At 42.9% G+C, this 259663-nt stretch overlaps 10 protein-coding genes, 7 long non-coding RNA genes and 1 pseudogene across 28 annotated transcripts; 5 read left to right on the top strand and 13 right to left on the bottom strand.

Moving 5' to 3' along the window:
• Nucleotides 1–25478: 25478 nt before the first annotated feature.
• wrap53 (WD repeat containing, antisense to TP53) lies at nucleotides 25479–51034 on the bottom strand. Of its 2 annotated transcripts, XM_083788504.1 has the most exons (12): nucleotides 50845–51034; nucleotides 47162–47590; nucleotides 46916–47131; nucleotides 46018–46360; nucleotides 45675–45767; nucleotides 42790–42898; nucleotides 41057–41145; nucleotides 35470–35693; nucleotides 31478–31692; nucleotides 29248–29351; nucleotides 27516–27659; nucleotides 25479–25848 (listed from the first exon to the last, which is right to left on the bottom strand). In XM_083788504.1, exons 2-12 carry the CDS (start codon nucleotides 47370–47372, stop codon nucleotides 25605–25607), a joined length of 1992 nt encoding a protein of 663 aa, XP_083644630.1. In that variant the 5' UTR covers nucleotides 47373–47590; nucleotides 50845–51034; the 3' UTR covers nucleotides 25479–25604. The 2 variants fall into 2 exon arrangements, with proteins under 2 accessions (XP_083644630.1, XP_083644629.1); XM_083788503.1 differs by having other exon boundaries at nucleotides 46916–47590.
• Nucleotides 51035–54383: 3349 nt separating this feature from the next.
• Nucleotides 54384–56368, bottom strand: LOC310875316. The gene is made up of 3 exons (XR_014570637.1): nucleotides 56288–56368; nucleotides 55242–55465; nucleotides 54384–54518 (listed from the first exon to the last, which is right to left on the bottom strand). It is a non-coding gene; the product is annotated as an uncharacterized lncRNA (long non-coding RNA).
• A 318-nt stretch (nucleotides 56369–56686) lies between these two features.
• LOC310875949 (cold shock domain-containing protein E1-like) lies at nucleotides 56687–60163 on the top strand (the record flags this gene model as incomplete). The annotated part of the gene is made up of 2 exons (XM_083789399.1): nucleotides 56687–56694; nucleotides 58195–60163. 2 exons carry the CDS (start codon nucleotides 56687–56689, stop codon nucleotides 60161–60163), a joined length of 1977 nt encoding a protein of 658 aa, XP_083645525.1.
• A 10046-nt stretch (nucleotides 60164–70209) lies between these two features.
• On the bottom strand, nucleotides 70210–117630 carry map4k2 (mitogen-activated protein kinase kinase kinase kinase 2). 7 transcript variants are annotated; one of them, XM_083788492.1, is made up of 32 exons: nucleotides 117255–117630; nucleotides 111977–112034; nucleotides 111026–111116; nucleotides 109417–109481; nucleotides 108804–108859; nucleotides 107488–107535; nucleotides 107268–107310; nucleotides 107070–107142; nucleotides 105780–105911; nucleotides 104728–104790; nucleotides 102902–102983; nucleotides 99110–99220; nucleotides 96215–96296; nucleotides 91306–91364; nucleotides 91164–91213; nucleotides 90587–90625; nucleotides 89969–90002; nucleotides 89111–89258; nucleotides 88136–88305; nucleotides 87423–87464; nucleotides 81038–81122; nucleotides 80874–80953; nucleotides 79961–80021; nucleotides 79635–79758; nucleotides 78316–78377; nucleotides 75629–75732; nucleotides 75321–75501; nucleotides 75066–75134; nucleotides 74222–74308; nucleotides 73724–73794; nucleotides 72992–73047; nucleotides 70210–72396 (listed from the first exon to the last, which is right to left on the bottom strand). In XM_083788492.1, the coding sequence occupies exons 1-32, from the start codon at nucleotides 117345–117347 to the stop codon at nucleotides 72309–72311; spliced, it is 2607 nt and encodes an 868-aa protein (XP_083644618.1). In that variant the 5' UTR covers nucleotides 117348–117630; the 3' UTR covers nucleotides 70210–72308. The 7 variants fall into 7 exon arrangements, with proteins under 7 accessions (XP_083644618.1, XP_083644620.1, XP_083644619.1 ...); XM_083788494.1 differs by having other exon boundaries at nucleotides 78316–78374; XM_083788493.1 differs by having other exon boundaries at nucleotides 91164–91210.
• Nucleotides 117631–118290: 660 nt separating this feature from the next.
• On the bottom strand, nucleotides 118291–129885 carry men1 (multiple endocrine neoplasia I). The gene is made up of 10 exons (XM_083788569.1): nucleotides 129841–129885; nucleotides 128264–128737; nucleotides 127614–127822; nucleotides 124961–125092; nucleotides 124757–124797; nucleotides 124206–124293; nucleotides 123910–124046; nucleotides 121087–121240; nucleotides 120701–120874; nucleotides 118291–119882 (listed from the first exon to the last, which is right to left on the bottom strand). The coding sequence occupies exons 2-10, from the start codon at nucleotides 128697–128699 to the stop codon at nucleotides 119340–119342; spliced, it is 1914 nt and encodes a 637-aa protein (XP_083644695.1). The 5' UTR covers nucleotides 128700–128737; nucleotides 129841–129885; the 3' UTR covers nucleotides 118291–119339.
• A 3559-nt stretch (nucleotides 129886–133444) lies between these two features.
• On the top strand, nucleotides 133445–161307 carry rtn3 (reticulon 3). Its single transcript, XM_083789398.1, has 9 exons — nucleotides 133445–133847; nucleotides 138752–138805; nucleotides 145821–148346; nucleotides 153659–153866; nucleotides 155698–155836; nucleotides 157416–157485; nucleotides 159111–159157; nucleotides 159898–159956; nucleotides 160356–161307. The coding sequence occupies exons 1-9, from the start codon at nucleotides 133754–133756 to the stop codon at nucleotides 160402–160404; spliced, it is 3246 nt and encodes a 1081-aa protein (XP_083645524.1). The 5' UTR covers nucleotides 133445–133753; the 3' UTR covers nucleotides 160405–161307.
• Nucleotides 161308–167431: 6124 nt separating this feature from the next.
• zfta (zinc finger translocation associated) lies at nucleotides 167432–175375 on the bottom strand. Its single transcript, XM_083789242.1, has 5 exons — nucleotides 174943–175375; nucleotides 173847–174377; nucleotides 170383–170757; nucleotides 168831–169328; nucleotides 167432–168224 (listed from the first exon to the last, which is right to left on the bottom strand). The coding sequence occupies exons 1-5, from the start codon at nucleotides 175088–175090 to the stop codon at nucleotides 167593–167595; spliced, it is 2184 nt and encodes a 727-aa protein (XP_083645368.1). The 5' UTR covers nucleotides 175091–175375; the 3' UTR covers nucleotides 167432–167592.
• Nucleotides 175376–176363: 988 nt separating this feature from the next.
• LOC310875885 (uncharacterized protein) lies at nucleotides 176364–190930 on the top strand. The gene is made up of 7 exons (XM_083789302.1): nucleotides 176364–176488; nucleotides 177514–181304; nucleotides 183780–184589; nucleotides 185725–185774; nucleotides 185881–185933; nucleotides 186397–186729; nucleotides 188774–190930. Exons 2-7 carry the CDS (start codon nucleotides 177750–177752, stop codon nucleotides 188788–188790), a joined length of 4818 nt encoding a protein of 1605 aa, XP_083645428.1. The 5' UTR covers nucleotides 176364–176488; nucleotides 177514–177749; the 3' UTR covers nucleotides 188791–190930.
• A 758-nt stretch (nucleotides 190931–191688) lies between these two features.
• On the bottom strand, nucleotides 191689–199301 carry ecsit (ECSIT signaling integrator). 2 transcript variants are annotated; one of them, XM_083788770.1, is made up of 8 exons: nucleotides 199184–199301; nucleotides 198378–198536; nucleotides 197476–197911; nucleotides 195556–195779; nucleotides 194547–194604; nucleotides 194069–194217; nucleotides 193717–193822; nucleotides 191689–193359 (listed from the first exon to the last, which is right to left on the bottom strand). In XM_083788770.1, the coding sequence occupies exons 2-8, from the start codon at nucleotides 198513–198515 to the stop codon at nucleotides 193055–193057; spliced, it is 1416 nt and encodes a 471-aa protein (XP_083644896.1). In that variant the 5' UTR covers nucleotides 198516–198536; nucleotides 199184–199301; the 3' UTR covers nucleotides 191689–193054. The 2 variants fall into 2 exon arrangements, with proteins under 2 accessions (XP_083644896.1, XP_083644897.1); XM_083788771.1 differs by having other exon boundaries at nucleotides 197476–197908.
• Nucleotides 199302–202000: 2699 nt separating this feature from the next.
• LOC310875947 (oxysterol-binding protein 1-like) lies at nucleotides 202001–224417 on the top strand (annotated as a pseudogene). Its single transcript, XR_014571097.1, has 17 exons — nucleotides 202001–202312; nucleotides 203027–203200; nucleotides 204528–204736; nucleotides 205093–205252; nucleotides 205711–205822; nucleotides 207899–208079; nucleotides 209694–209841; nucleotides 211401–211458; nucleotides 211567–211731; nucleotides 214706–214951; nucleotides 216089–216209; nucleotides 217603–217706; nucleotides 218580–218674; nucleotides 219127–219371; nucleotides 219678–219911; nucleotides 220337–220375; nucleotides 220798–224417. The product of XR_014571097.1 is annotated as an oxysterol-binding protein 1-like (transcript).
• Nucleotides 224418–225428: 1011 nt separating this feature from the next.
• LOC310875946 (N-acyl-aromatic-L-amino acid amidohydrolase (carboxylate-forming) B-like) lies at nucleotides 225429–229287 on the top strand (the record flags this gene model as incomplete). Its single annotated transcript, XM_083789397.1, has 7 exons — nucleotides 225429–225499; nucleotides 226121–226365; nucleotides 227076–227271; nucleotides 227808–227901; nucleotides 228043–228150; nucleotides 228844–228956; nucleotides 229051–229287. The coding sequence occupies exons 2-7, from the start codon at nucleotides 226127–226129 to the stop codon at nucleotides 229285–229287; spliced, it is 987 nt and encodes a 328-aa protein (XP_083645523.1). The 5' UTR covers nucleotides 225429–225499; nucleotides 226121–226126.
• Nucleotides 229288–229407: 120 nt separating this feature from the next.
• On the bottom strand, nucleotides 229408–234233 carry LOC310875322 (claudin domain-containing protein 1-like). Of its 2 annotated transcripts, none has more exons than XM_083788519.1 (4): nucleotides 233470–234233; nucleotides 232505–232568; nucleotides 231656–231793; nucleotides 229408–231130 (listed from the first exon to the last, which is right to left on the bottom strand). In XM_083788519.1, the coding sequence occupies exons 1-4, from the start codon at nucleotides 233768–233770 to the stop codon at nucleotides 230731–230733; spliced, it is 903 nt and encodes a 300-aa protein (XP_083644645.1). In that variant the 5' UTR covers nucleotides 233771–234233; the 3' UTR covers nucleotides 229408–230730. The 2 variants fall into 2 exon arrangements, with proteins under 2 accessions (XP_083644645.1, XP_083644646.1); XM_083788520.1 differs by having other exon boundaries at nucleotides 230755–231130; nucleotides 232505–232612; nucleotides 233470–234228.
• Nucleotides 234234–239985: 5752 nt separating this feature from the next.
• Nucleotides 239986–240635, bottom strand: LOC310875568. Its single transcript, XR_014570659.1, has 3 exons — nucleotides 240486–240635; nucleotides 240202–240266; nucleotides 239986–240105 (listed from the first exon to the last, which is right to left on the bottom strand). It is a non-coding gene; the product is annotated as an uncharacterized lncRNA (long non-coding RNA).
• Nucleotides 240636–242244: 1609 nt separating this feature from the next.
• Nucleotides 242245–243400, bottom strand: LOC310875736. Its single transcript, XR_014570677.1, has 4 exons — nucleotides 243180–243400; nucleotides 242919–243049; nucleotides 242562–242620; nucleotides 242245–242383 (listed from the first exon to the last, which is right to left on the bottom strand). It is a non-coding gene; the product is annotated as an uncharacterized lncRNA (long non-coding RNA).
• Nucleotides 243401–244023: 623 nt separating this feature from the next.
• LOC310875737 lies at nucleotides 244024–245150 on the bottom strand. Of its 2 annotated transcripts, XR_014570678.1 has the most exons (4): nucleotides 244994–245150; nucleotides 244733–244863; nucleotides 244376–244434; nucleotides 244024–244197 (listed from the first exon to the last, which is right to left on the bottom strand). It is a non-coding gene; the product is annotated as an uncharacterized lncRNA (long non-coding RNA). The 2 variants fall into 2 exon arrangements; XR_014570679.1 differs by lacking the exon at nucleotides 244024–244197 and having other exon boundaries at nucleotides 244360–244434.
• Nucleotides 245151–245798: 648 nt separating this feature from the next.
• LOC310875849 lies at nucleotides 245799–246925 on the bottom strand. The gene is made up of 4 exons (XR_014570692.1): nucleotides 246769–246925; nucleotides 246508–246638; nucleotides 246151–246209; nucleotides 245799–245972 (listed from the first exon to the last, which is right to left on the bottom strand). It is a non-coding gene; the product is annotated as an uncharacterized lncRNA (long non-coding RNA).
• A 673-nt stretch (nucleotides 246926–247598) lies between these two features.
• LOC310876184 lies at nucleotides 247599–249942 on the bottom strand. The gene is made up of 4 exons (XR_014570706.1): nucleotides 249893–249942; nucleotides 249632–249762; nucleotides 249170–249228; nucleotides 247599–247747 (listed from the first exon to the last, which is right to left on the bottom strand). It is a non-coding gene; the product is annotated as an uncharacterized lncRNA (long non-coding RNA).
• Nucleotides 249943–250107: 165 nt separating this feature from the next.
• On the bottom strand, nucleotides 250108–254074 carry LOC310875259. The gene is made up of 3 exons (XR_014570628.1): nucleotides 254001–254074; nucleotides 250214–250273; nucleotides 250108–250126 (listed from the first exon to the last, which is right to left on the bottom strand). It is a non-coding gene; the product is annotated as an uncharacterized lncRNA (long non-coding RNA).
• Nucleotides 254075–259663: the final 5589 nt, after the last annotated feature.

Here is a 259663-nt window from a genome sequence, read left to right as displayed (position 1 = left end):
GATCCCAGTAAATCCACTAAGAATATCAGCAGAATGCCAAATCCAGAATTCCCACCGCGTCGACACGCCATTTCAACCCGAAGCCCCGAATCGTATGTCCCCCCATTAAAAAAAAAAGAAAAAAGAAATGGGATATTTTCGTTACGCGGTTGGCCTGGCGTATACTTTCCTCCACACACGCACACACGCGCGCGTACGCGCTCGCGCGCACACACACACACACACACACACACACACACACACACGCACACAAAGGACAGACTATAGCCGAGCAGGCTATAGGTGTATAAGGCAGTCACAGAAGCGTGATGTGATGATGATGATGATGATGATGATGGCGTGCCTCCGATAACCGCATGGATGATGATTAAAACCCACTGATATATCAAACAAAAAACGCACACGCTTCAACTGTGGGCCAACAAAAGTTGTTCAATCCGTGCGTCTCGCGGCGGCGGGACGTATAGTGTCCAAAAAAACCCAAATCGACCAACGTTGTATATATTTCGGTGCTTCCAGAATAATATAACGCTAGAACGCCAATCCCATGACTTTCCGATTCTTTTCTCGTTTAGTCCAGGCTCTCTCTTTTTTTCCTCCTCCTCCAAAAAGGCAACACTCCTCCGGGGTTCCTTCGTATAAAACAGAGCTGTATAAACTCCCCGCGTGCACAAAGAAAAGGGGCTCCCGCGGATCGATGGATTATTTGTTGAATTCCTTCCTAAATGTAGGCTATACAAAGCCACCCAACACCAACAGCATATATTCTGGTGCGTCTCGGCGTGGTGGTGGTGGTGGTGGTGCGCCTAATTGTCCTTTCCCCAACAATGTTCCCTTGTTCTTCTCTGTAAGGGTTTGTCTCCCATTCCCCTCGTTTGGCCCGCAGAAATGATCTTCAAAAGATGACCACAGCTAGGGCAGCCTGGGTGAAGTCAGTACAAAATGCCCCCCCCCCCCAAAAAAAACAACCGTAAACGATGAAAGCGTTTAAATTGTGACTCCCGTCCGCGGCTCCATCCTCGTCACAAAAGGCATGATGCTCGCTTTTAATCACAGGCTCCGTTTTTATATATACAATCCGTATTTCTCTCCCCCGTTTTAGAAAAATAGACAGGATATATTAAAATCCACCATCCTCGAGCAGGTGATTCTCTTTTTTTAGACAGCTAAAGGTGATTCTCTTATAGTTACGGATGAATCAATCGCGCGGTCGAAGTTGACGATAAATCCCAATAATCGACTCGGAGGAGCAACAGAGGGGGAAACGGGGTAAAGAATGACTAGAGCGCTCCCGAAAACACCTCGATCCTCCTGCTCCGGTCCAACAAACATGTCACACACACACGCACACACACACACACAAAAAGCAACACGAAACTTGCGCTGATAAATAAGAGCCCTCTGTTCTTCTATCTGATTCGGCGCATCATTTGGCGCAACCCCGACACGTCTCTTCTTCTTCTTCTTCTCGGGGCATGCAGTAGAGAAGCTTTGGTGGTTGTTGTTGTTTATTTTTAATCTTTAATCTTCCACCTCTCTCTCTCTCTCTCTCTCTCTGTGGCTCAAAACCCCAGCACTGCTTTGCCTTTGACTTGTCTCTAGTCTTAATGCTCGCAGCACATTGACAGACCGACTGCTTGTTGGGAGAGGAGGAGGAGGAGGGGGAGGGGGGGGGGGGGGGGGCGGGGGGAGGAGGAGAGGAAGGGGGAGGAGGAGGAGGAGGAGGGGGGAGGAGAAAGGGGACGTGAGCGCTCGAATGAAAAAAAAGCCCCATCTTCCGACTGGCAGGGCGCACTAACGGAGCGAATTCTTTCAGGGCTTGTTTTTTTTATTTTTATGATTCTTTTTTTTTATGGGGGGGCGGTATATCGACTCCCTTTTCACCCCCTCCTCCTCCTCCTCACTCTCCGTGTGGCAGCTTACAGAATCCCCCCCCCCCTCCCCCCCCCCCCCCCCCCTTCTCCATGAGACAGACACGCAGGGGAAAAACTCGGACCCCCGGTCTCCCTCTATCGCTCTATTCTGCCTCTTCCCCCCCCCCCCCCCCCCCCCCCGACGCAAAAAGCCCCCACCGACGGATGGGCCTGAGCGGAATGAATCCAACAAGAGCTCTTTTTTTTCCTTCGAAGAGCGAGAGCGCCCTCAACGCCTTGAGCGTGCATCGCACCGTGTAATGCAGCCAGTGAGTCAGCTCAGCCGCAGCTGGCTAAAACCCCAGCCTGCACTGCACTGCACTGGGCCTAGTAGAGAACCTTCAGGAAAACTGAACATCAATGACACAATACTCACTGCAATATTATGTAAAAGTCCAGAATTCTATATAAATGCACTTGAGTAAAAATAGTATATTGTCATCGAAATGTATAGGCTACTTAAAGTACCAAAAGTAAGAATTACTCATTATATACAGAATGTCCCATTTCAAGTTTTCAAATGTACCGTATTAAAAAAAAAAAAAAACTCTTGAAAATAGCAGATCTACAAGCTCTACAATGCCTCGTTGTGCGATGCATTGTGACCTTGTAGATCGACTATACTTTCAAATGGCCGAAATTAACCACTTCAAAATCTACAAAGTATACTGCAACTAAAGTTTCCAAATAAATGTAGTGGAGTAAAAGTACCTACAATATGTTGGACCCAAGATGTAGTGGAGTACAGAAGTATTAAAGTATTGGACATTGGAAATACTATAGGAAAAGTAGCTCAAAATGTTACTTATAAGTATAGGCTACAGTACTTGAGTAAATGTACTTAGTTACTTTCCACCACTGTTAAACGGTATATTGAACAGGGTTAGGCCCGACTCACACCTTTCGATCTAGCATACAACATTGATGCATGCTAGATGTATACAAAGGGTGTGATACATCTTGCCCCCAATGCATTTCCAATGGAAGTCACATGACAACATTTGTGTTGTACGGCTTTCGGCATGTGTTTCGACTGCCCCCCCCCACCGCCTCATACAACACAAATGTTGTGTCAAACCATGTGACTCCCATTGGAAATGCATTGCGAGCTTGCATCAGCTATACATCTCATACAACAAGCATACATCAATCTGTTGTAAAGGTGTGAGTCAGGCCTTATAGTGGCAACATCACACTGCAGTCACAGGAGAGTCTGCCTGTCCAGTCTATACACAACAAGGGAATCCACTTTGGTCCGCACGCCGGTTCCGCGCGCCGGCCGGCCCTCCCCTTCCCTTCCTCTCGCCCCGGGTCCCCCTCTCATATAGTCGCCTGACATTTAGCCGCATGCCTGGGGAAGTATTGCCCGAGTTCTGGCGCCGAGTCCCAACAGCAACACTTCAAAGTGCTGCTGTTCTGCTGGGCCTGATGAGGCGCAGGACAGCCTAGGTGACATGCCCGCTGTGAGGCCCACACACACAACGTGTTTACACTGGGGCCCCAGCCGCCCAGAACACTGACTGACACTGATGCACACGCAGGCTCTCTCTCCCCTTCTCTCTCTCTCTCTCCCTTACACACACACACACACACACAGACAGGGCAGACCGGAGGTGAAAACTATGGCTGCACTGCCCCCATGTGGTGCAGTGGGTACATGTTACATGTTACAGCCTGCTTGTGTCACAGGTGGTTTTCAGCATACATGACTGTGTGTGTCAGCCTTGGAGTTAAACAAACCATACGATAATCTGCTCCAGTATGTAGTAGTCTTTGAGAGCTATACGCTCAGGGAAGAACAATAAGCATGGCTTCTCGAGCTACTGTGCAAAGGAAAGTGGAACCAGTGCACCACTTATTTATTTAGGGCTGTCTCCTCATAGTCAAACAACTGATTAATCAATTAATCGACTTTGTTAGTCATTTTGTTTAATGCTTCTTTCTATAGCTTAATGAATTATGTCTTCATTCCTTAAATAAATTCACCCATTCACACACACACATTCGACACACCGATGGCGGAGGAAACCGAGGCACCAACCTGCTCATCGGGAGCAATTAGGGGTTCAGAGTCTTGATCAAAGGACACTTCCACACAAACTCAGGGGGAGCCCTTACTGGCAACTCTACCCCCGAGCCACTGCAACTCTACCCCTGAGCCACTGCAACTCTCTACCCCTGAGCCACTGCAACTCTACCCCTGAGCCACTGCAACTCTACCCCTGAGCCACTGCAACTCTCTACCCCTGAGCCACTGCAACTCTACCCCTGAGCCACTGCAACTCTCTACCCCTGAGCCACTGCAACTCTACCCCTGAGCCACTGCAACTCTCTACCCCTGAGCCACTGCAACTCTACCCCTGAGCCACTGCAACTCTCTACCCCTGAGCCACTGCAACTCTACCCCTGAGCCACTGCAACTCTCTACCCCTGAGCCACTGCAACTCTACCCCTGAGCCACTGCAACTCTCTACCCCTGAGCCACTGCAACTCTACCCCTGAGCCACTGCAACTCTCTACCCCTGAGCCACTGCAACTCTACCCCTGAGCCACTGCAACTCTCTACCCCTGAGCCACTGCAACTCTACCCCTGAGCCACTGCAACTCTACCCCTGAGCCACTGCAACTCTACCCCTGAGCCACTGCAACTCTACCCCTGAGCCACTGCAACTCTACCCCTGAGCCACTGCAACTCTACCCCTGAGCCACTGCAACTCTCTACCCCTGAGCCACTGCAACTCTCTACCCCTGAGCCACTGCAACTCTACCCCTGAGCCACTGCAACCCCATATGATTTCTCAATCGACCCGATTCCGGATTAATGAGCGGTTGAATATGGATGGATGGACATGTCAATCGATTAGCAGATGAATTCCTATGACGGTAGCCGACAACAACGAGGGAAGCCACATACAAAAATATGTATCACCTGGACTATTATGATATGTGCGATATGATGCACATGCTGGCTCAGAAAAAGGCAGAAAAGCAAGTCTTCGTAAACCCAATCCCGAATCGTTTTGAACAGTAAACATTAGGGTAATATGCATATAGATTATGAAAGAGTTTGATGTGTAGACAATTCAAAGTACAGATCTGTTTTACTGCAATGTTTACAACGATCACTAACAAACAAACCTATTAAACCCCCAAAATGCAGAACCAAATGGACCCTTGTGGGTCTGTAACTATGAGAGTCTACAAATGGAACCAAATGGACCCTTGTGGGTCTGTAACTATGAGAGTCTACAAATAGAACCAAATGGACCCTTGTGGGTGTGTAACTCTGACAGTGTACAATTGGAACCAAATGGACCATTGTGGGTCTGTAACTCTGAGAGTGTAACAACCACTTTGGTTGAGAAGGTTGAGAACTGGAGCATAAAAAACATGTCCCCAGTGATATTTATTCGTTGTGCTTGTACCCATCCATCACTGACTGGGCCTGTAATGGAAAACTCCACATGGAAACAGACTATAGCGAGGGACAGAGTGAAAAAACAAGCACAAGAGAGAGAGAGAGAGAGAGAGAGGGGAGAGAGAGAGGGGAGAGAGAGAGAGGACGGTGATTAAGGTGATAGGAAAGGGTTAAGGACAGGAAGAAGAAGAGAGAGAGAGAGAGAGAGAGAGAGAGAGAGAGAGAGTGTGGAGTACGACGACGGTCAAGCAAGCGGAAGGCTTTTTGCAAAGTGCAACGAACTGTGTTCTCGGCAAGAATTTAAATTGAACGTTGCAAGAGCCAAACGAGAAGTGACCACAGCAGGAGAGGGTTTTCACAGAGAGAGGGGTTAAGACAGAAACAGAAAGGCCGGGGAGGTGTGTGTGTGTGTGTGTGTGGGGGGGGGGGGGGGGGAGCAAGTAAACAGCGGAAACAACAAGAGAAGGCAAAGTGGAGCGAAATGGGAGATGAAGTCGTCTCTGCCGGAGTGTGTGTGACCTCGGCGGGGCCCAGTCGGCGGAGCAGAGCTAAACGGAGCAGACGAGGGGCCGACATGCTGTGGAGATGACAGACTGCGCACTGGGAAATGCCCAGTGTTCTTTTAACACTGAATGTGTGAGAGAGAGAGGGTCCATTTTTGACCTTTTCTGAGTTAAAAAAGAACTCTCTGGACTTTTGATGTGCAGTACAGAGGAGAGGAGGAGACAGCATGTGCAGAGAAGCCTTTGCCCTGTCCGTGAAGTCTGTCTGTGCGTGAGTGTGTGTGTGTGTGTGTGTTCGCGCGCATGTGTGTGTTCGCGCGCGTGTGTGTGTGTGTGTGTGTGTGTGTGCGCATGCACAATGAGACGAGAGAGAAAGCAACAGTTCAGACAGGACATTGAGCGGTGGAAAAGAGACACTGAGATTGTGTGGAGAAAATGGTGTGATGTCTGTGAAGTCTCGGGAGCAAGCAAGTGGCTCTCTCTCTCTCTCTCTCTGGTTGGAAGCGATACAGACAGAGGCCATGTAAACACCTGTGTTTGGTTTGTGTGTTCATAATTACTTCATATCAAAGGAAGTGACCATCTTTTTCTGAACGTCGTACACAACTTGCTCCTTACACAGACGCCATGCAGGCGGCTATAACGACACTTGGTTTGAGCATACAGTAAATGCTTCCACGTCTAGTTTAAAACGGCCGTAAAACACTATTTTGGGAATGTCATTATAGGTGATAATGTATGGGTGATAAAAAAACGAAAATAGCTCAACTGCAATCTCGGAATTTTTGCTATTTGTTGTACAACATATATAGCATATACTTTAGTGGTTTATCCAAATGAACCCTAGTGTCCCTATTCCTGAATGGAACAAGGCCCCCAAGGACCTTTTTTGGTGCTACAGTTTTAGACCAAGTGTTTACTTGGATCCCCATTAGCACTTGCAAAAAGCGTGGCTATTCTTCCTGGGGTCCAGACTGTACCCTGTTGCTGTTTTCACATGTATCTCTAATAAAATAAATCAATAAATCATTCTGGGGGCAAACATTTGGTTAAAATAGGAGCTAAGATACGAGCTTGCAACATGCCACAATGTGGAGCACAGCATCGCGATGGGGCACAGTGTGATGGGGCACGGCGTCAGCTTGTACACTTGTACAGTACCAAGTACAGTACAGTACAGTACAGTACAGTACAGTAAGTATAGACACGTGAGGGACATCGGTTTCTAAAACGCAGTAGCAGTAGTAGTAGTCCCAATACTTGATCCTGCTTGGCTGGTTTCTGATTAGACCACGTACTAAATCTCACGATAATCTACCCCATAAATCAGTTTATATCAATCCCAGGTGCGTTATTTCATCCCACGGTGCTGTAGCTGAAGCTATGGGAACTTGGGAAGCGCTTGATTTCCTTATACCAACCATGTGGCCGTGTGCGCTTCATTAAAGCACAGTCCGCGCTTATAGGAGTGCGGAAGGCGCCGCGCCGCCACTCAAAGTGACTACTACTGGGGCCAATCACAGGCCGTCTCTTCCGAGACTTATCAATTCAATTCAAATAAGCTTTATTGGCATGAGAAAACAAAACGTATATATATATATATATTGCCTCTTGACTGACTGGCCTATACCAAACGGTTTATATTTCCCTGAAATAGACGCGCCAGAGCCGAAGGGGTCGTCGTCGTCTGCCTTTCTACGTCTCGAGGGAGCGCCCCGCTGGTATGGTACGAACGCTCACCTCGGCTCGCATCGCATACGGTTCAAGTGGTTAACCCATTCTGAACGGGCACCCATTTTGGTGTCGGCATCATGTCGTGCTTTAGCTATTGAAAAATAGCAGATCTACAAGCTCATATCGCGCCACCGAGTGGCGCGATACGAGCTTGTAGGTCTGCTATTTTTTGAAAAATCGAAGAACGACTGACATTTTTTTAAATCTGATCTCAGGTCAGAATGGGTTCATCAGGACCAGTGTGTGTCCGGCGGAAACCTCGTATGAATCTGATCTCAGGTCAGAATTGGTTAAGAGAGAGAGAGAGAGGGAGACGGGGTTGGGTGTCTCCATGCCGATGTGTGGTTCTGCCGTACAGTATAGTCGTGTTCATTTATTCATGCTGACCTCATTAAATGGACTGACCTTCAACTCCATCTCATTCTGCATCCGCTCCCCTGTGACTGTGGTCACACTCTGCTCCAGCTGCCCAGCCCTGCCGCGCACACGCACACACACGCACACGCGCACACATACACACACACACACACACACGCACACACACGCTATTTACATACAGTATTTCGTGCGTGCATATGTACAAAATCTGCGCCATACCTCATACAGCACGCACGGCACGCACAAACGATTATGACGATGACAAAATAATTCTCAAATGATTGCGATTAGACGATTATGTAATAAATGTGACAGGCCTATATCTGGATGTAAATAAAGCAGACTTGACAAAACATCATGTTGCATAATAAGTGTATGCGTATTGTGCACATGCTGTCCATATAATCAGACACCTACGTTACACACACACACACATTGCGTGCATATTCACAGACTTGTGCATGTGTCCGGTAGACATGATGTGAGCTGGGAGTCTTCAATATACCCACATGCACCACGCATATACATACACACATAGTATATTGTATTATAATAAGTTATAATTATAAGTATATAATGCATTCTCATCTCACAATGTGCAGTCTATCTCTGACTCACTCTCCCCAAACTCACCGACAGATTTGCACACGCACGCACGCACGCACGCACGCACACGCACGCACGCACACGCACGCACGCACACACACAAAGCCTGGCTCCCACAGCGCTCGCATTACTGAGACATGTGAGACACATAAACACACACCCTGCCTCCATATAAAATTCACACGAGTAGATAGAATCACAATGGCCCAAAATAAGTGTGTGTGTGTGTCCGTGTGTTCCTGTGTGTGTGTGTGTGTGTGTGTGCGCGTGCGTGCACGTCTGCGTGTGTCCGTGCGTGTGTTCCTGTGTGTGTGTGTGTGTGTGTGTGTGTGTGCGTGTGTGCGTCTGTCTGTCTGTCTCTGTCTGTCCATCTGCGCGTTTCCTTCACACTGTCACACAATCACCTGTGCCTCAGGCTCAAATACCTCCTCGTGAGAGAGAGAGGGGGGGAGAGAGAGAGAGAGAGTGAGATAGAGAGAGAGGTGGGGGAGGGAGAGAGAGAGAGAGAGAGAGAGAGAGAGAGGGGGAGAGAGGGAGAGAGCGAGCAGTGTGGCTAGGCACATATAGAATGTACAATATGTACCTGCTGATGTTGCATTGGGAGACAGTTTTGTCCTCGACACCTTATCTCCGCCTCAGACCCTGAGCCCCTCTCCTCTGCCCCCCCCCCCCCCCTCGGCCTACAGCCCCCCCCCCCCCCCCCCCTGGCTGTCAGCACTGCAGCATGTGCCTCCTAAACCTCCCACAGAGGTGGAGAGCAGGAGGATATACAAGATGGAGGCGCGCACACACACACGGTGACACGGGGAGGGTGGGGATGAGGAGGTGTGGGGATGAGGAGGTGTGGGGATGATGAGGGGTGCTGGAAGAAGAAGGGGAGACTGAAGGATGCACTGTGGGGGGGACAGAGAGGAAGGGAAGGATTTAAGGATGAAGGGCCACGCACAGAGGGATGCAGGGACACAGAGAGAGGAAGTCAGAAACGAGTGGGGGGCTTTATTAGTGCTTCCCAAACAGCGGGTCGGCCTTTATTCTTTGGTGTCCTACATTTTGTTTTTTTATTAATATTATTTTTCAAAACATTTTCAATAAACACCCTCCCCCTCCCCCCCCAAATCTTCCATGAATGTCTTTCAGTAATTTCATGAATAAAAATAAAGAAATTCCCATGAATTGGAAAACAAATGTTTCAGCAGTAGTAAAAAAAAAGACTTTTTTTTTAGAGCTTATAAAGCTCCTATAATCTTTTACTAGTTTGGGTCCCGTGCAAACGGCTAATCTCTCTTTCGGGGTCTCGACCTGAAAAGTTTGGGAACCACTGATTTAAACCACATGGCAGAGGGTGGATCGAGGATGGATGGATGGATGGAAGGATGGACGGACGGACGGACGGATGGACGGACGGAGGGAGCAAACTGTTGGTCACTATGTAAGCCACGGGGGTCTCCAACCTGTGCTTACGCCCCCGTCCCCCGTCCCCCCAGACGAGTGCAATTACACAAACGCTTATTCCGACTGCAGGCGCCTTCCCCCCAAAAAACCTCCGAGTGCACATTATATAAGTACAATCTATCAGGTGCTATAGTGGCACCTGGCAACCCCCCCAACCCCCTGCTTAATGTACCTCTACACAGCTCAGCCTTTCATCATAACTAGCTATAGAGGATCGCCCCGGGGCTTTTGAGGAAGGGGGTGGAGGTGTGTAGTAGGTGTGTAGTACTCGACAATGGGTCACAGCGGCGCACGAGATTGAGTACTTATTCTAAATAGACGTGTTCTATATGTATGAGGTCGGGCCGCGGCTGTGAGTGAAATGTCGATGAGGCGCGCGGTGCGGCGCGGTGCGGTGCTGTGCGGTGGGGCCCATTGTCTGCTACACGCTACTAGGACCATGTTTGAAGACGGTGATTGGACACGGATTTCAATTTGTAATAATAATCTGCCCTGGCTGTTTTAGATGGAAATCCTCGTCTGTATTATGCGTCTGCCGCGCGCGTGACTGTGCCCATAACGTGCGTGCGTACCTGCATTTGTGTCGGTATAACAAGTATGTGTGTGTTTAGCATAGATTGGCATAGTTGCATAACTATGTGTATGTACTATGTATATATGAATGTATGTATGTATGTATGCGCTTACATGTCTGCTGAGCAGTATACAGGTACGCTCATGTATATGTGTTTGTGTACATTTCTTTATGTACGTGAGTAGGAAAACTGTACAGGTAGGCGTATATGCATACACTCATGTATGTATAGTATGTGTAGTGTGTATATATGTCTGTCTCTTTGTGTGTGTGTGTGTGTGTGTGTGTGTGTGTGTGTGTGTGTGTGTGTGCGCGCGCGCGCGCGCGCGTGCGTGTGCGCCACATCTGGAGTGAATAGAGTGAGATCAGACTCCTAAGTCAAGGGTCTCTTTCTCGGCGGGTTTTCCGCGTACACGCTGGAAACGTACGTGTCTCCGATTCGGTGCCAATTATTTCCACTTCTAATGTAAACCAGAGAACAAGGATGTGTCAATCACCAGCCGCGGCCTTTTGGAATGGAAATGGGATGTATTCACAGGCACGCGGGGCAGGTGGCAAGCAGGTTTTTTTCGTTCTTTTTCTTTCTCTGCGGCTGTGAGAGATGTGCTGCTGGATGATGATGGCGGTGACTGTTGAAATATCACTTGACACGCTGCGTCGAGGCTTTTTTTTTGGCGAAGAAGATGTGCAGCTATCTGAACTTCACAACGCGACCACTCTCTCTCTCTCTCTCTGTAATACCGAGCACAGGGATGTGTGGCATTGTGGGTAAAATTACACTTCCCCCAGGCTGAAGAATAAAGTGTTCTTTGTCATACGTTCACATCAAGGCACATCGCAACGCATTTATATTTAGGTATTTAACCGCTTAAAGCTGTTAATGCGTAGCTTTCATGTCCTGGCCCGGGATTGGAACGTGGGTCCCCGGCGTGAGTGCTGAAAAGTTCCACTATTGAAGAGTGGTGGAGAAAGTATTCACACGTTTTTCTTTAGTCTGTTGTGAAAGTCCAGAATTAAGATTTTACTTGAGTAAAACTGCAAAAGTATTGGTATTAAAATGTACTTAAAAGTGCATTTACATTACGAGTGCCGCGCTACGAGCTTGTAGATCTGCTATTTTTGAAAAGTCATGAAAATGTGTGCAATTCTTTGGAATATATATATCTTTGCTTCTGGTCACTGGAACAACATATTTTCAGATGGGGGTCGGCGGCCAATTACATACATTTTTGGGAGTCCTTGACATGAAAATGTTTGAGAACCACTGACATAGGGCTTTTCAGAAAACTGTAAGGATTTAGAAGACATTTGTAGAATCTGGCCTCAAGTCTAAATTGGTTAAGGATGAAGGGCCAAGCGCAGAGGGATGCAGAGACAGAGGAAGTCAGCATTGATATTATCATTTAAAGTACCAAAAGTAGAAAGCATTGAGAGGGATTGCTGAAGTGGTTTGTGTGTTTTGTACAATCAAAATGTACAAAGAAACTAGTAACTACATTTTTCAAATAATTGTAGTGGAGTAAAAGTACAATATTTGCCTCTGAGATGCAGTGGAGTAGTAATTGTCAGTACTGACCATAGACTGTAACAAATATGGACAAAGCGTTCCCTGGGTCTAACATGGACGTAAAATGAAGCCTGTAATTCCTTGCACTGTAAGTCGCCATATTTCTAGATCCGTTTTGGCCCAGCTGGCCATTGGCTGGCCTAGACAACGAGGCGGGACTTCCCCCCCTTACTCTCCGTTGGTTTTTATTTTGACTGAAAGGGGGGTGGCTCCCGTTCATAGACTGTAACGGTAGCCACGCCCCTCAGAACATACGCGACTTTATGGTCATTTTTTTAATAAATGGGACCATCATTTTCCAAAAAGAATATTATGACATGATTAATTAGACTTTAAACTAATGACTGGAAGCAGAAAGTATTCATGACCATGTTTATTAAGGTAATACAGTCTAGGACGAAGTTGGGCCCAAATGCATGGGCCTCTATGGAGCTATGGGTTTTTTTGGGGTCCAATGACAGCGCCACAACAGGCCATTATATGAACTTTCAGGAAGTCTCGATTTCCTTAGTGGCTCAACAAAATATCTGTCTGACTGCCCCCCTGGTACTGACAATTGGAAATACTCCAATAAAGTAAAAAAAAATACCCCCAGAGTCTAAGAATAGCTATATCCCTTACCCCTTCTCCCTAAACATATTTGCCAAGTTTGACTATTTTCGAAAACATTTTACAATAGTTCAAATAGCCGGTCTACACGCTCACAACGTGTCGATGTAGATCGGCTAGTTGGAACTATTTAAAAATGTTTTTCAAGATAGTAAAACATGGCAAATAAGTTTATGGATAAAGGGTTAAGGCGTGCCCAAGATAGGGCCATAAGGCCAATAGAGGGTATGTGCATGCTTAAAGTGAATGGCACATCGAGTGGCAAAGCAACATGCAAAGTGAGTTTAACATTGTTTAATGTTGTTTAATACAATCAAATAGGACTTTTCTGTGTGGATGTATGAGGCTGTCAAGGCCAGAAAGTAGTTTTTTGCCACTCAATAATAGGCGTTCCTGCATAACTTCCGGGTTTGATGAAGTTATCACGCTCATACCCTCTATTCCAAATGTCCGCCGTGCACCCTCCAGCCCTGCACCCTCACTCCTCACAGACTTCAGTGACGTCAGCTGGTAAGTGCTTGGAGAGTGAGAGAGGCTGCAAGAGCTCCAAAAATGCTATAAAAAGAACGGGACAGCACTTTGAAGACGAAGTCCTTCATTCAATCATGACACATCACTTTTAAAACTCTGAAGGGCCATTCACACTGGGCACTAGAACTATGAAATAATAGTTTCACAAATCGTTCCAAAAGTCAAGTGGATGGCAGAGTTCCCTCGTTCCCCCTGGCAACGCTATGAACTGGGCCCAGTTCCCTCTCTCAGCCAAAGCAAAGACTGTTCTGCATCGATGCCGACTTACAGAAAGGGTGCCTTAAAGGGCCCTCATTGACCTACTCGTTTAAAATGGGACAGCCCTCGAACCCCTGCACGGTCTCCTCTATTGTCAACGTGTGAGTGAATGTGTGAACTTAAAATGCACATTGTGAAGTGCTTTGGATAAAAGGCGATACTGTATTGTAAAAACGCAACATTTTCCCAGACTACATGTGGGACATAAAATGTCTCAATAGAGGAGTAAGGGAAACAACCACCTCCAACCACTGCAGTTTGTTAGTTAGTTAGTCCTAATTAACCCATTTAGGCCTGACGTCGAAATCTTTTATTTTTAAAATGTATTTTCTTCTGAAAAACCTCATTCAGCCTCATTCAAAACCTCATTCAGTTTCTATATCAGTGGTGCTCCATATTTCATGTCAAGGACCCCAAAAATGATATGTAATATGCCTCCGGCCCCCCCATCTGAAAATATGTTGTTCCAGGGACCTCCCCAGAAGCAAAGATTTGAGTTAAAACTTGCGCCACATTTTCACGATTTTTCAATAGCTAAATTATGACATAATGTTTAAAACACCAAAAGGGGTTAACCTATACAGTAGTACTCTAGTCTACGATATAGATCGGTAACAATGTAATGAAGTTTAATTGACCAAAGTAAAAGAATTACGGATAGATCGATTGTTGCAGCGCTAAAGCTCTAAAACGTTATACTTGTCCTGTAACGCCGGTGTCACAAAAAAAATGGTTTTATATTGGTTATGCTGACGCTTTGCATCCGAACCCATTCAGGCTAAACAATGTGATGACGGTAGAGGATTCATAAAAGCACCGTAGCTGCAGGTTCGCCTGAAATGTGAGGGTGACTGTGACGACAACACAACAACTGGAAAATAACATTCAGCTGACTTTGGGTTTGTTTTCCTTCTAAAATAGAGCACGTTAGAAGACGCAGAGGATTGCAGAATGCATGCGTTTTGTTTTATATAGTGCACGGTGAAATCTGAGCGTTAAGTGTAAAAATCCACCATTACCCTGAACCATGAATCAAGGATTTTACCGTGCATGTTATAGTCTAGTCAGACCAGTGTGTGTCCAGTGGAAACCTCGTGTGAATCTGATCTCAGGTCAGAATGGGCTAGACTGAGTCTGATTTTCTCAACTGGCCTGAATATTTGATTCTTTCTTTGGTTCAGCTAAAAACCTTTTTGCTTGCAATGTGCGTGTGCGTGCATGTGTTGTGTCTGTGTGCGCGCAAGTGTATGTGTGTGTGTGTGTGTGTGTCCACGCACGCACCAGCGAGCGTCTGGGGGCTTTGACAGCTTTATGTCCCCAGCTTCAGTCCCACATCAATTAGCCGTACCTCTCTCTTTTGTTTCAGAGCCCCGTTGCTCCGTCTCTTCTTCTGCCCTTTCCAGGAGGTCTTCCGTCCGAGGCCAGACCTTGTGATGTGTCCCCCCGTCCCCCCGTCCCCCCTCTCTCTCTCTCCCCATCTCCTGCTGCTCTGAGTGGGGTGTGACAGGCCTTGGAACGGGGCTGCTGGCAGGGCAGGGAGCTTCTGGGAGCCCCCTGACAGCTGCCTTGGGAGGAGGACACAACCTTGATCCCAGGGGCTGTTGGGAGAACACAGAGACCGGCGAAACACACCGCAGGTTGCAGGGATTACTAGGGATCATGTTGATAATTATGGATAACGTTAAGATTAATATACGGCATTTCATGTTGTTAGGGCAGCCTCTTAACTTAACCCATTCTGACCCGAGATCAGATTCACACGAGGTTTCCACTGGACACACACTGGTCTGATGAACCCATTCTGACCTGAGATCAGATTCTAAAAATGTCAGTCGTTCTTCGATTTTTCAAAAAAATAGCAGACCTACAAGCTCGTATCGCGCCACTCGGTGGCGCGATATGAGCTTGTAGATCTGCTATTTTTCAATAGCTAAAGCATAACATGATGCTGACACCGAAATGGGTGCCCGTTCAGAATGGGTTAACCATTTGAACCCTATTTTCTGGAGGGTGAACATTGGCTGAAAATTGCTGATCTACAACTACTAAGTTCACGGCACCTTGCTTTACAACAATGTGTTGTGAACTTGTAGGTCAGCTATTTTTTTTGGTGTAGAGGGAAACGTATGAGACCAAAGTGCTGAGCCGACCCCAATCAAATATTTAACTACTTAAACTCGATATACTTCTTCAAGTTTATTTGTTTGTTTTAAATAATGTATTATTGCCATTGTATTCTGTTGTATGTGAGGGGCTCACAAAATCGACCTTTTGCTTAGGTTATTATTATACCTGTATGAGTATAGTGAAAATTAAACCTTCTCGAGTCTCGATTCTTATTATGACATGTCCACAATGAAGATGTACAGTAAGGGTTCATGTACCTCTCTACAGCAGCATACTGTATATTGTGGGGGGAGTGGGGGGGGGGAGCCATGGAAGGAGACCACCCCCCCCCCCCCCCGGCACAGACTCAAAGGCTCCCTCTTAGACAAAGGAGAGGCGACACGCTGACATTTTGAGAAAATGCCAACCGCGACAACCTGCTTTGTGCAGTAAAAGTTCCAGGAAATCTATTCCTTTTTGCAACTGCGTCACTGTTTTCCAGGGGCCTTTGGGGCCACTTTCCACCCGGGCGTGTCCCTAAATTGGGCCCATACACATTACATACCCTTATATTATAGCTCACAAGTGTGAGCTTGTAGATGAGATATTTTCACCATGTGAGACACCGGTCATAATGACATTAGTATAAAATACGACAATAGCATACAATAGGGGCTTATAAGTGGTTAAGAAAAAAGTATTGCAAGCGGAGAGTAGACACTTAACAGCCACGGGTCGCGGGAACGCGCTGTCGTCCTACACTTCTAACGCCGTCCTACACGCCGTTTTAAACGGGGTCAGACTAGTGAGTGTTTGCTTGAGTGCTTCCTCCGCGGGATTTAGACGATAATGGCCAGGCCAGGGCTGATGATGGCCATTTGAATAATTGTTTTCAAATGCCTGCCTTAACCCATTTAGGCCTTGAAAAAAAAAGTGTCTTCTAAATCCTGACAGTTTTCTGAAATACCTCATGTTTCTATGCCTATATATCACTCAATATTTCATGTCAAGGACACCCGAAAAATGATCTGAAATTGGCCTCATGACATAATGCTAACACCAAAAGGGGTTCCCGCCCGAAATGCCTTAACCCATTTAGGCCTGACATCGAAATAAAAAAAAGCCTTCTAAATCCTGACAGTTTTCTGAAATACCTATGTTTCTAGGCCTATATCACTCAATATTTCATGTCAAGGACCCCAAAAATGATATGTAATTGGCCACCGAGAGACCACCCATCTGAAAATATGTTGTTCCAGGGACCTCTCCAGAAGCAAAGATGAGTTAAAAACGTTCGTTCTGAAAGAATATATTCCAAATTTGAGGCACATTTTCACGATTTAAAAAAAATAGCAGACCTACAAGCTCGTAGCGCGCCACTCGGTGGCGCGCTATGAGCTTGTAGATCTGCTATTTTTCAATAGCTAAATTATAACATAATGTTTAAAACACCAAAAGGGGTGCCCGCCCGAAATGCCTTAACATCAAAATGCCATTACTTGCTATTCTGCACATTAGCTTCAGTGACAAGTGCTGGGGTTTGTGCGTGGTTGTCGTTGTGTGTGTATATATGAGTGCGCACGGGGCATGTAATGGCAGGCACTTATGCACGGCCATGCAGAATCACTCAAGATGGGAACATAACGCATAAGTGGAAGCGTGGAGACAAACACTTCACATAGATAGGCTAATTAACTACACGAGGAAAGGATACATTGAAGCTACCTCGGGACGAAGGTAACAGGCCTCACCGTGGCGTTTTGTGTGTGTGCGTTGTGACGGACAGACAGTAGCGCGTGTTTGTGTGTGTGTGCATCAGTGGCTATGTGAGAGAAACAGAAACAGACAGAACATCAGGAACAAGCTAAATGCACGTGGACAGGACAGGGTGGACCCATATTCCATGTACGTGTGCAAATGTATCCGTAGTCGTACAATCGTACAGTTGTGTTTACACAAGATATTCAAAATAGCCCATCTACAAGTTCACAATCCATCGTGATGATGTGTTGTGAGCTTGAAGATCAGCGCTATTCGCTAAACATTATATTGGCAGGTTGTTTAACTGCTGCAGCACTTTGACTGCAGCGCTACTACATTTGTTTTTTTTTTATCTTTTGAAAAGTTAAGAAATTGTAAAAGCTAAGTTGTCAAATGGCCTGTAATGTAGGCTATATATACACAGTAGGGCTGAAGTGTTTAAATTCCAGTAAAGTACAAATACCTCAAACTGTACTTGAGTACAATACTTAAGCAAATGTACTTAGTTACTTTCCACCACTGCTGCTGCGTGGACCGGGCTCAGATCATTCTGTCAAGAGCTGCTCTCAGAGCCTCGACCTAAAGCTGTCCCAACACTCAACACCCTCAAGCTGACAAACACCATTCTACAAACCGTCACCCTCCTCCTGCCAAACCATCAACCCTCAGCTGACAAACACCCACACAAACACTCAACACCCTCGGCTGACAAACACCATGCCCAAACCATCACCCTCCCGCCACCAACAAGGCCCTTTCCCTTCACACTCCAAATCACTATACCGCTCGCTATTACAGGAGGAAAGACAAGCCATCAAAAAATAAAAGCGGGGCAATCATCATGGCACAGCTGGATTAGCACACAGACACAGCACACTTCTCGCACTTTCCTTTCTGTACACACTTCCCCTCTCAAGCCCTTTTCCCCACGCGCCGTCTCTCTCTCTCTCTCTCTCTCCCACCCTACTCTTCTCTCCGAGGGGCACTTGTCTCGTTCCGAGGCGGTCGCTAAGCAACTTGAACACAACACAACAGAAAGCATATAGCTTCTCCTCCAGCTCGGCGTCGGCGGTGCCCCTGCGGTTTAACCCATTTTGACGTGAGATCAGATTAAAAAAAAATGTCTTCTACATCCTGACAGTTTTCTGAAAAAGCTATGTTTCTATGTTAGTCGTTCTTCCGATTTTTCAGAAATAGCAGACCTACAAGCTCGTAGCGCGCCACGAGCTTATAGATCTGCTATTTTTCAATAGCTAAAGCATGACATAATGCCAACACCAAAAGGGGTTCCCGCTCAGAAGGGGTTAAAGACAATCAAATGCGTGAGTGTGTGCACTGTGCAGTCACACGGAAGTGTATGTGAAAAGGTGAAAGCTATGAATAATTTCCATCTCATAAATGGGAGCTAATCGCGCCCAGGGCTTTTTACGAGGAGCCCCTCGGCTCATGAAAATAATCCTGAAATCATCACTGGATTATTACGGGTCATCAAGATCTGATGTAATAAGAAATGAAGGTGTGGAGTGGAAACCAGGTAGCCATAAGTGTTACTTTATGACATTAGAAGAAACTATATAAACTGAATCAAACTTTACTGTGAATAATATCATAAATCCACCCGTTGTACCCAGAGCTGAAGGGTTGTGACGTTTGGAATCAACAAGCCGCAGATATTTAGCAAAGCCTACTGGTAGAAGGTTAAAGGTCAAGTTACCTTGGCATTACAAATAACACTTTCAGCTCTTCAGGCGGCATTTTGAAAGAACTTAGTAATATAATTTAGACTATGTTCAGGCTGATCAAATGAGATTTCGGCCTATCCAGATTGGAATGTCGATATATATATATTTTTTAATCAAGCAAAAACATGTATGTATGACAGAGAATGACTCCCGACACGCCTATGTCATACATGTCATTACCAGTAGTGTAAAAAGTACTCCAATTTTATACTTATAATACTGTATCAAACATCTAGCTTAAAGGTATATTCAGTGATTTCACTCAAAAAACCCTAGGTTTCGTTTTTGGCTGGGACCTAAGCCTTTCATCCAATCAGGATAGAGAGTCAAAAACGAAACCTAAGGTTTTTTTTGACCCCCAGGGGTTAACTGGGGACAGGGAGGAACTCCTTATATGGCCAGCACACTCTATAGTAGGGAGGATTATCACAACAAAACAAAAAAATAAGTGATATTTGAATGAAGTGAAATCACTGAATATACCTTTAAAAAGTCCAGAATTTTACTTGAGTAAAAGTGCAAAAGTAATGGTATCAAAATGTACTTAAAGTACCAAAAGTACCAAAAGTATTCATTATGCAGAATGTCCCTTCACAAGTTTTGAAATATGCAAAATGTAATCTTTTGAAAATTAGCAGATTTAATTACTCACAAGTTCACAATGCTGCTCAACGAGACGCATTGTGAGCTCGTAGAGCGGCTAAGTAACTCCAGATAAATGTAGTGGATTAAAAGTACAATTTCTGGATCTGAGATGTAGTGTATAGAAGTATTGGAAATACTCAGTAAAAATACCTCAAAATTATACTTAACCCATTCTGACCGGGCACCCATTTTGGTGTTGGCATCATGTCGTGCTTTAGCTATTGAAAAATAGCAGATCTACAAGCTCATATCGCGCCACCGAGTGGCGCGATACGAGCTTGTAGGTCTGCTATTTTTGAAAAATCGAAGAGCGACTGACATTTTTAGAATCTGATCTCAGGTCAGAATGGGTTCATCAGGACCAGTGTGTGTCCGGCGGAAACCTCGTATGAATCTGATCTCAGGTCAGAATGGGTTAAGTAAATGCACTTAGTTACTTTCTACAATGTTTCATCGGCCGACTGGTTTGTGCTGAACTAAATTCTAGTTTGTTGCACTCTGTTGGGAGTTGAAGCATTTGCATCAACGAACTCTGCTGAGAAATTGTGGCCTTAGCGATCATTATGAAATGTAGTGGAACAATATACAACACAACAATTTTAGTTTACATTTGACCACATTATTTTAGCGCCATTCCTTTATTTCCACAATTTCAAAATAATGTTTATATTTCCAGAACCGGCGCCGTGACTTGCATTGTGTGTGTGTGTGTGCGTCTGTCTCTGACTGGCTTACCCTGGAATTTTACTCTAGGTTAACCAATCATTACTCCACTCTGCTACTTTCACTTTCTTGGGGCCGTGCTTTCATGTTAGTTTGCAGCACATGACCTGTAGGTTAGACGACAGGAGGGGAAACTGTTCAGTTGGAGAACATAACAGAAGGCACATAACGCACCCATTTAAATCACAGTAACTAGAACAGTAAAGGGTAACTACAGCCGTTATTAGTAGAAAAGCAGTTGCGTTACAGTAACGCGTTATAGTCACAACACTGCTTATAAACATTCTAGATCTTTAAACATGACGCAGTAGTAGATGAAAGGCTTTTGAGTGGCTGATCACCTGTGTGCGCATTCTACAGCACACTAATCCCAGTAAGCCAACAACTGTTTAATTAACACCGCAACATAAGCATTGACCCAGATATAAAAAATGTAATTTGAATATGATTATCTGTAGACTAATATGCTAAGGTACCAGTAATTACACAAGCACATTCATTTAAAAAATAAACACTTCACAGATGGTCGAGGTTCAAACATATCAGTTCTTCATCATGGCTTTACAAAAATATACATTTGATGGATGGATGTGCAAAGTGATGCAACACTTTGGCACACACACACAATAGTTACAAAAACAGATTTAGAAACAAGAGGTCCCATTAATCAGTTTACAGAATTTAAGCATGGGAACAAATGGCAGGTAAACTACAGTATAGCAAGTAGGACTCTTGGGAGCAGCCTAAGGCCTGACTCACACCTTCGCATCTAGCGTACAACATTGATGCATGCTAGATGTATACAAAGGGTGTGATACATCTTGCCCCAATGCATTTCCAATGGAAGTCACATGGTTTGACACAACATTTGTGTTGTACGGCTTTTGGCTGTGTTTCGACTGCCCCCCACCGCCTCATACAACACAAATGTTGTGTCAAACCATGTGACTCTCCCATTGGAAATGCATTGTGAGCTTGCATCAGTAAATAAGTCTCATACAACAAGCATACATCAGTCTGTTGTAAAGGTGTGACTCAGACCTTACAGCCACAGACAGACTCTTGGGAGAAGCCTTACAAACGGATAAACAAAAACAGTCCCACAGAAGCCACTCAGTCAGGCCAGTAGCAGGTCCACAATAAAGGTTCTCTTCTGGCTCAATTCACTTTCAATTAAAGTCATTTCTACACATTCAATGGGACGAAAAAAAACCAACATTAAAGTCATACTGTGTAGCATTCATTTCAGTAGTCTTTTTGGTGACATCTTTGGTCTATCTATGCCTAGGGTTCCACCGCTTCCCAAACAGTGGGTCGGGGACCCATTTATCTAGGTTTAGTAAGTTTAGTTTTTTATCATTTCAAAACATTTTCAAAAAAACGTTCCCAAAAAAGGAAAATAATCATGAATTAAAAACGAATTTAATAAATTATTTATTTCTGTAATTTCATGAAGAAATAAAAAAATACACCCGTTGTGAGCTTGAAGATCTGCCAATTTCACTAGTTTTGAGTCACAGGTCGAATGTCTAATTTCTATTTTGGGTCAAGCTCACAGGCTAAAAAGTTTAGGAAGCACTGGTCTAGAACTGTGACTTGCAGAATTCAGTTTGAAAGAAAACCATGGAATTACTGTTCCAAAAATTAATGCTGCAGGGCCCCAGGGCTGAGCATATTTTCTGGCACAATGTGGAAAGACAAAAATATATATATGAATTACGGTACATTTTCGGTGCCATTTGGGCATGTGTCTGGGGGGCAGGTATCTGCAACTAAATACAGTGTTCAGAGAAGTAGTCAAAAAAAAAGGTTTTAAAACATAAAATTCAGACTCTACAAAAGTACTTGAAAGTTAAGGCAAATTAACCACTTATTGGTAATAGTGAAAGCAATTTGAGCCTTGTGTGTGGAACACTCTACCCGACAACCTGAGAGCACAAAACGTGTTTTAAAAAAAAAAGGACAAAATTGTATTTAACAATACATTTTGTTCAGCTGTACTGGCTAATTTTGACCTTTGTCATTAATTCGACTTAATTTCTTACTTTATCCTTTTACATTTCTCTAGTTTTACAGTTGAGATTTGTATGTTGTTTTTACACAATGTTTTTTGAGTGGTGCAAACCACTCCTACAACCAGCTTGCAATGTCCTCGTACCTGTTTGTTTGTGTGTCTGTGTGTTTGTTTGTTTGTGTGTGTGTCTGTCTGTCTGTGTGAGCATGAGTATGTGACTTAATAATAGCAGTAGGGGGCGCCAGAAACAGTGAGAGGGGTAGTGACTCTAATGAGAGAGAGTGAGAGAGAGAGAGAGAGAGAGAGAGAGAGAGAGAGAGAGAGAGAGAGAGAGAGAGAGAGAGAGAGAGGGGGGGGGGGGGGGGGGGGGGGGGAATTGCACCACTCAGTTCACACGTGTGTTATTTTTTTTTACTCTGTAGCACTTTGAGAGGTTTGTTTCAAATGTGTTTCAAAAGTGCATTATGAATAAAAATGTATTCATAATTATTCATTATATATTCATCATAATTATTCATTATTATCAAGCAATATTTATCACTGAGCCCAAACCCTGCTCCAGGGGACTGTTTGTTTCTCCGTGGATCTCTGGTCTCAACCTGAGTGCAGGGTGGTCGTCATTCACGAGGAAATGTCAAACTCCCCTGGTATAACCCATTCTGACCGGGCACCCATTTTGGTGTCAGCATCATGTTATGCTTTAGCTATTGAAAAATAGCAGATCTACAAGCTCATATCGCGCCACCGAGTGGCGCGATACGAGCTTGTAGGTCTGCTATTTCTTGAAAAATCGAAGAACGACTGACATTTTTTAGAATCTGATCTCAGGTCAGAATGGGTTAATCAGACCAGTGTGTGTCCAGTGGAAACCTCGTATGAATCTGATCTCAGGTCAGAATGGTATAAAAACATTAGTCTTGCGTAGCCAGACAACTATTCCACAATCTCTGAATGCTAATAAGAGTTCTGGAACTACACCTCCCGAAATCCAAGCTAAGGAAGCTGGCAATTCCGTTCATGAAAATATATTTTTACATGTCGTTACATTTATATTTGTAATATCAATTTCTGCTAAGCAGCAAGCTAAAAATGGTTAGATGGTTTCGATTTATATTCAGATAAATGTGCACGACTATAAACGACGAAACGGAAGTGTGGAGGAGGCTTCACTATAGCTCATGATCAGAGCTCCAGACTGTATATGACCGGAAGCATTTGAGAAATGTGGGAGGCAACAGTCTGACCACACCGTCGGGACTACTAAAACATTAACCATCATCTTGGCATAATTCACATAGTTCACATAATCATGGATTTTAGTTACCAACATGGCAACGATACTAGAGCTAGAGGCACAAATGACTGAAACCTTCAGATAAAGAACCTTATCCCAATCCAATCAAGGGGAATAGCAATCAACTAACTCGGTGGTTCGCAAACCTTTTAATATAAAAGGACCCCCATAACTCTGAGTTACAGACCTGTAATGGTCCATTTGGCCACTTGAACCTAACGTCTCTATTCTTGACATCTGACAGTAGGTGAACATTAACCCATTCTGAACGGGCACCCATTTTGGTGTTGGCATCATGTTATGCTTTAGCTATTGAAAAATAGCAGATCTACAAGCTCATATCGCGCCACCGAGTGGCGCGATACGAGCTTGTAGGTCTGCTATTTTTGAAAGAAATCGAAGAACGACTGACATTTTTTAGAATCTGATCTCAGGTCAGAATGGGTTAATCAGACCAGTGTGTGTCCGGCGGAAACCTCGTATGAATCTGATCTCAGGTCAGAATGTGTTAAAGAAAGTAGTGGGCCACGTATTGAGCCCTGGGGGACCCCGCCGATCAGCAAAGCATATAAAGTACCCGACGTCAAAAACGAGACCCCTGGGTCACACAAGTTTTCCCCCATTCAAAATCCCATAGACTTCTTAAACATCAAGAACTGCGTTCCAAAAATAAGAATTAGTTCCATTTTACTCAATTTTAGTTAAGAGGCATCAACTGACAGTAAAAGGTACTCATTTATCCAGAGCGTACAAAAATAAAGGACCGCCTAAATCAACTGCAATTCTCAGGCACACCTGATCAGCACCACCATCATGCTGCATTGGAAATCTCTCTTTCTGTAGGAGGGGGGAGAGCTTTCAGCTTTGTCAGTTCTCAGAACAAACTAAATAACCACACACGCAAAGCGATCACAAAATGTTACAAAATCTAATTAACTTCAATCACATGATTTCCTACTGTAGCTTCTTTTCCAACACCACTCTACTTGTGGGTATAATTCACTTTTCAACAAATACAGACGTTATCAAATATAACTAACGACACAAAGCCACCACTGGACCCCTTTGCTTTTTTTTTAACAGTTCTTATGACGTAAAACTCTATGGAGTTTTGAATGGGGAAAAACACGGAGGGCTTGGGTTTGGCATCAACACTCGAGCACTGGTTCTCAAACAGGGGGACACATTTTTATGGGTCCATTTATTTTTTTTGTTTCCTATATTTTGTTGGAAGTAATAGCCTATTATAAAAAATTACAAAAAGTCACCATTCCCCCCCAAAATATGTCATGAATGAATTAAGTAATTTCATGAATAAATAAAAGGAAAAATAAAATAAAATAAATTCCATAAATTAGAAACTTCTAATTCCGGAAACTTCTACACAACCTCGCAGGAAAAATAAATAAAAATAAAAATAAAACAGGCTTGTAAGGTTCTTTATCTGAAAGTCTCTATTCCCTGGATCCTAAAAGAAGCATGGAGGCCTATTCATACTCCAGTTTTAGGTGATAAGGTGACCACCAAAAACGGTCTTAGTAAAAACAGAGATGCGTTTGTGTGAACGGTGACATATTGTAGTTTTGGGTGGTCACCTTATCACCTAAAACTGGAGCATGAATAGGCCTTTATAGTCGGCCAATCACCTGTTAGCCGTGTCGTCAATCCTAAATATTCTCAAAGCACACATCATCGTCACGCGGCTGGTTCTAGCTGCGTTTGGTTCCGTTGCGGTTGGACGGGTAGGTGGGGTGGTGGAGGTCAGAACGGTGTACTCTAGGCCTCCACGGCCGGCATGTCGCGGTCCGACGACTCCTCCGCTGCGTCAGAACCACCGAGTGGACCGGCCCACCACAGGCTGAGGCCGTTGTCGCCCCCCGGCGACGAGGAGGAGGACAACACCGCTTCGCCGCCCCCCTCCTCGCCCTCGTCGGACGCCGAGTCACTGTCGCTGTCTCCGGGCCCCGAGAACTGCCGCTGACCGCTGGACGTCGCCAGCAACGGCATGAAAGGATGGATACTGGGTGGGAGAGAGAGAGAGAGAGAGAGAAGAGAGAGAAAGAGAGATACTATTAACCAATTTAGACCTGAGGCCAATTCTACAAATATCTTTCCAAACTGTTTTCTGAAATGTTTATATATCAGTGGTGCTCAAACCATTTTATGTCAAGGACTGCCATAATTATACGTATTTGGTACCCCCCCCCATCCCATCTCAAAATATTTTGTTCCAGGGACCCCCAGAAGCAAAGACACACACACACACACACACACACACACACACACACACACACACACGTTCAAAGATTTGCACACATTTCCGCGCTATGAGCTTGCTATTTATCGATCTGCTATTTTTGAACAGCCAAAGTATGAAATATGGTTAAAATCTAAAAAATGACAAACATAAGACGCTTTCCCGGTTTGAACGGGTTAACGGAGAGAGAGAATGGATGGTGAAACGAGGAATAAATGAATAAGAGATAAAACGCCCAGTGTGGAAAACATTAAAGAGCAGCTGCAGGCTACAAAGCGAGACGGCTGATAAAAAATGCGCCCGGGCTGTATAGTGAAAGATATCAATGTTTAAAACTCTGACATATGGGACTGGCGAGCATCCACAGATTGCAGTTCTCTTCTCACGTCTCTTCATGCCAGATGGGTGGCGGGTGGTGGTGGTGGTGGTGGGGGGGGGGGGGGGGATGATCACACAAAAGCCAGAAACTGAGGCAGCAATCACACTTTAACTACAAACAGACATAGATGGTAACATACATACATTCATATATATATTATAGCCTGGTGTTGCTGGGCTTATTTGGCTGACAATGTGTCGTGAAGAGACATGATGCCAATCTCCCTTACCCTACAATCAGAGTGTTGAGATTCTGGTATACCCGGCATTGGCTGGGTATAATTGTTGGGTCTGAAAGTCGACGTTTCGTGTAGACAGTCGGAGACTCCCCCAAGACGATGGAGATAAGTTTGATTTGAGCAGTTTGAGTCTATATATTTTGTTTTTGCCTGCTTTTTTTCTTAGCAAATGGCATCAACTTAATCTTTTTTATTCTACCTACTTTCAGTAAACTCCGGTCCCAGTGGACAAAATAAACCTATGTTGAGTAATCATATGCATAGTTTTAATTTTGGCCCAAAATTAATTGGTCGGCCCCTGTGTGTGTAATTTTGGGAATTGAGTCACCTGTTTTTTCATCTTAACACAATACTGTATATGCCAATGTCGAGATATCTCTAATATAGCGCTTTAAACCTGCCTGTGCAAAGACGAGCAACCTTTGCTTGATTTCCATTAATCGAGAATTAACCCATTCTGACCGGGCACCCATTTTGGTGTCAGCATCATGTTATGCTTTAGCTATTGAAAAATAGCAGATCTACAAGCTCATATCGCGCCACCGAGTGGCGCGATACGAGCTTGTAGGTCTGCTATTTTTGAAAAATCGAAGAGCGACTGACATTTCTAGAATCTGATCTCAGGTCAGAATGGGTTAATCAGAACCAGTGTGTGTCCAGTGGAAACCGCGTATGAATCTGATCTCAGGTCAGAATGGGTTAATACTATTATATTTACTGTATGTTAGCTTCTTTTAGCTTCCCGTTGCTAGGCAACACTTGCTTCCATGGTGTGACGTTATAGAAATCCCCCAAACTCATCTGAACTCTAACCTGATGCCATTGGTGCAGTCTCTGTGGGCCTGGAACTGGAGCTGTGGTTGTAGTAGCATCTCACCGCCATCGGTGGGCGCCGTCTGGGTGTCCCACACGGACACCACTCCCTCCGTGCCCCCGCTCAGCAGATAGCGGCCCGACCTGCGTGCACATTAACACAAAGGACAAGGCGGTTCAAGAACGTTTCCATGTCAAGGACCCTCACATGATCACGGACCCCCGTCTGAAAATAGTTTTTGCCAGGCATACAAGATTTGGGTTAAGATTTGTTGAGTTTGTCTTTCTGGTCATGGATGTGAGCTAGGTCAGCGTTTCAGGTTGTGACCCAAAACAGAAATTAACCCATTCTGACCTGAGATCAGATTCATACGAGGTTTCCGCCGGACACACACTGGTCTGATGAACCCATTCTGACCTGAGATCAGATTCTAAAAATGTCAGTCGCTCTTCGATTTTTCAAAAAATAGCAGACCTACAAGCTCGTATCGCGCCACTCGGTGATGCTGACACCAAAATGGGTGCCCGGTCAGAATGGGTAAAAAGTTTTCATGACATTAATTTTCATTTATTTTTTCCGTTTTTCTTTTAGGTTTTTATGACCTCAATTACACTAAAAAGAAACCTGAACTTTGAACATTCGGTGGATTTTCTGTGGTCTGGGAATTTCTCTGTCTGTGAAGCCTTTTGAACTGCAATGAAAACGGGCAAAACAGTGACATCTGCTGCCTATGTATGGGATTTGTGGACTCTTACCTCACACTCCACATAACCGGCAAATCAGAGCACTTTGAGTCAAAAAGAGGGGAAAATCATCACACCTGTGTGAACTGAGTGGTGCAACATCCCTCTCCCCTCGCCTCTCTCTCTGTAATTAGCACTAGGCAACAGTGCAACACTATCTCTCTCTGTTTCTAGCACAACAGCGCCCCTACTGGTACTCATAGTCACATAGCCACACCTTAGAGTATATATATGAATAGAGAAGGCACCCAGAGGAAAAAATCCGTCCCAGAATGCACTCTGTTCCTACCAGGAAGGAGGAGTGAAATCGCCTCATGCGCTTTTGAGCAACTTAATGCAAGTGGATGGAAGGAGAACTCGGGTGTCTTCTCTATTCATATACTCTAAGAGCCACACGCATAGCCACATAGTCACGGACATTGCTGTCCCTTGGAGTGGTTGCACCAATCAAAAAGAAAGGTAAAAAGTATCCTGTGGCCTAATGCATATCAAACTGTGTGTGTGGTCTAAATGGGCTCTGTGCACACAGAATAACTCTTCCTACTTCCGGGCCGCTTCCCTACTTTCTTCACAGGTGTTACCGATGATACTAATTAAAGCTCTGTTCAATTTAGTGTGCAGTGGTTCTCAAACGTTTTAATTTCAAGGACCTCAATAAAAGGAGTGTGCAAATAGAACCAAACGGACCCCGTACACTCTCAGAGTTACACACCTGCCACAGGACCATTTGGAACCCACTTAAAGGACACTTTGAGAGCGAGCAGTGTTTCTAGTGAGCCAACACACACATAATAGCAGCACCCTGACTCTGTTTGACCAGAATGGAACAGAGCCTTCATTAGTATCAGCGGTAAAACCTGTGAAGGAACAGGAAGCAGGGAAGGGGCCCAAGTTCTTTTCCAAAATGGCGTGCGTGCAATGCACAGAGCCTATTCAAGAGGCGGAGAATCACTGAGCTATATAGGACAACTAGCTACGGTCAACTCACGGGTCCAGGTCGAAATAGATGCGCTGGTTGGTGGCCACCTTCCTCCGTAGAGTGAACAGCACTTGGCCCGGCTCCCTCAGGTCCCAGCACACGATTTCTGGGTCCTAAGACATGGGGTCAAAATAATTCATGAGATTTTCCTTGTGCTCCCAAGGTTAGAATAATGACGAGGCTAAGTGGTGATATTCATTTACCCGTTCGTTTGCCCCAGACATGCTCACAGCTTGGGAAGTTTCCTTCTACCCGACAGATTGGCACGGTGCTTTAGTAGACGGGTGGATTTTAACACATTCTGACCTGAGATCAGATTCATACGAGGTTTCCGCTGGACACACGCTGGTCTGATTAACCCATTCTGACCTGAGATCAGATTCTAAAAATGTCAGTCGTTCTTCGATTTTTCAAAAGCTCAGACCTACAAAATAGCAGACCTACAAGCTCATATCGCGCCACCGAGTGGCGCGATACGAGCTTGTAGGTCTGCTATTTTTCAATAGCTAAAGCATAACATGATGCTGACACCAAAATGGGTGCCCGGTCAGAATGGGTTAATGACGAGTATAAAAGAACATTCAAAGCATAAGGCTGCTCTAATAACGCATCTTCTTATTGGGTGTGTGTGTGGGGGGGGGGGTGGGGGGGAGGGGGCACTCAAGGACAACTAGTGTTCTTTTGCAGACACAAGGGTCTAGACATGCCAACCTAGCACTTTAATATCAAGATTACATAATTAGAATTATGTAACCCAAATCCCACACAGTATCAGTACCAATTACTTCAGTAACAGGCTTATTAAAAAGGAGCGCTTCATCCTCTTTAAACCTTTATCTTCATATAATTGGTCCTCGCTAATTCTCATTAATAATTAATAATAAAGTAATGAATGCATACATGCAATTTTTATATCGTTTTTTTCCCAAGATATCCTAAAGTCTCTTAAAAGGCTGTAACCATTTCCAATCTACTCACTCTTCGTCTCATTGGTGGGCTGAGGACAGTTCAGAAACCTGCCTACCAATGACATCATCAAGGGGGAATCCTAGAAACTACAGCCTTTAATCTTCCTGGAAAGTTAACATGCTGTGGGGTGTGAATGTGGGAAGTGTCCTCACTTCCCACATTCACACACAGTCGCTGGCGTCAACTGTTCGCTGCTTCACCTCCCAATGTATAAGTTAATGGACCATTGTAAGTGCTTTGAGTAAGCCCGTAGATAGAAAAGCGCTATAAAAATGTTTGTTCATCGTGAGGAAACATACAGTATATGTATCGACGTATATTATTGCCGACGGTCAAACGGTTCATGAGCTATGCCTGTTCAAAGTTTGCATTTTCAATTGAGTGCTATAGCGCCACCCTTTGGCCAATGGTTGTGGGCTTCGCCTCCTCTACCATATTGCCAAGAAAACTGACTTTCACAGTTAAGCCAGAACTGCATTTTTTGGCGGAAGGAAAAACAAACAAACAGACAAATACAATTTGAACTTGACCCCTTAAAGAAAACAGACAATTCCTAAATCTAAAATGATTCATGCATGCGTAAAACCAACTAAAACTAAACTGAAATCAAACACCAAACTGGAAACGACACAAAACCTAGAATATCAATATTTCTAAACTGTAATAAATGTGGGAGAGAGACGGTGTGTTTAACCCATTTTGGGGCGGGAACCCCTTTTGGTGTTAGCATTGTGTTATGCTTTAGCTATTGAAAAATAGCAGATCTACAAGCTCGTAGCGCGCCACTCGGTGGCGCGCTACAAGCTTGTAGGTCTGCTATTTTTGAAAAATCGAAGAACGACTGACATAGAAACATAGCTTTTTCAGAAAACTGTCAGGATGTAGAAGACATTTTTTTAGAATCTGATCTCAGGTCAAACTGTAATAAATGTGGGAGAGAGAGACGGTGCGTGCGTGTGTGTGTGTGTGCGTGCGTGCGTGCTGTGGGAGAGAGACAGTGTGTGTGCGTGCGTGCTGTGGGAGAGAGACGGTGTGCGTGCTCCAGTCTTTTACCTTGTAATAAACTGTAATAAATGTGGGAGAGAGACAGTGTGCGTGCATGCTGTGGGAGAGAGACGGTGTGCGTGCTCCAGTCTTTTACCTTGTAATAAACTGTAATAAATGTGGGAGAGAGACAGTGTGCGTGCATGCTGTGGGAGAGAGACGGTGTGCGTGCGTGCGTGCTGTGGGAGAGACTGTGTGTGTGTGCGTGCGTGCTCCAGTCTCTCACCTTGCGTCCTCCGGTGTACAGGTAGTTCCCGTCGGGGGAGAAGAACAGGTGGGTGAGGCCCCCGTTGTGGCGCGTGGGCAGCAGCGCCAGCAGGGCGCCGTCCTCACAGGAGTAGAGGCCGGCGCTGCGCGAGTAGGAGCCACAGGCGTACACCGACATGCAGGGACTGAAGGCGAAGCAGGAGATGATCCCGTTCTGTCCCTCCTGGCCCTTCACTGAGGAGAGGTGGAGTTATAAGTACATTTACTTACTTAGTTTTGGGTTTTTTCAACCAAAGTTTCATGTTTTAGTTTGTCCTGAAAGGTACAAACACCCGCACAATGTCTTCAAATGCAGTGAACCAACAGCAACGATAAAGATAGCCCCGATGAAGGCCGCATAGGCTGAAACGTTGCTGTTTCCCTATAAACCCATTTTGACCTGAGATCAGATTCTAAATATTTTTCAAAAATAGCAGACCTACAAGCTCGTAGCACGCCACTCGGTGGCGTGCTATGAGCTTGTAGATCTGCTATTTTTCAATAGCTAAAGCATAACATAATGCTAACACCAAAAGGGGTTCCCGCCCCAAAATGGGTTAAAAGTTCACTGCATTTGAAGACAGTGTGCGGGTTGTTTCAATACCAGCATCGGAAAAGCTGCCAATACTGCCTAAAATGTTCGTATCGCTGAGTAAGTAAGTAAAACATAATCTAAATCAAAGTTAATTTACATTTACATAATCGTCATGATCATTTCCTTGTTGAAAAATGTTCATAATGCACTTTTGGAAATAGCTGATCTTCAAGCTCACAATGTGTCACGGCGCAACGCGTTGTGAGCTTGTAAATCAGCTATTTCCACCAATTGTTTTACACACAGAAAGATATTAAATATATGACAGTCATTTCCTTGTATATTTAATTTATTTCTCACGCCAGCCCTGTGCAACTTTCACGACGTTTACGATGCCTAAATGCCAAACAAATGCATTTATTTAATTTATGTCCCAATGTTCAATGCCAAAAACACAATTAAATCGTTAATTGCAATTATTTGTGTGACAAATTAATCACTCGTGGCATCACTGACCAGGAAAACAAATACCACTGCACTGAAAAAGGCAACAAAAGATGCTGCATAATATTCCCCGAGGACACTCAGGAAGAACAGAGAATGTGCTGGAGTCTTTTTACCGCTGTCCCGTTAAGTTAGTGCTGAGCTAGGGCATTTCGCTGTGTTTGGCCAGTTGCAGTGTATAGGAGAAAGAAAGGGGCTTCGGGGTGTCATAAATACTGCAACCCCCCCTCCAACAAAAAATAATAATAATTGCAGGCCCTCTTCCGTCTCTCGGGGACATCTTAGGTGGTCTTTACACGAGAATGGTGTTAATATAAAAACGGCAAAATAAAGTATCGTTTGCTGATGTCCTTTTTACATGAGAGTGGTGTTTTCAGGAGGTGAAAAAACGCAACAAAGTGAAACCACCTTCCAGAGTGGAAATCTTTGAGAAGGCCGTTTTATCCCTTCTCCGTGTAAACAGGCAAAACGGTGAATCCGCAAAACTTATGACATCATGACTCACGTTGGGTCACAGTTGCATATTATGTTTATTACATTGATGCAGAGCCAGTTAGACTGAGACTTTGTGCAAATTTGATAACAGCCTGATGATATGCAATGTGTCGTTTATCATAGTTTTTAATCCGTTTAAACCCGTTTTTTATATTGAGCTTCACATTTTGTTTCAAGTCCCTTGTCATTTTAACGCAGTCTGAGAGCTGCCACCTAATTTTGTTGCACTTTGGTGCAATGATAATAAAATACTTTCTGATCAGTAAGGGCCGATTCATACTCCTATTTTACAGCTGTTTCGGCGCTGTAGTGCCGAAATCATTTCGGCTCGTCAGACATTTTCAGTAGCACCGAAGAGCCGACTTTAGGACGGTACCAACCCCCCCCCCCCCCCCCCCCCGAACCTCAAATGACGTCAAATTGTAGGCTCTACAGAGCCGAATCGACTTTTATTCGGCTCTAAAATAGGAGTATGAATCGGCCCTAACTCTGAGGCCCCTTTTCCACCGGTTGGTTCCCAATGGGAACCGGTTCAGTTCTTTTTGGTTTTTAGTCCATGAGCCAGAGCTCCAAAATTGAAACGTTAATTATGAATTGAGTGGGCAAAACCATACCTATATTAGATTATCACCATGAAACTTCCCCAATTGAGTACTTACACGAAGACAATGATTTATTGTATTACAAATTTTACATTTTTTTATATGCAAAGGAGGCATTATGTAGGAAAATATGCAAAATAATCGAAAATATGAAAAAGCTACTACTGTGGAAGGGTTATCATGTATTTATTTACTTGTATTGATCCTATAAACAATTTAATATAGTGTATAGTTCGTCCACAAATGTTGGACCTCTGGCTCATGGACTAAAAACCAAAAAGAACTGAACCGGTTCCCACTGGGAACCAACCGGTGGAAAAGGGGTCTGAGAGTATACACACATGGACTCATGCGCTGTGTGAGCTTGTAGCTCACTATTTTCAGTGTGCGACACCGACAATGAACTAGGTATATAACTCAGGCAATACAGACAGGCCAAGTCTATCGACTTTTATGACCGTCCAGCACGTGGTGACATCCTGTGGCAGCCAAGTCTATGGACTTTTAACCCATTCTGACCTGAGATCAGATTCTAAAAATGTCAGTCGTTCTTAGATTTTTCAAAAAATAGCAGACCTACAAGCTCGTATCGCGCCACTCGGTGGCGCGATATGAGCTTGTAGATCTGCTATTTTTCAATAGCTAAAGCATAACATGATGCCAACACCAAAATGGGTGCCCGGTCAGAATGGGTTAATGTTTGCTTTCAGCATGTGGCAGCCACAGTGGGGGCGCACCTCACTTCTTGTGATCTTTATTTTTATTATGATAATGGATTGCATTTTTTACAGTGCTTTTCTATGCACTACGTGAAGCGCTTACAATTATGACGTTTTGGTATTGTTACCATTTGGCATTTCTTCTTTCGCTTCCTCCCCCACAATCCTCTTTGTAAAATGTGACATCTATAGGTTGAGTCTTGGCAGGATGCAGCATATATTGCATTTCAGAGAGCGCAACTTTCTGAAGCTAGAACTCCAACACGGTGTCTGTTGTTAAGACTAGACTGAACTAGAGGCACACTTTCTTGCCGTAGCAAAGTTATGGGACAGTCCTCGTGAGAATGAAATGTTCTGAGATATGCCACACACCCACACGGAGACTCTCCATCTGTTACTCATCATGCAGTTGAAAGAAACGGGGATTAATTCTGCATCTTGTCACCGCTCACAATGACTTGCCATGTGGGTTATGATTTCTATGGTCTTATCAAAAGGACGATACGTGTGCTGAAAATATCTTACATTATTGCCGATGACATTCCGAAGCATAACACCGTTTGTTAGATGTTGGTGTAATTCCAAATTTTCCCTAGCTTCTCGTGCTGATATTTCTGCCGTGTCTAAGAAGTAACTTCGACTAAAACTTTTCAAATCAATCCTACTTTCAGCTACCATAAAACTTTTCACAAAAAGTAACAGACTTCCTATCTCGAGCAAAGTTTCTTCTCGTTTATTTAACCCATTTTGGGCGCGAACCCCTTTTGGCGTTTTAAACATTATGTGATAATACGAGCTTGTAGGTCTACTATTTTTGAAAAATCATAAAAATGCGGCACAAATCTTTTGAATATATATTCTTTCAGAGTGAACGTTTTTTTTTTATTTCGACGTCAGGCCTAAATGTGTTAAAAAAAAAAAACATACTGAAATGAATGGAATCCAATAGTCTACCTTGAAAATCTCAACAAACCTCGGTAATAATATGCTTTGGAAAATGGTGGGCGCCTGGGCGGTCACTGAATGAATGAAGCGCACACCGTGGATAATAAGGTCACTTGGACACACCGGTGTGTGGTCCTGTGGCTGCAGCTGTCGCGACGGCACCACCGCTCACCTATGGTGGGTCTCTCCTCGCAGTCCCTGCCGGGCCGCTCCGTGTGGAAGACCCTGACCATCTTGTCGAAGCCGCAGTAGAGCTGCGAGCCGTCGGGGGAGAAGCGCAGGGAGTGGGCCGCCGTCATCTGGTCCAGGTGGTTGTAGGGCCGGAAGCTGGCGCGCACCTCGCCGTAGAAGGCGTCCCAGACGTGCACCGGGGTGTCACGGCTGCTACTGGCCAGGCTGAGGGGGTTGAGACGGGGACAGAGGAGAGAATGGAGAGAGAGAGAGAGAGACATAGACTGTGAGAGTGCTGAGAATAGAGAGGAGACAGGATTTCAAAAGTGTTTTGTATACTGTGATATGGATTCCCCCCCCCCCCCCCCCCCCCCCCCCCCCCGAGTCTGCAAATAAAGATTGAATTGAATTGAATAACTAAGTACATTTACTTAAAGGTATATTCAGTGATTTCACTTAATTCAGATATCACTTATTTTTTTGTTTTGTTGTGATAATCCTCCCTACTATAGCCATATAAGGAGTTCCTCCCTGTCCCCAGTTAATGTGGACCCTGTTGTAAACAAGTGTAATGCTTAATTGGGTCGTCCACTCACAGTTAACAGTCTTTGTATTGAGTTTGTGCTTGAAATGTACTGTAAATTCTGCAAACTGTTAATAAATATTTCAATCAATCAATCAAAACCCCTGGGGGTCAAAAAACCTTAGGTTTCGTTTTTGACTCTCTATCCTGATTGGACGAAAGGCTGGGTCCCACAGCCAAAAACGAAACCTAAGGTTTTTTGAGTGAAATCACTGAATGGCGCGATACGAGCTTGTAGGTCTGCTATTTTTAGAATCTGATCTCAGGTCAGAATGGGTTAATCAAACCAGTGTGTGTCCAGTGGAAACCTCGTATGAATCTGATCTCAGGTCAGAATGGGTTAAGTTCCACCACTGCTAATACACAATGTGACGTGCACGTGTTTATCAATCCTGGATGGCAATTTATGTCACAGCTGGCGGGCATTAAAACGCATTAAATCACACTTGTGCACTCACAGTCGCACGCAGTCACGCACACACGTCAACAAATACAAAGTGAGGAAGCAGTGTGTGTGTGTGTGTGTGTGTGTGTGTGTGTGAGTGCAGTGAAGACAGGGGGACAGGAGGACACATAATCCGCCGTTTTGTTCGTGAAATCATCGCCTGGTGCAATAAAGAAAAGGTTAAAACCCTGTTTGTTTTCCACCACACCTGTACTCTGACGGGCGAGACCGAAACTCATTACAGAGAGGTTGCCCGGGATGACGTTCAGCACCGTAATAGTAACACATTAAGAAAGAAATGCAATTTCCCTCGCTCCAAAGCAATTGGCACCTTATCCATCTGGATGCAACGGAGCACCGAGATCAATAAAACGACAACAACACACATCTGAAGCCTTTGCTGGTGCCCAGAAAGCATCTCTATCGGCACAGCATCCATTATAGAGACGACCGCGGCCACGGCTCTCTCCCTCTTTATCGATTCAACTCGGGCCACAAATACAGAGGCATGACTTTTTAGTTCCCCCAATTGTTTGGCGTTGAACAAAACAGAAAGCGAAACATCACTTGCGGCTCAATTAGACAAAAATAAATTAGACCCCACCGACGCCGGCCGTGTGTTCTGTCGCGGGGGCCTCTCTCTGAGCACCCGGCTTTGTTCCAGTTGCAGAGAGGGAAATGCCCAATTATAATGCTAGACTGCTGCTAGCTTGGAGCCCGGCCCAGAACTCACAGCACACAACTTAGCAGAGCTACTACAGCAAGCGCGGCGGCTTCCTTCTTCCCTACTCTGCGGGAGGAAGCAGCAACAAACACATCACTTCTGGCAGATGAAAAGATCCAGTAGCGAGAGGCTAGAAGAGTGAGAGGAAGAGGGCAAGTGAAAAGGAGAGAATGAAAGAGCAGAGAGAGAGAGAGAGAAGGGTGGAGAGATAGCGACTTATTGTACATTTGCGACCACAAGTCTCTCTCACTCACCGCAAGCCATTATCTCAACATGAATCACACAACAAACAGCACCGCCTATTTTACAGACAAGTTTGGCTCCTGGATATCTCTTCTGCCTGGGCCCGTCCAAAAGCCTGGCTTTCTTTGTCCTAAAAAAGGAAGGACTGCCTGAAGTGTGGTACTGATCCGATAAGGATGAAAGGCACACACTACTGTCAGCTTCTAAGGAACGTTCTCATCCTCATTACAGAGACAGTGAGGTATAGCAGCTCGGCTTGTTTTTACTATGGAGGCCCCAGGGTATGCGCGTGCAGAAAGTGAATGGCAGACCGAGTGGCAAATTGAGTGAATTTAATGTTGTTTAAAGTCATTTCATGCAATCAAATATGACTTTTCTCAGTTTTCTGTGTAGGTGTGTGGGCTGTCGAGGCCAGAAAGTAGCTTTTTGCCACTCAGTTAGGCGTTTCCGCATAACTTCCTCTATACTTGTTGTGAAGAAATCCAACATTTTAGGACATTGGCAATTTTATCAATGCCATAATTTTTTTTTATTATGTTTTGTGCCATGTGTTGCATAGTGAGCTTGTAGATCGGCTATTTCAAATGGCCAAAAAAAAATATATATAGCTGAAGTGGTTAATGTATATTTTTTAGTAATAATAATCTAAATCTACACAGCAACTAAAAGTTTTCAAATAATTGTATTGGAGTAAAGGTGCAATATCTGCCTCTGAGATGTAGTGGAGTAGAAGTATACTCCAGTAAGCACAGTACTTTACACCAGGGGTTTCCCAACCTTTCTATTATCACTTTTATCACTATTTTCTGACAGTTCATAAAGTGTCCGCGGACCGGCATGAGGGGGCGGGGCATGCGGTACGCATCATCGTACCAAAACCTAACCTACAGAAGACAGTTGACTAGCCTACCTGCTGCTATATTATTATATCACATTGCACAGGGTGCACAGGGTTTGATGAGGTCAGATCAACATAATGGAATGTCGTCAGAACAGGTCAGCTCCATACAGTATATGGAGATCTAAGGGTGGCAGCGGGGGCATTCTCTTGAGTGTACAGGGTTCGATGAGGGCCCAGGTAGGGCCGGGCCTTAATTTTCGGCCCTGTTGAGAACTCTAGTTTTCGCCGGCTGCCGGGTTGCGACTGCAATAATAACTTTGGGGGCAGGCCCGTCTAGAGTTCGAATGGACAGGTGTCAGTCAAAAAGGGAGACATCGAAGAGGAATGATGGATGGGGAAGGATCAACATATGGAATGTCACTCGGAACAGGTTCTGACATGTATCCATATATGGGCTTGACCCATTCTGACCTGAGATCAGATTCATACGAGGTTTCCACATGGACACACACTGGTCTGATTAACCCATTCTGACCCGAGATCAGATTCTAGAAATGTCAGTCGTTCTTCGATTTTTCAAAAAATAGCAGACCTACAAGCTCGTATCGCGCCACTCAGTGGCGCGATATGAGCTTGTAGATCTGCTATTTTTCAATAGCTAAAAGCATAACATGATGCCAACACCAAAATGGGTGCCCGGTCACAGAATGGGTTAACTGCAACAGCAGGTCGCATTTACTATATATCCCATCTCTGATGATGTCCCGTGATGTCACAATGACCTGGGTACCATATATGGGGGCTTATGTCACGATGACCTGGGGCTTGCCTGGGAGCTATTTGGAGAATTCTAGTGGCGGTCAGGAAAACGTGGCATTCCCTTCTTGTGTACGTACTGGTGGGACAACCGGCACCGGTTTGGGAACCTCTGCTTTTACACCACTGAAATGTACTATACTTGTGAGGACTTTTGGCCTCAGTATAGTAAAACAAAGACACACACACACACACACACACCATCAGACAGACGAACACGCGTTAAGGGCCTAAGTGGCTCTTCCCATGCATTAATCACCTCCTCTATGTTTACACAACTGTCATGCTATAAAGGACCTCCAACCCCCTGACCCCCACCCTCCTGTCCTCTCGACCCAGGAAGGGGCTGCTTGATGGCGGGGTGGTGGAGCGCTGCCCACGCTGGGCCCTGATCAGAGGGAACGGTGGGAGGCCGTTAAGGAGGAGGGTACGGGATAGGGAGGTGGGATGATGGGAGTGTGTGGGGGCGTGCACGCTGCTGGCTGGCGGCCAGCCCTCAACTCGTTAGCGGGGGCCCCCAACCAAGCCTTTTGTTGCCACGGTAACGACAGGCGTTCGTTCTCCACGGTAACGGTTGTGTCACCGATCGTCGTCGGTCGTGCCTCGGTGCACACGCACAAAAACACAGCCCGATGTCATAATCACGGCGTTTTATATAGCCGCCGCGGCATGGATGCTGCCTCTCACACACACACACACACACTCACACAGCAAGACGGAGAGAGAGAGACAGATGAAAAGAGAACCCCCCCCCCCCCCCCCCCCACCACCCCAAGTCTGGGAATCATAAGGCTCTTAACCCATTCTGAACGGGCACCCATTTTGGTGTCAGCATCATGTTATGCTTTATCTATTGAAAAATAGCAGATCTACAAGCTCATATCGCGCCACCGAGTGGCGCGATACGAGCTTGTAGGTCTGCTATTTTTGAAAAATCGAAGATAACGACTGACATTTTTAGAATCTGATCTCAGGTCAGAATGGGTTCGTCAGACCAGCGTGTGTCCGGCGGAAACCTCCGTATGAATCTGATCTCAGGTCAGAATGGGTTAAGGCGTCCGTCTGGAGTGCTGGTAGTTGGCTGAGTAGAGCGCTGCAGCGGCTCTGGAACAGCTTCGCTGGGCCGCGACAGACGCACAAGGCAGCAGAGGAGCCAACGCTTCACTTCTAATGAGAAGACAAACACGTTTTAAACAGTCTATCTCTCACACGCATGGCAGACGGCTCTCACAACCCCAACACAAAAGCTGCACGGATCAAGCACCGACTCACACATACTGTACACACACAGCCTCTTCCTCTGCTCCGACTTCCGACGCTCAAGGACGACTCGAGTGCACGGGGAACGCACAGGGAACGCACGGCGGCGGCGACGCTGTCGTAGTCGAGCATGTGCACACACACACACACACAAACGAGTCGTTTTGGCAAACATGACTTTATTTAAGGCGCGCATGGCGTTTGCCTCCCGTCTGTCTAAACCTCCGACAGTATTGTGGGGTGTAGAAAGTCCAGCATGACAAAGATAAACACTATGAATACTATCTAGAGCCCCCAACCCGTGTGTTGGCGGCCAATGCCGATTACAAATTTGGACCACCGATAACTGATGTTTCGACTGATTTAAAAGTTCTCATCAATTTGAAAAACATAAGATCTCATTTAGTGTATATTTTACTTATAAGCTGCATAATTGCCGATACAAAGGTCATCAAAAAAAGCTGCTTAATGTTTTGTTGTTGTTGCTTGTAGTGTAATAAGAGGATAATGGAAGGTAAATTAATCTGGTTTTATTACGGATCATTAGAAAGCACTTTGTTTATTAGTCACACGGTGAGGGGGAAATCGAATGGTAGCCCTCTGAATCGGAAGGTACCTCCGTGTGTGTGTGTGTGTGTCAGACTGTCAGTGTGATAAAAGGGCTTCTTGGACTCACAAGCAGGACTCAGGATCCAGGGAGTTCATCTTGGGGTACCAACAGTAGTCGTAGATGGTGTCTCCCTCAGCCATTCTCAACACAGGACTCTGCCCACCAGGAGGAGAGGGGAGGGAATGGAAGGGATGCAAACCATTACGTTACAAGTTACAACATTACAGGTCTCTCTAATACCAGTATGTCCAACAGTTACTTCTCAGAAAATGGGGGAAGGAACCCGTGTTTCAATGGATCCATTTTACTAGTTAGACTAGTTATTGTTTAGTCACAAGCTCGTGTTAATACTTTCCATAATTGGTTCAATAACAAGAAAAATACAACACAATAAAACACACGCAAGCACTAACTTTAGCTGGAATTGCTTTTCCAAAAATAAAAATAGCAATGGAGGGTATATGCGCAGCGTGTGACATCATCATGCGGGGATGCCTACCGAGTGGGGAAAAAACTACTTTCTGGCCTTGACAGCCCGTACATCCAAACAGAAAAGACATATTTGATTGCATTAAATGACTTTAAACAACGTTAAATTCACTTTGTCACTCACTATGCCCACTCGATCTGCCATTCACTTTATGCATGCGCATACCCTCTATACAACTACGAAGCTCTTCAAGCTTGTAGATTAATTTACAAAAAAAAACTAAAGAAAACATACAAAGTTGACATATGGAGAATTGGAGATGGCAGGTTCCAACAGTTTTCTGTACATTTGCTGTCGGCCGTTGAAAAACCTTGTTTTCACCAGAAACGACATTCATTTAAGCAGCCCATAGAGTGTAAGTGGATGCGCGCGCATCTTCAAAATGAACATCCTTTGTTCACTGATGGTGTATGATAGATGTATAGATGGATGTATGCTGGATGGCCAATTCACAGATATGTTGTTTAGACGACGGAGACGCTAGGTTTTGACGTCTACCAGTTCTACTGCTCTACTGGTTGCTTTGTTGCATTTTATCGTTTTCCCAGCACTCTATTTAATTGACCACTTCACGAGTTGTTGGTCGCGTAACGGGCGGTGCACTTTGTAAATCGTTCTGGATAAGAGGGGGCTGCCTAAATGCCTTAATTGTAAATAGTGTGGGATGCCGTCAACTTGTCAAATAAATTGTCATAAAGTCAAAGGCAGCTCTCTAAGTGTGTTTTGTCCCGTTGACGCTCAATGCTTCAGAGAAGTTCAGACACATTAGCGGGCTGAGTAAACAGACTCAAGAGCTGAAATTTAATTTAACCCATTCTGAACGGGAACCCATTTTGGTGTTAGCGTCATGTTATGCTTTAGCTATTTAAAAATAGCAGATCTACAAGCTCATATCGCGCCACCGAGTGGCGCGATATGAGCTTGTAGGTCTGCTATTTTTGAAAAAAATCGAAGAACGACTGACATTTTTAGAATCTGATCTCAGGTCAGAATGGGTTCATCAGACCAGTGTGTGTCCGGCGGAAACCTCGTATGAATCTGATCTCAGGTCAGAATGGGTTAAACCGCAATAACGGCTCGAGTCACCCGATGAAACCCCCCCAGCAGACGGAGAGCACCAACTTGACGTTTTGCACCGCTCCATCATCGTTATCCAATTTTAACCCGTCTCGAGGAGCTTTGGAATCAATATCTGAACCAAAATGAACGCCGGATCAATAACACATCATTCCATCTTCTTCTTCTCCTCCTCACGGCACAGCCCCCAGTGGGAGAAGAAAAACTATTATTTTGCCGGCGCGGCGCTCACCATCTCGGTGAGCGAGTCCCAGTTGTAGCTGTAGAGCTCCGCGGGGATGTTGTAGACGCGCAGCACGTTGTCTGCACTGTTGGTCAGGATGCAGGAACCGTCAGGAGCCCTGAGAGAGAGAGAGAGAGAGAGACAGAGACCACGCATCAATAAATGACAAGACGACATTCGCCTTCTCTGGTTTTATGTTATCCCATTCTGACCTGAGATCAGATTCATACGAGGTTTCCGCCGGACACACACTGGTCTGATGAACCCATTCTGACCCGAGATCAGATTCTAAAAATGTCAGTCGCTCTTCGATTTTTCAAAAAATAGCAGACCTACAAGCTCGTATCGCGCCACTCGGTGGCGCGATACGAGCTTGTAGATCTGCTATTTTTAAATAGCTAAAGCATAACATGATGCCGACACCAAAATGGGTGCCCGGTCAGAATGGGTTATAGCAGCATTAGGGCCACATTATGCCCCGACACATCCACTTTAGTATAAGATTTGACGTTTGCCCGAGACCCAAACTATAGTGAAAATAGCAGATCCACAGGCGCACAAGCTTGTAGATCAGGTATTTTCACTACTTCTTATTATGTATATTTATGGGATTTCTTGGTTTTAAAATGTATACAATTATTTAAAAAATATATAATAATATATATATATATATATATATATATATATAATTATTTTTATTTATTTTGTTTTTTATTTTAATGTAGGAAATGGGATTATGGGATTTCTACTCGAGTCGTGTCCTTAAAAATTGGTCTGCGACCCAGAAATGGGTCCTGACACGTTTTGGGAAACAGTACTAGAGCGGGTTCTAAAAACCCTGAGAGTGCACAAATGGAACCAAATGGACCATTACGGGTCCATTTAAAAACCCTGAGTGGACAAATGGAACCAAATGGACCGTTACGAGTCCATTTGGTTCCAATTGTGCACTCTGAAAATCAAGTTTGTTGTCATATGAATAGCATATAGGAGGGGTCTTCGACGTTCCCCCCCCTACAGTATATAAAGCGAGATGAAGTAAAGATAGCTTCGAAAACTCGTCTGACAGTGGATTCATGTTAATGTGTATTTTCACATTTTCTTCAGACATCCAACCGCTTAAACCCTCAATACTTCACCTTTCACTCTAATGTACTTCCCTCCCTCTACCCAAAACCTCTTTGCCAAAAATAGCCGCTCTACAAGTTCAGTCACAATGCCTTGCTTGCAGGCGTTGTGAGCTTGCAGGTCTGCTATTTTGGCTAAAGCTCTCCTCAGAATAGGTGCTATAGGGTTCAAATGCTTAAAACCCATTCTGACCGGGCACCCATTTTGGTGTTGGCATCATGTCATGCTTTAGCTATTGAAAAATAGCAGATCTACAAGCTCATATCGCGCCACCGAGTGGCGCGATACGAGCTTGTAGGTCTGCTATTTTTTGAAAAATCGAAGAACTACTGACATTTTTTGAATCTGATCTCAGGTCAGAATGGGTTAATCAGACCAGTGTGTGTCCAGTGGAAAACTCGTATGAATCTGATCTCAGGTCAGAATGGGTTAATCTAAAAAATAAAAATAAATCCTATGACAAGGATTTGGCAGCGCCCCCCTGCAGTAATTCGGAGGAGCCCCCCCCTAGGGGTCCCGGACCCCGTTGAAGACCCATGGCCTATAGTAACTTTCATCTCTACTTTATGTTCATGTGCAGATCAGATTTGATGACAACGCATTCTTCATGCACGGTCATACTGGAGTGTGGTGTGACTGGCTGCACATGGACACTGTCTGACGAGAGGTTGTGTGAGGCAATCCGTCTCTGCCCGCATCTTTATAACTCGTCGTTAAAAGCCCATAAAGGCAACCCAATGTACTGTGCAACTCCTCCTCTGGCTGGCTTGATCAGGCAGAGGGACGTTCGTTCAATCAATCCACCGGGACTGTTTTTAGGTTGTTATTGTTTTTTTTTTAGCACCGTCTGGACTCTCTAAAAAAGGTCTTTCATGTCTATAATCTCTTAGATTTCCATTATGAGGTCTCTTTTTTTCTGTTGCCATTTCTGATGACGATGAGAGTTTACTGCAACTTCCCCTTAGGGAAAAATAACCCATTCTGACCGGGCACCCATTTTGGTGTCAGCATCATGTTATGCTTTAGCTATTTAAAAATAGCAGATCTACAAGCTCATATCGCGCCACCGAGTGGCGCGATACGAGCTTGTAGGTCTGCTATTTTTGAAAAATCTAAGACACTTTTAGAATCTGATCTCAGGTCAGAATGGGTTAATAATGAAACTGTCAGGATGTAATAGACATTTTTAGAATCTGATCTCAGGTCAGAATGTGATAAAGTTAGTCTACCCTATATTCTTGGAAAGACATTGGTTTACCATCAGAAGATATGAAAGTGAAAAGTGCAGGGCCTGCGGGCAGCATGGATAGTGGAACTATCAAGTTTGTGTCGCCATCCGGTGCTTGTGTTTTAATGTGGAACGCGTGCACATTGTGGCAGAAGCATAACTATGTACACGTCCGCTGTTGTGCAAGCCCCTCGTGGCTACACACAGTGACGTGGCAAGTATAATCTCAGGCCTTAAATCTTAAAACGCTCTGAACAGTTAGTGCTTAATACTTTTTGTTGAATGAAGCGAAACGGATCATGGCACAAACACCACCAGGTTTAGGGATTTTCCCAAACCATTCAACCGGGTGCCCCCATTTTGGGCATAGGTGACATTTTGAAAAAACACTTAAAAGAAAATAGCAGATCAACAAGCTCACAACACATCATAAGGCATTGTTAGCTTGTAGATCAGGTATTTTTGTTATTCACAGTACAGCACATAGTGATCATCCCCAAATGACATGTTTATGTTAATATTTAAATTAAGGGGTTACCATTTGCAGCCCTTCAGAAAATTCTCTTGGAGTTTGGAGTACTCTGCCCATGAACCAGTCAGCATCTGTGGGCTCTGGCTGAAGTCTAGTGGGCTGCAGAACAGTCAGAAGGGGAACAAAAGGCCTCGGTCACAGAGTGTAAAGAAGCTCGTATTCAACTCGTCTTCAGGACGTATTTGAACAATTTGAACAGTGAATAGAACAATAAATCTCTGGATTTTCGCGATTAAAACCTGCAGAAAATAATCTCACTTCCGAGTCCCGACATAAGTTTAGTTAACTAATAACTACCATCTCGGGTTACAGAGGATAAAAGTATTGTTACTCATCCCCCTTCACTTACTGCTGGCCTTGCCCTGGGACGTCAGCCGACTGGTTACTCTCCTGCCCCTCCAGGAGGGGGTCCTCCGTCTCCTCCCCTCCGTGTGGAGAAGCATCGTGGTCACCGCCATGGCCTCCAACTGGAGAAGCATCGTGGTCACCGCCATGGCCTCCGACGGGAGAAGCGTCATGGTCACCGCCATGGCCTCCAACTGGAGAAGCATCACGGTCACCGCCGTGGCCTCCAACTGGAGAAGCGTCATGGTCACCGCCGTGGCCTCCATCTCCGTTCAGATGCGACTGTGGTTCGCCTCCTCCACTTGAAACACCGTCTTTCACCACGCCGCTGAATGCCTCCTCCTCAGCTACAACATTTGAATCATCATAATCAATTATTATGTTGCCTTTCATACACACATTGTACACACACCGTTGTTCCAGGCAATTGACAATTGACATCACTAAAGACTTTACGATATAAAACGGCATACACATTGCCAAAATGTGAGCAAATAAATAGGTACAGGCAGGTAGCCGAGGATTGGAACAAGGAATGGGCAAAATAACAGTAGGTCAAGCCATTCTTTAACTTATTGCTGCCGCTAGGTGGCAGCATAAGCACACCTAAGGAATGCCACCCGTCCGCTCCCTCGTTTCCTTTCCGGGTTATTCAGGAAGGTGGGGGCTTTTGTTATGAGCACAGTATTCAGTCGCATTAGCTCAGACCCCTTAGCTATCATTACAACCAGTTACAGATGTGATACAAACGATAAGCCTAGCTACATTTATAAACGTAGATAGCAGTGAAAAAGTATTTGCCTATCTATATAAATGCATGATTCGTGATCAGGTGTTCAAATGGCCACACCGAGGCCTCTTATGTTATGCATGACGACAACAGCTAGAGCCTTGCACCACACCTTGAGCAAATGGCGCTCCGTCTCCCAGCAGCGGTCCAGGGCGCTGCCCCGGTGGTGCCGACGCCTCGGCACCCGGCCCCTCTTTGCTCAGCCTGGGCCGCTTGATGGACGGTGGGGCTCCTTCCTCGAATCCCAGCGTCGAGTTCTCGCCCTCGGGTGACACCGTTTGGGTGACATTGCCCTCTGCCTCCGCGTCCTCTCCCACGACTGCTACACCTCCACCAGCCTGTCCTAAGACTGTTACACACCCACCCGCTTGTCCTAAGGCCACTTCAACTTCACCACCCTGTCCCAAGACTGTTACACACCCACCCGCTTGTCCTAAGGCCACTTCAACTTCAGCACCCTGTCCTAAGCCTACTTCACCAGCCTGTCCTAAGCCTACTTCACCTCCACCTCCACCATCCTGGCTTAAGTCTGTTTCACTTCCACCACTCGCGCCCGCTGTATTCGACATGTCTGCCCGCCCTGCCCCGCCCCGCCCCGCCTCTCTCTTCCTTTCTCAGTCCCCGCCTCACGTCGCCCCCCCCGCCCAAGTGTTGGATTTTGGTCGCGAGTCCCTTCTGGGTCAGACGTGGGTGAGATAGGTGCTACTGGGGTAGTGCTTCTTCTTCTTGCAGGGTGGGTGTTTGAGTCTGCTGGAGGACGGGGACATCACAGCACACGCTGGCTGGCCTGAGAGCAGAGCAGAGAGGCACACGGTGTTCAGAGCAGTGGTGTTAAAAGCACTCAATTGTTTTACATCAAAATGAACTTAAAAGTACCAAAAGTAAAGACTAGAAAGTACTCTTTAGGCAGAATGTCCCATTTCAGGTTTTCAAATGTATACAAATTGAAATATTTTGGGCTGAAGTGGATAATGTATGTTTTGTAATAATCAACAAAAGTACAATATTTGCCTCTGAGATGTAGTGGAGTAGAAGTAAAAGTATTGGAAATTGAAAATACTCTAGTAAACTACAAATACCTCAAAAGGTTACTAGTACAGTACTTGAGTAAATGTACTTAAGTTACTTTCCACCACTGGTTCAGACACATTCATGACAAGCAAATAACCATTCTCAACCAGTCTTCCTTTTGTCACAATGCCTTCTTTTACATTTTCAATAATTAGTAGTAAATATGGCAATATACAATATTTTTCTCTTTTTGAACATATAAAGATGAATTGAACATGAAGGACCCCAATGGAAAACAAGCCATTGTGCTTCTTCTTGGGTTATAAATCCTCTTAGCAGACCTTGCTTTGAACTGTATCTTACTGTGACTTTTCCTACACACAAACTGTTAACATTTAATATTGCATTCAATCAATCAAGGTAGCCCCTCTCGGAACCCTCCATAAAGCTTTTCTGAAATTTGGATGTCGTTTTGTGTAGGCTCCCTGTCCATATTTATATTTTCGTATGGGAATTTTGGAACGCGGACATAAATATGCACGCTAACATCGTATCTGCGGCGTCCGACGGCCTTTTTTGGTTTGAGTTATTCTGAATTCGTGAACTATAAGTACCTATACATAGAGCTGCGAATATCTCCTGTGGCGCGGAAGCCGTTAAGTATTTTTAATCTTTGTTTGACCGATTTGGTCGCTTTGATTCTTCTTGTTTATTTACCGTTTATTGTACCGCCTCCCGGTATGCGTTTGGCTTGTGTCGACTACGTCCCTGCCTCTGATCTGCTCTGTCATAGCTATAGCGCCACTAGCTAGCCAGATAGGCGGTACAATGAGGTGTCAATAAACAAGGAAGGAAGAGAAGAATCAAAGCGACCAAATCAGTCAAACAAAGAAATTAAAATACGGGCTTCCGCCAAAGTAACCCCCTTGTACAAAAAAGGGAGTAAATTAGAACCCGGCAACTACCGCCCTATTTCTATTCTAAGCTCCATCTCGAAAGTGATGGAAAAAATAGTCTATGAACAGGTTGAAAAGTATCTTGCCTCTAATAAATTGCTGTACGAGTTCCAATCTGGTTTCAGAACATCCCACTCCACTGACACATGCCTCCTCTATTTGAGCGATCACATCAAACACGAGGTGGATGCTGGAAAATACTGCGGCATGGTCATGCTGGACCTCCAAAAGGCTTTTGACACCGTGAACCACTCCATACTGGTTAACAAGCTTAAAGCTATTGGTTTTGATAGCACATCAGTGAGCTGGATGCAATCCTACCTGGAGGGGAGAGAACAGATGGTGGAGGTGAACGGAACACTGTCCCCTCCCCTCCCAGTGAGCTGTGGCGTCCCACAAGGAAGCATACTAGGGCCTTTACTGTTCCTAATTTATGTTAACGACATGACTTCAGCTTGTGACTGCAACTTGTTCCTGTTCGCAGATGACTCAGCACTGCTGGTCTCGGACAGGAACAAACTGCAGGTTGAAAAGACCCTCAGCTCTGAACTCGGTAGAATCTGCACCTGGCTCGCTGATAACAAACTATCCTTACACCTGGGAAAAACTGAATCCATCCTCTTCGGATCAAATAGTAAACTCAGCAAGGCAGATGGCTTCTTGGTTAGAGTGGGTGACAATATTATCACACGAAAAGATGAAATTACCTACCTAGTAGGTTCCATCCTGGAGGCCAATCTTTCCGGTGATAAAATGGCCACCAACGTAATCAAAAAAGTCAATCAAAGAACAAGATTCCTTTACAGGATCTCCTCACTGGTCAGCAAAAACACCTTGAAGACCTTAACAGGAGCCCTCGTACAAGGTTTCTTTGACTATGCATCCACCTCTTGGTACCACAGCACCTCAAAGGCCCTTAAAACAAGGCTCCAGACCTCCCAAAACAAACTGGTCAGGCTCCTACTTGGCCTCACCCCCCGAACCCACCTCACCCCTGCCCACTTTGACAGGCTAGGATGGCTTAGGGTCGACGACAGAGTACAGCATCTTGCAATGGGTCTGGTCCACAAGATTCGATACACCACCAAGATACCCATGTACCTGTCTAAATACTTCCTTAATGTAAACTAAGTCCACACCCACAACACCAGAGGGAGTGCAACAAACCATGTACAACCCAGATTCGGCACAAACAAGGGACTAAATTCTTTTCGCTCCTATGCCACCAAAATGTGGAACGCCCTACCAACAGTCATTAAGACATGTGAATCCCTTGACTCCTTCAAAACCGCTCTCAAAGGGCACCTACGGATGGCTGCAATTCGAAACTGGCCTCTGTAAAATCTGAATCCCCCCCACCCCCATTTTCCCTCACTGTATATTGTATCTTTTCCCTTTTTTGCTTCCCATATGATGAATTCCTGTTCTGTACTTTAGCTACATAGAAATGTCTATTTGTATGTCTCTAAATGTCTTTATGTCTTTAAATGTTTTGATGAATTGAACAATGTGGACCCTGTTGTAAACAAGTGTAATGCTTAATTGGGTCGTCCACTCACAGTTGACAGTCTTTGTATTGAGTTTGTGCTTAAAATGTACTGTAAATTCTACAAACTGTTAATAAATATTTCAATCAATCAATCAATCCGCGCCACAGGAGATATTCGCAGCGGTATGTATAGGTACTTAAAGTTCACAGATTCAGAAGCCCTCAGAGGGAAAAAAGCCGTAAAAGAGCGCAGACAGGCCGTATTCACGGTGTTTATGTTTTATTATGTCCGCGTACCAGGTGGCAGGGTACTGCTGGAACAGGACCCCATGGTCTGGGTCGTCAAAAATGTCAGAAACTTCAGTACCATACCATTGGGTTCTGCTTGGAGGGCTATAAGAACGTGTGCTTAAGAACCAGTTAAGTTTAAATACCCGGTTAAAAGTTGTAGATGACGTGCTTATTAAATTGTACATGTAATGTCGACACGTGAGAAAATGCACTCTTCTTTCCAGAAACATAAACACTAAACAGAGACCTTAACAAAACAACCCAATGAAGCTAGGCTAGCAACCTGCTGCTAACCTGTCTGTGTGGTGGTTGTGTTGACCCGGCTTCTGTCTTCAGCGACGTGTGTGTGTGGGGGGGGTTCCGTTAGCCAATGAGTCCGGGTTTTCAGACCCGAACCTCTTTTGAAATCCTTCTTTCCGATACGACAAAGTTATTCAATTGTCTTCACCAACTCATTATGAAAAGTTGTATGTAAACACTCGTGGCTGCCATGCTTTTCTGGTTACATACATATCGCGAGAGTTGCTTGTCTTCTTTCCCCCCTCGTCCAGCGTTGTTGCACTACCGCCACCTTCTGTTCAGCTCGGGGCATTGCTCCCATTTGTTTTACAAATCAAATCGAACCCTGCCGTTACAGGACCGATTGATTGAAATATGTATTAACAGTTTGCAGAAGTACAGTACATTTCAAGCACAAACTCAATACAAAGACTGTTAACTGTGAGTGGACGACCCAATAAAGCATTACACTTGTCACTTGTTTACAAGAGGGTCCACCTTGTTCAATTCATCAACGTACTGTATTAACAATTCAACAGCCATCTTAAGACTTATCTAGCCTACTATACCAATCAAATGCAAAGATTCATGTCAGAACCAGACCACCATTACAAATGTTTTATTGAAAATACAGTCACCACAGTCATTGGTCAAGGCAAATTGAATTGAAAAGTGTATTATATATATGCAGAATGCATACATTTATTATATATAATAAAGTGTATTATATATATGCAGAATGCATACATTTCAAAGTCAATACAAAAACTGTCAGTGTGGACGACACCGTGTCATCAGAACATTTAGAGACGTGCATACTTCTAAAACAAAAAATAGGAAATCATATAAAGAAACTAAGAAAGTATCAAGGGAAAAACATATACAGTGAGGGGGGAAAGGGGGTGCGGGGGATTTTATTTTTTTAAGTAAAAGACAAACAGAACTGTCAGCCCCATCAGAGCTCCATTAACTTCCATTATGAAATGGAAGTTAAAATTAACAGAACAAAGAGTAGGTGTAATTGCTGCAATTGAGGAGTATGTTGTGTGTTTGGGGTGGGGTGGGTTTAACCTGTGTGGATGTTGTTGTGGGGGGCCGGGGGCCAGGGCAGAATAGCTTCTTGAAAGCTATTTGAAATGCTGGCAGTGTTGAGATGGCCGTTGGGCATTGGGACAAGGGTTGGCTATTATGGTTTGGGTTTTTATCCCGTGGCAAACCAGCACTTCTTGTGCAGTGACTGAACAGTGACAGAACCGTTAACTTTGAATGCAAAAAAAAAAGAAGAAAATGCACAAAATTACAAATTACAATTAAAATGACTTTAAAGGCATATTTGAACTTAACATGTTACAGTATACCGTTTGAAGTATACTTAAATATTTACATAAAGGTTCATAGTATAAATTCTGAGGCAGCAGTATCCAGCTTCAAACAGCAATTATTTTGCAGAAATATGACCATATTTGTGTTCTCCGGCGAAACGCAGAGACACCTCTCCTGACTAATCTCATGTCCCGTTCGCGAGAAAGCCCTCTCCGGCGGTGTTGACGAGGCCTGTACGCACAGATATGCGTTAGAAAGTGCAGACAGTATAGGGAGACTGTCCCTCCTCAACCACCACCAGGCTACAGGGTCTTGCCCTGACGGGATTGAAGGCAGACTCTTGTAGATCTCAATCTCTTTGCGGACTCGTTCAGCAACGGACAGGTCACTGGTTCTAGTGGTCGTAGTCTTTAGGAGCTCTTCGTCCTCGTCCTCAAACAGCTCCTCTAACCCATTCTGACCTGAGATCAGATTCATACAAGGTTTCCACTGGGACACACACTGGTCTGATTAACCCATTCTGACCTGAGATCAGATTCTAAAAATGTCAGTCGCTCTTCGATTTTTCAAAAATAGCAGACCTACAAGCTCGTATCGCGCCACTCGGTGGCGCGATATGAGCTTGTAGATCTGCTATTTTTCAATAGCTAAAGCATAACATGATGCCGACACCAAAATGGGTGCCCGGTCAGAATGGGCTAGAGCCGATTTCTTGACACCCTTGTTGTGAGACGAAGAAGCCTGGAAAAACACATAAAAGTAGTGTTTAGACAAACTTGCTAAATAATATTTCAGTTTGACATATATATACATATATATTGCACGATTATGACCTTACATATTCCTCTTTTACATATTTGACATATTCCCCTTCCCAGTCACGATCTGATCCATCTGATTCGTCTAGGATTAGGTCCAGAGGTATGGCAGGTCCTCAATTGGAAGCTGTAGACATAAGGAATGTGCATGTATAAATTAATTAGCAATAACTATTTTCTCCTTTGTTCAAATTTAGAATAGGCAATTATTTTCGCCCCCAATTTAGTTGTTATTATGACAAATCAATTCCTCCCCACAAAAGTCTCTGTCGTCGCTTTGACATTTGACATTGTCATTGTCGTCCTGCTGTTGGTGAGTTTAACATTGTTTAATGCAAACAGACAGGACTTTTCTGTTTGGATGTATGGGGTGTCAAGGCCAGAAAGTAGTTTTTTTGCCACTCAGTGGGCGTTCCCGCATAACTTACAGGTACGATGATGTCATGTGCATACCCTCTATAGACAAATCCACAGAGGGGTGCCCTGGGCGCGGCCATTACTGAGGTGTAATCCATGGAGCAGGTGCTCCGTAGGCCAGGTGTGGCTAATCAGTGCTACTGTGCTTAATGGTACACCTCAGTAATGGCCGCACCCAGGCAACCCTCTGTGGATTTGTCTATATGGATCATCATCATCATCACACCCACCATTCAGTAATGATCAGGGTGGCAGGAGCAGCAGCGCCAACGAGGAGGGCAGGAGGAGCGGCCTCAACGAGGAGGGCAGGAGGAGCGGCCTCAACGAGGAGGGCAGGAGGAGCGGCCTCAACCAGGGCTGCAGGAGGAGCAACGTCCATCTGGGCTAAATAAGCGTCACCATCGCCTGGGGCAGAAAGAAACCAGATTACATATCATTATTTACTCATCATTGAGGGTGGCGCAGGGCCAAAAACAATCAAAAACATCCGGGTAGGAACAGCCACTAAAATCTTTTGTTAGACTAAAGGTGAAGGAAAAGTGAAAGAATATGTCATTCAAATAATTCCAAGGCACTCAAGAGTCCTACAAGGAATATAGAGTTAGACTTGAACAGAAATCTATGAATGTGCAATGAATGCCATGATCCCAAGTCATTAACGAGAAACTGACCCTGGGAGAATAACTAGTCTATGGGAACAGAGAGTATAGTTTAGACATATTTTATACTTCGGCTATTCAAAAAAGCCAATCTACAAGCTAACATGTTGCAAGCTTGCTATACAAAATGTAAAAATGTTTTCATAATTTTGAAGAGAAAAAAAAAAGTGTCCTCTTCTGGGGTCCCTGGCACAACATTCACTGAAAACAGCTGATCTAGCTTCCAGATCAGCTATTTTTAAAACTCACAAATGCTACGCCTTCAAGGATAGGAAATAATATTTACTCTTCAATTTCAAGATTCATAATCATATGCCCTGGTCATCGTATCCAGCAAGACCTTCTTCCGGTGGTCTTCAGAAGCCAGATATGTGACTACCTCTGCGATCCAATTGAACGGTGCGTACTTAGTCGGTTTGTTCCTCCCTATGAGTAGAAGGGGGTTGTAGCCCAACGCTTCCAGCCTACTAACCTGCAATAAACAGAGTAGACACCAACATACATTCTCTTTAAAGCAGTGGTTCACAAAGTGAGGTCCAGAGACCCCCAGACTAGAGGTCCTTGAAGGGGTTCCCAGGTCCCAGCTAAATATAGCATCAAAATCAGCTTAACCACATTTAACCATTTTATACTTTGAATATTTGACAAACGCTGATCAAAAGCTCACAATGTATCACATTATAGACATTCAAAGACATTTGAACAAAAATAATACATTTAAAATGTTTAACACAAATCACAATCCAAAACCTGTTTAGTGTTTTGACATGAGGATACCTTTGTCATAGCATCATAGCGTGTCAGTTGTTGGAGACAGATTCAATTTACCCTAGTGAAAAACGAATGAATGGCTGCGTGCGCAGCAAAACAGCTCCGGGACGTACGAGCAAGTTTTTTTATCATTAAAAAGTACCTAAAGACGTGTCCACACCTCCTACAGGTGAAATTATGAAGACGTGTGGACACGTCATGGGCATCAAGTGTTAAGTTCTTATTTTATGGGCTGCAATTGCCCTCTAAACGGCGGGATAATTTCTTCTAAAACGTGATTCTATATTGTGCTCTAAAAGCCTAGAGGACAAAGATTTGGCGATAAATTACAAATGAGAGTAATATCTTCTGTTCCGACTACTGTGATGAATTACATTGACCAAACTATTTGTTATACAAAACTTATAGTAGCATTGTTACTTACAGTTATACGTGCCTGGTCAACAATTCGGACACCATTTCCATGTTTCATGATACGTTTGCTCCATCCACCCTGCATGATTTTGGCCTCCCTCTCTTTCAGTTTGCGTTTTAACGGGAATTTTGCATAGCATTTGCTACAATTATTTGTGCCTAATTGATTGGGTTGCTGGCAGTCGGGGCAAGGTTTACATTTGGGTCTGGTCATTTTGGTCTGGTTGGAGAACCCTGGAAACCAAACACAGAGAGGGACAACATACACGAATATTAGGTGAAATGGATCATCTATTGATCGTCACAAAAGAAAATAAAAAAGGTTACGTTGGCACAACTTAACCCATTCTGACCTGAGATCAGATTCATACGAGTTTTCCACTGGACACACACTGGTCTGATTAACCCATTCTGACCTGAGATCAGATTCTAAAAATGTCAGTCGTTCTTCGATTTCTTTAAAAAATAGCAGACCTACAAGCTCGTATCGCGCCACTCGGTGGTGCGATATGAGCTTGTAGATCTGCTATTTTTCAATAGCTAAAGCACGACATGATGCCAACACCAAAATGGGTGCCCGGTCAGAATGGGTTAAGCACAGTTCGGCGTAAACATATATCTAAAATATATATATATATATATCCCACTTCATAAATGATATTAAATAAGAAATGGGCTAAAAATTATATATTTTCTAAGAAATTTGATATTTTCCCCCCATATTAATTTGACTCCCAAATCAAATTGCTTAAGTCACAATCTTACCAAATATATTTTTACACAACAGGACAGTCCAAATAGTAATACCACATCTGATCTAGCCACAAACTCAAGTTGTAACTCGCACAAACACTACCTGATGTGTGATATACCGTACAAATATCTACTCCCCAGGGAATTATATCAGGAGCTCGATAAAATAACTTCACAGGAGTGAGGAATTTGCTTTGCCTGTTGCACAGCATAGACAATGTGAAGATTTTAAAAGGACTGTTTTTTAAAGATTGTAATAATATAATTATACGAGTAAATATAAAGTCATAATGACGTACATACCAACAGTCTCAGGAGCAACAATCTCCCCACAGTTTGTCAGAAGCAGGTCAGGCAGGATCAGGCCTACAGCTCTGACCAGCTGTAACAAAAAACAAAATCAAATAAAATGAAAATTGCAACAGAATCAATCTTTGTCATTTAGAACCAATAACAGACTACTATCGAGAAGAAAGCATTTTGTTTCTTTTATATATATATATATCAATTAATCAACATTTATCGTGGTCATTTGTGCATTTTATACGTGTGGTGGGGGGCTCAGAGTGCGTCCACCGGGGAAAGTAGTCTTTCTAATGACCAAAACCGTCTTTGTATTGGTTATTTAAATTTGTATCAGAAGTCGAGAGTTATGGTGCATTTCATAGCAATGGCATTAGGGTTTCTCCCTCCCCACCCAGAATGCTGTTGTAAGCTTTTCCTTATGGGTGGGCCATGCATGGCACATAATCTTTTCAATGGGGGTCCATTAGCCCAAACATTTAGATTCTCGTAGAGGTTTTTTTTTTTTTTAATCGAAAAAAACCCTCTACGAGAATCTAAATGTTTGGGCTAGGGGTCCATATGAAGTTCATGTTTAGAAATAAAACAGTAGGCCTAATAGTTATCTGGCTAGCCTGAAGTCAGTTAATGAACGCTTATGACAGACAAGCTAAAGGGTCAGACAATGACCGTGTTGATGATACACACACACCGCTATAACGTCAGACCACAGCCTAAAATGTAGACTAGATGCATTTATCCGTAGTTTTCAATAAATAAATAAAAGTGTTTTAAATAATCCACTGTCTCGAATCTGTCATCCATCTTGGATCTGTCCTCGTCTCCCCAAATGAGTGCAACCCAGACCGCCAAGGGGAAGGGGGCGCGGTTGTGCAGTGTTGCAATGGAGGACAGATCCAAGATGGACGAAAGATTCCGAGTGGATTAAACACTTTTTGTTTTAATGAAAGCTACGGAACTACGGGTTAATAACGCTTTGCGTACATAAGTCGGACAGGTGGGGCAGCAGGGTAAGCACCTTAGATTTTGCATATGTACATGTTCAGAGCTCTACGGAGGCAGGGGAAGGGGATTTCAGGCTCCTCACCATGGGATGGGCAATGCGTCTTTAGACTCTCGTATATTGAAACTGTCTGAATCGATAAATACATCTACGAGAGTCTAACATTTAGGCTAGTCAGACTAGTGAGCAACATTGACGATCAAGTTATGTCTACTCTAGATGTCATAAAATACTGAAATACTAACTTACTTACACAAAGGCAGAGACAAAACAACAACAACAACAACACAGGCAGCAAAAATGCGCCTAGCCGATTCGTCGCACAGTATGACCTCACTTCCGTTTTGCGCGGTTTGTGCCGTGTTGCCATGTCTGCCTATTATTATAAGCTACCTTGTTTTTTCTGCAAAACTTGTAAATGTTGGTAGTTGTGGGTTTTTTGCCATGTTTAAGTATTGTTGCGCTTTTGGGCTTCCTTCTTACAAACCAGTGGTTCTGCATTCACATGACATGACACATGACGTCATCATCAAACCGATGAAACTTCGGCTAGTAAACTCATATGTTGTCATTGTTGTGACTGTCCAATCACAGCGCTTATTATTGTGTGTGTGTGTGACGTATGCCCCCACGTTGAGCCTTATTTAGAAGCTTGTACATGGCAAATCTATTCATTCTTATAGTTCACTTTGAACTACCTCCTACTCTCAACTCTCCTAGTCTACCTGCATCAGGATTGATATAGCCCATTGAACAGCAGTGATACTTCTAACATAAGCGCCTATGAATACAGAGTAGTGATATATTTCTGACAAAGGGTTTAAATTACAAGAGTGATATAGCTTAGTGAAGTACAGTGATATCGTCAACATAGTGAAGTTACACAGAAGGGTTGATACAATAGTAATATACACCTGAACATGGGAGAAGTTAGCTTTTATATGGATAGAAGCAAACATACTGGTCCAGTCAGTGCTCATAATATTCACCTGGTGAAGAAGAAGCCCGTTAGGTGCCAGGGTGTGGTGATTGAGACCAAGGACGCTGGCGGGTATATTGAGCGGGCCGACGTGGTTAAGATGATCTTCTTTCACTATAGCGATTTCAAGGGCGATCAGGCGCTGCAGGTGGGAGATGACGTGGAGTTCGCCATTGACAACAGACATGATGGCGACGAGGTGGCCACCGATGTGAGGCTTCTCCCCCAGGGGACAGTAGTCCTCGAGGACGTCAGCATCAAGCAGTTTGAAGGCAGAGTCACCAAGGTCATCCCCAAAGTTGCCACCAAGAGCCAGAACAACACACTACCAGGCCGCATCACTGCCACGATTGGCTTTACCGCCAAGGAGCTGCAGTTTGGACCAAATGACACAAAGTCCAAGGTGACCCTCCTAGACGGAGATCATGTCCGGTTCAACATCTCCACCGACCGCAGGGACAGGCTGGAGAGAGCCACCGGCATCGAAATCCTCCCAGACACCTTCCGCTTCACCAATGAGATACGCGAAACGGGCGTGATCGCTGCCATGCTCGAAGGCTTTGGCTTCATCTCGTGCCTGGATCGGAATGCCAGGATGTTCTTTCACTTCAGCCAGGTCCTGGACGACAGCCAGCTGCAAGTCTCGGACGAGGTGGAGTTCACTGTCGTGCCGGACATGATGTCCGCTCAGAAGGACCATGCAGTGCGCATCAAGAAGCTGCCCATGGGCACCGTGTCCATCCACACATGCTCGGAACAGCGTTTTGAAGGCATGGTAGAGAAAGAATTGGTGGCGGCCTCCACCAAGAAGCTTCAATCAAGAATGCGCAAGGGAAAGGAGAAGGAAGTGGAGGAGGGAGTGATTGCCTATGAAGACGGTGGAGTGAAGTTGACTGTGCCCTACCATGCTAAGGATCTAGTGGGATCCTGTCATCCACAAGTTGGAGATACGTTGGAGTTCTCCATCAGCAAGAGGGCCGGACAGCAAAGTGCGGTTTCCATCAAAGTGCTCGACCAGCGGCCGGTCGACGATGACAGCAAGAAACTGCTGGGATTCGTCGCCACACTGAAGGACAAATACGGCTTTATCGAGATGGCCAATCACGACCAAGGGGTTTTCTTCCATTACACGGAGGTGTGTGGAGACTTGGAGAGCATGAAGCTTGGCGATATGGTGGAGTACACCCTGTCCAAGGGAAAAGGAAACAAGATCAGAGCTGAGGAAGTTACCAAAGTGGAACCAGTGAAGAATGATGGAGTCATGGAGGACATCGGCGCCACAGTGATTTTAGGAAAAGTCGTCCGTCCTCTGCGTGGCGTGGACGCCTCCCAGACAGAGTACCAAGGCCTTATAGAGGTTATAGAAGAAGGTGAAACTAAAGGCCAGAGTTTCCCTTTTGGCATCATGGGCATGGCAAACAAATGTGATTGCCTGCAGAAGGGAGAGTTAGTGAAGTTCCAGTGGTGTACCGTGCCTCAGACTGGACAGAAGATGGCATGTAGTGTGGTGCCGCATCGCAGAGCCCTGGTGGAGTCCGTCAAAGACCAGTTTGGTTTCATCACATATGAAGTCGGCGACAGCAAGAACTTGTTTTTCCATTTCAAAGAGGTGCAAGATGGCCTGGAACTGCAGGCCGGGGACGAGGTGGAGTTCTCAGTAGTCCTCAATCAACGCACGGGAAGATGTAGTGCCTCCAACGTACGCAGAGTCAGCGAAGGGCCTAAGCCGGTGGAGACCCCACGCCCCGATCGCTTGGTAAATCGACTCAAGATCATCACTCCAGACGATGCTAGTGCCCCCCGCCTTGTCATTGTGAGGCAGCCCCGTGGTCCTGACAACTCGAAAGGCTTCAATGTGGAGCGCAAGACTCGTCAACCCGGTGTCATCGACTGAACAATGCAGAGCTCACCTCATCTAAAGAAGGATTAGATTGTGTAAACGTTATCCCGAAGAAACAACAACTTGCTTGTACACACGCAAAAACTTGTACACAAAAACCTAGACCATGCATAGATACATGTAACTCATGTGCCTGTCCACATCTACGAACGGAACCTTCATCATTCCATAGTTCCCAGCCTCTCCTGTAGTCTGCAGTGGCACTATAGTAGACATGGGGAAGGAACTGGGAGTGTGCATGGATGCATGGTTAATGCAGGTGTTTCTTCAAGGGCTTTCTCTTTCTCTGTAATTCTGCACCTTCAACTGGTCCTTTTGTCCCGGGGTTGCGGTCAAGTCCCTGTAAACTACTGAACCAATCAGCACTTTGTGATTTCACACCATCCGCCAAGCCACCCATCTTGTCCAAATACGACGGTACACACTGAAGACATCAATATGACATCAGAGATTCACAGAGAAGCCAAACTGTTATTGGACCTTGGTCTTGTTTTGTTGGTTACGTATGTACAGAATTGTCTTGCACACACTTTCAATGATCCCATTTTTTCCCACAGTATTTTAATTATATATTATTACTTTATCATCATTTTAATGGATGTCAATGGTGGTGGGATCAGGCTGAAGCCTTACCCAAACATAATATATACGTTTATTGGAGTTCTACGATATAATGTCATAGATATATCATGGATCATAGACTTGTGTCATAGATCCAGATGTCAGGCAGCTAATCATTAGACCCGTATTATTTTTTTGTGCTCTGTATGACACATGCATGCACGTGTCCACATGCAAATACACACACTCACATTTGTAGTTTTTCTACATTACATTACTTAAGGAAACTTTAAAAACACTGCACTACTGTATGTGCCTTTCTACAAAAAAAACATAGAATAAAACAAAGTAAAGTTCCCTCCTTAAGGAGAATCATATTTCTCAGAATTAGAAGCTTTTTCTCGGCTCATATTTGGAGCAGTTCTTAAAATGCTTTATTCAAGAGCTGAAGTGAAGGAAGAGTGTGTGTGTGTGTGTGTGTGTGTGTGTGTGTGTGTGTGTGTGTGTGTGTGTGTGTGTGTGTGTGTGTGTGTGTGTGTGTGTGTGTGTGTGTGTGTACCCTACAAACCCTCCCACGCACTCAGATCAGCCAACGCAGGGAAGCTGGAAGTACCCTCACAAAAAACGCCGGGACAACGCTCCACACGTCCCAAACTCTTCTCCCTTCTGGCTCCAAAACTGTGGAATGCACTTCCCATTGCGGTCAGAACTGCAGCATCACTCCCAATCTTCCGCCGTAGTCTGAAAACCCACCTTTTCAGACTCCATCATGGCCCATAGCACTTACCCCACCCCCTTAGATAGCATTTCTGTAGACTTAGATAGCATTTGATACAGACTTATAGCATGTTATGTAGACAGCACTATAATTGCATTGTATGTAGTCATAGCACGTCATAGTACATATGTATAGCATAGTAGTATAGATGTATAGTTTATATGTATAGCTTAATTATATAGATATTCCACTGTTACTTTCTTAGCTTACGCATGTTTCATGATAAATGCTTTTATGTGATGTATTCCCATGCTTTTTTGTTCTTGCTTAATGTAAGTCGCTCTGGATTAAGAGCGTCTGCTAAATGCCTAAATTGTAAATTGTAAATTGTAAATTGTGTGTGTGTGTGTGTGTGTGTGTGTGTGTGTGTGTGTGTGTGTGTGTGTGTGTGTGTGTGTGTGTGTGTGTGTGTTTCTGACCGCAGTTCAATTATAGATTTTTTTTTTCTTTCTGTTGAACACAGTAAAAGTGGAATGTTCTGTAAAAGCAAACCAGCAAAACATCAAAACTCATCCCTGTCAATGTCATTGTTTATCTTCTTCATATCTACAGTGTGAGCACATCTCTGCACTGTTGACACTGGAGCTGAGTGGATGGAACGAATTATACATCGACTGAAAATGACAAACTGTGAACATGGAGGATGGTGTGTACTAGACGAGTGGACATGGAGGATGGTCAGTGATTTCTGAAGGTTGTCGCTATTTATGCATGAATTCAGCTTTTGGAATGAAGGGGAACTATATAACTAACTGGGACCACATGGTTCATGCCTACTCGGCTTCATGCCTTGTGGGAGTGCTAACAAAAGCTAGGTTTGGAATGGTGCAGAATCCTGCTAGACAGGAACACACTGTACGTGATGCCAAGAGTAACTCTATTTAGGATACGCCGGCCAATGATATAGCAGCATTGATCTTATATCCAAATTCATGTCCTTCAATGCCTATTAACCACTCATACCAGTACCAGTCGTACGGCACAATGGTGCCACAATGCAAAAATAGCCAATGTACAAGCTCTCACAATATGACGCCTTGTGGGAGCTTGTAAATATACTATTGTCACAATTCCTTTTACAATTTTAGAAAATGTTTGCCTATAATAATATGCCCAAAACATGGACGCCATGTTAACAGCTAGGGGTGAATACATGTAGGCTATACTCTAGCTCATATGAATCAAAATAAGAATCAAATGTATTGTCGCATCACAGGTTTGCAGGGTGTAGAACAGTTGGTTAAATTCATTTCCGTGCACGTTTCAGTGGTTTTCGTGTGAGAGAAATACCCTCTCTCCTTGTTCCCTTATTGCCTCAGTGGAAGCATTTCAACAACAAAAAGATGATGAATAATGAATGAATACAACAACACAAATATGAATGCATCAAATATGAATGCATGTGTTGGTGTTTTTATTATACAGTCAGGAACACATCTCAGAGCCAATATCATGGATATTGGCAGCGGTCTTCGGGATAGCGTTTATACTCTGGATTGTAACCTGCACCGGCGAAACATATGGACGCTTTCCTGTCGCACTCACAGACAAATTGGGCACATGCACTGTTGACTTCACCTGAATGAAAAAATAAAATATCATCACCAGAGATAGCAGATCTACAAGCTTGTAGATCGACAACGTATAAATCGGTTTTACTGGATAGCATCAGCCAGCTTCTTCAGAAACTCTGTAATGGACAAACAGTAATCAGTAAAGAACCATTACATTATTTAAATAGCAAACATGACGACGAATGTTAGACTTTTGTGAATTAAACAGTACAAAAGAAGTAGTTTCCAAAGTGTTTTCCCCCAGTGACTTTATTGTATATGGTATGAATGTTGGTCAACTTGTAGTTGCTGCAATATACTGTTTGGGTTCTGATTCTTTCCACATGGCACATAGTACTATAACTAACTAATAATATTCTGTCAATCACATAAAAGTGAGTCAAGGGAAAAACTCATGTGGATACATATATTATAGAAATATTGTAAACAATATCTACGCTTATTCAACATATTCTGTATCCTGTTTTAGGATTAAGTGTCAATAGTCAAAGATACTCACTGGGACATGTGACATTGCTGGTGGTCTCATCACATTCGTAACGGTATATTTTAGTATATGGGTTGTCTAGGATAGGCCAACATGAATCGTGTTGCATTGCATCAGCATAGCACTTGTCATGGACCTGACAGCATCTGACACAAACAGAGAGCAGACAGAAGAATAAGAAATGATTATTAATGCATCCTTATGTCAGATGAAAATCACAGCGTAGACCAACTGACCATCGATTATAAACTTCCAAATCAGAGAGAGAGTGTGTGTGTGTGTGTGTGTGTGTGTGTGTGTGTGTGTGTGTGTGTGTGTGTGTGTGTGTGTGCGTGTGCGTGTGTAAAGATAAATAAGTAAGTATGCCTTGCGAGCCATGTGGCCCATAGGGCAGGTGCGTTTTCCCCTGGACACAGTCTCAGGGCAGACACTTTAACCACAAGGCCACTGAGCTAGTTATATAGTATAATTATATGCATTCAAGTGCTCCCAAAAATGAGCTCTTACATAAAGATCAGAAAACAAACAACTAGCAAGCGGCCTGGCCTTTACTGCATGTACCATCTCTTTCCCCCCATTTCCTGTCAGCCTACTATCTATCCCTCTATAAAAGAATATAAAATAAAGGCGAAAGCCACAAAGAAATACATATACAACAGCTAGCACGCAAACACATCTTTGTCACATTTACATTTACATCCCACCGTCCATTTGTTCTTGAGTGCATACCTGTCAAGGTTATCAACAGGCACACCATGGCCACCCTTCCCGCAGAAGCAACCATAGTCATGGTAATCCCAGAATGGACGGCTATCAGGTATTGTACATTTAATCATTTGACGGAAGTCCCAAAGCGAACGTTTGGTCCTGTGCGCCGCCACTGAGGCTATATGAGGGGACAAGGAGAGAGGGGGATTTGCTCTTTCCGCAATGTGATTATTAATTCACATGGTACCACCACAAATCTACAGATACACAATTGATTGAAAGTTCGAACCCTGTCGGACTGGATCCTCAACTGAGGATGTTATTTGAACACATTTGCAAAGGTAAACAGACATGTGTGAACATTGTAATGAGCTTCAATGAAGTTCATGTTTACCTAATCTAGTTCCCACAAGCTCTTGCATAAATACGGGATGGGCAATGTTGACCTAACGTACAGTATGTATTTTTTGCATGCTAAATGAAGCATGGCTTTAGTTTAGCCTCCACCACCCCAGCCTCCACCCTTAACGTTTAAACTGAATGTTAAACTGAAATTCATGTGTGCATCAGTGGTGTAGAGTCTACCGTTATACGCTATATATACGTAGTATGCCATGCTGAAGTTTTGAGAATATATAGCGTATACGTGTGCACGTCGCCCAGAGAATAATTATGGTGTACCATGTGATTTTTTTTTACCGTAGGCTACAGCAGGGGGTAGGCAACCTTAGGCACCAGTGCCAACATTGGCACAAAGGAGGGTGGTCACTGGCACACTGGCAAGTGTGTGAGAGAGTATTTTTGGTTTTAAATAAACTTTTTAAAAAAATGCAGTAAAATAAATGAAGTCCCTCACATTAGTGTGTAAAATACATCCTGCATTCTACATTCATTAAAACTGAACTCTGCCCTGAGTCTAATGATCATTATAACAACGTGAAAGAAAATATTTAAAAAGAAGGAAAAACTTTATATTTGTTGACAATCAAAATAAGTTGGAATTTTTCCTGTGGTGTCATTAAAATTAATTAATGTTGATATGGCACACTGACGATCTAGAAAATAAAAACATGGCACTTCATTTAAAAAAGGTTGCAGACCCCTGGGCTACAGCACTGGTGTGCATGAAACACTAAACTGAATTCAATGTTCAATATATTTAATGTTAAACTGCATTCAAGTTTGCGTGACTAAAGTTGACTGTGCCCAAAGTTGACTGTTCCAGAGGCCCAAACCTCTGGAACTGTCTGCCCCTACATATCAAGTCTACCTTTACTTAAAACTCATCTTTTCTCCCTGGCTTTCAATTATGTTTGACCAAATTAACTTGTGTATATATGTCTTGCTTTGATGTTGTTATACTATGCTATTTGTGTTGCTTGTATCTCTGTATGCTTGTTTTTATGATCTTGTACAGCACTTTGGTTGACCTTTTGGTCTTTGTAAATGTGCTCTAGAAATACAGTTTGATTTAATTTCATTTGAAAGTTAATCAGATTAAATGTCTTGCTATGGGACAGCTCTTGTATACCTTTTGCATGACAGCGTTCCCTGATTTTGTTTGCAAGCTGCTTAACAAACTTTAGGAAAAGAACGGAGCCATTAGTTTATAACAGTATTCCATTTGTTGCAATAAATGTGACATGAGAGTTCCTAACTGAACTGATCAGTCATAATTTCATAAAGGATCAGAAAGTAGGCTTAATAAAAAATGATACACGTTTTCATAACAAGTTGTGAATTAAAAGGGATCAAATTGACTGGGATTCATTTGAGAATTGATTTTTAATGACACAAAGAATTGGAATAAAAACAAATGAAATACCAAAACAGGGGATAACAGAACACAACAGAATGAGACTTGAGTTAAATAAATCTAGTCTACAGGTCAAACCAAAGTCTGTCTGTAATAATGTGTTTCCAAAGTGAACAGAAAGCAGTCAGATAATGTTGCCACAACATTAATCCATGTTGTATGTTGAATACTCACAGGCTACGAGACAGACGGACAGGACAAGCACAACACGATGCAAGTTCATTTTTGCAGCCAAAGAACCTGTGGAACCAGAACATGTTATATGTAATAAAGACCTTGAGGCGTATAGACGTCTGCAGGCTCGCTGACGCCAATGTACACCTGAAGACAAGACAGGAGAGGTTTTGACTAAGTACAGTAGACCTACCGTAGTATACACACACACACACACACACACACACACACACGCACTAGTAACAGAGTGTGTGTCCCGTTCCTCCAGTCTGTCCATCAAGCTTACATGAGAAGGCAATCCCCAGGGTAGATTTACTCTACTTGCTGCGCCACACACACACACACACACACACACACACACACACACACACACACCTCCCTCACTGTATTTACATTACGCTTTAAACATTCCAATTCGTTCACATGCGGTACTGCAGGGGTCTGCAACCTTTTTTAAATGAAGTGCCATGTTTTTATTTTCTATATCGTCAGTGTGCCATATCAACATTAATTAATTTTAATGACACCACAGGAAAAATTCCAACATATTTTGCTTGTCAACAAATCTTTCCTTTTTCCTTCTTTTTAAATATTTTCTTTCACGTTGTTATAATGATCATTAGACTCAGGGCAGAGTTCAGTTTTAATGAATGTAGAATGCAGGATGTAATTTACACACTAATGTGAGGGAGTTCATTTATTTGACTACATTTTTTTTTTAAGTTTATTTAAAACCAAAAATACTCTCTCACACACTTGCCAGTGTGCCAGTAATCACCCTCCTTTGTGCCAATGTTGGCACTGGTGCCTAAGGTTGCCTACCCCTGCTTACTGTATAGCTCTATTGTGTATACAAATGTAGGCCTATTGTGTGTGGAGAGATTTCCTGGCTTGGCATGCAATTTCAAAACAGGGAGCAGGAAAGAGAGCATGTTGGGTGGACAAAAAGACCCTAACCCCCTTGGGCTGTTTAAGTATCTATTCAAACATCTTTTTTTTGTTAGACTTGGAACAGAACCCCAGTACTTGAGTCAAAGTATAGATACTCCTGGTCAAATATTACTGAACGACAAGTGAAAGTTTCTGTCTAATCTGTAAGTTTGAGTTTAAGTACTTTTGATTGAAAAGAAAACTTGTTAGTTGGTTGCTTTTGAACACAAGTAAGTATTTTTAAAAGCAGCCTACTCCAATACTTTAACTCAAGTACGAACTTGACTGAGCAACTCTCTCTTTCAACTTATAATATTTTGACCAGGTGTATTTATACTTTTACTGAAGAGTACAGGGGTTGAGTATACCTACTTTGTCCACCACTGATTTTAACTAGACAGCTGTTAATGGCACCTACTGCAAGTCTCCATATACAAATCACACTCCTCACTGAAGTGAGGGGCGCCCAGATGTTTTGGGGCATGTTGATGTTCTCATGTCCGTAAATAAATGTACTGTTTTTACAAGATGTTATTTATATCAGCGAGATGACGTCGCTGATCATTTATCCTAAACAAAAAATAATGTCCATATAGACTTGGCTGGCACGAATTACATCATAATTTACCCTATACAAACATTAAAATTCCATAGACCTGGCTGGCCTGTGATGTAATTTCTGAAAGCTATGCATTGAACGGAACACCTTTCCAGAATGGAATTTCCAGAACAATGGAGGGGGGTGAGCCATATCCATGCATACTTTTCATTTGACCAACAACAATAAAATAGGTTATAAATGTTCTTCTTTGACAAAAAACATTGATTCTAAATGTTCCAATATGAGAAATAAGGTAAAATAAACATGGGGCGAGGGGGCGAGATATCCACGCTGTGGGGCGAGATATCCACACTTTTCGAAAAGTGAAGTCGGCTCGGCCCAAGCCGTGGATATCCACGGCTTGGGGCGAGCCGTGAGAGAGAGAGAGAGATTTTTACCTGTAGGGGCCTACTATATTATTTAAACAGAGAGAGGGAGGGGGGGGGGGGGGGGGGGTAAAGTGAGGGCTGTCCCAGATTATAATAAATCCTCAAGCAGCCAATTATTTACGAACCCCCTCCCCATGTACAGCATAGTCTCTGAACTTCATATTATGCTTAGAGCTGGTCTGTCAGTATTCTGAACAAATAGGACTGTGACACAAAGGACACTAGGGGGGGCCAGAGGTCAATAAATAGATTATCACAATAATAATTGTAAGGTTGTGAGGTTTTAAGGTTGCCCATTATGGGCACTACTGGACAGTACAGTATGGTGTATTTTGTTTGTTACAGTATAGGCCTACTGACATTTTTAACCAGTAGGCAGCGCTATGTAGGCTGCCTATGATGTATATGATCTATTTTAACATGAGCATTAGAATTGTTAGGATGATGTCTTTCATTAGTACAACATTCATTTCACGTTTTAACGACAGTATGATTGTCTTGGCTTATTTCTGTCTAAATGGTAAAGTAGGGTGAAGTAGCTGTGTGGCTGGGTCTGTCCCTGTATCAGAGCATGAAAATAGCGTCACTGTTGCACAACCTAACACACAGACAGGCCATGGAGGAGGGCTTGTACAGTACAGTACAGTACAGTACAGGTACAGTATACAGCACCAATCACTTCAGACGGGTCTGATTTTTTACACTACATAAAAATAATAGGTTTTAGTTTTTTTTCCCCCAGCTTGGCGTAGATCATGTATCCTATTCCTACCTTACGTAGTCAGAAGATACTTTCTCTGCCATCCTGTCCTTTGAGGTCTCCAGGATCCTTTCATCTGCATCTGTTAGCGGAAGGGTTCCAAGGTGGTCCTGTGATGTCCTACTCCTCAGTCGTTTCTTTATCAACTGACAAAGAACTCAACTACAGTACTTGACTCCGGTCGAATATTACTCAAATATTTGTACTTGAATACAAAGTAGGCTACTCCATTAACTCAAGTATACAAAAGTACATGCTTTTAGTTTTAAAATACTTCCCCAAAAATATTTTCCATAAAATAAAATAAAGATGCTCAAAGATCCTCGCACCCTAGCCCCGCCTCAGTGAGAGGAGCAGAGCAGAGGCATGGTCACGTCGTAGACCCATGTAGGCTACAGAATACAAATGGTATTTTACAATGTAGATTTAATTAGGGTCCCAGAGATAAAAATCGTGTCAAATGTTGGTCCTTACCGTGGTCAAATGCATATCAAACTGTAGGAACGTGAAATTCAAAAGTTTGATAATCACTAGGGCCGGGACTAATTGCGATTCATTTAGATTAATTAACTACAGAAAAATTAATCGCGATTAACTACAGATAAATTAATCGCACCTTTTTTTCAACGCGGAACGTTTCTCACTGGGCGCTTTTCTATAGTACTGAAAACTGGAAATAATAAAAAGTCACCCCATTTTGTGTTGCCTAGAACTGGAGGTCTGACAAAAAACAGTAACAATATGAAGTAAGTACAGCTTTGTGATGTCACTGAGATGTACTTGTTACTGTTACTAATTCTTTTTCAGACCTCCAGTTCTAGGCAACACAGAATGGGGTGACTTTTTATTATTATTTCCACAACAGGTATATTAATGACAGTAAAATGTTGAAAATGAGTGGTATCCTGTAGTCACTATTCATAGATTCACTGGGATACCAAAAAACATTAAAAAAAAAAGGTTCTCGCTGTTCTCGGGTTGAATATTGATTTATTTATTGATATTAAAATGCGATTAATCTAGATTAATTAATCGCAAAGCCTCTGATTAATTAGATTAATTTTTTTTAATCGAGTCCAAGCTCTAATAATCACTACTGTAAATTCACTGCAACGCTGTCCTACCTAGGCACTTGGGCAGGTCCTTATATTGCATTTTGCTGCTGCAAAGTAGAGGAACCAAAAAAACAATACATTTTACTTTCATGTAAAATCTTGAACATTGAATATATAGAAACATGCATAAGTCACTATCATCAGATATTGCATTCTTTATTAATATCCTTTTGTTTTAAAATGAGTATTTCTTATTCTATTCTGATAATGTGTGAAAATATCGAGAAACCAACCAAAGACAAATGACTTGCATGTGTGAAGTCCTGTGAACGTACGCGAGAACGTACCCTAGGAAACCATTCAGATTTAGAAAACACTGTAGCAATGAGAAAGCACTTCAACATGCCTAGTTTTAGACAAGATTAGAACAGTTGAGGACAGTCATAAATAAGATTTAAAATTGACAATTACGAAGCATCTTCGTAGGCGTAGTTTCATCTTTGCAACAACATGTATTGAAATATGAATTGTTATCTTGTTTAAAGCACAATGCCAATAGATTGTTGAACAAAATCATGTGGGGAAAAATCTACTATACTGTATGTATTGTATAGGAATCAAAAGTTATTGACTTTCCAGGAGGACTTGTACGGCATAATGGTTAATTAATCACCAGCTCTTTTACACCCATATTTTGGGTGTAAAGGAATTCCCACAAAGCTTCCCACATTAGTAGTCTGATTCAGTCATCTTTTTTTGTCTGTGAATTTTGCGGAGAGATGCTCTTTCTGCTCGGCTGCAGACTTACATGGACCAAAGCTTGTTGTATGTCATTAGAATTTCTTATTCTAGACTACTAACATGGGGGGAAACCCCATACAAAATGGGTGTAAACAGCTTAGTGAATCGGGCCCCATAACTCTAAACGTCATATTAAACCCTTGGACTATTTGGACAACGTACTGAACCAAATTCAAAACACTTGGTTCATCCATCATCTTCATCCATGACAACATAAGTTTTGCCTCACTGGGTAAAACATTAGCTTCATTGTGCGTCTCACAAACTCCCCCTCGGAGCCTAGATGCACTTTCAGCTGGATGATTCGCAAAGAGATTTAGCGCATGGCAACAAGAACAAACATAAAATAGCTTTGTGCACATCGTCTTTCAAGTATCCTCTTATAGGGATGAGTGAGTGTTACATCTTTTAGCCTCTCTTTGGACGCAAATACTGCCACACGCAGAATTATCACAATTCCGACAGTGGAATTGCATTTCAATTGTAAGTCAAGCAAATGCAATTAGAACTTAGTAGCACTCCATTTCTCTGACATTACTTCCCAGTGTTTTGCGCATTTTGTTGGGAATGTGCGTAAACCTTGTATCTGCGCATTTAATCTTTTAAGGTTTTTCTTTTCAATAATTAATGCCCTAAATTTTGTACTTTTGTTGTATGATAATGTAGCGCAAAAGTAGTTAACAGCCAATCTACAAGCTCACAACAAGTATTCACAAGAACTTGAGACAAACGACATTGAATCCATTGGAACACAGATTCTTTTCACCATTTCCTGAAAAGTAAATGGATTCTGGATATAGCACCTACAAGGTTTTTTGCCCGATAGTGACCATTTGTGTTTTAGTGGCAATATCGCACAAGCTTTTGAAGTCCACTTCCTGTTGCTGTTTGGAACCGCTGTTGTAAGCTATCCCAACTGCATTATGGGTAAAGGGAGACAACAGTAAATACGCAATAGGCTAAATAGCGTGTGTGCATCAACAAGTATAGAAACTCACAAGTAAGCATGTTGAGAAGTCTCTTCAAAAGAACAACAATGTCAAACATACTCGTCCATCCAGAAACACTGCAGCTTCATTCCACACAGGTGTGTCGTTGACGGTGTGTGTTGAACTGGACCCTGTCGCCTTTCGCCATACACCCGTGGTTCTCAAAGTGGGGTCCAGGGACCCTCAGGGTCCTGTGAGGGGGTTCCAAATGGACCCTTAAAACGGTCTGTAACTCGGAGAGTGTACAAACGGAAGCGGTTCCATTTGTACACACGCTCACAGTTATGGGGGTCCTTGAAATTAAAAGGTTTGAGAACCAATGCCATTCGAGTGTCGGTCCCGGCCCACACAACCTCACGTGAGAGCGAGGGCTCACTTTGGCCCTTCTGAATCCATTCTGCATTGTGGGTAACATCTGCGTTCCGCTTCCGACCGGTCTTTTTCTTCTTCTTTTTTAGCGTGGCCAGCCAGCGTCTTTTCGCTCCTTCCCTTTTCCGTCTCTTCTCGTCTCGTCTCTCAGTAGCTGCTCTCGTGTCCAGTCAGGATGTAGAGGTTGCTCAAAGCCGAGGGGTCCTCTGTGGGCGTGCTCTGGAGGACAATGTCCCTGTTGCGAGGTCAAAAAGACAATGTTTTGACTTTTAAAGTAGGTTAAGACAAAACAATAAACTCTTAAAAAGTCGAAGCTCTATATTCCGATACGAATCATTGCCATATAGGGGTGGTTCAGTAACGGGGGTCTCCGCATCTCTTTAAAAAACTGAAAATACATGTCCAGGTGGGTGGCCAATTTTAGCCAATCAGGAGAGAGCACCCATTTATCGGCTTCATATTTTTGTGTTCCAGATCCAATTCTTTCCGCTCACTTCTCTGTGTCATCACTTCCTAGTAAGTAAGTGTTTTATGGCCAGCGGGGATGTGTTTTGTGAGCTTTTGTAGATCAGCTATTTTCACCATTTGTTGTACAAAGAAAAATCACACTTGTGTGAAGTGAGGGGCAGTCTTATCGTCATACATCAGCCAATCAAATCATCACATTCCGTGCTACAAACACATTCCGGCGTATCATTACGCCATAATGTCATACAGGTGTATAATTGCGATTATAAAGTTGGTATAACTCATCCAGAATGGTGTCCAATGTCTCTAGATAACATCATTTCCGCACTACTCGATATTGGCACATCCAAACATTATTGTACCTGTTGGTTCCCAGAACTCTGAATAGTCGAGTCTCGTCCGTGATCTCTTGCGTAATCTGCAAATAATGTGCATATAATTTATATGACTGAATGTCTCCATAACACATGCTCATACACCCTGGAGTAAAAGGACTGAATGTCTCCATAATACATGCTCATACACCCTGGAGTAAAATGACTGAATGTCTCCATAACACATGCTCATACACCCTGGAGTAAAATGACTGAATGTCTCCATAACACATGCTCATACACCAAGGAGTAAAAGGACTGAATGTCTCCATAACACATGCTCATACACCCTGGAGTAAAAGGACTGAATGTCTCCATAACACATGCTCATACACCCTGGAGTAAAAGGACTGAATGTCTCCATAACACATGCTCATACACCCTGGAGTCAAAGGACTGAATGTCTCCATAACACATGCTCATACACCCTGGAGTCAAAGGACTGAATGTCTCCATAACACATGCTCATACACCCTGGAGTCAAAGGACTGAATGTCTCCATAACACATGCTCATACACCCTGGAGTCAAAGGACTGAATGTCTCCATAACACATGCTCATACACCCTGGAGTAAAAGGACTGAATGTCTCCATAATACATGCTCATACATCCTGGAGTAATGACTGAATGTCTCCATAATACATGCTCATACATCCTGGAGTAATGACTGAATGTCTCCATAATACATGCTCATACACCCTGGAGTAAAAGCTCATCACCTCATTCGAGTGTAGACTCCTCCCTTTGAGTCCGTGTTTCCAGAAAGCCAGTACGCTGTCCTGTAAACAAACTAAATACAAGCCAGTGTAAAAGAACTGCCGTTAAAACAGACAGCATTCTTTTAGCTATAGTGACATCATGCCAGAGTACAATACGTACTTAACTCCTTGTGTGGATGATTTGGCTCTTTTTTTGAGGCTCAGGAAATTGAAAAAAGAATATTAGGACAGCCCGTCTTTAATTTGTATGTTGCAGGTCCCTGCATTACGATAACTGAGCATAAGTCTGTGCTAGAGCTGAGAAATCGATCACTGTGTATGATCTGTTTCACAAACTCAATGCCTCAATGTTGTCCATGTGATCATTATCATAATATCATGTCATAAGAGTATTATGTGCACACATAATACCCTTATGTGTGGCGCGCCCCTCAAAGACCTGTTCCAATATCACAGACAGTTTGGTGTGTTCTTGTTTATGCACAGCGAGATATGTACCTAGCGTTTCAATGGGGAAGTCAAAGAGCATCTCAGAAGCCAGGTCTTTGCTCGGAACTCCTTGTAGGTTCACAATCTTAACTGTTTCTGTGAAATAAAGACATATGGGACATATTATATGCACAGTATAATTAATACATTTAAATTCTGGCAGGCCTGCCCAAAGGACCAATGGGCTATATGCACACAGAATAACTCTTCCTACTTCCGGCCAAGGAAACTTTCAGAAGGAAAGGAAATGGTCACGTGACTGGGCTGCGCCATGACACTTTCATGGACACTTTGATGAGAGCCAAAACTCACACCGGAAAATCAATGAATACATGGCAGTGAATGGAGCCAGCTGGACCAGCTCATAACAAACATTTTTTATGAACAATTGAGACCTTTTGTCATAATAATCGGTTCAGGAATATAAAAGAAGACATATCACAGGTTGTTTTCTGAATCACTTGCTTTTCGATGTGCACAGTAGGCCTATATAAATGTCATTTGAGGATCTAAACAGCAGCCGGTATCGCTTCTGGCTGAGAGGTATTGCGAGATCTGACTGACAGAAGTCAGTCTCGCGATACTTGTGTGTCCGTGTTGTTGAACACATACACACACAACTTAACGTCGGGGAAAGTTATATGACTGACCCACTCAGGTGATGTCCATAATACTAATCACCGTAGTCTTACTGTGCAAATCGGACAATCGTTAAAAGGTGCTTGAGTTGGATACCGTTTCTCCCTCATTTCCTCGTATTTCTAGTTGATTGAAGTAATGTCATGCACATTTTCCCAGTCCATAGCCTACTGCAGGCCCGGTTGACTAGCCCCATTAGGTCTTTGTGACTCACGTTGTAGTGCAATGAGCACAGTGTCTCTGTCCAGCTGGGTCACCTGCACCGCACCTACTGGTCCACTGTCTGGGAGAGGCACCGCGGGAGAGAGACACACAGAGAGAGAGAGAGAGAGAGAGAGAGCATCATGAGATAAGTGGCAAACGTGACTAGGGGTGCAAAAGTTAAAAAAAATTCAAGGGATAAGGGATAAAAAATTATGAAAGAAAAAAGGAAGACAAAGGCTGCAGCCCACCCCTTGATGACCCCTACCTGGAGTAGAATTGGGCGTGCCGTTCAGTTCTACGATGTCAAACTTGAGCTGCTGCAGGCTGCTGGGGGTCTTCCCGTTGGCACTGTCTCTCACCCCCACGCACAGCTGTGGAAACTCATCCGTTACCAGCACCAGCAGTTCAAAGATAGGGAGCTGCTCCGGGAGGCTCAGCGATATGTTCTTAACGTCGAAACAGAAGGAGGCTCAGTCGAGGTAAACAGCACACACAAGGCAAAACAATAATAATAATGAAAATACAGGTATTCACTGGTGGTGAGTGGGAAGTGTAAAACGGCTCGGTACTGACCTTAAGCTGCATGAACTTTTGGAGAGGCTCATACCACAGGAGAAGAACCAGACCAGAGGGAACAGCGCCACACAGGAATGTACTGTCCGTGTACGGGTTCCTTGCTGTGAGAGACACACACACACAAACACTGATGGTTTCCGCTATTCTCATAATAATGCTGTTTTGCTGGACCATATCCCCACAGATTGTTGGCCATGTTAGGCTTTTAACATTTAACCATTAAAGTGGATACCGGTAATCTTGTCCAAGCTCACAACGCGTCACAATTTGACACAGTGCGAGCTCAGGCACTGCTAAAATGGGCAATGTTATTGAGTTTTTGTACACCAGTCCGGTGCCCAGACCGTTACGCTACGGCCTGGGCCTGTACATGTACATTTAAATACAGTACATTCAACCCCAGTGGCTCCCAAACTGTGGTGCGTGCACCCCTTATGGTGCACAAACACCTCTAGGGTGTGCGTGACGTGAAAAGGGTAATCGCGGTTTAATGGTGTTATTTCACACAAACGGCAAAATCCGGTAAACACCGTTGTAAGGAGATGTATAGAGCAGCTGCTGGGAGTATACAGCAGCTGTGTGTCTCTCCGGGCAGTGACGTTCCGTGATTATTTGCCATAATCATATATATTTTTTAACCCATTCTGACCTGAGATCAGATTCATACGAGGTTTCCGCCGGACACACACTGGTCTGATGAACCCATTCTGACCTGAGATCAGATTCTATGTCGCTCTTCGATTTTTCAAAAATAGCAGACCTACAAGCTCGTATCGCGCGATATGAGCTTGTAGATCTGCTATTTTTAAATAGCTAAAGCATAACATGATGCCGACACCAAAATGGGTGCCCGGTCAGAATACATTTTCGGCCAAATACAACGAGTGTTGGGGCCGGGGGGGGGGGGGGGGGGGGGGGTGTGTCAGACAGCTAGGTCAGGAGGTAACGCGGGGTGCACGGCCAAAAAGGTTTGGGGACCGCTGCGCCTACAGTAACATAACGCTCATGTACAATTCACCAGTGAACTAGACAGGATAACTACAGTCCGTTGACTTTGCTTCATATATAGTATGAATAACGATTCATTCAACATGATCAGGGGCCTGTTTCACGAAACTTGGATTAAAGATTAAGCCGGGATTTAACACATATCCTGGCTTAATATATCCTGGATCAGCGATTAACCAGTTTCATGAAAACTGGTTAATCTTGCCAGATTAATTTAACCAGTTAACCTGGATATGTTGAGGCTTGATTCGGTTTCATGAAAGTGATGCTACATTAGTTACCATGGAAACTAATGCTTTGGACTTAGCCTGCTCCGGACCAGGCTAACAGCCAGGTTTAACCTAATCCTGATGTCTTTACTGTTCATTAAACGCCCAATGCATTCTCAATGGCAATAGCACAAACTTTGGCATGCTACTAGTACTAGTCCTACATACTTGCACATAGAAACCCCATTCAAACCTATTTAGGTTCATCTTACGGTGGACATGTTTGCCTGAAAAGGAATCTTTGAAATGTTTCGTAGTTTTAGAAATATAGTGCTTTCAAATTTGAGACATTTATAGGCAGATAGTGGCATGTCAAAAAATCACTTTCACCTAGAAACTCCATTCACACTTTGTAAAATTCAGTTTACTGTGGAGACAGATGCTGGAACTTTTTACTTTGAAATGTTTTGTAGTTTCTGAGTTATTTAATTTAAGCAGTCAAACTGATCACAAACCAATGATGTTTTCCAGACTTATTCAATTATTATGGGTTTATGTTGCCTTATTTGTATCGGTCTGCATTAAAGGACTAATTTAAGCACTATATAAAATCAAATAACCAAAATATATAGGCTGCACAACATCATGACAGCTTGTGAGCTTGTAGATCAGCTGCTTTTGGTGAATGTTCCCCAAAATAGGTTTGATGTCGTGCAAGTGCACGGTTAAGAAGAATTATTATATTATATTATATATATTTTTAGTAAAAGTGAAAACGACTAAATATTAACATTACTCATTGTTTTACAACATATTACCATTGTAACGTTTCACCCACTATTGAACCCATGACCCACAGTTCACCAGTCTGGCCCCTGTCTGGACAACAACCCCCTTCACCAAAGGTAGCTCCCTCAGAGGAGGGAGTTATGGCCAAATATCACAATGTGACAATATCATTATGCTTATTGCTTACAATATTAAGAATTCTGTTTTAAGTTAATAGTAGTGGTAAAATGTAAACTATATTTTTGGGGTAGTTAATCATTCAGTCTATCCACTATTGAGAGTATGTTCTCTTTAATTACAGCAGCAGTATTTATTTTAGAAGCTTAAGTCCTTGTATCAGTAAGTCTTGAATAGATTAGTAAAGATACTGAGATATACAAAAGGGGGCAGTAATGCAACTATTAAGGATGCAAACTGCCATAATACCGCATGAAGAAGAAGGATCAGTAAATCTGTGTTCTACAGAATGGGTCTAGAGACAAAAAGTCAGGCTAACTATTAAGCCAGGCTTGCTGATCGCGACTCTGCAAATCCGCCAATTCTGAGCCTCGCTTGGCTTTAGTGGAACGGAATAAACCAGGCTGTAAAGACCAGGATTGAAAAAGCCTGGTTTTGGCCTAAATCCTGGATTAGTTAATCCAAGTTTCGTGAAACAGGCCCCAGCTCTCCTGTACTTACCTAAACTGCATCTTCTACAGCCTTTAGTGTCGGGTATCTTCACCGATATGGCAAACTTCCTGCTGATGGAGCCAACAGAAAGAAACACCTGGAGTCAAGACGTTAGCTTTTATCACCATCCTCCTGTTAGCGTCTCAATATAGAATCTCATTTTTCTAAATGATCATACTTAACATTATTGGTTTGAGATACAGTGAAGTATCTCAAATCACCAACTCACACAGACATTTGTGGCAGATATTAAGTGTTTCACATTTTAAGTAAATGACTTACTTTTAAAAGTCTGTGTCCAGGCTTTGTGGGACAATGCCACAGCATCATGTTCTGTCATTTATCTAAGCTTTTAAATCACACTACAAATCATATACATAATGTGAACTGTACTATTAGAGCAGCATGAGTAATGTTTTGGTGAGCAGGCATACAGAGAAAAGGAACATCTTTAATTGCTGACAGAGCCCAATCTGTATGCACTGCACTGCTGCGTTCACCCGTCTCAGGCATCACTCTCAGCAAACCAGATGCTGCCACACATGGCAAGTGCCTACATAGCCACAAGGCCACTGGCCTAAAAAAAAACACAAACCAGGACAAAACGTAACAAAACAGCATGGCCGGCACCCGCTGGCCTAGTGGTCCAGGCGCATGCGACATATGTCTGGCCTGACAGCGTCTCGCGTGTTCGAGCCCCGTTCATGACGACCTTTGCTGCATGTCTCTCCCCTTCTCTCTCTCTCCCTCTTTCCTATCCGTCTTCAATGTACGTAACTATCAATAAAAAGGCACAAAAGCCAAAAACAAATCTTACTGTCATTACTGTCCACCACCGATAACATTGGTGGGGGACAACAATGGTTTGCTGTGGGGGCGAGTTTATAAAAATTGCATAATAAGATGTGGGTTTTAGTGCTGCCCTGTTGTGTACAGAGGTGTCTCTGACACGTACATACCAAGGGAGCTGCTTTGACCCGTCTCTAGCCATCATCCGTCTCTCAATCAGCTAAAGGATAAAATATATAACCCATTCTGACCGGGCACCCATTTTGGTGTTGGCATCATGTTATGCTTTAGCTATTTAAAAATAGCAGATCTACAAGCTCATATCGCGCCACCGAGTGGCGCGATACGAGCTTGTAGGTCTGCTATTTTTGAAAAATCGAAGAACGACTGACATCTTTTAGAATCTGATCTCAGGTCAGAATGGGTTCATCAGACCAGTGTGTGTCCGGCGGAAACCTCGTATGAATCTGATCTCAGGTCAGAATGGGATATATAACCTCAGCGAGGCCTCTCCTCCAGGGGTCTACGGTTCTACCTACCTTGGGCTGATCCTCTCAGTGAGGCGGTTGGTGCCGAGAGACAGGCTGCTGTGTTTCTTCTGGACGTGACCTCTCTGCTCAAACAGCCCTAACAGACTGTGGGAATACAGTTGTGACGACTTCCCTGGTCGGTGGAAAGGAAAGCATTAAGAACGATTAGTTTTTGAGTGGTACAACCACTCCTACAACCAGCAATGTCCGTTCGTCCGTCCGTCCGTCCGTCCGCCCGTCTGTCCGTCTGTCTGTCTAGGGTATGTTTAGGGTACCAACAGGGGGCGTTGTTTTTGTCATCATAATGAGATCACATGAATGGTCATGTACTGTACCTGATACGGACATCAGAACGTTGTTCATAACATAGAGCCATGTACACCTCTGGGGCAGCAACTGTGGGAAGGAAGAGGTTGACTTAAAACAATGTTCGGAGGTACGGTAGAACCCTGGATTGTAAAGAACTTGGACATGATGTCAATTATCTTAATCTGTTGCTTATGTTGTTGCTTTTGTGTTCTGGGAGTAAAGAAAGTGGAAGCCATTATGATATCCTTCACTCTCATGGCCTGCATGGCAAAATAAGTCTCATAAATTAATAATAGAATAAGACTCAAAAATCACGCTTTTAACACAAACGAACACAAACAAAGCAGACGCTACGAATGATAGTATATGGTACTCGATTTGGGGGAAGTGAAATGGCTGCAATTATGGAAGCGAAAACACCCAAAGTTCTGCTTGTGGCGATGCAGACTGTATCTGGGGTAATATAAATACTGAAGCACAATCTCGTCTGCAATCTAATAAGAAGCCTTATGGCTCCTTCTATCTTTTCTAAACACATTGCAGAGAATAATCACAAGAGAATATAATAGGCCTTTTTTCCTGATGTTCTGAGAACTAAAAGGCTGTAGGCATGTTTCTCTAATAAATATTTGTGCTCCAAGTATAGACAGTGTGTAGGCGTCTCTTATTCTGAAGGCCGTTCTTCCGCCGGTTTTCCAAAAAAAAACACGTCCAGTCTGCAAGGACCTTCCCCGTCACTTATTTGTTATTTCTAACACAAATACTGTACCTCACACTGTATAAATGTGCAAACAATAACATACAATCAAAATAATTCTGGTTCCGAGGACACCGGGTCGGTGAATGTCATTAACTTCAGGGTAGAAAACTGCGAGCAGCACCACTGCCATCAAGCAGCATCTGAAGTAGACACAAATTATATGATTTGGTATTTTTTACCTTCTCTAGTGTGTCTTCGTGCAGCTCATTGAGGTTGAGTATATAGACACCCTCCTCTGCTCCCAGAATTAGGTACTGATCTATAGGGCAGAAAATACAACGTTTGATCATTGCTCGGTCGTCAGGATAATCCCCCTTGACGGTAATGATGGCATTGGCCTTACCTTTCGTCTTCGGTAGAATCCAAGTCACTGCGCAGTGGATCTTCAGGGGGCAGCCGTTGAAGACCTTAGAAAAGCATGCTCCCATCTGCAAAAAAAAACAGTATATCAACGTATCAACCCATTTTGACCTGAGATCAGACAGTTTTCTTAAAAAGCTATGTTTCTATGTCAGTCGTTCTTCGATTTTTCAAAAATAGCAGACCTACAAGCTCGTAGCGCTCCACTCGGTGGCGCGCTATGAGCTTGTAGATCTGCTATTTTTCAATAGCTAAAGTATAACAATGCTAACACCAAAAGGGGTGCCCTCCCCAAAATGGGTTAAGGTAGGGCAACAGATAAAGGACAACTTACTTCAGATATTTAAATACTAACCCATATCTAGACAACCACATCAGTTGCTTCAAAAAAATAAATAATAATAATTACAAAGTTTATAATAACTATAATAACTTTAATAATAATTATTATTATTACTGAAAATTATACAAGTTCTGCTGAGAAAGCAGCTGTGTGCGTATGAAAAATCATGATACCACGAGAGGAGGAAGTTGCTATACAGTCAGTATAGCATACATACTATACTGACTGTAGTACTTTAGTAATACAATTGGCCTATAATTACATTGTTAAATAGCAGGTTATATATATATATATATATATATATATATATATATATATATATATATATATATATGAGCATAAGCTGTTGTTCAAACTGGCAGTGGCAGCCAAATCCTACTTGGGCCTATCCAGATTGGAATCCGATTTGGTTTGCATCACGACTGAACATAATAATACACATGGAAGCAGCCCAATGTCGTTACGTAGTTACTAGTTACCAAAGCAGCCCAATGTCGTTACGTAGTTACTAGTTACCAAAGCAGCCCAATGTCGTTACATAGTTACTAGTTACCAAAGCAGCCCAATGTCGTTACATAGTTACTAGTTACCAAAGCAGCCCAATGTCGTTACATAGTTACTAGTTACCAAAGCAGCCCAATGTCGTTACATAGTTACTAGTTACCAAAGCAGCCCAATGTCGTTACATAGTTACTAGTTACCAAAGCAGCCCAATGTCGTTACGTAGTTACTAGTTACCAAAGCAGCCCAATGTCGTTACATAGTTACTAGTTACCAAAGCAGCCCAATGTCGTTACATAGTTACTAGTTACCAAAGCAGCCCAATGTCGTTACGTAGTTACTAGTTACCAAAGCAGCCCAATGTCGTTACGTAGTTACTAGTTACCAAAGCAGCCCAATGTCGTTACATAGTTACTAGTTACCAAAGCAGCCCAATGTCGTTACATAGTTACTAGTTACCAAAGCAGCCCAATGTCGTTACATAGTTACTAGTTACCAAAGCAGCCCAATGTCGTTACATAGTTACTAGTTACCAAAGCAGCCCAATGTCGTTACATAGTTACTAGTTACCAAAGCAGCCCAATGTCGTTACATAGTTACCAAAGCAGCCCAATGTCGTTACATAGTTACCAAAGCAGCCCAATGTCGTTACATAGTTACTAGTTACCAAAGCAGCCCAATGTCGTTACATAGTTACTAGTTACCAAAGCAGCCCAATGTCGTTACGTAGTTACTAGTTACCAAAGCAGCCCAATGTCGTTACATAGTTACTAGTTACCAAAGCAGCCCAATGTCGTTACATAGTTACTAGTTACCAAAGCAGCCCAATGTCGTTACATAGTTACTAGTTACCAAAGCAGCCCAATGTCGTTACATAGTTACTAGTTACCAAAGCAGCCCAATGTCGTTACATAGTTACTAGTTACCAAAGCAGCCCAATGTCGTTACATAGTTACTAGTTACCAAAGCAGCCCAATGTCGTTACGTAGTTACTAGTTACCAAAGCAGCCCAATGTCGTTACGTAGTTACTAGTTACCAAAGCAGCCCAATGTCGTTACATAGTTACTAGTTACCAAAGCAGCCCAATGTCGTTACGTAGTTACTAGTTACCAAAGCAGCCCAATGTCGTTACATAGTTACTAGTTACCAAAGCAGCCCAATGTCGTTACGTAGTTACTAGTTACCAAAGCAGCCCAATGTCGTTACGTAGTTACTAGTTACCAAAGCAGCCCAATGTCGTTACGTAGTTACTAGTTACCAAAGCAGCCCAATGTCGTTACGTAGTTACTAGTTACCAAAGCAGCCCAATGTCGTTACATAGTTACTAGTTACCAAAGCAGCCCAATGTCGTTACATAGTTACTAGTTACCAAAGCAGCCCAATGTCGTTACATAGTTACTAGTTACCAAAGCAGCCCAATGTCGTTACGTAGTTACTAGTTACCAAAGCAGCCCAATGTCGTTACATAGTTACTAGTTACCAAAGCAGCCCAATGTCGTTACATAGTTACTAGTTACCAAAGCAGCCCAATGTCGTTACATAGTTACTAGTTACCAAAGCAGCCCAATGTCGTTACGTAGTTACTAGTTACCAAAGCAGCCCAATGTCGTTACGTAGTTACTAGTTACCAAAGCAGCCCAATGTCGTTACGTAGTTACTAGTTACCAAAGCAGCCCAATGTCGTTACGTAGTTACTAGTTACCAAAGCAGCCCAATGTCGTTACATAGTTACTAGTTACCAAAGCAGCCCAATGTCGTTACGTAGTTACTAGTTACCAAAGCAGCCCAATGTCGTTACATAGTTACTAGTTACCAAAGCAGCCCAATGTCGTTACATAGTTACTAGTTACCAAAGCAGCCCAATGTCGTTACGTAGTTACTAGTTACCAAAGCAGCCCAATGTCGTTACGTAGTTACTAGTTACCAAAGCAGCCCAATGTCGTTACATAGTTACTAGTTACCAAAGCAGCCCAATGTCGTTACATAGTTACTAGTTACCAAAGCAGCCCAATGTCGTTACATAGTTACCAAAGCAGCCCAATGTCGTTACATAGTTACCAAAGCAGCCCAATGTCGTTACATAGTTACTAGTTACCAAAGCAGCCCAATGTCGTTACGTAGTTACTAGTTACCAAAGCAGCCCAATGTCGTTACATAGTTACTAGTTACCAAAGCAGCCCAATGTCGTTACGTAGTTACTAGTTACCAAAGCAGCCCAATGTCGTTACATAGTTACTAGTTACCAAAGCAGCCCAATGTCGTTACATAGTTACTAGTTACCAAAGCAGCCCAATGTCGTTACGTAGTTACTAGTTACCAAAGCAGCCCAATGTCGTTACGTAGTTACTAGTTACCAAAGCAGCCCAATGTCGTTACATAGTTACTAGTTACCAAAGCAGCCCAATGTCGTTACGTAGTTACTAGTTACCAAAGCAGCCCAATGTCGTTACATAGTTACTAGTTACCAAAGCAGCCCAATGTCGTTACGTAGTTACTAGTTACCAAAGCAGCCCAATGTCGTTACGTAGTTACTAGTTACCAAAGCAGCCCAATGTCGTTACATAGTTACTAGTTACCAAAGCAGCCCAATGTCGTTACATAGTTACTAGTTACCAAAGCAGCCCAATGTCGTTACGTAGTTACTAGTTACCAAAGCAGCCCAATGTCGTTACATAGTTACTAGTTACCAAAGCAGCCCAATGTCGTTACATAGTTACCAAAGCAGCCCAATGTCGTTACATAGTTACTAGTTACCAAAGCAGCCCAATGTCGTTACATAGTTACTAGTTACCAAAGCAGCCCAATGTCGTTACGTAGTTACTAGTTACCAAAGCAGCCCAATGTCGTTACATAGTTACTAGTTACCAAAGCAGCCCAATGTCGTTACATAGTTACTAGTTACCAAAGCAGCCCAATGTCGTTACATAGTTACTAGTTACCAAAGCAGCCCAATGTCGTTACATAGTTACTAGTTACCAAAGCAGCCCAATGTCGTTACATAGTTACCAAAGCAGCCCAATGTCGTTACATAGTTACCAAAGCAGCCCAATGTCGTTACATAGTTACTAGTTACCAAAGCAGCCCAATGTCGTTACATAGTTACTAGTTACCAAAGCAGCCCAATGTCGTTACGTAGTTACTAGTTACCAAAGCAGCCCAATGTCGTTACATAGTTACTAGTTACCAAAGCAGCCCAATGTCGTTACATAGTTACTAGTTACCAAAGCAGCCCAATGTCGTTACATAGTTACTAGTTACCAAAGCAGCCCAATGTCGTTACATAGTTACTAGTTACCAAAGCAGCCCAATGTCGTTACATAGTTACTAGTTACCAAAGCAGCCCAATGTCGTTACGTAGTTACTAGTTACCAAAGCAGCCCAATGTCGTTACGTAGTTACTAGTTACCAAAGCAGCCCAATGTCGTTACATAGTTACTAGTTACCAAAGCAGCCCAATGTCGTTACATAGTTACTAGTTACCAAAGCAGCCCAATGTCGTTACATAGTTACTAGTTACCAAAGCAGCCCAATGTCGTTACGTAGTTACTAGTTACCAAAGCAGCCCAATGTCGTTACGTAGTTACTAGTTACCAAAGCAGCCCAATGTCGTTACGTAGTTACTAGTTACCAAAGCAGCCCAATGTCGTTACGTAGTTACTAGTTACCAAAGCAGCCCAATGTCGTTACATAGTTACTAGTTACCAAAGCAGCCCAATGTCGTTATGTAGTTACTAGTTACCAAAGCAGCCCAATGTCGTTACGTAGTTACTAGTTACCAAAGCAGCCCAATGTCGTTACGTAGTTACTAGTTACCAAAGCAGCCCAATGTCGTTACATAGTTACTAGTTACCAAAGCAGCCCAATGTCGTTACATAGTTACTAGTTACCAAAGCAGCCCAATGTCGTTACGTAGTTACTTGTTACCAAAGCAGCCCAATGTCGTTATGTAGTTACTAGTTACCAAAGCAGCCCAATGTCGTTACGTAGTTACTAGTTACCAAAGCAGCCCAATGTCGTTACATAGTTACTAGTTACCAAAGCAGCCCAATGTCGTTACGTAGTTACTAGTTACCAAAGCAGCCCAATGTCGTTACATAGTTACTAGTTACCAAAGCAGCCCAATGTCGTTACGTAGTTACTAGTTACCAAAGCAGCCCAATGTCGTTATGTAGTTACTAGTTACCAAAGCAGCCCAATGTCGTTACGTAGTTACTAGTTACCAAAGCAGCCCAATGTCGTTACGTAGTTACTAGTTACCAAAGCAGCCCAATGTCGTTATGTAGTTACTAGTTACCAAAGCAGCCCAATGTCGTTACATAGTTACTAGTTACCAAAGCAGCCCAATGTCGTTACGTAGTTACTAGTTACCAAAGCAGCCCAATGTCGTTATGTAGTTACTAGTTACCAAAGCAGCCCAATGTCGTTACGTAGTTACTAGTTACCAAAGCAGCCCAATGTCGTTATGTAGTTACTAGTTACCAAAGCAGCCCAATGTCGTTACGTAGTTACTAGTTACCAAAGCAGCCCAATGTCGTTACGTAGTTACTAGTTACCAAAGCAGCCCAATGTCGTTACGTAGTTACTAGTTACCAAAGCAGCCCAATGTCGTTACGTAGTTACTAGTTACCAAAGCAGCCCAATGTCGTTATGTAGTTACTAGTTACCAAAGCAGCCCAATGTCGTTACGTAGTTACTAGTTACCAAAGCAGCCCAATGTCGTTACGTAGTTACTAGTTACCAAAGCAGCCCATGCAGATAGGTTTATCGGTGACGGAATACACAAAGCTGATCTTATCGCCAAATCACAATGCTGTCCGTCTTTGTTTGTGTGCCGATATGCACACAAACTAGCTGCCCTAGCCTTGTAGCAGGTCAGTTTGGTGTCGTTTAGCTGCCCTATAGCCTTGCAGCAGGTCAGTTTGGTGTAGTTTAGCTGCCCTAGCCTTGCAGCAGGTCAGTATGGTGTCGTTTAGCTGCCCTAGCCTTGCAGCAGGTCAGTTTGGTGTCGTTTAGCTGCCCTATAGCCTTGCAGCAGGTCAGTTTGGTGTCGTTTAGCTGCCCTATAGCCTTGCAGCAGGTCAGTGTGGTGTCGTTTAGCTGCCCTATAGCCTTGCAGCAGGTCAGTGTGGTGTCGTTTAGCTGCCCTATAGCCTTGCAGCAGGTCAGTGTGGTGTAGTTTAGCTGCCCTAGCCTTGCAGCAGGTCAGTTTGGTGTCGTTTAGCTGCCCTATAGCCTTGCAGCAGGTCAGTTTGGTGTCGTTTAGCTGCCCTAGCCTTGCAGCAGGTCAGTTTGGTGTCGTTTAGCTGCCCTATAGCCTTGCAGCAGGTCAGTTTGGTGTCGTTTAGCTGCCCTAGCCTTGCAGCAGGTCAGTTTGGTGTCGTTTAGCTGCCCTATAGCCTTGCAGCAGGTCAGTTTGGTGTAGTTTAGCTGCCCTAGCCTTGCAGCAGGTCAGTTTGGTGTCGTTTAGCTGCCCTATAGCCTTGCAGCAGGTCAGTTTGCCGTGCGTTACACCTCCACACTTACATGGACTTGAGGGGTGGGAGGGAGTCCATGACAGTCGGCTCTCTGGAGATTAAAACAAGGTTACACACAAGAAAAGAAAGGGAGCGAGATTAGTGGTGTCACTTCAACGCTAGATCTCACACAGTTTTAAAGGGTAAAAAAAACACACAATCAGTAAATCAGGTTATTAGGTTAACAAACAAACACAGGTTTATTGATGTTTTTACGGTTGCGTAACATCTGCGTTTCTCAACCAGTGGGAAACAAAAGGGGGTTGTGAGATGTACAGATTCAAAAGTGTTTTGTGTTAAATTGCTCTTCGGTATATTCTGATCGAAATCATTGCAATAGTGTTTGTTCAGTAATAGAGGTATCCCGGTCTCTCCAGCTCTTTAGTAAACTAAAACAATCATCCATACATGATAAACAAACAAAATTGGAAGAGATGACAAAGAAATGAGCAGTACAAGTTTTGAACTTGATACCATAAAATCGAAGCTGATAAATGGGTACTCTCTGCATATTGGCTGAAATTGGCAACCAGTTATTTAAGTGCTGGAGAGACAGGGAGAACCCTGTAACTGAACAAACACTACCATCTATAGCAATGATTACTATCATAATTTTGAGCTTTGACCTTTTAACAAAAACTTCACCTAGACCTTCAACATCTTATGATAGCCTACTAGTTGAGATTTGTTCTGTCAGAATATGATCATCGCTCTGGAACTCACAGAGTCCTCAGTCTTTTTCCTCAGCGTGCTCCACTCCGGTGACAGGGGAGTGTCCCTTTTTGGAGAGGTAACCGGCCCAGCCGTCTTGCCCGTGACAGCGCCCCCACCTGACAGGCAGGGGTCACTGCATCGCTGCACAATGTCCTGTGTGGCTGAACACCTGGCCAGGCCTGGAGGGCAACATGGGAACATACACTGAGACAATACTTGAGGGGGTGGGAAAACCCCCTAGACACAAGCAACGTAGACGATATGTGCATCTACTGTATGTTGCAACACCCTCCATTGACAGCCCTTCCATGAAACAGATCTGATTGTATTCAGCGACGATAAACTCCAATATTGCACCTGTACAGATAGTTTGGGATATTTGTTTGAAAACGAAATCCACCGTCCAACTTTCTGTCAACAAATTCGACTCTTTTTCCATTTGTACATTTCTTTGTACATGTTGTAAATGTTTCTATTTCGACCTCCTACATATGCATAGGCTGAATTTATGTAACTTAAATAGCACTTTATGTAGACATAACACTATAGTCTACACTTATAGTTTCATTAGATAGATATGGAATCACTGTTAGGTTCTTAAGCGTACGTATGATTCACAATGACTATTTTTTATGTATTTGATGCATTACAATGTTTTCTGTTCTTGCTTACTGTAAATCGCTCTGGATTAAGAGCGTCTGCTAAATGCCTAAATTGTAAATAGTTTGAGTTTGGAAGCACTCATTTTTTTTCGATAGCTCAACGTCCTACTGCCTGTCTGCCTCCTGCATTTGTGCGATTTCAAAACGGGTGGTATGCAGGAGGACATGGAGTGATCTGCAGCTTGCGGCTGGGCAACCCCCATTCTGACAGGGAGGGAGCAAAATGGCTGCCGTGTGGATGTGGCCAATTCCTTAATGAGAGAGAGAGAGAGAGAGAGACACCTGAGAGGGAGGTGTATGGGAGGTAGGCTGAATGCGTTACCTGAGGGGGAGGTAGAGTTGGTCACGAGGGCGGCGTTGGGGGCCAGCGTGCTGCTGCTCAGCGCCGGGTCCTCGTCCTCCGTGCTGCACGTCAGCGAGCTGAAGGCGGGCAGGCTGAACAGACCACTCTTCCTGCCCCCTTTAAGCCCCTGGAAGACGACAGCATTATGGCTCATTATTGTTCAATTTAGGCATTTAGCAAACACTCTTAATCCAGAGCGACGTAAGTCAAGAACAACACAAGGCAATACATCAAATACATAGAAATAGTCATCACGGATCATAAGCAAACTTGAGAGCCTAACATCCGTCTAACAGTAGAATATCTGTATAAAACTATGAGTATACACTATACTATAGTGTATACTATACAGGGGTATATTGACTATAGAGTACCATGTCCACATCGTTGAGGCTAGTGCAAATGCTACGAGCTAAGATGAAGTCTGAAGAGGTGCGTATATACTATTTATTAGGACATGAGGCCCATTGTACAAATGCCTTCTAAATCAGTATTCTCAAACCATTTCGTAATTCAAAATTATTATTTTCTTTTTGCCATTTAGTGTTTTTATTGCTCAGAAATAACACATAAAGGAATGTTGAAAGTGAGAAAATACACCCATGATTCTGAGCAGGAAATACTGCTGTGAGAATGATCAGAGGGAAAGTCCACGCCTCTGCATGAATTCTTATGGCTGATGTTTTATCTTCTGATGAGACTGAATTAAATAAATTAAATGTTTAATTTAACAAAAATAAAAGTACACAAATCCAACCCTGGCTATGAATCATGATTACAGTCGATAGACATGTCTGTGTATTGATGCTTGTTGCATGCATGCAGTTCACCACTCACGTCAGCAGAGGGCACCCGCTTGATGGTCAAACTCCTGAAAGGCACACAGACACAGCAATGTCCAGATCAAGAGCCAAGTGGATGTGTGGGGTAATAAAAAAATAATAATAATATGGCCATGTTAAAGATTCAAATAGATTTGTAACTGCCGAGCGATGACATTATGATGGGAAGCGGAACGGTCAAGCAAAAACAACACCACAAGAGCAAAAGAAAAAGCCAAACATTAAAAACCAGTGGGTTTGTGTTCAAAAAGCTCTCCTTCAAATTGATTAATTTGTGACAGCTGTGGACTGAATTTTGATGTGCTAGGGAAAGCACACACACACACACACACACACACACACACACACACACACACACACACACACACACACACACACACACACGCACACACAAAACCACTGATTACGTGAGAACACAAATAAATCATTATATAAAAATAAAAATGAATCATTGCCATAAGCCTACCACAATTCCATAATCACATGGAAAGTGCTTAATGTTTTATACAATCGCGGGGCATTGTAGGGGGGGGGGGAGGGACAGGTGTAGGGGGGGATACAGGATGACGGTGTTGATTAGCGGTATACGGGGGAGTGGAGAGGTCGTTCCTACCTCAGCTGCAGAGCTTGCTCCACACATTCCAACAGGCTCCTGCAATTAGGAACACCTGCTGTTTATCTGCCTATGGGCCGGTGGGGGCTTTATTAATACGGTCTCTCAATGACAGGGGGAGGGGGGGGGGGGGGCAGTGTTGTTTTTGGTAGCAAAGTTTGATTTAAATTTTAGTCAGTGTCTTTTGAATAGTTTTCATTTAGTTTTTAGCCACATCTTAGTCACCTGGAATGACCTGGAATTTTCCACTGAAAATAGCTGAAAATAGCTGATCTACAAACTCAACGTGTCGCAGTGCAACACGAAAATACATGTATCCTGGTTTCTTGTCGAGGGCCCACTTGAGAATCTTCTCTGGTAAAATATATAAATCAGGCTTGAGTCGTATACAGAAACGCAAAAACTGTGGACTGTTGCATGGTCTCATTTGTATTGTATTGGTGTGTTTAACGGAACATTTATTTATTTTTGTTAAGTTGCGACGTCTTTTCAGTGTCCGTTCCTTTCTGCACGGTACATTTTACTGTGTGAGGATAGCGGTGGAAGAATAGTGGAGCAATGAAGAGGAGGTTCTTACGGGGAGTTGTCTTCATCCGAGAGGCTCCAGTCGTCATCGTAGGGGCCCTGCTGGGTTGTGATTAAAAGAGATTAAACATCTTAAACGTCATTTTGTATTTAGCAAAAAAAAAAAAATCTCATTTCTTTTTAGCGTCTCTTACCAGGTCAGGATACGGCTCCGTGACTTTCCTTAGCGGGGGCCCAAACTTCACTTGGTCAACTAAAGCACAAGATGACACATTTTATATTCATGTTTGCACTTTAGACATTTATAGACAACTGTAGTGTAGACCAGTGATTCTCAACCCTTTTAATTCCAACTTTTAACCCCAGATTGATATACATTAGGCCACAGACCACAGATACGAATGATTTGTTATCTCTGGGACCTAACAATCAATAATTTAGCTTGGGACCCCCTGGAACCCCCTCGAGGACCCCTGGGGGTCCCAGGACCCCACGTTGCCGTGTACAGGACGTGTCAATATGATATATGGAAGGTATAGTTCCAAGTCTTTCCACAGTGCTACAGGGTCTATAATTTCACCCCGTACAAGTTGAGAACAGGAAGCCATTCTCAACAACTTCCTGTTGTGCTCTTCAGACTGGAAGGGTATTCGACCAATAACGACACAGTGTTCATGAAAATGTAAAACATCTGTAAAATATATATTTTGAGTATCCACTTTTGCGAAGAAGCTAGCTAGCTAGCCAGGCTTCGGCATGACTATGCGCGTGACATCATCATCATACCTGGAAGTTATGCGGGAACGCCTACTGGGCGGGTAAAGAAAATCACACTTGTGTGAAGTGAGGGGCGCTCTTATCGCACACAAAGCTGAGCATAGGAGGGGCTAGGGCCCCTCAAAAACTACTTTCTGGCCATGACAGCCCATACATCCAAAGAGAAAAGTCCTATCTGATTGCATTAAACTCACTCTGCCACGCACTTCACCACTCACTTTATGCATGTGCATACCCTCTATTTGGCTCCCAGGTGGAGTTAGTGTGGATATGACGTGAGTCACGTAACATCCGCTTTATTTTCCACTCGGTTTTATTTGCGTTTCCAAAGTACAGGCTGCAAGGCAGAACATAGTGGGAGCCAACATGTCTGTCTTGAGAGACTATTGGGAAGGGGTTCTTATTCAGAGAAGAGGAGAATGCTGTAAAAGCCTGGGGTTGTTTTTTTGACATAAATTAGGGATTGTGTGGTTTGTCCGACCACTAAAGAGCCATCATTGTGTCAATGACTCAGCACTATGGTGCACTGGCCTTCAGGCAGTCCGCTCCATGACACACACCAGCCCCGGCCTCAACCCACACAACCCAACATTGGTATGATATAACAGAGTTAAACAGACAGTAAAGTCCTCTGTGTTATAGGGTTAGTTCACACCCAAAATGACTTTTTGTTTATCGATTACTCGCCCCATAGAGTGTTGAATTCATGGACTTTTCTTTTTGCTGTTGTCGTCACATTCCGTTGCCAATCATTTGATGACTGGCAGGAGACTCAACAAGTCTCCATTCAAATGATTGGCTTAGGAATGCCAGAAAAACTTCAAAGTCTCCATGAATTCAAGGCTCCTTTGGGTGTGTAAATGGTAAGAAAATAAATATTTAGTTAAGTTAAGTTGTTGTTGATGTAAAATAATGCCATAATAATGTCAAATACTACAGTATTTATGATGTGGGTAAGAAATTTCAAAACACATACGAAGAAGCCCCACATCAGCATAACATAATATGGCATGGGGGGGGGAAGGTATGTACAATTTGTGCACTAAGGCATGAGGCATATACATGTGCAATATGGTATATGTATCATTTATCTGTAGAAAAACAAGTGTATATGCCATAGCAGTAAACACATGTATATTATATAGTGTTTAAGTGGTTAAGACACAAAGCAGAGCACACCACTACCAAACGGTGCACAATAATTTCACTTTTAACACAACTGATTAGCAGAGCTATCGAAATTCTCCAACCACTTACTGGCAAGTTCTGTCTAATGAGTCAGCACTACTATGGCACTCTGGGCTTCAGGCAGTCCTTTCTAGAACACACCTCAGCCCGGATCTAAAGCCCAAACCACACCAAAGGGTTGGGTTGGGACAAAAACGATTTTTTTAACCCATTCTGACCTGAGATCAGATTCTAAAAAATTCTATTACATCCTGACAGTTTCATTATTAACCCATTCTGACCTGAGATCAGATTTAAAAAATGTCAGTCGTTCTTCGATTTTTCAAAAATAGCAGACCTACAAGCTCGTATCGCGCCACTCGGTGGCGCGATATGAGCTTGTAGATCTGCTATTTTTAAATAGCTAAAGCATAACATGATGCTGACACCAAAGGTGCCCGGTCAGAATGGGTTAAGGTAGACCACACCACACCAATGCAAGTCATTGCAACACTTTCCAACACACATTTTTTAATGAAGGTGGTTAACAATCACTTACCGGTATATATTTAATTATTTTTGTGAAACTGAAACATAAAACCTGGGAATTTAATTATTACAAAGATATATCTATAAATCACACTCTTGTGAAGTGAGGGGCGTGGCGAGGGCAGTATTTATATCAGCCAGATGACGTCTTACGTTGTCATTAACCTAAATAAGCAAACAAACAAAGTCCATAGACTTGGCTGACACGAATTAGGCTACATCGACATTTACCCTAAACAAACATTAAAGATGGAGTGCCACCATTTTTTTCCACCCTAAAACATGATCATCAGGTATTATTACAATATAAGGGGGAAGAACTTTTTCCAAAAAGTGTACAGTATTTGTTAAAATCATGCTTTTATGTGGACACTCCCACCAGTTCATTAAGTATGCCTGGTTTGCCTGGTGGGTGGTGATGGGTGGTGATCCACCTGAACTGAAGCCACACCCACAGCTGTAGTTGTATGATAAAGGGGGAGGGGTTAGGGGGAGGGGCTGATAGTGTGGTGTCACTATATTACTTTATTTCATTGGCCCGTTTGACTGTCAAGGGTTCAGCCTCCAGGAAGAAACCCTAAATACAAAGTTAATACACCATTGCACATAAAAACAACTCCAGGGTGTCTAATGAAGTACTGTCACCTCATAGACACATGAAAAACTGGAAAAATACAAAAATTGTGGCACTCCCATCTTTAAATTCCATAGACTTTTGCTGGGACAGGAAATGTATAATTATAGGCTCTCGACAAACATTAAAGGTCCATATAGACCTGGCTGGCCAATGACGTAATTTCGGCAAGCCACTCATGCATTGGCTTGCATTATGTTCTACAAAATCGGCATACACTGACACTGACAAAGAGTTCGGCCGACTGATATATTTGTCTGGCCCTACTCAGGCCACCCTCAATGACAGTCCTTGGGGCTGGGCACTGCACTTCTTCTATACAGTACAGTACATGCATCATGTCTAAATATGTGTCACTTGTCCTCGCCGAAGAGTGGCCTCATTGTCCATGAACACGGCCTGTGGTCAGTGCTGTAATCTCTGCGATATGAATCGGAACAATAGCGTCTCAGTCACTCCACACTCACGGCTTCCCTCATGGCCCTCTCTTGCTGTCCTGCTTGCGGCCTCCCGTTCCGAGACCCCCCGCCCATGTCCCACATGTGTGGACAGGGGTCCACGTCAGAGGATGGCAGCGAAAACATGGCATGTGCGTGTGTGTGTGTGTGCTGGACAGTGGCGGGCTCTATGTGCGCCGGGCGCCTGCCCTGAGTGACTTCACAGTGCTCCCACTGTCAACGTGCGTCTTGTGTCAAGAGGCCCCAATGTGTGTCATCGAGCAAGACCTTAAGACTGGTGTTAACCTCAACTTCCAAGGTTACACGCACAAACACGGTAGCCACTTAGTCACACCACAAACACACTCACTAAAGCGCATTTCCTAGACCTATAGAGACTAGTATCCATTTGAATAAAAGGCGACGGGAGAGATCAACGTAATCCAGGATGTATGCATGTGTAAAAATTGTGCGTCGATTTCTAATCCTGCCATATATAGCACCGTCAAATTCGTCAATATCTATAAACAAAATGCTTCATAAAATGTTTGTGTAAGGATTTGCCGGGGAAGGCTCTTGAATGTGTGTAGTAGAGAGATAATGCGTGTGGGTGTTTGTGCGTGTGCGTGAAGCGAGAGGATGCGTGTGACCGTTGGCACAACTAAGAAAGAGAAATGTGAAACATATTTACATGGACATGGAGTGTTCAACTACGATGCCAGTAAAAAGCAGCGTAACTCCTTTCACAAAATGTTGTGTGTAGTAGGGCTGTCAAAAAAAATCGATTCGAGTTAGAATCGCGATTCTAATGCCGTCCGATTCAGAATCGATTCTCATTTTCCAAAAATCGTTTTTTCTTTTTTTTTTCTTGCACAAATGTACATTTGTGCAAAAAAAAAAAAAAAAACATGCACAGGTATGCAATGCATTATGGCCTGGGTTTCTGCATAGTGCATTTACTACCAGCTAAGCTAAGCCTGCCAATTGTATTTATTTTACACCTGTTTTAATACTAATGTATTGTTCTGGTATTGAGTGAGAAGAGATTTTGTAACTTTTGTACTGGTTCAAATTTGTGCAAGCTAAATAAATGAGACATGTTCTTACTCTTGGATTTAACCTTTGTGTGTTTAAATAATTCAGTTCAAGCCAGAAGACTGGAGTAGATCATGCTAAAATTCTATTTAATTGTTTTTAATAAAAATAAAAAACTGCTTTAGAATCGGAAAAAAATCTTTTTTGAATCGAGAATCGGAAAAATCTAAAAGATCGTTTTTGAATCGAATCGTCACCCCAAGAATCGGAATCGAATGGTGTCGTGGGACACCTAAAGATTCGCAGCCCTAGTGTGTAGTGAGTGGGACTGAGAGAGAGACAGAGAACTACTGTATGACAAGAGCAGAGTTAGATTATCCTCTCTTCCAGCCTGCAGATCGATATTTACTGTGTCTGCCGGTCCCAAATACATATTTTACCAACCCCCAAATGTTTGTGTGTGTGTGTGTGTGTGTGTGTGTGTGTGTTAGTTATTGTGCTCACATTGCTCCTCAGAAAGAGTCCTCTCCACAGGTAGGTGTTTTTTCCCTGCCGACCGGATCTTGTCAGGAGCGGCTTCCCCGATCTGTAAAACCACACACGTACTGGGGATGAGTGAGATGTGGCACAGACACTGGAGGGTGTGGAGGCACAGGCCTAGAGCAGGATGACTGAGATGTGGCAGAGACACTGTCTGGAGGCACCGGCCCCATAACAGTCAATGTTGTTAGTAGTCAGATATCGCTGCTTGCCGACATGTCTTGGTTTTGATTGAATGAATACATTATTAACAGTTTGCAGGGGGAAAAAAAATCACATGAAAGTACAGTTCAATGCAAGGTCTGCTGAGAGGATCTAATACCCAAGAAAGCTTATGGCTCGTTTCCATGGTAACAAGAAGACTCGCCCCGTTTCTGTTTTCCTCCAAGAATTTTCCCCAATGTGAGGGGTGGGAGAGGCTGGACAGCAGACAGCTGGACTTTGAATTTCTCTAACTATAAACTTTCATGACAGCAGACAGCTGTACATGTACAAATATAATTTATGAAAATCTACTACAGTGAAGTCTGTTCACAGAAGTTGTTGTAGGATATGTGGGGATTATCTGACGAGGTACCATTTGAGTGTGCAAAACCTTACATATACTAAATAATACTAAATTGTTTATAGGGTCAATATAAGTAAAATAATATAGCCTTTCCACAGGAGTATCTTTTTATATTTTTCCAAAAAGAATACAAACAGCCAATAGCATATTACAAAGTTATCCCCCTCACTGGTGACAATTCCGGGAGGAAAAACGGGCACGCACCGGGTCGAGTCTTCCGGTATTCGTTTCCATTGGGTCCTTCATATTCAATTCATTAACAGTTTGGGGGGCCGCTAATTGTTTAATCCAGTGTTCCACCGTGCGTAAAACGCTATATTTGTTTAATGCGTTTAATTCGCCGTTTTAAAATAATTAAAAAGAAACAGCGGACCTGATGACGAGGCCGTCACATTATGATGACGAAACCTGGAAATCAAACTGTTCAATTAGTGACATTAAGTTCAAAGCAGGGGCTGGAACTGGGTGGAAAATAAATAAAAATCACACTTGTGTGAAGTGAGGGGCACCCACTGTATTTATATCGGCCTCGTGACGCCTTACGTCGTCATTTAGGAACAAACATTAAAGTCCATAGACCTGGCTGGCAAACTGTATGTGGCTAGTGACCCTCTCTACACCAAATTGTAAGGTTCCCAGATGTATAGGGAGGCAGAGGTCTCTGATCATCTGGCTATGCAAGACTACTGTTTGTTTGACTGACTGACTGACTGACTCCTCATTGTTGAAATACACACACACACGTGCGACTCCTTCAGTTTGCTTCAAACATTTCCTTGTTTAGACTTTACCAACAAACTCAACACAGAGCCATATATGCATGGCCATCATTAGCCCACAGCCAGTGATGGCCAAGCAATTCATATTTGACTGCATGGGCCAGTAAAATGTTTTTGGAATATGCCTATTTGGTCTGATTTTGCCCTTTGTTTTCCCAGTCAGTGATCTCAGCTAAATGTAAGTAAATATATATTATAATATAATTATTTAACTAATATTGTATTTCCCCTCCAAGTCTCTCTCACTTTGCATGCATAGACAGCATAATTGCAGCTGTCTGGGTAACTGCACTGATACTGAAGTCAAGTTGAGCAACACAGTCCTCTGTTAGCATTGGCAGGACAAACACATTCACATAGAATACGATGATTCATTTTCTACAGAATGACTAAACTCACAGTTTATACCGATCCGGTCTACAGAACAGAACAGAGATTAGAGAACTGGGCTGGTTTGTCTATTTACTTATCTGTCCTACAGTGTGTTGCCATTTTGCTACTTGGGTTAGCAAGAATGGAGCCAAGAATTGGCTCCTGTTTAATCTACTTGGAATACCAGATGATTGGGGTTTACACTATCATGCCAATTCAGATAATGTCAAATAAATTGTTTCTTTTGATTGTCTACACATTTTTAGTTTCCATTGTGTTGTCTGTGCCTGTGGGGAAAAACACATTCCATTTGGTATTCTGAAAATGAGAGGGACCAGGATACAATTTACTAATACAATGTGTAAATATATATTTTTTTCAACATTTCAGATTGCATTGTCCAATCACTTAGTCCTATGTATGTCCATTGTCAAAATCTTTCAGCCTGTACTGCACCCCTGTTTGTCTATCTGTCTTCATAAAACAGGTGGTCAAATAATACAATGTAATTGGTAGATAGGTGTGGTATAACCCGGCTATTATGTCCATGTGTGGGTACATTCACACGTCCCATTTGAATGTATGTCATGACCCTACTATGGTCATGACCCTTATGACTTATGACTATGACCCTTATAGCCAATGTCACTTACTGTATTAAGGGAAATAATACCACGGTTGAAGTGAAATTCACATTAGCTGGATAGATTAGTGTTTCGTGCTGCCACGGGACATGAACCCCAGGGTGTGTGTGTGTAAGCGATGTTGTGGGAGACAGGTATTGAACACACTCACACCATGCTTGTACTGACGCGCTAAGTTTGAATGAGTTCCGTCATGACACAGCCTTAGCTAAATGCCTAGACAATGAGTTATCAGTTAATAGTCAGAGCCATAATCAGATAATATTAATATTACACTTACACCGCACTGGGTTGATTCGGCTGCGACAGTAATTACGTTAGAATGGCAATAACTCACCCCAGCCCAGCCCCAGGGTACATTGTCAGTATAGGCTATACTGTGTCATACCCGAGGGGTTTATTGGCCTGGCCGTGAAGGTGTGATATAATAACATAAAGCGCCATGGGCTGTCCTGAGTAATTGCTTAATTACACCAGGCGTCGTCTGCGTACTGACCTCCAGCTCGTTGTCGTCCATGCTGTGTGTGGAATGGAGCTCGGGGTTGTTAGCCATGTCCAGCAGCTCGATCACCAGGTTACGGGTCAGCAGCTGAGTCACAAACGGATGCTGGAGGAAATAAAAGGAACAGCGTAGTGAAGTGTTTACTGGTCCCTGAGGGGAGGGGAAATCACTTTGGCTTAATGACATGGTGCTCCAATAACAACCTCCCGAAAGGAAGTGATGGAGGATGTCTGAAAGACAGAACAGAAGTCAGACATCAGAAGATGACAAGCTTCAGGTGCCTGGCTGTTCACGTCGCTAATGACCTGAAACGATACCCCAACGACTCCATGATTAGAGGACCAAAACAATGGCTTTTCAGTCAGGACAACTCAAGAATGGATGGAATATATATTTATTGAATATGAGATGAGCAATATATTTCAGAGATGCCCACGAGTCTCAGAACTGGAGTCCGAGTCAAGTCTGGAGTCTTTTGACAGCGAGTCCGAGTCGAGTCTCGAGTCTTTTGACCGCGAGGCCGAGACTCCGAGTCGAGTCCCGAGTCTCTTGACAGCGAGTCAGAGTCGAGTCCCGAGTCTTTAACCAAGAGTCCGAGTCGAGTCTGAAGTCAGTTTTCCCTTGTGTATAGGGCAAGTCTGCGCAAGTAACAGTAGCCTACAGTACTGTAGCTTACTTAGCCTATTGAAAAACACAACATAGTGTATTTTCTTTAATAATAATACAAAAATAAAATATATACATTGGCTGTGTCAGTTATCATCTGTTGGCCCAACACTGACAACTCAGGCAATGTATATATATTATTTTATTATTATAATTATTATTTCGTTACCAAATGCTGTACACTAATCTTAGCCAAAAAGCAAACATACACGTTTACAACGCACCACATTATGGCGTGTCGATAGATCTGATCTAATAAACGGGACATGTTAACATGCTCTGCCTCCTGTTTCGTCAAACGCAGAGTAACCTAGTAAGAGAGTAATGACACTCATGTTGACTCACTCTAGCAATGGAATGCGGAAGTGCTCATTCTATCTCAATGGGATAGTTCCAGCCATAGGAACAATGTTTGGAACTATCGCCACTCAAGTGTCACCACTCTCTTACTAGATTACTCTGGTCAAACGCAAACATGAGCACAACGTTAGTTAAACTATCACGATGCATTCTGATAGTAGCAAATGTCAAGTAGGACTGGATTAACCATGGGTTTGGTGCTGAGACGCTTAAAAAGGTAAGACATTTACTGATTTACAAGCTTACCTCGCCTTGTGCGTTTTGAGGTGACGAAGAAAGTTACTTGTTGTAGACCCCTTTTCTTTAATGAACACACCGCATTCTTTACATTTCGCGGCTCTGTTTTTGTCTTTTTGTGAAAACTCTGTGTAGCCGAAAGCAATTATAGCCGGGGCACACGCCGCCGGAGAAGTTTCTGTAGCAGCAGCTGCTGTTGTAGTTGTACTCGTCGTCGCCATGATGTGATCTGGTGAATGATTGAGGCTGATGATGTGAGGAGGAGAGATCATAGATGGGATGTTTTTATGGTGGTGGTGGCGGCTGGGGCGTGCCACAGCAGCACAGCAACCAGCAGCAGGACGCGGCTTAAGGGGAAACCCTCCCATTTCAACAGTTTCAATGAAGCCGGTTAATTTGCGGGAGAGGGTCGGCATCGCGTTCATTAAATGCGTCCAAAATAAATATTTAATATATAAAACAAAGATTGCCCACGAGTCTTTGAGCTCGAGTCAGAGTCAAGTCTGAAGTCTTTGAGGGAAGAGTCCGAGTCAAGTCTGGAGTCTTTGAGACTCCCGAGGGACAAGTCCGAGTGTGAGTCCCGAGTTGCAAAAACATGGACTCGAGTCCAACTCGAGTCCGAGTCTCCGACTCGAGTCGCCATCTCTGATATATTTATTATGGTTTGGCGATGTATTGGATCTGCTTTTTAGGTACTCAGATCAAGCGCATCAGTCCCGACCATAGGGACCCCGACCATAGGGATACCTAAACAGTAGATCCAAAACGACAGGTGGTAGCTGGGGTGGAGGAGGGTGAGCAGCGGGTTTGTATACAGCAGCACGCTGATACAGCAGCAGCAAAGAAAGGAAGCAGGAGGAGAAATGCAAACCACCGGTTAACCGATTCTGACCTGAGATCAGATTCATACGAGGTTTCCACTGGACACACACTGGTCTGATCAACCCATTCTGACCTGAGATCAGATTCTAAAAAATGTCAGTCGTTCCTTCGATTTTTCAAAAATAGCAGACCTACAAGCTCGTATCGCGCCACTCGGTGGCGCGATATGAGCTTGTAGATCTGCTATTTTTCAATAGATAAAGCATAACATGATGCCAACACCAAAATGGGTGCCCGGTCAGAATGGGTTAAAGTAGCCGGTATGAAGATGGAGTGAGTGTGTGATTGGCTGAGTTGAATCATGTGAATGAGAGCGTGATGCTGCCGAGGCGGCCCAATTAACGGCCGGCAGCAACTGCACCGAGGTTCCCTAACTGAACTTTCGCTCTGCGCATCATGTCTACGACAGGCACAAATGCCTCATTAGTGTTTGAGGGGATTGAAATGGGTCCACTTAAGCACTGTGGAAAGCATTAGAACATCCTGGGTAACAGTAAAAGGTCGCTGAGTGGTGAGTGCACCATCAGCACCCTGACACCCACCACCAGGACATCTACTGGAAAGTCTGTGTGCGGAGATGGGGCACGACGTCATCACCCAACCCTTTAACCCATTCTGACCTGAGATCAGATTCACACGAGGTTTCCACTGGACACACACTGGTCTGATTAACCCATTCTGACCTGAGATCAGATTCTAAAAATGTCAGTCGTTCTTTGATTTTTCAAAAAATAGCAGACCTACAAGCTCGTATCGCGCCACTCGGTGGCGCGATATGAGCTTGTAGATCTGCTATTTTTCAATAGCTAAAGCATAACATGATGCCAACACCAAAATGGGTGCCCGGTCAGAATGGGTTAATGGACTGTTCAAAACGGTGCCAAGGGGAACGGTACCAAACATTGTCTCCGGGGCCAGAACCGTCCTCAAGGCTTTTCACCCAGGACAATGTCAATGTCTACTCTAACTGTCATACATTTATAATGTAATGTCAATCATGGATGTGGCCATGGCCTGCACTGTGCCTTTCTGTGTTCTTGCGGGTGAGTGTAGTGAATGTCTTCAATTTAACATTCTGTATTGTACTGCCCACTGCTAATTTTGTTGCATGTTGCCCTGCATGATGAGTGATGACACAAACTGAATTGTATTGAAGAAGCCTAGGTGACTGGTTTGCGTAGGAGAAAAAGTCCACGAAACAATGTTTAATAAACTGTTCTATTCAGGTTAGGACGACAGTGTGTGGGAGTTTATTCCTTCCTGAATCTCAAAAGCAAGACATGAAAGGGTGCTGCTGCATTTATGAATAGCTTAACCCATTTTGGGCGGGAACCCCTTTTGATGTTTTAAACATTATGTTATAATTTAGCTATTGAAAAATACCAGATCTACAAGCTTATAGCGCGCCACTCTACGAGCTTGTGGGTCTGCTATTTTTGAAAAATCGTAAAACTGTGACGCAAATCTTTGAATATATATTCTCTCAAAGTGAATGTTTTTAACTCGGGTCTAAATAGCTTAACCTGGCAAATCCCTTTCACATCCTAGTAAAGCAGTGCTACTCAAACTATAGAGAGCACACGGACAGTCGGACACAGGTGACTCTACTCCGTGATGATGAACAACAGGAGGGACACCTACCTGCAGCAGGGTCTCAGCTGAGGGTCGTTTGCGTGGGTTTTTAATGAGCGCCATCTTCACAAAACTCTGGAACGCTGTAGTCCTGCAGAGAGAGATAGAGAAGGGAGAGAGGGAAAGAGTAAAAAGTGGATGAGGGAAAAAAAACAGAGGTCAGCCAGGATAGTGTTGAGTGGAAAGGGAAATTCAGACCTCTTCAATGTTTCTATGCAACTTTTTAATGCTTCATTTATGTACGATGGTGTTGCATGACGGAAATAGCAGATCTACAAGCTCATAACGCGTTGCATCAGTGACATTGCGGCATGCAACACCATCATAATGCCAAAGCATACATCTGCCTTAAGAGGGAGGGCAGAAGACAAAAGTACAAAATGGGTGGCGTGTGAATATGATAAATTACTAACCAAGAGAAAAGTTAGCCTGGTTAATGAACCAGACTAATATCGCACGGACCGCGGGATATTAGTCTGGGGAGGCTCAGCTTGGATTTCATTTCCAGAGAAACATTTTCTCTTTGACGCAATTGGTCAGAGCTACTGTCAGTCAAAGGTCTCAAGCATTGAAAGTCACTGTACCAAAGCCCGCCCATATTGCATATTCTCTGGTGTAGGAAATGGGCGTACAATTGAGCCTCTCCAGACCGAAATCCGCCGGCAGGCAATTGTTTTTTTGCCAACGGCTGATTCGGTCTGGTTTATTAACCAGGCTAGAGAAAAGTAATGAACCCAATCTATGCCAACCTCGAGATATCTCGTGAATATCTATTTAATCCATATGACAATCACAAGATTAGATTAAAGAGCATTACTCCAGTTTTACAAAAATATATAAAAGGAATTCCCGCCGGCTGACCCCATAGTACTCCCATGGTATAGAAACAGCCTACATGATAATCCTCGGTACACACGCGCATGCACAAACTCAATAAAACATTAATTCAAGGTCGTGCTAAGCATAATAATAGTCCGGTCGGCGCTACACAGCCTGGAGCGGCAATGGAGGACAATACTTCTGGGTCGGCCGGATGAGAGCTTCTTTTCTTGGAGGGAGGGAGGGAATGTGTTAAACCCATTCTGAACGGGCACCCATTTTGGTGTCGGCATCATGTTATGCTTTAGCTATTGAAAAATAGCAGATCTACGAGCTCATAGCGCGCCACCGAGTGGCGCGCTACGATCTTGTAGGTCTGCTATTTTTGAAAAATCGAAGAGTGTCAAGGAAATGTGGGATACCTGAGTTGTATATTTAAGGACATCATAAACCAAGCCATGAGAAGCTATTAAGCTATAAGGAGCTGTTTTCTGTTCCACTGACATTTGACCAGCTGTGACTTGTGTGGAGGGTCTCTCATTGGCATGTGTTAGGACCCACCCCTGGGGGGGGGTAATAATGTACTTAAGCTGAAGTCTGACTGAGATGTGTTGAGTCAGTGTGTGGTGTTCCATTGTAACGCTACACGGCTACTCCGTATTCGAATACACTCTATTCCAATACTCTGAAACTCTGAATTGTGTCTGTCTCAATTATTGTGTTCAACTATGCTATAATTGCTCGCCAACAGATTTGCATTAACAAGAGCGACTGACATTTCTAGAATCTGATCTCAGGTCAGAATGGGTTAATCAGACCAGTGTGTGTCCGGTGGAAACCTCGTATGAATCTGATCTCAGGTCAGAATGGGTTAATAAGGGGATCGAAAAGATAACTAGCCGCATATTTCCAAAACAGGAGGAGCATGTCGTACAATATGTATACAGATCCAGAGAATGACAGGGGAAAGAATTATGGACATAAGAAATGTGGAAAAAGGGGACACTTAATCTCACCACTTGGTCTTATCCTTGAGTCTGGGAGGTTGGAAGTTGCTCTTGGACATCAACATGAGGGCTCTGCAACCAGTGTTGGAAAAGTCACTCAAAAATGTCAATACATATTACTCTCTGCCAAAAGTAACTATTTACTCATTACTTTACTGTTTTCACACTGCCCAGTTTGGGCACATCCGATAATTCACACGTACAGACAAGTGTGCATCGTTTCCGTATCCGCTCTATACTCTTTAACAGTTACTGGAAAAATACATAATATTACTTTAACCCATTCTGAACGGGCACCCATTTTGGTGTCAGCATCATGTTATGCTTTAGCTATTGAAAAATAGCAGATCTACAAGCTCATATCGCGCCACCGAGTGGCGCGATACGAGCTTGTAGGTCTGCTATTTTTGAAAAATCGAAGAGCGACTGACATTTCTAGAATCTGATCTCAGGTCAGAATGGGTTCGTCAGACCAGCGTGTGTCCAGCGGAAACCTCGTATGAATCTGATCTCAGGTCAGAATGGGTTAAGTAATACGTTACTTTCTAACAGTCTGCAAGACAGTTTGAAATGTCACCCCACTGACACTGGACAGACGTTTCAATGGTTTATACTGTGTACTACTGTCGCTGGAAACGCAGCCCGTCAGCCAAATGTTACACAACAAAATGTCTCTCTACCTCGACACTGGCTGGGATTGTCCTAACTCCTCTGACCAAATATGGGTCTTCTGAATCCCCCACGTTCATCATAACGATTAATACACCCCTCCCCCCCAACCACGAGGAGTGGCGTATTGAATTCTGGGCCTTCTGCCAACGTCTCACAGCGGACCGCACCGAACCCCCTTGTGTTTGTTAGACGATAGAGGTCTATATGATTCATATAAACCATGACCAGGCTTTCAGGGTACCTGACAAAGGTTTTTTTTACCCGTATTTTGGCAACAGTTGTTCAGTACCCTTGCTTTGCACCTTGTGGACTGGACCAGTCACACTGTATGCGTGCGTGCGTGCGTGTGTGTGGGCTTGTGTATGCGTATGCTTGGCTGCTGAAATCACCTCATTGGGTGGAGGTCAAACATGGGCGGCTGGAGCTCTGCCAGTTCGATGGCCGTGATGCCCACGGCCCAGATGTCACACAGATGGTTGTAACCACCCTTCTTCTCCACAGCTGCCACTTCTGGTGCCATCCTGGTTGATTAAATACAATTTAATATGTATGTATTATTCATACATAAAGAGGCGTGAAGGAATTCACATGGTGCAAATTACACAGTTAAAGTCAGGCCAAGAGATCATTTTAAATTCTGGAAATTGAAAGAATAGGGGGAAAAAACGGTACTTTCGCTAAATCTAGCCCGGACACATGCAGACACAGGACACAGGAGTACACCCTGGTAAACTCACTAACACTTATTTAATCAATATACATTTAATTTTAAAATATCACACCCGTGTGAAGTGAGGGGCGCTCTAATCATCATCAAAAATGGTGGTCCCTAAGTTATTGGCCAAGGGTTCCCACCGACGTACATATGCCGATTCGCTCAGACACATATGACGTAAATTCTCCGTTCATTGTCAATGGCATTTTTAATGTCTGTTCAGACAACACAAACATTAAAGCTGTCCCTCAAAAATTTAACAGTAGAAAAGCTTCCAGAGCATTGCAAATATAGTTGGTTTTGTATTTGACCAATGTAGAATGGACAGGCCAGTAATAGTCAATACAGCATGAACTACCACCAACTTCTTCCACTTCCACTATGATTCTTCATAACTGGACAGCTGCCTTTTCAACAGTTACGGAGAACTTTTCTCATTTTAAGTCATTTCCATGTGATTTTTATTTTTGAGGGGCGCTCAAAAATGAAACCTATACAGGTTTAATGTTTGTCTTTCCTAGGCAAACATTAAAAACGCCATTGACAATGGACAGAGTTTAATGTTTGTTTTGTCTGTCTCTGAGCAAATCGGCATTATGATGTTATGTTATCGCGATGATGTAAGATGATAAGCTCGTAGCGCGCCACCGAGTGGCGCGCTACGAGCTTGTAGGTCTGCTATTTATTTTTAATCGAAGAACGACTGACATAGAAACATAGCTTTTTCAGAAAACTGTCAGGATGTAGAAGACATTTTTTAGAATCTGATCTCAGGTCAAAATGTGTTAATATATAGAGGTCAGGAACGTGTACAAATGGGCCCACAGGCGATTGTATAATGTAGAAACCTCTCTGCACTCCATGCAATTTGCCACATCAACATCAGAAGATTGTGCAAAGATTAAGAATGAGGGGATTATATTTTCAATGTCAGACGAGGCCAGGACAGGAACGTCCATCTTACCAGTAGGGAGTTCCTATGAAAGATTTCCGTTTGGCCACGGAGGCGCTGATCTCTGCAGCAACACCAAAATCCGCTATAGAGGGGAGAGACAGCATCGGGCATGACATCTAATGAGACAGTATTTTTGACCCACGATGATATTGGGCGAGCAGGGTGTGCGTGCGTGGATGCATGCACAGTGCATAGGTCATTACTGACCCAGTTTCACATCTCCTCGCTCTGTCAGAAGGATGTTCGCTCCCTGTGGATCAGAGAGAGAAGCGAATGTGAGCTCTGTTTCACAGGCTTAATGGATGTGACAACACTCTCTCACACACCCAGTACTAACAAAGTATCTGAATGTAGACGAAAACTTAAAGTAGTAGTAGTACCCTGGGGGGAAAGGGGAAAAAAAAGAAAACTGTGAACATGACTGTACCTTTATGTCTCTGTGCATTTTGCTAGTTTCATGCAGATGGTACAAGCCCTAGGGGGGAAAAAAACATATATTTTTTTATAAGGTCATATACCGGTAATCACAGAAAACAAATATGAACATCAGCAATAACTAATATCAGGTGAAAGAATGTGTCCCTGTTTTCTCAATGTGGTCACTGTGCTTGCAGACTGAGCCACCAAGAGGCCCTAGTTTGTCCCTTTACTCATTCAGATCACACACACACACACACACACACACGATCCACACACACACACACACACCTCTCCCTGCGCTAAAGAAGGTGCCCCAGCGTCTGGAAGACATGCTGCATTGTACCAGAACGCGCCCCCGGTCCTCTCAAAGACCAGACCTAATGTCAACATGATGTGTGTGTACACTAACAAACTGAACAGGCTGCTGAGGGAAGGCCAGCTCTGTATAGTTGGAGTTAAACTAGGAGAGGATGAGGAGGAAGCTGGAAGCTATCCTGAGGAAACCCTCCCACCCACGATGAGTTTTAAATCCCTATTAAAAACTCATTTGTTTCAAAAACCGGTTTGTTTCTCCCTGCCTTTTACTGATCTTGTGTTATCTTGATTTGTTTTAATGTTTGGGTATTTCTTGTTTATTACGTTCATTATGATAGATCATGTCACTTATTTGTTTTTCTATTTTTCTATTGTGAATTCTTCTTGTTATTATTCCTGCGCAGCACTTTGTGGCTCATGCCTAGAAAGGTGCTATATAAATAAAGTTATTATTAAAATAAAGTTATTATTAGCGAGGAGGCGAAGCCACAGCCTTGCCATCAAGCTACTGTAGTGCTACACGATTAATCGAAAGAAAATATTGAGATCTACAGTAGATTACTCTTGGACTCCTGGAATGTACACTAAAGTATGACAATACAATAGACACCTGCTATAGTTTAACTGCTATAAATGTTTCACGGTTGATAAGACTGTACACAAATAGGCCATTCTTAATATTGATGAAAATATAAACAAATAAGTCACATGCGGTATTGAGAAGCAACAGATGTTATGTTGCTGTACTCTGTCATTCTCTGCTATGCAGTACAGCTATATTTAGCGGTATCTGGCTAGGTTAACTACTACTTTGCCCTTACTGTGGCTGGAAACACAACAGCGTGATTCAGCGACTCTCAGCAAAGTGTATGTATATATATATATATATATATATATATATATATTCACGATTTGTCTGGTGATCTGAGCCGCAACACGATGAGCCTAGCATGCGGACAGTGGACATCAGCTGCCTGGGAGAGAAATGAAACCCCAAAAACACCTCACCTGGAGGGTTTCTCTGCAGACGTAGGCGATCTGTTTCTCCTTCAATGGGCCCGTCACTGCAAGGAAAAACTTTGATTAATGGCCAGTGCTCACACAGGAGGAACGACAACAAATATTATGGGCCTATACGTCAGGTAATATTCACAAATATAATATAACACAAACTATTCTATGGGCGGGTGTTCTGCTTTTGAATCAAAAACAGGTTTATGCATCGTGTAATCCTCACATGAATGAGGAACTGGCCAACGGCTTACAATCATGTTCAGCATACTGTACTGTGTACACTGTACAGTACACAGTATGGAGTTCAAATAAAGAACCGACACTTACAGCTATACACAAGTAAGACGCGCAAACGCGGGAAGCGAACGCAGCTCGTAAATGGCAATAACAACAATTAGAATAAATTACATACTTTTTTAAGGTTCTCTTTTTAAAGTTCTCTTTTTAGTGTTTTTTTTTTATTTTATTTTTAAGTTAAGTTTTTTTTAAGTTAAGTTTTTTTAAGTTTTTAAGTTAAGTTAACACTAGACCTGTTCGTTGTTGGAAGATGAACTGAACCCATTTTGAATAGCTCCATAGATATGAAGAGGGAGAGAGAGCTTTTTACCGTGGTAAATGTCCTGGAGTGACCCTCCACCACAGTACTCCATACAGATCCACAGCTTGGTGTTCCTGCAAAGAGATGCACAACTTCAGCTGGTTGTCTCGCATGTGCACTGCTATTGTCCAGGCTTAACCATGTAAACCCTTTACTTAGATGACCTGGTCCCACATCAGGGCTCTGTACATGCTCCACTCCTTTTTTCCCCATCTACTCCCATGGCTCTATAGTCCATAGTCTATACTCGCCCCATGCCTGTTTCTTCCCTCTTCACCAAATCTGCCAAAACAATAGCCAAATCAACAATCTCAGTGAGCACGTGGAGCTGCTATTTTTGTCCAATGTTGGCCCCAGAATAGGGACGCTATAGGGTTGAAGTAAGGACATTCAGTCCAAAGTTCTGATTATCTTTTCTAGAGACATTTTTTAGAAGACTGACTGCAGCCAGAGTTTTGTGTGCTTCACCAAAAAAGCACAATCTGACCTTGAGTTTGCAGAGCAAAAAGTATCAAACTTGATTCATTACAAAATGAGAAACAACGTTGTCGTACATGGTATACGACAACGTTGTGCAGAAGCATGCCAAATGAAACATTTCACTGGTGAGCTATGATGCAGAGCAACTTCATTAGGAACACACAACATGTCACAAGGAGGAGTGGGAAAGGAATTCTGCATTCTGGGGGCAGCGGTGTGAGGAACTAATTCCTAAACTACATTCATGTCTGCCAACAATCCAAGGAATGCCACAGATCTGTAAACAGCACAGCCTGAAAACCGTGGCATGATAAGAGTCGCCGGTTTTGATTCTCTGCACCAACTATACGCAGGGGGGGAAAAAAGAACAATTTCCTCTGCACGGCCCTGATCAAACACTGCTAGAGAACGCCTTTGAGCAACCTCCAACTGCTCCAGTTGGCCTGCTCAAGTACTAGACTGTGGAGTCACTTAACCCATTTTGGACTGAGATTTAAAAAAAAGGCTTCTAAATCCTAACATTTTTCAGAAAAAAACATGTTTCTATGTCAGTGGTGCTCAACCTTTTTCATGTCAAGGACCCCCAGAATTATTGCGAACGCAGTGAGCCACTTACTATGACAGCAAGGGCTGAATGTCTGTGTGTGTGTGTGTGTGTGTGTCTGTGTGTCTGTCTGTCCCGCTGTTACACCACCCGCCCGCCACCAGAGGGCGCAGCTGTAGCACACACACACACACACACACACACACACACAGGGCGCAGCTGTAGCACACACACACACACACACAACCACACACACACGAGCTGCGTTCGCTTCCCGCGTTTGCGCGTCTTACTTGTCTCTATTGGGCCACACGGACCCCCATCTCAAAATATGTAGTTCCAGGGACCCCCTCCAGAAGCCAATATTTTAGTTAAAAATGTTCGCTCTGAAATATATTATATTCAATGATTTGCGCCACATTTGAACAACTTTTCATAAATAGCAGACCTACAAGCTCGTAGCGCGCCACTCGGTGGCGCGCTACGAGCTTGTAGATCTGCTGTTTTTCAATAGCTAAATGATAACATAATGTTTAAAAACACCAAAATAGATTAATATTAGGTGTGAACCTAATTAAAAAAGCCTTACAGCACCTGTGATAGCTGCCGAAGTAGGCCACAATGTTTTTGTGTTTGCACTCCTTCATCATGGTGATTTCCTGCTGGATGGACGTGATGTCATCACCTGAACGGCACAGACAATTGATCGATTAGAGATTAGATGTATTCAGGTGTTTACTTTACACCACAGCAAACTTGTGTCACATACTGTAGCACACAGAACAGTAAAAGCAACCTATAAATCACAGTTCCCAAATCTGGGAACCCATCGGTAAAAAACAAGTCTTGAGAGATTAGTGAGACCAACAACAATTTGCGAGCAAGTCATGTTACGCCTGATTCACACTGTGACTGCTATTTTAGATGCGAGACACCATGCGCAACCAGTTATAAATCAGGCTTTCAGAGATTAAAATAGGGTGCATTTTGCATCCCAAAACGCAGTTTATAGTTAAGGGACGCAATAAAACAATGACCTCTGCATCCACGGGATGCACTACTGTACTGTTTTTTATTCTACAATTTACAATTTAGGCATTTAGCAGACGCTCTTAATCCAGAGCGAATTACATTTAAGCAAGAATAAAAGCATTTATCATGAAACATGCGTAAACTAAGAAAGTAACAGTGGAATATCTATATCATGAAGCTATACATACACTATACATATAAACTATACATATTTACTACTATGCTATACATATGTACTATGGCGTGCTATGACTATATACAATACAGTATAGTTTATTTCGCTAGCTTTAGTTATAATAATAATTTCTTCTTCTGTTTTCTACATGAATATAACCCACATTATAACCATATAAAAAGTTAAATGCTGCAATTTGTAAAAAATGGCAAAATATACATTGTTGAAGTGGGACTCATAAAATGTCCCTGTGACTCATCTAAAAGACCATCCCTGCATCCCGGGACTCATTACATTGGAAACCTATTCACAATTTACATCACTGGGCTTTAGCTTACCAGGATCCAACTTGACAATCTTGATGGCTGCCATTTCAGAGTTCCTGATGATACGTGCCTGGAAAGGATGAGAGAAATAGAAAGAGTTTTCTGAAAGGGGGGCCATAAGGACTTTGGTATGAACTTGAACTATGACTTACTTCTGAATCACTTCTCTTACAATCTTTGATATCCAGTGTTTGTAGTGGTATTATGCGGAGCTGCTGATATTATAAAACCACCAGTCACAAATTTACAAATGATGCCTCTCACAGCCTCACAGATAATATGAAATATGATATCATAATATGAAATATCTTCATGGCATAATTGTCATAAGTATTGCGCTGGAATTCCTAGTCTTTTGATATATACAGAAACGGCATCAAAATGTGCTTTCTTCATTGTAGCTTGGAGCTTTGTCATTGTCCTCCACTTTTTTCTGGGCTTCCCTCCAACTGCTCTGTTATCTTAAATGGTGATAAACTAAGATTAGTTTCTGCAAGTCATCTCACCTTGGCTTCCACCTTGGTACTGATGCTATAACTGCCGGTATTAGGGTTACGATTGAGAACCCAGAAACACGACCCAAGCGACAAGGCCAGCTTAGTGTATGGCCGCACTAATGACAGAATCATTGACTGGAGAGGTTTTCGTCACCACCTGACAAATACAGGGTCGTTGGCAAGACATTTATAGACAATTATAGTCGGGTCACCTAATCAGGAACAACAAGTAGGGCTGTGAATCTTTGGGTGTCCCACAATTCGATTCGATTCAGATTCTTGGGGTCACGATTCGATCCAAAAGCGATTTAAATTCAAAAGCATTTTTTTTTATTCCAGATTCAAAACGATTCTCTATTCAAAAAGATTCTCGATTCAATACATAGGATTTCATCACAATCTACTCCAGCCAACTGAAGTGACTAATACTATACTACAGTAACTTGAAAATGACTGAACACATGATGTTTACTGTGATTAGGGTGAGCTTACATTTCATATCACAAACACCATGTAGTAAAAACTCCTGTAACTGTAATAATAAAATAAAATAAAAAACTATAAAAAATGTTTTTTGGTAATTATGAATCGATTTTGAATCGTTCATAACGAGAATTTTTTTGACACCCCCTAACAACAAGTTGGAACAACATATTGTCAGATGGGGGTCTGTGGCCAATTTATAATTTTTGGGGTCCTTCAGAAAACAGTCAGGATTTAGAAGACATTTGTAGAATCTGGTGTCAGGTCAAAATGGGTTAAAGGAAACTGTGAACAAAGGTGATTACGGAAATTTATGTTTTGTGATAAACCTCCAGGACATGACAACGGTTAAATCACAGCTAGGCTTTGACTACGACCATGCATGGCTATGAATTTTGCAGGTCAAAATATCTCGGTTCGACTGGAATAGGTGGGAGAATGAGATTGTGATCACGACGCAGCTGTTGTTGTGACATGTGGTTAGCTGTAAATGTCACAACAACGGCAGACAAGAAGAAGGAAGGTGGCTTTGGATGTTGTTCAAAATGTGTCCCATCTATGCTACGTTCACAACTTCCCTCGTTTGTGAAGGGAGCATCAATTATCTCTGTTCACGGGCCACATACTGTACTGTCTGACGTCAGGCAGAACGCTTTCTCACTCTGTGCATCCACAGCGGTCGTGGCATCGGCCAATGGAATAGCGAGATCGCCTAGCGGCCCTAGACAAAACCTGTGGCTCGGCTACATCAACTTCCTGTTTTCTTTCCTGTTATATACCCACAGGACTTCCTGTGACTAAAGTGACAGAAACATCTCTGAGAGAGGGTTTTTTTTAGGCGTCAAAGCCTGAAATAACAGCGCCCGGGGTAAATAACAGCGCCCGGGGTAACAATGGGTGGGGCTGGAAAGGAAACTTCGCCGAACTTTTGATCACACATTCTATTCTACATGATGCTATATGATACCTTAATGCATGTGTGGGCTGTGAGCCAAATGCTACAGTGCAGCTGCAGTCATACGTAGGTAAATGGTTACAGTAATAGCTGTAGCAGCAGTGTCAGCATCGGCGGATCTCTAACGGTTGTACATTTTGTCATTTTCTTACCTACCTGAATAAATACTTGATATGACAAATAGCTCAAATACCTTGTCTACAAGCTCACAACCAGTGTATTCGGCATTGGCGACACTTTGTGATCTTGTACAGGTAGATCTTCTAATCTGTACTCAGTGTACTGCAAACATTTTAACAAATGTTGCGAGATTCATGTGTCAGAGAGATTAGAAAACATTGTTGTGATGTCCCAACTCACTGTACTATCGGGTTCTCAAAAGGAACCTGTCTAACTCACCTTTAATCCTCAAGTTAATTTCGTCTCAAATTATTTCCTCATTCTTCTATTCCTCCCCATGCAGTACTTCTCTTCTCCCCTGACAGATTCACAACAGTACATACATATAAACGTCAAGTACAGTGAAGTAGGGTGGAAGGGTTTCTTTCACTGAGGTTAACAGGAAATGTGTCAACTAAGAAGTTCTTAACTGCTAATGAATACTGGCTGTTTTTCAGTCTCCCAATCAGAGAGAGTGATTTAAAGTCGGTCGGGGACCTCACATTTTCTGCTCTATGGGTTAATCCTACTTCCCCGCCAGACTATAAATCACTCTCTGATTGGGAGTCTAGAATTAAAAACACCCATTATTCCACAGTTGAGAACTACTTAGTTGACAATTTCATGTTAACCTCAGCTAAAGACCCACTTTTTTACTTTACAATGTACTGTGAATCTGTCGAGGTCCGGATGAAAGAGGATGAATGAGGCAAGATTTTTGAACTTTAGGATTAAAGGGGAGTTAGACGGGTTCCTGTCTGGGAACCTATCGTCCCTGACTTAAAGCAATGTCTGTCAGCCGGGTCCACGTGCCTGTGAAAAGCTTGCACGTCTTCCTGTCGGTGGTCACTGCACCCAACACCTGTCACGTGTCATCACACATATTACCACCATGTCTTCCTCTAATGTCTGCCATCGACACAGTCACTCGGAAGGTGAGAAACAGGATAGCTCTTTGACGTTCCTACTACGGCAAGCTGTCACGCTACCTTTATTCGATAAAAAGAAACCTACAAAACAGGGCATCTTCTTCAAAGGGAACCCCTGCCAGTTCAGAACCTTTTCCCAAGTTGTATTTGGTACCAGCAGTGGTGCTATAGGTGGAAACACTAAAGCACTTGACTTGAGACTCCTCACTGTGTTTTGGGGATGATATGTATCACTATATGTCAGGGTTTCTCAAAGTGGGTGCCGTAGCGATTCAAGTGGTTAAGAGTCAAGTATACGGACATTTTCATTCCGTCCAAATGGACAGATATACTCTCCAGTTTTCCTCCTGAGATACGGTACTGTATCATGTAGCGTAATATGATATAAATGTAAGGCGATGTGATTCAGCGGTGCCGTGGATAAAGAAGTTATTTACAGCAGTCAGTGGATCCCAAACGTTTTCATGTCAAGGACCCCCAAATTGACACTAATGAGCCCACGGCCCCCCATTAGAAAAGATATGCAAGGGACCCCCATAAGAGAAGATTTTTACCCCAGATCTTTACATGCATTTAGGCTACGGACCCACATTTAATGGCATTCTTTTTTATCTCTGGGCCCCAAATTTGTACACTCTCTGAGTTAGAAACCCATAAGGGTCCATTTCGTTCCTAATTATCATTTAGCTGGGAACCCCCTGGAACTCTCTCAAGGACCCCTGTGGGTCCCCGGACGCCACTTTGGGAATGAACCACTGATTTACAGGGGCCTTTCCCTGAGCCAAAAGAGTTTGAGAACCACACTGCTATATGGGGTCATACTCTGTGAGCCATTCCTGTGAACAATGGCCATCCAATGGGACTCCATTGAGTGCCCACAGAACCGGTCACATGTCCAGTGGTTTCACCCTTGACTCCCAGTAGCTCTGCAGGCCTTGGCGGACATTGGAAGGGAGAAAGAGGTAGTGGGAGGAGGTGATAATGGCCTATTGTCTTCTGCAACAGCACTGTTTCCCCATTCTCACACTGCAGCAGCGGGCACACGCACACAGGGTAGCTGCACGAAATGCCATGGTACCACAAGACAGGAGAGCAGCTCCAAGTGAAGACATGAGCAGGCATCATCGTCATCATTATGTATCTGTTTCCGTTCCTGTTATCTTCCTGCTTCTTAACCACTTCAACACTTACACCAGCATCCCTGTTCCCGGGGTGAACATTGGGTGAAAATAACAGATCTATAAGCTCTCACGTCACTCACACAACCACAACACGTCGTGAGAGCTTCTTTCAGTGAAGAGTTTTGGTGTGGAGAGGGAAATACCAGAGGATTTAGCCCCCCGGGGGACGGGACCCCAGTCAGTCAACTAAGTATAGGCTTTAATACTTTAAGTGGTTAAAGGAGACACATTTTTCATGTGTATGCAGGCCAGGTTTGCAGGCAGCACAGGATGTTTGCATCCTGAGGCTATGATCACAAAGTGTGGATGGAAGTCATTTGACAGAGATTTCATACAGTGGCACAGATGAAAAACAACTATGAACGTGTAAATCTAATTTAACAGAGTGGCATTGTTGTAAACACTTCTCTATGAACAAGGCACAGGGAAAGGGCCAAACCCTGCTATTTGGCAGTGGCACAGCTATTTATGGGTTATTTCAATTCACAGAAGCCGCTGCCAAATCTGTTCCAAGTTTTGAATGGAATTGCAATAATAAGCACTGTATTGGCTCCCTACCAATGTTTTGTTGAACCTCCTCTCTCTACTGTGGCCTTTTTAGAGGGCGTTGCACTATTTTGTCTTGTCTGATGTAGGCTACTAAAAATAAATGGAATAAAAGCTCACAAGGGACTATATCACTAGCATCATCACAGCCCACATTGAGTCTTGACAAGATTCTTAAATGGTTCACTTCCAACATACATTTCACAAAAACACCAGCCAGGATGGCATACCAATATAAATTATTATGATACTGTACTCTCCATTGTATTATCATGGCCACTTTGTAAACACAGACATTTGCCTCACACAGCTTCACCTTGAACAGTAGTAAGCCTAAACATATGGAGAGGACTAGGAGACAGACCCAGACGCGGGTTGTTTACTAATTATGACATATAGTTTGTTCATTACTACATACAATGAACAATTCAGAACAAGTGTCACTTCTCCTGTCGAGGCGGTGGTGCATACGGTATGCAGTCAGAAAACAAAACAAAAACACAAGAGCTCTGCTGCGTTTCGTCCCTTATCGCTCCTCACCTTGAACACATCTCCGTACGTGCCGCACCCGATGCGATGAATCAATTCGTAATCGTCCAAGGGGTCCAGGAATGACACTCCTATCGTCTCCATGCTTTGAACTGCGGTATTCCGACTCTTATCAATCACGACCACGTTATCAATATCTCACCAGCAGCGGCAGCAGCAGCAGCATTGATGAACCGGGGGGAGACCCAGGGAGCGCAGAGAGGGAGAGGGCTTTGCCTCTTAAACCTCACTCAGATAATAGGAGCTAAATTGGAAAAGGCTGAATGTCGATATAAAATGCGTCTACTTTCCAGACAGCCAAGAATCCGCAGTTCTTTTCTGTCATTCATATTAGGTCCAACTCTCTGGCGAGACGCCCCAACACCTCGAGAGCTAGTCTGCATCGAACACTGCTGTCACGTGCTGCGCATGTCATACGAGCTTCTCTGTGATGTGATGATAATGATAACCACACCAGTCTCCAGTTCTTTCAGCCATGGTCATGGACCAACCCCTTTACATCATCAACACAACTCGGTTGTTCGCTTTAAGTGGAGGATAATAGAAAAATAAACTCAAGTTTGTTTCTGTTCACATCGTCTGCGCGTTTGAGGAAAATAATAATAATGCAGTCCCGTATGCTCGCTTTGTATAATCCAACAGCCCTCCAGCCAAATCACAAAATTAACAGCTCTCAGGTCACATCCTTTGGACTGGAGCTCTCGATTTATATTTTTCATGCCAAAGTGATTTCGTTTTGACAACATGGGCAAAAAATGTTAAAAGCAAAAAAGGTGGTGCTGGGTTCAAATCTCAGCAGGGTCTCAGTGAGTTTCCTCTGCTCTGGGTACACCCACACCGAAAAGACATGCATGTTATGTACATAGTCCTGCCATTGTCCTTGGCCAAGGTTGGTCCCCAAACCTCTGCACTGTGGCTGCTCACATCTGCTAAACACAGGATGGCTCAAATGAAAGGGGGGAGATAATTTACCCTGAGGGAATAAAGTGTATGTAACATAACTGTTGAGTCATGAAACCAGACTCAATCACGTTTTCATTTTATTTTTATTACTTGCAGAATACAAAAACACAAGTTAACAAACAAGAAAACAACGTAGCAGGAGCCACATCAAGTGATTCCCTTTCAACAGTGCATGGTCTTTCTGGTCATATCTAATCATTAGAAATAGATCTACCTCAGCTATATTCTCAAAACTAAAGGCCACCTAAATTAGAAAATAACAAAGGCAACTTAAGGCAACATATAGCTAGCGAGAGATAAGCTGACGATAGAGTAGAAGTGGACAATGTTACATGGTAACTATTCCTAAATTAATCACTTCCAAACACTTCAGTCAAATGGATGAATTCAAGAGAAAACATGAATTTCAGAATGGTTCAACCTTATATTTACATACTTCTAGAAATATATGTTATGCTTCTGAAGGTTCCTGTTGCTTTGGCTTCCAGAACTCCACATACACAAATTCGTAGAGTGGTCAGTGCTTGGTAAGCAGCTGAGTGACCGCCCAGTGGAACAATACAAATCAACAGTGACTGAATGTTTACAATCAATTAATGAGGCACCACTGCCCAGAAAAGCTTATTGTTTAAATGGTGATAAAATCTAGTCGGTTTTATTGTGAGGTTTAAGTGAATCCGAGCTTGTACGGTATGGAAGCAGGAAAATATTGTAGTTTTATGTAACTGATATGACAGAGTAGAATTATTGTATAGATTTAAAAAGATATGGGGTTGTGTTATTTTCTGAGTGTGTGTCTGTGTGTGTGTGTGTGTGTGTGTGTGTGTGTGTGTGTGTGTGTGTGTGTGTGTGTGTGTGTGCGCGTGCGCGTGCATTGCCTTTCACAGTACAACGGAACAACGTCCTAGAGACAGTTTTCTCCCACATCACCCTCCGGCCAGTCAGTGTGGAAAGCAATGATTCTCAAATTGAGGTCCAGGGACCCTCTGGGTTTCTAAACCTTCACAGGTCAATAACTCAAGAGTGTACAAATGGAACACCCATTTGTGTTCCTTTTGTACACTCAAAGAGTTACGAGGGTCCTTGAAATGAACAAGTGCGAGAACCTCTAGCCTAGAGGGTTTTGCGTTGGCGCTTCATGAAGGACATGGTGTAGTCTCCTGCCTGTGTGCTCTTCTGCCTCTTCATCTGGACCTGCGACTGTGCCGTGAGCTGCAGCTTGATGGCGCTAGAGTTGACCTTCGCCGCACACAGCAGCCCCTTCATGCCCTTCATCTTCTCACTCTGGAAGGACACCACCGGACCGCCCGTAGCCGGGCTCGCCTGGCCCTGGGCCGCCGCGGGGGAAGACGAGGGCGAGTCGGGGCCGGGAGACTTGGCCTTGGCCTCCATGATGTCAGGGGCCCGGAGGCCCTGGGACGAGCGCCGCCGCCCGCCCGCCTCCCCCACCTTCTTGGGCTGCGCGTTGGGCGGCTGGCTGGGCGGGGACGTGGAGGCCGTGGAGGAAGGAGGGGGCGGCGTGGCGCTCTGGAGCTCCTCCAGCTTGGACTCCCTCCTGGGGCCGCGTCGCCTGCCCTCCCGAGGGTCCTCGCTGGACTGGTCGTCGTCGTCCTGGGTCTCCACCTCTTTGATGATGATGGTCACCTTCTGACGCACCTGTTCATGAAAACACAAGTATTCTAGGTCAGTGGTTCGCAAACATTTTCATGTCAAGGATCCCCAAATTGACATTTACTAGCCCAACAGAACCCCATTTTAACCCATTCTGACCTGAGATCAGATTCACACGAGGTTTCCGCCGGACACACACTGGTCTGATGAACCCATTCTGACCTGAGATCAGATTCTAAAAATGTCAGTCGCTCTTCAATATTTCAAAAATAGCAGACCTACAAGCTCGTATATGAGCTTGTAGATCTGCTATTTTTAAATAGCTAAAGCATAACATGATGCTGACACCAAAATGGGTGCCCGGTCAGAATGGGTTAAAAGATATGTCAGGGACCCCCATAAGAGAAGATTTTGTATGACTCTAGCAGTGATTCTCAACCATTTTAATTTCAAGGACCACCAGTTTGACATGCATTAAGGCTACAGAGTACAGACCCCTATTTAAAGGCATTTATATCTCTGGGACGCCACTTAATATTGTAAAATCAATGTTAATTCAAATCTTGAGTGTACAAAATGGAACCAAATGAACCCGTTTAGGGTCCATTTGTACACTCTCTTAAGAGTTACAGACCAATACGGGTCAATTGGTTCCTACTATCATTTAACTCCCTCTGGTCCTTTCAGAACTACTGTGCTAGGTCTAGGACTACCAAACCAATTGAGATCACATCTATGAGCAGATCCCCCACACTACAGAATTTGAAATTCATTCAAGAGACGTTTATGCTTTACGATCTCTGCTCTCCCAGTGGACCTGGAGCCAGTAGTCCAGCCGTGTGCGTCTGGTCTCATCTCCTCACCTGCGCATCAAAGCGGCTGAGGGACTGCACCAGGTAGGTGGCCCAACCCACGTGGAGAACAGGAGTGGGACTGCCCTCCTCCCACTTACAGATCCCGTCATAGAAGCGCAACAGGTGGGCAAAGCATTCAGAGTCCTGGAGGGCAGAAAGCGCTGCAGCCTGCTTGGGCTGGTCCTTGAATAGAGTGGAGGATACAAATGAAAAAGTGGAGAAAATGATGAGATCAAAGTTAAATAAAAGAACCCTCAAGAACTCGGCTGGAATATGAAATGTCATTAGGAACCCACTGGGGAGGAACAGACGAGGACAATTAAGATATATGATATTAGTGAGAAGAGTTTCATCTATTATGCAACAGTCCAGGAACCAGGAGGACGAGTGATTACCTTGTTCTCTCCCTCTCCACCCTCGCCCGAGTCGCCTCCCTCTCCGGTACTCTCAGCAGCAGCAGTGGTCTCCTTCAGCAAGGTGGGGATGACGTCATTGGCTATGTCAAAGAACTCTTTGTAGATTTCCTCATCCTCTCTGAAATAGTTATATCTGTGAAGTGGTGGGGGGGGGGGCAGATAATGATGAGCGTATTGAGCGATGCAATAAAACCATTACCAGGCATAGTAGTCAAGCATATTAGGATTATGACTGATATTGTACATTCAAGGAGATTCAAGAAGTATTTGCACATATACTGCACATGGCTAAACGAATTAAGAGAGCCACAGAAAAACAAGGAACACATAATTGGTTCTCTGTCCACAAAGTCTCTTGGAGGTTAACCCATTCTGACCTGAGATCAGATTCATACGAGGTTTCCGCCGGACACACACTGGTCTGATTAACCCATTCTGTCCTGAGATCAGATTCTAGAAATGTCAGTCGCTCTTCGATTTTTCAAAAATAGCAGACCTACAAGCTCGTATCGCGCCACTCGGTGGCGCGATATGAGCTTGTAGATCTGCTATTTTTCAATAGCTAAAGCATAACATGATGCTGACACCAAAATGGGTGCCCGTTCAGAATGGGTTAAGGCACTTTCATTCCTAATTGAGAAACCTATGTTCCAAGCACAGTTGTTTTTTATGCTGAAAGTGACACTGTGTACGTTATGTTGTATGTTTTGAATGAAGTATGTGTCTTATGATTTATTGTAAAGCACTTTGGTACAACTTTGTTATTTAAATGTGCTATATAAATAAAGGTGGTATGGTATATTGAGGAACCTATGTTGAGTTTCTTGAATGTCTATCAAGAGTACTATACAAGAGTCTGCACCTCTACACCAAAATCTGTTTGTCTAAAATAGCTGTACTAGTAGATGTGATTCTCACAAAATGTTTACAATTAGGAATAGCCCAGAATAGGTACGCTAGGGTGTGATTAAAATGCATCTACAGTCATAGAACCCCTGTTTCATTTTTTTTTACTTTACACCTCTCGTCGACATTACATCAGTTACCCTTTTTCTAGACATTGTGAACAGACTAGGGGAGCTGAAATTGAAAGATTTGAGAACAATGGAGGGACAGGAAAAGGCACAGGGAGGGAAAGGGAAGCTGATTGATGGCAAGGGAATGTGGGCGTTGCAGCCCGCTCTGTTCCCCGCTCTCTGGCCAGTCACTCGCCATATTTTTAGCACCGCAGACAGTGTGTTTAATAAAAGGGGACGAGACGGCAGGTTAACGGCACCCGCGAGGAGCAAAGCCAAGGATGGAGCTGAGCGAGGCTTCCTGGCAAACCTTTAGGCCAACCACTCCCTCCGTTACATAAAGCTGGGAGGTTCCAGCTTTAATATGGCTGAAATATGATCCCTGTGAACCCTACAGAGTTATTCTTTGATAGGTCGGCAACTACCATTCAATTATTCCATTGATTATTATTTTTTCATTGCGTTGTTTTAATCAGCATCATAGAGTTTTTCTTTTTATAATAGACTCATTTGATTAGTCTCATTAACCAACTCATGTTCATTAGGTGATGTAATGGTGATGTAACACAAACATTAAACGCCATTAACAATAAAGAGACAATATGACGTAAAAAATATAAATATAATCGATTGAATTGCTTAGTTTGATTTGATTAACTGTTTGATTATTTGATACTTCAGTAGTCTTGACAGTAAGGCTGTACCCTAGCCCTGTTTTTAGGACTCAAACTTCGGCAGGAAACTTTGGGGAAGTGTCATAGTAGCTTGTTTACAACTGAAACGGACTTCCTGTGCACTAACTTCCTCTTCAAAATAAGAGAGTAATGACTAGTCAACCCTAGTTTTATTTCTAAGTCTAATTACAGGACATTAACATCACATTTTGTATGCCTGTCAGATTTCTCTACATAACTGTCTCAGCTTGGTGCGCAAATGTGCCTTGCATGCCTTTGATCTACGCGCAGAAAACATTTTGCCGACCTATGCGCACTGGCGCATACCCTGATTATTAATACCATCTAAACAGGTAACATGTAAACACAACATGAACATAATACTCTTATTATGCATGTTGCATTCTCGCAGAGAATTTTTTTTGAATAAATAAAAAAAAAGGGGAAAAAGGAAAAATAAATAAAAGATGAATGGTTCAAGCCCACTAATTAAGATTCGAGTGCCAATCCTAACGAGCGAAGGTTCGTACCCCGAATGTTCGGGGACAGCCTTACTTGACAGCGCACTGTATTGTGGATAATATTTTACGTTTACAGTATGTGCGCACTCACTGATTAAGGAAGTAAAAAAGGAAGCCTGATGAATGCAGTTTGAAGCATCTAGATTTAGTCAATGTCCCTAAATAATAGATTGATCACTTCGCTTTGGAGAGTTTGTATTTACCGCCATCTGGTGGTCAAAAAGGTTTGGGAACCACTGGCCTAATATAATGAAATAACTACTACTTCTTGGCTTTATTTCACAAAACACCATAATACGGCCTCCTACGAATAAGGCAACCAACAAAGAGAGAGAGGCACAAATATTTTAAGCTTATTGAAAATAGGATTTTGACAATACAATAACTGACAAATTGTACATACTGTAAATAATCAAGCATACTGTATTTGGAGTCAAATTTTTAAGCTGGTTGAATCAGTCTAATATAAGTGCATTAACAAAGTAAGTAGAAAAAGATGACGCAACTCATTGCATTCCACCTCCCAACAGTATAAAGGACACCTCATTGTGCGCGGTGCTCACAGCGTGCGTGTTTCCGCGACAGACTTACTCTTGCATGACCTGGGCAGCCTCTGCCCACGACCCTAAAGCATCCCGGACGTTCCGGTGTCTGTAGTGGAAGCCCGCGAGGTACATGAAGGGGTAGATGTGCTCGTTGTTGTAGTACTTCTTCGCAGAGCCCACAGCCTGGCAAACGACAAACACACAGACAATTCATACCACAGATCGCTGTCTGACCTGACTGGATCAGGGGGAATGATTTCATAGTTATAGCACATAAAAACTACGGACATATATTTCACTGCAACACAATACATCTTGATAAATAATGTTGTATAGACTGACTTTGAGGTGAATATTAAGGGGGTTCTCTTTGCCAGGGATGGGATCTTGGTCCTCCAGGTCTGCCAGGGTGCCCATGGCCATAGGATATCTATAATAAGAGATTAATCAAAGAATTACACTCCATGACGACTATGAGGAGTGAGGACAACAGACTTACTAACCATTCTTCATATACACAAGCGATTATTCTATATATAATTTTTTTACTGTCCGACGTGTCCGTCTGTCATATTCAATTGAAGATTGTTTGTAGGATATCAAAAGTATGAAGGGTAGAAATAGTAATTATACATGTATGTTTAATAATAGACTTTCCCTCCACCTTGCACATGAAGCTGAAGTGACGAGGAAATTAAACATTAGTTCTCCAGAAGTTGATTGTTATATTGGTATAAGCGAACATTTCATATCACACAACATATACTGTAACTGTACACTGTAACTGTACCATTCACCAGCTAAATCAAATAATTTATTCAAATCGATTAACATTCAATTAACAGTTGTGGCCGTACGGTACATCCTAATGATAACAACAAGCAACATCTTACCTTTCAAGGTCTCCGCGATCATAGAGCAGCCATAGCAGTTTCTGCGTGCACAGGAAACCATTCACACAAACGGAACATGATTAAATGACAATGACATAATCATCCAGTGTAGTAGGAATTCTTGCTCGACCGGACATTGCGGTCTTCTATAAGCAGCAAAAACAACAACAACATGATGACATTCTATTTAGAGGATGGGTTCACCTGTTGCAGCTGAAGCAGCTCAGAGCTGTCTGTGTGCAGGTCCAGTGAAGGGTTAATGGCACACACCATGAAGGCCACCTCCATGTTTCTGTTACACTTCATGTAGGAACCCTTCAGGTATAGCCAACTCTGCTGTAAAGGACACGACAGTAACAGCTAGAGTTAGATGGGTGGAAACAAGTGATTTATTGGTATAAGACAGCATGAACATTGTTCATTTTAGCTGAGAGATGTTTTTGTAATACAAAAACATATATGACAATACAGACATTTTAGGGCAAGATTTATGCACTGCTTTATGTATGGTAAAAATGTATCAATCCTATTCGTATCAGTCATGATTTCAAACACTTCAAAGAATATAAACATTAGTAAGGCGCACTGAGGAGTGAAAAGGGAAAGAGGGATGCTTGAGGAAGAGAAATCTAGACCCGCTGGGGGGGTTTGGGGTAGCAATGTGTATGACCGTCTGTGTCCATAATCACAATTGAACAATCTACTGTTCTTGTGCCTGCGCCCGGTAGAGCCCTCTCTTATTCGCCAGTGGTGCGAATAAGAAATCAATGGCAAAATTACTGTACATTAACTTTGGTTGTAAATAAACCAATTATTGTATAGGCTAAAATAATGGCAAAACAACAAATAATGTATTGTTTTGATTGAGAATCAAAAACCGTAAAAGCCAACTCATCCCTTTTCTGGGTGTCTGTCCTGTCTTTCTGGTTACTATGAGGCTGCTAGCTTGGCTTCACTGTGTCATTATCACATCACAAATGTTCCTTCGGTACATGTTGGCTAAGTACAATGTGCCAGCAAAACATGGCTGCGCCTGTTTACATTACATTGTGGCAGAGAATGCACTTTGCACGACCCTTTTGTGCTCTTTTGCAAACATCCCACAGAGGAAAAGGAAACGTATCCATGCAAATCACGTCCTTTAATCTCAATTTCAGCTGGTCAGCCATGACCAGCTGCACTTAATCACCTTATGCAGCTCCTTCACTACCAACCAATGCAACATTTTCTCCTAAATCACTCATTCTGAAAGTAAATTATAGGATCCACTTTTGTGACACACACACACCCCTCCCCCCCCCCCCCCCTTCGCTTTGAGTAGGCAAAGGAAGTCTATGATGTCATAATGACAGTGTAGCCAGCAGTGTTCGGGGACTGCGCATTAGTCCGAAAGTTAAAAAATAAATCTCATTTGAACTGCACAGATCGCATCTGTGATCCATTTCATTCCATTTTGAGAATTTTACAGAAAGGTAACATGTTTGCAATTGTGTATCTGAATCATGAAAAGAAAATCCATGGACAATGTATTGCCAGTGCTGCCATCTACAGGTTGAAGATTTCATCCTGCTGAACACTGAGTACTTTCTCACCTTTTCACTCACTTTTCACACAGTTGAGTTTTAATATGCACGTTCCTACGCTGTCCTGACTGATTTGCTGCATGTGGTGTTTTTATTTGTTTTTATTTATTTTATGTTCTTATATTCAATTTTGTTCTTTGCCATTGTTCTATCATTTTAACTACTTGTGTTTTATTGTATTATATTTTTGTGTCCTGCCCTGTGAAGCACTTTGAGCTGCATTTATGTATGAAAGGTGCTATACAAATACAAATAAAGTTTATTATTACTTTAGAGTGTGTCTTTTTGAATTTTATGTGTTAATTTTTTATTTTCGGTGCTGTGTTTTAGAATGGTTTGAGCAGACAATTTCTCAGTACCACGAAAGCACTACATTCCCTAACTGAACATATTGAAAAGCAATATTTAGAACCCATAACTGTATTATACTTCGTATTAAATGGTGAAAATAGCTGCTCTACAAGCTCACAACACGTCTTCTATTTTAACTTTTTTTATAATCATAATCAATTCAAAAGTTTTAAATAATCATAGTGATTTTAAGTCATATTATCCAGCCCTACGACGTCACTCACTCCATACTGCATGATTTTCAAATCTTGGGGCCAGGCTATAAAGCAAGTTTTCTTTAATAATGTATGCACATTGGCTATCTGACTAACATGAAACAGTACCAATGACAAGGGAAAACTAGACGTGCCCATTATTTAAGCCATGTGACTCAGTACCAACATTAACCTTTGCCCACCAAATTGCATTGCACCACGTCAGATATTGAGTTACAAAATCCGACATATGAAGCTTCATGACCTTTCCTTGTGCTGTGAGTTGACGATGATGATAGTGAAATGAGTCATTGGGGACAGCGTGACACACAAACAGTTTTCACAATCATTCCATGGCTCAATCCTTTTTCTTTAAATAATTTTTATCCCACGATTTTGTAACCCATTTTTCACCCCTGTGTCAATTATCTAATGTGATCCTGGGCTCTACACACCCTCCGCCAACCTAGTCCCCATATATGGGGGACATGGGGAGAGCAACGGACTTGAACTCATGCTTCCTTCATGCCCGAGTGTCCAAGTTGCTCCTTTACACCCGACAGGGGGGAGTTTCCCTGGTTGTACGTAGCGAGTGGAAGGAACACGTTATGCCAACCAGTTCCTTTCCCCTCCAATCAGGCGCCCTGGCTGGCCAGGGGGAGGCAGTTTAGAGACCAGGATTACTGCATGTTTTTTGTGAGGGTACCTAACCCATGGCTCAATCCTTACCCGCTCACTAACTCCAGCCGTGACCGTCTGCCCTCGTCTGTCCTCGTTGCCCTTGCCATGCCAGGTGACTTCGGCCGTCTCTTCTCCGTTCTTTCCAAAGATGACCCAGGCATGGTCCTCGGACAGCGCCAGGTGGACGTCCTTCAGCCCCAGCACCTGGCAGGCAGCCACGACGGCAAACGCCACCCCTGAACTGTCCAGTTTTGTACCTAATTGCAATAAAAAATAAATAAAAGAAATCAATGAAAAGCAATTAACCACTTGGAATTGGAACGCCACCGTCCCTACTCACTATTCTGGGCAATCGGCGAAAATAACAGCTTTACAAGCTCAGTGAGCTTGTAGCACAGCCATTTTGGCAAAGACAATATCAATATAAAAAGGAGGGGGGCCCCAAGGACAGACCCCTGGGAAATCAAAGTATATAGGGTTTTAAGTTAAATTAAAACCAGGAAAGCATCTGTGACATTTTAGATTTTTGTGTTGGCTATTCAAAAATAGCAGACACAAGCTTGTACATCCGCTATTTTTGAAGAATTAGAAATAGAATTGGCCTCAGGTCTCCTAAACATAAGTACGGTTGTTATTATTATGTAATGCATTAACAGTCAACTGGCGTAAAGTTGGATTATGCAGCAGTCCTACTGTACCTGTGATGAGACTGAACAGGGACTGGATGTGGGCCCGGTCCTTGAAGTAGGAGCGACTCAGGCTGTTCCAGATGACGTCCGACACTTTCTTCACCAGCTCCCTGCTGGACCCGCCCGCGGGACGCCGGTACTGGGACAGGTCTACGGCGCCGCGGATCTGCGCCGTGAAGCGCTCGTGGAGCGCCGAGATCATCCGCAGCTCCACCGTGGGGAAGCACGAGTTGGGGCAGTCCGGCTCGAGCGGCTCGAAGCGGACGCCGGGGACGTTTATCGGTATGACTCGGTTCACGGCCAGGAAGTGCTCCACGAACCCCAGCACGAGGGAGAGGAGGGAGAGGTCCGGCTCTTGCTTTCGAAGTTCAGCGTCGAACAGGCGCACCACTCCGTCGATCCCCCGCAGGGGAAAGTGCTTCTTCTGGGCCGAATGTAGCCCCATGTCGTCCTCTCACTGTCACTTGAAAGGCTAGTGTGTTTCTGTGTAAAAAAAAAAAATATTATTATCATACAGATAAAAATATGCCTTCACCCAATGACATACAGGTTCTACAAAATGATGTGATAGTTAATCTGCTACGAGCTACTTTTTTGCTGTGCCTGTTATGCTGTCTCATATACACACACACGTGTGTGTGTGTGTGTGTGTGTGTGTGTATATATATATATCTCGTCCATTGGGCCACACACACGTGTGTGTGTGTGTGTGTGTGTGTGTGTGTGTGTGTGTGTGTGTGTGTGTGTGTGTGTGTGTGTTTATGAGACAGCATAACAGACACAGCAAAAAAATAAAAAAGTAGCTCCTAGCAGATTGGAAACACGAATAAATGCTATACAAATATAAAAATATATACAAATATAATAAATAAAAACAAAGTTAATACATACATTTAAAGCTATTAGATCTAATGGGGAACAATATGTCTAAGAAGTTAGATGGATATTCAAGAGAAGACCTTGACCTGCAGTCTGTTGTGTAACGATGGTAGGTTACATGAACAGTGCACCGTTAACAACATAGGGCGCGAGAGGTGGGCGGGGCGCGCGCAGCCAGCACTAAAAGACTCGCAGACCCCAAGCTTAAAATAAATATAGATCAATATCTACTTCCCTGTTCAATTTACATGTATATAAAGAGTAATCGGACAGAAAATGAAAATGTACACCCTACCTACACAATGAATGAGTCAGACTGTTAGCCAGGATGGAAGGCTGACGTCAGCTAACGTGCTAACGTGAGCTAACTAGACAGGCTAACGTCCATGCAGAGCCTACTGAATGAAAACGAAGTGACGGCTTCATCCGATGTTTACACAACGAGATATTAAACAATGCTCTAACATAGATGGGGGGTAAATAGCAGATAAAAGTCAAAACAATCCAGCAGAGTGGAAGGTTGCGGGGGGGACTATAATTAACTAGCCAACTTAGCTGCTAGTTAGCCCCGGCTGGGCCAATTACGAAAACAACACTTTATTTAAAACGGGAACTGTTTCATGTCTTCAACCCTCCAGAGCCTCCGTTTTTTGCACGAATGCTGACTTATATGAAGCAATAACACCAGTACGCTGGCTATTACATACCGCTCTGCTCACAGCCGCAGCCACATGTTTTTGTTTGTGTCTCCCTTTGCCGCGCGGTTCACACTGTTCGAAGAAGACTTTTTTCAGGGTTGCCAGATTGTGTGAGAGACATAAGCAGCCTGAGGTCTGTGAAAACAATAACAAAAGAATTAAGCGACTAGGTTATTTGAAAATAGACACAAATCTGGTATGGGGCACAAAATATCTGTAGGCCCAGGGTCCTTGCGTGATTGATTGATTGATATTGATTGGTTGATTGATTGATTAACAGATTGGAGAATTACAGTACATTTCAAGCACAACTCAATACAAAACTGTTAACTGTGGACGACACCATAAAGTATTACACTTGTTTGTCCTTGGACAAATGGTGGGGGTCCTTGACATGATTCATTAATCACTGGTTTAAACATTAGGAAACAAATAAAACTACCGTAACTACCAATATTTACAAGAAGGAAAAGAAGCCCGAATTCGCTTGTAATAAGCGGACATGGCAACACTGGGTTGGGTGCGTTGTAAAGTGTATAACTGAATACAGCAGATCTGACAACCGCGATGATGTCACGATCGAACGGCGTAGGTCCTATCCCGGTGTTGTTCGATCTGGTAAGACGGTGCCGCCATTGTCGGAAGGCATGCGTGGACGTAATAATAATAATAATAATAATAATAATAATAATAATAATAATAATAATAATAATAATAATAATAATAATAATAATAATAATAATAATAATAATAATAATAATAATAATAATAATACTATAATACTAATAGGCTACTACTAATACTAATACTAATAATATATTTTATTTATGACGCACATTACATTTGAAACAAATCTCAAAGTGCTACAAAGCAGAGGACAAAATAAGGACAAAATAAGAATAAAAACAATGAATGCATTCTGTGGTCACAGCTAAAAGGTTAAAACTTATACGGGGATCTAAAAATGCCTTGTTAAAAGGGACGGTCTTTAGTCCCCTTTTAACCTCTTTAACCTCTCAGGTGGCCAGGGGCATTCCACATTCGAGGAGCAGCTGAGCAGAAGGCCCGGTCCCCCATAGTGCGGAGATTAGTCTTTTTGCTTTTGAGTATATGTTTGAATTTCCAGAGCGGAGGGAGGGGTGGTCGGGCGGAGGTTCAATAAGTTCCTTTAGGTAGGAAGGTTGCTATATGGATGCACTGATGGGTAAGGCATATAGCCTACCTTGTATTCTATCCTGAAGGAGACGGGAAGCCATGCAGTGTAGGAAATGGAGTTTAATGGTTGTGATATGTTCGTATTTCCACAATTCCACACTCATCAGGATCCTAGCAGCACTGTTCTGAATGTACTGAAGCTTCTGGAATCTAGACTCTGGATGCTCTTGCAAGTTGCTATAGGGACCCCAATGAGAAGTGCAATGCAGTATAGTCGCGCCTTGAGGAGACAAAGGCGTGAACGAGTTTTTCGGCATATATGGCAGGGTGAGTGTGGGACGGAGACAGTCTGGCTTTCTGAGGTGAAAGATTCAAGAATGAGGTTTTGCAGGTGTTTAATATGGGGATCGAAGGCCAAGTGGGGGTTCATTTTTACACCCAAGTTGGTGACTAGCAGAGTAGCAGGTGAGAGGGGGAGGTTCTGGCTGGTTATTGGGGATGATTTGACCTGGTGTGGGGGGTGCCGATACGAATGCCCTCTGGCTTGGAGCTGTTGAGTTGGAGGAAGTTGTCAGTCATCCACGCCTATATCTCCTAAGGCAGGTGGTTAGTATATGGATGATGGTGATAATGGTGACGACAGGGGGGCAGAGGGGATGGGACAGTCCTGACTCAGGTATAGTTGGGTGTCATCATCAGCGTAGCAATGGTAGGATATCCCGTGCCGGCTGATGACACGACCAAGGGGGAGCATATGAGGGTGTGGCCGAGGACGGAACCCTGGGGTACGCCACAGGTGACAGGCTGTGTCTGGGAATAAACACCTCCCAGGGAGACGCGCTCGGTTCCGTTTGTGAGGTAGGTGGTGAACCAGTTGAGTGCAGTGTCGGTGAGTCCTATGGTGGAGTCAGTGGAGACAGTTGAGGAGGATGGTGTGGTCTACTGTGTCAAATCAATGCTGACAAGTCCAGGAGGATGAGGAGGGAGGGGGAATCAGCCGCCATCAGAAGGTCGTTAGTGACCCTGACCAGTGCTGTTTCTGTGCTATGGAATCCTGATTGAACATTTTCAAAGAGGTTATTGTGTTTTAAATGTTGAAGTTGAGCGGCACCCACTTTTTCCAGCACCTTGGAGAGAAAGGGCAGGTTAGAGATGGGCCTGCAGTTGTTAAGAACTTCCGAGTCAAGGGTGGGGTTTTTCAGGAGGTGTGTAATGATGGGAGACTCTCTTTGGCGGAGCCTGGGAGTGAGAGTCGATGGTCACTGAGGGGGCGCTTGTTTTACATGTTAGGGTTAGGGTTAACTATAGTTTAGGTTTAGGCATAGTTTTTTTTAGGTTAGGGACTTAGGGTTAGGTTTAGGCATAGTTTTTGTGAGGTTATATAACCCCGACCTATACTAGTAGTAGCCGGCGATGTAAAACAAGCGTCCCATCACCATCAGCGCCCATATCGAAACCCGAAACTCAGGTTCTGCAAAAAAGAGACTCGGTCCGTGTAATGATAAGCTTTTTGTTGTTCATGGGCCCGCGTTCAAAAGCATGTCCAGCAGAGGGCGACGTTGCAACGTAACGTCGCATCAGGTAGGCCTACTCCCGTTATGAAAACATTACATAATGAAAACTGCAGATGTACGAGCTACACTGTGAAAGTGTTATATTTTAAAATCGTATTGTGCAAAGCGATTACTGCCATGCAACCTTAATGTTCCAACAGAAGCTGAAGCATTTCCAAATTGTGTGTGTTTTTCTTTTTTATTAATTCCCCATCCAAGATACAGTCGCAAGGATCAATTGCCTTTTGTGTAGGATCGTATTCATTATTTATTATAACTCCATTTTAATAATAAAATATGTCTTCGGCAAACGTGTCCAATATACAAGCAATCGGGGACCTCGTTGACGGGAAACCCTATTTATTTTAGTGCAATGTACGCGATAGCATAATAAAAGACAATCATTGGCATCATTTGCTTGCTAGCAATTATGCGATCTAGATCCCATGGCTTGGAGGGAAGAAGGGGCGGTCCTACTGTGATTGGATAAATGGTTGTCAGGCAACAACCAAAAAAGGGCAGGAAATTCAGGCACGTTACATGGAATAAATAATAGTAAAGCAAACTATAAACATATTTTTATACAATTTTGTTGCTTGATATTTAAAATGTTTCGCGTAGAATTATGTAGAAAATGTTAAAACAGTAGATGGTGTGTAGTGTAAAGTTTACACAAAAATGAAAGCATGGTACCGAGGCTAAGTTTACACAGTACAGTACAGTACAGTACAGTACAGTACAGTACAGTACAGTACAGTACAGTACAGTACAGTACAGTATTAAAAATGAGTTTATCTAGGTTGCAGTGACAACCAAACTGGCCAATCATAGACGACGCCGTCCCTACGGGCTATGGGTTGGTTCTTTTAGAACCCTGTGTGTTTTTTTTTGGGCATCATCTGTCTCACACAGAGCCTGCCTTGTCTCGCGCTCTCTCCTCAACAGTTTCAGGGAACGCTCAGTGCTCGCTCGAGACGTGGTGCGCGTGGAAGGTACTCAGAACAGAAGCAACGCTGCAGCCTGCCTTAGTGTCCCGCTCTTTCTTCTTGGGGGATAATTAATAAATAATAACGAGGAAGTAAAAACATAAAGAGGAGGACCGTTCGTCGTTTCGTCGACACACACGCACGCACGAGTCAAGTACAAACGCATATTTGTTTTTGGTGTGTGTGTGCAAGATATATCATCTGTACAACTTCAACTAAAAGAACAAAATGGATCCAATGACTCAGTCTACTCAGATCTCTTCGTCACAAGGCATCGATGGACAGAACTCAGCCGCTGCTGCCAAAGACTCAAAGCCGTCCGGTAAGACGGTTAAAGACGACGCCTTGATTTATTTTTGTTTTGTTATTATAGGACCCTTCAAATAGTGTGTATATGCCACAACCCGTTCGTTCAACAAACGTGCATGCATGCAAACAATTGTCGTTTTGTTTTGTTTGTTTGTTTTAGCCTACGAAGAACCAAATGGTGTGTTATTTGTATGGGTATATATTGTGTATCAAGTGTGTCATACAGTGTCTGTCTGGCCTTCGCACCGGTTGTTAACGTGCGTTACCTTGTGAACAAAAAGAGAGGAACAGGAACACCTGTGGTGAACTTGGACACTACTCTCAGCAGGTTAACAACGGGACAGGCCGTGTTGTTGTCTGTGTGTGTGCGTGCGTGTGTCGGTAGTAAACTGATCCATCTATCATCAGGATTGGAACAACTGTGTTGGGGGTTGAGTTGCTGCTTGCTTGCTTCTAGCCCTTGGGTCAGTTTTCACGGTAGAAAAGGCACAAGGCTGGATAAAGGAAGTTGCCATCGAATCCAAATGTGCAAAGAGCGCATATTTAGGTTTAGTCATCGTGTTTTTTTTAATGTAATGCCCCGGGTTTATAACCACCTGTACATAACGGCCCCATAACGTAACGTTGCCGAGCCCTAAATCTATGTTTACGCCAAACGTTGACTTCTTGGCATGAACACAGTGGTGTATTTTATGTCTTGTGGTGGAATGATTCCATGCCGCGACGGCAGATCTTCTGCACTGCAGAGGAGAGGCATTGTTGTTATCCGTGTTATACCTACATTGGTGAGCCGTCGAATTCTGTGACGCAGATGGGCCCCATATTAGCAATTTCGACAAATTCAGTCAAAAATAAGCAATATTGGAATCCAACCAACCGGTTCAATTCCCTAGAATGGAACCGTGTTTGTGTGAAAGGATTGCTCTTTGACTAGCTCTGTCTGGTCCACAATGCAACGGCAGCAAAGGGCATTAGGGCTATGGATCAGAGCTACTCTTTAACCAGCCTTGTTCTCAGCCACACATGATGTCATATAAGCGTAATGTATATTGACATGACATTACACAGGACACACATATTTGATGCCTGAAGGATACGGCTGGAGTTAGGTGTGCGTTTTGCGTACTTACACAGTCATGTAGTAGTGTATCGCGACGGCTGTTATGATGTTATCTTAACATTGTGGAAAATGCTTGTCACGCTCGAATCTGCCAGGAAAACTACAAAACGGCGACAACTGGAGGCACATAATTTGACGAGTCACACATTGTGGTGTCGTGTACACCTGGCAGAATGAAGGGAGAACCTCAGACGCCTATCCCCCTTTTTGTGGGGGTGAATGGTAAACTCCCCCCTATGTCGAGATTACAAAAAACAGATCCTTAATAATTTGCTCCAATACCAATTTCATTAGATGAAAACACAATTTTGTTGTTTGTTTAATTTCTAAATGAAGGGTGGGAAGGAAGGTACAGTAGGATATAAAAACAAAGACTGACAGAATGACTGTTCTCTCCCAGGACATAAAACGACGTTTATTGTCTAGCAGGGAGGGTGGGGCAGTAGGGTGCCAGACCCCAGCATCTGAAATGCTGTTTGATATGGACATCACCCCACTAGGCATGAACTGTAGGATATTTTCTTTATATGATCATATGATGGCAATATGATGCTTATTGAAAGGCTAGTATGCTTTGTAGAAGTATACTCCCTATCATGTGAGATTGTGAGTTAAATATCCAGACGCAAACCCCATACATGTCAGTCTGCTAACTGTGAATGTTTTTGGTTGGCCCTGGCAATATATTTTAAACTGTAAATCATAAATGTATGGAAATGTCAGTCGATTGTCAAAAAACTGGCATGATTTGAAAATCCCATACATTTAGAAATTCTCACATAAATAATGGCCATTATTTATTATGTTGCTGTGCATCTCAAAACACAAGTAGATTTAATTTATTGTTGCGTATTGTCTCTTTTTAATTTTAACTGCTTGATGTTAAGGAATCAAAAGACTAGCGTAGCTTGTCTGTCTTGCCAACCATGGATGCCTATAGTGAGGTACCAGATGGTTTGGGCCGTCTCTGCCACTTCTTGCTGCCGATGAGCTCCATGCAATACACTAGATTGGCGCAGTCTGATGAGTGCCTCTGGCCACAAAGGGAGTGACATGTTTCAAATTGAAGACCTCATTTCTAAAACTACATTGGTACCAGATATTCAGGACGTGTTTAGGTTTGCAAAGACATCTTTCATGCTTCTATTTTCAGTGTTGCGTTCCTGGCTGGGATCGGTTACAGAAGCGGTTTATAGTTTATACTCTGGTACAATGCCTGTTTGTAAGTACTTGCAGTTAAAGAAATAATGTGGACTAAATGTTTTAAGTACACTCCCCGACTGGCCGACTCCCATGTAAATTGTCAACTGTATACATTTGAACATTCCAGGGCCAATAACACTGAGGTAGCTTCATAATAATAAGCCAAATATCTTTAACAGGCAGCAAGACGAAACAATTCAACAATGTTCTTCCTCTGGGCTGTTCCTTCATGGGGGAAGTTAGTTGTGAGCCAACTTGTTAAGCATGATTGCAAATGACTCCCAACTTGCCTTTTCCATTAGGCCTGTTCTAGTAGGGTATCAGTTGAAATATATGACTATCACTTAAGGTGGCAACACTCACAAAGGGACTATTTGATTTAGTATCTTGGATTATTTAATGTTTTATATCTTCCAAGTTCCAGTACAAGTAAAAAAAAGTGCTGTATGGGAGTTAACGTTAATCTTCAGTGACCTGATCTCACCTCACAAATGCCAGGCACAGGCAGTCACAAAACAAGTCCAGACTTTGCTTTGAGTTGTAATGCACCTGTTGTCAGTCAGTCAGTCAGTCAGTCAGTCAGTCAGTAAGTAGCCAATTGGTCAGATGCATTCTTTGTTCAGTTTGGCTAGGAGAAATTCTCAATGTAAAACAGTTGAATAGTTTCAGTGAACATTTGTAGGCTGAAATTAGGGCCATACTTTGTCCAAGGAATGATCGAGGGCATGCAACAGTTCTCCGATATGGCTGCCCTAGCTTCAATATAAGCAAGAATCTGGAGAGAACATGTAGTTCTTTTGGCTTTCCTCTCCCTCTCTCAATTTCTCTCTCTCCTCCTCCTCCCCTCTCTGCACTGGAAGCTGACTATAATCGCTAAGGTCACTGAGTCGGGCTGAGACAGCAAATAACCATGAGGGGTTTTTGGTGTCATTACTGGACAGTGCCAAGCACAGGGACAGAAATGGTAGGCGTAACTTTTGAGATGACACTAAGCCCCTCCCCCTTCCCCCCCGGGCACCTCTATCATTAACTCCACTGGGGGCATTTTCCACACTCGCCCACCCTCGACTAATTCACCCAGACTCGCCCACCCTCAACTAATTCACCCAGACTCGCCCACCCTCAACTCATTCACCCAGACTGGGTAGCTTGAGGCAAAGAAGCAATGAAATGGAGTGGACCTCTGGTCCTCCATTTCACTGATCATCAGATGATATGGCAGAGAAGACCCACAGTGTGAGCTACTACTTGTCCCTGAATGACGTGCCCGTCTGCCCGATGCTTTCCACAATCACCCATCACAATACTTTTTTTCTTTTTTTTACCTAGCCTCCAACAGATGGGAGTGAAACTGACTATTAACTGTTATTGTGACCTTCCCCAACACAGTTGGTAGAAACAATTTGTCTACGTGCGTATGTGTCCGTCTTTCATTTGCACTGGGGCTTGAGTGTCTTTAAGTATTTGCACACTAACCATTCTTTACATCTGGAATTGGAAATATAAGTGGGAAGAACCTCTTCTCGGATTAACAAGTGAAGGTGACAGGTGTGGTAATGAGATGGCTGAGCCATTGGCGTGAATCTGAGCGATGGAATGCTGGAACACACAAGGGCTCGACCAACCCGTCCGGCCTGTCTTAATAAACCGTCCATGCCCAGGTGATAGCCACTCCCGCTTGATAAGCGTGCAGCTCACACACACACATGTTTATCTCTTAGTCACAGTTTCAGGCATTCTTCAAAACGCTATCTCCTGTCATTCCTAAACCATTAGACAAATTGGTTGGATCATTGCTACAGTGGGTAGCGGCAGAGTGAGTAAAAGTTCCCACTGCACTCCTGAGGTGCCATTGAGCAAGGAGGCACTCTGCTCTGGGGCTTGCCCTGTGCTCGGATGTACTGTATGTACTGTTGTACACAACGCAGGGTTGTTGGCAAGAAGAGGTTTCCCCCTGTGTGCTCAATATGTAGAAGCAAACGCACCACACTGTGGAGGCTGTTGAGATGATTTTGCTCTACAATGGCAGACATTGTTTAAAAAAAATAAAATAAAAATATCACGAGGTTCAGAAGTGAGTCAGAAATGTGCAAGGTTACATAATTCCCATCAAGTGAGGGCAGTGTGGGTGTCCAGCCAGCATCTGGAGGTAACAAAGTAGACCATGGGAGAACAATTTAGAATTTCACTGGAGGAAAAAGGGAAACAACAGTCCATTTATAAATGGTATGATATATTGGTAGTTGCTATTGCAATAGTATAAGTGCTATGTTGTTAGTTGTAAGTTGTCTGTTTTGTCTGTCAATCCTGCCTGCATAGCAAATATAATATGCATGTGTTAAGTAATTGGGGATGGTATATTGAAGTAAATATGGAGACTATATGGAGTATATGCATGGGGTGGAGTGAATGTATAGTAAGTGTTTTTGTAGTATTTGATATAGAGTTGTTAAGGCTGGATAGTTGGAGTAAGTGATTTTGATTCATCTAGTTGAATGTCTTCTAAGAAAGAACGGGAGAGGATTGTGGAGGATAGGACTTATTTTCTTCTTCTCTTGTAAGGATGTTCATTCCTCTGTCCTTTATTTTTTCAGATTCCTTTCTTTCCTCTTCGTCCGTATCTCTCATTCAGTCTCCTCAAGGCAAGTGTATGGTTCTCTTACGCTGCTCGCCTGCTCTTCTTCCTCTCCCTCTCTAGACCTTTCTGTCTCTCCCTGTCCTGTCTCTTCTTGCTGGCTTGCTGTAATGCTCTCCATCCCCGTCTCTAGTGCCCCTCTCTCCTTCTCTAGGCCAGACCAAAGAGAGGTTCTAAAAAGGGCTTGCACAAATAATAAATACATTAATAAATGCATTACTACTATGCTCTAATCCTAACCCGGATGCAATCCTCGATTCCTTCTCCTGACTGCTCTTACCCGGGCCCTCCTTGTAGAAGCCTTCTAACAGCAGCCCATCTGCTTCCACTGCTCGTGACCCTTGACGGCTACACTAGGCCAGCATAGCTCCACCCTTTTCCCCTCCGCCACCAACATATGGTCCTTGTAATTATTTCAATACTACCCAACTGGAGATTAAACCGAAAAGAAAAAGAAAACGGGCAAGAAATGGCAAGACAAAACCTAAAGGGCAGACCTGTTTACACATGTAGAATGCAAAGGTTTGCTTAGGTTAGCTAAGTGCACTAGAAGCGATTGATCCCTCAATCTACTGACATTGTTGCATTGAATAGCCATATGCCTTCATTTAATATAACAAATTTAGAATGAGACGGTCATTTACTCAGTCAATGGCCTCCACCTAATGTAGTGGCGCATGTTGTAACACGCATGATTAAAATGTAGTCTTTCTTCTCCATTTCGGCACCCACCTCTCCCTGTTCTTACCTATTTCCCAGTATCCCCATAATATACACAAATGAAAAGACGATGTAAAACCAACTAAACTCCCTGCAGATGACGACAATCTGATCCATTTCAGTCCTCGTGCGGCCCTGCTAGCTGGCATTATTTAGGTCAGCCAGCACTCACGGAGTCACGGTAGGAACCAATATAATCCCAAGATTGCCACCTTATTTTAAGAAAGCAGAGAGAAGTTCAAGTTCACTTCGCCAGGAAGCAGAAGGCTAAAAATGGATCAAGTTGATGCCCCAGGGGGGAGCCTACCTTTCATCTAGCCACAGTGTCTGTGGGTGCATAACCCCAAAAGCCCCCTGTTGGCAGCAACCAGGCCCTGGAGGATGAGCGGCACTGGTGAGGGATCATCTGCCACCCAGGGGTTTGTCTTCCACTGCTGCTTGCTCCTCCTCCACTCTGCCACCTGCTTATGGCTTCTTCTTCTTCTTAAGGCTCTGTGCATGTCTCACCTCCACGCTGGAGCTTTAAAAAAAGTAGGTGTTCTTTCATCTAGCAAACTGTCTGATTTCTGTTCATTGTCCATTTTGAGTTCTTAATGTAGCCTTATTGCAACACCATTTTCAAAGTCTAGGCTGGGACCATTTGCTTTCTAGATTAACCATAGTTCATAGCAAAAATAAATTGTCACCAAATGTAAATAGGACCACTCAACCTCTTACAAGATACATTATGGTAAATGCCAATCAATTAGTCAAAGTAAATTAATTAGAATAAAATAAAAACCTGTCATTTTTAGTTTACTGTAGGTTGGACTTTGTAGAAAAAGAAATGACTGTTGATGATAGATGCAGGATCGTCAATGAGTGAAATACTGTACACCATACAGATCTCCTTAATATATTTGATTAGGTGCACCTGAAGGGTGCCTTGTGCCAAAATAAAGGCTTTAATAAGTGTCTTTTTTAGCTATTGGATTACTATTCTCTCTAGCCTTGGCATAGACTCAACGTGTCTGGAAGCATGTTGTGGGTCATTCTCTCACAGCAAAGACTGTTTGTTCACACTGGTGAACACCGCTCGGGCACCAAAACTATTCTCATTCATTTTGATTCAAATGTGGTGACTGGAAAATCAAACCATTCTGCCACCACTCTCATGGGCGGATGGCTCTAGACCAGAAACATACCGTAACAGTGCTGTTCTGTTGATTAACTGGTTGAAGTTAAACCATGACAGTCAGAACTACGGTATGAAGTCCAAAGGTAATCTGCCACATGACACAATACGTCTTACTGTACATGTGGCTTATGCCACATGTAAGACTTATTGTGTTGTGTGCGTCGCTAATTGGATATGACATGTCCGTGCCCTGTGGAATTTGATCCCGTATTGACTCACCAGCTCTGCAGAAAAAATGCCTGACTTTTATCGGTAACGGATACCAGGGCTTTGTCGGCTGACTGTAATCTTTGTGAAGGACAGTATCTTGACATTACTAAACATTTAACCCATTCTGACCTGAGATCAGATTCATACGAGGTTTCCGCCGGACACACACTGGTCTGATGACCCCATTCTGACCTGAGATCAGATTCTAAAAAATGTCAGTCGTTCTTCGATTATTCAAAAATAGCAGACCTACAAGCTCGTATCGCGCCACTCGGTGGCGTGATATGAGCTTGTAGATCTGCTATTTTTAAATAGCTAAAGCATAACATGATGCTGACACCAAAATGGGTGCCCGGTCAGAATGGGTTAACTAATTTACCCCCCCCCCCCCCATCTGGTGTCTGAATTGTGTACTCCAGGGCCGCCAGCCAGTCATTTAATACGACAGAGACCTTTAGTTTGAAAGCCGTTTCACTCGGAAACCGAGGCCCAGGAAGTGAATTATCGCTATGTAACGGGTCCCGCGAATGTTATTTAATTCACCCAAAACATACATTTTGTAACTGGGTATCATATATCGTTTAGATATTAAAAAGACGAAGCCGAGATAATACGACTCAAAAAAATGCGTTACCATAGACGGCATAAGCCAGTGGAATTTTCAATTCTGTTTTATTTATTTGTATTCTTATTTTTTATTTTCCCCATCGCACCGCAACCGGAGTGTTACAAGTGCGTACAGAACACAGCTGTGAACCGTAATCAATTTATATTAAAATAATTAACTCGGCGCAGAAGGCGGTTGGACAAAAGGCGATATCTGCGGTCCGCTGGCCCCTCCTATGCCCAGCTTTCCGGGTTTGTGTAAACACAAACATTGGATTGTGATTGGCTGAACACCCCATAGCGATGATTTGATTGGCTGAGCAAAGTACATATTGAAGATATGTGAAATGAAGGCAGAAAAGTGAGGACTCAAATTGTGATTGGCCAGAATGAGATGATGAATGATGACGTATCATAAGAGTGCCCCTCACCTCACACAGGTGTGATTTCTTTTTACATTCGTTTTAACTATATGCACTTCTAAAATAACTCGCTAATCTCCCTTGTTGAAGTGAAAGTGTGTTTCTTGGAATACCGGTAGTCAGTGTTGAGTTATAGTCGGAGAGCTACAGAGAATCAAAACTAAACGTATTCTGTTTAAATATGACTCATGGACTGAATGACAGCTTGAAAATGTGTCTAGTCAGACATGCTGCCTAGGGGGTGCATGTGTGTGGTCCGACTTACTAACAGTACGACGGCATTAGTCCGACACCCAACCCTAAACCTAACAGGCGAAGAAACAGGTTAGTTTTAACCTGGCCACGGGTTCGTAACTTGTAACTGGTGGCCACGCATGACAGGAGCAACAGTGTTGTCGGACTAATGCCTTTTGGACTGTTAGTATGTTTAACCAACGTATGCACCACCTGCCCAGGCACATATGCATACTTCTGGAAGGAGGCCATGGCAAAGGCCTGACATCAGTCAGTTTAGCTGGCGGATTTGCCAGTCAATCAGTTTTTTGATGCCCATCCCAGATAGTCAAGTGCACGCAACTCCACTCAACTCCAATTACCGCAGAGAGCAGGTTACATAAGAGATGGAGCATTGAAGTTCCCGTGATGCTTTCATTTGGAAGATGGCACATGAACAGTGAGCTATTACAAAACAAGATTGTTGACAGCTTTATCTGAATCCTGCTCAACGGGAGCCTCGTCCATGGTAGTATGGGCTGAAGTTCTAATCAAGTGACACTTCCTTTGGCTTGTGCCTGTGGTGCAGTAGCTGTTTTGGAATCTGTTTACCAGTGTTCAGCCAAAGGACTACCATCGCTGTCTGCTAGATGGAGAGTCCATGTGGCCTAGTTTGAACAATGCATTTTACTGTGGCTATGAGTGAGAGGGGAGGCGGGGGTCCCAACTAAGACAAAGTGCACCAGTCAGTCAGTCTGTGCACCCCCATGGCAAACATGCCCTGTGAAGGGCCACTACGATGGCTACGAGCTCACCCTGGCCACACTGGCAACACAGGGTTCACACCAGCAGACAATAACAGCTCAGGAAATATATATATAATATGCTGTAATCTGTCAACTTAATCATTAGAAATACCACAATAGTGTAATGTTGATCTTTTTGACATTTGGGTGAACAAGCATTAAGATTGATCCTCTGCTTTACTAAAACAAAACAACTGCGTGGTTTACCTGATTTGAATATTTGCTTAAAGGTGAAACAAAAACTAATCTGTAACTAGAAGGGGTGTAACGATACATTTTAACAGTGATACGATACGTACAGTATCACAATACATGGTTGACGATACGATACATGGACGATATTGGTACAGTAACTATTTAGCTAACACATTAAATGTGTGAAACTTGGTAAACACAGTGATTCTCTGGCAAATACATAGACATTGTATTTGAACCCACGCCTTCGTGACCTTGACATGAACTCGGAATACACACATTTTTTGATAGACCAATTGTAGCCACTGTATATGGAATGGAAAATGAATTAAACCCATATCTTTATTTATTATTCTTAAAATTGCTAAATACAATGCCCAAGTACTTAGTAGTGATTAAATTGATTATTTCCATTGCAAAACTATTAGATACTATTAGATTAGATTTCCCTTGCAATACGATACAAAGTCAAACGATACGATATTTGCTCTTTACATATTGATATACTTAGATTATTTACAGTTACAATATCGTTGCACCCCTAGTAGCTAGTGATTGGCTTGCAGAGGTTGAGTTGGGCAGCTGAGCTGACGCACAGATCCCAATATAGCTGCAGTCACGGTCGCTTGACACTAGGTGTTGAAAATAATAAGGGGTGCCTTCCGCGTTGAAAGGGGATCATGTCATTATTGGAACAGTTGCTTGGAACATCTTGTGGACAGACTGGAGCCCGAGGAACCCCATGGCACTGAATCACATGCAGGGAGTCCCTACCATTGCATTGACTTAAACTGCCACATCGGTTATGGCACAAGGAAATGGTGGTTTAACGTGTTTTAGTGCTCTGATTGTCAAGGCAGAGTAGACCGTATTATTCAGACCAAAAGAGCAATCCCATACCAAGACATTGTTCTGATCGGTACTCTTATTAATTCACTCACTGTATGTGCTTTAGTTACATCTTCTGTTTGATTTAACCATGAAGAGGAAAGGGAGCCTATCTGTGGAGACGCCAACTCTCATTGTGGGGAAATTGGTGCTTATTTGTCGATATGCAGTTCAGATGTCAAACGTAGTTCAAAAAAAATATACTTTTTGTTTTCTAGCGTTGTGCTGTATAAGGGGTCATTATTATACACGATATATAATGACCATTCGACTTAACTTCGTTCCCAGACGAGCATTGGATTTCATTTAAGTTGTCACGTTCAGTTGTGATATCCTTCCTCTGTGCTCTCTGTCAAAGGCATCTTGACATGAAGTGACTCACTTTCTCAAAGTCATTGATGTAAATCTTGTAACTTCCTGTCCAGATATAAACTCAGCAGATGTTTCTTTTTCCCCCCTTTTTTCCCCAAAAACTAATTTCTAATATTTATTGAAGAGATATTTCACTTTCAAACATGTTTGGGGGTAGTTTAACGTCTACATGGGCAAGTTTTTAAGTTGCTTGTTTCAGAATTTATACATAAACCAGATCCCTTCTTTTTTTAACGCTTCCTTCCTATACGAACCCATTGTATCTTAGTTCAAACTACATTCTAACCATGTTAGATTCATTGAAAATAATATCTGTCCTTGGTTCTTCTGGTGATTGATATTGTCCTTATACGTGAGGAGACAGTGTTTTTTCATTTGTTTAATTTATTTCTTCATTTTCCCAAAACATTCTACTAAATCAAGAAACTTAAAAACTGTCTGGGGTGCCCTTTTATGCCTGAATAGACGCTATAAAATTACCCCAAACATGTTTTAAAGTGAAATATCCCTTTTAATATGAACAATTATGTCCTTGCACAGAATTGCAGCGTGATTTACGTTTGAACGGAAACAAAAATGGATCTAAGCATCGTTGTACTTTGAGAACGAACCAGGACTAAGGTCCATGGCACGAAGCCTCTAATAATATTAGAAACTATTAAAGTTTAACTCAAATTAAATTTGCTTTAATTATAGAATCTCTTTAAAATCACAAACTGCTGGGAATAGTTGACACTTCAACCCTGTCTATGTCTATGTAACCTGTGACAACGAAAGGTACTACGCGAAAAACATTTAACCCATTCTGACCTGAGATCAGATTCATACGAGGTTTCCGCCGGACACACACTGGTCTGATTAACCCATTCTGACCTGAGATCAGATTCTAAAAATGTCAGTTGTTCTTCGATTTTTCAAAAATAGCAGACCTACAAGCTCGTATCGCGCCACTCGGTGGCGCGATATGAGCTTGTAGATCTGCTATTTTTAAATAGTTAAGCATAACATGATGCTAACACCAAAATGGGTGTCCGGTCAGAATGGGTTAAAGATGAAGATAACTTAATCTAAGATCTAAGTGTTGAAGAAACATTCATCCATAACAGACACAGCCATTTACGCTGTTATGAATTCATTTCATTTGAAGCTGCTTCATTTTGGGTCATATGAATCATTCTTTGTTGTCTCATTGAGTCCTCAATGGCAACATTTTGTAATGGTTCAGAGCAGCATGCACAAAGGGTAGATGCCATTCATTAAACCAAATATTACTGTTCCATGACGCAATGCATGACCGCTTGGGCTGTGACATTAAAGCCTCACTAAGCTATACTGAAAGTGCATGGGACTTTGAGTGTCTGTGACTTTTATTTCCTCCTTTCTCCTATCCGCTGCTGCTATCTCTGCATGGCAATGCAGATAAGAGAGTGGTCCTGGGCTCTGACAAGCCCTCTGAAGGTGTGGCCACCTCCCTTCGATATGCTTCACAACCAGGCTCGTTCTCACCTGGGAATTATGGGAGTGAAGCAGGGCCTCCTGATGGACAACCAGATTCACCGATTAAGCTGCCTCCTGTATCTGAAAGAATAAAGGCACTGGAGTCAAAGGCACTTGCTGCCAAGAAAAAAGAACCAGACTTTCGGAGCGATGGAGGCTTCTCTCACTCTATGAAACGGCACTATGAAAAGTCTCCCACTGAGCCAATCACCTCGTCTGTCCATAAGCGAGGGGGTTCTGGAGGTTATGGGGGCTCTGGAGGTTCCACCGATGTGGAGTCACCGGAATCTCCATTTGAAGTCCTTGGAGAGTTGCGACAAGTCACTGAGTTTGAAGACACGGCAGACTGGATGAGGGCCCATTTGCCTCCAGTGCTCGACTTTGTTGATACTGTAGATTTAAACAAACGCACCCCAGTGTCAGAGAAGAGTGCCACAACTAAGGAGGTGAAAGTTGGAGGTATAGTTATACCAGATGTCCCTGCCGCTTTTGCAAGCGTCCCTGATGCTTTCATGGACTCTCCCATTGAAGCTCCAAAACTGAAAGAGAAGTTCAATGAACCACCAAAGCAGCAAAGTGAAGAGGAGGAGTTTGACATTAGCTTTTTACCAACTGCCTACATGTGGGAACAGCAGGAGAAATCTGGTGCCCAGGCTCCACCAAACCTGGACTCTGAGCTCCCCGTTTCTCCTGCCCCTCCTGCAGGCTTTGGCTCCCCATCTCCCCCTCCTTCCCCACCTGATACTGTTGATGCAAAATGTAAAGCTTTGGAAGCTAAGAAGACCCCATGGGGTGCAGATCTAAGCAGTGAAGTGGACAGCTCAGGAGATTCGGATGATACCGTCATCGAGGACGGAGTCGCCATTTCTTCCTCTTCTGTCCTTCGACTCTCAAAGGACCCTGCCCCAACAACAGCCCCTCCAGATCCCTCCCTCCCCACTGAGGAAATGGCTACCCCACCAGCCAAGCCGGAGAAAAAACCAATGCAGGTCCCAACGATCAATGTCATTGAGACTGATGAGCCAAATTATAGTGAAGAGGAGATGGACCAAGAGGAGGAAGATGAGGGCTATGAGGTTGTAAAGGACCCGTCTAACAACGTCTCTCAAGCTCCCGAATCACAGCCAGAGGTGGCTAAATCGGAGTCATCCAGGACCTGCCCCTTAGAAACGGAATTCATGGAAGGCTACTCTCCCCCATCCTCGCCTGTGGAATCTGATGCCGAATGCTCTCCCGAACACAATATCCGTAAATCTGAACCTGGATCAGACCTCGTGTCCAAGACCGACGAGGTACAGAATGCCACAGTCTCAACTGCAACAACTTCAGATTTTAGTCAAGCTCAAACTGAGAAATTGCAGATGTCCTGCACAGAGTCTGCCAAACCTTCCCCTTTCACTGCCAAACCTTCCATAACAAACGAAGAGGTGGACTTCCCAAATAATGATGACGAGTGGTCGGATGACGTGCAAGATATTCTAGTCAAACCTGGTATGATGGGCATTACTTCTCACGGTCCAGCTCATGTCGCCCTGTCTAAAGTTGGTGATAACATCAACATGGATGTCAAACAGGGTTATATGGATGATGCATATGACAGACAACAATCATTTGATGATTATGATGGCTCCCCGGCCTTGTACGATGACTTTGATAAAGAGCTGAACACCTCTTCTACAGACTCTCAGATTGTATCACTAAGTGCAAACACAACAAAGGGCTCTCGTGAACAGGATGACATCGCGTCGCTGGGTGATGAAGATCCCTTTCCCAAGCCGGTCGGAGGTCAGACATCTCCAAGAGAATACCCTAAAGACCCGTATTCCTGTTTCCAAACTGAACCACCGAGCAGCATCAAAGAGCCAGTGAATGATGCGAAGGTGAAAGACTTTTCAGATGACGTGACAAATAGAAAATCCCTTCCCCCACACAAAATTTGTTCAGACACCCAGAACAACACCAAAGCAGGACACCGTATACCTGACACAACTAGTGACCCAGAACTGACTGACTGTTCAGGTTCTGGTGACACCGATAGCTTTGTGGATTTCATGAGGGAATGTCTCAAGTCCAGACAGGATGAAGACCCTGGTGACCTCCGCCAAGCTCTCTCCAGCATCGAGTACCCCAAAACAAACCACCCAACTGTGGTGCTGGATCTCGAACAGGAACGCCTCACCATCCGTGCTCTGAAAGAGCTGGGCAGCAGTCAGGAGGACGAACAGTTTCAACCAAGTGGGAAGGCTTCGGTCCAAGGCGACGCTGACCCCTACAGCACATCAACACGGCAGTCATCCTGTACCTCGACTACCAATGCTCCGTCCCCGCAAACCAGACCTGCTTCGGACAGCATGTATTCCAAAGAGGTAGAGGTCATCGAGGAGTTGGTGGCCGAGGCCTACTACCTTGCCGAGCATGTTTTGACGGCAATACTAACCCACTTCTCAGGTAACACCTTCCTTCCTCTGGGCTGTAGGCCTGCTGACCTCTCATGCAGACACCTCAAAATGTATTCACTCTAGTCTCCTCTCTTACCTGCCTACCTGTGTTGATCCTATTGAGAAGTCAAACTGTGAATACCTTATAGCGAATAGGGCTGCATGTATTCGAAGAGCAGGCTAAACCTGTTGTACATATATCTATTGCTCATAACTGTAATGGCAGTTTGTAAGAGGGAACTTCATGGCACACCAAAGCTTTAGAGGTAACTCAGGTCATGGTGACTCTGCAAGCACAGTTGTCACAGAATTTGTGTCACTACTGACACAGAAGCTACGTATGGTCTAGCACCCCCCTCCCCATGCTTAAGACCCCCTGACCCTTTGTCCTTCCCAATGTCGTTAGCTGTTTGGCATTGGTGGGGGTTTCAGACATGGTGTATGAGTGTCTGCTTGCTGGGCCCCTTGACATCGGCCGGCACAGTCCATCCCCAGTGTCGGGTTTCTGCGCCGATGCAACTTTCCACAGCAGTCTGCGTTTGTCGCAGTGACATTAGACATGAGATTAGTTTTTAATAGAAGTCAAGTCATGAATATCTCATGCTGTAGGCTATTACATTTTATGTTCTAAATGAGAGTCTATACCAAAATGGGATATTATTCTAAATTAATTAATTAAAATTAATTTGTGAGCCTGCCCAAAGAGGTTTTGGTCCTCCCTTGACCTCTCTTCATCATGTCTCCTTGAGACTGTAAAACGATATGTCAGACGGGTATATGAGAACAATTAACAATTCCTATCATTTGTTGTAACCCAATTTGTGTATTGCATTATAATAACGTCAGTTCAAAGGGTTTAGTGTTCAGAGCTACAAATGTATAGCAGTTGGAACAGTTACTAGACTGCCACTGCCAATACCCCCTAACACCCCTCCACACACACACACACACACACACACACACACACACACACGCACACACTGCACACAAAGAAACAGAGACACATGCGCAGAGGCTGCCAGGCTGGTATGCAGACAGTAATCCTGATTCCTGACACATGCAGTGTACATAGTAGTACATGACCAACACTTGGCACATCATGGAATTTGTGGGTTGGTCTCTCGGGCAACCAGAAACTAGGGGAAAGTGTACTTCCGGAGCCCCACAGTGAATGGGTCAGTTTTGACACGTTCCTTTTTGTCAAGATTGTGTCCGAGTTTCTCAGCCTTCACTCTGTAGGCTATAATGACTTTGTTCTGTTGAAGGAGCTCTCTGGTTTGCTGTCCTGAGTCGTTGAGTCCTCTCTCCCTCAGCCGTGAACCTCGATGCTATTTTAGTCTCCTCTCTGCAGTGCTGTTCTACAACTCTGTAGGTTATGAGGCGGGGTATGCTTGGTTAGGTGCGAGTTTATTTCATGGGGTGTGCCCGCCTGTTTTAGCTGGCTAACATCCATTGTTAACTGGCTAACTTATATTTCGCCGTACTACCACGTTACTCACTGAAGATCTCAACCCTAAAACAACTATGAATTGGCCATGCATCTATAAGCTGAGACTTGTTTTAATAAATGAAATGTTTAACCAATCTGTATGGTACTAATGTATTCTAATTTAACTCATCTGCGGTGTTTGAGGTGATCTCTACTCTTCCATAGAGCCATATTGACACCTGGTGTTGGGTAGGAGAAAATATTAGCGCGTCCCCATCTTTATTGTAATTCAGACTTCAATGCAATATTATGAATTACCTCTCTGTCTCCGATGGGAGAGGGAGACAACAGACATAAACCTACAGATTGTACCTTTAATGCTGCCTCGCCATACCAGTTCCTTCCTATCCCGATTCCCAAGAACCCACTTGACCACCATACTTTCTGCAACACCTTTTTTTCAACATGACATATTATCTGTGCTGGGGTGGGACCACATGTGGGAGAATCATGTGAATACTTGAATCAGACTCTAATCTGTTCACACTGCTGTTTGTAACCACCTATCCTATAGCATTTGACTCTTTGTAGATGTTATCAATCCCATGGTGGGGGAAATTCAGTTTCAGCTTCACCCAGCTGATGCCTGCTCAAATGGTCATGATGAGCGACTGTGAAGCTGGAAAGGCTTTAGCTGTTTAGGCGTGGCTATGTTGTAAAGAGGCCACTCACAAATAGGTGTGTGTATGTGTGTGTGTGTGTGTGTGTGTGTGTGTGTGTGTGCGTGCGCACGTGACACAAATGTACAGTAGCAGGCCTACGGAGGCTGAGCGGTGCCTGTAGCTTTAAGAGCTACACGCTGCACAGCAAGGTAGAAAGCAGGCCACTGCGGCTGCACTGCTGTGCTGGGACCTCCCGATGGATCTGGGGCCGCCTCGGTAACGCAGCGAGGGAGGGAGCGGGGATAATGAACGAGGTCCGTCAAACGCAGTGCTGCCTCCCTGTGGGTACCAGCAAAGCATTCTGGGAGGGGACTTATTAGACCCCTGCAGTGCTGGGTGAGGAAACCCCGCTCATGCTCTCATCGCGATGCTCAGCAAGCAGAGACAATAGATGCAGAGAGAGAGGGTGCTCTGTCTTTTTTCCCAGTTGTTTCAACGACGACACAAACAAGCCCATCGATGGAGATGAGTTTTTTTCTTCTTGGAAAACAACTTTATTTTCTCCCTGCCTCCTTGACACATTACCACACTCGGGACATTATAAATAAATACACTTGTTTTTCCAGACATAAGAGAGCCATTTAAAAAAATCTATTTGTACATGATTTGTACGTCTCTTTTGCAAATAATGATTGAACATTTAATGATTTATCATTTAGTTAAAGGGTTTAGCCACAACAAATTTAGTTTTTCTTCTATATTGAGTGTGCGTTCTCAATATAGGTTTGACATTGACTTAGGTTTGTATTGAAACGCAATACATTTAATCTATATATATTTTTTTTTACATATTTTAGAAAACTATGAAATTGGTACTATATAAAATGGCAGACACATTGACGTATTTGCTATTTGTATGAAAGTCAACATTTCTATTCACTTATGTAGAAATACCTTATAGAAACTGAATAGAAATACACTTCCCTTTTCTATTGCTAATACATGATTTCCCATTTCCGGCTAGATTTGTGTAACATCATTAATGCTCATCGCCCATCTTCTTGTTAGATGGGCGAGAGAGAGCAGAGAGAGCAGCTGGTAACATACGGTCATATATTGATTGTAGCTAGCTGCCCTATTTTGACGAGCCATGCCTGAGGTGCATCATCGCATGCTGCAACTCTTGTGTGTGCCGTTTGTGCACTCCTGCATGGTGATGTTGGTGTGGGGGTGGGGGGGGAGGGCTCTGAATGCGGTACTTGAGTCATAGTATAGATGGATCACTGTTGTTTCTGTTCCCCAAACGGTGTTCTGGCATCCATTTGTGGGTCACGTCACGGGCAAATTCTTATGGGTCACATGTCGACTTGCATAAAAATAGTTTCCTACATTAAAAAAAAAATAACACATGTATATGAGCCATTCTACCGAATTGGTTTAAATTCAGAGTTGGAAATTCTGTGAAATTCATATGCTCTTTCAGAAAAACCTTGCCCATATTCATGGTTGCACCAGATCTAAGGGACACATATTTAGTAAAGGTACAGTCAATTATCATTGTATTTTCATATTGCTTTGGAATAACTTTACTCTCCCAAAATGTGTCACTATGGAAACATAGGATTACCTTAGAATAAAGATACTTATTTTTAATCTATTCATCTTTTTTCCATTCCCGTATGTACGTTAGTGCCATATAGCACTGACGAAGGTCTTAGGACCGAAAACGTTTGCTTTTCAATTGCACAGAGCACTTTATGAGCACGATAAAATAAAAGGAAAATATGTTTTCTTAAGTCTCGGTCTAAGGAGTTTTCCTTTTTTTTAAAATACTGTGAGCAAGTCTTTTTCTGTCAAAGTTTCCCTTATGTTTTTGAGACCACCGCTACCGTAGTCAAGTTTGGAAAAAAAAAGGACGAAGAAAGGCGCAACAGTTTTCTCAGTGCTTCACTAATTATAAATTAGAAAATGTAGTATGTCGTGGTATTAGTATGTCACAGTAGCCCCAAGCAATACAAGTCCAACCCTGTAATTGGTGTGTTGCCTGTTCGTTCATCTCTGTCTACTGTCGTGCATTTGGTCAGCGCAAGCACTTAAAAAAGTACTTGTGTGTGCACATTCACAGGGTTTGAGCTTTTTACTGCCAGAGGGACACTAGACTAGAGGAAATCGACATCGCCATTTCAGTTTGAGTCTGTAAGCACCTTTTCTTGGTTAGGCAGAGCCCAGCCTGCTACCTTGCTGTCAGAAATGTTGAACTGGGGAGGGACCCACAAGAGAAGTGCAAAGCAATTCCGTTCTGAGGGGGAAATAAGTGTTTGCGCTGATATAAAGAAGAAGAGAGAGGGAGAGAGGGATTGCATGAAGAAAGGGAGACAAGGCGACATTATACCAAGGCCCTCTGTGCTGCCATAAAATTCATCTGAACACACAGGCCTGCAAACTCCCTGAGGCATAGATCCACGTGGTACAGTACTGTACCACGTGGATCTATCTCTGCATATTGTAGGTCTTTTTTTTGCTTTTTTAAATGCCCCTCTCGTTACATGCTGCTGGATATTTAGAAGAGCCCCTCCACAACACCACTGCATTACATAACAGACACACACACACACACACACACACACACACACACACACACACAGTCTTATCACTTATGCATGTATGACTCCTTGCAGACATGCAGCAGAGAAACACGCGACGTGGCCGATAATGTGCCCCGAGACGCCCAGAAGGCAGCCGTGGCGCATTGTGTATTATTCATGGCGTTTCATGGACTCTGAGGTTTGAGATCATCTTGACGGCTACATGTCCTCATGTATGTTTCACAACATGCGAGCGCACGTGGAGAACATGTGCATTTTTGTTGAAATAAGCCATGTTGAATAGAATAGTCCCCAGACCAGTTCTTGGTCGCTGGAGTGGTTCCCTTAACCAATGTCCTCTTCTGGCAAACACACACTTCTGCTACACTTCACTCTATTCATCAGATTGACTGCATTTTAGCTTGAGATTTCCGTTCTATTTTTCAATTAATTATGTCTATTTTAGATTGAAACTCTATCCATTTCCCGTCACCGGGGCGGCTGTATAAGGACCCAATTTCCTGCTCCCTCTTTCAAATCAATAACGGTTTTATCTTACACGCAGTACATCTTATCTAATCCCACCCCTCACCCCGTCCCCCCTTCCTCCCCATTTCTCGCTCTCTTTATCCGTCTCTCTCTTTAGTCATCGACCTGATACACTGGCGGGACCCCAAGAAGTCGGGCGTGGTCTTTGGCCTGTCCATGCTGCTGCTTCTGTCGCTGGCCGCGTTCAGCTTCATCAGCGTGGCGTCCTACCTGCTGCTGGCCCTGCTGTGCGTCACCATCACCTTCCGCATCTACAAGTCTGTCGTGCAGGCCGTGCAGAAGTCCAGCGATGGACACCCCTTCAAGTGAGTAAAGGAAGAGAGGTGTGGCCAGAGAGTGTGTGTGTGTGTGTGTGTGAAGGGATATAAAGGCTTCACCGTTTTTCTGCGGTGTCATTTTGTGAAGGGAAGATTAGGTTCATGTAGCTACGGTACAAGTGTGCGATACAATGTGTAACCAATAACCCATTCTGACCTGAGATCAGATTCATACGAGGTTTCCGCCGGACACACACTCGGTCTGATGAACCCATTCTGACCTGAGATCAGATTCTAAAAATGTCAGTCGTTCTTCGATTTTTCAAAAAATAGCAGACCTACAAGCTCGTATCGCGCCACTCGGTGGCGCGATATGAGCTTGTAGATCTGCTATTTTTCAATAGCTAAAGCATAACATGATGCCAACACCAAAATGGGTGCCCGTTCAGAATGGGTTAAGGGATAAAGGCTTCACCGTTTTTCTGCGGTGTCATTTTGTGAAGGGAAGATTAGGTTCATGTAGCTACAGTACAAGTGTGCGATACAATGTGTAACCAATAATATAAAATATGGCATAATAGTGAACAGTCTCACGGTCACTACAACAAAGTGTTAATAATCTTACGATGCAACAATAAAATAAGGCTAGCTAGTTAGCTCCCTAAAATGACGCAAAACAAGGGCTGAAACAACTGACACAAATATCTCATTGTACTTAATAATCTTACAATACAACAATAAAATAAGGCTAGCTAGTTAGCTCCCTAAAATGACGCAACAAGGGCTGGAACAGCTGACACAAATATCTCATTGTACTTAATCAGCATAAATAACGTGGTTGGAATGCATATAATCTTCAGATTATCTGAATTATCTTTGTAGAATATGCAACAAAACATTGCATTTTTTACAATTTTTACAGTCAAAGTTTTCTACTAACTTTGACTACAACATGCAGAAATGGAAGGGAATTTGTGTTTTTAACCCTGGACTCTCGCTCTGTTTCTGTATCAAGCACCTCTTTGAAGTGTCATGCTCAAACAGAGTGCGAGGGCCTGCCTGCATGCATGGTGGCGCATGATATTACACCCGTCTGAGTGAATCTGTTTCTGCTACCTTTTTATTTATAGAACAACCTTTATGGCTGAGCCAGAGCCTGAGGGGGGAGCACTTATTCAAGTACACAGATTAGAAAGCAAAGAAATCTGATTAGGAACATAATTTCTTCTTTAAAACAAACGGAAATGAAGATTGGAGAACCTGAATGGTATTGGTGGAGCAAGACAATTAACCCCCCCAAAATAACGTATTTACTGTTGGGTTACTCCTTGAATTCATGCAGAACATGTCACATTATCACGGAGATTGAAGACAAAATCCAGACAAAAAAAATATAATTGGATGAATAATGTTTTTTTTTATAATCTCAAATATATATCTCATATTATATTCCAAGTTACTTCTATCCAGTTCACCCAGTTTGGTACTTAAACGCAGCATTGCAGCTCAAACGTTTCTATTTAGGAACAATTTCGGTGTAAACGGTGTCACGCATGAATGAGGAACGCACCTGGGCGGGCATGTGGGGTTTAGCACGAGCTGATTCACACACTTGTGCACAAACAAAACATATCTATACATTTAAAGGCTTCACAGGGTGAATAACTGATTGGGGGGGGGGGGTCCTTTTTTAGGTTGAAATATTTCTTCCAAGTAAATAACCTTAGATCAAAGAAACAGATTAAAGCATGTAGCTTTGTCATAAATAATTAGATTGGATCCAGAGTAACCGATGGTTAGTTAGACGGGGCTAATTATTAACGTAACAATTAACATGTAGCCAGTTAACCTCATTTTGTATTCTCCTCCTCCTCCGCAGAGCGCTGATGGAGAAGGATGTCAGCATTCCCCCTGAGACCTTCCGCAAGCACGTGGATAAGAGTCTGACCTACATCAATCGAGCCCTCAAGCAGTTGAGCCGCCTCTTCCTGGTCGAGGACCTCGTGGACTCCCTGAAGGTGGGCAATGGCCTCGGACTGGACCAGACTGGACCCGCAGTCATTGCTCATGGTTTCATCCTCTCCCCATTTGACCATACGGTCGCGCGTTTGACTGCTGCGTGTGTTTGTTTTGGCCAGTGTTGACAGCAAACTATTACCACTCGCTCTTTCTCCGTGGAGTCGTCTGTCGCGCGGTAGTCTTTTTATAACTCTAACCCTGCACAGCGATAAAGCTTCAACGCCTACACACAGCCTTCACCATAGTTTCTAATACTTAGCGGCTTTTCCACAACAGCGCTCTGTAGAAAAGCCTCGCAGTAATGTGGGAAACGCAGAGGAAGGCCCTGAGAGGTCGACATTTTAATTAGTTCTTTATATTGTGAATTTTATGCAGCGGTTCCTCAGAACCTGTCCCGTGTCAACCGAACCAATTTGTACATGGGTTTTCAACCAACTAGTTAACTAACTGCTTTTGCGCGCCTAGATCCATGTCATACTCGTTACCAGTTTTTGATGATTGGGATATAAATTGGTGATAGTGTAAGACTAGTCCCCAGGACTCTTGAGTTGAGAAGCTCTGATATAAGACACTGTTCAGGGCCAGCCATCAGATAGCTACAGAGAGAGGAGAGGGAGGGGACAATGGAGGAAGAAAGCTACAGTACAGAGAGAAGCAGTGCTGCCGTTTAATGGCAGCTGTAGGGGAGCTAACTAACTACACATACCAAGCAAGCATCAGAGCGGGGCAACACAGTCTATCCTAAGAGCAGCCAAGTAGAGATAATGCTCTGTGCAGTCACAAGGATTTCTGAGCCCATTCTATTGGCAGTTCACATCCCAGCCCCTCCATTCCTCCCCTCTAAAGCCCTTCGGCATTGGCGATGTCATACTCGCTATGCGTTGCTACTGTATATTGCTTGCAAATCCTTTTGATAGAAATGTGTCAAGATTTAATTGCAGGCAAATCATGTGACGCCACATCATTTCTGGAGATAATGTAGTTAAAGGACCACTTCACCACTTTTCAACCTATCTTCATATAATAGGTCCTCACTTATAATCTTGAAAAAATGGCGCAATTTATTTTCTACTCGGTCTGTGTCTCGTAGGAGGGCTGTGGGCAGTTCAGAAACCGTCTTCCAGTGACATCATCGATGGGGAATACAAGCTAATAAAAACTGCAGGCTTTCTAGTCCTGAAAAGTTGCAATGCGAAAATGGAAGCCATCGTTCTCACGATAATGGAAATCTAAACATTTTTGTAAAAAAACATTGTTTAAAAAAGAATCTGCCTAATGATGATGTCACTGGAAGACGGTTTCTAAACTGCCCTCAGCCCTCCTATGAGACACAGACTGAGTAGAAAAAAATTGTGCTATTTTATCATGATTATTAGTGAGGACCTATTATATGAAGATAGGTTGAAAAGTGGTCCTTTAAGATGCCTAGTAAAAATGCTTCACCTCTGGGGGAATAATTCCACCAAAGGAAATTAGTGTTGTCGCAATTATGAGGTATATATATATATGTGTCCTCTGCACCTAAAGGTTTGGGAACCCCTGGTTCTAACTCATGCTCACTTTGTTTTCCTCTCTCAGCTGGCTGTGGTCATGTGGCTGATGACATATGTAGGAGCGGTCTTCAACGGGATCACAGTCCTCATCCTCGGTAAGGCCCGAGCTACCATCGTACTGTTCACACGAGGAAGCCTCAGCCTGGCTTCTGTTAGTTGGACTGCTGTATATGTTAATGTTTACATGTTACAATGATGAACCATGTGTGCATTATATACAACAACGACATAATACATAATTATGCACAATTAATCCAGAATAGTAGAATACCCATTGACATTTACATGTGCCTTTTTGGGTGCATGCCAAAAACTCAAAAGTACTGTACAATGAGGATATGCATTATGATTCCTATGCTTAAACAGCAGCACATTTTAACATTGCAAATGACTATGTGAGTCTTTAAAGGACAACTTTAGTTTTTTTCAACCAAGGTTCATGTTTTAGGTTGTTATTAGAGAAAGTAAAAGATGAGTGTTCTTTTTTTTCATTTGCTGCTTTCTTTCGTTTTAGGGATTTTAGCTGTTTTTGACAGGGGGCGGGGGCATTCGAACATGGGGCTAAATATGTATTTTTTTACAACATTTTATAGCGATTTCTTTTTGAATTATTTACTATAGTCCTAATAAACCCCTGGAAATTTCATCTGGCCACAAAACATCACGAGATCTACTGAATGTGTCAAACTGACATTGAGCCTATGACACACAGTGTGGCTTCCCCCCAGTAGGCTACCTTCACATTCAGTAGATCCTGTGATTTATTTGTGGCCAGATGTAATTTCCTGGGGTTTATTAGGGCTATAGTAAATAATAAAAAAATAAATCTCCATAATATTTTGTTAAAAAATACATATTTAGCACCATGTTCGAATGCCCCCGCCCCCCTGTACAAAACAGCTAAAATCCCTAAAACGAAAGAAAGCAGCAAATGGAAAAAAAATAACACTCATCTTTTACTTTCTCTAATAACAACCTAAAACATGAACCTTGGTTGAAAAAAAACTAAAGTTGTCCTTTAAAGACCCCCAGGGTGTTGTAAAGAGGCAGTCGGGTTCATTTAGTCCAGTGCTGCCAGCCTTTTAACTGGGCTGGAAAACCAGATAACAGGCTTTAAGGGGTTTGAGTGGTTGCTGACTGACTGCCTGCCTTGCTACCCCCCGACTGCATCGTCATCAGATGGGCAGTCAGCGGTGCATTGGGTTCAGCCCCGCCTAATGGCCCATCCCGCCATGTTCCAAGACTGTCGTTGCATTCTGCTTAGTAAGTGCAGCTTTGGCACGTTCCTTTTTCCGGAACACTTAACTGATCGATCTCACATGCCGACGACTTCTTAAATGAAGCCGCGCCCTGCGCAACGTCGGTGTGAAAATACAGTATGTCATGTTTGATGGCATGTGCAATGCACGTAGTTGGTGTCGGGTGTGAAACCCTGTATGTCCAACGCGGTTTGTTTTCATTCTTTTAAAAACCTTTAAACAAATTTGGAGATATGATTCTGCCAGATTTATTTATATTTTTTCGTATTATTATTATAGCACAGAGAAGATGATCTTGAGCTGCTATTCAAGTCACTGGACACTGTATGTGTGTGTGTGTCCATATTTAGCTATAATCCAGGCACACAGACAGGCAAAGCCACAGACACTTGAAACTTCATGTAGTAGATTTACACCCAACACACTTGATAACACACTCTCTCCCTCCATGTTCTACCCAGGTGACATCCTCCTCTTTGCCATTCCCCCGATCTACGAGAAAAACAAGGTAAGACTGTGGCCTTTGCGTTTGTGTGGTGTCAATTTATTTTATGTTTGCTTTCGCAGTGAATCACAAAACCCCCTCCAGCTCCACGGGTGACATCATGTAGTGCTGGCGGCAAATACCCATCGGCACTCGCCGGGATGAGCTCACCGAATGACTAAAGCCTTTATCACCCGCTGGAGCCTATCGTCACCGTCTTGTACTCAGCGGCGTAGATGGATAATGCAAAGTCACTGCCAGTAAAACAAGATAAATGTCAACCGACCGTAACATCGAATAAATGCCATTGGGGCCTCCCCATTCATAAGAAACGATATCTTCATCAGTTGAGCCAATCGTGCTGAATTTGATACCCGACTGCTTTCATCATGAAATCTGGTCTCTGTGGGGATAGAGATCGAAGTCGGATCCGAAGTCTCGTGCCGCATTTGGTTTAGAATCAAGAAAGAGCAAAATTCTGGCAATTATGTTTGTGTGTGTGTGTGTGTGTGTGTGTGCAGAATATAAAAATAACTGTGGCTGTGGTAGGTATAACTATTCATTGACCATGACTGATGTGTGTAAATTCCACACAGCACGATCCTCAGTGACTAAAAATAGGTGTAGAAATTGATCCTCAACGGTTAGTATTTACACTGTCACAGTTAAATTATCACTGAGGATGTTGCTGTGAAATAGCTCTACAAATGTAGTGTCACACCATATGAAAATGCATGGCCTCTCTCCTCTCCTCTCTCCTCTAGACCCAGATCGATCAGTACATTGACCTTGCACGTACTCAAGTCAACTCCACAATGGCTAAGTAAGTGAAGCTATTTACTAGTGCGTCAAGTCTTGTGCTTAATTTATGCTCTGCCGCGCGTCGGTGTGGCGCGGTGGAAATAACCGATTTCCAAGCTCAAAACGCGTTGCATTTGCCATGCGTTTGTGAGCTTGTAGATAATAGATGAGCTAGTTTTGCCATGCCAACACCCTCTTTATGGCCCGAAAGTCAAATTTCGGGGCTTTACTCAAGATAACAGATTACACAACAATAGCACACATTACTAAGTGGTGATTTCTACACGAATATGTGTAGAAATAACCCTCCCCTTCAGCACACAAAGATAGACGGACACACACACACACGCCTTACTGAGAGATGCACATTCATCATGATGGTGACATCATATTTGTCCTGTTTGCTCTTCTCTCCCCCCAGGTTGCAAGAAAAACTCCCCGGAACCATGAAGCGTAGCAAAACGGAATGATCCCACAATTCCCACCCCCCCCCCCACCACCCCTATCACCATTATCATCTTTCATCATCCTAAAAGTACCCTCCACTGTCCTTTAACGTCCCCTCCCCCCCTTCCCCCTGTCCCATATCTAACTCCCACCCCCCTTTCCATCCTCCAACAGCGTTATCGCCGCCCCACCCGCACTGAACCAGCTAGTAGAAAATAAATCTGAGCTACTCAATATTCAATCTAAAACTACTGCAGAGCTTAACTACAAGCATTACGGGGAAGAAAAAAAAGACGTGCACCTGAGCAAGACGGGAACGAGGGAAGTGATAAGATGCTGTGACCGGTTGCCTGTCTTGGGTGTGCCACAGTATGTATAAAGTTAAATAACAAACAGAGGCAGGGTCAAGTGAACTAGACTGAATCTATGACCTGGTTTATGTATAACACAGTGACAGTGGTGGTGGTGGTGGTGGTGGGGGGGTGCAGCGTGCAGCATTTTACATTTTACAAAGATGGGTGTTTGTCTCTCAAAAAGCAAATGTCTGTACTTTTAATGACACATTACTCAATGGAATGAAATGGAAGACACAGGATCGAAAATCTGAAAAAGGAAAAAACTAAAAAAAAATTGAATAAATAACCTTTTTAGGTATAATTGTGACTAGTCTTTCCCTGCTCTCTCGCCCCTTTACAACAGTTATATTATTATTATGAACATTCGTTTGAATAGAAAAGGAAGGTTAGTTTTTTGGAAGGTGAGACTGGGTTTCCTCTGTTACTGCCTGGCTAGTTATTGAGTATTGGGTTTTATTTTCTGTTCACCTTAAAGACACTTATGTATGTAAGTTTCTGCAATGCACTGAAACCATTTTCTTTTGTTCTCAAAGCCCACGGAGCAGGTTGAAATAAAAGGATTGGAACACCGACGCCAGCTGTGATAATTTGGTCTAGTTCACCCCGTTTTTTGATTTGATGCATTTTTTGAAATGTTTTTTTGTACATATACTCCTTAAGCCAACATCAAGGCACTCTTCTCTGCTGTATGGAAATAGGTTAGCCTCGCTTTTTATATAAAAGGAACAACCTCCTCCCCCTCCACTCCTTACAGCAGGCATAACTCCGTTTTGACTCACTTGTTTTAAGTCGTAATATATATTGGAAGTCTCACTTTCACTTGTACATTTTTATTATTCACTATTATCTATATTATTACTATTATTGATATTATTACCGATAGAATGGCTGCTTTGACTCTGTTAGCTTCACAGCAGCAACCATCAGCTCCATAAAGTGTCACAATGATTCTTCACATTAATCTTTGACTAGAATGACATGGAGAACATTTTGGTGCTCTTGGTTTTCTCTTTATTCAGATGCCATGGAGCGCATGTAAGCTGGAGGGGGGAAAAAAACATAGTTTTCATCCTTTATATAGGCTGTAACATATTCTTGACCCTGTTTTTGTTGATAAGATTATTATTACTTGTAATTGGTTGCTTTGGTGGTGTTTATGGATTAATATATTTTTTAAAACCTTTAAAGGGATTTAATAATAGAAGCAAACTGAAACGCCATGATATCGTTCCATTCTGTGGTCATTTACGTCTCATTGTGTCCCGGTGTAATACCTGATTCATACTTGGATGCGCGGATTGCGCGCGTGTGTCGTGCACAAAAAAATAGCCGATCTACGAGCTCACTGTGCGACACTTTGAGACTTGTAAATCGGCTATTTTCGGGTGTGCGACACCCACGCCCCCCAACTAGGTGTAGAGCTCTGTCGGCCACTCGTTCTAGCGCAGCCCCACCTCGTGACATTGAATGGCCAACACTAGGAAGGATCGGCTGTGATCGTTCCCTCATTGCCTCTTAATGCAGTATCTACTCTTACTACTCTGTCTAACTGCTGAATGTCTTCACTGTCTGCAACATTGGTAGGACATTCCTATTTCCTCCTCATGCATGCCATCCGCTGTGTACGTCTGTCGTGGCACCTTGTGTCCTTTGGTGAGAATTTGCTTCACAGATGTGTCCGACAATGCCTGGTGGATCTCCCGTGCATGTGTCTTGTCCGTTTCCCCCACCTGTTGTGGCACTTAACAAAGTTCAGCCTAACTTATACCTCGTCATATATGGCCCAACGAAAATACCCGATTTCAAGTTTTAAAGGGGTAACGCATCAGTGATGAGTCATCACTCTGTACAACAAAGTCTCAATTAGGCTTAAAACTCAAGCGACATGGATTCACGACGTGTTGTTCGCTGTGTATGCCAAGCTGTTGATACGTGTTTGTTACGGGGGGTTGATTTTAATGTGCGGCCACACGCACACATGTACAGTTGAGCATATCTCATGTCAGGTAAACCAGTGTCCTTGTGATGCCGGAACATTTCCCCTCTGATGTGTGTGTGGTGTGAAAACTGGAGTGTTCTGGCAATCCAGCTGTTCAGACACGCCACCAACAGTGAAACCTTTGTTCAAATGAAGGCTATGTTACTTTACACTATGCTAACTTATGTTTTGAAATAGACTAGTACTACTACAAAACCTCTTTCTTTAGATACAGTTTCTTAGATTAATTATTTCTTCAGAGTGTAATATATACTATGAAGTCAACATGCACATTTTAATCTTGTTTCCTTCGGAGCATGTTTGCTTTGTATTTCCCTTTACTTGTTGGGGCCCTCTGTTTTCTTAGGGTATAGGGCGTGTGTGGCGGGAATGGCTTTATTTTTTTGTATTTTTTCTTCCTTTTTGGCAAGGTTTTATTTCATTTCGCTTTTCGATTCTCTAATGGTATGTAGACGTGTTTCACTAACATCTGAGCTCTGTTTGTTAGCTATGACCTTTAGTTCATATTTTGGAGCTTTTGGAAAGGTGTTGCAAGGAAAGAAAATAAGAAAAAAACCCTATGTGGTCCCTGTACTGATGTCAAAGTGAAATTAATAAAAACATGTCAAAGGACCTATGGTTTTGTGTTTTGTTCCCTCCAGTGCACTAACTGGGCAAGATAAATGAAACCTCAAAGCCATGATTTTTCATGTTAAAGTATATATCGAAGAATTGATTAACCGGCGACTCACGTCTGTGCAACCACACTCAGAATTCCCCAGAATTACACCTTTCTAGTTGTAAATGTATTAAATAAATGTTGCACTCATTTCTTTTTACTTTTGTCTGTAAAATATTTATTTGTACACCTTTTTTTATTTTATTAGATATTAGTCGAGAGACAGGAAAAATAAAGGACATTAGATGTGTGTGGGAGGCCTTCCCAAGTTCCACCTGAACACATCACTGTAACTACAGAGTGAAACCTTAGGAAGGCTATAGGCCCTGGTGTCATGGTTTTACATAAGAGGTCATGAGGTCCAAATTGCTGATTGCTGCTCCTGAATGTTATCGTCGCCTTAGTGTTTCGCGCAAAAGTAGCAGAAATAACCAATCTACAAGTTCATAGTGCATGATCGCACTATGGACTTGTGAGCTTGTAGATGGGCTATTTGCCTATAATGACAAAATGGGGATGCCAGTTGAACGTGGTTAAGTCTGTGGATTTTATAATAAATACTAACCAGTTACCAATGAAAAATATTAACAAGAGCATGTTACTAAATTACTACTTTGTATCCATTGGAACAATATTGCAGGTTCTTTTTTCAATTACCTGAAAGAACCATTCTGAACTTTCTGCTGACAGCGATGATGTGACACGTCCGGCGACTGACTGAGCCACCACAGCGCCCCGAGATTATGTATTCAAATAAGATTTGAGTTGCATGTCTGCTGCCAGTTGCAGGACGGGAATGGTGTTTTCAGTAGAGAGGATTAACACGTTCCAATTTTAGACAGCCACCATGTTGGAAGAATCATGAACTATTAAAGGTCATGCTGTAGACATGACAACTCAATTTGTGCATACGTGTTGTTGCGTAATAGAATCAGTGGTCCGTGGATAAATATGGAAATATTCCTCTTAACATTTCATTGGGCATGGGTAAAGCAAAGGGGGATGGGTTGTTAGATTGCCAGTCTAACAAGGATCCTCAGATTCCATAGTTCATACACTATTCTTTAAAGGAGAATTCCATGCTAGAAGGCTTTCTTACCTTATTTGTAGTCGTTACGTCCCCACCAAAGAGGTCCAGGTGTTATTTTGTGCAAAAACTCCTTTTTGGCTATTTCCCCTACCATAAGCCCTAAATGAATTACATTGCATTGAATGGGGCTATGGGGTGTTGTGCTAATTAGCTTATTTTCTTGTTTTTATATATATATCCTCTCTTCATAGTTAAATAATATCCCAAGCGGCACACTTTACTACTTATTTCGATGGACATAGCCCCATTCAATTCATTTCATTTTTAGGGCTTATGGTCGGGCAAATAGCCAATAAGGAGTTTTTGCACAAAAATAACACCTGGACCTCTTTGGTGGGGACGTAACAAATACAAAGAAAGGTAAGAAAGCATTCTAGCATGGAATTCTCCTTTAACAATGAATATCGGGGGACCAGGGTTTTGTGGACGAGCCCCGAACTCAGTTCTGCCCTGTACAGTACAAAAAACCTCACCGCGGTCCGCACACAGAAATACAAATGTATATATACTGCACACATACAAGCTCAATCTGTTGTTTATTACAGGGATCATTGAGGAGAAAATGCTTATGTCATGAAATGCTTCATCATGTACAGGATCGTGATAAATAAGCGCAAGTAGATAAGTGAAAAGCATGAGCAGAAATAAGTAAAGGAGTGACGATCCGACAATGAACTAGGAGCCATCACATCTCATCCTGTGTAAGTTACTTATGCGACAAGTACCTCCTTGGGGATGTTTTTAACGTGCCTCCCCACCAGACACTTTCAAACAGCATACGTATGCACAAAAGTGAACATGTTCAAATTGTAGCAAACTATTTTAATCGTTCATTCAGCTGTAATTTACTTCAGGTTTTAAATTAAGTGCTGGTTAGAAAATATTTTAAGAGTCTGATACAAGAGCCATTATTTCTTAGACTGCATACTCCATGTCTTACTTCTACTGGCACAGTGTGGTAGAGCACCTTTTTTTAGAAGAGGATTTGTGTGGGCACTGGGCAGTCTTTTTGTTTTACTATGTAAAAAAAAACACTTCTCAGTCTCAAAAGATGCAGTTTGGACACACGCAAATTACAGTGATTTTCCTGTTAATGTTCCAGGGTAAATTTCATATTCAATTTGATGTTTCAATCCAACAGCTTTTAGAACATTATCAACAGCCTATAACTGTTACTTAAAGAAAGGATCCTTGAATGAGAGTAGGAACAGAAAACGGCTAATCCCTGAGTTGTGCATTTTGTCGAGTGAATAAGTCAAACTTCTGCGGCCAAGTTATTTGGCAGAAAGTGGTCATTTAAGTCATTTTGAAGGTATTCTTGTTTTGTTGCATAACATTTGGAACAATGGGTGAGACAGATACATAGCATGTAAACTGCTGACAAAACAAATGAAACTGAATAAATGGTTTCACTGTGATTAACGTGAAATGAACTGTTAATCCAGCCGTGAGCGACGAACGTCCTGACAATCGTGCACGAATGTAGAGTTCCATGCAAAACGGCATCTGGCATCACTTCTTCAACAAAGTAGAAAAGTTGGGCATAGCTACAAACTTTTGTATAAACCAGGATGCATAAAAGTGCATGTATTAAAGAAAGAAATATTACAAATGTCCACATATTTACATAGATTTCTTGTGCCAGCTTTTAGCTAGGATGAACTATGACAGTTGGGAATGGATGCAGGCCAGTGTAGCAACAACCATGGCATGGTGCATATTACACACCGACAAATTACCTCATTCAAACGCATGAAAATAAAGGGAAGGCCGTTTCCCCTGTTGTAAACAAAGATTAAAATGAAGAGTTTAAATCACCAACTGCATTGTGGCATTCATTGTCTTAAGCAATAAACTTCAAAAACACACTTTCATTCAATTATCTCTACACAGAAGGAAAGCTAAGGATTTAGTCTTTTTTCTTTTGTGGACAAAAAGTGCTGCGTTGCCTTCAGACTCATCTTAAACCAAACATCACGTCGGCCTTGCCAAACGCCTCTTGTTCTAAGTTCCTGAGATCAGACTTGCAGGCCTTGGTCACAATCAACCCACCTGTGTTCGTCTCCCTTACACAAGAACCTGAAAAGATCGTAGGTATAACCTGGATGGCTTGAGATTAACTTTACCTTCAGCTACCTTCAGCTAGCCTACAATGCTCTAGTCTAGAGCAATGTAACTCAACCAGTGTGTCAGTAAAAAAAAAAAAAAAAGTGTACATTAATAGAACTATATTATTTTAATCATCGCTGTTGGGCAGAAACCGTTTCTCAATATTTAATATAATCGTTTGTATTTTCATAAATGAACCCCCAATGTTATACTTCATTGTATGACAACGGCATGCAAAAGTAGAGACAATAGCCGATCTACATGCTCACAATGTATGAGCTTGTGAATCTGCCATTTTCTCCATTTTTGAAAATGCTCGGCAGGACGGCAGGTTGAAAGTGGTTAAGTCTGTTTGTGGATTGTGGGTATTATAAACATTTAACCAATGAAAAGTATTAACAAGAGCTTGAAATAATAACTACGGTACATTAGATCCATATTTGGAACACAGGTTATTTTTTTACATGTCCTGAAAAGTACGGTTTCTGCCTGACAGTTACGATACATTCCACAATGCTAAGTTCAGATTGCAGTAACAAAACAGGTTGAGAGGCGCTGCTCAACATCTCACTTGGCCTGTGCCTCAGCAACACGCTCGGATCAAGACAGACCAAGCACGGTCATTTCTGAGCAGGAGCCACAGAAGGGAGCAAGAGAGGCCTTGCCACCTCCTAAAGCCTAATTTAACCCATTCTGAACGGGCACCCATTTTGGTGTTAGCATCATGTTATGCTTTAGCTATTGAAAAATAGCAGATCTACAAGCTCATAGCGCGCCACCGAGTGGCGCGCTACGAGCTTGTAGGTCTGCTATTTTTTTTTTAATCGAAGAACGACTGACATTTTTAGAATCTGATCTCAGGTCAGAATGGGTTCATCAGACCAGTGTGTGTCCAGTGGAAACCTCGTATGAATCTGATCTCAGGTCAGAATGGGTTAAACGGCATCGTACGATGGCATCACTCGCCGAAAACAACAGATTTTCAGTGTCAAATCTGACTTAAGTGCCGAATTCCCCCGGTGTCTCCCCCGGTGCAGAATTGTACAATTGCCCCGGGGGGGTCTGCTCCGGTGCAGCGCTGCACAATTGCCCCATGGTCTGCCCCAGGGTCTGCTCCAATTGCCCCAGGGTCTGCTCCAATTGCCCCAGGGTCTGTTCCGGCGCAGTATACCCGTGGTCATGGGAGGAGAAGCAGTCGTCGGAGTGGATGAAGTGCAGGGCGGTCTGGTTGTAGCTCTGCAGAGCTTGCTGCTTCTCATCCGGGCCAAAGTACAGGGAATGGGGGTGGACCTGCTGGATGTGCCTCTTGATGGTGCTGACCTTCAGCGTGGCCAGGGTGGCCCCACACACCATGCAGATGAGCCCGTGTCGGCGGCAGTCGTAGTCCATGAGGAAGTCCATGCGCCAGCGGACCTGGTAGTTGCGCCGCTGGTCTTTCCCGGGGTAGTGGCTGTGGCGTGCCGGCGCGGCGGCCCCTTCCTTCGCTTTGCCCTTTTCTCCACTCGCACTATCCTCCTCCTCCTCCCCCTCCTCCCTTTTCACCATTTTGCCGGGTGTCTCTGCGTTTCGGGAGCCCTGCTCCTTAATCTCTCCTGCTGCGTCAAAAGCTGCGGTTTCACTCTGGGTGACCTCTGCGAACGTGGGGGAAGGGCGAGTGTTATCAGGGACCACTACTGTTAACAGCTGAATCAAGTAAAGATCCCTTTAGTTTCACACACTTGCTCATTTACTAGGCCAACAGTTAAGAATGGCCCTGGGCAAAGCTGCCCTCTTTCTGTCACATGCAGCTAAATCACTCTGAAAATAGTACCTAGTAGCATTGAGCTGTTAAAATGCTACCAGGTAGGGCTGTCTTCGACTAAATATAATCTTAGTTGACTAATAAATAATGGTCTGTAGGAATGTTGACTAATTAGTTATACCTGGTGTCCCTATTTTGGGCACATTGTCTAAATTCAGAATTTTGGAAATTATTAAAATCGCCAGTCTACAAGCCGTTTACAGCCCTTCCCCACAAGCTGTACTGTTTACACTTTACAGCTTGTAGACTGACAGATGTGCTACAAGAGATGTGCTCGTAATAAAGATATAAATAAAATACAACACAAATGATTTATTCAGCATGGAAAAAAAGCATACAAATAGAGTAACCAACTAACAAAGTCAGTCTTGATTGAGTAAGGCAAACTGATTATTCGACTGTGAGGGGGGGGACAGCCCTTCTACCCAGTTCTTACCTTGTTTGATCTGTGTGCCGTCTGCGGGGTAATATTTGGTCCAGGCCGCGGCCATGGCCTCCCGTTCTTGCCTAGTCAGGGTGATGGTCTCCGGGTGAATGTTCTGGATGTGGGTGCGGAAGGTGCAGACCTTGGCCTCGGGCAGGACCTGGGAGCAGACCATGCAATAGGTCCCGCGGCCCTGGGGTCCGTACGCCACCATATAGTCAAGCCGCAGCCGCCAGGGGTTGCCTCCGAGCAGGCGCCTCTTCCGGGGCTTGGGAGATTTCAGTTTGCGGAGAGGCTGGGGTCCCTGTTCCGCCGCGGGTCTGATGCCGGTCATGCCGTCCTCGCCTATGAGGCCAGTGTCCTGAGTTAAGGCGCCGTCTTCCCCGAGCGGGTGCAGGGCAGAGTTCATCCGGAGGCCCTCCATGTCGTTGAGAGCAGGATAAAGGTGCACCCCGGCGTCGCCGGTGTCTTTGGTGTTGGACTCTGACTTGATGAAGTCGTCCGATTCTTCTGATATGGGGATATTGATCAAGATTAGTACGAGCAGATATATAATGACAGATGTCATGGAACATCGTTTCTATCATTCTGTACGTGTTCTTGTATATTATGTAGTGTACTGATTGATTGATTGATTGAAATATTTATTAACAGTTTGTAGAATTTACAGTACATTTTAAGCACAAACTCAATACAAAGACTGTTAACTGTGAGTGGACGACCCAATTAAGCATTACACTTGTTTACAACAGGGTCCACATTGTTCAATTCATCAAAACATTTAGAGACATACAAATAGACACTAAAGAACAGAAAAGGAATTCATCATAACATGAACATGTCAACACATCATGTAGATAGCATGTAAACGTTCACCTATAATGACGTCCCTCTCAAATTGAGAGGAATGCAACACCAAAAGCGGGAACCCCTTTTGGTGTTAGCAAACTTAGCATTATGTTATGCTTTAGCTATTGGGGAAAATAGCAGATCTACAAGCTCATAGCGCGCCACCGAGTGGCGCGCTACGAGCTTTCACGAGCTTTATTTTTGAAAAGTCGAAGAACGACTGACATAGAAACATAGCTCTTTCAGAAAACTGTCATTTTCAAACAGACATTTTTAGGCAAGCTAACCTCTACTCTAATTCGTGACATAAAATTGTTACAGGCTGCTAACGTCTGTCTGGGAAGCAAGAAAACAAAATATGCTTCTTGAGTGCAGCTGTTATGAGGGGACTGTGTCAGCAGCATTAGTCTGTTATCACATCTTAGAATTTAAGTGGAAATACAGTTCCTTCCAGACAATATCTCCCGTTTCCTGTCAACCTCCACTGTTCCATCGAAATAAAGGCGGAAAACCCCCCAAAATGTACATAGAAAAGAAACAATATTATCTTAGTAAATATAGCCGAATATCAAATTAACTTTTACGAGCTTTATTTTTGAAAAATCGAACGAACGACTGACATAGAAACATAGCTTTTTCAGAAAACTGTCATTTTCCAAACAGACATTTTTTAGAATCTGATCTCAGGTCAAAATGGGTTCCCCTGTAATCTCACCGTGAGTCTGGGCCCAGGCCTGCAGGATGCAGTGCTTCTCCTCTGAGCTGTACACCAGAGAGTTGGGGTGGGTGTCCAGCACGTGGCTCTTGATGTGGTCCAGGTGGAGCGAGGGCAGCTGGGCGCCGCACACCATGCACACCAGGCGCCCCGGCTCGGCCTCGTACTCCATCAGGAACTCCTGGCGGAACCAGGCGTGCAGCGAGTCGTTCAGGTAGCGCTCCAGGGTCTGGGCCGAGGGGCCCGGCGCCGGGGCCTCCTCCTCGTTGGGTTGCGGCGGGGGGTGGTGGTCCTCCCCAGCTCCCACCATGGAGGCGGGGGACATGCTGGGAGGCTGTGGGTGGTGGTGCTGGGGAGTCATGGCGTCGAGGTGCTCTGCAGAGAGAGCGAGGGCAGCACGTCATTTGAATATAGTTAAATTGTACACAAAAACCTGTATGACTTACAATGTGGCACCTGCGACACAGTCGCTATACATGTTTCTTTTATTCAAAAAATGAAATGTTATAGTGACTGTTTCCCCTTTTTTTTTTGCCAAACTTCATTCATTGTTAGTTTCTCTAATCTGAAACGGTTCCCCTTTTTTGTTTTCGCCTTTTCCCAAAGTCAGCAGTTAATTTCCTCTGTGTGCTGTGGTTCCTGTTGTGACCAACCCCAACTGTTGTCCCAGGAAAGGGTGTAAATAGCCTTGAGAACCAACAGTTCCCGAGCCATGTGGTCCATAGTTCAGGGTCTACAGTATCTCCTGTGTCCTTTGCGTGACTATGGCGTGATGTACAAATACACCCCCTGGACATGACGCTAGTACAGTTTAACCCATTCTGACCGGGCACCCATTTTGGTGTCGGCATCATGTTATGCTTTAGCTATTTAAAAATAGCAGATCTACAAGCTCATATCGCGCCACCGAGTGGCGCGATACGAGCTTGTAGGTCTGCTATTTTTGAAAAATCGAAGAGCGACTGACATTTTTAGAATCTGATCTCAGGTCAGAATGGGTTCATAAGACCAGTATGTGTCCGGCGGAAACCTCGTATGAATCTGATCTCAGGTCAGAATGGGATAAAGAAGGGACTTACCCCCATGATGAGTGCCAAGCAGAGGGGCATTGGGTACAGTCTTTGGTATGACTCGGCCGGGGGTTGAACGTGGACTGCCCATAACTATGACGTCCCATTACTCCGAACCAGTGGCTTCGCGTGCGGTTAGGGTTAGTAATTCCGCACGAGTCGGACCAACTGAATAATGAGCCGTCGGACTAATGACACGGCACCGATTGAACGTCGTTGAACCTCCCAATCTCATGGTGGACTCACAACTTAAAGGGACACTTCACCCTTTTTGCAAAAAAAATATATGTTAATGACGTTTAGAAGCTTTAGATCACTTTCCTGGGGGTATTTATGTGTGTAATATGTGGTTTTAGATATTTTAGATTGTAGCAGTGAGCCTGTTATCTCTGATGTCATGGACACTGGTCTCACTACCTTCCTGGACTACTATTCCCATAATTCTTTGGTGCACTGCTCCTCCTTGTGGATAGGGGGAGAGCTGTCTTACTGAGACAACATGTAGTCCAGGAAGGAAGTGAGCCCAGTGTCCATGACATCAGAGACAACAGGCTCACTGCTACAATCTAAAATATCTAAAACCACATATTACACACATAAAGACCCCCAGGAAAGTGTTCTAAAGCTTCTAAACGTCATTAACATATATGTTTTTGCAAAAAGGGTGAAGTGTCCCTTTAAGGCCACTGAGCTGGTGGGTGTAAGTATACTACATGTCTCCTCTGATACACATGGAGTCATTACCTTCTTAAAACCCGACAGTGAGGAGTTTCACTGGGGGAGCTTAACACACATGGAGGTTCATCCTCTCTCCCCCAGATTTACCCCCTGAAGAACACATACCCCAATCAACCTGCAGTGTGAACACTGCAAACTGTGTTTGTTTGTTGAAGCACGCAGCCAAGCCAGAGGCAAGCTATAACCTCTACTCTAATTCGTGACATAAAATTGTTACAGGCTGCTAACGTCTGTCTGGGAAGCAAGAAAACAAAATATGCTTCTTGAGCGCAGCTGTTATGAGGGGACTGTGTCAGCAGCATTATAGTCTGTTATCACATCTTAGAATTGAAGTGGAAATACAGTTCCTCCCCCCCCCCCCCCCCCCCCCCCCCCCCAATTTGAAACCCTTTTAAAAACAATATTATGGGGTTGCCGATGGCTGAGTGGTTAAGGCACATACTACCACATATAGGCCCTGGGGCCGCCAGACAGCGAGTCCCAGGCCCAGTGGACAGACCTCACCAGACAATATCTCCCGTTTCCTGTCAATCTCCACTGTTCCATCGAAAAATAAAGGCGGAAAACCCCCCAAAATGTACATAGAAAAGAAACAATATTATCTTAGTAAATATAGCCGAATAATCAAATTAATTCATAGTGTATACAAGTAATCATATATTTTTATGGTGATGTGATGATATAACTGTTATTGCCATTTATGTGTAAAGAGTCTACCTTAACGTCCAGGCTGCATCCCTCCCACCCCTACACAACATCAGCACTGGAGCACTGAGTCATCGTCCTCTCCCACATAATGGCAGAGAGACAGCCCTTCCTCAAGCACCATCTTATCATGAGGTAGCCTCATACTGCCACCAAGTGTGAGATGCTGAAAATTCCCCCGCCTATCAATAGCTACGCTGCCTCCCCCACAAGGCCGCCTATACGCCACTGTTTCTCAATGTGGGGTCTGGGGACCCTCAGAAGTCCTTGGATTTCTAGGGGGTCCCCAGCTAAATGACTGATAGTTAGGAGAACCAAAAGGTTCACATACGGTCTTTACAGTCTATTCGGCGTCTCCGAGATAAAACGTGATGGGCAAATGGGCATCTGGCCTAACATTAAACATGCAGTAAACAGTAAACATGCAGTAATCCTGGTATCTATACTGCCTCCGCCTGGTGAGGGAAAGGAACTGGTTGGAATGTTCCTTCCACACATTACTTCCTCCTGGGGAAACTCCCCCCTGTCAGGTGATAAGAAGCGGCCTCCTGCTCACTCCTCATGCATCGAAGGAAGCATGAGCTCAATTCGGGGCCCTCCCCAGGTTGGCAGAGGGAAAGTAGCGCCCAGGATTACAGTTTAGGCCAGGGGGGTCCAAAGCTTTTTTCAAAAGGGAGCCATAATATGATAATACCCATACATCCAAACAGAAAAGTCCTATCTGATTGTGTTAAAATTAAACAACATTAAACTCACTTTACCACTTGACTTGCCACTATCACTTTATCCATGTGCATACCCTCTATTCAGATATGAAGCTGCCGGCCTTATAAAATGTGTCCCAGGGCCACATTTGGCCCTGGGACACATTATTATTATCGTGGGATAAGGTTTTTAAGTAAAAAAGAGAGAGAGAGAGAGAGAATGAGAATGACTGGCCTATATACCCACCAGTGGGGTGCTGCAGGGCAGAGTCTAGCAGTTGGTCTTCCGTCAGAGGAGGGGGCTCGTCCGTCGTGGGGGAGCCGAACGGCCTCTGGCCGCCCCCCTCCAGGCTCAGGTGGCTCTCCCAGCCCGAGCGGATCACCTCCTTGTCGGCGGCGCTCCACAGCAGCGAGTCCGGGTGCTTCTGCCGGATGTGCCTCTTGATGGTGCTGAGCTTGAGCGTGGCCAGGGAGCTGCCGCACACCATGCAGATCATGCCGTGGCGGCGCGGGTCAAAGTCCATCAGGTACTCGCTCCGCCAGTACTCGTGGTAGTAGCGGCGGTGGTCGCGGCCCGGGATGCGGCTGAGGCCCGGCCGCGACGCCCGCTGGACCCGGGGCTTCCGGCCCGAGGGCCCGGCGATGGCGGACAGGAGAAGGGGCTGGTCGGGGTCCTCCGTGACGCTCCAGTAGCTGGTCTGTGGAGAGCTGATGGGCGTGACCATGTCACCGTGGGAGTCATCCTCCTCCACGTGGCCATTGGTGAGACCTTCCTCCTCTAGTGGGACAAGGGGAAACAACGGGCAATGTTGATATTATACGGCAGTTTGTAAACATGTGTGATGTGTCCACAATCCTCAGGGCACAGTAGCCTATACACATCTGACCAAAACATGCACAGGATTGTCAATGCACTGTATTAACAGTGTAATAACCTGCCAATGAATGCATACTTCAATAGCGTTTACAATTAATCAAGGAAGCAATAGTATAGGGAATTAGATGTGTGGACATGTTGAGATGTGCAATATAATTTAGTTCTTAGTATATTCGGACTGTTTCCGCGTACATTGTAGCCAAGGGGCGGGGACTCGCCGCTGGTTTCCGCTGGGTGGCGACTGTGCATCACCGTCAGCCTGCCAGCACGCTATTTAGCCTTTGTTTATAGGAGCCACTGAGACAAGGGGCCATGCTGTTACATGCCATTGTCCGTGACACGGATTAACTCTGTGACAATGGCTGTCGGGCGGTCGTCGTGGCTTTGACACCGACTCCGGGCTCCCAAAAAAAAAAAGCCCAAAAAAAACACGCACATGTATTTTTATTACACAGTATTCTTTTACCTCCTGCGGAACAGTGTCCCAAGTCAATCTCCTCTTGCGTCGCTTCCTCCTCTCCGCTTATTATTAATGAGACCAGATCTGTCTGCTCAGCACACTGTGGGTCCACGGGCTCGCTGCTAGTACTGTCCCCCGTCTCTTTCTCTTCCATATCCTGGGCGAGCAGCGTTGCTCACTGTGTTTGATTGCGCCTTCAATTCGCCTTCACAGAGCAGCGGCGGCGAGCGGGGAGAGCATGTTGGAAGGAACATTCGGCGGGGGCTATACTAGCCTTGCATGCGTTTCTCGCAGCAGGCAGGCGGACTGGTGGACCGTCCCCACCACCACACCACACCGTGCTGTGTTGTATAGTGTGTGCCCCTCTCGTCCCCCCCAGCCCAGCCAGCCAGCCAGCCAGCCCCAGCCGCCCCGCTCCTCTCCTCTGGAGCCAACTTAACTTTTCATATGGATCGACACACCGCGGGTCTCTCAGTCGCTCTCCTTGTCCGTGTGTACGTCCGGGGTCCAGCGGGTGTGGGGCTCTTCTTGTTTGTGTGGAGGTTGGTTTTCTAAAGCGGGCCTCTCTCCAGTAATGTATTTTAAGGCTCTGCTTGTCTTCAGGGTGGGGAGCCGTACTAGGGGCCCCTGGGGCTCCTTAAGGGGCTCCTGGGTAAATTTAAAGAGACAGTAGCGGCTTTCACGGGCACGGACACGCGCACCCGGGGGCCAGATGGACCAGGCCTAAATACTCACAATCTCATAAGCAGGTCAAAAACAAACAACCCTCCCCCCCCCCCCCCCTTGAACGTGTGTGTTTAATAACATCAGCGAACCATTAATTAAAACACAAACAGTGCAGAGCATGATGATGAAAACAACCAAATGGATTGTCCATCTATCATAGAGATATGCCTTTACATTGAATCATAACGATTCTAAACAAATCTCCAAAAGCCAATCTAGGCCAACTTTTTAAAACAACATAATAAATCAATGGACCTTTGTCCAAATGTTCCAACTTGGAACAACAACATGCTTGCTGCAATTAACTGAATAGTAAATAGTCTGCAATGATTTGACCGTATTTAATTCATACAAACGTGTGCTCGGTTTTAGTGTATCAATCACAAATATATTTAGAAGAACAATTTACTGTGAGGTGTAGCATTTGTCTCATTCTGAGCCTATGCTATTATGCTGTGTGCATAAAAAGCCTAAATGAACTCACAAATGAGCAGCTATCAGTAGTAGTCGTCGTTTTCTCCCGGTTATTCTCAGGTCATTGTCTATGCATTTTGTAATAAACAGGGCCCCTGGTCGACACGGTAGTAAATAGTATTGTATATGTCCACGCCACGCAGTTTATACACACACACACACACACACACACACACACACAGGTCCCACATCCTGGTACTTTTCACTGCGTTGTCAAGGCAGCTACACCAGAGAGGGAGAGAGAGAAAAGGCTGCCTGCCTGGCGGAAAGTAGCTGCAGTGTCCTGGCAGAGACTGTCCATTTCCAAAACCCTCCACAAACTGTCCCGGAAAGTTAGGTGGTAACTAAAAAGGTAAATGCGTGTGCATGGTTTTTTTCCACATGTTTTCGGGCGTACCGCGTTGATGTGAGCTCGCCTTTACGGGGTATTTTGGGTCTCATTTAGACAGACATAGCAGACACAGACAGACGCCAGTCCGTGTGGACACACAGAGGAGGAAGATCTTCTTGTCCATTGTGTGTGTGTGCGCCGGAGACAGCGCTTTTAGGCACGATTTACGCTCAAACGTATCAAAATAAATCAGTTTTTATGCATATGTTTCCCATTTGCCCAACGGCTGGTTGTGCTTACATTGCCGTTGTAATCAAACGTAAATAGAATAAAGAATGAAAAATGGCTCTCTCGACAGATATAATTTGTGATAGAAAGGGACAGGTTTAAAGGAACAGTGTCATTCTGCTTCCTTCCCTTCCTGGTTGGTTGTAGAACATGCCGCTACTTAAACACACATTTTGGCTGCATTATGTGTTTGTTTTTACATCAAATGTGCTCGTTTTGTGACACTGATAAAGACCAGTATCTCCAACCGTGTACGAACAATATTCGACTACCATAAATTGAAACGTTGATTTGTGGTGAAGCTCCGCGGTGCGTGCATTTCTATGCCGTTTTCTGTTGTCACACGTAGGTGTTTCAACGGATTCAACACAAAATGTTGAATTACATATAGGCCTAGATGCGAAATCGGGTTTTTGATATTTGTTAAACGTTTTGTCTTACCATTTATGACTAGGGGTACTGTAGCCGACTATATTATAGCCTATATGACTGCTGAATATATACTGTAAACGTGCTTGCATATTAAGAGCTAATCTCATTAGCTCTTAATATGCAAGATTATTAATCTGCATGTATTGCTTCTTTAATAGCACTAAATTATGCATGAGAAAATAACAGAGATTTAGCTTTAGATTTGTATACAATTTAAATAATTTAAACCTAGTCTACACCAACATCCACATTTCTTTGAAGCATTTGTTGCAATGGCTCAAGAAAGCACTAGCCTATATAAAATATATGTATTACTCCTCCCGCAGAACTTCTCCATGCTGATGTGATGTCTGAGAGATTTGGCAGCTGGCTGGGCAGAGCGAAAACATCTATTACAACACAATGTGTTGAGCTCACAACATGTAAGTGGACTGCACTTTCCCCTGGAGAATGCTGGACTGACTAGCACTGAGGAGATGAACTGAATTGAATGGACGAATGAAGAGCTTCCTGTTGTTGTTTTAGGGTAAGAGCTGGCAGGGCTGTACAAGCGACCAGGAGCATGCCACCCACAAAATGCAAAGAGGAGAATCGCAGTTTAATATCCCAGCAGCGCTACAGACCCGCCTCAGAGTTTGATGATGCCACCCTCGCCAATAAGAGGGAATACTGGCGAACCAAGAAACGAGAGCAGCGGGCCCGGCTGTCGGGGAGTAGGCGGGCGCAGGGACAACAAGCCACGCAAGAGGAAAGATCTCAACAACCCAGACATGTCTCTTTGGTATCGTGTTCCAGTTTATCAAGTTCTGTGACTGTCTCTTCAACCCCACTGCAGAAAAGCTATGGCCCCCCAAAAGTTAATATATCTCCAGCGTCTAGTAGAAATGGAGTGAGTAAGATCATCTCAGTGGAAAACAGTCAGAGCAAAAAGGTTAAATCTGCCTTGGTGAACGTAGTGATAGATGATAGATGCCTATCGACAGGCGGTCTAGTGAGCAGATCCATTACCTCATCCAAACCCAGCCGAGCTCTGCTCGGCAGTCCCTCCCCAGTGCCTCCAGTCAGGGTGATGATGGTGCAACCCCCCAACTCTGCACCATGCCAGCCACAGGGCAAAGTGACTATTATCAACGGCAGCTCCTCCAAAGTGACACCGCAACAAAGGCACGTGGTTGTGCAGGGCGTGTCGATGCCCAAAGCACAGCCTGTGGCACAAGCCGCCGTCTGCATTCAATCCGAACCTTTAACCACCAGCGTTGCCACAGGCGTGATGCTCGTGTCTTCTTTGTGCTCCCCTGTTCCTTTCAAAGCAGAGGGCAGGCCCGCCGCCAACGCAAAACCTCAATTAGGAAGAAAGAGTGCCTCGGTCACCACCACCAAGAAGCCCACTGGCATTGGCAACCTGCAGGATGCTCCAGCGTCTGAGGAGGAAAGGGCGGCCAAGCGCCGAGAGCTGTGGCGCACCAAGAAGCGAGAGCAGAGAGCGAGGCACGCGGCGTGGCTGGCTAAGACTAGAGAGAGGACGCAGAGCACCGACGTGGTGCCGCAGAAGCAGACGGTGCACAGAATGGGCCAGCCGGGCAGTGCAGTCCTGGAACGCCTTCCATCTCATTCTCTATCATCTGGTAGAGGAGCAGGCCAGCAGAGACCCTGTTTAACCAAGGTTAAAACACCATTTACAGATGCTGGACGCCTGCTAAAGAACACCAGGGTATCAGTTTCCACACCTAAACATGCTGGCTTAACTGTCACGAAGGAGAATGATGGTTTACGACCACCTACGCTAATGACATTTAAACCTGGGCAAACTCAACAGGCAGCCCAGATTAAAGTAGAAAGCCCACATGTGGATAATAGGACAGGGACAGCTCAAGCAGTCCAGATTAAAGTAGAAAGCCCACATGTGGATAATATGACACGGACAGCTCTTGCATGTCACCAACAAGCAGTTCAGATTAAACGTTCAGACGTAGACGAGATGGTGCAGGCAGCTCTCACATCTCCTCATTCCGTTGAGAAACTAGAGAGAGACGTAGATAAGATCGTGCAGGCAGCTCTCGCATCTCCTCACGTTGTCGAGAAGCAACCGGCCGAGACGAGCAGGAAGTTCCCCTTTCACTTCCAATTCTATAACACTAATCGAGGAATGGCACGCTGTAGGACGAGCAGACGGGGATTCATTGAAACCCAGAGGAGCTTCCTGGGCCACAGAAGCTTCAGGGGGAGCTCTCCGTCTCTCGCCGCGGTCTTCAGCGCTCCGGGCCCTCCCAGGATCAACCCCAACGAGAGCCCAGAGCAGACGGCGGCCAGGAGGCGCGAGTACTGGCGCCTCAAGAAGCGAGAGCAGCGAGCGAAGCAGTCCGAGGACGTCAAGTCCAAGTTGAAGGAGAAGGACTCGACGATGAGACGCGTGAAGCGGTACCAGAATATACTTCAGGAAATGAGGATAGCCAGGGCAGAGGCCTGCAACATCGTGACGCAGCCGACCGGAAGCACCATCACCCACGCCTCCGAGACAATCGGAGGGTTCATCAAAGAGGACGGCACGGTGACCATTAATATCCCCCATGTTCCGATAGATCCAATAGCGGCCATCAACGCCGAAGGACTACACCTGCTCAGTTATGATGTCACTGCACAAACCCAGCTCCAACATCGTCATCATCATCAATCTAAGCCTGGAGGTAATGCTAGTTACAGTGTGATGTTATCAGACTCCATGAGACGAAACCCGCCTCCGCCTCCACTCCGGCCGGCCCAGGTGAAGGTCTCCTTTCCACTCGCCGGCCAGAGAGTAAACAAGCCCCCGAGGTTGCTCTTGAGCAGACAGAGGAGCCAGCCTGAAAGCACAAATAAAACCGCTGCTAGTTTTCCCCCCTTGATCGTACAGCGTCCGGGTCAAATCAAGCTCACTCGTCCTCCGGCGCCGCGGGGTGCGTTCTCCGGTGCGACGGGGCCGAGCTTGGGCGGATGCGTCATGAAAATGTCCGTGTCCAGCACTGGCCGCCTCGAGCCCTCTCGATCACTCGTGGCGATCTCTCTGGATCCGGAGCTGACGGAGGAAGAGAGGATGGCGAAAAAGAGGGAATATTGGAGGTTGAAGAAACGAGAGCAGAGGGCAGTGCGCACCACTCGGTTAAAGCAGGGTGTATTACAAGCCAGGGTCAGTGCAGCCCTGCAAAGGAGGAGGATCCAGAAATTGACACAGGCTCAAAATGTAAATATGATGCCAAGCAGAAATGTTCCTAACCATGCAGTGAATATCCAACCTCTTCCCCATCGTGCGCCTACCACACCGCAGTCAGATGAGATAAAACAAGAGAGAGACTCGACACCAGCAGTTGACCTAAATTCTCAGCCAGAACAAGCCATCTGTCCAGATCTCAAACCCCCACCGCCACCTTCCCTGGGACCCCAGGCAGAGCCCGACCCAGCCCAGAGTGCCGACAGCCAAGCCACCACGCTCCTCGCCGTGGCCTCCATGAAGAAACTTCTGGAGGAGACGCTCAGCACAGTCAGCGAGTGCAAAAGTGAACCGGCTGATGTTGGAACGGAGGCCTGTGTGCTGGGGGAAGACTCAAAGAACGAGATCTCCGTGGCTGCTGACCTCAGCTTTGAAAACAAGAATTGTCAGGGAAATGTTTGCCCAGCACCCGAGCGCCCCCAACGTCCCAAGGCCTCCCCCCAGATCTCAGCTCCGCCCTCGTCCACCGCGTCCCTCTCAGAATCTTCATCGAACACGCCCTCAAACCTGCGTACCTCCACGGTAGTCTTATCCTCTACCCGGCGGGCACAGAGTCTGAGGGCCAAAAGAGTGGGCCATCAGCAACGCTGCTTCCCAGAGCCCCCAAAGCTTCACCACCTGCCCTCGGATCAACAGTGTGAACAGCGGCGTCAATGGTACGAACGGAGCAACTCTCAGCTAATGCAACACCAGCAACAACGACATCAGCCACCTCCTGGGATGAAAGAGGGGAGCGGCGTGAACAGTCTGCAGAAGAAGAGGGAATACTGGCGGCTGATGAAGAGACAGCAGAGAGCGAAGTCCAGGGCCAGCCAGGGAGAAGGAGGGGGACAGCGGATCGGTGACAGGCGACTCTCTCCAAAAGCCACTCAGGTGAGTCGACACACATGGAGATGCCTAATTGGCATCTCTATATACTAGAAAGTATGAGGTAGATGAGAGATAAAAGGTCATAGAAAAATCACACTTGTGTGAAGAGAGGCGCCCACTATGGCTGCCACATGACGTGGGGGGGGGGGGGGGGGGGCATTCATTCATTGCAGATTCACTGCCACTATATACTGTACGTTACAAGACATGACTGCAGTGTGTTGTTATTGAATTGTATAAAACGAAACCAGTCACAGGACATCGTCAAAATTTAAAAACAATCTTCTAAATCCTCCACTTTTCTGAAATAAATATTTTCACGATTTTTCAAAAACGGCAGACTTACGAGCTCGTAGATCTACAATTTTTCAATAGCTAAATTACAACATAATGTTTAAAACACCAAAAGCGGTTCCCGCCCCAAAATGGGTCCATAGGCCTAGCAAACGATTTTGATTAAAGTGCTCCAAACAAACATTACAAGTCCATAGACTTGGCTGCCATAAGAAGTAATTTCGAAAGCCAAGCATTGGATGGGCTAGCACCCCTCAAAAAAGGTAACTACGGTAACCAATTGTGAGTTACAGTGAATACCGTTCTGAGTTACATTTGTGTTCTCTTATAATGCTTTTTTTTTGTTATCAAATGTTTTTTATTTGAGACAAAATAGCTCAACCAAAACACAAGAACAAGACAAGTAATGCACATACACACAGCAAAAGAAAAGGAACACAAAATCAAATAATTAAGACTAAATCATATCCTTGACCATATCTGCAATGCTAGACCAAATATTATTGTTTTCCTCTTTTGCGCCATGTAACCTTGCCGTTGACATCTCCAGATATCTAAAAAGGTTAAAGCCCATTGGTGAAATGTCAAGCGTATGAGGAGGTTTCCAACGCGTAGCTAGCAACCATCTTCTTTGCCGCTGTTACGCCAGCATCTTTGACGCGCATGCGGGTATTATTTAATTGCAATTGGGATACATAATTTTAAATAAATAAAGACGGAGAGGGCGTAATGTTAATTTGTAAAAGTATTGAAAGTTTAGCAGCAACCACATTCCAGAATGTGAGAACACTTGGACACTCCCAAACCATATGGAAGAATATTGATTGATTGATTGATTGAAACCTTTATTTCAGGGGAATCAATTGATACCAGGGTCTCTTTTTCAATGGCGCCCTGTATACAAACAAAAACATTTACAGCAATGATTTTACATGACATGGACAGTACAACAGATATAATACACAAACACATACACAGAAACAAAACCTCATAACCAAATATTACAAAAAGCAGGTGCATATGTAGCTATATACTCAAAGCGCAGAAAGTGCAGTTGGGAATATTTAAAATCCTCATAGCACATAATCTATGGGGGGGGGGGGGGGGGGGGGGGGGGGGTCAAATATGTTCGATGAACAAAATTGAAATTAATTTGTTGATCAGGATTCCTAGAAGACAGCATAACATTAGACCACACTGTCTGTGTCCCAGCTCCAATCTGGATCTAGATTTTGGCATGTCATTCCTCCATACAGTATCAACAGGTAGGGTCCCATAATTAGATTCTAATAAAAAAGCATACAGTGTAGAAACAAAACCTCTTGATCTAACATCACAGATAAGACTATGCAAAGGGTGCATTGCAAGGGGGGGTCTACCATGGAACCCCATAAGTCCTCATGGCAGTTCTCAGTTGTAAATAGAAAAAAAATAGTTACCAGGCAAGTTAAAAAATATCACATAAATTCTGAAAAGAACGTAACCCCGCTCTGGCCCTCTGTAACAAGGAAAGTTTGAGACGTGGGCGTTTCCCATTCCACACAAATTTAGATAGTAGCAGAATGACTCTTAGTCCAATACTGTGATGGCGGTGGCAGTGGGAGCAATAGAACAAAATTAACCCTAGGGAGGACATTCATTTTTATAATTGATACTCAAGCTTGAAGGGAGTTGCGCAATGACGACTAAATCAAGACACATTTTATTGTTCTTTTCTTTTATAATGCCGTGTACATTATTTGTGGTGTTCTGGTTGAAATAGATACCTGCTATTCTATGTCAGAGTGCAGGTTTGTGTCTCAGTCAGTTAGTTGACCCAGCAGAAGGGGCAATTGTTAGTTGGGCAAGGTTAATAAATAAAATAAGTTTATTTATCACGTAACCATTAAAGGCCACTGTTGAGCCTGAAACCTGAATCATCACACCACAACCCCTCTGGGTTTAAGCAAGGGTGGGAGGGGGGGGGGGGGTTTCACTTGGAGAGGCTCTGAAAAAACATAACACAAACATTGAGGTGAAATATTGCTCAGTTGTAAAATTGTCATTGAGATTCATTAGATTGCCTTGCTGAATAGTAACATAAATGCAAATTTATTATACCTTGTCATGACTGTGTCAGTCACCGTAAAAAATAAAACCCAACGTCATTTTGTTTGGAAAAACGAACTTGTCTTTGTCTTTCAGACTCCAAATCTAGTCATCCTCAATAGTGCAAAGTCAGCTCAGGGCATCCGTCCATCTTCCAGACCAGCCCTCCAAGTCAAGGCCAGCACGGCGACCCTTACTGCAGTGACTAGCATCCCCACTGTCCTGGTGGTCAGCCCCACTACCTCCAACGCTGGACAGCCTCCGGACACGCTCCAGGTCAAGCCCCCCGTCAGCAGTGTGTCCATCTCTCCCATCAAGCAGGAGGACATCGAGTCGTTCCGGACGTCTCCCACCTTCAACGCTACGTCACTTCCTATACGAAGTGGTGTCGCTACTGTCCCTCCGCTCAGTAACCACATGGATGGCAGACTATTATTGGTCGAAAACCAACCGGAAACCACATCTAATCCGGCCAAGGTCAGAAAGTGGACACTTCAAGTGCAAGAGAGGACCGATAGAGACACGGCTCCGACTCTCCCGGTGCTCACGCCCCCAGACAACCCGCTGTCCAGCATGAACCTGCAGCCCATCGAGCCCCTCGGACACGCTTCCTCTCGCACGTCCACTCCCATAAAAATCCCCTGCCCTCGACCTCAGACTCCCCCGGGTTTTGGATCGTCTCCCGGTAAGCTGGTGCCCATCAGCACCATGGTTCCGCCGAAGCCCATTCCGGGGGAGTCCGAGGAGGACTTCCTGAGGAGGAAGCGCGAGTACTGGAGGGTGAAGAAGAAAGAGCAGAGAGCCAGGAAGGCCATTCGGGACAGAGAACTGTCCCACAAGAGAGCCCCCAACAACTGGAAGCCCATCCTGCCGGCCCAGGGCCAGCACCAGGCTATGAAGACTGAGGTAAGACTTTGAGAGATCTAGCACATTCTGACCTGAGAGTGGCGCGCTACGAGCCTGTAGATCTGCAATTTTTAAATAGCTAAAGCATAACGTAATGCAAACACCAAAAGGGGTTCCCGCCTAAAATGGGCTAATTATACGTCATAGAGTCGAGCTATTTGGCAACTGTTCTACACACGCACGCACGCCTGGAGTGTTTGTTCAGTAACGGGAGTCTCTCTAGCTCTTTCCTATAAACGGAAAATACATTTTCAGGTCAATATATCAATTTCATGCACGAGATCTCATACAGGATACATGGAATGCGCGGCAGGCAACATTGGAACTGGAACGCTATATCATTTAAGATGATAAATGGGTTGTCTCTCTTCCTGATTCTATTAAATTGGCGAGTCGCGACCCACCTGAAAATCTATTTTGTGTTTGCTAAAGAGCTGGAGAGATGGGGACTACACCTCTGGCCTGAAGCTGAACACTCTAAATAGCAGTGACAATTATCATAATATTCATAATGTAGAGATTTAACTGTTTAGCATTTAAATAATAACTGTTTAGCATAATAATGTAGTGTCCTGCTGCAGGACACTAAACCACTAACTGCTCCCAGTGAGCAGGTACTGTAGGTGCGTTCAGGGCTGCCTCCACTCTTGGTGTATGAATGTGTGAGTGGGTGAATGTATTGCACACTGTAAAGCACTTTGGATAAAGGTACTATATATATATATATATCCCATTCTGACCTGAGATCAGAATCATACAAGGTTTCCACAGGACACACACTGGTCTGATTAACCCATTCTGACCTGAGATCAGATTCTAAAAATGTCACAGTCGTTCTTCGATTTTTCAAAAATAGCAGACCTACAAGCTCGTATCGCGCCACTCGGTGGCGCGATATGAGCTTGTAGATCTGCTATTTTTAAATAGCTAAAGCACGACATGATGCTGACACCAAAATGGGTTCCCGTTCAGAATGGGATATATATATAATATACTTTTAACAAAAACATTTAATGTTTTAACGTGCGTGTACGGACGGTACTGCTATGGAAAGTTATTATTATTATTGCTGTGCTATAAACGTTTTCGTCAAACTCACGGACATATCCCTTCCTCTTCTCTGTCACCTCTGCAGGATTCTAGCCAGTGGGAACACTCCTATGGGGACTCTGAGCAGCAAATGAGGTGTGACTCAGTGACTGCTTTGCGTTACGTCTTTGTCTTCTCAAGCTCAATATTGGCTTGAAATACGTGACGCTGAGTGAACGTAACTTTACCCTGTCTTTCACAGCACTTCCTCGGAGGCCGAACTAGGATACTACAGCTACCATGCACCAGTGGAAGGTGCGGTGTTAACTTTTGTTTTGAATTTTAGGTCACACTTTAACCACGTATTCCCTACATACTTCATTGACCGGGGGTTCTCCAAGGGTCTATGCTTGGTCCCCTACTTAAAAATGTCTTTCTTTTTATTTTGAATACACCAAGGGCTGTATTTTGCGTGTCTTAAGTACCAGGTCTTATTACCTAACTTGAGTAAACTAAAGGAGGAGGCGTGATCAATGCTCTTTGGCCACTCAGAATAGCCAAATGGCATTGATCACGCCTCCAGGTCTTTAGTTTACTCAAGTTAGGTAATAAGACCTGGTACTTAAGACAAAAGCAAAATACAGCCCCAAATCCTTTTATCACTGTGTAGATGATTAAATCAAATGTGTATCACTGTGTAGTGTGTACTACTGTGTAGATAGACGATTGATTGATTGAGGGCGTCATTGTCCTTTTTTGTCTGCGTGTTTTCCTTCAGACGACTCGGACGAGCTGCTGTTCTCGGAGTACGACGACAACAACAACAACAGCAGCAGCGAAGACGGGCCCGTCTCGGACGGCGTGTGGCGGAACCGCTACCTCATGGACCACGACCCGCTCAACCAGCTGCTGGTGTGCATGGTGTGCGGCGACCTGCAGTACTCGCACAGCCCGCAGGTGGTGCGGGCCCACATCGAGGAGGCCCACCCGGAGACGCTGGGCCTGGACGCCCCGGAGCGCCGGCGCATCCTGGAGGCCTTCGACGAGCAGGTGTCCCAGCGGGAGCGCTTCTTCACCAGCCAGCTGCGGCAGCACGGCGGCGCCCTGGCAGGTAACGGTTGGATAGTTTATTAACCCATTCTGACCTGAGATCAGATTCATACGAGGTTTCCGCCGGACACACACTCGTCTGATGAACCCATTCTGACCCGAGATCAGATTCTAAAAATGTCAGTCGTTCTTCGATTTTTCAAAAATAGCAGACCTACAAGCTCGTATCGCGCCACTCGGTGGCGCGATATGAGCTTGTAGATCTGCTATTTTTCAGTAGCTAAAGCACAACATGATGCCAACACCATTTAGACCTGACACTAGATTCTACAAAATGTCTTCTATTAAATCCTGACAAAAGGGGTTCCCGCCCCCAAAATGGGTTAAATGAGTCACATAAACAAATCGGATTACAATCTGGATGTGGCTCAGATCTGATTCAGGCTGGATTTGGCTGCCAGTGTAAACTGTAAATGGGGCCTAAAGTGTCTTTTAGAGCGGTTTTAAATGAGGGTAGGGATTAGGGTAGGGAAGGCAGCTATAGAGCATTGATTCCCCACATTTGCCAAGGACCCCCGGATTGAAATGGCATTAGGCCATGGAGTGGACCTCCCATTTGATAAAGCGGCACTAAATGTAACGGATTTGAACTCTGTTTGAATTGAAAGCGCTGGCATTTTTACCATGGAGCTAATAGAGCCGGCCTCCTTGCTAGGGGGATAAATTCTGATCTCCATGTCAGATCCTGTGTCTAGGTGATCCTGACCTTTGACCTTTGATTCTGAACGTCTCGATAGAAGAGCAGGGAGACCAAATACAGCCACTGTAATTGAATAAGTCATATTGTATTAACATACAAAATGACATTGTATTAATTAAACAAAAGTTACATAGTGAGGCGTGTTAACCCATTTTGGACTGGGGTCGACATTTTTCTGAAAAACCCATGTTTCTGTGTCAGTGGTGCTCAACCTTTTTCATGTTAAGGACCCCCAGAATTATCTCTATTGGGCCACGGACCCCCCATCTCAAAATATGTAGTTCCGGTCACCCCCCAGAAGCAAATATTTTAGTTAAAAATGTTCGCTCTGAAATATATATTCAAAGATTTGCACCACATTTTCTTGACTTTTCAAAAATCGCAGACCTACAAGCTCGTAGCTTGTGAGCTATGAGCTTGTAGATCTGCTATTTTTCAATAGCTAAAGTATAACGTAATGCTTAAAACACCAAAATGCGTTAATTTAACTCTGAAGGTCGTGATATCCCGGGAGCGTTTAATTATGTGAATAATTTGCAATAATTTAAATTACATCCACACAGAATGAGAATATTGCACAGCGATTACAATTACTTCTCCAAACAAGGTAGATTTTTCAGCACAAATGAAAGCATCATGTATGAATGACGCATCACCAAATTAATTGTTTGATGTGAAATATTTGTGACACATTTCTTAGGGGTCTTAAGGCCTATTCATAGTCTGGATTTTCAGTGGTGAGGTGACCACCGCTCCGGTGGTGAGCTGACCACCGGAGCTGAAATAACGTTGAGCGGTGGTGAGTAAAAACAGAGAGAAGGGCTGGAGCGGTGGTTTGCTCTTCACCGCGGCTCGTGACGTCATGTTGTAGTTTGGTGGTCACCCCACCGCCGAAAATCCAGACTATATATGAGCCTTTAGGGTCCATCCGGGTCGATCTTATGGGGTCCATCCGGTTCAATTTGAACACTGTCCTAGGTTTAGACCCATAAGGGTCCATTTGGACCCCATGTTGAGAAACAGTGAGCCAGAGTACGACTCTAGTGGTATTTATTTATAGTTTTGTATCATAAAATGACCGTGTATGAAAACGTAGGTGTGGCATGCTGTTCTTGTTATGGGCAACATTATAGTGTTCACCCTTTTTCGGCTTTTATTTTGGCAGCTAGCGCATGGTCGGCTTTTAGCTTTTGATGATTAATTTTCCCCACATGTGCATCTGCATTACTTTTTGCTTGGTCGTGTATTTCCTAAATACTAGAGCAGTTCAACTTGATGTAAACCAGCCAAACAATCTGATTTTCATTTTGACTTTCATGTTTCCCCCCTGCTGCCTGTTTTTCAGAAGCACAAAGGAACTAAATGTCAGACCTCCGTAAGTGAACTCTGGACGGGAAAAGAGAAAAAAAAGACCCGTCGGCTTGCCTTTTTGTCTTATTTATTAAACACATTTTCAGTAAGTCTGGTCACCTTTTTTATAGAAGGTCAACTTGAAAGTGAATGCTGTATCAGGAACACACACACACCAACAAAAGAAACTTTACCTCAATTACCACACACACACAGACACGGACACACACACACCGCACAATACTTAAAAAAAAAAAACTTTTATTATTTTAAAAATGCTGACAATTCCTACAATGTTTGTTTTGTATAGAGTTTTTACTGCACAAAATGATAATGGAAAAAAAGCTGGTATTCAGGTCCAAGACCATTCTATTCCCTTGCTAGGGGGTCTTTGCATGGGGGTGTTGTGTATATGCCTGGGGGTTCTGATGCTAATGTTTTGCAGATGTTTTTTTGTAGCCAGTAATGCACCATACTGTACTTCAAAACACTGAACTTTAGCTATTGTCCTTTGACGATATTTTGTATTCAGTTACCTTTTCACTGTAACTTTCTGAACTATTTAAAGAATGACAAATACTCCAGCTATTCATATCAGCTTTGCCATGTGATGATGTTGACCCTTAAATAAACATTCTGCACTGTAAATATGACATGCGATTATACTCATACTGTACGTGGTTGAGAAATGCCAAATCTTTTACTGTACGATTGAACTATTCTACCCTTTTTTTTTTCTTTTTTTGAACAATCAGCCAATGCAAATCTAACTTTATTTAATCCTTATCTATTGAATCCCTCAATTACAATCAATGACATTGTTGGTATATTTAGCTAGTTATTCCATGTTAGAGATCTCATTAGTGAATATTTATGATCCAAAGGCCTTCTTGCATGAGTAGTTAAATGGATGAACATTTGTATGTTACACATTATGTCAGGAATGCATTCCACTTTGTTTTTGTATCAAATCTTGATCTCCTGTATGCTGAAAAAATGTCCTATTGAGCACAACGCTTTGAGAGTCAGAGCCAGAGATAGAAATGTTGCTAGAGAGAACATGCCTACACAAACATAACAAATTGTAAATATCCTAAACTGACCAAGCTATTTTAACTTACAACAAGAATGTAATTCTGACTTGATTACTTGTTTACCTGCTAAAAGGGAATGTTCAAATGCCTTTTCGGTACTAATAAACCTTTTGTACCTTTTGCAGTGGTTCTATGATTCAATGAGAAGGCTTTGCAGCAGCTCTTTCCCCCCAAAAAGGCAAACGTATCAACGCCACCAAGGATACATTTTTGCCTCATTTGTAACTACAGTGCAAATGGCACTTATTTTTTTGCTTCATTGATTTGTCCAATTTCTGTCTGAGATCATGCTTGTTTCCCTGAAAGGGGCTGGAGATGTGTCTGAGCGTTTGGAAGAGGTTGCCACGGTGAACTTATTGTTGGTGAAGTTCAAGGTAGCTAGAGGAAATAATCTGCTTTTACAGATAACGTTGCGATTAACATTGAGAAACACTCTTCACGTGAAGGTAAAAGATTAGGGCTTACTGAATACATGTATTGTAACTGCACTGATAAAATCAGTAGGGGCACGAAATAAAATAGCACTGTTATTCAAATGTCTCAATAGAATAATTAAAACGACAAAGTGAGTGAGGGTGGGTACGTGTTGGATAAGTATCAAACTGAAATGTCACATGTTTGTCCGTACCCTTTTTGCTCACTTTTCAACATATCTTCATGTAATTGGTCCTCACTAATGTTAATGAGAAAATTGCACAAATTCTTTCCTGTCTCAGGAGGGTTGTGGGCAGTTCAGAAACCTGTCTTCCAGTGACGTCATCGATGGGGATCCAAGCTAGATCCAAGCAGACTTTCTATTCCTGAAAACGTACAATGCTAAAAGAAAATGCCTATAAACAATGTCACTGGAAGAAGGGTTTCTGAACTGCCTAGCCCTCCTATGACTGAGAGTAGAAAAACTCGGAACTTCCAGACCCACAGGAACGCACGCAGGGTGCCAGCCCGGTTCCGGCGAGCCGCCCCACGTCCGAAACGGTCGAGAAATGAAAGTTACTGTCTGACGTGTCTGTGGGGGAATTAGCATTTAGCAGACACCTCTCCCTCTCTCCCCCCCACTGTAATTAGCAGGCAACAGTGCAACACTATCTCTGTTTTCTAGCACAACATTGCCACTTTTACCCCTACTGAAACTCGAAACCTAGTGACATAGGTTTGGAGTTGGACATAGCTGTTCCTTGGAGTGGTTGCACCACTCAAAAAAAGAAAAGTGCTATTTTATCATGAACATTGGTGAGGACCAATAATATGAAGATAGGTTTGAAAAGTTTCCCTTTAAGGTCTGGTAATGGTCAAATAAGAGTATGATTCAGTGGGCGTCAAATCGATGTGCATATGAATAATGGAAACCATTTACCACCATTATTTCAAAATGGCATTGTTCACATCTGGCTTGAGGGAGGGTTCTGTGACCGGTTGAGTTGAGGCCGAGCAAGGTGTTACATTGCTTACACTTACAGTATGTACATACTGTATGTATTGGCTGTGAATTGCTGGGTCTCTCACCACGTGCAGAATTATGGCCTTACTGTACCAACTCCTTTTCAGATAGTTTTGTTTTGGAATAACAACCTTGGATTTCCAACCTACATACCAAATGTATACTGAGCAAACACAGCCCAGGGGTTATCCAGACTACGGGCAGCATGAAGGGGAAGGCAAAGATTGCATGGTTCACCAGCAAGACCTGAGAGGTGAGCCCCCCCCCCCCCCCCCCAAAACACAAACATCTGTGTCCTTTCTTATCACACACATTCACAGTTTTAAGTGTTACGGCACTTTCAAAATGTCCATAGAATATACCAGTATGACCACAAAAGACAGTGAAAATCATTTATTGAGACCAATAGGTTCAGGACTGGACATGGCCCCTGCTTGGCCAGCCTTCACCAATGGGGCAGTAGCCCAAGCCCACTGTGTGTGTGGTGAGGAACAAACCAAAGTTTGCCCTCTCCAAAGACCCTCCATACCGCTTGGCTTAAAGGAGAATTCCATACTAAAAGGCTTTCTTACCTTTCTTTGTACTTGTTACGTCCCCACCAAAGAGGTCCAGGTGTTATTTTGTGCAAAAGCTCCTTATTGGCTATTTCCCCTACCATAAGCCCTAAATGAATTGCATTGAATTGAATGGGATGTATGGGGTGTTGTGCAAATTCGCTTATTTCCATCGAAATAAGTAGTAAAGTGTGCCACTTGGGTTATTATTTACATCATGAAGAGAGGATATATACAAAAAATATATACATTTGAGCGATGGAAATAAGCGAATTAGCACAACACCCCATACATCCCATTCAATTCAATGCAATTCATTTAGGGCTTATGGTAGGGGAAATAGCCAATGAGGAGCTTTTGCACAAAATAACACCTGGACCTCTTTGATGGGGACGTAACAACTACAAAGAAAGGTAAGAAAGCCTTTTAGTATGGAATTCTCCTTTAAGGACTTTGAATTCGTTAAATAAATAATTGAGACTTTGACCATTATCGTGCTCGTCATCATTATCTATCTTCAAAAGTAATTATACAGTATTTACTATTTATAGTTATACTCACTGCAGCTTACTCTCATTACAATCTCTGACATGAGTTGACTATAGCAACAACGACCGACAATGGATTCATCTGATTGCTTCCCACACTGATAAAGTCAAGTCTAATTCATACATTGCATGACGGTGATGCTTGACAGAAATAACAGTTCAGCTGTATCGTCCACGTAAACACATTGGTTTTCTCCATTATGTTCTCCGGGTATCAACCATGCCACCCGAGTCTGCTAGTTCAGTGGTTCTCAAAAAGTGGGGTCCGGTGACCCCCAGGGGTCCTTGATGGAGTTCCAGGGGGTCTTCACTCTCCAGCTAATAAGTTAGGAACCAAATATGGGAGAGTGTACACTCTCTGAGTTAAATGAAAATGGATTATTTTTACAATATAAATTGGGGTCCCAGATATAGAAATACCATTGCGTGGGGTTCCGTAATGCATGTCAAACTGGGGGTCCTTGAAATTAAAATAGGTTGAAGATCACTGCTAGAGCCGTTAAAAATCTTCTCTTATGCCGGTCCCACCCTGGCATATCTTTTCAAATGGGGGGTCTGTGAGCCGATTGAGTGTCAATTTGGGGGTCCTTGACATGAAAAACGTTTGAGAACCACCGTGCTAGTTGACAGTCTTGGGAAGGTTCACTGCTTAACCCCCCGGCTGCGCTGTGGCTCCTCTTCCACGGTGATGTCAATCACTTCCACCGGCTGCGTCCGCTCCGCCCGGCCCTCATGGGTATCGTCTGTCTCTGCCTCGGGCTGGTAGCCGTGGCCCGCGTTAGGATCCGCCACCCCCTGGAGCTCCCGGGGTCCCGATTCAAGACGGAAGAGGGTGGGCACACGGCCCAGTATGTGGTTGGTCTGCTGCAGGCCCGAGATCCACTGGTTGAGCGTGGCCTGGTCTCCCTGGCTGGTCATGCACATGGCAAACACGGCACCCTCGTCCACTGGAAAAGAAAGGAGAACGCTGTAAATGTTCCGTTACATTATAGCACGGTGTAGAACTACAGGAAAGAAAATGCAGAGAGAGGAGCGTAAACATGCTTCATGGGTCATGGGTTTCGGGTTTCAAAGCACATCATATCAATGGCGGACATGGTGATTTCCCATGCATTAAAATAACTAAATGGCCACTATGCGAGTATGGTCAACGCTGGGTAATCCAGTCACTAAATGCCTCAACCACCATCTCTGCAATGCTACTCATGTGGGTTTTTATTGACTCCAAGACCTGTATGTTGATGAGTAACTAATGTTTTATTATGCCAACACAGAAGTGAATTGATTCAGTATATACAACTTACAATCCTCCACATCAAAGGTCTCTTCTTCTCCCAAGTCACGGTCCAAGTCCAGGTCGAGCTGAAGTGGATAGTCAAAGCACCTCTCTGGATCGTAGGGCTCCTCCACCTGACAGACACACACACACACACACACACACAATCGGGTAAGACCATTTCGTAGTTTCGTACGAGATCGATGCTGTCATTGATGTGGGTTGACTTCCTCCCATGTTAAGCAATAACATTGAATATGGAGAATTGGTCATGCAATAAGAGCAAACAATCTCATCAATACTCTATCAAGCATTAGATGAAAAATGCATCACCACTCGGATGACAAGAACAAAAGAGGAGGCTATCTAATTATCCCCACCTTCTCCTCGGGTGGCAGAGGGTCTGCCCTGAGGATATAATAGTACACACAGGTCTTCCTTAGCCACAGAGGGAAGGGGCCTTCCACAAACAGTGGCTTGCTGGAGTTATGTTTGGCTAGCAGCTCCATCTGGTCAGGACTTTGGATACCTGTCATCAGGCAGAGAAGCAGAAGAGGAATTACATTTTTTTTATGCAAGTCTAATGGCTCTTTTTGACTATGATGGATAACCCAGAACCTTCCAGAACTTAAAAACTCAAAGAGAAATAGCTACAAGCTCACATTGCAGCGCATTCTGACACGCTGTGAGCTTGAAGATCAGCTCGTTTTCTTTTTTAGAAGTGGAAGTTCTGAGTTCCCAGAACTCAGGGTCGTTACTTACCACCTCCTGAGCAGGCCCCAAATTATATTCCGAGAACCGTAACTGATAATACAGTATCTGTATATACAGTACATTAGATACGTAATGCTTCCTTACCGACAATATGAGGAAGTGTGACTTCCTCTCCTGACTCGGTGACGTCTGTGCACGGCATCTACGCGTGAAGAGATGGAAACATGATTATCTCTTCCATCTGGCAGCACATCTACATATTAACACAGAACTAATACCAACATGATATTGTTCATATTATTACAAAGTCTGATAAATGTCAGAGACAGAGCATCTAAACAAATTACAGTGAAAAGGCACTTATAACTTATAAACAACATCAAATTATGCATACTGGGTTCATTGTGTGTTAGCCCACTAGTTCTGGAAAATGGAACTGGCGAAACTTTACAAAACGTGTTTTTACTCATTCATTGCAGACTTGAACTCTCGGTTAGCGAGAAGAAGTTAATTACACTTTGTATAATTATATTTTTGCGTCTTATAATCTGGACAAGGACAAGACAAAATGTATTTCATTCATTCATTCACTTCAGAATGGCGATGGCTTCTTCATAACAATGATATTGTTCTTATCCCATTCTGACCGGGCACCCATTTTGGTGTCGGCATCATGTTATGCTTTAGCTATTGAAAAATAGCAGATCTACAAGCTCATATCGCGCCACCGAGTGGCGCGATACGAGCTTGTAGGTCTGCTATCTTTGAAAAATCGAAGAGCGACTGACATTTCTAGAATCTGATCTCAGGTCAGAATGGGTTTAATCAGACCAGTGTGTGTCCGGTGGAAACCTCGGATGAATCTGATCTCAGGTCAGAATGGGTTATACTTATTCTTGACACTATAGAGTAGAGTCAGTAGACTGTACAGAATGTCCTTGGCTTGAAAAGACATGACGGGGCCCAGTGATGCAGATTTACATCGAGTTGAGATCAACTGGATCTCACTGTGTCACTGTACTGTGGTCATAACTGGGCGAAAGATTTGCATTTTTTCCAGTTGGTAATATTGAATACCGTTAATATCTTTGTTCAACTCTATGAGATGAGATTCAGGGCTAAGAAACAACACACACACACACACACACAGTACCTGGTAAACGACGACCTTGGCATCAAGGTCGTTAGCGATGCGTGTGAGGCTGAAGCGGGCCAGGTCCACCGGGTCTTGGTGCAGCTGATGGGGCACAGGGTACGGGTTTATGTGCTTGAACTTGGGGAACCAGTACATGATGCGCTGGAACTTCCTGTAGGGGTGGCCCTTCACCCCAAAGATCTGAGCCAGCAGAACTTTGGTCTCCACGTTGGGCATGATACCTGAACACACACAGTCACACACACACACACACACACGCACGCATGCACGCACGCACAGCAAGGCAGAAAGATCCGTGAGTGATACTTTTAAATGGTTCAGGTTTTAGAATTGATTTAAAGACTGCATTGATTCCCTTCAAAGGTCTGCTCTGTCTGGATAATAGTTAGACTACTTTCATGACACTAGAGTGAAACCGGGTAAAATCCTTCTGATCAATCTAGACGGTCTCCACTTTTGAGATAAGGTTTTGTCAACTTTGGAATGAACCTGCCTGAAGGCCTGCTTTTAAAATCACATAATCTTAAACACTGCCTGTGTAAACACACTCTTACAGGCTCTTATGTTATTGATCTTACATCTACTCACTCACCCTTACCGGTATATCTTTCACTGTATATGTAAATAAAGTATTTTTAAAACATTCTTGAACTATGCTATACAGCTAAAGATGTGCGGCAAATATCCCTACTACTACAACTAAACATTAATATTGTTCACACTCCATACTCCAATGCAAACTAGGGGTGATTATTTTCTTAGCAATTATTTTTATTATCAATTTTCTTTTATAATCTAGAAGTCTGATTAACCAAGTAAGCCCATGTCCTACAAGATGTTTTAGTATTGATTATTCTATTTAAATGTATTATTTTGTATAATCATAATCAATTGACTCAATTATGATTGGTTCGACACAAACACATATTAACACAATAAGCACCTGGATTTCTTTCAAAATAGCAGCTCGGGGTGCCGTGCAGATATGGTAGCTTTTACTCTTAACCCATTCTGGTGTTAGCATTATGTTATGCTTTAGCTATTGAAAAATAGCAGATCTACAAGCTCATAGCGCGCCACCGAGTGGCGCGCTACGAGCTTGTAGGTCTGCTATTTTTTGAAAAATCGATGTCAGGATGTAGAAGACATTTTTAGAATCTGATCTCAGGTCAGAATGGGTTAAAGGCCCCCACTTCCGTTCCGTACAAAAACCGGGAGGGATAATGTTGCTGGGTTGGATTAGCTATAGCCCAAACATTTAGATTCTCGTAGAGGTTTTTTTCCGATTCTGACGAATCTCTCTACGAGAGTCTAAAAGATAACCCCGCCCCTAACGTCGAAAAGGTAACGTTTGTGCCTCAAAATCACTCTTACCTTGTACAAATGCAAAATCTAAGCTGCTTTAAATGTTGCCCCACTTGTTTGTGAGGTGTTCGGAATCAGATTAAACACCGCACAGGCTTATTTTTCAATAAAAAAAGTATTTTAATCCACTCCGTTTCTGAATCCTCCATTGTAAATGCGGTAAACGGTGCAACAGAATATTGCCCGCGCCCCTAGCGGCCAGGGTTCTCTTGCGCATTTACAATGGAGAGAAAAGCCAGATTCCGAGACAGAGTTGATTAAAATACCTTTTTTATTGATAAATAAGCCTGTGCGGTGTTTAATCTGATTCCGAACACCTCACAAACAAGTGGGGCAACATTTAAAGCAGCTTAGATTTTGCATTTGTACAAGGTAAGAGTGATTTTGAGGCACAAACGTTACCTTTTCGACGTTAGGGGCGGGGTTATCTTTTAGACTCTCGTAGAGAGATTCGTCAGAATCGAAAAAAACCTCTACGAGAATCTAAATGTTTGGGCTAGATTAGCTATGACGTTTCCACACCTACGCTCTAAACGGGTTAAGGACACGTACCATAATTCTCCATCTGCTCCAGCACCTGCACGGCACACTCCTGCTGCCGGGGGTAGTGGTTGAACATGCGCTGGATATAGTTCCTGGGCACAAACACCTCCTTGGGGAACACGTCCAGCAGCCTGTTGTACACGGCCAGGTCTCGCTCCACGCCGAAGTCGGCCATCTTGCTCAGGGCGGCGTAGATGAACTCCACGTGGCCGCGGCGCCGGACGTCCTTCTTGATGAAGACGTCCACCGCCTTGTTGAAGGTGGCCTTGGTCTTCACGTCCTTGGCCACGCGCTCGAAGATGCCGTCATACGCGACCAGCGACTTGTCCTTCTTCTTCTTCTTCCCCTCCTCCTCCTCCTCGCCGCCCTCCTCCCCTCCTCCAAGGTGGGGGGGCACTGTCTGGCTCTTGGCGCATGCTGGGCTTCCGTGGAAACGCCTCAGCTGCTATGGGTGAGATTTCAGTGGAATGATTAATCGAATAATTGATTTATTGTTTGATTTTCATTATATTAACAAGTTTGTAGAATAGGTACAGTTCAGGAAAAATACAGTTCAATGCCAAATCTGCCAAGAGGATAAAACCGGAAAAAGCACTAAGACTTGTTTACAATGTTTACATTTTCAATTCATCAGAACATTCAAAGACAAAACATTTAAAAATGGTGTTTGAGGAAGGATTCCCAGCATGCCAAATTGTTATTGTTAATAGACCTTTATTTGCGTTGTTGTTGTACACTATATGAATGTGATGGGGGATGTAGCCGTGTTATATATTTAAAGTATTTGGTTGTTTGCTTTTGCGTGGCAATTTGGCAAATAAAAGAGTTGTCAAATCGAAAGCCGCTGTCTCACGGTTCTTCCTTCAGAGCAATAATACACCTGTCGGTGACGGTCATTGCTTCATGTTTACCTGTCCATCCTTGCAGTACAGCTGTAGGGCCTTTGTGAGGGCCGACGCAGAGGCTTGCTTTGACTTGATCCGGCTGGCATTATGCAGGGACACAAGCCCCACACTCTGGAGCCGCAAGAGGCAGCGAGCACAATTCATGCTGGTTCAATCTTATGGACCCTGAGAGGCAGAGCATGACCGGAGCATTGCAGTGTTAGTGTTATTATATACAACACTACATACAAGGGAACTGATCTGAAGATCCCACAATGCAGAGATACTGTCGTACAGAAGGAGCTGGCCAAGGAACTTGAAGGTTGAATACTTTAGATGTCTCTTCCAGCTCCATATATGGCGCTCTAGACCAAATACGTCGAAATATGGAGTTTGTGATGTCATACGTTGGATAGGTTAGTTAGAAATGTGGGATTCATATATGGAGTACCAACATTCAAAACTATCACATAGCCTTCGTTACAGTTAGTGTAGTTACAAAGTAAGTGTAGTAAGTGTATACAAAGATGTAATTTGTTGATCTACTACCAAGACCATGACACAGATAATGTGCTTCTAGCCCTACAAGCAGAACCCAATGCAGAGGGGCTAATTAGCCCCTTTCGGGACCCTACATAAAGCTTTTCTGAAATTTTGTCGAACAAAATGTCAGAAACTTCAGTACCATTGGGTTCTGCTTGGAGGGCTAAGGGGCTAATGTGCTTCCAGCACAAGAACAGATCCAAAAAAGCTTAACGATTGAAACCAACACAATACAAAGTTTATAATTTGCGTTTTAATATGGTGTACAGCTCACAGCAGCCAGTACTCACCATGATCGTACAGAATGTTTGTTTATGATGTTATTGCATGGTTTATTGAGTCTCCTTCACACAGGGGCACCTCCATTTTGACAACACCGGTCGTGGTTCAACACCTTTTCAGCTTCCCCCTAACAAGCAGAAACAAGAGCACAAGACCTTTGTTCCGCCCTCGTATTTCAGAAGGTACAGTCCCATAGCCCGGAGAGACCATCGAGCGCAGTTCTGATTGGATAATGATGATGTTTTATTTTTAAACATAAAATGAAACAACAGAACACAGACCTGTTTTTCGTATGAAACAGCAGTAGATAGGGAAGATGAAGAGAAGAGTTGTGTAATTTCACAGAAATGTTTAAAAGTATTTTGTTGTGATTTTACATTGAAAGAAAAAGGGATGTTGTGATATGTGCTATGATTTATAACAGCCACTATGGAAATGATGATGACTATATACTATTACTACTGCTATATCTAGACCAGTGGTTCCCAAACTTTGTCATGTCAAGGACCCCCAAATTGACACCAATTAGCCCGCGGCCCCCCCATTTGAAAACATATGCCAGGGACCCCCCATAAGAGAAGATGTAATTTAACTCTGAGAGTGTACAAATGGAAACAACGAGTCCATTTGGTTCCATTTGTAGGCTACACTCTCTGAGTTACAGACCCATAAGGGTCCATTTGGTTTACTAACTATCATTTAGCTGGGGACCCCCTGGAGCTCCCTCAATGACCCCTGGGGGGGTCCCCGGACCCCTCTTTGAGTAACGAAAACAGGCCTGTGTTCTGTTGTTTCATTTTAGGTTTAAAAATAAAACATGATATTTTCTTGTTTTCTCAATTTTATTTTGAGAGAAAAGCAAATTATAGTTAGTACAATGACCTGGTCGGGTTCAGAGTCCCATTTCGGGAAAGATGAGATGTATTTAGGACAATCTCGATCACTTACCTGATGTTTTCTGAGGCTGATTTGAAAACTGTCAAGTGGCACTGCCATGTCTTCCTTCTCAGAATGCATTTCTTTCATGTGGATTCCAAGGGATTCGATTTCCCAAAAGTTGCGTAACTGATCTGACAGTGCCTGTTCCTCTCCGACGCTGATGTGCATCACTTCATCTTCAATGTTCACACCTTCAGTTATGCCTTCCAAATACACTTTCCAGTGCAACTAGTCCAAGCATAGCTAGCTTTATACAAGAACAGGTGCCAATGCAGTTGTGCTGATGTGCTGCTGCTGATGTGTTTTCAATAGACACTAGTGCTTTCTAGGGTATGATTAGGGGCCCTGAAGATGAATACAATAGATTGTGCATTACATTCACACACACACGGCGGAAACCATCCAATGCATCAACCAGCACATCAGGAGCAATTCGGGTTTCAGTGTCTTGCTCAAGGACACTTTGATACCAACTCTGGGGGAGCCCGGGTTCGAACAGGTTGCCAGCCAGCCACTCTACCCCTATTACATATACATATACCCTGCTGATCGCTGGTCTTGGTCCCTGATTGGCCGACGGACACCACCGACATATGCAGCCGATTACAGTACCGCGCTCTGCTTGAGCAAGTAATAATAAATTAATAATAATAATATCTCAAACTTATAGGCCTATAGCGCTTTTCTGAGTACCCAAAGACGCTTTACATGGGGGGCAAGAGGAAGCAACAAACTTTATTAGAGAATAATCTCACTCACACACACACACACACACACACACACACACACACACACACACACACACACACACACGCGCGCGCGCACACAGCTAAGGAATAAAAACATTCAACAGTGAAAAGAGTTAGCTAGGGAAAGCAATATTGAAGAGGTGGGTTTTGAAGGTTTGGAGGGTGGACCTTAGAGTATCTAAGGCGTGGACAGTGCATTCCACGGGGTTGGGGCTTCTCCGAGTTTCCTCCACCCGAATTCTAGCTCTATGGCGCCACCAGGCGTTCCCTTTTCGCAGTAAATGTACTGTCCACATGTACTGTCTCATGTGTATTCCCCATATATTGAGTTGCATATATTCCCACAGGACCCGTGATAAATAGCGCTTAACAGAGCTTGTTTCAGAACTTGTCTAATGTTGAAAAGAAGAAGAAATGAAGAAAAGAAATAAATGACAATATTATAGGTAACGACGTCGCTGACGTCGTTTAAAAACGTAATTTCTTCAGATGTGCAACAGGTGGCTCTGTGGCGCAATGGATAGCGCATTGGACTTCTAGGCAATTTCACCAGCGAAGTGATTCAAAGGTTGTGGGTTCGAGTCCCACCAGAGTCGATCTTTTCCCACTCGTCAGTCGCGAGTGACGTAACAAAACAAACAAAACTCAGATAGAATCGTACCACTTATATATTAAAATTTGATTTCAGTCACGTCAGTCATATATTTGGTGTCAGTGTTGGCAGATAATGATTTAGGACAGAGAGGGGCAACGCTCGATTCAAATTTAAAATGTTTATTTTTCAAATAAATATAAAAGACACTGCAATAAATCTGACATCGATACATCCACGTACCATCGAGAAGAACCGACTGCTGGGCATCAATGAAATCATCATAAATATAATTTAGCGAAACGAAACATGGAGACGACATATCATATAGAATATAATAATACGATATCGCCCATGATGATTAATATTATTATACTGTACATTCGCTTCAAGGACCTTATAGCCTGTCTGTCTGTCATCGAGGACTTACTTAGTGCCATCAATTCGTTTTTAAGGGTGGTAACGTGGTTCCAGGAGGGGACTGACTGTCCGTTTCCAGACGACATAGAATTGCGTGGCACCCTGCGGGTGTAACCAACGAACGAACATACAAGCTAACGCTGACGTTAGCATGGTGCTGCCTGCCTGCTAGGCTATGAGATCTCGTCGTTATGAAGCATGCAGAGTAAAGCTCGGCTCCAAGGCGTTGTCGTCTGAATTCCTCTTCGCGATTGTAATTCACAGCCCCAACATTGTTGTCTGAACCGTCGTCCTGGTGGATTTAGTCCTTGTTTTCGTATATATATAATTTTTTCTTCGGTGATCGGTGTTAGCCAGCTAGCTAGCTACATAGCTAGCTTATGGGCGTCAAAGTTAGCCGTGACTTCAACCTGATCTCACATTACGGACACGTCAAGGTAAACATAGCCACCATCAGCTAGCCAGGGAGGCTAACATGCTAAACTTTGCCTCAACGATGCGTATTTTCACATTATGAACTTCGCAAAACATTAAATAATATAGACGAAGGTTGTCTCTAAATCGGTGAGCTACCCGACTTTATATACATTCACCCTGACGTGCCTATTTTGGGCATGTCATAGGCAAAAATGTTAAGATCTGCAAACTAACAAGGCTATTTGCATAGGGAAGTAAGTGGTTATAATATAACCACTCAACAAACTAGCAACTTCATCTTGTACGTATGTAAAGATAATTTTCTTTTTTTGATCAACGAGTTGTTATCTGTGGAGTTGGGATTTTATGAGGTGTTTAACTCTTATTAGTGGTTGGCAGAAAGGAAAAACATGCAACTATAACTTAAATGTCTGGTTTGATTTGGTTGACAACAACCATTATATTACCATTGGAAGAGAAATCAACTACTAAAGAGGTCTTAAGTTATTAGTTAATGACTTTGGCTGTATTCTAGACTTCATTTAATTTATTCTCTTGTTCTCATGTTGTTATGCAATCTTTCTTGATTCTTAGCCTTTGATCAATGGGCTCAGCTGCTGCTATCTCTACTAGCAATAAATAAAGTCATGACTAATTCAGTCTTGTGATTGCACAGAACAAAATCATTATACACATCCCTCTTTACATTCTATGATGTCTGTATTTCCTCAAAGGTCCCGCAGATCTGTGTCTTACTTCGGGGGGGCTGTGATGTCAGAGCCCAGGAGTCCCACGCCAACCCCAGCCGGTGACACATACAAAGGCTGGGTGTTCAAATGGACTAATTATATCAAAGGATATCAGCGCCGATGGTTTGTCCTGAGCAATGGCTTGTTGTCCTACTACAGGTACGGTTTGTCAGCCTATAACCCATTCTGACCTGAGATCAGATTCATACGAGGTTTCCGCCGGACACATACTGGTCTGATGAACCCATTCTGACCTGAGATCAGATTCTAAAAATGTCAGTCGCTCTTCGATTTTTCAAAAAATAGCAGACCTACAAGCTCGTATCGCGCCACTCGGTGGCGCGATATGAGCTTGTAGATCTGCTATTTTTCAATAGCTAAAGCATAACATGATGCCGACACCAAAATGGGTGCCCGGTCAGAATGGGATAAACCATAGATGGTACCATAGAAATGAGTAGTGCCTAGCCACGGCCACGTTACACTTGAAAACCTGCTGTAACTACTGCTTTATAACACTCAATAGATTTACTTGAACCATAGTCTCGCATGGCCAGACTGATGCCGCTCACATTATTTTAAATGCTTCCGTCGTACAGTCTGGAGCACGGAAGCTCTGATCACGAGCAAGCGATAAAGTAAGTAAAGTGAAGCCTCCTCCCCATTCCGTTTTCGTCTTTACAGTCGCGTGAATTTATCCTAATATAAATCGAAATGATCTAAGCATTATATAGCTTGCTGCTTAGCAGAAATAAAAAGTTTAAATTACAGATATTCTAAAATATATTTTTGTGGACGGAAATGGCAACCTTCCTTACTCCAGTTCCAGACTATATGTAGCATTCGAGATTGTGGAATAGCTGTCTGGCTACGCGAGACTACTTGAAACCTAAACGCACAAATCCATATGAGAATTAAAACTTGACCGTAGTGAGTGTGCGATCATGAAATTGCCCCTTTTATAAATCAAGTCGTCATGGCTGTTGTCCAAAGCTTAACAGTGAAAGTAGATATTAACAATGTAACACCTTCATCTTTATGGCATTTGGTCTGATCCATTCCAAGGCATGTTGAATACCCCTCATCGGACTTCCTACACCCACACTTTCTGATATGAACAATAACGCCATCACACGACTAGCACTCTCGATATCAAATGACACTGATCATCCTCTGTATCGTTTCTTTAACCTCATGCCATCTGGACAAAGATACAGGACCTTGCCCTGGAAAAAGGTCCGTTTTAGTAGGAGTTTTGTCCCCTCAGCCATCGCGGCATTAAACAAACTGCCCCGCCGATAGGATGATTCTGTACACAGTGGGGAATTCATGTTTTGTTTTTTTTGTTTTGTCTTGGTGCTATGTGCTCTGTGTTGTTTTTGATGTGGGTGTTGACCTGTTGAACAGATTGTGAAGACAAATATCCTTCGGGACAATAAAGATTATTATTATTATTATTATTATTATTATTCTCCCTGAATAACAGGACCCAAGCAGAGATGGGCCACACGTGTAGAGGAACCATTAACCTGGCTACAGCAACTATCGCTGTGGACGACGCCTGCAACTTTGTCATCTCTAATGGTGGTGCACAGACCTATCACCTGAAGGCCAGTTGTGAGGTGGAACGCCAGCGCTGGATCACTGCCCTAGAGCTGGCCAAAGCTAAGGCTGCACGCATGCAGGCTGAGTCAGGTACTTGGGCTGATGCCTGATGAAGGTCCATATAATCGAAACATGTAATATTGGGTACATAGACAGAGCCTTCAGTTGATGCCTCCTATAACTATATCAATTCAAGCTATTATGTTGTTATTGTTATAAACACACACTAAGGACTGCTTGTATCAGTATCATGTTTTGTTCCATGAATGATTACCATTTGCAATTTTTGTACTGTACTGAATTGTGTCTTTTTACTAGATTAATGTTCTGCTTCTAAGAATGAGTTTCTTTCACCAGTCATGAGTCATGCTAGGTGAGTGACGAATGTGTTTTCGCTGAACCTTCTAATCTGAGCATTGGGTCTCTGTTGTCTTGTTTGTCCTTAGATGATTCTGGGGATGACTTTTCTACAAACTCTCCCCAAGGCCAAGGTGGGGGTTCTCAGAACTCAGAAGTCCAGTCCACGCTCAGGATACTGGGCAGCAAGGTGGAAGATCTGAGCACGTGCAATGACCTCATCTCCAAACATGGTTCTGCCCTCCAAAGGTCGGTCTGTAGTGGCGTAACCCAGTATACAAATACAAATAGCACAAACTCTATGCTGTGGCTCTCGACCGTGCTTTTTACACACATCTTAGCGACCGCTCCATCCGGTTCTTCCAGTGTTCTCGTTCTGACCGCAGCGACAGCACTGCAAAAGAAACGCATAACAGATAAGCTGTTTGACAGTGTTCTTTCTTTTGCATGTTTGATGAGTTGATAACATTATGTGATGTTAACTAATGATTTAAGTAGCCAGAATAGCCATAGTTGGAATGTGATCCACTTAACGTACAAGCTATTTAGACAGATGTTTGTTACTTAAACAATGAATTTAAGGTTGCAATAGTTGTCACCATTGCCATGCCGAGGGGAACTTTTAAGCCACACACTTACAGTATGTGCACTCATACGGTATATGAACAGAACGGCTTTCAAAGATTTCTTTTGGCAATCTATTCCAGGTCTTTGTCAGAGCTGGACAGTTTACGACTTACCGGAGAAGCTGGGGATAAGATCCGTCAGGTGACGGAGAGAGCAACACTGTTTCGCATAACATCGAATGCCATGATTAATGTGAGTGTCACCTCTGTTTCGTATGTATCTGCCTTTACCTTTTCCCTTCCAATCTGTGTTTCCTAAGGTAGGCCATTTTTTCACTTGACCCAAAAGAAATCGCAATAGTAATAGTTCAAGGTTTCTTATGATCCTTAGGGTCACATTCAGACCGTACGATGTGTGGAAACGTCGTAGCCAATCCAACCGACTGATTGCGACGACGTGTGTACACGTCCTAGCTAGAGATGCAACCGATCCGATATTATATCGGTATCGGCCTCCGATCCAGCGCTATGTGATTCAATCTTTGTAACTTTATTATTGCCATTGAAAAAAATGCTGCTGTGACGACGATGATGATGATGATGAAGAAAAAGCGCACGTCGTCGTCGCGGTTAAATCCGTCTTTATATAATTGGCTCAGTTATCAAACCATGACATTGTTGTCAGAAGCTCAAACACTGATTCAGATTGTAAGTGTAGTGCAATTCTTAAGACAAAGACAGAGTTTGCAAACTAAAGTAGCATAAACACAACACCAGCGCAATAACAAACGTCCTGAGGTATTTTCTTTCTCCCCGAGTTCTGTCGGTAAGTCTCAAGGCTTTTGTCACATGATAGCACAGCTGATTCCCGGCATCGCATTAGGGGTAAAAAAGGTACCACGTGTATATAGCAATAATAATAATTACTATTATTATTATTATTATTATTATTATTATTATTATTAAACCATAGAATGAATTAACAGGTTACATGCAGGCATCATTTTAGGGGTAAAAATGTACCTTTGCACATAATAATAATCCATAGTATTAATTAACAGTTTGCCATTCCCTTAAGGTTTACAGGTTAAACAGTTCATATTCTTATTTCTACAGGTTAAACACTTAACCATAAACATCCCCTCTTTGAATCTTTTTGTATTTATTTGTTTTGCTATGTAGCCTACAGCAAATATCGGATCGGCAAATATCGGATATCGGGAAATTTCAAAATGAATATATCGGATCGGAATTGAAAAATCAGTATCGTTGCATCTCTAGTCCTAGCGCTTTTTCATTGATATCAAACGCTATCAATCCTTCTGCAATGTACTATCCTTCTGCATGTGCTTTTTGCGCATGCGCTCTGCCGTTCACTTCCCTGTTTAGCGATCAGAAAGAAAGGCTCGCCACGCGTAATCTAGGGAGCTCTCCATGGTTTTGACCAGATGGCTATACTTCTGTCTTCATTTCTGACTTCAACATGCCTCTCGCCCGGAATATTAACGCTTCTAGAGAGACTCGATCGTAATCATAGTAAGGTAAGCAAGCAACATTATGCCTCCCGGTTTTTGTACGGAACGGAAGCCCCCGGCTTAACGAATAAAAGCTGCCATATCTGCCCGGCACCCCAAGCTTCTATTTTGAAATAAATCCCGGCGCTGATTGTGTTAAAAATTGGTTATTATATAAATGGATCATGATAAATTCAGTGGTTGAAGTTGCACAAATGTGATGACCTCATCACATTTGTGATGACTGCTATGGCCGAAGGAGTGTTTGTTCGTGCAAAACTAATGCTTGACATGATGTCACATGCTACTTTTTGCCTTAAATGCCTTATATAGGTTTTCAATGATGCTCAAACCTTCAACCCCTGAATTTACCATGAGCCACAATTTATATAATAATCAATTTTTAATGTTATTTGGATGACTTTTATGAGGATCATAAAAAAAGCCTTGAACGATTACTATTGCAATTCCTTTTGTGTCACTTTTTAGTTTAGATTGACTGGCCTATAGTCTCCTGCAGGTTTTTGTCAGGTCTGAAAAATAATCTAATCTAAAATATAAATAACCTTCAGGTTTTGGTGGTGTCAGCCAGTAAAAAATAAAATGAATAGAACAATGTGTTCTCTCTGCACATTATTTCGAGCTGACATTATACTCTGTTGAAGTGAAACACATTTCTACACCCACGCCAACATTCTGTAAAAAAAAAGAAAAGTTAAATAGCATTTGTCAACCTAATTTAAAAGGGTTTAAAAAAATGTAAAGAACCGTTTCGACCCAGGTATATGGATATTTTGTGACATTTCCCTCACTAGGCCTGCCGAGACTTCCTATCACTGGCCCAGGCCCACAGTAAACGCTGGCAGAAAGCCCTCCAGGCTGAGCGGGAGCAGAGAGTGAGGCTAGAGGAGACCCTGGAACAGCTTGCTAAGCAGCACAATAACTTGGAGAGAGCTTTCAGAGGAGCCGCCACTAATGCTGCCACTGACAACAAAGGTAAGCACACAGGCCCACGTGAAAAGGCAAGTTGTCTGTGATTTTAAAATAATAGTGAAGGGTCTACGTGATGTAGACCTTCACAGTAAAGTAGCACAGCAGAGAACAAGGTCATCACACAGCACTTGTAATCAGTGTTGTTTTTGTCGACTAAAACTAAGACTGTTGTTCGTCAAATGTTCGTTGACTACCTTTTTTCACTGACGAAAACTAAATAGAAACTAAATGAAAACTAAGCTTTGGGAGAAAAAAAAAAAAGTCTTGGGAATTGCTCGTGTGTCATATGTGAAAATGCTATCTGTATTGTACTGCTCTTTCCAAATAAAACAAATATTATAAAAAAAATAAGAAAACTAAGCTATGATGACTAAAACTAAGACTAAAATATACTGACAATTTCGTCAACAGCTAAAAACTAGACTAAAATGTTAGGAAGGGACTAGTGGACAAGATATCCAGTATAAGTCATTTCACACTTGGTTGCATGCTGAAAATAGCCCACAGTGAAAGTGGGCTATTTGTGAAAAAAGTCAATCCGACGGCATCAAGGCCCGCCAAAATAATTTTTGTTCGACTAAATCAACTGTAGATTTAGCCGACTAAAATCTTATGAGATTCAGTCGACTACAACTAGACTAACACTAAAACATTCCAGGTGACTAAAATGTGACTAAAACTAAATGAAAAATGTGCTGCTAAATGACAGGCAGTTGTTGGTACCTGCAGGGCATTTCTGCCTGTGTGGCATCTCGATTTCCCCAACTCCTGTCTTTTCTTCTCAGCCAGAGCCAGAAACTTCTCCGAGAGATCCTTAGGACCTTCTTGGCCTTTGCTGCCCTGAAGCCGATATCCCTCAAGAAGCGGTTTGTCGAGAGGCCGGTGTAGCCGCGGCAGCCGACTTCCACTGGATAGGTTGTTGCTCTCCAGCCTTTCTCTTGGCATTCTGCGACTAGATCTGCATACCGGGCCTTTTTCCTTTTCGTACGCTTCCTGGATGTTCTGCTCCCAAGGGACTGTCAACTCGACTAACAGGACTCGCTTCTCGGTTGATGACCACAGGACGATGTCGGGTCTCAGTGTGGCGATGGTGATGTCAAAGGGGAAGCGTAGCTGTTTGTCAAGGTCTGCTCTTATTGACCAGTCTTTGCCTGGAGTCAGGACCGCTGTTCTGTCTGCTTTAGGGCAGTTTCTCTTGGGTTGTCCCGCTGTTAAAAACTGAACCAGCTGCCTCTGTTGGGACGTTGACGTCTCATTGGCCAGGACTCTCATGTTCTCTGTGTGTTCCGCCAGCTTCCTTAGTACCTGGTCATGCCGCCAACGACTGTAACGACCCTGGGCCAAAGCTGTCTGGCAGCCACACAGGATGTGGCAGAGATTTCCCTTGCCTGTTTCACAGAGGCCACAGTTGTCCTCCGAGCCGTACCACCGTGCCAGGTTTGTTGGAGTAGGAATGGTGTGAATACGTGGCTCTGATGAGAAAGCTTAGTCTTTTGCCTGAGGCATCTTCCACGGGTCACACCATTTCACTGACCGTGGTAGGAATAACGAAGGTTAGATATAACGTCCAACGTAGCACACCTGACCTGACTCACCCTATCATTCTTCCCCCTCCAGGTATCGCCGGGCCAGGTATTTCCGGACCGGGTGTTGCCGGGCCAGGAAAGGGTGAGGCGAGTGACGAAGAGGACGACAACGAGTTCTTCGACGCCATGGAAGAGGCACCCGAGTTCATCACTGTACCCGCAGACCCCCACTTCCATAAGTCAGTCTGAGTCATGCAACCTGATTTACAAATTTTTTTCTTTTTTTTTTTACCCGAAATGAACACATCCACAGCGTAATTCCCCATAGTCTTCATTTATGCCATTGCTGTTGCTTATTTTTGTTTATTGCTTATTTTATTTGTTGTTTTTGGTACACTTCCTTGAAGTTGATTACAGTTGTCTTAACCCATTCTGACCGGGCACCCATTTTGGTGTCGGCATCATGTTATGCTTTAGCTATTTAAAAATAGCAGATCTACAAGCTCATATCGCGCCACCGAGTGGCGCGATACGAGCTTGTAGGTCTGCTATTTTTGAAAAATCGAAGAGCGACTGACATTTTTAGAATCTGATCTCAGGTCAGAAGGGGTTCATCAGACCAGTGTGTGTGTCCGGCGGAAACATCTTATGAATCTGATCTCAGGTCAGAATGGGTTAAGTACCAACGTCCTTCTATAGGAATATGTCCAATAACGGCGTGACTACCACGTGGATCTCTGACATCATATTGATGATCATGTCGGTCTTGGGCAAATATAGAGACATCAGAAATGTCTGCATCTATTTTATGGTGCTTTGCATTATTGGATTAGTAGCAAGGGGTTGTGTTTTAACCCATTCTGACCTGAGATCAGATTCATACGAAGGTTTCCACTGGACACACACTGGTCTGATCAACCCATTCTGACCTGAGATCAGATTCTAAAAATGTCAGTCGTTCTTCGATTTTTCAAAAATAGCAGACCTACAAGCTCGTATCGCGCCACTCGGTGGCGCGATATGAGCTTGTAGATCTGCTATTTTTCAATAGCTAAAGCATAACATGATGCCGACACCAAAATGGGTGCCCGGTCAGAATGGGTTAAGCAATATTGGCTCTTACAGGGCCATGACAATAAATGTGCATTCATAAGCATTTATCATTTTTCTGCTGTATCGATATTGATGACATCAGATATGTCAAAATTAGCTCACAGTTTACCAGATCTGAGCCCCATTGACACCCATCCATTCTAAAACTTTCTAAAGTAAAACCTTACTGTCATTTTGCAGTTTGTGACAGGCTACCGGACAAACGTCCGCAGCTTGTAGAATGCTAGTCTGTTCTAGAGGAAAAATCCCTTGTAAAAGTTGATATCAGATTAAGGATGTAAACCAAATCATAATTATCATGAGAAGGAGATAATGTCCGCACACTGTTGAGTAGCTCCCACTGCAAACTTTTATTTGATAAAGTCATCCTTTATCAAATAAAACTTCCAGTGGGAGCTACTCAACAGTGTGCAGACATTCTCTCATCCTCCTGTACGTATCTTTTTGTTTAGCACCTGAAAGTTCCTTTTTTATTTTTAGAGAGAGATGTGCGTACTTTCCTTTGGATTCCGTTAATCATAATGATCATGCCTTTTAGATGTCACAATTGTGCATTTAGTTTCTAGTATGTCATTGTTAGGACTACTTCATGTCTCCTTTAAGAGACATGAAGTAGTTGCAGTTGTGGACATTTCTAAACCATTCTATGCTGTCATTAAATGTCTTTTGATCTCTCTGCGAACAGAAGATCGAGCAGCAGCGTCAGTGGCTTCAACAGTGAAATGTGTTCTGACGATCAGTCGGTAGGTGTCACATTTGTTTCAGCCAGTCGCTAAGCGTAAAACGTATAATTCATACTGCACATTATATTAACATGTCATCCCCCCCCCCCCCCCCCCCCCCATTCGTAGCTTAACGAGGAGCCGTTAGCCATCAACCATGAATCCCCGTCTCAGGAACTGTTGCCGGTGAAGAAGAGGCGCACCCATATCCCAGACAAGCCCAACTACTCACTCAACCTATGGAGCATAATGAAGAACTGCATTGGCAAAGAGCTGTCCAAAATCCCCATGCCTGTCAGTATCACCACAAATACTACCAGGCCATCTTCCTAGGAAATAAATAACAATCTATTTGATAACGCACATTAAAGCAGCACTATGTAACGGGGTTTTTTTTTTTATGATTTCTTTTTTGTGGCTTTCGCCTTTATTTTATGGAGGGATAGACAAGACAGTAGGCTGACAGGAAATGGGGAGAGAAATGGGGTGACATGCAGTAAAGGCCGTCGGAATCGGGAGTCGAACCCACGGCACACTGCCAGACTGGATTACCAGCCAAGGTGCCTAGACCGCTGAGCCACGGCCCAGGCCACTATGTAACCTTTTTTTACAACTATATAGCATTATGTCCCACAAAATTATAAAGTTACATGTTTAAGCAATACCAATCATCCTTCCATAAATGTATAGACTCGGGCCATCCCTGCTAGGGCCTAGTCAAGGCTTGACTTCCCTACACTACATATGTATCAAGGAAGCTTTGAGAAGGAAGAGAAGTGGTCACGTGACTGGGCTGCGCCATGACACGGGAGCCAAACTACCCGGAAGTTTGGCAGAATTCACTGGAGTCAGTGACCAGCTCATGAACATTATTTATGAATGACTGAGACCTTTTGTAAAGTAATCACTTCTGGAAAATAACAAAAAAACATGTAACTCATTATTGTCTGCTGTGTAGCTTTTCGATGTGTACACTGTGTAATTTTTGGTATGGTATCTAAAGATCACAAAGTACCTTTCTGATAGTACCAAGTATCGCGAGACGTCCCACCGTTTCCTGTCTGGCAGCCAAATATCGCGATACTTCAGGGCCAGAAACGATACCTGCTGCTGTTTAGATCCTCAGATAAAATTATATACTGGTGCACATCGAAAAGTAAGTCATTAGAAAACAACCTGTGATGTGTCTTCTTTTATATTCCTGAACCAATTATATGACAAAGGTCTCAATTGTTCATAAATAATGTTTGTTATGAGCATAGTCTGCTGCACGAGGTTACTCCCGTGTGGGAAATAAATAAATAATACAAGTACGAATGAATGACAGCTTGGCACATGCGACAGTAACTTTATTTTTTGTAGAAGAAGCAAACTAATATTATTTATGCCGTTGGCCTGTTTATTTGTATACATGTGTAAACTTGAAACATTGTACTGTAAAAAGGTCTCTTTTCCCTTGACCTTTACCTTTTTTGTATAATAGTATTAGTTTACTATAATTAGATTAATACACATAATCAACACTTTAATTTAGAACACAGCCAAATCATAGGACTACGTGTTCAATCAATTATTCAATCAAACAATATTAGTTTGCCTCTTATACAAAAAATTAATGTTACTGTCGGGTGTTGCCATTCACTTGTACATTCTCTGTGTATTATTTCCCACCACGGAGTACCCTTGCATCTCAGAGGACAGGCAACACGGCCAGTGTCGGTAGGCCAATCAGAGGCAGGCGGGGGCGTTACCATGTCTATGCTCGGACGTAGAATAGATATACGCTTCCTTGATATGTATAGGGAAGACAATGAGTGTCATGGTATTTGCCAAGGCAGAACGGTCAGTCAATGTGAAGATTGGCCAATCACAGCGTCTCCTCGCCGGACATGCTTGCAAAGACTCTTGGGTGATGAAGTCAAAGACGTTTTTTGGCTGTCATATTATTTGTGGCCACTGATACCTACCTACTATATAGGGCTGCTTTAATAACCATACCATAATAACCTGCATACCTGCTTTAACCCATTCTGACCGGGCACCCATTTTGGTGTTGGCATCATGTTATGCTTTAGCTATTGAAAAATAGCAGATCTACAAGCTCATATCGCGCCACCGAGTGGCGCGATACGAGCTTGTAGGTCTGCTATTTTTTGAAAAATCGAAGAACGACTGACATTTTTAGAATCTGATATCAGGTCAGAATGGGTTAATCAGACCAGTGTGTGTCCAGTGGAAACCTCATGTGAATCTGATCTCAGGTCAGAATGGGTTAATAACCATTACGGTGTGCTCAGGGAAGCGCTAAACTGCACACATGTGCGGCAGGTTGCGCGTACGGGTCACATTTAGCATGTTGGTGTTAAAGGTAATCGGATGCACATGCATGCGCATCATAGATGCATGGTCTCTGTCCTGTGCATGTGTACTGTACATGTGTGCATGCATGCATTGCATAGAGAGATTGTCTGGTCCATTCTGGTCAATACTAGTGTGGTGTTTTATGAGCTTATGCACACTGACGTCGCCTTCTCCCGCTTTCTCTCTCCGTCTGTGAGTGTGCATCAGTGCTCTGTGCAAGAGAACAATGTTGGCGTAGCTAAGAGATTTAAATACATTTTGTTACATGCATGTGCATCATACATGTGTGTCTTATGAGGTTGAATATATTTAGTTTGCCATTTCCCTTGCATTGCCGTTCTCCATGATGTCTGCTCACCAAAACGTTGCTCTGGCGTTCCATCGGACGCTGACATGTTAACATGTAAATGATGCATGTGTTGCGATGTGTCCCAAAGCGCGAATATGGTTTCATCTGCGGGTTTGAGTAAAACGGTGCGCTGTGACTGGCCAGTCGCTGTGATTGACAGCCTACACCTAAACCTAAAACCCTAACCTTAACCTCAGTAAAACTATACATAAACCTAACCCTAACCTCAGTAAAACTATACCTAAACCTAACCCTAACCTTAACCTCAGTAAAACTATACCTAACCCTAACCTCACCTCAGTAAAACTATACCTAACCCTAACCTTAACCTCAGTAAACTATACCTAAACCTAACCTCAGTAAAACTAACGCAGTGGCTGTGGGGGTGGGGGGGGGGGGGGGGGGTGGGGGGGGGGGGGGGGGGGCGTTTCCAAGAACCCGAATCCGCAGATGAAACCCTTTTAGCGTCCAAAGCAGCTTACAGTATTTGTACGGTGCGAGCACACATTAATGCGTGCGCGTGTGTGTGTGTGTGGTCTCTCTCCCTTTGACGTCCAGGTGAACTTCAACGAGCCCATCTCCATGCTACAGCGGCTGTCGGAGGACCTGGAGTACCACGAGCTGCTGGACAAGGCGGCCAAGTGCCAGAGCACTCTGGAGCAGCTGTGCTACGTGGCCGCCTTCTCCGTCTCGTCCTACTCCACCACTGTCCACCGCACGGGCAAGCCTTTCAACCCCTTACTGGGCGAGACCTACGAGCTCGACCGCCGGAGAGAGAGCAGCTACCGTTCCCTCTGTGAGCAAGTGAGTGAGTTGGGGTTGGGGGGGGGGCGAGGGAGCGAGAGAAAGTAACTTTTAAGGAACTCGACCCGCCAAGTTATATTGTTCATCGCCTGGGAGGACAACAGAGATTGACAAAATGAGGGGTGTGTGTGTGTGAGAAAGATTGCAGGCCATGGTTTAACGATGGAGTGGAATGTAGCCATGGTTAAGATAAGCGTGGAATGGAAAAGGGGAATGTGGGTTAGTATTGTTGGAATGTGGAGCTTCATGCCATGCTTCATGCTAACGGGTAAGACAGGTCTGGGCATTTGGGCACATATTTTTTGGAAACGTATACACTTTGAATGTTCACGGCTATCGACGGGTAACATCATATTCATACAAATAAACATAGCAGTGCACATGATATCACAAGCCTTGAACACGGCATCCATTAGTAAAGACTGACTGAGCTTAGTGTCCCAGGGACATTTTATGAGTCCTATTTCAACGTTAGAGTACAGTACTAAGTACAGTATTGCATCCTAGGACCCCCGGAGGGTGACATGATTGCGTCCTTTCTCAATTTAGTGAGTCTATGTCAGTCTTCTCCAAATTTGGTTAATTCCCAAACTGACCTACATTGGTATCTGGTATAAGTTATGAAAAGTGAAAAAGATATTAATAGACTGGGATTCATGTGATTTCTATGTGATGTTTCTGTTCTGTTCTTATTTTTAGGAGGATCTGTGATTTAGTTTGTATTAATACTAGTCATATATCTGACCGTTACAAGATGATTTAACCCATTTTGGGGCGGGAACCCCTTTTGGTATTAGCATGATGTTATGCTTTAGCTATTGAAAACTACCAGATCTACAAGCTCATAGCGCGCCACAGCTTGTAGGTCTGCTATGTTTGAAAAATCGAAGAACCACTGGCATAGATACATAGCTTTTTCAGAAAACTGTCAGGATGTAGAAGACAGTTTTAGAATCTGATCTCAGGTCAGAATGGGTTAAGTCATGATATTTGACCAGTCATTGAAGGCTTTTGTTGACATGCTTGTCATACATAATTCAATCTGTTTTGTTCTTTCGGAAGTCTTCAGTGGGCCTATTCCCTGTATCGATTTGAAAAAAATATATACATAAACACAAAATATCCATTTATTCTTAGGTGAGTCATCACCCACCTGCAGCAGCACATCATGTGATCTCCGATCGAGGCTGGACCCTGAGGCAGGAGATCACCGTCGCCAGCAAGTTTAGGGGCAAATACCTCTCAATCATGCCCTTAGGTGAGTACGTTTAGGGGCAAATACCTATCAATCATGCCCTAAGGTGAGTAGGTTTAGGGGAAAATACCTATCAATCATGCCCTTAGGTGAGTAAGTTTAGGGGCAAATACCTATCAATCATGCCCTTAGGTGAGTAAGTTTAGGGGCAAATACCTATCAATCATGCCCTTAGGTGAGTAAGTTTAGGGGCAAATACCTGTCAATCATGCCCTTAGGTGAGTTTAGGGGCAAATACCTGTCAATCATGCCCTTAGGTGAGTAACGGATACTTTGAGAACACATGTGCAGTATCAGTGTTATTTTTGTCGACTAAAACTAAGACGAAAAATGTTCGTCTGACGAAAACTAAATGAAAACTAAGCTATTATATAATGACTATGACTAAATATACTGACAATTCCGTCAACAGCTAAAAACTAGACTAAAATGCTAGGAAGGGGACTAGTGGACAAGATATCCAATATTTTACACCTGGTTGCATGCTGAAAATAGCAGATCTCCAAGCTCACAATGCGTCGCGACGCGTTGTGAGATTGCAGATCTGCTATTTTCAGCAATCTTATGACATTTAGTCAACTAAAATCTTATGACATTTAGTCAACTAAAACTAGACTAACACTAAAACATTCCAGGTGACTAAAATTTAAATAAAACAATTCTGCCAAAAACAACACTAGTGCAGTATGAAGGTTTCACAGATGAACACATTATGTAGAGATTTAGGTGTGACTGTGGTGCCTCAGTCACACCATTCTGCCAGATATGGATGTGATATGATGAAGGCAATTAGATGACTTAGAAACATTCTGGGTGGGTCAGTAATGAAGTGTGACTATTAAAGGAGAATTCCATGCTAGAAGGCTTTCTTACCTTTATTTGTAGCTAAGTCTCCACTAAAGAGGTCCAGGTGTTATTTTGTGCAAAAGCGCATTATTGGCTATTTCCCCTACCATAAGCCCTCAATGAATTGAATTGAATTGAATGGGGCATTGGGGTGTTGTGCTAATTCGCTTATTTCCATCGCTCAAAAATATATAGCTTTTTTTATATATCCTCACTTCATAATGTAAATAGTATCCCAAGCAGCACACTTTACTACTTATTATGTATTATTATGATTTGATGGAAATAAGCGAATTAGCACAAAAACCCCAACCCCCATTGAGGGCTTATATTAGGAGAAATAGCCAATAATGCGCTTTTGCACAAAATAACACCTGGGCCTCTTTGGTGGGGACGTAACAACTACAAATAAGGGTAAGAATGCCTTCTAGCATGGCTTTCTCCTTTAACACAGTGTACACATCAGGCTAATGCATCAAGTTTAAACGCAAATGCATGTGATTATTATTTTTTTGTACAAACAAACATTATCTTGGGTCGTCCTTTGCAGGCACAATCCATGCCATCTTTGAAAAAGGCGACAATCACTACACATGGAAGAAAGTTACCACCACTGTGCACAATATCATCGTGGGCAAGCTATGGATTGACCAGGTAAGGAGCCAAATGGTGCAGATACAATGTTGTCTCGGTATGAATTGCCATTATACTCTAGAATGATTGCCAGGGATTGCTCAGGGAAGCTGGAGGTACCTTCACTAAAAACGCCGGGACAACACTCCACACGTCCCAAACTCTTCTCCCTTCTGGCTCCAAAACTATGGAATGCACTTCCCATCACAGTCAGAACTGCAGCCTCACTCCCAATCTTCCGCCGTAGTCTGAAAACCCACCTCTTCAGACTCCACCATGGCCCGTAGCACTTGCCCTAGCCTTTATTTTATGTCGACTTAGATAGTATTTTAGACAGACCCTATAGCTCGTTACGTAGACAGCACTAGAATTGCATTTTATGTAGTCATAGCACTTTATAGTACACATGCATATTGTATAATATATAATTAAGTATAGCATGTATAGTTGACATAGATACTCCACTGTTACGTTCTTAGCTTATACACGATTCATGATAACTACTTTTTATATATGTGATGTATGACATGCTTTGCTTTTGCTTAACCCATTCTGACCGGGCACCCATTTTGGTGTCAGCATCATGTTATGCTTTAGCTATTTAAAAATAGCAGATCTACAAGCTCATATCGCGCCACCGAGTGGCGCGATACGAGCTTGTAGGTCTGCTATTTTTGAAAAATCGAAGAACGACTGACATTTTTAGAATCCGATCTCAGGTCAGAATGGGGTTAATCAGACCAGTGTGTGTCCAGTGGGAAACCTCGTATGAATCTGATCTCAGGTCAGAATGGGTTAAATGTACAGTAAGTCGCTCTGGATCAAGAGCTAAATGCCCAAATTGTAAATTGTATTTGAGTGGCCAAGTGACAAATCTCTCCATCTCTTCCCCAGTCAGGAGAGATAGATGTAGTGAACCATACGACGGGGGATCGCTGCCATCTGAAGTTTATCCCCTATAGCTACTTTTCCAGAGATGTGCCAGGAAGGTGAGGGGAAAAAAAGAGAACATTTCAGACTCAATTGCAACAGGTCTTCCTTTCCTTCACACTGTTAGTCATAGACAAGTTCTGCTTTTTTCTGAGATACCGCGTTATTCTGCAGTCCTTTGCGCTTTTCTGTCTAGCATTGCTGATTCCTGTGGTCTTTAAAACCCATTCTGGGCGGGGACCCCTTTTGGTGTTAGCATTATGTTATGCTTTAGCTATTGAAAAATAGCAGATCTACAAGCTCATAGCGCGCCACCGAGTGGCGCGCTACAAGCTTGTAGGTCTGCTATTTTTGAAAAAGCGAAGAACGACTGACATAGAAACATAGCTTTTTCAGAAAACTGTCAGGATGTAGAAGAATTTTTTTAGAATCTGATCTCAGGTCAAAATGGGTTAATAGACGGTCACAACATGATGAAGAGCGTTCTCTTTTTTTCCCATCCTCTGGTCAGGTGTCCGGCGTGGTGACGGACAAGGACGGTAAAGCCCACTACGTGTTGTCGGGAACGTGGGACGAGAAGATGGAGTTCTCCAGGGTGATGCAGAGCAGCCGAGGGGGAGAGAACGGCACCGAAGGCAAACAGAAAACAGTGTACCAGACGCTCAAAGCCCGCGAGATCTGGCGGAAGAACCCACTGACCGTGAGGACTGACTGCCTTTGTACATTTGCATCTGAGTGTGTGTACTCGGACCTACTGTATACAGCCCTTTCGACAAGTTGAGAAACTTGTCCCGCTTGTCAGTTGAGAAAATGTCTTTAGGCAAGTACTGGTTGAAAGGATCATGCGACAAAAGTAGGCCCCGTTAGTATCCAGTTTACAGCCTCGCGGGTGTAAACTATATCCCTTCCCATTCCCCTTGGTAGCTCAGTTGACATAGCAGGGCAGTGTTTTGCCAGGTCAACTCATGAGATGTACACTCATAATCCTTCCTGTGGTACACGAATCCGATTGTTGTCTATGAATGAATGACCCTCTTTTTGCCACCTGTGCCTTCTCTACAGTGAGGGTGCAGAAGCCATGTATTTCTTCACTGACCTGGCGCTCACCCTGAACGAGCCCGAGGAAGGCATGGCGCCCACGGACAGCCGGCGCCGCCTGACAACGGCTGATGGAGGACGGCCGCTGGGACGAGGCCAATGCCGAGAAGCAGAGACTGGAGGAGAAGCAGCGGAGCGTCCGTCGAGAGAGGGAGAGGGAGGCCGCCAGCCAACGCACCGCCAGCCAATCAGAAGAAGGTAAGATTGCATGGTTATTATGTCCTTCTAATGCAGTGGTTCCCAAACTTTTTCATGTCAAGGACCGTGGACCCCCATTTGAAAACTATGCCAAGGACCCCCCATAAGGGAAGATTTTCACGGTTCGGTTTGATCTGAATTGGGCTACGGTCCCCCATTTCTATCTATGTGACCCCAATGTATATTGTAAAATCAATGTTAATTTAACTTTGAGAGTGCAAATGGACCCATAAGGGTCCATTTGGTTCCTAACAATCATTTAGCTGGGGACCCCCTGGAACTCTCTCAAGGACCCTTGGGGATCCCCGGACCCCACTTTGGGAACCACTGTTCTAATGCTCTATCCTCCCTCCCAACCGCAATTGGAAAAATCTTGGAACAAAACTGCCAGACAATCTCTGTAACTAATTTTTCTTTCTCAAAAGCTATCGATGAGGACTCTTTTACTGACTCCTCTATAAAAAGCAAGTATTTCTGTTTTTGTTTTTTTTACCTCTCTCTCTCTCTCTCTCTCTCTTCCACTTGCCTATCAGTCAGCATTTAGCTTCATTGCTTCTGATTGCTGGTTCTCTTGAAAGCGATGTGGAACTTACTGTACAGTCTCTTTTTGGCAATATACACTACTGTAACTAATTTTTCTTTCTCAAAAGCTATCGATGAGGACTCTTTTACTGACTCCTCTATAAAAAGCAAGTATTTCTGTTTTTGTTTTTTTTACCTCTCTCTCTCTCTCTCTCTCTCTCTCTTCCACTTGCCTATCAGTCAGCATTTAGCTTCATTGCTTCTGATTGCTGGTTCTCTTGAAAGCGATGTGGAACTTACTGTACAGTCTCTTTTTGCCAATATACACTACAGACAACTAATTATTTGTTATTTCCTCCTCCAGGTGCACACCACGACGACCCCAAGGCGCTATGGTTTGAGCATTGTGAAGACCCAATCACAGGTGAGCCCGTTCACATCTATAAAGGAGGCTATTGGGAAGCCAAGGAGCGGGGCAGCTGGGAGGACTCTCCTGACATATTCTGACCCCAGCATGGACTGGAAGGTGCCACAAACAAGGCTCTCGTGCTGGAGAAGTCCAGCAGAGAGAGTTCCCGTAGAGGCCAGCTTGTCGCCCATCGTACCCTAACCCCACACAGCACATAGATCCAACAAGGGCTCTCTGTTCTAAGAGACCTGAAGGATGGACACTGCGGTCGGTCCGATCCAGCGGGAAAACAGGGTCTTCCCTCCCCGGCCCCTATTCAATTTTTGGTCCCTGGCTCCTCCATGCCCCATGCCTCTCTCAACCATCACATGTCTGACGAAAACGGGGAAGATGAAACAGTTGAAGCTTTTTGTTTTCCGCAAGAGCCGTCTGTAGCATATGGGGGTTTATTTTCACAAGTCGATAAACAATAAACTGTTGACATGGTGTGGATAAAGGAGGACCAGGGAAGGAAATGAAACGGGCAGAACTGCCTAATGTAGGTCATCCTCTTTCTTCCCCTCTTTGACCCTGTCATAGTCCACTCACTGTAACCGATCAGGAGCAGATGCTGTTTGATCAGTCACATCTCCTCTACCATTGTGTGCCGCTAGCACTCTTTTTCTGTGAGATGATGTATTATTTTCTAACCTTCATCCAGGGCCTTGTGCTTGAGTCCTGAAGAGGAGGGGTTAGTTAGGGTAAACCCCCTGGATAACATAGTTGAAATAGTGGCGTTAAAAATGCTGATTGGTGGCCTTCAAGAAAAATAGACTTATCTTTTTCTCAAACCCATTTCTTGTGCTGACCGAATGAACTGAAGGTGTGAAGTGTGCTTGTACGTACATGGTTTCACACTTTGGTTTCATCCATCCGTAACCTGTACTGCCATTTTACAGTATACAAAAAAAAAAAAAAGATCTAGTGCCCAAAATACTGCACCCCCCCCCCCCAACAAAAGAAACGTAATTTTATTTTTATTTTTTCAGATTCTATTGTTAACAGAGCCTTTTTGTATAGTCTGTTTAAATTTTCAATTCATCGGTGCAATTATGTTTTTTATGGTTTTAATTCTGAAGTGTTGGGTGGTAGTGTTTGAAGACCTAGGCACCATCTCTCTTTGCTGTTACTGAGCTCTATATAGGGCTAATTTATATATTGTTGATCAACCTTGTCATCGACGAAGTAACAGATTCTCAGCTGAAAATAGCTTATTTTCCTCCAGCAACAGTGAAATATTCAACAAAGTATGAATTAGACTTTAGAAATGGGCAAGTTGCTCTCACACCTGCCTTTAACGTCACAACAGAGTAGATATTTTATACTAAATGTATAGGCTGGGTCTCACAAAACACATTGGAGATATAGATAATAAACAATAGCTAATACACTATGGCAAGAATTTGTTCCATACCGAGGAAATCCTACTTGGTCTCTTCCATTTGTTCTAATAACAATGAATGAAGTTAACCCATTTTGACCTTAGATCAGATTCTAAAAATGTCTTCTACATCCTGACGGTTTTCTGAAAAAGCTATGTTTCTATGTCAGTCGTTCTTTGATTTTTCAAAAATAGCAGACCTACAAGTTCGTAGCGCGCCACTCGGTGGCGCGCTATGAGCTTGTAGATCTGCTGTTTTTCAATAGCTAAATCATAACACGATGCTAACAGCAAAAGGGGTTAAAAAATGGGTTAAAGGACCACATCGACCCATTTTCAACCTAATGGTCATTATAAGATGCCACCATTTCTGTCTACTCGCTCATCGTCTCAGAAGAGCACTGTTGACTGTTCAGAAACCGGCTTACCACTGACATCATCGGTAGCAGTCAAAACTAAGACCAAAAATGTTCGTCGACTACCTTTTTTCACTGACGAAAACGAAATAGAAACTAAATGAAAACTAAGCTATGATGACTAAGACTAAATATACTGACAATTTCATCAATAGCTAAAAACTAGACTAACTAATGTTAGTGTAAAATCAGTCATTACGACGGCATCAAGGCCTGCCAAAATACATTTTAGTCGACTAAAATCCTATGACATTTAGTCGAAACTAGACTAACATTCCCAGGTGACTAAAATGTGACTAAAACTATTCAAGAGACTAGGACTAAAACTAAACACTACATTTGCTGCCAAAAACAACACTGATCGGTAGTCAGATTTGGACATTTCAAACTTTATTTTTTATTTTTGAGGGGCACTAGCCCCTCCTATGACCAGCATTGTGCGTACCACATAGGGATGATTTGATTGGCTGAGAATGGAATGTGATGTATGACTATAAGATCGCCCCTCACTTCACACAAGTGTGTGTGTGTGTGTGTGTGTGTTTTTTTTTTTTTTTATTAATATTAGAACAATAGCTTCTATTTCAGCATGCTAACTTTCCAGGTAGAGAGGTGCTGTAATTTCTATTAGCTTGGAATCCCCATTGGTGTCATTGGTAGGTCCGTTTCTGAACTGTCCATAGCCCATAATGAGACGAGTGTGAATTGATGGAAATTGTGGCATCTTACAATACGCATTATTGTCGCCTGTCGACCGATTGAAAATGGGTGACGTACTTCTTTTATAGATTTGACAATTAACCACTCAAGTCCTATTTTATACTAATATAAGTCATATGACGGTATTGTGCAAAGATAGTCCATCTACAAGCCAACAGTGTGTCGCATTATAGCAATGCATTGTTCGCTTGTAGATGGGCTTTTATTTTCTTTCTTCTTCTTTTTTAAGTGGTTAAGGAATAGTATTTTGCCATTTTTGTATGTAGAGAATTGCAAGTTACAACCTAGGTTTCATGGCACTAAAAGCCATTTTAAAGTGTGTTGTTATCCGGTGAAGTACTTGCTGTGATTTTGTGCTGTAAAGAGAATATGGTGTGAGTAATGCAAGGGAGTGACTGCAGGAATCAGAAGAAATGAATGCAGTGGTGAAACAAAACAACCACCACATCACCGTGAATACACATTCGCGTATTCCGAGAAATTTATACATATGCAATGTGTTTTGACACCAAAAATATGGGATATACTGTGTGCGTGAATTTCTTAATTTTGTTTGTAAGTGTACTTAAAAAAAAATGAAGAATAAAGAAAAAGAATTTAAAAGCATTGCAAATAAGTGATTTTTATAAATGTATAGAAAATGGTATTATAATATAGTATTGATAATTGTATGTTTTTTTTTTTTTTTTTTCTTTTCTTATACTGTAGTTCCTCTAATATTATTGGAAGAGGAACGTAATTTAAAGGGAGCTTCCAAGCTTTATTGTGTGGGAACTGTTCAGTATTGTCTTAATAATAGGAGCAAGAAATTTTGTTTCAAACAAATGATACTGTATGTCTATGCCAAACAAAGTAATTTCATACAGTTGTCTTTCATTCCATTTTCATAATTTCATTAATTGGATAAAACAGTTGCAGATTGTTTGCCAAATCAGTATAGAAATGTCTGTCATCTTCAGTACATGCTGTGCAATTGATGGGGATAACTTAATCTTATGTTGACCATGAAGTAATAAAAAGCAAACCAAAACTTGTGCCGTGTTCAATTTATTGTTTTAGGTTTAGATTGTTTAGATTGAGTTCATATGTAGACAAAGGTTTAGACAAATTACATCATATAAACGGTAGACTAGTTTATTATTTTAGTTTTTTGTAAGCACAACCAGAGTAGTTTTTTTGGGAAAATACAAACAAAACCTCTCACCTCAACAGACATTAATATTATATTATTATAGTATTATATTATAACATTTAACTAAATGAGTTTAAAGTCAAAAGTAACATCACTTCTTTCTCTAATGGTGGGAAGAACTGCCTGAAAGCGTTATTATTACAAATTCCTTTTAGGAATAGGTAGCAGTGTCTATGTTGGTAGAAACATAGACACTACTGTCCTAATGTCGTATTATGGCTCACGGACAGGATCCATTGCTTCCAATGTATTTACGGCAGGCCTTTCTTTCTTTATGCCTGTGTCATGCCAGCATGTTTATTATGAGCAGATTTTGTGAAAGGCAGACTGGAACCTACTATCCTATACACTAGGGGCTGTCGGGTGGTGCGTTGTGTTGACGACACTGGGAGGGGCTTTTGAGTAGACGGATGCCAGCCAGGAGGACCAAAGGAGTTGCTGCACTACACCACACTCCCAACCCAGCCCCGCCACACAGTACCACTGCCTCGGAAGGGTTAGAGAGAGAGGGTGAGATTTGACAAATGACAGTGACGGGGGTTGAAAATGACTGAGAGGGAGTGGTGAGGAGGAGGTATGAAAATGCTGAATCACTGAAACTTTATGAAAGCCTGGGAGAGGGTAAACTGTCTGCAGAGGAAGCGATAACATCCAGGGTAGACTGGGATATGATGGGTGATGTCCGATCCAAAATGAGCTATATTTGTTTTAACCGTTACTCCTCCACATCTGATGTAGTTTGAAGGCTGCCTGATGTTTAATAGCTAGCTCCTGGTTACAGATTCAAGCTGTACAGCTAAGACACAGTTCCCACAATAGCACTTAAGGGGACATTTTTTTATAATTCAACTATTCAAGTGAGAAGACGGCACTGGTACTGCACGTTTCATCACGTCAAGGTGATCAGAGGTAAGGTTTTAGAAATCAATTTGCTTTGTATTGGAATGGTACTTGCATTATTTGCACTGTGATAATGAAAGAATAACCAGGTGCCATTGATGCTTTACTCTGGACAGCAATGTGTTAATGTGAACAGCAATGATAAAAGCAGGTGGAGTGGTCATGTGTTTAATTCCCAATGGATGTTTGAATTAGTTCAGGGAAAAAGGCTACGATACAGCGTATATATGAAGACGAATTGGTAAATGGATGTATCGCTTTTTAATCCAAAGCGCTTTGCAATGTGTATTACATTCACCTATTCACACACTGAGTGACGCCAGAGGAAACCAGTCTGCTCATCGGGAGCAATTTGGGTTCAGTGTCTTTGGGTTCAGTTCAGTGTCTTTGGGTTCAGTGTCTTTGGGTTCAGTGTCTTTGGGTTCAGTTCAGTGTCTTTGGGTTCAGTGTCTTTGGGTTCAGTGTTTTGCTCAAGGACACTTTGTAGAAAGCACCCAAAGTGTCAGCATCTACTCCAAATATTAAGTGGAAAGGATGAATTCAATCATTCTACTGTGGGAAGACCAGATAATTCATCTTGGAAGCTGTGAGTTAAACCTATTTCACTATGACTTTCTGCCCTGGCTGCAGCCACAGATGGAAGAAGAGGTGATGCATTTTCCAGCAGTGTCCAGAGTGGCTGTGTGTGGTGGTACCCATGGGAACGAGCTGTCCGGAGTGTACCTCGTGAGAGAGTGTCTGAAGGCGGCGAAGAAGGCGGAGGACGATGGCCTCGTCTCAGTACTAGCAGTGATGTCCAACCCTCGGGCTGTCCAGCAATGTCGCCGATACACAGAGACTGACTTGAACCGCTGCTTTACACAGGCCACCCTCAAGTAAGTATCATTGTATATTATATCACCAGTAAAGGCTCATACATAGTCTGGATTTAAGGTGGTGGGGTGACCACCGAACTACAACATGACGTCACGAGCCGCGGTGAAGAGCAAACCACCGCTCCAGCCCTTCTCTCTGTTTTTACTCACCACCGCTCAACGTTATTTCAGCTCCGGTGGTCAGCTCACCACCGGAGCGGTGGTCACCTTACCACCGAAGATCCAGACTATGAATAGGCCTTTAGACGCCCTGAGGGCGAGAACGCATCCGCCTGGGTGACGGCAGACTGCTGGGCGAGCGCTGGCGCTTTGGCATGCGGGGGGGGTCAGATCAACATATGGAATGAATTCTGTACTGGCCATATATGGAGCGTGTCTTGAGTGTACAGGTTTTGATGAGGTCAGATATTGAACATTATGGAATGTCAGGGGGACCCAGGGCGAGGGCGAGGTCGCTTCTTGCCCTATAGGCCTAGGGCGTCTTACTGGTCTATCCAAATTTTATTTTGCCTGTGTTGATGCCATGATTTGGCCTATAGCGATTATAATTGACCATATTCACAATGTCCATTTTCCTATTGCAATTAACGATATGAATAATGAATAATAATAATAATAATTAATAATGTCAATATGAAGTCTGTGGTATGTGATGTTCTTTTCCAGCACATCGTAAGAGAAATGATAGTTTGTTCTCTTCCTCTCCCCAGTGGGCCTGTATCGGACAGAACCCCTTACGAGATCATCAGGTCACAGGAGCTCAACTCTCTGCTGGGTCCCAAAGGTACTCCTCGGGCAGTGGATCTAGTGTGCGATCTCCACAACACCACCGCCAACATGGGCCTCTGCCTCATTGCTTACTCCGACTCTGACTGGATCTCCCTGCACATATTCAGATACCTGCAGGCATGTATGAACAATTTCCTATACAGCGGAGTCGGAGTGAAATATTTTAACCAAGTCCTTTGGAGACTTGAGGCCGCAGCCCGCACAGTGCCGGATTTACAGTAGTAGGGGGCCCCCGGGCTAGACAAAATGTCAGGGCCCCCCCCTCGGCCGCGTGGCCGAAAAAGGTTAGGGGTATTTTGGTTTAATTTTGGGCTACCCAGTCCCCTAAAAGAGAGAGACTGACGGAGACTATACTAGAGGGCTTTAGACTGGATCAGGCTTTCCATATAGCTACTGCAGGCACTGTCTGCAGTGCAGACAGCAGAGCAGAAGCTCTTAACCATAATTCAACTAAATATACAATAACTAAAACAAAAATCTCACTTGAATTGGATATTTCATCATAAAAAGAACAAAAAAAGGTCAGGGGCCCCCCCACCCTAGCCCAATGGTAATTCTGGGTCGGAAACCCGCAACATATTCATCCACATAACAGTGTTTGAATCACAACGCTATAGTTACTACTAATGATAGCACTGTCATGTTGTTTTCAGAGACAGATTTCAGACACTCCAGTGCGGTATATCCACTTTGATCTCCCCTCAAAAGAAGCGTTTTCCCTTGATTCCGTAGGAAAACATGGCTTTGGTGAGTGTTAATGTCAAGATGCTCGCTCATTGCTAAAGGATAACATCTTCTTGGTATAGACAACATCTTCTTGGTATAGAATCATGTGAATGCCACAACGGCCGCTGTATGTGTTTTGTGTCAAACCTATGTCCCCTGTAGCGATAGAGGTCGGCCCCCAGCCGCATGGCGTGATGAGATCAAACATCTACACGACAATGAAACTCGCTGTCCAGCATATACTGGATTGGGTCCGTCTCTTCAACTCAGGTAATAGGAATAGGATCATATGCCACCTTTATCCCCCAACACCCAAAAGCATACATGCACAGTCCCACCCTATGCCTTTTACCCAAACCAGGGTGGGACTTTCACATTATACACACACAATGAAATGTTAACCCTTAGCATAAAAGCCACTGTAAGTCTGCTATTATTCTTTTTTTTTATAGTCTATTGGAAGATTCTGTAAAATAATTTGAGGTAACTTCTACCTCAAATTGTGAGAAAGATGATTAATTTGCATTAATTTATACTGCTGTATGTGTTACGATTACGAGTACATCCACACAGAGCATGAATATAACAATACAAGGCGATAAAACAATTATTTTTAAAAACAATCAGGTTGATTCTTCAGTGCAGATAAAAGTATCTGCCTGTACGAAGGTTGGCATCACCAAGTTAATATCTTTTCGGATTGCTTATTCGTCATACTCTTGGTGTGTAATAACCTTTAGTTTATCATTAGAAATTTTATAATAAAGGATAATAATAGTGATTATCATTGCATTCAGCCATATTCACCTTCAAGAGAAATCATGCTTCAATACAAATCCTTGCAAATAATATAATATTGTAAACTCCCAAGTTAATAGGTTTAGTGTGGCTTTTGGCCTTTCCTCAGTTATGTTGCTGGGTTGGAAACTCTCCTAATTTGCACAATTAATTTACCTCTTTGAGGTGCTGTCTTTGAGGGGGATTTGGTAGAGGTGTATTCCATGGTTAAGAACATTGACTACCCAAGAGATTGCGAGACTCTCAACATCACAGCAGCCATTCATCCTAAACTTCAGGTAGAAAGATTTATGTTTTTGTTCAATACATAGCTTGAAAATGTACCAGGAAGATCCTAAAATCTATTATAAATGACTGCATCTCTTCTCACAGGACCAAGACTTCTACCTCCTCCGTCCCAGTGACCCAATGTTCCAGACTTTCTCAGGAGAGACACTGAGGTATAAAGGGAATGAGCCTCTCTATCCATTTTTCATCAACGAATGTGCGTACTATGAAAAGGGCATCGCTCTCTCCTTGGCTCGAAGGAGGTGTGTGAAGATACCAGCCATCCAGATGCAGACGGGGATAGAGCTTCAAGACAATGGGAATACCAGCATGTCAGAGTAGTGCCAGATTATTCAAGGCATTATTTGTAACAGTAAGAGCATCATGGACACTACCACCGTTTGGAAATGGGCAGTGGATCTGTTGTCAGCATGTCCATATAGGCAGAAGTCAGAGGCAAAGTTGGATAAATAAAAACAATCTTTATTTGAAATGGTAACAGCAGTTGCTTGGAACGCGCGCACACACACACGCACACACACGCACACACACAACTACAACAAGCTCACTATTGAAGAATACATGACATATTCACTGCAGATTCACAAACGCACATTTATTTAACGCCCAAAACGGAACCAATTTCCATTAAAAAGAAGGGCAACCGAGAGGTGTGCAATGCATAGTTTTAGTTTACCTCAGTGCATGCCAGTAATTCAGGATATTTAGTTTTCGCCAGTCATAGCATTCCTCTTATCGCCAGATTCCCCACTGACATACATATATTTTCTTTTATAATTTTCAGATGCAACACTCGATATGTTTAAATATTAAGTGCAAAAGGAGAAGAGTATGTTATCTTAGTATGGCCTTTGGAAATACATTCATAATGCTTAATAAAATAAATCCTCCAATTAAATGCTGTTGGTTGTCAAATCTATTAATATATTTTTTGCCTTTCTCCTGAATGGTAAGAAATAATACAAAATCATGGTATAATGTACAAAACTGTATGGCAAAATAATGAAACAAAACGTATACAACAAAAGGAAATTGACAGACAATTTCAACGGCATATAAGATCCTGGAAACATAACATGAAATGATACATAGCCATCACCTTGATTAATGGTGACTTGATGACTGGTCTACACAAAGCTACATTCAGACAAAACATTGAAAATATGCTTGAATACAGAAAACAAAACATACTATTGTTCATAATCATAATTATGACAACCAATTCAAAATAAATTAAACAATGCATGTGTGGGTGCATCTCATAGGGTGTACAATAAAGGCAGGCAGCTGCCTTTTATTTTTACTGTGTTCATACAGTACATCCCAAAATACAAAATATTTCACCTGATCATTTCCCAACTACATTTTGTAGCAGTTGAAGTAAAAGACTGCTGTACAGAGAAATGTACAGGGTGTTAAAAGTAAACAAACGATATATACTCTATATAGAATAGATACTTCAGTCTATGGAAACCTAAATGTTAAAGCCAATTCTCTATTTGGCCCCCACACAAATGGAAATAATAGTTTTCAATGTAATGGATAGTGTTCAGTAGAAGTTCAGTGAGTAAAGGTTTTAACCACTGCCTTCTTTCATGCACACTGCAAAATCCTAATTGAAAGTGTAAAAAACTAAAAACTGTCCAGGAAGGTTCAATTTCTACACGTAAGATGTGGGCTGGGTGTTTTATTGTGAGAGATGATTTGAAAAGGAACAATTTCAAGACTTGACAACATCTACGGATCAGTTGGCTAAAGCTGCGTTCAGACGTGAATATATATATTCGCCTCGGTTCGTCCCGTTTGTATCGCGGCAGGTCGCACCGCGCCCGTTTGCGCAAATTCTCGTCTTTGCATGTAATGGCGCCGCTCTAACCATCCAAGTCTGATACCGATACTGTGATAGTGTTGGTGATTATGGTCTGAACGCACCTTAAAGGAATCTATGCCACCCGGTATGCAGTCATGCGGTAGTAGTTCTGACTGTGGCTGCGTGCCGCCCACACCAGCAGCGCGGCAGCCATCATGTGAAGTGGAGAGGACATCAGGGCTAAGTAGAGGGACCAGCCCAGAGAGCCGTCTACTTTGTCTGGTAGCACAGAGACCCTGTGGAGCAGGTCCATACCCGCCAGGTAGCAGCACACACTGGCAAGAGTGCATAACCCTGCAAGATACGAGAGATTGTTTATCTTGAGAGTTCATGAGTTTCACCTGCGCTATAGGCCTGGACAAAATCTAATTAAGTTTGACCAAATATTTCTATATCAACACGGTGACGAGATTGTTGTATTTGTGACGATAATATCAATACAATTCTTTTTTTAACTTCAGAAAAAGACACCCGCTGTATGACATTTCAGAGACCTAGAGAGAGCCTGAGGAAGGTTTTTGACAGAACCTTGAAAAAGTTACATAAAGGTTATTTCTTTATTGAGAAAGCCGAGATAGTTTTTAAATGCCACAGCCTAAGTTGCACTTACATTCACCCACCTGTTCAGATTCCGTTTTGAGATGATTTTTTTTTTTTAATCCTAAATAACTTGTTTTGCCACATGACAAAGATGACGTATTCTCATTTCTCAGCAGGAAGAAGTGACACACAGCAGGTACATTTCCCCACCGCAGTGACATGGCAGTGTGCCCAGCTATAAATTGGCCTGTAGTGTGAGTGTGGTTGATCAGGTCTTACCAGCCAGCAGATGGAGCACGCCTATGCCCAGTGTGGGGGACAGGCTTCGACAGACACAGGCACAGAAGCCAACGAGGCCTGCCAATACGACAAGGCCCAAAGACACCAGTGGGAGCAGGAACTGGCACCTCCACAGATCTATGCATGCACATTATATATATATTATGCACAGACACAAACAAGAGGCCTGTATGAGTCAGTAGGGTAGATTTTTGAGTGGTGCAACCACTCCTATAGACAGCTATGTGTGTGGCTGTGTCCCTGGGTCCCTGGGTCTGTCCCAGGGACAAAACGTTATAGCGTTTGTTCACCACCAAGTGTCACTGTTGCACAGCCTAACACAGACACACACAGGCCAGGGAGGAGGGATTGTACAGTACAGTACAGTACAGTACAGTACAGTACAGTACAGTACAGTACAGTACAGTACAGTACAGTACAGTACAGTACAGTACAGTACAGTACAGTACAGTACAGCACCACTCACTTCAGACAGGTCGGATTTTTTAATATATGAACATTGTATAACATTCAGCCTAAATGATGACGATTATGCAAAAGAAATGTAATTATTTCAAATGATTGCGATTAGGTGATTATGTAATAACTGTGACAGGACTATGAGTGTTTCAAGTGTTTCCACGACTACACTCACGTCACAGATGTGGTACATACTGTAGTAACTGTACAACATGATTAATGCATTGTAGGCTATAGTTTTAGACCAGATACTGCAATAGATGTAGCCGGGCCTTCTACGACATTACAATGGTCTGCTCTGGATGTAATGTGTATGAAAGGTCATGTAAAACCATGGCATGTTACGGTGTTATGCTTTGTTTTACTTACAGGTACGCAACATGTCTTCTCCACTGTTGTGATTCCCTGGTTCTTTGTACTTGTGAGTGAACTGCTGGGATAAAGTGAAACTCTTACAGTCCATCACCATCTTGACACCTGAAAGTTTAAACACATGGTATATGTCACTCGACCGCTTGACCCTGTACATAATAATGGATACAGCCTACACAGGATAGGTGGGCTCCACTATAGGGACATCTGGGCACCTCAATGTGAAATTGTCCAAAATGTTTTGGGGTTTTTTTTAAAGAAGAAAATGGAAGAAAGAAAAATTAGTAATGTAAAGTAGCCTATTGCTGAGTTTGGAGAGTTTGATACCAAATCCAGGAGTAATGACAATTCTGCAGGATCCAGGGTAGAGTTGGTAGCCCTGGTCCAGTGCGTTAGTTAGCGAGTTCTCACTCACTTTAAAGGTATATTCAGTGATTTCACTTAATTTCAATTTCACTTATTTTTTTGTTTTGTTGTGATAATCCTCCCTACTATAGAGTGTGCTGGCCATATAAGGAGTTCCTCCCTGTCCCCAGTTAACCCCTGGGGGTCAAAAAACCTTAGGTTTCGTTTTTGACTCTCTATCCTGATTGGACGAAAGGCTGGGTCCCACAGCCAAAAACGAAACCTAAGGTTTTTTGAGTGAAATCACTGAATATACCTTTAATACTGGGGGCCACCAGGCCTACGGAGTTGGCAGCCCTGATTATACACACGTGCAAGCTGTAACTATGAGTGTCTACAAAAGGAAACAAACGAAATGGAGTGTAGGAATATGGAGCCATGCTGTATATGTTTCCATTTGGTTCCACTGCCAAAGTTATTGTGGAAAGAATTAAAAGGTTGAGAACCACTGGACTCCACAGTCAGGTAGGCTTCATTATCAGGTGTTTAATTAACCATGGGCTATTTTGTCGCAGTTTACGACGGTATAGGCTGATAAGGCTGATCAATCATCCTACCTGGCTCTTCTTTGTACCAGTTGTTGCTGCCTGGAACCAGCACACATCGCCACCAGAGGCCCGTGGTCCCGTTGAGACGAAAGAGGGTGTCGCTGCACGTTTTCTCGTCCAACTCCCCGTCCTCCGTGAAGAACTCTTCGTGCAAGGAGCGCAACTCCGACACGTTGGCCGTGCCGCGCACGCTGGGGCTGGAGTACTGGTACCAGTGTTGCGTCCCGACTGCGACGGACAGATACACCGTGGCTATGATGCTTAGAACGCAGCCGATGACCAAAGCGGTGGCGTAGCGGTTGTCGACCATTGTTGTTGTTTACCGAAGAAGACACGTACAGCAGGCCGGGAGGGGATTAAGTTTGTTTTATGCCAGTGGCTGTCACAGGGTGTTTGCGGCGCGATTGCGACGCATTGATCAGTGCAGGTCACTATAGTCAGTTAGCGGTGGATCTCTCCCAGTAGTAGGCTACGCAGCAAGCCATTCCCGACATTCTAAAGTAGCCCATATATATAGCTGGCTACACTATAACGACAACGTTGTCAATGATGGATGGCCGTCTTGCTCGTGTCCAATAATAACACATTCGTTGTTACCACATTCGATCTCAGGGGCCCAGCAGTCGCGCGCGGCTCGTAAACGCCATCTGTTGTCCCACTTCCACGGTCACTGATGCAGATCCTGTGGGTGGACCGTCCGACGCGGCGACAGAGATTATTGTGCACTGCAGGCATATACGGTATACCAATACCACGCACAGTCACTCATAAAACACAAAATAATCAATACCTGCAACTGACTATAGGCTACCCAAATAAATGTCGACCTCGATATAGCTGGCTACCAATTCGCAAAAACGGTATAGCTTACTTCTACGGTGCGGCAGCGATAGCCCACCCGGCGTTATTGCTACTTGCTGGACAATTTCGCGAACTGTAAACACAGCAACTAAATACTAATCCATGCGTTTTCCTTTTCCGGGGGCTGTAGGCTGCCCGAATCATATGGGACAGTCATGGATGTCTGTTTCCGTCTGTCCAGCTTTATTCATATGTTTTAGCTGATCTGTCTATTATTTTGCCCACAAATGTGCCTTGAAATGAAGTCAAAAGTATAGTTGCGAGGCATTAAGGCAATACCAGGTGTTGATAAAAGTTATGTATTTTATTGAACACATTTGATACATTAACATTTTGCTGTAGCCAAGGCCTATTGTTTTGTCATTTGACATTTTGTGCATGATCAGCCTATATCTGTGCCATGTTAGTGTTTTCTTAACCACTTACTTTATATGACAAATAACAACAATTATGTCACACAATGTGAGCTTTGTTGACTACTTGACATTAAGGTTTAAGGACCACTTTATAACCTACCAACTGGTCGTCATTAATGTTCATGATAAAATGCCACCTTTTGGACGGGTTTCTGAACTGCCCACAGCCCTCCTATGTGACACATCACAGACCGAGTAGATCTTTTTGGGTATTTTATCATGATCATTAGTGAGGACCAATGTTGTGAAGGTAGGTTGAGAGGTGGTCCTTTAATATCGTAACAAGTTTTTTTGTATTATTTTTTAAATTGTTAAATTGATATTATCAACATATCAACCCCCCCCCCCCCCCCCACCACCACCACCTGCCACCAGGTTCAGTCTTGGCTCGGGGAGGGATGCCACTATCCGGAGCTGTTCTGGGATGAAAAGGGGCGAAACAGCAAAGAAGGATGCAGCAAGAGAAAGAACTTGCAACACCTGTAAGTAGCTCTTAACAGTTTCTGCTTCCGGCAAAGCATCTTTGATGTTTATTTCACCTATGATTGTCCCAGTCTAGTGACAATTAGAATTTCACATTTCGCTCACATGATGATGATAATAACTTAAACCTTTCTTATGCAAACTGCTGATCTTCAGTGCGTGCTAACAAGCCACATTTCTGTACACACCTCGGCATACACATTATTGGTGCCACAGACACAAATGCATCTCTAAGTAAAACTGAACTTAATTATATCTCTGAATACAGTCAAGTCTGATAAAAACAGTGCATTGTGTAATCTATAAAAATTAACTAAATCATTCAGACTATATTGCTTTGCTTTAATATAGTCCATCATTATCCTGACCTGCACTGTCTGCAACGTAGTACTGCATTATGTTATAGGAAAAGTAGAAAGAATGTGCTCTTTGGTATAAGGGTGATAACTGTAATCAAAGAAACACAAATTTTTAGAAACGGTGTAGTTGATCCATCTACAGTATCTCATGTATTACTAATAAAACAGACTTTTGCCTCAAGTCTCAATCTATAATTGCAGTACGCAGGGAAGTCTCCTGAACTTGGAACGCAGACTTTTGTGTTGAACAAATTTGTTTCGAAATCCATGTCGTACAACGCATCTCCAGTAGATAAGGAGTGCTGGGTTTCGCCACCAAAAATAGCTAATCTACAAGCTCTCAACGCGGCACATTGTGATCTTATAGATCAGCTATTTTAGTCCAAAAGTGCCCTCTTATGGGATTTTTAGCCCCTGCCCCTCTAACACACGTCCCTGGCAGTATGGTACCCTCTGTCACTCAACTGTTTTTCTTTTCTCCCTGTAAATAAAAACGTCTGGGTTTCCGAGGCTACTCAACTGTTGACTTAAAGGGACACTTCACCCTTTTTGCAAAAAAATATATGTTAATGACGTTTAGAGGCTTTAGATCACTTTCCTGGGGGTATTTATGTGTGTAATATGTGGTTTTAGTTATTTTAGATTGTAGCAGTGAGCCTGTTGTCTCTGATGTCATGGACACTGGTCTCACTACCTTCCTGGACTACAATTCCCATAATTCTTTGGTGCACTGCTCCTCCTTGCGGATAGGGGGAGAGCTGTCTTACTGAGACAACATGTAGTCCAGGAAGGAAGTGAGCCCAGTGTCCATGACATCAGAGACAACAGGCTCACTGCTACAATCTAAAATATCTAAAACCACATATTACACACATAAAGCCCCCCAGGAAAGTGTTCTAAAGCTTCTAAACGTCATTAACATATATTTTTTTGCAAAAAGGGTGAAGTGTCCCTTTAATGTAAATCTGGTATGCATTTAGTGACTCTAAAACATATATTCACATCAATAAGCTTTGTATACATTGCAGTAAAATTGCAACTGTAGCCTATTCTTTGTAACTATGCTTTAGGGAAAAATAATTATATACACTTGTATTCTCATAATAATATAATAAATATTTGTTCTTTTTGTGAGTTATCTGACTGAAATAGTGGAAGTGGATTGTGAATTGTGGGGAATCACGTCTCTGGTAAGATAGACAAAGTCAGCAGTGTGAATTAATTTAACATAATTCTCATTCTCATTAATACTAGAGATGTCCCGATACTGTATCGGTATCGGGGAAAAGTATCGGATCGGCCCTTATTTGTCATATTGGGTCATATCGGTATGGCAGGTAAATAAAATGTTGGGATATGTGGAGTTTGCTTTGTAGTTGCCCAAACTCCAAGTGCACATTTGAGTGAGGAGTCTGCTATAAACACAACACCAGATATAGCTATAAACTAACACAGAAATTGAGGTATTGGGATCGGATCGGAAGCGGAAAAAATCGGGACATCCCTAATTAATACATTTGACCATTACATTTAATGAGCGCATCATCTTCTGTCTCCAGTGACATGTAAGTCCCTTCTCATACCAGTGATGGTCAGTTTGGTCACATAACCGCATTGTCCTTCATCATCTTGGATGTACTTCAGGAGTGACACTATCGCTGGCTTGACAACAGCCATGCCAACGCCACCAGAGACAATGCAGTGAAGATGCTTGTCTTCTGGAGTGCCTGACTCGAAGAATACACTGTGAAACAAGAAAAAAGACAGTATGCTTAGCATCAAAACAAAAAAGATGTTGTAATATTTGTCTGTCTTGAATTGATCGGGTACTTGCTTACCTATTCCACCAACTTCGATTTCGTCTGTTTTGATGTCGAAGGCTGTGATTTGATCTGCTGCTTTGAAGAAAACAACTGCAATCCGAGCGTTATCAGGAACGGATGAGGAACTGAATGATATGTCTATATCATGGATGATTGTCATTGATCCCTTGCTGGAAACAAAATCACACAAATATTATATACAAAGAGTCAAATACACTTGATTGGACTACGGTAAACAATATTTTTGGAATAATCATGATTGGCGGGCCTTTGTTAAAGCTGCAATTCGTAACTCTGATGTCCTACCCAGGATTTGAACAAGAAACGCAATTGCTACCACTCCAAGATGGAGTGACCTAATAAGATATTCCCCTCATGAGCATGAGACGGTACTACTTGTCAATCGGCAGGTGTCCTACCCAACACCAGGGTCTACATTTCTCAATGGAAGAGACCACCTGCTCCAACCACTGCAGATATGATGATGAATTATGATGAGCTTGAGGCAGTACTGATGACTACTGATTCATGACCTGACGAAGATGTGACTGATACATCGAAACGTTGTCGCTTTTTTACTTGCACCCTGATTATAAAATAAGGGCTTAAACTGTCTGAGTTGCTCCAGTGCCTCCTTTCCTCCTGTAACCTGTCCTGTCTCTGAGACCAGACTGGCCTGCCATAGGCTAGAGGCGTGGCTGGAACTCCCTTCTGCTTGAGGCAGTACTATTTGTCAACCAGTGGGCGTCCGACCTACCTGAAAACCGGTTCTAAATGGAGTAATGGGCCAATATATTGTAGGCTACTCATAATCTATTTTACAGATTGGGTTTGATTCATTAAAATAAGTTCAGGATTACAGCTTTCATTGAAAAGCAAGTAGAGTTTCGTATCGGCATGTTACCTGAATGCAAACACCTCCAACGATCTGAATGTGCTGAATTCTGCTCTGTAGAAGGGTTCAAGCTGTAGAAATAAAAACAAAGGAATCTGAATCTGTCAGTGATTACACTCTTGATAGAAAAAGTGAATATTATCCTGTAAGGAAGATACAAGTATCAGACCATTCCACATTCAACCTGTTACACATTGCTTTCTTTAATACTTCCACAATTTTCTTTCTCAGTTGGGTTACGTACATTATCCTTTATCAATTTGTGTCGATCGTGAAAAGCAGAAGATGCTAGATCCAGCAGGTCAGCTGTAAAGGTTTCTCCTGTGCTGAATCTCAGACGCTTCTTGACGAGTTCTTCAGTAGTAGTAACTTCTGCAAAAACAAGTTTGTACAAATGTTTCAATCTTTTCAGATAACTTTGTAGGCATTAGGCAAAAATAGCCACTCTTCAAGCTCACTGCTGCAATGCGTTGTGAGCTTCAAGATGAGTTGTGGATCAGCTGTTTTCATAATTTATCATAGGACAACGTTACAGCCAGGGCTTAAGTTGTCGGCGGAAGTAGCGGGATTGTGGCGTAAAAAATACCGCTGAAGGAAATGACGTTGACACTTAACAAGTCAACAGACTTGTAAAGCGTCATTTTCTTGAGCGGTACTTATTCTCCGTGAATGAAACAAGTGTTGTGATTGGTCGAAAAATAACGTATCCGGGGGAAATACATCTGACGGATGTTCCAGCCCAACACTTCCACTTTCTGCCTTAGGTTGTGACCATGCAGGCTTTTCTCTTCACACATGAGTAAGACTGGGTCTGGGACCGAGGCTAGATTAACAGAGTAAAGAAGAGTGAGGTTTGAAAATGTCAAGTATCTTGAGGTTATTTTGATTTTAAATACATTTGCACTGAATTTGTTATTGTGGGATCGCTAAGGCGAACGTTGATCCAACTGTTCAACGTTCATCCTACTTTGGACATATCCGCTACAATTTGAAAATTTGATATTTCACTTTTCCTTTTTTTTTCTTCTTTTTCTTACCCTTTTTTCCGCCCAGTGTCAATTATCTAATGTAATCCTGGGCTCTACACTCTCTGCCAACCATGATGCATGAGGAGTCTAAGCTGCTTCTTTTCAGCTGACGGGGGAGTTTCCCCAGTTGGACGTAGCACGAGGAAGGAACATGTTATTCAAACCAGTTCCTTTCCCCTCCATCAGGCTGGCCAGTGGGAGGCAGTTCTTTTCACCCAGTGTCAATTATCTAATGTAATCCTGGGCGCTACACTGACCTCATGCTTCCTTCTATGCATGAGTAGTCACCTGACAGGGGGGAGTTTCCCTGGTTGGACGTAGTGTGTGGAAGGAACACGTTATTCCGACCAGTTCCTTTCCCCTCCATCATGTGCCCTGGCTGGCCAGTTTAGAGACCAGGATTACTGCATGTTTTTGTGAGGGTACTTACTCTAGGAGACACGGGGAGAACATGCAAACTCCAAACAGAAAGGCCCTTTCGCCAACCACACCTTGGGTATGGGCACTGATGATGCGGAGGAGAGAGCACGCCCCCAGTAAGCTATATATAGCTTACTGGGGTTAACTATATATAGTAAGCTATATATAGCTTACTGGGGCAATATCTCACAACGGGTTAGGACTAGTATATAACACATACCTGCCCTAACGGAGCCTCTGATGATTTTCAGGGGATTTTCACTGCTAATCGCATTATTCATCACTGCTGTAACTGAGCGTGTAGAAGGAACTGAGTCTTTTGGGAACACCAGTCTCATTTCAGGAATAACCGATCCTTCACTGTAAAGTGTAAGAAAGACAATTGTGACTTTTACATTTCAAATCATTGCCAAACTCATAATGTAAAGTAAGCAATTGATTAAAACTCTGTCTTACGTGAATTGGATGACTATAGCGCGGGAAAATGATGTAATGACACTGCTTCTGTAAATAGTGTTAACCTGAAAGAGAACAATGCAAATTGGTTTAGTTCAATAGCTGATGGAAATAATTGTCCCAACTAGAAAATGCTAACCAGCAATGTGATGCAGTGAAGTTAAATAAAGTTTAATCCCCACCCATTCTCTCTCTCTCTCTCTCTCTCTCTCTCTCTCTATTGATAATGATAATGATAAAAATGTCTTGCTTATAAGTACAATAAAGCACATAATTTGTCTTACTTCTGAGACCACCATGGCAGCCAAAGTCTGAAATGCTGTAGTAGACGAGTCGGAGAGATCAGAGCTGAATCTTTGGTCGAGACTAAATTTAAGAGTTATGGTGTCCTCATCAGGTCCAGGTGGAGGTGCAGAAGTGGTAGCAGTGGCTGCAGTGGTAGGTCCAGTTCCATTTCCTGCAGTGGTAGGTGCAGGTTCAGGTGCTTCAGTGGTAGGTCCAGGTCCAGGTGCTGCAGTGGTAGGTCCAGGTGCTGCAGTGGTAGGTCCAGGTCCAGGTGCTTCAGTGGTAGGTCCAGGTGCTGCAGTGGTAGGTCCAGGTGCTGCAGTGGTATGTGCAGGTCCAGGTGCTGCAGTGGTAGGTCCAGGTCCAGGTGCTGCAGTGGTAGGTCCAGGTGCTGCAGTGGTAGGTCCAGGTGCTGCAGTGGTATGTGCAGGTCCAGGTGCTGCAGTGGTAGGTCCAGGTCCAGGTGCTGCAGTGGTAGGTCCAGGTGCTGCAGTGGTAGATGCAGGTGCTGCAGTGGTAGGTTCAGTGGTAGTTATCAATACTTATTTCATTATATTAAAGATTGTAATGTTAATAATCCATGAGCACCCTATTTGTCATTGTAATTTTGCACGTTATTTTGTCCTCTGCATTAACTCAATTTAATACAGTACCGGGGGAGCGGTATAGGTAAGGGACGAAACCTGGCGACCTTCTGGTGTTGTAGTTGTATTGACATGGCATTCATGGGTATGATGTAGTAGTCCAGGCAACAAAGTGGGAAATTTGGTATATAGTTTTTTTTTATTGGCCTAAAATACTGTCTATATACAGTACATACATTCATCAATCCACCTGCTGGCCGTTATAGCGTTGAGCATTTTATTTTATAGGGGTTATATGTGACCATACCATTAACAACCTAAGGCAAAATTTACAAAGTTTCATCATGCTTTAAGTAGCATTTGACGTGTCAAATGCTGAATTCTGAATCCATTCAAAGCATTAGTTTTGCATGAAAAACACTAAATTCGGCCATAGCCACTTGCCTAAATAGTCGCACCGAAGTCTGACGTCAATATTGGTAGAGGGCGCTAAGTTCATGTGTTCATGTACTTTTTTATTTGCATTTGTAATCCCCATAGAGCAGGGCCGTCCAAACTTTTTTCAAAGGGGGCCATATTAGACCATCTTAAAACTAAAAAATCTCCTAACATAATGTACCGACGCATATAATATATTAAGCTACATACAACAAACTATAACAAAGTCACATACATTACACAATTCTATTTAACTATCATCATCAATATTTAATATCAATGGTCTATTGTCAGGTGTGTGCTGTGAACAAAAAGTGTAACTCAGCCTTTTTTCAGCCATATATCACATTACCAAATGTAACTAACCAGACAAGCATGGTATTTATTTTTTACAAGGTAGGCCTACCCCTGGGGATTTTAGATCTCCTCATATAAGAACTGTGTTTGAAAAATCAACAAATCATCCCAGCCGTTTCAATCATGGATAATAATATTATGAAGCCTCAACTGACTGAGACAAAACGCTAATGTTACTGCTGCTGAGTTAATTCTTCGTTAGAAACAGACTGTATCAAATATAAGTGCCTAACTGCCGTAAAGGACACATGTCCAGAGCCACCTCGCTGACAATATCATTTATAAGAAGAAATAAATTACATTTCATTAAATGTAATTATAAAGGTGGATTCTGCTTTTATCTGTTGTGTCAAAAAGTCTTACCCCTTTCAACAATAGATGATATGTACACAGGAAGGGAGAAGCTCTCGTTGGATGCAGCCTCCTTCAGAGTATTTATTACAGACGTGGCATTTGGTGATGGGGAATTTCCCACTTGGTTGAATATTACTTCAGCATCCACTATCACTGATCCTTCCCTGTAAAAGTGATGTTTGAAAGTATTATTATTATTATTATTAGTAGTAGTAGTAGTAGTAGTATTATACTGCATTAACATGTTTGTTATTTATGACTACATTTATAGTACAAACAATTATGTTATATCAATTCATAAAAAAACATATACTTATTACAGTAAATACCATTGATGCATACCTGAAGCCGTTTACAACAAAGCGAATGAAAGTAGGTTCATCTTTAAAGACTTCGTCCATCTGTAAAACAAACAAAGATTCCAGTTATTTAAAAAATAATTATTCCAGAGTACAATAATCCCTATGATTACATCAAGACAATTTCATGTTTCATGATTAATATATGAATAAGGTTCTTGAGAACATGGTAAAAGCCAGAAGCAGGTATGTATTGAAATGTATAAAACTTCAATTATTGAACCTTTTTGTTACTAGATTGAGATCAATATTATAATAAAATTCACGATAACCATATCTCCAGCGGGAATCCCTGAGGTCTAATGTTTTATTGACAGGCTGATCATAATAATGGACTTACCGCTTGAGTTACGTTGTTTGCTAAATCCTTGAATGCGGCAGATGATGTGTTTTTAAGATCTAATGTAAAGTTTAGTTCCATTTTGAATTCCAACTCGACCTTCGCCTCCGCTGGTGGAGCAGGTGTTGTAGCTGCATGTGATGCACATATTGGGTAGAAACAGTTAGTTGCTGTTCTATATTAGTATCACTAAACTGAGTAGTGAATCAATCAAAGTTATTAGTGATAAAGCTCTTTTTACTAATGATTTATTTGATTTACCTAGAGTTGTAGCTGCAGTGACTGCTCCAGGTGTGGTTGCAATTGTGGGGCTTGGTTCTCCAGTTGTCAGTGTGGTTGCATTGGTTGAGCTCGGTTCTACAGGTGTGGTTGCAATAGTTGGGCTCGGTTCTACAGGTGTGGTTGCAATAGTTGGGCTCGGTTCTACAGGTGTGGTTGCAATAGTTGGGGTCGGTTCTACAGGAAAAAAATCACAAATCACAAACAAGTTGAAATTGAACATACAAAATATTCTAAGATCGCCAGACCATTTTAAAACGTAATTTGTGCCTCTAGCAGTCTAGCTTAAATAACGAAAAAGTTACAAATGTTTTTAGTGAAGTAAGAAAAAAGAAAAAGAAAGAAACTCCTAACGTAGCAATCAGTCTGGATTCCAGGCTAACATTTTGCATTCATGGGTATGACGTAGTTGTATTTATGTAGCTACATTGACTGGTGCTGTATTCGTGAGTGGAATTGTACAATGCTAATAATTGTCTGTATAGAAAATATTAGTTACTTACCATTACCAAATCATTTAGTTTAAGAATTTCTGTAAGGCGAGAACCAACAAATCTTTGCTGCCTCTAAATATATGGATCTGACACTCCTCCTAATAGGTAAGGTAAGTCTGCCCAATTCCGCCTTCACAGTTTATATACATTTGAGGTACCATTTAAATTATTGTTGATAAAATAGCAGTACCTGTTGGTGGATCTTCCGGCACAACCACTGTTAAAATAAAACACTCATATCAGTACTTGCAGGCCATAATATATCATTTTCAAGAAGAAAGAAAGAAATTAATTAAACATGTCATTATAAAGGTGCATTCTGCTTGCATCTGTTAAGTCAACAATTCTTACATTCGGCTTTAATAGATGATGTGTTCACAGGAAGGGAGAAGTTCTCGTTGGATACAGCCTCCTTCAGAGTATTTATTACAGACGTGGCATTTGGTGATGGGGAATTTCCCACTTGGTTGAATATTACTTCAGCAGCCACTATCACTGATCCTTCCCTGTAAAAGTGATGTTTGAAAGTATTATTATTATTATTATTAGTAGTAGTAGTAGTAGTAGTATTATACTGCATTAACATGTTTGTTATTTATGACTACATTTATAGTACAAACAATTATGTTATATCAATTCATAAAAAAACATATACTTATTACAGTAAATACCATTGATGCATACCTGAAGCCGTTTACAACAAAGCGAATGAAAGTAGGTTCATCTTTAAAGACTTCGTCCATCTGTAAAACAAACAAAGATTCCAGTTATTTAAAAAATAATTATTCCAGAGTACAATAATCCCTATGATTACATCAAGACAATTTCATGTTTCATGATTAATATATGAATAAGGTTCTTGAGAACATGGTAAAAGCCAGAAGCAGGTATGTATTGAAATGTATAAAACTTCAATTATTGAACCTTTTTGTTACTAGATTGAGATCAATATTATAATAAAATTCACGATAACCATATCTCCAGCGGGAATCCCTGAGGTCTAATGTTTTATTGACAGGCTGATCATAATAATGGACTTACCGCTTGAGTTACGTTGTTTGCTAAATCCTTGAATGCGGCAGATGATGTGTTTTTAAGATCTAATGTAAAGTTTAGTTCCATTTTGAATTCCAACTCGACCTTCGCCTCCGCTGGTGGAGCAGGTGTTGTAGCTGCATGTGATGCACATATTGGGTAGAAACAGTTAGTTGCTGTTCTATATTAGTATCACTAAACTGAGTAGTGAATCAATCAAAGTTATTAGTGATAAAGCTCTTTTTACTAATGATTTATTTGATTTACCTAGAGTTGTAGCTGCAGTGACTGCTCCAGGTGTGGTTGCAATTGTGGGGCTTGGTTCTACAGGTGTGGTTGCAATAGTTGGGCTCGGTTCTACAGGTGTGGTTGCAATAGTTGGGCTCGGTTCTACAGGTGTGGTTGCAATAGTTGGGCTCGGTTCTACAGGAAAAAAATCACAAATCACAAACAAGTTGAAATTGAACATACAAAATATTCTAAGATCGCCAGACCATTTTAAAACGTAATTTGTGCCACTAGCAGTCTAGCTTAAATAACGAAAAAGTTACAAATGTTTTTAGTGAAGTAAGAAAAAAGAAAAAGAAAGAAACTCCTAACGTAGCAATCAGTCTGGATTCCAGGCTAACATTTTGCATTCATGGGTATGACGTAGTTGTATTTATGTAGCTACATTGACTGGTGCTGTATTCGTGAGTGGAATTGTACAATGCTAATAATTGTCTGTATAGAAAATATTAGTTACTTACCATTACCAAATCATTTAGTTTAAGAATTTCTGTAAGGCGAGAACCAACAAATCTTTGCTGCCTCTAAATATATGGATCTGACACTCCTCCTAATAGGTAAGGTAAGTCTGCCCAATTCCGCCTTCACAGTTTATATACATTTGAGGTACCATTTAAATTATTGTTGATAAAATAGCAGTACCTGTTGGTGGATCTTCCGGCACAACCACTGTTAAAATAAAACACTCATATCAGTACTTGCAGGCCATAATATATCATTTTCAAGAAGAAAGAAAGAAATTAATTAAACATGTCATTATAAAGGTGCATTCTGCTTGCATCTGTTAAGTCAACAATTCTTACATTCGGCTTTAATAGATGATGTGTTCACAGGAAGGGAGAAGTTCTCGTTGGATACAGCCTCCTTCAGAGTATTTATTACAGACGTGGCATTTGGTGATGGGGAATTTCCCACTTGGTTGAATATTACTTCAGCAGCCACTATCACTGATCCTTGGCTGTAAAAGTGATGTTTGAAAGTATTATTATTATTATTATTAGTAGTAGTAGTAGTAGTAGTATTATACTGCATTAACATGTTTGTTATTTATGACTACATTTATAGTACAAACAATTATGTTATATCAATTCATAAAAAAACATATACTTATTACAGTAAATACCATTGATGCATACCTGAAGCCGTTTACAACAAAGCGAATGAAAGTAGGTTCATCTTTAAAGACTTCGTCCATCTGTAAAACAAACAAAGATTCCAGTTATTTAAAAAATAATTATTCCAGAGTACAATAATCCCTATGATTACATCAAGACAATTTCATGTTTCATGATTAATATATGAATAAGGTTCTTGAGAACATGGTAAAAGCCAGAAGCAGGTATGTATTGAAATGTATAAAACTTCAATTATTGAACCTTTTTGTTACTAGATTGAGATCAATATTATAATAAAATTCACGATAACCATATCTCCAGCGGGAATCCCTGAGGTCTAATGTTTTATTGACAGGCTGATCATAATAATGGACTTACCGCTTGAGTTACGTTGTTTGCTAAATCCTTGAATGCGGCAGATGATGTGTTTTTAAGATCTAATGTAAAGTTTAGTTCCATTTTGAATTCCAACTCGACCTTCGCCTCCGCTGGTGGAGCAGGTGTTGTAGCTGCATGTGATGCACATATTGGGTAGAAACAGTTAGTTGCTGTTCTATATTAGTATCACTAAACTGAGTAGTGAATCAATCAAAGTTATTAGTGATAAAGCTCTTTTTACTAATGATTTATTTGATTTACCTAGAGTTGTAGCTGCAGTGACTGCTCCAGGTGTGGTTGCAATTGTGGGGCTTGGTTCTACAGGTGTGGTTGCAATAGTTGGGCTCGGTTCTACAGGTGTGGTTGCAATAGTTGGGCTCGGTTCTACAGGTGTGGTTGCAATAGTTGGGCTCGGTTCTACAGGAAAAAAATCACAAATCACAAACAAGTTGAAATTGAACATACAAAATATTCTAAGATCGCCAGACCATTTTAAAACGTAATTTGTGCCTCTAGCAGTCTAGCTTAAATAACGAAAAAGTTACAAATGTTTTTAGTGAAGTAAGAAAAAAGAAAAAGAAAGAAACTCCTAACGTAGCAATCAGTCTGGATTCCAGGCTAACATTTTGCATTCATGGGTATGACGTAGTTGTATTTATGTAGCTACATTGACTGGTGCTGTATTCGTGAGTGGAATTGTACAATGCTAATAATTGTCTGTATAGAAAATATTAGTTACTTACCATTACCAAATCATTTAGTTTAAGAATTTCTGTAAGGCGAGAACCAACAAATCTTTGCTGCCTCTAAATATATGGATCTGACACTCCTCCTAATAGGTAAGGTAAGTATGCCCAATTCCGCCTTCACAGTTTATATACATTTGAGGTACCATTTAAATTATTGTTGATAAAATAGCAGTACCTGTTGGTGGATCTTCCGGCACAACCACTGTTAAAATAAAACACTCATATCAGTACTTGCAGGCCATAATATATCATTTTCAAGAAGAAAGAAAGAAATTAATTAAACATGTCATTATAAAGGTGCATTCTGCTTGCATCTGTTAAGTCAACAATTCTTACATTCGGCTTTAATAGATGATGTGTTCACAGGAAGGGAGAAGTTCTCGTTGGATACAGCCTCCTTCAGAGTATTTATTACAGACGTGGCATTTGGCAATGTGGCATTTTCCACTTGGTTGAATATTACTTCAGCATCCACTATCACTGATCCTTGGCTGTAAAAGTGATGTTTGAAAGTTTTTTTAATTGTGTGTGTGTGGGCCTGTTTTCGCACCACCAGGAGGCAGATTTTTGCAAAACCCTTTTTTTTTTTTACAGTACAGCTACAGAATTTCTGCAAACATCACAAACATTGGTACACAGTCTCTCTATAGCCATTAAACATTGGTACACAGTCTCTCTATAGCCATTAAACATTGGTACACAGTCTCTCTATAATCATTAAACATTGGTACACAGTCTCTCTATAATCATTAAACATTGGTACACAGTCTCTCTATAATCATTAAACATTGGTACACATAGTCTCTCTATAATCATTAAACATTTGTACACAGTCTCTCTATAGAGCGTTGCAGTCCCACCCCCTTTCAGAACGACGAGTGGCCCAGGAAATGATTCTCCATTCATTTTCTCCATAGGCTTTTCAAAAAGTATTTATATAAAGACGGTTACGCCGCGGACAAAGCCAACTCGGATCGTGACAAATCATGACAACAAACACAATATTTTGTGCCGATCAAATAATTTGAAAGAAGAAAATAAAGGCAGGATACAACACTTTGTTTTGTTTTTCTTCTTACTAATTATTTGATCTGCCCAAAACATTGTAATTATTGTCATGATTTGTCACGATCCAAGTTGGCGTTGTCCGCGGCGTAACCGTCTTTAAATAAATACTTTTTGAAAAGCCTATGGAAAAAATGAATGGAGAATCATTTCCTGGGCCACTCGTCGTTCTGAAAGGGGGCGGGACTGTGACGCTCTATAGCCATTAAACATTGATACAGTCTCTAAGATTGGCTTCCAAAGTTTGCAGCAGTGCTCCATTTTGAACAAAATACCACAATGCCATTTGAAAATTCTCAAATCGGCAGCATGGTGGTGCTATAATTTGCCTATTTTTGTTTTTACCTATAACTGCACCGATCTGTCTAAAACGTTGTATGCACACTAGAGGCCAAGGAAAAACCTGTATTTTTCACATCTGCTCTTTATAGCGCCACCAGGAGGCCGACTTATGTAACATGTTTTATATTTATCCAAATTTCACACTAATCGATACACACAATCTCTATAGTCCTGTGATCAGGACAGGTCTGTTTGATTTCTCATATTCCATCCTGATTGGCTAAAATTGGCTTCCACATGGTTTTCAGGAGTGGCGTGTTTGGTACAAAATGCTACAAATCATGAACGCAGCCTCCGACTGCAACTGCGGTGAAACTGCACGCATATTCCCACTAGGCTGAGGAAGAAATGCCACTTGACATTAAAAAGCTGTGCCGTGGGAGGCACTTTTTCTAGTTATTATTAATATTATTATTTTTCTGCATCAACATGTTTGTTATTTATGATATTATAATCAATTAATACAAAAACATATACTTAATACAGTAAATACTATTGATGCATACCTGAAGCCTTTTACAACAGTGCGATTGAAATTATCAACATCTTTAAAGACTTCGTTCATCTGTAAACAAACAAAGATTCAATTATTGAGGAAAAAAAGAAGATTACAGAGTAACAGTAAAATAATCCCTTTTATTCCACCAAGATCATTTCATGTTTCATGATTAATAGATTTATATTTCATTAATAATAAGAATTAAGCATGTAACGATACACTCAACTCACGATACGTATCACGATATGAGGTTCACGATGATTTTTATTTTTAATTAATCGATACATATTGTCAGGATATAATATCGATATATTTCGATATATCGTTACATGCCTAATAAGATATATTGTATCTTTGCGTGAGATCAATATTATAATAAAATGCATCATATCCACATCTTTAGGAGGAATCCCTGAAGATCTGGGGAATGTTTTTTTTGACAGGCTGTACATCATAATAATGGACTTACCGCTTCAGTTATGTTGTTTGCTAACGCCTTGAATGCGTCAGAGGATGGGTTTTTAAGATCTGATGTGAAGTTTTGTGTTATTCTGAATTCCAACTTGAGCTTTGGCGCCGCTGGTGGAGCAGGTGTTGTAGCTGCATGTGATGCACATATTGGGTAGAAACAGTTAGTTGTAGTTATATATTAGTATCACTAAACTGAGTAATGATTAAATCAAAGTGATTAGTGGAAAAGCTCTTTTGACTAATGATTTACTTGTTTTACCTGGAGTTGTAGCTGCAGTGACTGTTGGTGGTGAAGTCATATTGACTGTTGTTGGTGGTGAAGTCATATTGACTGTTGGTGGTGAAGTCATATTGACTGCTGGTGGTGAAGTCATATTGACTGCTGGTGGTGAAGTCATATTGACTGTTAGTGATGAAGCCACATTGACTGTTGGTGGTGAAGTCATCATATCGTCATCATCAGGCTCATCTAATGCAGTTGTAGTGCTCACCACTTTGAAATAAATAAATAAATAAGAACATTAAGTAAATAAGAACATTAATTTAATATGGGAAATTATTATCTCATAAATCAACTTACCCAGTAGAATGAACAAGGTTTTTAGTATTGGTCCAAACACCATCATGTCTCCTGTTGAATCTAAAAAAGAAAGACAAATATCAATATCATGCCTTCACAATATGTAGAGAAAAGATCTATTACAAAATGATAATATTTTGTTTTGTTTTGTTACATTTATGATTTCAATAATGTGCTTTCCATAATGATTAGCACCAGATTCAGATTTTACAAATATTCAAGTTTACAAAAAAAATCAGTGGGTGAAATTCTTTCTCACAAACTACCATCTTTTTACAGTTGAGGTCAAGAAGAGAGACGGAAAGAAACAATGATCCTGAGCTCAGCGCAGTTTCAATGTTCTTCTCAATCTCTAACTCATTCAAAATGAAACTCTTGCTGAAATGAGTGAAGTAAAATATTTGTGGATTATCTTGGATAAAAACCTAAAATTTGAAAGACAGGTAAAGCATATCAAGGTCAAACCAATTTTAAACTGTGGGACTTGGGAAAACTGCACAGCTGTACATGCATGCTATGATTTTTCTCTCACCTATTATACAGCATCACAATCACAACATGGTCACAATCATCTCAAACTATCTTAAAAACAATATACAATAATAATATACAAACACTATAAACTATAGTTTATAAATGGTTTTTTTCTTTCTTTTATATCAAATTGTTTCACCTTTGTTTTCTGGACTCTGGTAGAGCAACTACACGAGCCTCAACAAATGGTACTGTAACTGTACAGATCCCAAGTGTAAGAACTCATTCGAACAGCCTGCCTTCTTAGTAAAGGGGGCAAACCTTTGGAACTCTGCCTACGGTTCTAAAACTAGAAAGGGGTGTTAATGTGTTTTACAGAGGACTCAAACTATGGTTGAAATCGAATCAACTGTGCTCACATGTATAGTTTCTGACTGGCTACCTGAAGGATTACTCTTGTGTTGTTTCACAAGTCAATGTAATCGTAATGGGTATAATTTTGATGTAAAATAATACTAGTATACAGTATATTCCTCTTTTTTGTACTTAATTGGGTTTGTAGACTAAATTGTATTTAAAAAAAAGTCTCCTGTGGACAGGTGTTGAGAACTAGCACTCGTGCTGCTAATACACTGTAAGCCTTGCCATACATGAGCAACTGCGGCCTGGGGAGCAACACCTTCACTTAATGCGGCCCGCAGGTTAATACTGATAAATGATTGATTTCAGCTGTTTCAATTCCTTTTTACAAAACATGCAAACATAACCCGCCATTCTTTTTTTTGTGTTTTATTTATTTATTTATGTCCAATGTATTTCTTTTTAGTTCATAAAGTTAACATGACTATAACTAAATGCATTTTAAATATGAAATAGTTACTTTTCAGGATTCCAATTCAAAAATGGCAAAAGGATATTATTTCAATTCAAATAGCCTATAGCAAAAATAGTTGATCTACAAGATCAAAATGCGTCACAATGTGACACATTTTGATCTTGTAGTTCAGCTATTTTTGCGATCTGGCCCTCTGGAGTGAGTGTGGAAATATAGTGGCCCTCGCAATCATCAAAGTTGCCCACCCCTGCTGTAAGCAGCGCATTTACAAATTGTACGATTGTGCAACGAATTGCATTTTTATAGTGCTTTTCCAAGTGCTCAAAGCGCGTTCACTCATTCATACATTGGGAGGTGAAGCGGCGAACAGTCGACACCAGCGTCCTCAGTACTTCCCACATCCACACACCAATTAATTTGAGGCAATATAGGGTTCTAGTGTCTTGCCCAAGACACTGAACGTACCAGGCATATGCCCGGTGGGCCGACCCTCTGGGCCAAATGTTAAATTAGTTTTCTGTTGATTGTGTATCAGTATTATTTATGTTGTATGTGGTGGTGTTAAGGGCTTGTATTTCAAGTATTTGTACGGGCATCAAGCCGAAAAGTCAATACAGTATCTGTGTGCTGGTTGTGGTGGGCCAGTCTGGGCCAAATTCTGCGAAAATGTCCGGGCCGAATTTTTGTCTCAGTCCAGCCCTGTTTGGCGGTGTGGCTCTGCTCATGTGATATCACAGATTAACTGTGCACCAAGACACAGAATCTGATATCAACAACAACCCCCAGAGCAGAGCCCAATATAAAGATTACATGACAACACAACTTCAATTGAATGCCATAAACACATAGATGCATATAATACATAAGACAAACTATCCAAAAATCACGTTATGATCACAGAATCACCCATTACAGAACTAAATGCCACAGGGAAGGGTGGAGCAAATTGAATACATACATACATACATACATACATTAAACCTTAAACAACAAAACACGATCACTTTTACTGAACATCCTTAACCATATTCTCCTCGTTCGTAAGTATAAGGTCCAGTGTGCAATTTACGTAAAATGTTGCATGATGTACTAGGCTGAGGAATAAATCCCACCATTTTCACATTGGCCTGTTATAGTGCCACCAGCAGGTGGACTTTTACAAAGAAATTGTTTTTGGAACAAAATGCCTCAAATCATGAATTACAATTTCCGTGAAAGGCGTAAGAAGAAATGGCACCCTTTTCACATTGGCCTATTCTAGCGCCACCAGGAGGCCACAATAACCTACCTGACCTGGCGGAGACATGTGCTCCAAGGAAATTTCACTTTCAAATAAAATAAACATTAAAAGATATATATAAAAAATAAATGGAAACATCAGAGCCCCCTCACGCATGTTCTTCTATGTTATAAGTGTTGAAGTTAGGACATATTCCCCCAAATCCTGTGGGAACTTAAATGGTACCCATGCAGCAATTTTGAAATCCTATTCAATGACAAAATTCCTATTCAATGACAAAACTGTCCATTTCCATGTACTGCATTCATATCATATAACTGGTGCATTGTACATACATTTAATAATGTGTAAACTTATATACTGTAATTTAACCCATTCTGGGCGGGAACCCCTTTTGGTGTTTTACCGGCCGGGAAGCCATTTTTGGGTTCTGTACAGTATGTACAGTATTCAAAAATGTATTTTTTTTTAGCTGCTATATAAATATTTGACATTTTTCAGAAAGCTTAGGTCAGGATATAGAGGCGTTTTTAGAGTCTGCCATAGGCCTAATGGGTTAAGGGCTCATATCAGCTGAGCATCTTCATATAAAATGGTTGTGAATATACATGAATAAAAATGGACTTGAATATATTAATTAATATTAAAATACAGTATTGGAAAATAACAATGTAAAATATAGATATAAAGATTCCGCAATATTTGCTTAATCCTAGTCCAAGGTGTTTTATGTTCCCATTTGCCAGGTCAATTGAATATCATAAAGATATGTTCAGGCCCAGGCCGTAGCGTAACGGTCTGGGCACCGGACTGGTAATCCAGTCGCAGTGTGCCGCGGGTTCGACTCCCGGACCCGACACGGCCTTTACTGCATGTCATCCCCCCATCTCTCTCCCGTTTCCTGTCAGCCTACTGTCTGTCCCTTCAAAAATCAATAAAAGGCGTAAGCCGCAAAAAAATATCTTAAAAAAAAAAAAAAGATATGTTCAAATTAAATGTAACTAAGGGCCAACCTAATAATAATAATAATAATAATGAAAACCATTGATTTAACAATAGATTACAAAAATAATACATTAATAACAATATGCACTGTTTAATTACAATTCAATTATTTAGGATCAGCCACTGAGAATACAATGAATATGTGTATAGGTTACAGATCTGTCAATCCCTTTCACATTTAGAAGAAAAAGCATCTGATACTAAAACGTGTGTACGATAAAAGGTGTACTTACTCAAAATTGGAAAGCGTCAAGAAAGTCAGACTTCATTAATAATTGTGCCCGTTTATAATTGCTATTTAAATTCCCAGTCAAGTGATTTGGTTGATTCCGGCTCACGTCTTTGGTGACAACTGTCACCAAGTTACTGTCAGTAACTTATATATGGGTGAAGTATAGCATCACGTAGTGGCGACAATCATTTTTCAGAAGTGACATCACATCACAAAGGCCAAACAAAGGAGAGCTATCACCTGTGTCAGTTCCTTGAAACAGTCACCCGGAATTGTAAGAATTTGCTCTGTCCTCAGTTTCAAAGGTGTGTCAGAAGCTGTTTCCTACACACACGTGCACGCACGCGCACACACACACACACACACACGCACGCACGCACGCACGCACGCACGCACGCACGCACGCACACACACACACACACACACACACACACACACACAGGGTAGCTAAGGTTATACAGTCGCAATAGAGAGTCAAAATCATTCAGCACTACACTGTGAATGATACATTATTTCACTGCATACTCCAGCCCATACTCATTGTGTCAAACAGTATATGGCATACACAATATGGCCTACTGTTTTTTATTTATACGTTTATTTAACAGGGACAATACAAAAAACAATGTATCAAGTTGTAAAAACATGAAACCGTTGCAATGTATATGGGTTTGTAGCCAAGGCTAATTTGCAACGCCCAGTCCCTGCGGCCTTTCTAAAGTTCTATACCTCCACCTAAAACAATCCTTTAGTTTACAACATACCTATACTAAAACAATCCTTTACATACAAATACTAATACATCCAATACATAAGTTCAATAACAGTTTTAAAATGTGCCTAACACATGGGCCCAGTGTTTGACTTCATCATTAAACATTTTTAGATCAGTTTGTCGTTTTATTTCAGTTGGTAGGGCATTCCACAGGTGTATCCCTTGTACTGAGCAAGAAGACTGACCAAATGTGGTGTTACGCTTTGCTACCTTGAGGTTGCCGGCTGCTGATCCTCTTGTGATCCTACTAGTTGGTCTATCTGGTCCTTTTATCTGACAGAGTATACCGCTGGGGCAAGGTCATGAACACATTTGAAAATTACCTTAATGAAAGAGAATTTAATAAAACAGTCAAAACTAAACAAGTTGTATTTTGTAAGTATTATGCAATGATGCCATTTCATTGGGGTTTTTTATCCATTATTTTGAGTGCTTGTTTGTAAAGTGATGTGATTGGTTTGATGACTGTGACGCTGACGCCTGGCCACAGTAATGCAGTAGGAGATATGGGAAGAAGTCATGGCATGCATAAACAGTTGGGCTGCGTGCAGTGGTATATGTTGTCTGGTTAGTCTAAAGCAGTTCAGGTTTGTTTTGTTTTTTTGTTTATCAAATTTTTGTTGAGAGTCAAGAATGACACCCAGAAATTTGAATTTCCTGACTTCCTCAATTTCTTCTTGATCTATTTTAATGTTCAATTCATAATTTTCTCGCCTCCTTATTGCTACTGTCTTTTTTAGATTCAGAGTTAGGTGATTCCTTTTAAGCCATTGAGACACATCCTCCATTTCCTGGGTTAGTATCTCTGCTGCTTCACCAGGGGTTGTAGCCGGTACATAAATTATTGTATCATCTGCATACATTTGGCAGGCAGTGCTTTTACAGCATGTTGGTAAGTCATTTATGTATAGGCTGAAGAGCAAAGTCCCTAATATAGAACCCTGTGGAATGCCCATTCTTGAACTTTTAGGGGTTGACTGTTTTCCATCTATTTTGACACATCTCTACCTTCCAAATATGATGCACTGGTTGCTTGTTCCGAGAATGTAAAGGAGCCGAGTTTACTGGCAACCAGCTGGTTTGCATCATATTTGGAATGTATGCCTGAGCATAAACAAAACAGCACAACCTGTCCAGAGTATTGGAATTGTTCACTTTTCTTCAACATAACAGTGTTTTGGGAAGCTGCTTGGCTCACTGAAGATTGATACTGCTGTTTATCCTAAAAATGAATGAAACCCTTCCATGCCAAGCACTATAACTTATCATGTAGTTCAGTGGTTCCCAAACTTTTTCATGTCAAGGACCCCCAAATTGACACTAATTAGCCCGCGGACCCCCTGAAAAAGATATGCCGGGTACTCCATAAAAAAAGTTTTTTATTTTGAATTATTATCTTTTATTTACTTTTAACATTTCATTTACATACAGTTATAAAATGCAACCTATAAATAAATACATTTCCTAACTAAACAACCCCAACCCTTCCACGACCCTTCCTAGTACAAGAAACTATCAAATGCATGACTTTCTTTTGACCATGATCATCTGTGCTACAAACATAAATAAAAAGAATATGATAACAACAAGAATGACAAGTCGACAATTGTAACAACAATGACAACATCAACAATCTCTGTTATGCTTCAATTAGCCCTCTCCAGTTCGCGTTATATCCATTGCCCGACCCCAGATCTTCTGAAAGTGCGATATTTATATTATAGACATTGTAGACTTTAGGAAGTCCAAAGGTATCCACACCCCCATTTTCATCAAAGGGTCATCTGTCGACATAGTTGATAACTTTAAATTCCTGGGCATACACATCACAGACACATTCACATGGTCACTCAACAACGAGTACATCCTCAAGAAGGCGCAGCAGCGACTGTACTTTCTGAGGTGCCTTAAAAAAAAGTACAAAAGGACTAGTGAACTTTTATCGCTGTATAATTGAAAGTGTCTTAACTGGCTGTATCACAGTGTGGTACGGTAACACGACCGCTCAGGATTGCAATAGTTTGCAGAGGACCATTAAAACAGCGGCTAAAATCATTGGCACTACAGAATTACCCAGTCTCCATAACATCTACACCACTCGCTGTATGAAAAAAGCCCATAACATCATGGAAGACACCAGCCACCCCCCCGCAAATACCCTGTTCAAACTACTCCCTTCCAAAAAACGCTACCAGAGCATCAAATCTCGTACCACCCGTCTCAGTAACAGTTTTTACCCCCAGGCAGTCAGGCTGCTGAACAGCTGACCTTGAACTGTATTGCACTTCACTTCACTTGCACTTTTCTTTTCCTGTTTTTGTCTTTTTCTTGCACTATAGATAGTTTGTTTATGTCCTGTGTATGTACGTAAGACTGAGAGTGCTCTGAGCAAAATCATTTTCATTGTATGTATACTCTGTATCTATACACATGACAAATAAACCTGAACCTGAACCTGATATTATTATTATACATGATTTTAGGATAGGATAGGAGTTCTGCCCACCATTGTTTAGTCGGGGGAGGGGGTTCAGATTTCCAATGACAAAGAATAAAAAAAATTGCAGCAGACATTGCCAACAGGATACCTTTCTTTTCAAAGACGTCAAGATTGCTCAGCATAGAGACATCACCCAAAATAGCTATTATAGTCAATTCAATTCAATTCAATTCAAAGGGCTTTATTGGCATGAGAAAACATACGTTTACATTGCCAAAGCAGAAAGAACAATACAACAATACAGCAATACAATCAAAACAAAAATGATGTACATTTGAAGGTCAGAATCTTCACTAGATCAAATTCTATGTACCAAGGTCACTCAATGCAGGTATAGTGCAGGAATATACACAATGATTAATCTTTAGGGTGGTTGTGTTCCATTTGATATCCTTTGATATCCTTCTCCTATCACATCATCCTATAGTCACAGTTTTTCCAATAATTTTAGAAAGTTGTTCAAATATATATTTCCAATAATAATAAACAATGTATTTGTTACTAGTGGTCGTTGTTGTCTCTGTTAAGTGCAGAGCGACTTCACTGTTTTAGCTCATACATTGTCCTTTCAATTTCAAATATCTGTTTTTATTGTATACATTTTTGTGTGGACCCCAGGAAGACTAGCGACCACTTTGTGGAAGCTAATGGGGATCCGAATAAAGAATAAAGAATGTCAGTAAAGTGGTGGATGGGTGCATTGCCATAGAATACTGTATATGGCAATGCACCCATCCACCACTTTACTGACATTCTTCTCACTTTATCTATGGCATAGATAAAGGCGTGTGTAGTTTGTGCCTGTATTGAGTGTTGTCTGATCCTTCACATACATTATGTGAAGTATGAGCTATTACCCTCTGGTAGACGTTATAGAGCGTGCCATTGCAAGAGCAACCACTTCAAACTCTCTTTCCTTCCCACTTCAATTGTTCTACTGAACAACCGCCACATAGTTCATAGCTCTTAGTGGAGAATGGACTTATTGACCTTCGTCTGTTATTTATTGTTCTTACCTTGTGATACTATACCTTGTGAATACTCTTGTACTTTTTATATTCATATACCTTCTCCGATTGCAAATTTGCACTGATCTCTTGTGATACTATACCTTGTACAATGCTGCTATTGTGTATTGTTTGTCTGTGTTTTAAAAAACGTTGATGTATTACTGCACTTTTGCAGACAAATTTCCTCTCGTGGGACAATGAAGTATATCTCATCTCATCATCTCATTGGCACTGTCATGCATGGTCAGAGCTGGGTTTGTCATTTGATATCCTGTTTGTTCTATATTCTGAGTGTAGGCGATCTGTGTTTAGCAACGATGATGCAGCAGTTTCAGTTTGCATCAGTGGCTACGTTTACATGGACAGTTAAATCCCCTTTTCATTCAGAATAAAAGTTAAATCCTATTAAAAGTTCTCATGTAAACACCTACAAAAACTTAAATCGGAATGAAAATGGCCAATCTGATTTAAACTTAGATCTGATGTAACTGACCGGTTTATTCCATTTTTAAATCCTATTGAAACAATTGTGGACTCATGTAAACACTCATTCGGATTGAAGTTCATTCTGGTCTTTCTATGCATGCTTGTTTCCATGTAATTGGTATGGCTATATTATGCTCTTGTTTTGCGATTAATTATATTAAGAAATTATATTAGAAACCTCTCATAGGCTACAGGATACATCAAATATAAAGTAATACCGCATAAATGTGTTTTTCTATTATTATTATTTTGTTTTACTGAAATGTAGTGTAGTAAAAGTAAAACAATTGGAAAGTAAAGTAGAAATACCTCAAAATTGTACTTTAGTACTAAAGTAAATGTACTTTCCACCACTGGACGTAAACATATCCGCCCGCCCCCTATCCAATCAGAAGCCTTCCCAGCCCCAAACCTGATGTGAAATGAAATAATGGGATTTAAAAGAATTGTCCATGTAAACACTCATTCGGAATGACCTTTCCCATGTAAACACGCAGCAAAAAACATTACTTCTGAATTAATTCATTCTGAAGTTTTCATTCTGAATGAAAAAGCCCTCATGTAACCGCAGCCAGTGTTGCAGATTCTTCTTCAGCTACAATGAAATTATGTTTTGGATCAGTTTTGCATTGATTTCAGAGGATACTGAATCCAATGCTATTAGTGGTTTCTCTGCAGTTTGTGCTGTCGAGGAGGTGTAGTTTGTAATAGCAAGGATATATTGGGAATATACGTACGGACATGAATTGTCGGTCGGCTTGGTGGTTGCGATTGTGATATTATCTGTATATGTTAGGTATTGTCAAGGAAATGTGGGATACCTGAGTTGTATATTTAAGGACGTCATAAACCAAGCCATGAGAAGCTGTTAAGCCATAAGAAGCTGTTTTCTG

The sequence above is a fragment of the Protomyctophum parallelum genome (assembly GCF_964188405.1).
Source record: "Protomyctophum parallelum genome assembly, chromosome: 18".
NCBI classification, from domain to species: Eukaryota; Metazoa; Chordata; class Actinopteri; order Myctophiformes; family Myctophidae; genus Protomyctophum; species Protomyctophum parallelum.
This window is presented reverse-complemented; position numbering and strand designations above follow the sequence as displayed.

What these genes read in the sequence shown, in the direction of transcription:
- rtn3 (XM_083789398.1), top strand. Translation starts at nt 133,754, where the DNA reads ATGGATCCAATGACTCAGTCTACTCAGATCTCTTCGTCACAAGGCATC. An exon ending in TCAGTCTCCTCAAGGCAAGT is followed by an intron (nt 138,806 to 145,820) that starts GTATGGTTCTCT and finishes ATGGCAATGCAG; the next exon opens with ATAAGAGAGTGGTCCTGGGC. An exon ending in GTCAACTCCACAATGGCTAA is followed by an intron (nt 159,957 to 160,355) that starts GTAAGTGAAGCT and finishes CTCTCCCCCCAG; the next exon opens with GTTGCAAGAAAAACTCCCCG.
- zfta (XM_083789242.1), bottom strand. Translation starts at nt 175,090, where the DNA reads ATGGAAGAGAAAGAGACGGGGGACAGTACTAGCAGCGAGCCCGTGGAC. An exon ending in TGCCCTGCAGCACCCCACTG is followed by an intron (nt 170,758 to 173,846) that starts GTGGGTATATAG and finishes CTCTCTCTGCAG; the next exon opens with AGCACCTCGACGCCATGACT. An exon ending in CGGCACACAGATCAAACAAG is followed by an intron (nt 168,225 to 168,830) that starts GTAAGAACTGGG and finishes CCACGTTCGCAG; the next exon opens with AGGTCACCCAGAGTGAAACC.
- map4k2 (XM_083788492.1), bottom strand. Translation starts at nt 117,347, where the DNA reads ATGGAGACGATAGGAGTGTCATTCCTGGACCCCTTGGACGATTACGAA. An exon ending in CAGCTGAGACCCTGCTGCAG is followed by an intron (nt 99,221 to 102,901) that starts GTAGGTGTCCCT and finishes TATTTCCTCCAG; the next exon opens with CATCCGTTTGTGACTCAGCT. An exon ending in GATTCTACCGAAGACGAAAG is followed by an intron (nt 80,954 to 81,037) that starts GTAAGGCCAATG and finishes TCTGCCCTATAG; the next exon opens with ATCAGTACCTAATTCTGGGA.
- ecsit (XM_083788770.1), bottom strand. Translation starts at nt 198,515, where the DNA reads ATGAATTGTGCTCGCTGCCTCTTGCGGCTCCAGAGTGTGGGGCTTGTG. An exon ending in GGAGCAGATGGAGAATTATG is followed by an intron (nt 195,780 to 197,475) that starts GTACGTGTCCTT and finishes GTGTGTGTTCAG; the next exon opens with GTATCATGCCCAACGTGGAG. An exon ending in CTCTGCCACCCGAGGAGAAG is followed by an intron (nt 193,823 to 194,068) that starts GTGGGGATAATT and finishes TGTGTCTGTCAG; the next exon opens with GTGGAGGAGCCCTACGATCC.
- wrap53 (XM_083788503.1), bottom strand. Translation starts at nt 47,372, where the DNA reads ATGTCGAATACAGCGGGCGCGAGTGGTGGAAGTGAAACAGACTTAAGC. An exon ending in GTCCCAGGGCAAGGCCAGCA is followed by an intron (nt 45,768 to 46,017) that starts GTAAGTGAAGGG and finishes ACTGTTCTGCAG; the next exon opens with CCCACTAGACTTCAGCCAGA. An exon ending in ATCTATTTCGACCTGGACCC is followed by an intron (nt 27,660 to 29,247) that starts GTGAGTTGACCG and finishes ATGTGCACGCAG; the next exon opens with GTCGGGCCGCTATCTGCTGA.
- LOC310875322 (XM_083788519.1), bottom strand. Translation starts at nt 233,770, where the DNA reads ATGGTCGACAACCGCTACGCCACCGCTTTGGTCATCGGCTGCGTTCTA. An exon ending in AGAAGACATGTTGCGTACCT is followed by an intron (nt 231,794 to 232,504) that starts GTAAGTAAAACA and finishes GTGCATGCATAG; the next exon opens with ATCTGTGGAGGTGCCAGTTC. An exon ending in CGTGCTCCATCTGCTGGCTG is followed by an intron (nt 231,131 to 231,655) that starts GTAAGACCTGAT and finishes CGTATCTTGCAG; the next exon opens with GGTTATGCACTCTTGCCAGT.
- men1 (XM_083788569.1), bottom strand. Translation starts at nt 128,699, where the DNA reads ATGGGGCTACATTCGGCCCAGAAGAAGCACTTTCCCCTGCGGGGGATC. An exon ending in GTGGAGAGGGAGAGAACAAG is followed by an intron (nt 120,875 to 121,086) that starts GTAATCACTCGT and finishes ACTCTATTCAAG; the next exon opens with GACCAGCCCAAGCAGGCTGC. An exon ending in TCAGCCGCTTTGATGCGCAG is followed by an intron (nt 119,883 to 120,700) that starts GTGAGGAGATGA and finishes TTTCATGAACAG; the next exon opens with GTGCGTCAGAAGGTGACCAT.
- LOC310875885 (XM_083789302.1), top strand. Translation starts at nt 177,750, where the DNA reads ATGCCACCCACAAAATGCAAAGAGGAGAATCGCAGTTTAATATCCCAG. An exon ending in TCTCTCCAAAAGCCACTCAG is followed by an intron (nt 181,305 to 183,779) that starts GTGAGTCGACAC and finishes TTTGTCTTTCAG; the next exon opens with ACTCCAAATCTAGTCATCCT. An exon ending in CTACCATGCACCAGTGGAAG is followed by an intron (nt 185,934 to 186,396) that starts GTGCGGTGTTAA and finishes GTTTTCCTTCAG; the next exon opens with ACGACTCGGACGAGCTGCTG.